This window comes from Pholcus phalangioides, unplaced genomic scaffold (genome assembly GCF_987345545.1).
Source record: "Pholcus phalangioides strain wild (caught in Gottingen) unplaced genomic scaffold, Ppha-v1.0 ptg000011l_1, whole genome shotgun sequence".
NCBI lineage: Eukaryota > Metazoa > Arthropoda > Arachnida > Araneae > Pholcidae > Pholcus > Pholcus phalangioides.
Window position 1 is genome coordinate 60,157,061 of NW_028301604.1, and position 288,358 is coordinate 60,445,418.

The 288,358-nt window shown below is 35.0% G+C and overlaps 2 protein-coding genes across 3 annotated transcripts; one reads left to right on the top strand and one right to left on the bottom strand.

The window, feature by feature from the left end:
* The first annotated feature begins 19,226 nt into the window (after positions 1-19,226).
* Positions 19,227-60,714, top strand: LOC149080645 (uncharacterized). The gene is made up of 14 exons (XM_089239815.1): positions 19,227-19,538; positions 22,572-22,695; positions 25,126-25,224; positions 31,228-31,290; positions 32,431-32,496; positions 37,484-37,575; positions 42,673-42,767; positions 48,312-48,439; positions 48,879-48,935; positions 54,358-54,432; positions 56,455-56,568; positions 57,312-57,452; positions 58,814-58,941; positions 59,345-60,714. Exons 1-14 carry the CDS (start codon positions 19,423-19,425, stop codon positions 59,451-59,453), a joined length of 1,407 nt encoding a protein of 468 aa, XP_089095941.1. The 5' UTR covers positions 19,227-19,422; the 3' UTR covers positions 59,454-60,714.
* Positions 60,715-60,872: 158 nt separating this feature from the next.
* On the bottom strand, positions 60,873-189,562 carry LOC149080646 (zinc finger MIZ domain-containing protein 1-like). Of its 2 annotated transcripts, XM_089239813.1 has the most exons (15): positions 188,819-189,562; positions 142,365-142,465; positions 101,994-102,272; positions 100,910-101,108; positions 100,358-100,747; positions 99,865-100,119; positions 99,190-99,331; positions 96,731-97,077; positions 95,515-95,778; positions 94,876-94,943; positions 93,894-94,048; positions 85,988-86,116; positions 69,400-69,572; positions 66,349-66,705; positions 63,169-63,962 (listed from the first exon to the last, which is right to left on the bottom strand). In XM_089239813.1, exons 2-15 carry the CDS (start codon positions 142,415-142,417, stop codon positions 63,774-63,776), a joined length of 3,000 nt encoding a protein of 999 aa, XP_089095939.1. In that variant the 5' UTR covers positions 142,418-142,465; positions 188,819-189,562; the 3' UTR covers positions 63,169-63,773. The 2 variants fall into 2 exon arrangements, with proteins under 2 accessions (XP_089095940.1, XP_089095939.1); XM_089239814.1 differs by lacking the exons at positions 142,365-142,465; positions 188,819-189,562 and adding an exon at positions 114,478-114,802 and having other exon boundaries at positions 60,873-63,962.
* Between the last annotated feature and the right edge of the window lie 98,796 nt (positions 189,563-288,358).

Here is a 288,358-nt window from a genome sequence, read left to right on the forward strand (position 1 = left end):
AATTTTAATCGGATTTTGATCGAATCGACTAACTAAACTAAAAATTTTAACTGCGATTAAAAATTGATCGATTAATCGGATAATCGTTTATTTTCAAGATTTTTGGTGTAATTCTTAATTTTGGGTTGCTGTATTTTGATACTACGGACATCCATATTTTACTCATAAATCACCAAAGAATAGGGCAAATATACGGAAAATACAAAACTCCTAATTCATAGCGTAATTAGTGGTTATATATTGTACAGATGTACTCTTTTCCACTGAGCAACCGAGAGTTAAGATTTGGTATCCAATCCAAGTGAAATCATCGGTCAGCGTGATTAGTACAGTCGAGCCCCGTTGTAAGGCCACCATCCGTTCCAAAGAATTTTGGCGGTATAACGAGTTTGGCGTATGTATCGAATTATGGTTGGAATAGCGTTTCGAAGAGGCTTCATTACATAAATTCACACGTTTATAATGGACTACTGTATCTCAATGTCTTATTAGTGTTACCCCATAAATAAAATAACTCATTTTACACGCATTCAATTTTAAGATAAGAAAATTCATAAAATTTTAAAAACTGTACAATACTACTTAAGTATTTCTTGACAAGAAACTTAAGTGATACATACACTTATCTCTGACATTATTTTAGTTCTGCATAAATTTAGTGGCACATTTTATAAGTGCAAAAACAAAATAAACAAAGGAAAACAAAGGTGGCATTGCTTTTTTAGGCTACATTGGTTTGGTATAATCACAAATTTCCCGTTTCTCAGATATTGGAAGAACACCTTTCAACATAATTTGAATGGAGCAAATCAAGGGAGATGATAGTACTGGAAATGTAATGATCAGCGAGTAAAGCATCCATTGTTTGAAAAACTTCTCTTGTGGCAACCTTGAAAAAACTTGTGCAGTACGCTCATTTTTTGTATACTTTCCCTTATCAATAAATCTGTTTCGTTGAATACGTTGGTTGTTTTGGTACTTACACGCATTCAGGAATTCAATGTGCTTTCTAAGACCCCTCCCCCGACCATACACCGTTCTTTATTCTTCAAGTCATTTGCTCTAAACTATTGTCATGTTGACTGATGATAACAGTGGAATGAGAAAGGGATAATTTTCAACTTTCAGAAAAAAACAAGCAAAATGATGGGAAAATAAATGTAGAAATTTTCTTGGAAAATGACACATAGACTTTGTATACATCCAAACAACAGTTGGCGTTATAACGAGTTGGTGCTATAACGGGTTTTTTACATTATAATCCCTATATGAAAGATTTGTTCACTGAAATTTTGTGGCGGTAAGAGGGTTGGCGCTACAACGGGGTTCGACTGTAGTTATATATTTTTCCTCTGAAGACGACACCCATTGTGTATCGAAATGCATTAGGACTTTTTATTTCCCGTATATTTGCCTTATTCGTTGGTGATTTCTGAGTATTATTTGGCAAAAAGTTTATCTACTCTTCCCATCCATATTCGTTATGAGCATTTTTTGTATCTTTTTTTGTGTTTTTTAGAAAGGTATAAATTAGTTGGGTGATTCCCTGTTGTAGCTTAGATTTTGTATTTGTATTTGTTTGGTTATTCTAGTTGCACACTCCTATGAGATGCTAATTAGAAAATCAATACAAGTGCAGTGGAGATCCCATAACTTTAGTTTCAGCAAACGGAAATATTTTGAAAGTTCTCATTTTCGCAATATTTACATTTCGTCATACTTAAAACGGAAAATCCTGAAGAAATGCTCTTAAACTAAATACTCCCAAGGAAACAGGTACATCTGCATTCATACGAATTCCATTGCTTTATAGTTACATCATCACAATTGTCGCTTTTTTTAGATCCACAAAAAATTCATGAATAGGACGAAAATACAGCAAATGTTGTTAAATTGAAGAATCATCTACAAAATATTTTTCAGTTGAAAGAATCAGTATTTATCTATTCATCTATTTTCAGATGAAATATTTGTTCTTTCTTTAACAGAAATGATTCCAATGAAATGGTGATTGAACCTGTAAAAAAAATTGCTCATTTATTTTAGAGTTGCTGTACCAGAATCAAAAACATTTACCACGATATGGAAGTTTTGTACTGTCTGACATGGGTCTAGTTACATCAAAATGTATTTAAGAGTTAAAAAACCGGAAAAAATATGCTACTTTTGACCTCTACGTATGACCTCTGCTACTTTTACAGTCTATTTTGATCCAGCTATATTCTAGACATTTGTGAAACGTCTATGTAGTGATAAATTTCGGTAATAATATTCTTTTACCAATGCTTGTTTTCATAAAAAAATTTATCCATGAAAAACTATACAATTTTCAAAAGCATCTGTTGTATTTTAGAGAAATACATAAAAACAGTAGCCGATTACAAAACTCTCTGAACCAAACAAACCTTACCGGAACTAAAATGAGATGCACTTTATTTGTGTGTGCAATGACCGTAATACATTGCTAGAAAGTAAATAGCAAGATAATCTTGAACTTGGTGTCTCACAAAGATGCTAAAGACAATGCTGCCGATGGTTACATATGCGTGACTGAGAGGCACGACAAGGAGCACGAAAACCACAATAGTTTCCGGCTATAGTGGCCCAGTCTTTTTTACGTCTTCTTTTGAAGATGACCCGAAATGGTAACGGAAGAAATGTTTCGTCCTGGTTCAAAAATAAAATCACAATGAAAACAGAATATTTTTCGATCATTGACTTTTGGACAAAACGAGGGCAGACATTTATGATCATGTTGTGGCGATCGATAAAAAAAAAAAAACAAAGCAAGAGAACACCCTGAAATCTCCCGGAAAATACTGAATTTTAACATTTCCTTCATTGTGAAGAAAAACATCTAAATACACGCAGACAGAGAGATTTAGGTTAGCGAGATTTATCAATCTTGAAAAATTATGAAATGATTTAAAATTTTCCTTGGCGAAGTGATATTTCAAATGTAAGCACAGAAGAGCCATGACGAATCAAGAAAATAATTGAATTGTGCCGTGGAAAAGTTCTGTTATCGTAATTAGCCATTGAAAAATTTTAGAAGTATGGCATTATACTGTAAAAAATTTAAAACTCGGACTTGCCACTCTATTTAGAAGTATTAAGAAATTAAGAGATATTGAGAAATTAAGAGATATTGAGAAATTAAGAGATATTGAGAAATTAAGAGATATTGAGAAATTAAGAGATATTGAGAAATTAAGAAAAATTAAAAAATAAAGAGGTATATTGAGAAATTTAGAAGAATCAAGAAACTGAGAAGTATTAAGAAATTCAACGTACATATAAACTCTTATACATTTTATTACTAGAGATTTCATTCTCATTAGCCAATAATTCTTTCAGTTTTTCAACGAAAACTCAGCCCAGGTTCCGAATGGAACAGAATCCACAACAAAGCGTTTGACTTTATTCAATGAATAAGAGTTACCCAATCATAGGCGTACGCAGAATTTTCTCAAGGGGAAGGGTTCAATTTCTTTTTTCTTCTCAAGGGGAGGGTTACGTTTTTCCTAAAAAATAACACTATAATTTCGGCTTGGGGAGGGGGGTTAGAGCCCCAAACCCCCCCCCCTTCCTTGCGTACGCCAATGTATCCATTCACCAAATATATGTAGAGAAAAATAAGATAAATCAAGCTCAACTGACAAGCTCAGAACAGTTTTCACTCATTTCGAAACTTATAACAATGACCACCAAAAAAAGGTCATATATGCTGTTTCATATCACATTTACGTTTATGTGGAAGAAAGAATTACATGCACATGATTGTAATAATAATTGTTTGCTATATACGTATATACGTTAGTAGGAAAATTAATAAGTACTAATCGGAGCTTTTTTCATGTACAGTATGAAATTTAAAACATGTGAAATGGTATTTTCAGTGCAATATACAATGTAGAATAAAATAGAAACAAACATTTGGTGTACTATGAAATGCTGTATTAAACAAAAATGCAAAAATCTACCAATAATACCAATTCTAGAAATAATTTGAAAGAATATTGCATTCATAATTTCAATGTTTTTTCAGTTTCTTGATTTTTAAAATTACGTGTGTGTACGTTCAATGAGCCCATAATTTTATAACGTGATCATTTTTTTTCCCTTTTGTAGGACTGACAACATAATCATGATGAGTCACAATTTAACGATTCTTTTGAGTTGTTAAGCCGTGGTCCGAAATTCAAAAGAGAACCAGACACTGCGTTTGCAGCTACGACAGACATCTCTCTCTCTCCTGAGTCATATTTATTCAAAATAACATAAAAAATATAGTGCTTTTTACTCATTCAATCATTATAATAACCCTATCACAGTTATCTGTCTCTGTGCAGCCGTGTGGTTATCATGATGGCTTCTCACGCCGAAGGGCCAGAACTCGATCACAATGATAACTTCAAGGGTTCAAAACTGGAAGTTATTCCTTCGGGCAAAATTAAAAAAAAAAAAAAAAACACACGTGTCGGTTGAGGTAAGTTTCGTGGTGTCTTTTAAGGCACAAATGCGAGCTTTCGTTCTTTTTTGCCTCTCGCCGTTTCGGTCCCGGTTCAAGTTTTTTGCTGCTGTTTCTCTGGTAGACTCACCTCAGTGAGAAGCAATCTTACAACATTCCAAAAATACATACGTTCATTCTTATATGATGTTTTTCAAAGAACCGCCTTGGTTACGTACTGAAGCAATAGAGGGCCCCTTGCATTACATAACAATGAGAGCTGTTCCCTACTAAATACATTTATTTGATCATTTTTGTCGCACCACGGTCATTTTCTGCACACGAAGGCTAATTTTTTAGACCGGGGCCTACAATTTATTGCCGATTCCGAACGGCAGGCTTGTTTTTTATACTCATCGAGAGGTTGGTGCGCTAACCCCTCGATGTGGGACTCCCTGCGGTAGCAATTGTTTCTGTCACCATTTTTGTTGTACTCCTGTGTCAAGAAAGATTTCTGACAAGAATGAACCGATTATCGAACTTGCGACACCTCTAAACATCCTTTGGTACTTTAGGCGAGTATCTTATCGACCTGGGCTACCGCGCGCGCCCTAAATACATTTATACGTAGTTTCTTCTGAACAAAAGGGTTTTATCATTCCTAGAAAACTAGCAAACCACATAACTAACTGAGAATCAATTAACATAAACATACTTTAATATTTTCACTTCTTGCCGCCCCCTCCCCACACCAATTTAGAATTTCAATTACGTTTTCTACTCCTGACAATTTTTTACCGTTTTACCCCTGAAGATGTAAGATGTATAAAAATGTCATTAGGTGCAACCTAGAAATAAATGAGCATCTAGAGCAGAATTCCTTAATCTTTTTGCCTGTGCCCCCAAGGACGGATCTAGGATGATGTGTTGGGAGAGGTGATTTATTGTTTAGTTTCGTTAGATCGTTCCGTATTTTACGGAATAGATCAATTTTCTCCTCATTTTTTAGCTTTTGGGAGGGGTGTTAATCCCCTCTGGATCCGTACATGGCACCCCCTCCCCAGTCTTGGCTATGCCCCACGTCCTGGAGTACAAACAAGTCAAAAATGACTAAAAATTTTCTAACGTAATACTTGAACGGCCCCTAAAATCCTTTCAATGTCTTGTGAAGGTCATAGTAAAAATAGTCTTGTATCCAAATTATTTATTTCTATGACTAATACATGTTTTATAATAAGTATAGTAAATAATATTAGTACGCTTAAAATACAAATAGTGTAAAAAAATTCCATTTTTAAGTATTTTCCAAACAATGTGGCCATTGTGCTTGATAGCTGAAAAGAAGCATTTTTATGTACGTGTTCTATAGGTGTTAGGAATAACGGTAGATTAGCATCTCTCTCTTAATTTTATTCCCACAATGCAATTTCTTGTAAATGACTTCTCAGAGCCGCATTTACATTTCATTAATTGAAAGTTAAAGCACACACAGGGTCTACATAAAAAGTTAATACATTTTTTATGTATACGGCCCCTCAAACAAATTTTGAGATTTTAAGTAACAACGTCATTTGAAAAGTTTTTGTAATTGAAAGTATTTTATTTTTATTTTTAAAGAGTCAACGGTTGCAGAGATCTTTTTCATGTCAGAAGTTCTCGATCGATCAGTAGCAATAGTTAAAAAAAAGGATCTTTCCACTCTGATGGTTGCTCGTGTCTTAGGCCGGGATTACGCTATAAAAGTTTTATAAAAGCTCTTTGATAAAACTCGAAAAATTCAACTAATAAGATAACCTGTTGCATTTGCTCGAATGTAACCGATGCGCTTATTGGTTGAATTTTTCCAGTTTTTCCAATCACAAAAGATCTTTTATCAAAATTTTATAGTGTAATCCCGGCCTTAGATACGAATTCGGATTTTTATAAAGTTTTGCAAAAGAGCACAAGAGAGACCTTATAATAACAAGGAATGAGAATGTGTGATAACTATTCTATTGAAAAGGCACTGCTGGACCTGAAAAATTGGAAAATTTAAATAAGAAAAAAACGAATCCCTATTGTAAGAACCACTGTATGATCTGATTGTGATTCACATTTCAACCGGATATACGACGGATATACTTCCGGGATTTTGACTGTGTAATAAAGAATATCTAAAAACAAACCCGGTACTAAAATTGCATTGTCACAAAGTCGTTGTTTAGACCGGAAAATTATCGTTTAAAATAAACACTTGAAAAAATGTAGAAAATTTGATGATTCGTGCTGACAGAAACAATTTTGTTACGATCATATAGTCAGACCTTGATAGTGTAGTAGGGAAATCTCTGACAGGAAAAAATAACTTATTACAGAAAGTTATATTGATACTGAAAATAAAGTCGATCCTCGGTTTACGAACTTGATTCGTTCTTGAAGTCCGTTCGTAAACCGAAACAATTTCCCCAGCAATCAATGTAAAATGAATTAATCCGCTAATGAGGCCTCGAAGATTTCTATTGTAAATTTTTATTGCAGCACCGGTCCATGAGGTGAAACCAATGAAAGTCATTGAACTAACACTGAAAAAATGACTATAATACGAAAGAGATCTTGTATCATCAGTAATCTCTGTCTCAAAGCCCCCAAAAGCTCTGCCTGCAACTCAATCTGGACAAAATTCCTTGGTTCTCTTAATTAATCACTTGCGGCCAAGTTTTGGCTATAAAAACTTGTGTTGTAGGATATTAATATAATGTTTAGAGAAGTCACTGACTCTCTATGCCAAAAACATTTATGAAAAAGTTCATTAGTTTAGAACTTTATAAGGCCTGAAATGGTCGTGGGCTGGATAAGAGAAGTCTTATATTTAAGGAAGAAAAACTTTCTTTGGTTTTATTTGACTTATTATTTGAATTTTTTTACTTAAACTTTACTTAATTTTTACTTAAACTTTTACTTAAATTTTTTTTACTTTAAAACAGAGATGCTCAACTTTTAGGAGATCTCGGGTCACTCAAAGTATTGATGACCTGCCGGTTGACTACACAAATTATTAGATAACTGGTCAAGAGCCATGATGAATGGCTCAAATAGTTATTAAGTAGCTTAATGAGATTTTGAACAAAATTATTTTGCGTGGGATTAATTACTATTCAATCCGTTAGACTTGGAAGCAGGACTCTATAAGACGGTCGTTGACATCCACAGTGCAAACTCCAGTGTGAGGTGCACAGCACACAGAAGAATCACTAACGCAAACACGCGAACAAAAGGCGCGTAAAAATTCAATTCACGCATTCCACGGTATACGTTTGGTAAGAAAAGAATCCTCGTTTCCCGAACAAGCTGAATTCCAGAGACACAGAGGAGATAAATAAATAAATATTTATTTATTTATATATTTATTAATTATATATTAATTAATATTTATTTAAATATTTATTTATTTATTTATAGAATGGATTAACTTTAAAATCTTCAATATCCTCTGTCTAATCATCATAAAAGAGGAGTGAATAAAAATGTTGTCAACAATGACTAAAATTCTAAATCAGGATGATGTCAGTTATTCTTAGTCTACATTTGCATTAGATACAGTGAAACCTCTATAAAACGACACTCGATATAACGACAAATTCCTCTATAATGATATTTTTCGAATCTTGTTTGGAATTGCCTATAGTCTAATGTAGTGTTTCGCTTTTACTACGTTTATTATACACTGCTCAAAACAATTAGGGGAGCACATGGTTTTAACAAAATTACGCAAAGATGTATACCGATAAGTAACATAAAATGAATCATCCATAATTTGAAGCCTAGCAGGAAACGGAAGAAGAAAACTTCATATGCAAATCAAAGTTCATGACGTCAAAAACCAGAAAAAGGAGATAAGGGCAGAAATCGGGATGTTGCAGAAACGTCTGTTTTACTGCCGTAACTGTGAAATTCGATTGAGCAGTATTTTTTTTTTGAGACAAGGTGACTTGAGGATGTCTCAACAACGGGATTTACCGGAATCCATGGCATGGCGTGTTATAGGCAGACTGGAATCCGGGCAAACACAACGTAGTGTCGCGGACGCTGTTGGAGTCGCCAGAAGTGTTGTTGCAAGGCTGTGGAATCGATTCCAAGAAACAGGAAATGTTAGACGTCGACCAGGGCAAGGTTGGCCACGCGCCACTACAGCAACTGGTGACCGGTATATACGGTTAACAGCCCGTCGAAACAGAACAGAGAATGCTACGAAGCTGCAAAGTCGGTTGCTCTTGGCAACAGGACGAAGGCTGTCCAGCCAAACAGTACGTAATCGGCTTCATGAGGGAGGGCTCTATGCACGTAGGCCAATGGTCTGCATTCCGTTGACCCCACGCCACCGTGCGGCCCGAAGAAGATGGGCTGCTGAACATCGAGATTGGGAGCAACATGATTGGAGCCAAGTGCTGTTTACAGACGAGTCACGATTCAGTATGGAGTGTGACACCCTACGTGTTCTGGTATGGAGGGACAGGGGCACTCGAAATAACCCAGCATTCGTTCGTGAAAGGTCACAATACAGACGAGCTGGTTGGATGGTATGGGGTGGAATCAGCATAGGCGGACGTACGGACCTGCATATCATTAGGAATGACACTTTGACGGCCCGAAGGTATGCAGACGAGCTACTGCGACCTCATGTCATCCCTTACGCTGGAGCCATTGGAGATTCCTTTGTTTTCCAGGATGATAATGCCCGACCGCATAGAGCTCGTCTGGTGGAGAACATGCTTGAAGCTGAAACAATACAGCGTATGGAATGGCCAGCGTGCTCTCCTGACCTGAATCCAATCGAGCATGTTTGGGACATGCTCGGACGACGCATTGCTGCGCGACCAAGGCCGCCTGTTACTGTCCGAGACTTGCAGATTGCACTTCTTGAGGAGTGGAACAGTATTCCCCAAAGTCTGATCGATAACCTCATCGCATCCATGGCAAACAGGTGTGCAGCAGTCTTAGCTGTTCGAGGAGACCACACGCCCTATTAAAACTCATGCATCATGTCTAAACAGTACTTTTTTTTATCGTTTACATGTAACCAAATTGTTGCCCTAAATCATCTTTTCATGTTTTTTCCATATTTTCAAAGAATTAAAGCTTAATTCCAAATTTTTTTACGTCTTTTTTCTGTATTGCGCATTGATACGCGTGTACTATCCATTGTATGCCAATACGTGGCTGTCTCGCACGGTTTTCTTCACTTTTTTGCTTGCTCCCCTAATTGTTTTGAGCAGTGTATTTACTAACATCAGTATATTTTTAAGTTTCTCACCAGTGTTTGTTCTTACGCCGGTGTTTAATGACATCGGTATTTTGCACTATCTACCTTCCGAAAGTGTTAATAAAACTGCTATGAAGCTACTTTATCTGCGTAGTGTACAAAAGTGTTGTTTAAAAACTACTTTACAAAGGTGAAGCAACTAACTAAATTTTATTCGTCAACTAACCAATTAGAATTTTTTGCTACGAATAAATACAGTCATCACTACTTTTTGGATATCAACGGTTCCAGCATACAATGTCCGATTAAGCGGGGTATTCGATTAAGACGGAAACAATTCAATTGCTATGACATGAATGTCGCTCTTCACTCGTTAATACAAGATATACGGAAGCCTGGATGTGTGTGTGTGTGTGTGTTGTGAAGATATTTATTATTTGAGATGTGATTTTTTTAAGGAAGGAAAAACTCATCTCTGCCTCTACCGGGAGTCGAACCCAGGTCCCTCGAATGCCGGACGAGTGCTCTGATGCCCGGTAGAGGCAGAGATGAGTTTTTCCTTCCTTAAAAAAATCAACATCTCAAATAATAAATATCTTCACAACATCCAGTCTTCCGTATATCTTGAATTCAATTGCTGTTTAGTATCCTTAGTACACTTTGTATATAAAGGGTGAATCAGACCTATTGTGCCAAATAAAAAGGGGGTGATAGATGAACCTAAGGGGGTCATGAAAGCATGAAACATCCCACCAGTCCTGTCCTATCTTAAAACCGATTTCGAGTTATGGTGGATAATCGATTATGGAAAAAAATGCGTCAAGTTTGAAAAGAATCCAAATTTGTGAAGTTTCTGGAAAACCGACACGCAAACTGAGTACATATTTGGAAAGAACAGAAAAATTCTAATAAGATGACACCATTTTCATTGAAATACTGTATCTAGATTCATTGACGAGTTACAAGCGCTGAAAGATTGGCGACATTTAAAATCGAATTGCCGCCAAGTTCTATAACTGCCAATTCTGCAAACACCCTTTTAGCTACGATCGGTCAAATTTACCAAAAACTTGTCCATTCCATCAGCTTTCGAAAGGGCTTATAATGAACCATATCAGTGTTCTGGTTCAGTAAAAATTCAGTCTTTTGTTTGCGGAGCGGTGATCATGACCCTTCGCTTCTTCGGCGTTCACACAAGTAGAGGTTCGACGAACATTCGGAAAACGAAACTAAGATGGATGAAACCGTATGTAAATCCATCACTATCTCAGATATGCAGATGTGCTCCAAGCTTCCTGCTCGCATTCTACTCACAGGTACAAAAACAGCGAGTCAATTCACCTTAGCGAGCATGAGCTCATCAGCTTCTTTGACGTTTGTTGCTGTTAATTGCATTAGCTCGGTCAATTTTTTTTTTTCTTTCGTGCTGAACTCGCTTGCTTTTTATTATTTTCCACTTCTCGTATTTTTTTACATTGCTACGAATTAACCAAGTTGGTTCGATTTCCGTTGTAGTTTTTTTCCCTTTAATTTCTGAATTTTATTTTCGATTTCAGTCATTAGGGGGAATCAAGTAGTTATATTTTCTAACCTGTAAATGGTTATGGCTCATTTTACGAACTAAGAGTAAGCGAATATGCATTTCATTTATGAATTTTGCAATGGTAACTCTCGGAGAGCTGAGGAAGAGTACCGTCTGCGTTACCCACGTCGTCGTATGCCCAACCGTGCTGTATTTACCGCGATTCACCAAAGACTTGGAGAGACTGGTTCAATTGTTAAGGCGTACAAAAAGGGTCATGATCAACGCTCCGTCACCGTCGAGGAGTTCGTACTCGACCGAGTGGAAGAAGAGCCAAGTGTTAGAGTTCACGCTTACTTGCGAGAGAAGATGGAATTTCACGAAAATGAGTGATGAATTGTTTTGGAGAAAAACCAGTACCATCCATACCATTTCACAGCGGTACAAGAATTACGGCGCTCAGACTTCCAAAAGTGGGTAACATTTTGCCGTTGACTGTTAGAGCGAAATATTGAAGAACACCATTTCCTGAGATCGATACTTTGGACAGATGAGTCACTTTTCAATCGGGGTGGCATGTTAAATTTACATAATTGGCATCATTACGCTTAACAAAATTCCTTTGTAACGCGAAATTCCTCGTTCCATGATGAACATATCTGCATATCCGAGATAGTGATGTATTTACATACGTTTTCATCCGCCTTTCGTTTTCCAAATGTTCGTCGAACCTCTACTTGAGCGAACGCCGAAGAAGCGAAGAGTCATGATCACCGCTCCGCAGACAAAAGACTGAATTTTTACTGAACCAGAACACTGATATGGTTCATTATACGCTCTTTCGAACGCTGGTGGAATGGACAAGTTTTTGGTATACTTTACTGATTGTAGCTAGAATGGTTTAGTTTTAAATAACTGCAGCTCGGTTGCAATAGTTTTTAAACAACTGCAGCTCGGAATGTTTGCTGTGGTAAAGTTTTTGGAGAAAAATGTGTCAAGCATAATGTTGGTAAATTCACTCAATTCTATGGTAGTTTGAATTGTCATATATACACGACTTTCAGAGGGAAATTTTTTTACTCCCCAAACGTACCTGATGAAGCTTAACTCAATGTACACAAGACGTCGTGACAAATCTACCTTTTCTGACCGAAAATGTAAAACTTTTCTTTGAACTTTGAAGTTTTTGAATTTCAAACATTCCGATTTTAATGTTGTAAATATTTTTGTGGGCCTTTTTTTAAAATATAGCGTTAATACAGTACTAATGTGTAAGGTGTTTTCATAATTTAAAAAATCTTTTTCAGGTGTTTTTGGGTGATTTCAACTGGTTTTAACGCTATATTTTATTGTTTAGGTATAAATGTTCACTTCAGTTGTCATGTTTCCACAGATCGTGAAACTAGAGATCAAGACTAATGTTTCATGATGGTTTTGGAGCATTTTCGTACATAATTAGTTGATAAAGCAGTTGAAGGAAGAAAACAAGTGGCAAAGTTGTCCCTGTTGACGGTCGTTTACTTTTCAACTAGATTGGTATTTTCTCCAACTTAATGGCAGAAAAAAAAGACCAGATCTAGTTGGAAAATAACTATGTTGGCAACACTGCCCCCGATTAAGAACTATTGTTTTTGACTAAGCAAATGACCTTTTTAAATTCCTCAACGTGAATAGGATTTTACTTTTGAACAACAAGAATTACAAGTAACAGTCGAAAGAGACAGAACTGAGTTGTGGGGTGGGCGGCTAAACCTCTGGGATACAAAATTTAAGATTTCTTAGCGAAAACGTATGGTTTTTGCATATAAAAAAAAGTTTTGTCGGGAGGGGCAAAAGTTTTCTAGTTAAGACCTGATGAGAAGACATCATGATTTCAAAAATGCTTTGGTGGAACACATAAGGTTGGGAAAAACTGTGTTATATCAATAATCATTTCATGTTCATGGTTTCAGGGTTGATAAGGGGTCGTTCAAGTATTACGTAAGCAAATTTTAGCCATTTTTGACCCCCCCCCCTTGTCAGCAAAATTTCGTCATCAGCTCTGCCCCTCTGAATCCTAACTCATATTTTCATAAAGGGTGGTTCATGACGTAAGCACTATCCAAAATCCCCTCTCCTCTTGTCATCAAAAGTCAGCAAATCGGAAACCCCCCCCCCACATCGATGATGACGTAATACTTGAACGGCCCCTAATCACATCAAATTTCTTCGTAGACCACAGTTAGCTAAAGAGCCACGGATTGAGAATGTATGCTTTATGGCAGTGGTTCCCGTTCTTCTTAAAGCGTGACCCCCCCCTTTTGACAAGAACTTTATCTGTGATCCCCCTACATGACGTGCCCACATGTCCCGTTCTTCGGGATATTCTTGGGGGGGGGGGGTTGTTATTTGTTTGTTAATGAATGTGCTTTAATTTCCAATAAAAAATTAGAAATTTAAAAGTTTTTCATCGCCCTATCGATACAAAACAATGGCAACAGATATATTTTAGAAAAGAGAGAAAATTCAACTGCCTTGCGGGAATCAAACCCACGTCCTCTCATTTACCGGCTGAGCACCCTAGACCACTAGACTACAAAGACAATGAATATCTCAATCTTACCGCTCGTATGCACTGAGCAGGACCGTGCATGGACGATCGGACCTAACTTTTTTCTCTCTTTCCTAAATATACCTTCATAGGCAACTGTTAAAACCTTCATTAGCGGAGAGTGACATCATCCTCGGATACGTCGTCATCTGGTGGCAGTGTCAGCAATCTAGAGCTTTCGCCTGAATTAGGTCCGGCCGTCCATATACGGTCCCATTCAGTGCACGTGAGCTCTAAGAAAAGATTAAGATATTCGTTGTCTTTGTATTCTAGTTGTCTAGGGTGCGCTCTCCCGACAAGTGAGCGGACGTGAGTTCTTGATTCCCCACTAGGGTAGTTGAATTTTCTCTTTCCTAAATATATCTTCGCATCAACAAGCTGTTAAAAATCTTCGCACCGATAGCGAGAGTGACATCATCCTCGGATAATGACAACGTAGTCAACCAGCACGTGCCTGTTCAGACTTGTTTATCAGCTTCTTTCCCTCCAACCATAGGCGCCGGAACCTAGGGGCTGAGGTCATTTGAGCCCCCCCCCCCCCCACAATAGATTTTAGGGTGAAATATCACGTGTGGAGGAGAAATTTTGATGTGTATTCTTAAACAGTAATACAAAGTTACATTTCAAACAATAAATGATATTTTTGTATTATTCCAAGCTATGTAATTCATATGCATTTTATGGGTTGCCAGTAAGCAACATTGTCAGATTAACGCGGTGGTTAGTGGAACCACTGCTTTATGGCATATATCTCATACACCATTTGTTTTACGTCATACGTCACTGTTTTGTTTCTTGTGTGTTTTCTATTTACCATCAACTTTCTTTTCGGAGATAACAATTTTTGTTCCATGCTAATCCAAGGGGGGTTAAACTTACAACACCCTTTTTTGTGCCTGTTTTCTGGTGGAAAATATGTAGGCTGGCCATATTTCCTCGAGAAAAATAGGGGATGGGGGAATTCTCCAAATCCGGTAAAATACGGAACATCCCCCATTATCGAAAAAAAATTATGCCAAAAGTGAGCAAAAGTGAGCAAAGTCGCCAACTATTCCTAAAATCACTGAAAATCGTCAATGACAGGAAATGAAGCACTACTGTTAATTGCAGTGGATTAAAATGAATTCTACAAAATAAGAAGTTTAAGCATGACAAATATATCAGATGATTATTCTTATTTATAGTCATTTATTTATTATATTTATTATTTATAGTCATTTATTATAGTTATAACAAATGTAGTTTTAATGTTTGATTTCAATAAAGATTAAAATTTCTTTTTTAAATCATTGTAAAAATACATAAGAAAAGGGCAATTTTTACAAAAACGTCGAGATGGCGAAAACTGTATGAAAATACGGAGGTTCCGGAGAGAAATATTGTGTAATCCTCGCCCGGGATTACACTATAAAAGTTACTTTACAAAACTTGAAAAAAAAAAAAAACAAATGAGCCTATTAGATACGCTTATTGTTTGCATTTTTCAAGTTTTATCAGCGAACCTTTACCAAACGTTTATAGCAGAGGTCATCAACTTTTTCCTACTCGAGAGAACTGCTTGTGCCCATCATCATAAGAAGTGCACCCCTATGGCAAGTTTGGCATACTGATGCATGAAATCAGGGTGATTTCAATCCTTGAATGCAATTTGCACAAGGTGTTTAGTTGGAAAGTTTATTGAGTGCTCGCGAGCACGAAATCGGACCGATCACTCTGGGTGCTCACGAGCAACGGGTTGAAGATGCCGGTTCTATAGTCTCCATCGAGCTTATATTACTGGAGGGAGTATGACGTCAGCGGTCTCCGACTTGGCAGTGATGAGAACGGTATCACCAACATCATTCGTCGGGAGATCACGTGACTCGTTGAATATCTCGGCGCAATCTCCGTTATTTTTTAATGAGGCTTTTCGAATAGACATCATAATCATCATCAGCATCACTCTGAGGGACAAACACTCGATGATCCCCATACAGATCAATGTTAAAATTACCTATTTTAGCGTAGAAATGCAGAAATTTAGTGGGGTTTTCGACCACATCAATAATTTTGAAAATTGAATTGAATTTTTGATTTTCGAAATATTAAGTTCGCTTAAAGATACGAAGCCCAGAAAATTAAATATAAAATAATGTGCCAGACCCACTTTTGAGGTGGATATCCATGCAATAACATTGATTTCAACTTTTTATTTATATCTTCTAAGTACGAAAATAAGAATTAATATCTCCGTATTGTCTTATATTATCCAATTGCATCAATCCATATAGTTTAGGATGTTTTTAAACTAATTATGGGCCCATATAAATTACATTGAAGAAATTCCGTAGCTTTAATCAAGCATTTTGTGAAGGAAAAATAGGCATACCGATAACTTGAACTTAAAAAAATTACGAAATATCTAGCTCCCATTAAAAAGGAAAAAAAAAACGATTCATTTCTATGTTTCTTTAATGTATATTTGTTTCTTTCATGAGTCGCACAGGAAGTCGCCGTATTGGTTACCTTGTATGTCCCTCAAGAAAGAGGGAAATATCATGTGATCCAAAAAGTCTCATACCATAAATAAGAGTTTAAAACAATAAACGAAAGAAATAATTTCAGCATCGATGAGATAATTCCAAGACTACCGTTCGGATTTCGGTCTAATTAGCCCTCGTGTGCAGAAAATAACCGTGGTGCGACAAAAATGATCAAATGAACAAAATAAATAAAAGCGATAATTCCAGCATTAATGGAAGATAATTCCAGAATTAAGGAAAGAGATAATTCCAAAATTAATGAAAGCGATAATTCCAGATTGATGAAAGCGATAATTCCAAAATTAATGAAAGTAATAATTCCAAAATTAATGAAAGCGATAATTCCAAAATTAATGAAAGAGATAATTTCACAATTAATAGAGATATAATTCCAGAATCAATGAAAGATTAAAAAGAATTAGCAAAGATCTTAAAAAAGAAAGCATTAAAAAAGAAATATTTCAAGCATTAAAAAAGAAATAATTTCAGCATTAATGAATGAAACAAATTAAGAATTGATGAAAGAAATTATTCCAGAAATAATAATTAATAAAGGAAATAATTTCAGAATTAATGAAAGAAATTTTTCAGTATTGAAAGAAATTATTACAGCATTAATAAAATAAATAATTTTATATTTTTTCATCTTTAGGTGAGATCCTTTTTCCATTCTTTTTTTAATCTTTAAAAAAAACGCAATATTTATACTTTTGTTTCAAACCGAGCACAACTCAGGTCTATCGCCATCTATGGGCGATTTACTACCAGTGAATTGTGCCGGAAGTGTATCTGTGTGTACCTAACAGTATGAGAGCATATGTAATGTTATGTTTGATTTTTTTTCAGTGCTGCCATCTATATTTCAGACGTGAAGTGAGTGATGTGTTATGATTGAATTACATTTGTACTGTTTTTAGGTCTGTGGCGAGACTTTTTAAAGGAGAGATCGGCTCGCGAACCACAGAAAACCAACTGCAGACGACCACCACTGTGGCGACGGTGGGGTTCGAACCCGGGACGCTGTGGTGGTCGAGTGGTCATAGTGACGGACTCGCATCGCGGGGACCCGGGTTCGAGCCCCACCGTCACCACAGTGGTGGTCGGCTGAAGTTGGTTTTCTGTGGTTCCCAACTTCAAGCCGCAAATGCGAGTCGATCTCCCCGTTAAAAAGTCTCGCCACAGAGAGCAACACAACAAGTCCTATAAACAGTACAAATATTCAGTCATTACACTTCACTCACTTCCCTTCTGAGATATAGATGGCAGCACTGAAAAATCATACACAACACTAGATACGCACTCAGACTGTTAGGTACATATACTTACACTTCCGGCACAACTCACTAAGTAGTAAACTGCCCATGGCGATAGACCTGAGTTGTGCTCGGCTTGAAAAAAAAAAAAAAAAAAAAAAGACCAGACACGACCCAGGGATAAGTGATTAAGTCCCTCCCGGGATAAGTGATGCCAACAGCCCGCGGTGTTCGCGACGCGAGTCCGTCACTATGACCAATCGACCACCACAGCGGCAGTATATAGAGACGGAACTGTACATTTCTATGGGGAAATTGCCTGACAGGAATTATGTTATTCAACGAGTCACGTGTACTTTACTTGCATTCGATATTGATCCCGTCGCACAGTGGCTCGATGCTGCCTCCATTAATATAAGCTCGATGGTAATCTCTAATTAAGGCCGGGATCACACAAAAAATACTTTATTAAAGAGCTTTTACAATGTAATACCTGCTTTAGGCCGGGATTACACTACAAAAGTTTGATAAAAGTTATTTTATAAAACTTTAAAACTGCAGCCAATAAGACTATCTGTTGCATTTGCGCGAATATAACCGGTACTACACTAGTGAAATAAATTAAGAGAATTTTGCATATTTTATCGAATTTCATGAAAAGAACTGAACTGAATGTAAAACCACTGCTTCTAGACAAAAATGCAAATCTTATACGTCAAATACGTAAGCGTACACGTGTGTGTAGGCGGAGCCAGTAGAGAAACAGGCTTTATAAGCGCGAGTAAGTCAAGACGCATTTCGTTCGCTAGTACACCTCGGCGAATTTCTTGGTGTTATTTTGCAGCACTCGGTTCTGAAATTCAGTCTGCAAATTCTCTTAATTTCTTACACCTGTGTATTATTGGTTACATTCTAGAAAATGCGACCGTGACCTTATTGGTTATATTTTTCATTTTCTATAAAAGGACTTTTACCAAACTTTTATAAAGTGTAATCCCGGCCATACACTATTAAATGTTCATAAAAGTTCATTTATAAAACTTGAAAAATGCACCCAATAAGGGCATCGGTTGCATTTGCTCGAATGTAACCGATAACCTTATTGATTTGAATTTTTCAAGTTTTATGAATGAACTTTTATAAAACTTTTATAGTGTGCAATAATTTTTATATAAAATTTGACAACTGCAACGAATAAGCGGATCGGTTCCATTTCATTGAATGTAACCTATAAGCGTATTGGTTGTGTTTTACAAGAGATCTTTTGTCAAACTTTTATAGTGTAATAGGCCGGAATTACACTATAAATGTTTGATAAAATATCTTTTTCATAACTTGAAAAAAATGACAACCATTAAGTCTATTACAGATACGCTTATTGGTTGCATTTTTTAAGTTTTATAAGATAACTTTTCTAAAAGTTTTGTACTTTAATTCCAGCCTAAAAAAGTTTTTGGTTAGTTTTGTGCCATTATTACTAATTTCCTAGTAATTTGGGGAGCGACTGTTCGGTGACAATTGGCAATGTCCAGTGTTTTCCTGTATTTGCAAACCAAATTTTCCCGTATTTTTCTCGGAGAAATATGGTCATATGTATAAATAAAAAAAGAAATGAAGAAAGAAACGGGGGGGGGGAGAGATGTGATTATGTGTGTGTGCCAAGAGTGTGTTTTAGCTGGATGGTTACCACGTGCATCCGCCCACATGGTTTGTTTACTATTTCTTCTCATGTGACATCCAGCTGAATGTGAACATTTTTAAGCGCTCGTTCTGGCATTTCAGATTTTTTCATCCACTGTAATTCGGGAAAAATTCGTCGATGCATGTTCAGAATATTTTATGAAGAATGAATGATAATCAGTCAATGCAAGAAACTGTTGAAATTGATGGTGTCTGTATCCGAATTCCCATGATGATCTCGAACGATGACTCGAACAGTTTACCGCTTTTTCACAAACCTGAGTAAATGTTTTATTCATATAGATAACAAGCAAATGTACTTTTCCAGGCACCTCGTTGGGAATTTTGCCTGTTGTGGTCTCTTATTTGTATTTGTTTTATGAATCAACAAATATCCTATTTTGAATATTATTCATTCATAAAACTCTTGAGCAGTCATAAAACATGTTGAATTTCTGTGTTTGATATTTATGGATAATAATAGAATTATATATTTTTTTACCAGATTTTTAAATTGCTCTATTGATCATAAGATATTTTCAGAGAACAACACTATTAGAAAAACTCCCTGCAACACCACATTCTAAAATTGTCCCTTACCAATTGATACTACTTCACCAAACACCAACTCTGGCCATATCGCTATATTGCAATTTACTGCCATTAATGAGATGGGTTGGAAATAAAGGTGCTGTCTATCGGTGGTCGCCTCAAGTTTGTTAGGGAAAATATCTTATCTATATCCTCCCTTGGGTTCGAACCTGGGATCATGACAGCAACCTTCACAGTGGTAGATGAGCATCTTACCACCACACCACTCAGGCGTTTTACCAATTAATACTGGTGTCCCTTTGTGGAAGTAGTTGATTGACAATGTATTAATAATTCATGGTTCATTTTATCCATCCCGTTGAAAATTTTAAACACCTCAAATCATATACCCAGACACCTACGTTCTTCCAATGTAAACGTTTTCATAAAATCAAGTCTTTCTTCATAGCTTAAGCCCTGTGTGCCATCAAGAGCATATGTGGCTCTTCTCTGCACTTTCTCGACCAAGTTAATGTCCCTCTGTTAGTACTTCAATCATATCTCCCCCAACAAAATTTCGATCCAGCAATTTCGATGTTGAAGATGCACCAAGTTCTGGAAGGAAGTCAAGTTCTGTTGAAGCTGTCACCAAGTTCTGTTGAAGCTGATAAAGACACAATAAAGGCATTAATTGATGCAAACTGGCGAATAACGACTCGTGAGATCACTGAGAGATTAAATTTATCGAATTTGACAGTTCATGACCATTTGAAACGCCTAGGTTTAATCTCAAAGCTTGACATATGGGTTCCTCATGTTCTTACGGAAAGAAATTTGTGTCGTCGCATTGACGTTTGTGATTTGCTTCTCAAACGTCAAGAAAATGATACATTTTTGAAGCGCATCAATCACTGGGGACGAGAAATGGGTTGTCTACAACAATGTTAAACGCAAGAGATCATGGAATAAAAAAGAAAAAGTAAAAAGTTTTTTTGAGCTTCTACCGGACAACACAACGATCAATTCGGAAGTGTACTGTCATCAGCTGGACAAATTGAATGATTCACTTAAACAGAAAAGGCCAGAATTGATCAGTAGTAAAGGTGTAGTGTTCCACCAAGATAATGTGAGACCTCATACAAGTTTGGTAACTCGTCAAAAGCTTTTACAGCTTGGATGGGATATACTGTCACACCCACCATATTCTCCAAATCTGGCACCTTCTGATTATTATTTGTTCCTGTCTTTACAAAATTTTTTAGACGGTAAAACCTTTGCTTCAAATGAGGAGGTCAAAAACCACCTGGATCAATTTTTTGTCAGCAAACAACAAAAATTTTATGAGCGTGGAATCATGCTACTGCCAGAAAGATGGCAAAAGGTATTGAACCATAATGGGCAATATATAATTCAATAAAATATTTATTCACTATAAGAAAATCGTCTTTCATTTTCATTAAAAAAAACGAAATTACTTTCCGAACAACCCAATACTTTAAATATGTTTCTTTTCCCGTTGCTAATTGGAAACTTCATATTTGAGACTTTCATTATTCCCATTTTTCATTTTCATTCGAAAGCCATTGATGGATAGCAGTAAAACTCCTCAATTAAAAAAGAAATGTAAATCTTCTGTAACCTGTCAAAAAAAATCATGCACTGTAGGATCAAAATGATTTATTTACATTTCTTTTTTTACATTGAAGTTTGCAGCCCAATGTTTTTTCTTTCTATAGTTTGAATCACAAAGAAAGTAGTTATGTATTGGAAAGTAATAATACTTCAATACATTTATTTTATATGTGATTTTACATCCTCTTTAAGACCCTGTATAAGGAGTAAAATTCGGAATAGATTTTTTTCAATATTTTCCCGGGCTTTCTATAGGTTTAATTAATTATTAAAAAAATTATCAGCTCAAAATAAAAAATCATGCACATTTGTAGGGTTAATATGCAATGCATCACACTCATCCTTCTACTGCATACAGGCTTGAGTCCCGTACATACTGGACGACTAGTAACATTCACTCCCCCTCAATTTTTTCTTCATGTGGGTACATCTAGAAGGACATGATTGCAACCACATAACAAGGAATACAAAAAAAAAGATCTTGAATTGTGAAGCAATCAATGTCTAAATAATTTTCTCTTTTATGCTTTAATACAGTATGAGGAAATAACTAATTTTTATTAGAATTTTTTTCCAAACTTTTGTCTCAATTAGTTGATATTTAATGTATTTTCTTGCAAAGTTTTACCTCAACTTATACATGAATGTGACTTTTGTGCTTATTGTTAGTCACTGTCCCCTTTCTACAAAATGCACACACATTCCTGGATATTGTAGAAAAAACAATGTCTTCGAAGTGAGGTGGAGCTATGTTTTTAAGGCTATACTTTTGTTCACAAAAAAGTCTATATTTCATCTATTGGGCTGAAAACATCTCATTCTCACTACTGCCAGATGGGAACCCATGCCCATTTGCTGAAGTCAAGGGAGACTGCTGAGCCTCACTTTAGCACGTAATGCCACAGTGGATAAATAAGGAAGGAATGATAGCATCTCTCTAGTAGTGTATAATGAATAGCACGCTTGCCCGGTTTGCGGAGGACTGGGTTTGATTCCCGGCCAAGACCAGTAGACTTTTCTGTCCGAGTTCTCTTTAGTATAATCTCTAGCAAAAAATCATTTTTTCAGCTATGTCTTTGTTAAACCTTTTGGATGCCAACTATTTCATGTCTGACATTTGGATTAATTTATATGAAAGTATTTATTTTCCAGTTGGACACCAGATGAAGGATCAATCTCATGTACGAAATGTTTGGAAAAATTTACTCATTTCAAAAGGAAACATCATTGTAGAAGCTGTGGGAAAATATTCTGCAACAAGTGCTGTTTTCAGAAGGTAAGTATTTTTCAGCATTCCTTGGTTATAGCCTAAAATTGTTAAAAACAGAGGTCTTGTTTTGAATTTTTAAATTTTAAATTTTTCTCATCCTTCAACTCTACTTGTTCCTCGTTCCTAAAATTAAAAGTGATGAATTCAGAAAATCTATTTCCTTTGTTATTACAAAAGGACTGGAGGGCAAAATGGGATACACTTGGGGTGAAAAAAGTATGTACATATTCTGGAAAAGAATAAAAAAATCTGAGTTTTATAAAATAAAAAAAAAAAAACTTTTCTGAATTTTCAAATTTAATTTTTTACAAAGAATGAATTGATGGAATTCGCCATATTAGTAGGAACGATAACAAATTTTTGTTTGCATGATATCAGAAGAAAATAGGGGGGGGGCTGTGTGTAGGTCTGTGTGATCGCCGTGGCAACCAGAAGTTTTTTCAAAGGCATAGCCAACTCAAAATTTTGAAACCTTAAAAAATCACATTTTTAGATTATTACCATTGTGCAATCACGGATTCCAAACCCGGATTTTAACCAAAAGCAAAATTTGGGGGACCAAATTTGTTGGTCCTTTTAGCTGTCCATGGAATTTTCAGCATCCTCCTCCAGCACCAAAGTTCGAAGGAATCAATTATTTTCTTATCTGCTTTCTGTAGTGTCCAGGTCTCACATCCATACATAAAGACAGGAAAGACCAACGCATTTATAATTCTAATTTTTGTTTTCATTGATACATCTTTGTCTTTCATTATTATATTAAGCTTAACCCCCCCCCCACCCCGAAGATCAAAAATTAAAAATATTTTTGTAGAGAATTAAAATATTGGAATAAAATAAATTGTTTTATGTTGTTTAGTTGTTAGGAACCATCAAGTCGATTTAACTCTTGGTGACTCTATAGATCATGGCTCTCCAAGCTGGTCTGTCATTCACAGCATGTCTCAGTTGTGCTAGCTTCATTCTAGTGCTTTGCAACACCTCTTCTATCCATCTGGTGCTTGGTCTGCCTCTCCCTCTCGTTCCCTCCATTCTTCCAAGCATTACCATTTTCTCTAGTGAGCCTTCTGTGTGCATTACATGGCCAAAGTAAGAGAGTTTCTGTTTAATGACTGTTGCTTCTAGAGAATAGTCAGCCTTGACTTCTTCGATAACCGATTTGTTGGTCCTTTTAGCTGTCCATGGAATTTTCAGCATCCTCCTCCAGCACCAAAGTTCGAAGGAATCAATTATTTTCTTATCTGCTTTCTGTAGTGTCCAGGTCTCACATCCATACATAAAGACAGGAAAGACCAACGCATTTATAATTCTAATTTTTGTTTTCATTGATACATCTTTGTCTTTCATTATTATATTAAGCTTTCTCGTCTTTTTATTTCTTCTGTGCAAGTTCCCTCTTTTACAATTCTTGATCCTAAGAAATCAAATCTGTCCACAATCTCAAAACTTTCGTCATCTATTTGAGAACTGTGAATATCTGCTGTAGTCATGCTCTTTGTTTTTTCATATTTAGGTAGAATCCAAGCTTCTCACTTTCTGTTTTTACTCTTGATATAATGTTTTACTACTATAATTTTGTTTATACTATCTCTTAATTTAAAATTGTTTTCCAGTGTTAGTGACCCAAACTTTCTGTGAAGAATTAGATTCTTGTGCTCCTCCAAAAACTGATTCTGCCTACACACCCGTGATTTTCGCAATGCAAAATGGTGACTACCACATAGCAGTTATATGATAAAACTGTGGATATTCAAGGTCAAGTTTTTACAGATTCGGTTTTTTTCCACGATGTCTGGAAAGTTTTACGATTCCGTTGAAAGTTTTCCGTTATGATTTTTTTTTAAAAATGTGCATTAGCAATATTGTAGGAACAAGGTGAATTTACACCGTATAGACACTATCTTTGAATGATAAAAATTGTTGTATTGTGACAACCTGAGACTCCGGAAAACTTGACTTTGATCCAGTTTATCTATTCTCCTGATGATGCCAACCACTAGTGTTGGGGAAACGTTGAGAACTAACTCAAACGGGTGATGGTCTTCGAACCCGAAAAAACAATTTTTATCAAATGATGGCCGCGAAAACCTTATCAACTATTTACTATCTTTGAGACACTGTAAACAGCTATGATTATTCAAGAACAGAATGTATGTAAATTCAGCTCTTTCTAAAATGCAGTTTTTGTATCATGTTCATTGCCATCTTCAATTACTATGGGAACCATATGGTAAAAAAAGAAGAGGCAGATGACTGCTGTTTTTTGGAATCACATGATAATTTGGCTGACCATGTTTCATTGAGAAAATTCACTTCCTAGAGAATGCAAATAATATTAATCCTCTGTTTAATGATACTTTTCACTGTATATGTTATTTTTAATAAGTTTTATGTTGATTTCATTTCCATTGCGCTGAATTAATCTGTATTTTGAAGGTTTCTTTACCTCATTTGGGAATGAAAGATCCTCAAAAAGTATGTGGAGACTGCATTCATATTTCCAAGTTAATCATCAAGTTCAATTCTTCTGATGAAGTAAGCATTGCTTATTAATGCTATATTTTGATCAATGAGTTATGAAGATCACTCATTTATGAAGAAATAGAAATATATTCTTTGCCCGATGAGAGCACAAAATTTAATACTAATTTTTGTATTTTTGAACAAAAAAACTCAATCCTGACTGGTATTTTAATACGAAGATGATGTCACTCTCCGCTATTTATATGAAGGTTTTTAACAGCTGGCTGATGCAAAGATACGTTTTGGAAAGAGAAAATTCAACTGCTTTTGCAGGTTATTGAACCCACTTCCTTTCACTTTCCGGGTGAATCCCCTAGACCAGCGGTTCCCAACCGGGGGTACGCGAGAGGCCGTTAGGGGGTATGTGAAAAGAAAATGGTAATGGCGGCCATCCATCTAAAAAAATAAAAAAATAAAAATAAATAAAAAAGATGAAAAAGAAATTTTAAAAGTAGATAGAGGTTTTTACTAATATTGTCAGTTGTAATATATTGACCTTTCCCTATCAATGAAATCTTCTATAACAGAGGGGTTGAGTCCGCTGGAAGGTTCGGCCTTCCCTCCTCCCGCCCAACCTATGATCGGGATTCGTGAACTCCTTCCTCTCGGCTCACTTTTCTTCGGCGTTTCAGATTTGATTGTTGACACATGCCGGGCTGTGCATAAAAGTGAAGAATTAATTTGTGTTGTGTTTAACTTTTGTTGTGGGCGTTTGTATTGAGGCGTGTGCGTGTTAATCCCACAATTTTCTATGTCAACTTTTCTACCAAGCACCTACTACTCACGTGATTTGCGCTATGGATCAGTGGCTAAAAACTAGATCTTTGCGGAAGCGGACTGAAACACCAAAATGAAATACCGTGCACCTGTAAACGCGAAAACATGTTTTGAATCTTCCAAAAGTGATTCTGTCAAAGCTACCGAGACCTCCCACTAGAGTAGCTATCGTATTGTGAGACGAGTAAAAAAAGACAATATTGGTGAAAATATGCTGTCAGATGCATGTTTTCAGAGGAAAGTGCTCTATAATGAGTTTAATATACCTCTGTCAGATATTTTTTTCCATCCAAGTCGACGAAAGTACTGACGTTGCGCAATATTTTCTGATACTTGTAATTGTTAAGTAACTGAAAGAGAAAAGTAAATTGTTTTATTTGTCACCCATCGAAGGGGTCGTACGACTGTTAAAGACTTATTTGAAGCAATTAATCATTATTTCCTTAAAAAAAGAATTCAATGGTCAAAATGCATTGGGCTCACAACAGACAGAGGAAAATCCACGGAGAAAGTTGCTACTCAGGACCTCGGGCACGCGTGGCAGAAGGTGCTCACAAAATGAAATGGACTTGTTACTATATTCACAGACAGATCCCTGCATCGAAACCGTTGCCTCCAAATTTGCGAAACGTTCGTGATGAAGCGGTCAAGGTTGTCAACTTTGTCAAGGTGAATCCTACCAACTACAGGTTGTTTAAATTGTGAAGACATGGACATCCTTCACAACGCTTTGCTTTTGCACACCGAAGTTAGGTGGTTGTCCCGGGGTTAAGTCCTGACGTTGCTGTTCAAACTTCGGCACGAGGTAGCCCTTTTTTTAGGAAGTGTTTGAAACACTTTACAATTTCTTGTCACAAGCTGGGCTAAACTTAACAGTCAGCCACTCAGAAGAATTAAAATCCTCGTTTGAAAAATATTTTTCAGAGCCGGATTGGTGGATATCTAATCCTTTCAAAGAAGAGTATTTTGAATCGGCTTCATTGTCGATTCCAGAAAAAGGGAAATTGATAGAGCTCGCATCAGATACCCCTCTGAAGATCCTCTTCAATGGCGGAATGGCGAACCTAGTCAGTTTTTGGGCTTGCCGCGGTGAGAATACATTGAACTTTCTAGAAAAGCCATAATGTATTTGTTGCCGTTTGTTAGCATGGAGCTTATTGAACAATATGTTTTCTTCGTATACTTACATAAAAAATAAATATAGAAGCAAATTGAACGCAGCTCTGGATTTGAGTTTGTATTTATCCTCTTTTGAGCTTAATTTTTCAAAACTTTGTAACTCAATACAGTCCTAAACATCACATTAATTTCTTTCCCAATCTTTGTGTTAATTTGTTTGCTTACTTCAAAAAGAAAAAAAAGAGCTAAATAATGAATTAATTTAATTTAATTCAACATGTACCTTGTTTTGAAGTTTTTCGAAAACTGTACTGGTCGAGACAGATTTGGGGGGGGGGGTCTAGAGGATTTGGGGTACGCGGAAAGGAACCGAGCCAGCTGGGAGTACGCGAACTGAAAAAGGTTGGGAACCACTGCCCTAGACCACTAGACTACAAAGACAACGAATATCTCAATCTTTCCTTGGAGCTTGTGTGCACTGAACAGGACCATACATGGACGGTTGGACCTAACTCAGGCGAAAGCTCACAATTGCTGCCATTGCCACCAGATGGAGATGTATCCGAGGATGATGTCACTCTCCGCTATCCATATGAAGGTTTTTAACAGCTGACTTATGCGAAGATATATTTTGGAAAGAGAGAAAATTCAACTCCCGCAAAGGCAGTTGATCCTGGTATCACCAGGACTTCCAGGCTACCTGCCCATATTGACCCTCAACATTTGGTAGAGGCAGTAACCTGTTGATAACCATTTTTAGCCATTCCAGGGTGGTCTGGCCTCTACAAATAATGTGTAGACCTTCCACCCCTAAAATGGTTCTATCGACATGGGGTAGATACCCCCCAGTGTCCTCCAGCATGTGATCCTCAACTGAGTTTGTGATGGATGAAACATCAGCTGGGGTGTTTCCTTCCATGGTCTTTGTCCTAGACCCTGAGTGTAATGCCTTTCTTTGTGGTCTTGCTGTAGAATATTTCCTTGCAAGGCTTCTTGATTCTTGTTTCTGGTGTGTCGACAGGGATTCTTCCACGTTTGTGCAGGATGAGCCCCCTTTGACTGTGAAGCCTCGACAGTGCCTGATGTGAGTCCTGAGGGTCCAAGCAGTATGGCTTTCTCCTCATTCTTCACATCATCCTCTGCCAATGTCACATTCGCCAGAGCCTTTTCAAGTTTACACATTTCTTTTTGGAGTTTTTCTTCTTCTTATTGGTCGAGAGAAGTTTTACTCCCTCTGCAGCAGGGTTCCTGGCTTTTGCTTATGCTTCCACTGATGTTTCCACACGTGCTTCCACCTCTCCTCCTGTTGCAGGAGTTAAGAGCTTTGGGGGATTGGCTCGATGTGTTTTTTCTCTCAATTTCTTATCTTCCATGTTCATGATATTTGTCTTAGAAATATGGGACTAGCTTCCCTGGGATCCCTTCAAGGAAGATTTCCTGAAGCTAACCCCAGATTCCTTCATACAGCAGTGGCCTTCCCCCCCCCCCCATCGTCAAGCATTACCCCACCTAGGTGCCATTTGGAAATACAGTATGAGCGGGATTATGCATCAGTTGATAGGGCAGCCTCCCTGTTGGCTAGACAGGGTTTGGGCCACTGTACTACCTTGCAGCCTAGGAAATGTTAAATCCAGTTTTTCACCTGTACCCTCTTCTGTAGACTTCCTCTTAGACTCCATTCCGTCCTCCATGAAGTTCCTCTAGTTCTTCTGGTCATGCAGGGTGTGTTCTATGACTTTCCTCTTCCGAGTCTCACTGTGTTAGCATATGAGATCCCAGGGGGGCCCCAGCACAGAGGTGAAGATAAGTAGATTTGACTGAAAAGGGCACACTGAACTTCGTCAAAATTTCCTGCACCTGTCATAGGACTAGAGGCCAATATCAACTCCATCAGGGTTTTTGACTTGACCTGAGTCAAGAAATCGCTTCCAGCCTTCTGCCCCTGGTCCAGAACCCAAGGCACAAGATCTGCCAAGACCAGCTAATTTGCTGGCCTTTGTGAGGAGTGAATATTTTCAGGAAATTTTTTCGAACATGTGTGATTTTAAAAGTTATTCTGATGATGAAAAAAAGTGGAACCTCTAAAATTTCAAAGAAAAATTTGTTATTTAGAAAACATTTTTATTGTATAGAATACTTTATAACATAACTGTACCTCTCAGAACCATACTATCCCAAATCCATTTTTGTCAATTTTGAGATAGTACTGTATTCTTGTAGTTCTCATTCTGTAGTTTAGGGCCATAGTATTGTATTTTAGCTAAAATACAATTTTTAAATTTTACAAATTGTATTGTATTTGTCATAGTAAAAATTATTTTAGCTAAAATACACAATGGCTCCAAACCAGTGGTGCGCAAACGTTTTGAAGCGCGACCCCCTATGAAAAAAAAATTTTTTATGGGCAACCTCTACATAGGATGACCATATGTCCCGGTTTTTTGCCACTAAATGTGTTGTCCCGAAAGCCCTTCAGGAACGCTTGCTTTGATTTTAATCAGGCCACATTGACTTTCAAAGATATTCAATTTTTTTAATATCATATAATATTTACTTTGTTTTTTGATGTACTTTGTGTCCCTTATGTGAGATGGAAGTGTAGCGAGGTATATAGTATTAATTTTTGTATACAGGGGGGAATAAGGAAGAATGGTACGATTTTCGAAATGATTCTACACTTCGACCATTAACGAAATATTTTCATAATACGTACATATATCTCCCCCCCCCCCCATATATTCATACATTACTTATTTTATTCTGCATTTTTTATTTTTAAGAAATGCACAATTTTGAAATCTGATGATTCTCTAAGTCACCCTTTTGCGGTGGACAGTATCAAGTTAGTATTTTTATACTAACTTGATACTGTCCATCGCATGCCAGAAGCAGGAATATACAAATTTCCCTCTTTGTTTTTTATCAGCTGTTTGGATACCTTGTTTTGCTATCTAAGTTGTGCCTGAAACGCGAATGTGTATCCCTATTGAAACACATGTTACAAAACATTTTAGAAAAATAACTTCCATAGAGTAACATGGGTAGAGTAAACATTCAGACGTCATTTCACATGTTCTTTTTTTGCAAGGACATTACACATTCGTGATTCTGACATGATGGAGCTGATATATTGATTATTGTGCAAGTAGATTTTGATAAAATTACATTGTATAATACATGGTAGTTAGCTCAACTGAATGAAGACATTCTTTAGTTTTGACATATTTTTAAATAAAAATGAATTTCTTATTCGGAAGTTTTTGCTTTGGAGAATCTCTCACGGAGGGTGTGGTAGCCCAGGTCAATAAAATACTCGCCTAAAGTACCAAAGGATGTTTAGAGGTGTCGCGAATTCGATACCCGGTTCGTCCTTGTCAGAAAACTTTCCTGACACAGGGGTACAACATAAATGGTGACATGACCACAGAAAAAATTGCTACTGCAGGGAGTCCCCCATCGAAGGGTTAGCGCACCAACCTCTCGATGAGTATAAAAAACAAGCCTGCCGTTCGGAGTTGGCAAAAAATTGTAGGTCCCGGTCTAATTAGCCCTCGTGTGCAGAAAATGACCGTGGTGCAGCAAGAATGATCAATGATCAAATGAATCCCTCGGGACCCCCCAGTTCAATGACGCAACCCTCCAAAGGGTCGCTACCCACGGTTTGCACACCACTGCTCTAAACTACAGAATGAGAACTACAAGAATGCAGTAATATCTTAAAATTAACATACAACATTACAGTTCGTAGGTACAGATAAATGAACTAAAATATGTGTGCTCTTGCAAAGTTTTCTGTTATATAGAAGTTTCTTTGCAAAGGGTTGCATATATACTATTGCATTTATAACGCTTACTTAGCAAAACTGATTGATCTTACTTGGTTTTATCTGTGCAATTTACTTCTTGAAAACTTGTGATGTTAATTTTTTCATTTTGATTTATGCTTGAATCCCAATTCTTAGTGATTTGGTTTTATGAAAGAAAAATACTTTGTCTGAATATATAGATAATTTAAATAAACATAAATAAAAAATGCAGCAACTTCAAAATAGTGATGAATTTAACCATTCTAAGTTATTCTGGAAGAGATTGCTGACTCATAATTTTTCTAAATCTTAGGGTGAAAAACGTGAAGCTTTATTTGGAATGCTCAAGATGATAGATTCTGCAGAACTTCATAAGGTGAAAAATAATATAAATTATAAAATTCCATTAAATCTACAATATTAAATATTCAGTAAATTTTTGTTCACTCCATTATATTTTTTTTCGTATTGTTATATTTTATAAATTGTTAATACTGTCATCAAAATGAAATCCCTTGATGAGTTTTTTTTTCAAGTTTTCTTACTTGCAACCGATTACTTTTTACATAAAATAATGAAAACCACAATTGTAATTAGATACAATAGAGGAAAATATGCACACATAGTGCAAGTAATTATATTCACAGCAATCTGTAGTTACAGAAATTATCTAAATATTTTTTTCAAATGTTTTTATCTAGTTTTGAGTAAAGCATGTTTATATAGTGGTACCTTGGCTTATAAATCTTTTGACTGAAAAATATTGTTTTGAAATTTTCTTTTGAAGAAGATTGTTTTGCGGTTTTTCAGCCTGGGCTAACAAATGTTCTAGTGGATATGTATCATTTTACAGTCGCAAAAGCCAAGGTTACTTATGTCCACCTTGCAATCACTTTCCAGATATACTTCTATTCCTTTTGGAAAATGCATTAAAAAAAGCCTAGACTTGAATTTTTTCATTGTACATACTTAGCATCAATGGTCTGGACATTCTAGGAGCTTGTACTTTCTATCTGCATGTATGAGACAGAGAAGCTGACCACGTCACATGGGGACACCTATAAACCTGACTGGATTGTGTTTGTAGTGTAATATAAAAAGATATTCAGTTCCCCCCTCATTTTTCTTTAAGTTCTTTATCCAATTGTAAAATTTTTCATCTCAGCCCTGGTCACTTTTTATTTTTATTTTCAGTGTTCTTAGTGCTTTATAAAACTTACCTTTAAATTTTTTGTTTTTAAATTATTTTAGGACAAATTAAATGATTTTCCATAGGAACCTATAGGCTTTAACTTATAAAAGTGATTCCTGAACAGATTATCTAACAGACGAGGTATCACTATACCTTGTAAAAAATTTGGTGTCTTTTAACTTATTGATCAAAGCTATTTATTATTATTAGACCAATTTCATCAATATTTTAATGTTTAGTTTATGAAAAATGAATTAGCTTAGTTTGCGAAATGTATAAAACATGGGTTTTTTAAACACCACAAAATTATCTATCTTTCTGTAGGTTGTCGAATGTGGAGGTCTTCATTTTATGATGTTACAAAATATAGAAGATGATCCGGTCAAAATGGTACAATCACACCTTGATTCAATGATTTCTTTGATTTATCAGTAAAATTAAGTGGTATTGAAAGGAATTCATTGAAATATATGGTGTTTGCTTCCCAATTTGATGATTGGTTTCCAATATTTAATAATGTATAAATAACATGTTATAAAAAATGTTCAGTGCCAAAATCCTTTCTTCTCCACCTCTTGTCTCACCCATTTTTGACCTCTCTTTCAACTTATGACCAAATTGTACAATTTCTTTATACATGACAAATAGTTACTTAATAACATATTTGAGAAGTTTAAAAAAAATTGGACATTGATTTAATGTTTTTCTTTATTTTTTGCAAATTTCTAATTAACTTTAATATGATATAAATTAACTTTAATATAATATAAATTAACTTTAATATAATATAAATTAACTTTAATATAATATAAATTAACTTTAATATAATATAAATTAACTTTAATTAATATAAATTAACTTTATTTTGTTAAAATAGTTGGTAGTTATGATTTTGAAATTCTTATATTGTAGCATAATACGAGCTACTGTCTCGTGATTCAAGGATCCAAGTTAATTCAATAGGAAATATTAAGAGAAACTAGGCAAGTTCCAAGTCAAAACATTTATTGTTGCAACATATTTTTACCAAGTTACATTTTAGAGTTCATCAATTATTTAATATGTTAGTTCCAAAATTGGTATCAGTAACAATATTCCAATTCACAAAATAACTTGAAAGGTCTCACCCAATACAGCCAAAGAACATCCTCTAATTTCAGCAAGACATCATAGAATAACTGGTCCTACGACAAGAACAGAGTATCCAACCTTCAAGCGAAGTGAGTGACATTGACCAGTTGGGAGAGTTCACCTCAGGAACACCATTGAAGACGGAGCACCTTTCCAAAGTTGCACATTGTTAGAACACGATGGATCACATCTACTGACGAAATATGTTGATGATCACCAACGCAACACTATAGACTAATATTACGTAACTGCAGGTAGATGTTACATTTTACAGATCACCCGATCCTTTTGAGGAACCATTTTCCATCTGACTAGAATGCACAATAAAACAATATTATATTGACTAAAAGGACATATTTTTAACAACTACCCGGACCAGCCGGAGTAGCCTAAAAGCACAAGGAGATTAGGTATTACGACATTAGTGGCATCACAACAACTAGTTGTTAGTAGAGGTTGCCAACCCATCAGCCGCACTGAGTGAAGCAAATAGACTGAACGAAGTAAGAAGAATGAATGCCAAGCTTCTGATTTATCCAGAGCTATTTATACTCGTAGAGAACCAGTTTGTTCTCAGCGCACTTGATGAACTTATTATCTCCGGCACATCAGGGAAAACTATGTCGTCAATCCATTGATTTGCATATTGCCACATAATAACAATTATTTTGGGTACTCTATATTTCTGGATGGCAACAGTTTGAAAAACATAGAAGAAGCCAGCTGGACTTTCCCCATGGTATCGGTAGTGCTATTGTGGGTGAGACCAAGACGATGGATTATAAGGAACCAGCAGAAGTCTGCAGCTTTTCGCTAATTAGACAAGGTATTTAAACATAATTATTTTCATACAGATAATTATTCAATATAACAATGAATCATCAATCTATAATGACACAACCGGGTTCTCACCCAGGGAAAAGACCTAGTGTTAGTTAAGTAGGGGTTTATGGCGGGTGACAAGACATCGGTAATAACGTAATGTGGGACCCAAGGGGCGATACGTCTCACATACCCCCTACTCTAAAAAAAATTCCCAAGAATTTTTGGGAACTTTTGATGTCACAGGCATTAAATTTTCCTATTACATTCTGTTCAGAATTAACAACCAAATATACAATCAGAGACATTTTTCAGTGAATGCAAAACAGACCATCCCATTTGGTTTTGGGCTTTGCAATAACATTTTCTTGTGCATTGGAACAATAATGCATTCTCACTAAAACAAGGTCTCCAATATCTAAACTATGTTGTTTCCTTTTTTTATTGTACTTATATCGTTGTTGCCGTTGTTATTTAGTGACTTGATCTTTGACCTGCTTCAGTAGTTTTTCAGGCAAACAGACTCTCTCCCAGACAGGAAGATCCATCTCCCAATCAAAAGGTAGAACCAACTCCCTCTCAAGAAATAGTTTTGCCGGTGACTGTCCGGTAGTTTCTGACCGGACTGAATGTATGGCCAGGCCAAAAAATAATAAGTTTTTATCCATATCTTTATGGGTATTACCTACGTGACATGAAGTCATTTTCTTTACTGCTTTATTAATGCGTTCGGTAAAATTTGATTGTGGATGATAGGGAGTGGTAAATCTTTGTTTTATATAAAGAACCTTACACGTTTCTTTCATTATATTCGAGATGAAGCAAGGACCATTGTCCAAAACTAGATTTTCTGGAACCCACATCATGTACAATACTCGTGTATAAATTTTTTCGCAATTACACTTGTGGTAATGCATGATAATGGGAAAAGTTTGACCCATTTAGTATAATAGTCAACTACAACTAAAAGATGTATATTTGCCCTAGACAAAATTGGAAGAGGTCCCATGGTGTCCAGCCCAACAATCTCTCTAGGGCTATTTGCTGTAGTTGAAACCATGTGTCCCCATTGTTTATTGTTACCATACAGTATTTACATGTTTGACAGATTTTACATGATAATACAAATTTTTTGCTATCTTTTCTCATACCTGGCCAATAGGCACGTTGGATACAGCGCTGACAGGTCTTTCCAACTCCTATGTGGCCAGAAAATGGGCCACCAATGCATTACCAAAAGAATTTAGATCTACATGAAGGAGGAAGCACTAAGAGTGGTTTCTCTTTATATAAACTAACTAAATATATTTTTTCTATCTTTTCATTATAATTTTGACTTCCTGAATTTTTGTCTGAGAAATACTGGATCACGTCTGAATACTCTAAACATTGTTTTTCTACTAATTCGGACAAGCCTAATAAGGAAAATAAATGTAGTTTATTGTCTATGTTTTCTTCAGTCATTTTCATTACTTATGCCAATAGGGGTCTAGATAACGCATCTGGAGCCTGCATAGTGGAACCCTGTCTGTATTCAAATCTCGGGGGTACTCTTGTAGAATTTAAGCCCATCTACTAAGTCTTTCTTTTAATTGTTTGGCGTCAAAGAACCAGGCGACTGCTTTGTGGTCGGTAATGATAGTTATTGGTTCACCAGAGAACCAAGCTCAAAACTTATTGCATACACAAACCACAGCAAGCCTTTCTTGCTCTGTAATGCTAGTGTATGCAACAAAATAATAGGAGGTTTCAATAACAAAAGGGAAATTTAATTTAGTTTTTAGCAGAAAGTAGAAATTTTTTTATGTTGATAAAATCCAAAAATCCTTTATGTTGGTTTTTCTTCCGTTCATCAACTATACCATAGAAATGTAAGTAATGCGTAAAATATTCATTTTTAGCATCATTTACATTGCTAGTTCTGTGAAAATCATTATAAAATAGGGTTTTCTTGTATTTCTATTTTCAAAATGATTTAGTTAAAGCAATAATGATGAAAATTAATCTCTCTAATTTATTTATCACACTTTCCCACTCCACTTTTTTAAGAAAAAAGAAATTTCAGCATTTCCCTTCTTGGGCAAAACTCATGTGAATCTGATTTAAGAAACTGAGATTCACAAATCACATTAGCAAAAAAGTAAAAACCTGCAAAATACTGTCTCATTTCCATGTTTTAGATTGCTAGTCTTTATAATTGTAGTGTTTCTGGTAATTATGTTGTATTAATAATTTTAAATGACTATTTCTGATTAGAGGAATTAACTTTCTTATATATTTTTTTTCCATGGAGGGTTGAAAAGATATCAGATTTTTCCTCCTACTGATATAACACAGGTTTTCAAACTGTAACGACCATTTTCCTGGGGAGTCAGTTTCCTGGGAGAGTCATGAAAGCTTCTGAATAAGCAAAAATACTCGGTGGTAAGCTTTTTAAAGTACTACTTTGATAAAAAAAAAAAATAGAGCATGGGAGACGTGTGTGCAAATTTTAGAAGCTCTGGAAGCGGCATGTTGATTTCAAACCATGAAATACATTGATCATTTCCACTACTGTAAAAAAATTTAAAACCTCTGGTTTATAGGTTAACCTAGATTTTCATTAAATTTCCATTTTCAAGTTAACTTTATGCATTACCCCAGTAGCACAATGATATAGATTTATATCGTAAATTTTCAGTTTCAAATATAGATCATTATTGGTCTGGCTAAGAAAGGCATTGTCAGAGATAAATAGATCTATATCATGGATCTGATATAGATCTGTCTTAGGAGACATAAATTTATATTGTGAATCTCTGATGTGAATCTGTATAAGAACGTATACAAGTACTTCAATTTTTGGATGATAGATGGTGCCATTTCAGAAAAAATAAGAAAGGTCATTTCAGCTTTCCAGGGCTGGATTTGAACCTGGTTCCCTAAGAATCCAACCTCACTAATCTGACACATCACCTGATTGTGTCACCACAGCACTATGTACAGGCTGCTATTATAACATGAGTTTAAAAGTAATGATGTTGACTTCATTTTTTAATCTTTGAAAAATTATAAATGATATAAATACAGTAATTGTTTGCATTATTTATAATTTGCATTTTCTTATATAACGAGCTTACAAGTGAAGATGTTTACTTTATTCCCTTCATTATTGTTAAATAATGTAGTTACAACATCTGATATTCCTCTGACATTCCAATATATAATGATATGGTCCAGATATTGTACTGTGTCGTTGTGCTACTGGTGTAGATTTTTTAACCTTGCATGATTGCATGAAAATCCAATCTTGTATCAAAGTATTTTAGTGTTCGTATGCTGATGCGCTATTTCATGAGATTCTGTTTTATTCTTGTTTTTTTTTTCTGCTAGATCTTTTCCCCCCACATTCTTAAAGTGTATTCCAGTATATCTATTTTTTTAGGAAGTGATTGCATCTGCATTACATATACTTACTCAGCAGATACTACTTAATAAGTTTCTAGTTCGTATCGGAGCATTGAAAACTCTCAAGAGGTCAGTCATTTAAACAGTAACATTTTTTATTTTGCCATTCTTATTCTTTTTCTCATTCGGAGCAATCAAACTTATAAAATTTTAATTTGAGGAAATGTAGCTAATTTATAGCAAACTGGTAGTGGCCAGCTAAAGTGGGTTTTCTGTTGTTTTCCACATTTGAAGTATGAATATGAGCCAATCTTATTCCCCCCTCAAAAATCTTGTCCCAGATGGTAATAGACATCATTAAAATTTCATTCAGATAAATAATCAAAATGCCAGTTTCTCATTTCCAAAATCTGGAACATAGATGCCAACACTTGAACACAAAGCATTCCTACACAATTGATCCCAATGTAGCGCCAGACAAGCTCTGGACTTGGAGCTGTGGTATGGGTATGTTTTGTATATGATGGAAAACCTGACATTGTTGCGAATGATCAACTATGACTTAAGCTTTGTATCAATCAATGCTACACAATCCCTTAATACCATTTGAATAATTTTCAAATTTTGAACCATTGGCAACAATTGGGATTATTAACAAGATAATGCTTGATGTTTACTTCAAAGTCAATGATTCAAAGTAAATGTTGTAAATGGGAAAAAAATAGCCATTCTGGATTGGTCTTGTAAAACCCTATAGAAAACGTGAGGGGGGGGGGAAGTGACTTCAAAGATTATCTACAAGAATGACAAGCAATCCTTGCATAAGAGAATGGCAGATATATTGTTGCTGGGATGAAATCGATTTTAGGTTCTTACAAACACTTAATGTGATGCCTAATAGAATTTATTGCTTCATTGAGTCTGATGGAGGAACTGAAGTGCTGAATTTGGCTTGGAGATGGTATATATTGTATAAATGCAGGTGCACTTATAATTTCTTTACAACTGAATGAGAGAGCTGATTTGTATATATTCAAGAATGTACTCAAAGTTATTCTTGTATAGTTTGTATGTAATAGGATCAGTGTAAGAGTGAAAATTGAACCAATCAAAATCATTTAGTTCATTTTAATTTAATGCATTTAGTTCATACATTTATTTTTTGATACACTGGTGTAAGAAATTAAGAGAATTTGCAGACTTGGTCGATTATCTCTAGAACTACTGTACCGGTTTTAATGAAATTTGATATGTATATACATTGATACAATACAAAACAAATAACCATTCAATAATTGTAATACACACGCGCATGATCGTGCGTAACACTCATAGGAGTCAGAAGATATGAAACAGCGGTTGCAGAATAAACAAAAAAAAATGGGTTAATGGATGGCTTAATAGGGGGCATGGTACCCTCTTACATATATACAGGTCTCGCAGCATGATTTCATACTTGAAATAAGGCAGTTTATCATTTCCTGTGGCAATTGGTCCCACTCGTTCAGCAACGCTGTTTACATTCCCTGGATGGTTCCCGGAGGGGGGGGGGGGTTGCGAGTTGCAATTGCCCTCCCCAGAGCGTCCCAGACATGCTCTATAGAGTTAAGGTCTGGAGATCTGGCTGGCCAATCCATCCGGCGAATATCCTCACTCTCTAGAAAATCGTCGAGCGGAAGAGCTCTATGTGGCCTCGCATTATCGTCCATTAAAATGAACTCAGGGCCAACTGCACCTCTGAAAAGGCGAACATAGGGCTCCAAGACCTCATCCCTATACCTCACACCAGTCACAGTGCCTCTTTCAAAGACATGGAGAGGTGTGCGGCCATCCAACATAATGCCTGCCCAGACCATTAAACCTCCTCCGCCATAATGGTCGATTTCGCGGACATTGGAGGGTAGGTAGCGGGTCCCTGGTTCTCTCCATATAAACGCACGGCGACAATCGGTGCTTAGGCTGAACCGGGACTCATCAGTGAAGAGAACGGTCGCCCACATTGATCCATACTCTAATCTCTTTGCTCTCTGCACCATGATAAACGGATTCTCCTGTCCGTAGAAGTGCACGAGATACAAACAGCAGGTCTTCTTGCAAACAACCCTCTCTCATGAAGTCTTTTGGACACAGTCACCTTTGATACATGGGTTCCTGTGGCTGCATACAAGTCACGAGAGAGCTGAGAAGCTGTAGCACTCTTGTTACGCCTCGCTGTAATAGATAAATGGCGATCTTCTCTGGCCGTCGTGACTCTTGGACGATCTTGCCCAGGCTTTCTCTCAATGGATCCGGTATCCTGGAACTGTTTCCATAAGTTACACATGACGATGGGCGTTAAGTTGAACTATTTAAAAGTGGATCAACTCTTCTATTAAATTGAACTCTCTACAAATCTGGACTTGAGATTAGCCTGCTTCTAGCCTCCCCACAATTTGCCACCTCATTCCATCGTCTAAACATTGGTAGTTACTCATTTTTACTGTTACAATTTGAAATTAACTGATTGCTGCAAAATAACACCAAGAAATTCGCCGAGGTGTGCTAGCGAACGAAATGCGTCTTAACTTACGCGCGCTTATAAAGCCTGTTTCTCTACTGGCTCCACCTACACACACGTGTACGCTTACGTATTTGACGTACAAGATTTGCATTTTTGTCTAGAAGCAGTGGTTTTACATTCAGTTCAGTTCTTTTCATGAAATTTGATAAAATATGCAAATTCTCTTAATTTATTTCACCAGTGTAGATTAATCATGAATTTTCATATGCATCATATATACCAGTGTATAAAAGTCTAGGCCCCCCTCCCCTCACCCCAACTTGAGGACCACCAAAACTTTAATGCAGATCATGGTTTTTCCCTTCAAAAACTGACCTGTATATAAGTCGATCCACCACCACCTGCTAATTTTGGAACAAATTTTAAAAAAAGAAAAATTTTCTACACAAGCACAGTGAAACCTGTCTAAGAAGGACACTGTGTGAGAGATGAAAACCTCTCTTGAATGGAACAAAAAATAGTCTTGTGGATAATTAATGTTTTTTTTTCAATCATGGGAACCTCTTTAAGACAAAAATTGTCTAACGTGGAAACAGAAGGAATATTTAGTCTATTTGTAGCTAAAAAAAACTGCTATAATGGAATAAATTTTCGACCAAATGCAAATTTTTGTCCTTTGGATCGGAGGAAGTTAAGTCGTTCTGATCCCCTTCTGTTAAGAAACTCTCTCACTTGGAAAAACAAATTCTTATTATCTACCTGAACTGGTTCTGGAAGTAAGGGGGGTTGGGCTTAAATGGAAGTGGATTTACTATTTAAAATTTAGTAAAAGCCTGTTCATCATTTCATTTGTTATTTAAATGGTGGCTTTTGTTAGAAAACACTCCTGTTTCTTGGAAAAGTTTTGATAATTTCCATTTAAACTAGTTCGGGAGAGTGGTAGACAAGAGAGACTGAATTATTGTTCACAATTTAACAATACAGTAGCTACCACTTATAAGAATCAACCATTTATAATAATCAAATTTTCAAAACAAACACCAAATGCTATTTCAACATAGGAAAACCATCAGTTATAAGAATCAGATTTACGCATATAAGAATAAAAATAAAAATTCGCAAAAACTATCATCGTTCATCTCAGTAGTGCGAACTTGTTGTATTGGTTATTCACAAAGTTATTTGGAGGACTACTTATTGTCCCATTCACTTTTGCAATAAAACCATCCCATATTGACTGTTTCCTTCACTCCTCCCCACCCCCAAACAGTAAAGATCACAGCTTTGTAGTAAAATGAGCTTCCTTCCATGCATGACAGAACTTACCTGTAAGAGGTTTATAGTTGAAAAAAAGGGTCTCTCTTTTATCAAAAAAGTTACTGATAAGTGAAACTATCTAAAGTAGTGTTTTCCAAAGTGGGCAATATTGGGCCCCTGGGGTGATGGAAAGGTCCAGGGGTGGTAGAAGCTACAGGTATAACATAGGATCCTATGGGCTGGCTTGAGATGGGGGCGATGATTAAAGAAGAATTCTGAGGAAGGGATTGATGGGAAACAAGTTTGGGAACTGATCTAGAGTTGTGCACTTGAACAATAGTCATGGCCCCATATCCAGAAGCAGAGTACTTAGGGGTTGAAATCTTTGGTGGATTCCTGGGCCAGACTTTTCTAGGGCCCCTCTTTTGTGAACTTATAGCATGAACAAACAAAAAATTATAAGAGTCATCCCCACTCTTGTGTGGGGGCCATGAAAATAGTACAGTAGCCTAATAGTACAGTTACTGTGTAACATTGTAGTCAGTCTACATTGACAATGAACAATGTCTAAGGACAACGATGTGCTACAGATGTTTAAACTAATTTAGAATTTTAGAAATTCAAGTATTCAATAAAAAATTAATAAGGTTTTTTTTGCTTTTTACTTTTAAAACATAATCTCGCTATCATAACCCCCAACCCCTTGCGTACTCCAGTGGTAACTGGAATAGCAACAGCAAGAAAATTTCTTCATACAAGAATCAACCGTTTAAAAGAATCAAAATGGCTAAACCAAACGTGATTCTTATAAGCTGCTGGTACTGTACCATGTTTGGGAATTTCATTTGGTGTAGAGATGGCCACCAGCTGCAAGAAACAGATATTGAACTTGAACACAAAAATTTAGTTCATAGAGGCAAAAAAAAAAAAAAAAAAAAATTAAGTGTTACAGAGATGAAGAATCTTTCTTTTACAAACGTTATTAGGGTGCATTGTCACTATTTTTTAAAAAGTATACAAATTCTCAATTTTATATATTAAATGTTATAAATTCTTTACTTCTGAAAAACGTAAGTGTTCATTCTATTGCTATTCAGGAGAAATTTTTGTATTGAAGTTTAACTATATTAGAGCATTGCATATGAAATTTCAAATGTACAGTAATTTGAAACAAATATAAAAAAATTCAAAGTAATAATTTATGCATGTCTCAGTTTAATACTTGTTGGTTTATAGTAGTTAGGAGTGATTTCTCAAAACTTAAGTTTTGCAAAATGATAGAAATAAATCACTGCAAAAAATTTTATGTCTGCCTTTGTAAAACAAAAACCTGTCTGGAACAAGAAATAATTTCAGCCTTTTGGCATTCCGTTCTATACAGGTTTCACTGTATGTACAGTATTTATAGTTTCTTTATACAACTATTTTCAAGTGTATTGACATGTAACCTTATTTTTATTGGTTTACAGTATTTTGGTTGCAGGATGTGAATATCATCATCTTCTGAATGATAGCTTAAGTGCACTTCATCTGCTGTGCAAAGATCAGGAAATTCGCAATGTTGGTTTGTATTTTTATTTCTTATGTTCACATTTTTATTATTTCCACATTTTATGCAAAAGGAGAAAAAGGAAAAGACTTTTATTAAGATCACACACCAGAATTTGAAAATTATCATAGCAATGCCAAAAATGTTCGTCGTGTGTTCAAAACTAGCTCACACAGTTGTATGTAACAACTGTGTAGTTACAACCCTTTGTAATAATATGCTACTATATTGCCAAGTTTTTGTAAATCTTTCCATTTTCTGAAATAACTTGAAAAGCACTTCACCCAAAAATAAAATATGTAATGAAAGATTTTACTTTTATTGAGTTGTGACAAAATTATTCATAGGATGCTGCAGTGTGTAGTGAGAGCTTTAAACTTTCTTTAAAGGTAGAGGGTTGTTTGGGGGTGAATAATCCTATTGCCCTTAGAAGGGAAAATTTCACACACTGTGCTCACCGTTCCCTAAATAAGACATTTCTTTTTCCTCTGATAACAACAAAGAAGCCCCTCTCGTTAGCTTGTAACAACAACTTTTTTCTCTGTAATGGCGGCGCGATGTGTGCTCGGATAAAAGATATTTTCGATTCAAAAATTTCTCTTCGTGTTTTTCTGTGCTATTATTGCTTGATACATGCATTTAATTTAAAAAAAGAAAATATATTTAGGCTAATAAAATACAGCTTAGCTATGCAAGGAGTTTGAGCCAAAGATGAAGATGACTTGCTGTTAAGTTGAAGGTAGGTGTTAACATGATATGAAATTGATTTTTTTTATTTTTCTCAACATGTCATTTCACTTTTTAAATGAATGTTGATGTTTTATAAATACTCAAGGCTTTGGGGGGGAATCCTACTGACCGACCTCATTGTAAAATATGTACTCACAGTGCTGTAACTAGGATTTTTCTCCCCGGAGCAAACATAATTTTGCCGCCCCTAAAACTTTAAAATTCAATAATTTTATAACAGTGTTTTTGTTCCCACCTAAAATTGCTGCCCCCCCCCCACTTCTGGCCCTGTGTATAGATAGCAAGATGATCATATATGCCAGCTATATTCGTATTTATGAATATGGCTTGCATATATGATCATCTCGCTATTAAATTTATTATTTTATATTTGTTCATCTATCTATTAAATTTGTTCATAAACATGGAAAACGTGTATTACAATAGCAATGTATTATGTTTGAACTATATCAATAAGGTCCCGTCTTATAAGAGTGTCATAGACCCCCCGGGCCGAGTGATTTTTCTGAAGCTCCTCCCCCCCCCCCCTGCATTAGAAATACCTGACCAATTTATATACTTGCTGTCAAAAATTTCACTCAAATCTCATTTGAACTACCAAAACAACACCACATTCTCTGTGGAACTTCTAATCATTAAATTACTGCAGCGCTCTTAGTGATAGGTTGGTTGCAGACACAGATTGAAAAATGTTCAATATCATCAGTTCTGTATTAAATCTTTTGATATACTGTACAGTACAATCAGAGGTACTGACATGAAGAAACCATTGAGGGGGCTGAAACTTGCTGGTCATCCCGTATATATGGCTCTCGAGCATGTACGCAGGAGACGAAAGGCATATTGCATTGTTTTTTCAGAAATTAATTGGGCGGGGGGGGGGGGGCTCAAATGGCCGCAGCCCCTAGGTTCTGGCACCTATGAGTACAATATAATATATGTCATTTGCATTACATGATGTATTTAAAATTGGCCTGTACAATTTTGTTTTATGAACTTGTTTAAATCACCGGTGGAGAAGGAATTATATTTTAATATATTTTGGTACTTCATTATATATTGTTTGAAGATACTTATTAGGTTCTTGACCATTTACTGAAATGAGAGTCACAAAATAAAGACATTACATCCCTGTTGAAGACAGAAATCAGTATTCATAGAGTGTACTTATGTACTGATGGATTTAACCATAGATTTCGCAGGTAAGTTGAATCTTTTTCATTTTTATCTTTGGAATTTTTTATGACATGCACAAAGTTCAATACTAAAACTATCATACAATTTACCCTTTCCCCCTTTTCATTTCAGGTAAAAATGTTGAATGCAATGGCACAAGTTATGGCCTACCAGTGTAAAACTAGAAATTTGTTTTTTGAGCAACAACTCTATTAACCAGCACCTATATGTATATTCATACACAGCCACAATCATATATGTGTATGAAATACTGTACACACATTTATCTAATAAATTTATCCATGATCAAAAGCAGTAAAGGAGTTTTTGTTTTCTTTGTGATTGTAATTAGAAAAAATGTTTATGAATGTTACATTTTTGTACTACAATAAATCTAGAATTAGTTTCATAGAAAACTCTTTTCTATCCAACTAAACTTCATTCCACTGAACATTTAAACAGTTCAGTGGAATGAAGTGTTGATTTATCTGAACCACAGAGTTATAATTTATTTTTTTAATTAAATGCAGCTGAAATCATAAAACGAATAACGTTCCCATTTAGAATGACTTATTTTTGTCGACTTATCAAAATTTTCTGTCCAAAGCATTTTCCTGCTTACAAACTTTCTCATGACAGTTTTTTGAAAAACATAAGCGAGATCCACTACAGTTGATAACTTATGTTGTCAAAAAATTTAATGAAACGATTAGAGTATTTTAAAGAAATTAAAAATTTATTGTGAGATATGGTGAAGAATGACATATGGCTCTAGTAATATCAAAATATATAGTATCAAATAATATTTGCCAAACAAATGTGTATAAGAGGGGGAACAGCTACAGTTCCAACATGTCAAGACTTGATGGGTGGATAAGAAATCTCAATACATTTTCCTAAGTGAGAAAATTTTCATAGTTTAAAAAATTGATTGCAGATGGCAGCACTACACATAACAAACATTACAGAGACAAACTTCATGGAAAGTGGAAAGTGCACACACACTATGCACACAAAGTGCATTCATTCACTATGCACACACACTTGCACACAAAGTGCATTCATTCACTATGCACACACACACATTCCAACATGTACCAATTCGTTAGAAGTTCCGCAGAGGAATATGGACGAGGTCCATGTTTGGTTTAGTAGTACTAGTAAGTGAGAAAATCATTAACACATTAAAACATGAGCATTAAATTTATAGACGTGGAAAGTCAATATTTTTCCCCCATGATTGAGCATGACACTTGCTGTATTAACCTCTAACTGGTAATATGTCATGAGGAGTTAAAATTATAATGTTTTAGAAAAAATTGTAATTTAAAATTTCCAATAAAAAAAAACTTGAATTGTCTCTAAAACAAATTTATACATCCAGTAAAAAAATTATTAAAAATGAGAGGAAACTCTCTCTTGTGCGCATGCCAATGTAAAAAAAAAAAAAAAAAATACCCAAAAATAAAGTAAATAAAGCAATTTTTGCCACCAATGTTGAAGAAATATTGATTTTTAATATGCAGTAGTAGTTGTAAACTTTTTGTTTTACGTTGATTGGTTGAATGGTGAGCTGAACCGTAGAAACAAACGAATGAAGCGAAAGACTGGTTTTTCCTCTGCAACCTGTCACGTGATCCTAAGGACAATGCTCAATGCAAAGGGGAGAGTGCCGCTTAAGAAATTTTCCTTAGCACATTCCTTACGACAGTTTGTAATGAATTATTAAGCTGTCGTTACATCCCGGATTCCATTTTATCTTTCCCAATATAATTTTGCCAGACAGATGACAACAATGATATGACAACTATTTCATTTACTTAAGACTTTTATTACAGCATTAATCTTTAGATTTTACAATAAAACATTTTAAGTCTGCACAACATGCATAGGTAAATTTTCTTTAGAGTTTTAACATTAATATATCACAGATTCAAAAAGTTCTCACCCAATTGGTCTGTCAATTACACTCTTCAGTATATCACTGTCACAAGAACGAACAGTTCACTTCTTGATTGATCCGTCCGATCCCCAGGTGAACTTTCAAAAGAAAGCTCCATAGGAACAGCATCATGCATCCAAGGTGACAACGAACCCGATGAATATCCCATCATAGACGAGAGCCAACATCACAGAGATCAACACATGCAAAGTGATTTTTGACTTGAAGATGAAGAGCTCGATCAATGGATCGAACGGCGCCAGGGCACTCAGCTAAATTATCAACTCATAACTTCCGGGAGGATGAAAACATCACAGGTGAAATGAAATGTTGCGTCCAAGGATCAACATGTCTATTCACTGCACACTACTGGTATATGAGGGAAAATCCCCCATCTCACATTATTACTGGAACCAATCCGTATCGAGATTCGGCGGTGCTAGAATCAACATAACATTTGACAAATAAATTTGCATATTCACATGAACTTAGAATAATATTATACAACTATGGTAGTCGGCATCTGGCAACACAAAAACCATGAACATCGAAGACCTGGCCAGGGTCCTCAACATTAGGCTTATTTTGGATAATAAATAATAATTTAAACTCATGAAATTATAAACCGTGAGATGGTCCTAGGCCCACTGACGGTGTGAAGGTAAAATATTGTCAAAACATAATTATGCTTGCAAAACATTTCTCAATGCAAAACATTGCCATCATAATTTCTGACGACGACCCTGCGTGGTTCCCATTCGCGTACCACAGGACCCTATTAACAATAATTCACGGGTACTCCTGTCACGTTAGAAGTTCCTTATCTAACAACAAGCGTGGAATGGGCGTTATATAAGGAAAGTGGGATTGTTCACCCCTGAAGACTTTTCGAAAGACTACTTTTCAAAGTGTGCACAGTAATCTTTATGACAATCCATTGAGTAAAGTACTGCAATATCCACTTACAATTTACTTCATTTCAATGCATTCATTTCATCTTTTTATTACATTATACAACAATTTAGAATAAACTGGAAACATAATCAATGTTCCCTCTAAATTTTATTTTTTCTGTGCTGACCTTTTTTGTTTGTTTGTTCAGCATAGTAATATGCCATGTAAACCAAACATGTATGTGGGAATTTTACATGTGCAGAATCGTTTTTCAGTGTGTGCAGCTTAGAAGAAAAATTGGGCATAATTTCTTTATATTAAGATCTTTCTCAAGATGTAATGCAGTTCATGTTTTCTGATTTCTTTGGCTATTAGCCTGATAGACTCAGTCCAACTTAGGCTCAATAATCACAGCTTTACTGTGAATTCAAGTAATTCTTCAATCAGTATCACAGTAACTTCCTGGATGCATTCACTGTTTAGGAAGGTTTAAATAGTTCATGTGATTGGAACCTGGATGCATTTATGCTTTTCAGGTCAGTTGTTAGCTTCAAATAAAAACAACAACTTCCAAGTGTAAACAAATTTAATTGAAAATAAGCATTCCTTCAATAAAATAAAATTCAATAGAATAGAAAAATATATCCCAAAATATTTTTTCCAGTCTCGATCCCATCAAACTTTTATGATAATAAAAAAAATAATTAAGAAAGTAGGATGTACCGTTTTAATGATGTATTTTTAAATTTTAATATCAACTTTTATCTAGATGTTATAATATCGTTATATTTTTTCAGCTATCAAAGAAAAACTTATAGAACCCGTTCTTGTAATCCTGAATATCCCTGGAACTGCATCAACTTTAGCTGCCAAAATTATGCTTTCAATTCTCAGCAATCTAGATGCTCATGAAATTTTGTTACAGGTCAGTGATATTACTGTTTCAGTATACAGAATTTCTTTATCAAAAAATTCATGGAGAAAATATAGTATTTATATTCATTTCAAGAAAAGTTTCATAAATGGAAATGAAACAATTGAATCATAGGTTATGATAAAAAATATATATATATATATATATATAATTTTAACACCATTACATATATTGTATGAAACATAAGTCTCTCCCAACCATTGTTTGCTGGATAAAAGCTTTCCAAGGTATTTGGGATATGATCACCCATGATGGGAGGGGAAGGACTATGACAGGAAGGCCCTAGGAAAATTAAATTGTATTTTTGGATCAAAATTTTTTTCCTGTTTTAGAAAAGAAATAATTGTGTACCTGTATTGCTATATTGCCCTCGGAATATAAAAAGTCATACAAGTTTCTTTTAATTCATTGGAAAAAATTCCTATTTCAGAGCTACCCACAAATTTTGCAATCTCTCTTCAAGGCTCTGCAGGTTGAGGATTATCAGGTATGCATGTTTTGATGCATTTCGTTCATTTATCACAGTAGGTTTTGTTTGGATATAATGCATTTGTTCAGTTAATTGCTTTTTTTCAGTTATTGCTTTTTTTTTATAATAAATTAATGATATAGAACCTCTTCTGGCTTCATGTAGGTCCATATCTTATCTCATCACACACATAATATAAAGTACAGGGTACAGTATATAGGTCTGCTGTAGTATATATATACACCAGGGAGCATCAGAGGCAGAGTGGTACAGTATTCTGCAACACTGGTCTGAGCACCCCAGAATTAATTCAGAAATCAAAATTTGCAGTATAAACATCAAGCTGAGCACTCACGGGTGCATAACACTTCCGACACCTCTGTACAGTAAATAACGTGGCAGGAATGTTGGAACCAATTTGGTGATGTGACTTGGGGGAAAAGCAAGAATGAGGTGAGTGTGTCTTAAGATGAGTCATGTCCTTGACATAGTTGCAGTATAGTATCACACCAGTGTTATGCCTAGAGAAAACAAAATACTTTCACCATTGTAGCTGAAATTTGCCCACATATGTGTTTAAGTAATGGAATATTTTTTAGGATTGCTTTGCAGCCCAAAAACATCTTAAAAGCAGTGTCCTTCAACCACTGTTCCGCAGACTGATGCTAGTCTACAAAACATTTTGACCAATCCATATGGTTGATAGGCTATATAATTTTAGATTTACTTATAAATATTGTATTGTCTCTATATTGGTTTTTATGTCTGTGTTCACCATCAGCTGGACTGTGAATTATATTTATTTTTTGCCAGTCTGCATATTGCAATTTATTTATTTTTTTGCTAGTCTGCAAATTGTTTCTCACATTTATGAATTGGTGATCCATAAATTATTTCTCCCATTTATTTATCTTTTGACAGTTCACAAATTATATCTCCTATCTATTTATCATTTTTCCTATTTATTTACTTTTTGTCAGTCCACCAATTATTTTTCACATTTCCGCTGGTCCACAAAATTATTCAACTGCTTTCACCATTCTGTAGTTACTGCATGAGTCAAGAAGGATCAAATTTCCAGTCTGCTGCCAGATATACTGGATATAAGATCACTATATTTTTGTGCCGTATTTGGCCAAGCTGGAGGTTGTGCACCCCTTCTACAGGGTATGTTGGTGGAACTATGAATGAGTTTTTCTCCTCAAAACTGATCTACATATAGCCAACCTCCTCAATATAAGACCTTTTTTAAAATAATTTGACTTATGCCTGAGTACATAGTGTACACAAAAGAACAAATGGTGAACAAATAATATAGACATGTAATACATTTTTTAATGCATATTTTTCCTTAGTTTCACAAAAACAGCATATGATAATAATTTTATAACATTTTATATCTGTTTTGCAATTTTCTACCACTGAACATAACCAGCAATATTTATATCAAATAATAGTTTGTTTATTACAGAGTTTAGATACAGAGATGCCGCTGCTGTGCTGTAGCACGTCAAATCCCCTGAATTTCGGAACAGGATGTATAAAAATTTAGTTCAATTGTCTCATGGGACATGTTTTTTTCCTAGTTCTAGAAGAAAGAAGTCAAAGGATTTTTTCCACAGAAATTTTGGGTCACTAACACTCGAAAAGAATTTTAAATTAAAAAAAATATATATAACAGATGGTATATATAGGAATGTATTTTTTTTTTAATACTTTAATTTTTCTACAAAAATATTTAAAAATATTTTAGATTTTTGATCTGGGGGGGGGGGCAAGGACTTTCATTGCTTCCTCAGATTATGCCTTTGTCAAAAATACAAATAATTAACTTAAATCTAATTTTAGGCATTTCAAAATATGTTCAGAATCATTAATCAAACATTATTATAAATGAACGTTTTTAAAAATATATTCAATTTACATTTGGGCCATATTTAAATTAAACCAATTAATAAAAAACTTGTCACAAATATAAAATTATATATTATCCGTATGTGAACTGTTGCAATGCCATGCTCACACAAAAATAAATTGAACTTACCAAGGTACTACTCATCACCATCCTCCTTGCAGCCAAATGGCCCTTTGACTACATTCTGAATATTTTTGAAAGGCTCCACCCACTCAAGAATTATGAGCACCCCAGAGAACTACTTAATGTGTGAATCCTTCACACGAAAGCTGCAGAAAAGTGAGTGTAGCTAGAAGATACTTCTATACTAAAAAAAAGCTCCAATTTCAATGGTTAATTGAAACGTGGGAATGTAATGATATCGACATTTATGTTTTAATGTCAGAGTGCACCAGTTTTAATGATGTATATAAAAAGTGGTAAGCAAGAGAATGATGTGAAAGCAAAGTGTATTTCTTTGTGATTAAAATAAGAACAATTCTACCTTTGCAATTTCAGAAGTTTAAATATTTTAAAGGAGAAAATGGCGATCACAACAGAGATGAGGCATGCCTCCCCATTTCTCCGTCCATGTACGAGGATCACAAATTGGCATAAACTCATCTCACTCATGGGCCTGAGCACTCCTCCCCCTCAAAATTTGCCACAATCTCCATGATAACCTATAGAAATAATGGGTCTGAGCCTCCCACCCCCAAAAAAAATTCTGAGTCCACCCATTATTTCCAATAACTTTATGCCTATGCAATCACACACACCTACAATACGTGCTTTCATTAAATTTCAAATCCACACGTTTGCGATTTGGAGGACATGACACCCCACTGAACACAAAACATGCCAAACGCTGGAGACACACACAAGCACACTGTTAAGGCCCCTTTACATACACAATCTTCCCCGCATGCCCAGAGCGGGACGTTCTTGCGCGAAGGATTGGAGGGCGGTTAGGAATGTGCCGTTTAAGAGCGCGTTGTTAAAAAGAGACACATTCTTGCGAGCTCTCTCTCTCTCTCCTGCACGAAAGAAGGCCCCGTTCAGAATTGTGTGTGTAAAGGGAAGCATGTGGTGAAATTCATACGCTTTTGCGTGGCGTGTGGACTTTCGGGTAAGCACAAAACTCCACGTTCCTGACCAAAGTTTTTTCCCTGTTGGCAGATCGAAATCGGCTAACGTTTGCGCGGAAAAAATATAGATTTCAAAAGCTTATTATATATATATATTACTACGTGGTTTATTCATTTTTAAAAATAATTTCAATAATTATTTTTTGAAATTACTGTTACAAATTTATGGTAAATTTTTATGCAATTGATAAGAAATTCAGAAATAAAATTTCTGTGATCGTTAATTTTGAATTTTTATTCGATTCGACTTTCATTTGTCATTTGACTTTAATTTCTGTAATTAGCTCTTAACTACATTTTCTGAATTTAATTGTTTATATACTTAATATTATAATTTTACCGAAACTAGAAAAAATCAGATTTTTTTTTCTTCCATCTCACACACACAACTATTGACTGTGTGTCCAGCCGATGTTTTTTTAATACTACCAGCCAGAAAAATAGATAAAAAGCATTACAAAATTATTACATTGAAACCTAGCTACAAAGATTCTCGATATAACGATAAATCCTCCTACAATGATTCTCGATATAATGATAAATCCTTCTATAACGATTCTCAATATAATGATAAATCCTTCTACAACGATATATCTTCAAATCTTTTTTGGAAATGTCTACAACAATATTTTTTTCTTGGTCTGCTGAGTATCGTTATATCGATGCTTCACTGCACTTTTTTTGAAATTATGGTGTTATTTTGTAGGGCTTTATTTCAGATATTTTTAAGAAATTCTTGATAAATTTCTCTTGGTTGTATTCATATCCTCAAAAAATCATTTCAGTTTAATGTTGTCGAGCATAATAACAATACAAAAAATAACAAATAAATTGAAGCATAATTTTTTTTCAAATTTTTGAAAATCTAAATGCATGTATTCTTACCCGTGTAAAACATTCCGTTGTGTGTCATGCTATGACAGCAATAAAATTAAAAGTGTGAATAGCAATACGTTTTTTTGGCTGGATATTATTCATGATAAATGAATCATTAATTTTGGAATAATTTCTTTCATCAGTTCTCACATTATTTTGCATTTATGTACATACTTCTATCGTTATTTTCAAATTTTGAAACTGATCTTTCTTAAAATATTTATTTTCTATTAAAAAAAGCAATTATTTTCTTTAAAAAGAAAAAATAAAACTTATGGGTTAAGAGCCCCTAGAGTTAAACCATTTTAAATTTTTCCCACACCCTGAGGGTAAATGAAAGCTTGTGAAGTTATCAAAATAATAATAGTAATTTAACATATCTATAAATCTGATATAATAATGTTTGTAGATAAAGGAACCAAATCAAAGTTTGAAAATTATTGCAATAACCTAATAAATGTAATTACGGCATTTGAAAAACTAATTTATCATTTCTTTAAAAAAACAATTCGTTGGAAAAAGGAAGAAAAATCGTCAAATAGACTCTGGAAAAAAAGTACAATAAATATTATCGCTGAAAAAAATTATTTACATTGTATACATATCTTTTTTTAGAACGATAATGAAGGATGGCGATGCAGGAGATGAGGGATTCACCCCGTTTTTGCCCGTAGGGTGGGTTTGCATTTAGACATACGATTTTGAGTTCGTGATTGAACGCTGGAATGACCAGTTCCTGCGCGCACTCCTAACCTCACACTTTTTTCGCCTTTACATGCACACTCTTGAAGGCGGTTCTGAAGTTGTTTACAGCTATCGCACGCGCAAAAGCGTACGTGTAAAGGGGCCTTTAGGTATCACCAACACAAAGCTGACATAGCTTCCATATTCAGGTGTGAAATATGTGGCAGTTGAATGGTGGTAGATCAGAGTTGCGGACCATCAAAAAGTGAAAATAAAATCATTCCGCCTGGAAATAGCTTCACAAGAATTTACATGAATCGAAAGATGTGTCAGAATCGTTTGCTTTAAATTTAATCAGAAGATATTATTGAAAGAGCTAAGGTTTTCCAAAATAAAAAATCGATCACAAGAGAATTTATGCATTGATTTATTAGTGTAAATATATAATGTTTTCTTCTAACTTAATTACATTTTATACTTGCATTAAATTCCATATATTAAATTATCAGTGTTGATGGCTTTTTCCACCAGTAGACAATAAAAGCAAAAGAACCTAGTTATAAGTTTGTAAATTAACCTTTTCTTTAATGAACCTTCGGAATGAACATGTTTTTAGAAATGGATTATTTATTTGATTTACAAGAGTACCAGTGAATGATGAGGGGAGCATACTTTAATTTTTTTTTAAATGGACCCACTTTCACTAAAAACATACCTAGATTTTACCACTAATTTTCCCAAATTAGAATGGAGCGACATCTCTGAGATATATATGTATTTTGAACTATATTGTGTTGTTTTTTTCAAAATTAGTATTTGTTTTTCCTATTTTATTAAGATGCAAGGAGTAATAACCAAAATGCTGGTAGTTTTGTCAGCTGGAAGTGATATAGCAAGACAGTTACTTCTATTGGTAGAGTATTATTTTGTATTGAGTAGATCTAAGAATGTTTTAGCTTGTTGGACAAAAAGGAGGTTTTTTTTTGTGTAAAAATTTTCAGCCCTTTATCGCCAAATAGGTGTGATCATTTTTGAAAGTGATGCATGTGCAATCCCATTGCCAAAAAAAAAAAAAATGAAATGATAATAATACCAAAAGTACAGGGTGGGTGAAAAGTCCTGAACACATTTTAAAAATTAATAGAAAATTAACCATTTGACACAAAGGTGCAGTTTATACTAAAATGCTTATGATGACTTGGTTTTTTTATAAATTTATTTTAAAAAGTTAGCTCAATGTTAGCTCAATGTTTTACTCACAGATGGTGCTTTATCTTGAAAAACTTAACATAATACATGAAATGCTACACAAATAGTGCATAATTAATGTTTATTATAATTTATACGCAATTTTCCTACTTTAAAATTTGAAAACTTTTCTCTATTTTTTAACAAAAATTTAAATTTGTGAACCTATCATTTAAACAAAAATGAAAAATATGGCACTGGAAAAAAATTGAAACAAAAACTTTCTTAAAGTAATTCACTATGTTTTTGCAAAGAAAACAGTATTCTTTATCAACACCCCTAGTTATGTGCAACTTGATGACCGATTCAAAACGCAATATATTCGGTATACATGCAGGTGCTTAACTGACATTTGCCACGTATAAAATATGTATAATACTTCGTTCATTTCTGAGAACAGGTGAATACATACTCATCATTTGTTATTTTTACAAAAAGCTATCAAAGAAATTCATTGAGAGGTGGTTCTATTACTTAGTGGTATCAGAGTTTCTTAATTTCAAAATTTGCACCTATACAAAGTAAAGGGCATGCAGCAACTACAAGGCAACACAGAAATTTTGCCAACATTTTCCCTACTGTATTTCAGGCCATGAAATATTCTATGTCATAGGTTTCCAAATAGTGTTTCCTGAAACCCTGGGGTTCGGTGAGAGCTTTTTTTGGGGTTCTGTGGAATTAAACATCAAAGAACCCTGAAAAATCCTGGAACCCATATAGCTTTTGAAGGAAAAAACTTTTTTGTTACAGACACTCTAAAGCTGTTGTTTATTTTGAATTTTGATAAAATAATATTGTTTAAAAACATTGGATCATATTTGGATGACCAAACAAAGAGACAGTAAAACTAAGAAACAGTAATTTCAGTAGTTTTCTCTCCTGATTACCTCGTTGGTCATGGGCTGTCAAAAAAAATGTTTTTTTTAAAAGCTTTTTTTCTGCTAGGAATAAGGATTTTTAGAATGCACTTGTATATTTAACACATATTCAAAATTTGGTGGGGTCCCATGGAATCCTTTTTATCATCAAAGGTTCTTCAGAACAACTCCAAGATTTCCATTAGACCTTTTTTGTTAGAACCCTCTGTTCTATTGAGTGATGATATCCATTTATGCTCAAAATGGCAGGTGAATGTGCTCAACTGTCACATTTCTGAGACACAAAATCACCTTTTTTTTAACAGGCTTCATAATATGCTTTTGAAGTGATGTTTTGATGCAAGTTTTGTTGTTTCTTTTATTATGTTTTTTGAGTAATCAATACCAACAGAGAGTCTATTAAATGTTCTGCAATTAGGTAGAGGTATTGCAACATACTGTGAAATTTATCTATTTCAGAGTTGCAGTAGTAAAATTGTCTTCAAGAAACAGCTTTTGTACAAGAATGTGCACCACCCTGTATCACTCGTCCAGTTCAAAATTTGTCAAAATAGCATTTCACACAGGACTGTGCATTTAGTCATTCTTTTCTGATAACCTGGCTTTCTGTTAGATGAACTTTGATTTTAACAACCCTGCATATGTTATGTCTGACGTCTGGCCACTCCACACATTGCCCACAATGTTAAGTGGCCAGGAAATGGTTGGTTACTTTGCGAAATGCCTAGCGTTTGTGCATTGTCTGTGATACATATATATACAGGTAATATACGAGGGATGTATATATTCTTTTATTAATACTGTTATAGGAAGATGAGAAACATGGTTTTCCATTGAAGTATTTACTTAAAGGTGCATCTTCATCTATAGTTTTGCTCAATGCTGCATGTGTTATTGCTAATGTTGCAGTCATTCAAAAAGAGGTAGGGTCTTAAATGAGATTATTTGCCTATTTTATATATATTTATTTATTTAAAAAAAAACATGACACATACTTGTGAATTTGTACTTTTACTTCTCTTTCAACCATTATCATTCTGAATAAAATTGATTCATAATCATAATGGTTAAAAATGACTTTCAGAAGTATCTGTAAACTTAAATGTTATTGCCACTATTAGCATCTTCTCTTTCAGCAACTGTTCTAGAATCTCGTATTCAGAGATTTGTATCAACAAGATACAACTGCAGCCACTAATTCCATGCAGGGTAAAATGTGTCATCAGCGAAAGCAAATCTTTTTAAATCAGAACTTTGGCTTTGATACCACCATCCAAGTTAAAAAATTTTATATCAAAGCAACTTTGTAACCATGAGTGGAGTGATTATCCTTCTGCCTTTTGTGGAACCCTATACACAGTAATGTTTGCTACACTGACATTTTAGACAAAGGTCATTAGCTAAATACAGTAGATATCAAAAGTAGATGGGGTCATAATAATTTGACTCGATTGTATATATTGCTTTAAAGAACTATTAAAATATTCAAGCTGACTTACACACTATATAAAAAAAAATTCTTAATTTTAACATTTTTGTGTTTCTTTACTATTACAAATTTATCTTAATTGAATAGTAACACCCATAAACTTATAGCATTTCAGCTATTTATGTTGATTTTATTGTCTGCTTGTGTTTACTTCAAATGTAAATGTTTTATTTCCAGGATATTGGATATCATTATTTAGAAGAAATATGTAGTCTTCTTGCTGTTCTTCAAGAATCACCTGTCTCTGAGATTCTTATATCCCAGTTGTTACGAGGACTGGCTAACTTTGCTGAATTGAAATCAAATCATGATTTTTTGGTAATTATACAGTTTATCATCATTCAATAAATATAAATAAATGAAGAATAATGTCAGCAGTATAAAATCATGTTGAAAGATAGAAAAATACTAACGGAAGAGGTAGATTAATGAGCAGTTGAAGTTATTACTGGAATAGTAGTAAAAAAATGAAATAGAGCATATACACATCATGAAAATATGTAAATGAGTAAAGAAATCCGCTTTGCAGAAATCGATTTATCATAATTTGTTGGTGCACAACATGGAAACCTTTGCTAATATACAAGTTGTGTTACAGTCACTGAAAAACAGCAGATTTTACTGTTTATGAACTTTGCTCCCACCCAATAAAGTCAGTTATTGTATAGTCGCAACTATTAATTTCTGTTAAAAGTCTTTAGATTAAATTAATTCATTAATAAGTGATTAATAAGGAAAATAGCTTTTTACTAGATATTTTCTTGGATTATTCTTTTTTGCTCTTAGTCAGTGGTATAGCTAATAGCTTGAAGGTTTTACATCCTGTAGAGTAATTTCACCACAATACACTTTATTGTTTTATAGAGAAAGTAACAATAGCAGGGTCCTTAACCTATAGATCTCAACCCAAACTTGGGTCGCGAGGCTTCTAAGAAAGGTTGTACAATTCACTTGCAATACTCTCAATCCACTGGTTTCATTAATTTTGAAAAGAAAACATTTTTTAAATAATGAATATTTGATAAGAATTTTTATTTAAAGTATCGGTGCATGAGCTGAGATATGGGGTGGGGGCACCCCCCCCCCTCCCAGCATCAATGACGGAACCGACTGATCTAATGTATATGGGTACATATAAACTGACATCATCATCATGCCCCCTCCTCAGATTTTCAAGTCTATCTCCATCTATACCCATGGGTTGGAAAGTTGATTGTGGTATTGATTTTGGGTTATGACTAAAAAAGTTCAGAACCCCTGTTATGGAGAAACTTTATTCTAAGATAAAGGATTCTCCTTTGCATCTAGAGTAATTTGTCATTAAAAGTGGTTCCTAAATCAGATTTGAAAAAAAAAATTTCACAAAGAGATAATTATATCAAGCAACATTGTAGCTAAAGTTAAACCCCCTTCCTTGGGAAGAAAAAAACGCTACCCTCCCTTTCCTTGAGAGCATCCTGCATACGCTAATGCAACAACTGCAGCATCAAAAAGTGCATGATCAACATTTTGCTAACTATTGGTAATACGTAACTCTTTGAGAAAAGAAATGAGAGAAATTCACATATATATTTTACAAATGGGAGTCTGAAAGTTTTGATTAAATTTTTTCAGAGTCCATAAACTTTTAGCGCACTGTGTAAAATGTGATCTGTTTTATCTTCTTTTTTTTTATTTAGCTTCCACATATGTCAGTTGTAGTGAATGTTTTACTGCGGTCCAGAGAGCCGGAACAGAAGTATCATATATGCCGTCTCATTCTTTCGGTTATTACTTCAGTTGAAAATTCTGATATATTTTTTTACAGGTAAAAAATTTTTTTTGCCCTGCAAGTGTTTCAATAATCATGCTTTAATCACTGACCAATGATATCTTAATCTCTTACAGAGTACTTCCCTTGTTGTTTGAGTCTTTTTTTATCTGTATCGGATACATTATGTTGCATCAATCTTGCAAGCTTTAGTTTGTTTTTTTTAGAAAGCTCTCTAGATTTTTTTCTTGGGTCATGATTATATCAAATGGCTGAAAAACTAAATATGCTATATGTCAAGATTTTTTAAATCTAAATTTACATAGAGAAAATATATTAATCAGTTGGTGAGTTTATGCAAATCCAGTTCACTATTAAGTGCATATATATATCTAATATAAAAAGGAAAAAGATGAGAAACAAAATGAGATAATTCTATTATTTGCATTGTCATTTCTAGAGATGGAGTCAGAGAATTTATGGACATTTTGATGAACTTGCCTGGGGTCTATGATTTTCTGAATACATCATTGCTGAGAAAAGTGTCAAAACTCTCTATGTGTTCATGAAAATGCAATAAGGATATGTGAACTTTAAAATTTCTCTATGGACATAAAAATAATTGATTGAAAAGGAAATGATAGTTCAATGATAATGAATAAATAACTAGTTATATATAAAAAAGAAGAAATTGAAGGTAAATTCTTTTTATGGATATAACTTTTGATGACAGTTTTGTTTAAGTAGGCCTATATTTTCATGCAGAATAATAAAACTTTGAATTTCCTCCCATATCCTTTGTTATTGTGCAATTTTGTGAAAAATGTCTAGTCATTGGCTAGGTATTAAAAATGTGCATTAATTGAAAATCACAGTTTGATCAAATTGAAGATACATGCATTGAATATCTGCTCTGTTGCAAGATAGAACATAAATGTACATCAAACTTATGAACATATTCATTTTCAAAAAACCCAAAAATGTCAAAATTATTTGTATGAAATATAGCAAAACCTACCCGAAAGGAAAATGAGATTGTTTTGGTTGATGCTTGGTTTTTATATTTGTCTTTAGATTGAAAGAAAAAGCAGTTCATGTTTTCATTGACACACTTTAAATTAAGGTAACTATTACATATGCTAATGTCTTGCTGACCGAAATATAATAAAATACAGTGAAACCTGTCTAAGACGGACACTGTATGAGATGGAAACCTGTCTCAAATGGAATCAAAATATAGTCTGTTCAATGATTAGTGCTTTGATTTGCACCTTTATAAAATGGAAATCTGTCTGAAACAGAATATTATTTTAGTCCCTTGACTTTCTGTCTTGTGCAGGTTTCACTGTAGCAATTTTGAGTAGGTAAAACCAATAACATAGAAGGTAAGCAAATTCTTTAAATCAGTGTTTTTCAACCCATCTGAACACAAGGACAAGTAAAATATCTGAGATAATTTGATGGACCACTAAGTTACAGTATGTGGGAATATAATCTTTTATTTGAACCTACATAAAAATTACTAGTATTTTTTATTTTTATTTTTTGGCATATGTTTGAATAATTTTAATTTCATTAGAATTTACTTTCCAAGTCCTCTTGCAGACCACCTGTGCCATCTTCATGAACCATAGATTGAGAAACATTCAATGCAAACATGCTATTTTGTTTGCACTTCTTAATCAATGCAAACATGCTATTTTGTTTGCACTTCTTAATCAATGCAAACATGCTATTTTGTAATGTGCAGTAGTTTTTCATGTTCTGAACTATTTCAGTATCACTGAGTATCTTGTATACATTGTAATGACTAAAGTGAATTTCAATGTTTATTTGATTTTTCTATCATTATTGTGCATTTCATCTTATTGAAATAAACAGGAGGTGAAAACAACAAAACGTCTTAAACTGGGATTAAAATTATGAAATAATTTATATTAATAATTGTGCGTGTTTTCAGTTGTGTGAATCAGGGTTAACAATCATACTAATTTGTACAAAATTTTTATTCTCTTCATTACAGAACAGTTCGAGAACAAAATCAGATGAAAAGAAAAATTAAATCTGAAATAAATGGCTTAGAATGCATAAGGTTTTTTTTTTCAAATGTAAGAGGAAAGAACAGAAACATAAAATAAAAAATGATGAATATCTTATTTAAGTTTTTGATAAGATAATAGCAGTATTCATTCTCAAAAAACCTTGTGAATGGCATGTTTTTATTTTCAGATGATTAGTTCAGATTTAAAAATGTTTCAGTGGAGAAACAATAGCAGGAAACAAGAAGGAAATAAATAATTTTTCCCTGTATTTTGAAGGAAAAAATGAGGTATACATACTATATAACACTATATACAGAAACAGTATTTTTCGAATATTCAAATCAGTGGTTGGCAGCATGAAACCCAAGTTAGACTATTTCTTACGTAATATCTGTCATCCACGATTCTCATAATCATACTAAAATGGAACATTTTGTGTATATCGTGTGGTCAAATCTTAGTCATCAGTATATCTACAGTAATGCATATATATATATACACACACACATACCAGGTGGTAACTATCGACCACCCAATAGTTACAGATGTGATTCCTTGTGAAAAACTAATACAGGAAAGTGTTTTTCATTTTTGGATGGGACAAATATTAAGGGAGTTACAACTTTTTTGAAATTTTTTGACGTGCAATTTTTCTAACAGTCAGCTACGTGCTAAACACTGAACAAAAATAAATTTCTCCCTCAGCAAGAAGATTGCCACTTTTCAAAAATGAACTGAAATATATTCAAACCCATTAGAAGCCAAGTTTGGCCTTCTCTCGTGATTGGCACTTTTTATTTTTGTGTAGTGTGAAATTGTAACCTTGTTCTTATGTAGTACCTTTGTTTGCTATATTGGCAAATTTATCACTAGATTTGTAAAGTATTAGCCAAATGAGATCTATTTGAAAAATTGTTTTCCCAAAATCAACACTTTTTTGCAAAAATGTGGACATTTGTTCTCTTAACTGTTAAGTGATTTTTTTTGAGGGAAGGTGCATTGAGTGCATATGTATTTGTTGGGAGATTGTTTTTTACCCTGTCTTTTGAGTTAGATCACATGTTGATCAGTAAACAATAAAATTGTATATTTTTTATTTTGAAATTTCATCAAAACTTTTATAAATTTTTTTGGATAAAACGTTTTTAGAAATATACTTGATTAACACGTACAGATACCTTCTCCTACCCAGAACATGACCCACCGCTCAGTCTCAACGAAGAAATATAAGCAGGTGATCTTACCTGAGGCATGCTGGAAGAAAATTCTTAGAGATACCAGTGAATTATGGGGGGGGGGGGGGAGACAAAATTTTTTTTCAAGAAACATTTTTTTAAAGAAGAACCCACTTTCACTCAAAGAGGACCCAGATTTTTCGAATGGGGCATCTCAGTGATCACATAAAAATTTAGAGCACAAGAAAGAAAAAAACTATTTTGCTTATTATTGATTTACTTTCAGGATTTTTCATATACTATTACTATCCAGTTTCTAAAATGCCAAGTTGTACATTTGGTGTAGGTTCAGTAAATTCGACAGAATTTTGAAGTGATGTCATCAATTTTTAAATCAATATAACGCATTAATTATGGGTCAAATCAAAAAACACTTTTCCACATTAATTTTTCACAAGGAATCATGTGTAATTATTAGGTGGTCGATAGTTACCCTATTGTATAGTACATGGGTTTTTTTATGAATATGTGCTCAAAATGTCAAAATAAAGATGTGGTAACCTTTAACATTAAAACTATGACCTGATCACAAACATTTTAAAACAACTATGTAGTATATGATTTGGCACTGTTTTTTATGATTCTCAATTTTTCTGAAAACAACTTCAAAAATCTGTTCTAATGAAAATATTTATGCTACTTATTTGATGTAGACACAAATTTAGGTATTGATCCCAAATTATGCAAATTGAGTATTTGTATATCCAAACTACATAAATATATGAAATTAATCTCTCATAACAGAGAAAATTTTGGTACTCATAATTTAATTTGAGCCATCTTTCAATTGAGAAAATAAATCATATATTTTATAATGCACAATAAAGCTTTTGTAGTGTTAAAAAATTTTATTAGATAATTTTGGAGATTTTTAATCCATTTCTGCCTCTCTCAACTTGGAAAAGTTGCCAACCACTGGTATTAAGTATTGAAAATTCCTTGAAAATTGCATTAACAAATATGAAAACACTGTTTCAAATAGACCAGTCTCTTATTTTGATTCTCTTTTGATATTTTTTACACAGTGCATATAAACAACAAGAATTGTGAGAAAAAAATGGCCATATAAACACAAATGTGCAAGGAATATGCTCAATTCTATTCTATCACCTGTACATATTATGAATAAAAGCAAAGTTTGTCACACTTTGTGAACATTTACTTTGCCTCACAAAATTTGTGAGCTACTGTGATGAATACAAAGCAAACATTGAAAACCGGTGAAATATACATGCTTCAAGTGCTGTACAAACTGAAAAATTCTATAAATATGTGCCTTTGGCAATCACAACTATATCTCTGAAGGACATTATGCACTATTGTGCGTTTTCCCCTCGAATAACCCCACCATTCTGCTATTTTGGAAATAGCTTTATACCTATATCTGTGTTAATGGAAGTTTATTACAAATGTTATACAAGTTTGTTCATCTGAATTTATACAAGATAATATTTAGCTCCATAACTTTTCATCACATATTTTACTGACACAAATGGTTAATTGCCTTTGCAAATCAACATATTATAGTTTGATTTTGTGTCAAAAAAGTGTTCATCGACGGCAAATCCAGGTTCAAAACCCGTAAGAATCAAAAGTGAATGTAATTCCAACTTCAGTTTTCAAAAAGTGCAAGCAGATCATCACTGTTATTATTTGAAGAAGAGGTAGTCACAGAATCGGAAGTACTTAAAGATGAAGTTCCAGTAGTACAGCTGTTACTGACAGAGTTGGAAGTGGGACATAAATCTGGTGGATCTAGGTATGAAAGTAGCTCCATGGGATCCACACTTTCTGGGAGTAGCTGAAAAAAAAATACACATCTAGTTCAAAGTTGCTGCTGTAATTTACACACAAATAATAACAGACAAAATGACTAGTTATTAGCTGATAAAATAAAGAATAATATAAAAACATCCCAATAAATGGTTGCCATTTTACTGTTATACTCAAGAAAATTTCAAACATGACAATTACAAAAAATAAAAACCTGAAAAAGTAAGTAAAACTATTTTAACATATTGGTGATTTGAAAATGGGTAGCTTCTTGATTTTCCCACAGATAGCATCATGTGTTTCCTCTCATAAGTGTTTGGTGGAATTTACAACTAAAAAATATTAAAAACTTGGTGTTCCATTTTTTTTATACTGTCGAAAAAAATTTTCTATTTAAATATCTTCAATTGAATGAGCAAAACAACTTCTGTTAACTGAATACAAGAGTTTTATAAAGTAATTTTTTTTTCTAAATTTTTCTGTACTTTTATACGTATCTATGAACAAAATTTATTACAAGTAGTAAGCATTCCTTTCCTATCAAAAAACAGCCTTTTATACAACTTTTTCTTTCAGTTTGGTTCTGGTTCATTCTTTTTGAACAACAGCTTCATTCAGACTTGGCTAATTTTTTACCCCCTTTTTTTACCATAATTTCTCATTTATTTCCTACTGCAGTAAGAAAGTAAGTACCGGTTTAACAAAGTATCTTTGTGAAAAAATTATCATCCCACCCAAACCAACTCGTCAAATAAAAACCTATTTATGTAACAAACTGGGAAACAAACTGAATATGAAGGTAGAATGAAATATTGTGCTAAAGATTATTTAGGTATTTAAAAATATCAACTTGTTTTGTGATCATTATCAAATCAGTTATTTTCATAACAATATGCAGTAGAGCATCGATTAGCCGAAACAATTAGGGACTGAGGGTGTTCAGATAACTGGTTTTTCAGATAACTGATCATTCACAGAAAAAAATTGCACCCACTGTCATAGGAGCAATATGAAACAAACAGTTGATATTAAACACAAAAAGGTATACATTTTGTGTCACACGTCTTAAAAATAACAGAGAACTGACTAGCCTAGTTTGACAAGTTCAAAATGGCCATTAAAGTAGGCCTGTAGTTTAGGAAAAGAAGTCCAAAATTTTCTTTCACTTCAGAGCTTAGACTCATTTTTTTTCTCCAATAAATATCGTAAATGTTTTAAAGACAGCAATTAGGCAGCATCATATTCTTCTCAGTGTTGTAACCACTTCATAGCCATCTCAAGGCAGTGAATTTGCCGAATAGAATGCTTTTGATTAATTGATGTTTTGGTTGATCGGTATTAAGAAAATCAATGCTCTAATGTAGTTCCAAATTACAGTAAAACCTTCCAACAACAACCACTAATGGGGCCGTGAAAATTTGGCCACTATTGGGAAGTAGCCATATATTTCTGAAAAAAAATGGTATGTAGCACATAAAATGATAGTCCATTCTGTAATTGATTATGATAATTATATAATTGATTGAATTAGAATGTATGATTATATTGATACTGTAATGTTATAATAATTGATTAATCGACAGGGCCACAACTAGAGAGGATCAGGTGGGAGAGCGCCCCAAAATGTGTGTGCTTGCCCCAGCTGACCAAGCATCTAGTTGCAGCCCTGTTAACCGATATTCAGCGCTATTTTGCATACTAAAATTTAGGCTTGCAATGCAACACAATAGAAACGACTTGGCTAGAAAAACTGATATAGTCCAAGATGGTGTACAAGCAACTCCCAAAATAGTTATTTAATCCTATCCATGATCAACCCATGACACATGAAACAAATGCGATCCTTGGATTCATCTGATGTGGCCCGCTATCTCAATCCTAATTTTGTAAGAATGAACTAAGCGGCACATTCTCAGATGACCAGCAGCATATTTACAGATCACTAGAGTGACCTGGGGTGCTGTTTCTAGATCACTTTAGTTACCTGCGACACATTTACAGATCACTTAAGTGATCCGCATTGCATTTAGAGGTCACTTAAGTGGCTCTTTTTCCCTTTCCACTGCGTTCAATGTACCCATTTAGCATTCATACCCCGAAAAAGACAGCATATATAATTCCCCCCCCCCCCCCCATCGAGTTCAGGGTTGGAATAAGCTCCCTAGGAAATCAACTTGAAAATAATTTTTCTCATAGTGATATGCATATTTTTTTTCCGACTCCATGTCCAAAGTGGCCATTGTTCGGAAGTGGTGGTTACAGGAGGTTTTACTGTATATTCCTTTTTTTTTAACCCTGCTAATGCACAGATTGTCTCACCATCATTCCATGTAAAAATTGCAATTTTTTCTAAAAATATTCCTGATTTAAAGTACACTTCTCATAAATGTATGCAAATATATGTGCATGCTTACATTTAGTCCTTCTTGCCCGTGTCCTTCTCCTTCTATAACAGCTGCAGGGTCAAAACTGAGATCACTTAGATCTGGGGTGCGAGATAAAGTTGAATGATCTGTTAATGAAGACGAATGTCCATTTTGTTGAACAATACTGTTTTCTGGTGTATTTTGTTGTGAGGATGGTGGTACACTAGGTGGTCCACTAACTGGAGTATGGGGTGTGTGAGGAGTTTGTGGACCATGCATCATGTTTTGACTTTGTGATGATGGTGTGGCTGGCTGGCTTGGATGTGATGAACTTGATGATGATGTGACTGGAGCATGACGATTTGCAGAATTGGACTGTTCATGAACATTAGGAGGACCCATTTGCTTGAAAATAGAAAATAATGTGAGTACTACTGTTTGAAAATAATTATTACAAAACATTTATTATAGTCATGACATAAGATTCTGATCACATCAGAACTCTTGAAATTTGGACAAAAGCAGAAGTAATCATTAGCTTTATGTCAGACTAAATACATAATAAGTACATACATAAAAGTTGAGATTGCAAAGAAAAGACAAATTGATTGTGCATTATACTTTGAAGTATAAAGTTTTATTTTACATCCCTGAAAATTAAAGTTATACATTCTATTGAAAATAGTTAGAAATACTTTAAAATGTTTTGAGATGTTGTAAATGCCTGGCTGTATGCAATCAAACTACAAAGGAAGCCATTGAAGAAGAGGCCAATGGTTGATTAATTTTAATTCTGGGTGTACAACGAAGGGCTTTTACCACATTACACATCAAATTAAGAATCGTAAAAGTGCAGTGTATATCCAACATTATGAGTTAACCAGTCATCTGGTTAATGGACCATAATAATTATTCCATCATGGTAGCATAGAGGGAAATTAATTGGCCAGATGACTGGTTAACCCTTTCAGTACTGACGGTACTTTAACTTTTTAATCTCCGTAGCATCCCTTACATATGTTGTTGAGTGTTGATATTTTGAAGTATAAAGGATAAATAACAAAAAAGTGAACCTGTAAAAGTGTTCGCTGCTTTTAAAAAATGTTCCTTAACAAATGTATGAAACAAATTATGGCTTTTTCGTGATGAAATAAAAATAAAAATCTCCGTTATATTATGAAATTATTCAACATATTTGAATTGGTATTTTTTATTTTTATTGTAAGTACATAGTGTTGATGAAACTTTCAAGTACTAGGTTAATTAAATCGTTGTGTAATAAATAATATTTTGAAATTTTTTTTGGCTTTAATTAGAACTAAAATGACCTACAAAAATTTCATGATAATTGTTTAATTTTTTAATAATGTAGTACTGAAAGGGTTAAAGAAGTGCTGTCTGGCCATTGTACAGTCATAGGCATATCATAATGACTGTACAGGCATGAATGCATCAGGAATACCCATTTTTAATCTTTATAGGCAGCAAAGTGGTGGATCACTAAAGTTGTTTTTGTGTAATTTTACAGCTTCAAAATGCAAACTTTAACTGGTCTCTCCTTAAAAAAGCCTCATCTTAAGACTAGGTTTATCAAGGGGTCATTTTGACCCCTCTGAGAAGACTTTTCAATAAAAAATTACAATTCATAAAAAATGCCTTACATTAAAATATCAAAAATAAAAAATAATAATAAAAACTAATTATAACTGATGTAATTTTATTAAGGTTCGTTTTTTCTACTTTAACTTCATAATAGATAGGTGAATTTATATTTTTCTAATTAAATACCAAAGGGGTCATTTTGACTCCTTTGGTAGAAATAGGTTATGTCAACTCATGGTAAATCTAGTGTTAAACACAGCCATATTTTCAAAGGTAAAATTGTAGTAAATTAATAGTCCATCAAAGAAGTAGCCCATGATGATAGACCAGGCTTGTGTAGCCTAGGCAAGTAATAAGGTGTCAGTATTCATCTTCAAATTGTTAAGCATGAAATTGGCAAATCTATTTTTCTACTGTGTGTGAGGTTCAGTTGTATGCTGTGGCAGGATGGCTTGTATTCCCACCTCATATTTAAAAATATTACAGAAAACCCTTCATTAGCTGACAATCACTGTGATCACAGGGATCAAAACTGAGGCTTTTGTGATATGAAGCCATCACATAATCACACAGCAGCTGCATTTCAAAATTTTGATAAGCTAATAATTAATGGTCAAAACTAACTTAAGATAATTTTTTGTTGCGCCCTAATCCTTTTTTACACGAGGGCTGATTAGACCAGTATCTGTAGTTCATAGCTAATTCCAAATAACAGCCTTCAACAATGTTTCTTTTTTTCATGTCTTTCACTGGGAGGTTGGTGCATTAAACACTGGGAAAGGGGAGGATTCAAGGCAGCAATGTTCTCTGCTATCCTCTTGCTGTCATTTTGTAGTTTTATGCCGGGAAATATTCTGATAAGAACTGGATAAGTACATAATAAAACTCCCTGAAGTCTCCACATCTGAATTCGCTGTGTATTTTATCAACCTGGGTTACCACAAGCACCCATTGCGGAATGCATATTTGATATACAAAAATATCTGATATACACAATTGTATGGAAATATATATATATATAATATTTGATATATAAAATTTACAGAATATATATTTTGTTGCGTTTTTTTGTCAGTGCAGGAAAAATATTTTACCAAGTATAACTACTAGTACCATGGAACTGTATAAAAAAGTAAATTTTGTAACTTTGAAGAAATTATTTCGACCTAAACAACTTTTGATATGACTTCTAGCAATATTTGAAACATTTTCATTTTGTATTATTAAAAGTTTCCTCTATGAATATTATGTAGTTGAAGAATTAGCCATTGGACAGTGGTCCCTGTATATATAAAAAAAGAAAATAATCCTTTTTATTTTCCTTTTATTATCCTTTTCAAGAAGATTTTGAAAGTATGAGGAAATATACTCATTCCAATTGAAACATGTTGTTTCAAATATTTTATCTTGAAAAAATGAAAAATATTGTTATTCAGCAAAATTTTAATATTTTGAGTATATTAAACCTAATTTATATTTTTAAATTCATTTTCTTACTTGTTCATGGTGTATTAAAGTTTTTTCCATTGCGGCTAAGGGATCCAATGAAGAAACACTTTCGCTGAGATGGGATAAAGGACTACTAAAATCAGAAGCTTGAGAATGGAAATCAAATCCACCTGAAGGATTGTAACTTGATCCACCTGGTGTCACTTGACCACTCGGTACAGCTATATAGAAATATCAATTATATATTGTCATTCTGAGCTTTTTTTTTTTTTTTTCTTGTGTCATAACATCGAATAATACAGGGTGAGAACTTTCAAATATAGCTATAACTTTCAAATAGCTGGTCAGTTTCAGCTCAAATAACTTGTAAACCGCTGGTTATAGTAACATACTCTCAATTAGGAAAAGTATCGAAGTAGAGTGCCCTTTTAGGTATGTCATTTTTTTACTAGGTGCCTTATATAAACCGAGATACATAATTTAATTTTTTATACACTTCCCCCTTGTTCTCTAACTTTCAATTAGAAAGTTGTTTATACAAAAATTGCCACGTTTTTAAGACAAATAAATTACACTGGTCGAATGGTCGACGCGTTTCGGCTCTTCAATGGAGAGCCGTCATCAGGACCTCGTGGTCAGAACTCACACGAATGAAGAGTGATGTTTACGTCTGGTCGTCCGAAGAGTTCGCCTTTGTATTTGCTGCGTCCGAGTGGTCTTTGGATGCGAATTGGGGAGCCATCTGTTATAAAGTGTTGAAAGTTTTTTCACGACTGAGGTTAATAAAGCCTGTCCAAGCTGACGAAATAGGTGGTGTGTTTCTTCCATCATTAACGAGGAAATTCTGGCATGTTCTGATGAAGTATCCCTCGAGAAAATTCAATTCCGAATTGTGTGTTGCTTTTTTAAAAACAAATGCTTTGTCAAAATCAAAATGATGTGAATGTTGCCAGCAGTGTTGGGCAATAGCCGAATTATCCGTCCGTCCCTTCTCAACATGCTTTCGGTGTTCGAGAACTCAAATATTTAGATTTCTTCTAGTTTGGAATTTCTAGAATTTCTTCTAGAATTCCACTTCTCCTTGATTGAAATCGAAGAAATATGTCAACTCACCCAACTTTGTGTATCGCACAATTATTTTTCAGTGTTTGGAAAGTTTTACCGCCAAACAGAAGGTCTTGCCATGGGCAACCCACTCTCGCCTATCCTCTGTGACATATATATGGATTTTTTCGAAACAAAACTTTTGGAAACCCACCACTTCAAACTTTGGATCAGGTATGTTGATGACACATTCACTTTAGTTGATGAGACTGATGTCAATGTCACTGAGTTATTCAATTTTATGAATTCTATTGACCCACATATTGAATTCACCTATGAAATGGAAAAAAATAATATACTGCCTTTTCTCGACGTGCTCATTAAAAAGACAGACACTGAATTTCATACATCTGTGTACCGTAAGCCATTCGCTATCTCCATGCCACCTCATGCAAAATCCTTTCATCCTCCCAATCAGAAACTTTCGGCATTTTCTTCTTTTGTTCATCGAGCACTAAAACTTTGCAGTGATTCAGCCTCCCTCCAGAATGAACTCAATATCCTTCGTGACATCGCTTCTAATCGGGGTTTTTCACCTTTTATCATCGACAAGGTCCTCAGAAAAATGACCCAGACATGCGCCACGAACCTGCTTCCAGCTGACTCAAAACAGTTTTCTAATACCGTTGTTCTTCCATTCGTTTCTTCAAGTTTCATGATCTCTTCTATCTTCAAGAAATTTGACTTCCATACAATATTCCAGCCAACAAATATACTCACCTTTTCCCATCTGAAAGATCCTATCTCACCCTCCAAAGAATCTGGTATCTACTTCATCCCATGCAAGAATTGTGAAAATGGATATATTGGCCAAACTAGAAGAAATCTAAATATTCGAGTTCTCGAACACCGAAAGCATGTTGAGAAGGGACGGACGGATAATTCGGCTATTGCCCAACACTGCTGGCAACATTCACATCATTTTGATTTTGACAAAGCATTTGTTTTTAAAAAAGCAACACACAATTCGGAATTGAATTTTCTCGAGGGATACTTCATCAGAACATGCCAGAATTTCCTCGTTAATGATGGAAGAAACACACCACCTATTTCGTCAGCTTGGACAGGCTTTATTAACCTCAGTCGTGAAAAAACTTTCAACACTTTACAACAGATGGCTCCCCAATTCGCATCCAAAGACCACTCGGACGCAGCAAATACAAAGGCGAACTCTTCGGACGACCAGACGTAAACATCACTCTTCATTCGTGTGAGTTCTGACCACGAGGTCCTGATGACGGCTCTCCATTGAAGAGCCGAAACGCGTCGACCATTCGACCAGTGTAATTTATTTGTCTTAAAAACGTGGCAATTTTTGTATAAATTAAAACCAGGCAAAGTTACTCATTTTTTTGTGATAATATTTTAGCCCAACGTGTGCTTTCTTTTCATACTACATCCGTTGATTCCTGGGACTTCGCCAATATGAACTCGATCAACCATTTTTGTGCCCTCCGTATCAAGAAACTCCGGATTCTTAACAAGATTGCATTCCTGAAACGTTGCAGAGATCACAAGGTAATGCCACAATTTTTACAAGTTTTTTCCAATCAGCCTGTTTCCGTTCGCATCAAACGCAACCTTTTCAATTGTCGACTTGCAATTTTGCGATCGATCATCCATGGTCACCGTCGCAATCTTGCTAAAATTGAATTGGATTTGTACAAACTGCATCTCTCTCTCGCACATTCTCGTGATGATTTCGTCCAGCTTGACGCAAGATCGTTCCACCGGGCACTTCACGTGTATCGCCAACATCAAGAAATTTTGGATAATAAGTTCACTCAGCTTCTTGCAAGAAGTTCTTCGAAAAAAAGTTCTCATAAATTTTCTGACTTCTCGAATGCTCCAAAAGTTGTCAATCTTTCGAGTGAAACATTGTCTGGTGCCCATTTGAAAGTACTTGAATACGGACTTAATTTCGCATCACCTAGGCCTCATTTTTGTCCTACAAAACTTCTTGCGCCCATCGAACGGTCGTTCCTCAACAGTAAAATTTCTCCTGATCAGAAAGAATCTCTTCGGCACTTGGTTTCCTCTTCAGTTTCGGCCAATCGAAAAACCATTTCTTCACCATTTGAGAAATCTGAGATCTCTGCCATTCGAGAACTTAAAAGAAACAACAATATTTTCATCACTCAAGCTGACAAAGGTGGCCAAATTGTTGTACTTGATAAATCCATGTATCAAGAGTCGGTTGAAAAATTAATTAGCGATAGACCATATACTTGTCTCAATACGGATCCAGCTCCTACCCTTCTAAAACTGGTTCAAAAGAAAATCAATCAGACTCCCATTCTACATTCTTCGACCAAGAAACGCATCTTTCCATCCGCCGCAAACTGCGGGAGACTTTATGCTCTTCCAAAAATACACAAACCTTCATTTTCAGTAAGACCTATAATTTCTTGCATTGGATCACCTACGCATCAACTTGCTAAATTTCTCGTTGAACTTTTGTCCCCTCTCTGCAAAAAACATCGTTTCACAGTAAAGAATTCCTCAGAATTCGTTTCCATCATCCGCAGCATTCAACCAGATAACGCTACAATGATTTCCTTCGATATCAAATCCATGTTTACTAACATTCCCATCAGCGGTGCAATTTCTTTCCTGAAACAACGTCTGCAAGAATTCCACTTCTCCTCGATTGAAATCGAAGAAATATGTCAACTCACCCAACTTTGTGTATCGCACAATTATTTTTCAGTGTTTGGAAAGTTTTACCGCCAAACAGAAGGTCTTGCCATGGGCAACCCACTCTCGCCTATCCTCTGTGACATATATATGGATTTTTTCGAAACAAAACTTTTGGAAACCCACCACTTCAAACTTTGGATCAGGTATGTTGATGACACATTCACTTTAGTTGATGAGACTGATGTCAATGTCACTGAGTTATTCAATTTTATGAATTCTATTGACCCACATATTGAATTCACCTATGAAATGGAAAAAAATAATATACTGCCTTTTCTCGACGTGCTCATTAAAAAGACAGACACTGAATTTCATACATCTGTGTACCGTAAGCCATTCGCTATCTCCATGCCACCTCATGCAAAATCCTTTCATCCTCCCAATCAGAAACTTTCGGCATTTTCTTCTTTTGTTCATCGAGCACTAAAACTTTGCAGTGATTCAGCCTCCCTCCAGAATGAACTCAATATCCTTCGTGACATCGCTTCTAATCGGGGTTTTTCACCTTTTATCATCGACAAGGTCCTCAGAAAAATGACCCAGACATGCGCCACGAACCTGCTTCCAGCTGACTCAAAACAGTTTTCTAATACCGTTGTTCTTCCATTCGTTTCTTCAAGTTTCATGATCTCTTCTATCTTCAAGAAATTTGACTTCCATACAATATTCCAGCCAACAAATATACTCACCTTTTCCCATCTGAAAGATCCTATCTCACCCTCCAAAGAATCTGGTATCTACTTCATCCCATGCAAGAATTGTGAAAATGGATATATTGGCCAAACTAGAAGAAATCTAAATATTCGAGTTCTCGAACACCGAAAGCATGTTGAGAAGGGACGGACGGATAATTCGGCTATTGCCCAACACTGCTGGCAACATTCACATCATTTTGATTTTGACAAAGCATTTGTTTTTAAAAAAGCAACACACAATTCGGAATTGAATTTTCTCGAGGGATACTTCATCAGAACATGCCAGAATTTCCTCGTTAATGATGGAAGAAACACACCACCTATTTCGTCAGCTTGGACAGGCTTTATTAACCTCAGTCGTGAAAAAACTTTCAACACTTTACAACAGATGGCTCCCCAATTCGCATCCAAAGACCACTCGGACGCAGCAAATACAAAGGCGAACTCTTCGGACGACCAGACGTAAACATCACTCTTCATTCGTGTGAGTTCTGACCACGAGGTCCTGATGACGGCTCTCCATTGAAGAGCCGAAACGCGTCGACCATTCGACCAGTGTAATTTATTTGTCTTAAAAACGTGGCAATTTTTGTATAAATTAAAACCAGGCAAAGTTACTCATTTTTTTGTGATAATATTTTAGCCCAACGTGTGCTTTCTTTTCATACTACATCCGTTGATTCCTGGGACTTCGCCAATATGAACTCGATCAACCATTTTTGTGCCCTCCGTATCAAGAAACTCCGGATTCTTAACAAGATTGCATTCCTGAAACGTTGCAGAGATCACAAGGTAATGCCACAATTTTTACAAGTTTTTTCCAATCAGCCTGTTTCCGTTCGCATCAAACGCAACCTTTTCAATTGTCGACTTGCAATTTTGCGATCGATCATCCATGGTCACCGTCGCAATCTTGCTAAAATTGAATTGGATTTGTACAAACTGCATCTCTCTCTCGCACATTCTCGTGATGATTTCGTCCAGCTTGACGCAAGATCGTTCCACCGGGCACTTCACGTGTATCGCCAACATCAAGAAATTTTGGATAATAAGTTCACTCAGCTTCTTGCAAGAAGTTCTTCGAAAAAAAGTTCTCATAAATTTTCTGACTTCTCGAATGCTCCAAAAGTTGTCAATCTTTCGAGTGAAACATTGTCTGGTGCCCATTTGAAAGTACTTGAATACGGACTTAATTTCGCATCACCTAGGCCTCATTTTTGTCCTACAAAACTTCTTGCGCCCATCGAACGGTCGTTCCTCAACAGTAAAATTTCTCCTGATCAGAAAGAATCTCTTCGGCACTTGGTTTCCTCTTCAGTTTCGGCCAATCGAAAAACCATTTCTTCACCATTTGAGAAATCTGAGATCTCTGCCATTCGAGAACTTAAAAGAAACAACAATATTTTCATCACTCAAGCTGACAAAGGTGGCCAAATTGTTGTACTTGATAAATCCATGTATCAAGAGTCGGTTGAAAAATTAATTAGCGATAGACCATATACTTGTCTCAATACGGATCCAGCTCCTACCCTTCTAAAACTGGTTCAAAAGAAAATCAATCAGACTCCCATTCTACATTCTTCGACCAAGAAACGCATCTTTCCATCCGCCGCAAACTGCGGGAGACTTTATGCTCTTCCAAAAATACACAAACCTTCATTTTCAGTAAGACCTATAATTTCTTGCATTGGATCACCTACGCATCAACTTGCTAAATTTCTCGTTGAACTTTTGTCCCCTCTCTGCAAAAAACATCGTTTCACAGTAAAGAATTCCTCAGAATTCGTTTCCATCATCCGCAGCATTCAACCAGATAACGCTACAATGATTTCCTTCGATATCAAATCCATGTTTACTAACATTCCCATCAGCGGTGCAATTTCTTTCCTGAAACAACGTCTGCAAGAATTCCACTTCTCCTCGATTGAAATCGAAGAAATATGTCAACTCACCCAACTTTGTGTATCGCACAATTATTTTTCAGTGTTTGGAAAGTTTTACCGCCAAACAGAAGGTCTTGCCATGGGCAACCCACTCTCGCCTATCCTCTGTGACATATATATGGATTTTTTCGAAACAAAACTTTTGGAAACCCACCACTTCAAACTTTGGATCAGGTATGTTGATGACACATTCACTTTAGTTGATGAGACTGATGTCAATGTCACTGAGTTATTCAATTTTATGAATTCTATTGACCCACATATTGAATTCACCTATGAAATGGAAAAAAATAATATACTGCCTTTTCTCGACGTGCTCATTAAAAAGACAGACACTGAATTTCATACATCTGTGTACCGTAAGCCATTCGCTATCTCCATGCCACCTCATGCAAAATCCTTTCATCCTCCCAATCAGAAACTTTCGGCATTTTCTTCTTTTGTTCATCGAGCACTAAAACTTTGCAGTGATTCAGCCTCCCTCCAGAATGAACTCAATATCCTTCGTGACATCGCTTCTAATCGGGGTTTTTCACCTTTTATCATCGACAAGGTCCTCAGAAAAATGACCCAGACATGCGCCACGAACCTGCTTCCAGCTGACTCAAAACAGTTTTCTAATACCGTTGTTCTTCCATTCGTTTCTTCAAGTTTCATGATCTCTTCTATCTTCAAGAAATTTGACTTCCATACAATATTCCAGCCAACAAATATACTCACCTTTTCCCATCTGAAAGATCCTATCTCACCCTCCAAAGAATCTGGTATCTACTTCATCCCATGCAAGAATTGTGAAAATGGATATATTGGCCAAACTAGAAGAAATCTAAATATTCGAGTTCTCGAACACCGAAAGCATGTTGAGAAGGGACGGACGGATAATTCGGCTATTGCCCAACACTGCTGGCAACATTCACATCATTTTGATTTTGACAAAGCATTTGTTTTTAAAAAAGCAACACACAATTCGGAATTGAATTTTCTCGAGGGATACTTCATCAGAACATGCCAGAATTTCCTCGTTAATGATGGAAGAAACACACCACCTATTTCGTCAGCTTGGACAGGCTTTATTAACCTCAGTCGTGAAAAAACTTTCAACACTTTACAACAGATGGCTCCCCAATTCGCATCCAAAGACCACTCGGACGCAGCAAATACAAAGGCGAACTCTTCGGACGACCAGACGTAAACATCACTCTTCATTCGTGTGAGTTCTGACCACGAGGTCCTGATGACGGCTCTCCATTGAAGAGCCGAAACGCGTCGACCATTCGACCAGTGTAATTTATTTGTCTTAAAAACGTGGCAATTTTTGTATAAATTAAAACCAGGCAAAGTTACTCATTTTTTTGTGATAATATTTTAGCCCAACGTGTGCTTTCTTTTCATACTACATCCGTTGATTCCTGGGACTTCGCCAATATGAACTCGATCAACCATTTTTGTGCCCTCCGTATCAAGAAACTCCGGATTCTTAACAAGATTGCATTCCTGAAACGTTGCAGAGATCACAAGGTAATGCCACAATTTTTACAAGTTTTTTCCAATCAGCCTGTTTCCGTTCGCATCAAACGCAACCTTTTCAATTGTCGACTTGCAATTTTGCGATCGATCATCCATGGTCACCGTCGCAATCTTGCTAAAATTGAATTGGATTTGTACAAACTGCATCTCTCTCTCGCACATTCTCGTGATGATTTCGTCCAGCTTGACGCAAGATCGTTCCACCGGGCACTTCACGTGTATCGCCAACATCAAGAAATTTTGGATAATAAGTTCACTCAGCTTCTTGCAAGAAGTTCTTCGAAAAAAAGTTCTCATAAATTTTCTGACTTCTCGAATGCTCCAAAAGTTGTCAATCTTTCGAGTGAAACATTGTCTGGTGCCCATTTGAAAGTACTTGAATACGGACTTAATTTCGCATCACCTAGGCCTCATTTTTGTCCTACAAAACTTCTTGCGCCCATCGAACGGTCGTTCCTCAACAGTAAAATTTCTCCTGATCAGAAAGAATCTCTTCGGCACTTGGTTTCCTCTTCAGTTTCGGCCAATCGAAAAACCATTTCTTCACCATTTGAGAAATCTGAGATCTCTGCCATTCGAGAACTTAAAAGAAACAACAATATTTTCATCACTCAAGCTGACAAAGGTGGCCAAATTGTTGTACTTGATAAATCCATGTATCAAGAGTCGGTTGAAAAATTAATTAGCGATAGACCATATACTTGTCTCAATACGGATCCAGCTCCTACCCTTCTAAAACTGGTTCAAAAGAAAATCAATCAGACTCCCATTCTACATTCTTCGACCAAGAAACGCATCTTTCCATCCGCCGCAAACTGCGGGAGACTTTATGCTCTTCCAAAAATACACAAACCTTCATTTTCAGTAAGACCTATAATTTCTTGCATTGGATCACCTACGCATCAACTTGCTAAATTTCTCGTTGAACTTTTGTCCCCTCTCTGCAAAAAACATCGTTTCACAGTAAAGAATTCCTCAGAATTCGTTTCCATCATCCGCAGCATTCAACCAGATAACGCTACAATGATTTCCTTCGATATCAAATCCATGTTTACTAACATTCCCATCAGCGGTGCAATTTCTTTCCTGAAACAACGTCTGCAAGAATTCCACTTCTCCTCGATTGAAATCGAAGAAATATGTCAACTCACCCAACTTTGTGTATCGCACAATTATTTTTCAGTGTTTGGAAAGTTTTACCGCCAAACAGAAGGTCTTGCCATGGGCAACCCACTCTCGCCTATCCTCTGTGACATATATATGGATTTTTTCGAAACAAAACTTTTGGAAACCCACCACTTCAAACTTTGGATCAGGTATGTTGATGACACATTCACTTTAGTTGATGAGACTGATGTCAATGTCACTGAGTTATTCAATTTTATGAATTCTATTGACCCACATATTGAATTCACCTATGAAATGGAAAAAAATAATATACTGCCTTTTCTCGACGTGCTCATTAAAAAGACAGACACTGAATTTCATACATCTGTGTACCGTAAGCCATTCGCTATCTCCATGCCACCTCATGCAAAATCCTTTCATCCTCCCAATCAGAAACTTTCGGCATTTTCTTCTTTTGTTCATCGAGCACTAAAACTTTGCAGTGATTCAGCCTCCCTCCAGAATGAACTCAATATCCTTCGTGACATCGCTTCTAATCGGGGTTTTTCACCTTTTATCATCGACAAGGTCCTCAGAAAAATGACCCAGACATGCGCCACGAACCTGCTTCCAGCTGACTCAAAACAGTTTTCTAATACCGTTGTTCTTCCATTCGTTTCTTCAAGTTTCATGATCTCTTCTATCTTCAAGAAATTTGACTTCCATACAATATTCCAGCCAACAAATATACTCACCTTTTCCCATCTGAAAGATCCTATCTCACCCTCCAAAGAATCTGGTATCTACTTCATCCCATGCAAGAATTGTGAAAATGGATATATTGGCCAAACTAGAAGAAATCTAAATATTCGAGTTCTCGAACACCGAAAGCATGTTGAGAAGGGACGGACGGATAATTCGGCTATTGCCCAACACTGCTGGCAACATTCACATCATTTTGATTTTGACAAAGCATTTGTTTTTAAAAAAGCAACACACAATTCGGAATTGAATTTTCTCGAGGGATACTTCATCAGAACATGCCAGAATTTCCTCGTTAATGATGGAAGAAACACACCACCTATTTCGTCAGCTTGGACAGGCTTTATTAACCTCAGTCGTGAAAAAACTTTCAACACTTTACAACAGATGGCTCCCCAATTCGCATCCAAAGACCACTCGGACGCAGCAAATACAAAGGCGAACTCTTCGGACGACCAGACGTAAACATCACTCTTCATTCGTGTGAGTTCTGACCACGAGGTCCTGATGACGGCTCTCCATTGAAGAGCCGAAACGCGTCGACCATTCGACCAGTGTAATTTATTTGTCTTAAAAACGTGGCAATTTTTGTATAAATTAAAACCAGGCAAAGTTACTCATTTTTTTGTGATAATATTTTAGCCCAACGTGTGCTTTCTTTTCATACTACATCCGTTGATTCCTGGGACTTCGCCAATATGAACTCGATCAACCATTTTTGTGCCCTCCGTATCAAGAAACTCCGGATTCTTAACAAGATTGCATTCCTGAAACGTTGCAGAGATCACAAGGTAATGCCACAATTTTTACAAGTTTTTTCCAATCAGCCTGTTTCCGTTCGCATCAAACGCAACCTTTTCAATTGTCGACTTGCAATTTTGCGATCGATCATCCATGGTCACCGTCGCAATCTTGCTAAAATTGAATTGGATTTGTACAAACTGCATCTCTCTCTCGCACATTCTCGTGATGATTTCGTCCAGCTTGACGCAAGATCGTTCCACCGGGCACTTCACGTGTATCGCCAACATCAAGAAATTTTGGATAATAAGTTCACTCAGCTTCTTGCAAGAAGTTCTTCGAAAAAAAGTTCTCATAAATTTTCTGACTTCTCGAATGCTCCAAAAGTTGTCAATCTTTCGAGTGAAACATTGTCTGGTGCCCATTTGAAAGTACTTGAATACGGACTTAATTTCGCATCACCTAGGCCTCATTTTTGTCCTACAAAACTTCTTGCGCCCATCGAACGGTCGTTCCTCAACAGTAAAATTTCTCCTGATCAGAAAGAATCTCTTCGGCACTTGGTTTCCTCTTCAGTTTCGGCCAATCGAAAAACCATTTCTTCACCATTTGAGAAATCTGAGATCTCTGCCATTCGAGAACTTAAAAGAAACAACAATATTTTCATCACTCAAGCTGACAAAGGTGGCCAAATTGTTGTACTTGATAAATCCATGTATCAAGAGTCGGTTGAAAAATTAATTAGCGATAGACCATATACTTGTCTCAATACGGATCCAGCTCCTACCCTTCTAAAACTGGTTCAAAAGAAAATCAATCAGACTCCCATTCTACATTCTTCGACCAAGAAACGCATCTTTCCATCCGCCGCAAACTGCGGGAGACTTTATGCTCTTCCAAAAATACACAAACCTTCATTTTCAGTAAGACCTATAATTTCTTGCATTGGATCACCTACGCATCAACTTGCTAAATTTCTCGTTGAACTTTTGTCCCCTCTCTGCAAAAAACATCGTTTCACAGTAAAGAATTCCTCAGAATTCGTTTCCATCATCCGCAGCATTCAACCAGATAACGCTACAATGATTTCCTTCGATATCAAATCCATGTTTACTAACATTCCCATCAGCGGTGCAATTTCTTTCCTGAAACAACGTCTGCAAGAATTCCACTTCTCCTCGATTGAAATCGAAGAAATATGTCAACTCACCCAACTTTGTGTATCGCACAATTATTTTTCAGTGTTTGGAAAGTTTTACCGCCAAACAGAAGGTCTTGCCATGGGCAACCCACTCTCGCCTATCCTCTGTGACATATATATGGATTTTTTCGAAACAAAACTTTTGGAAACCCACCACTTCAAACTTTGGATCAGGTATGTTGATGACACATTCACTTTAGTTGATGAGACTGATGTCAATGTCACTGAGTTATTCAATTTTATGAATTCTATTGACCCACATATTGAATTCACCTATGAAATGGAAAAAAATAATATACTGCCTTTTCTCGACGTGCTCATTAAAAAGACAGACACTGAATTTCATACATCTGTGTACCGTAAGCCATTCGCTATCTCCATGCCACCTCATGCAAAATCCTTTCATCCTCCCAATCAGAAACTTTCGGCATTTTCTTCTTTTGTTCATCGAGCACTAAAACTTTGCAGTGATTCAGCCTCCCTCCAGAATGAACTCAATATCCTTCGTGACATCGCTTCTAATCGGGGTTTTTCACCTTTTATCATCGACAAGGTCCTCAGAAAAATGACCCAGACATGCGCCACGAACCTGCTTCCAGCTGACTCAAAACAGTTTTCTAATACCGTTGTTCTTCCATTCGTTTCTTCAAGTTTCATGATCTCTTCTATCTTCAAGAAATTTGACTTCCATACAATATTCCAGCCAACAAATATACTCACCTTTTCCCATCTGAAAGATCCTATCTCACCCTCCAAAGAATCTGGTATCTACTTCATCCCATGCAAGAATTGTGAAAATGGATATATTGGCCAAACTAGAAGAAATCTAAATATTCGAGTTCTCGAACACCGAAAGCATGTTGAGAAGGGACGGACGGATAATTCGGCTATTGCCCAACACTGCTGGCAACATTCACATCATTTTGATTTTGACAAAGCATTTGTTTTTAAAAAAGCAACACACAATTCGGAATTGAATTTTCTCGAGGGATACTTCATCAGAACATGCCAGAATTTCCTCGTTAATGATGGAAGAAACACACCACCTATTTCGTCAGCTTGGACAGGCTTTATTAACCTCAGTCGTGAAAAAACTTTCAACACTTTACAACAGATGGCTCCCCAATTCGCATCCAAAGACCACTCGGACGCAGCAAATACAAAGGCGAACTCTTCGGACGACCAGACGTAAACATCACTCTTCATTCGTGTGAGTTCTGACCACGAGGTCCTGATGACGGCTCTCCATTGAAGAGCCGAAACGCGTCGACCATTCGACCAGTGTAATTTATTTGTCTTAAAAACGTGGCAATTTTTGTATAAATTAAAACCAGGCAAAGTTACTCATTTTTTTGTGATAATATTTTAGCCCAACGTGTGCTTTCTTTTCATACTACATCCGTTGATTCCTGGGACTTCGCCAATATGAACTCGATCAACCATTTTTGTGCCCTCCGTATCAAGAAACTCCGGATTCTTAACAAGATTGCATTCCTGAAACGTTGCAGAGATCACAAGGTAATGCCACAATTTTTACAAGTTTTTTCCAATCAGCCTGTTTCCGTTCGCATCAAACGCAACCTTTTCAATTGTCGACTTGCAATTTTGCGATCGATCATCCATGGTCACCGTCGCAATCTTGCTAAAATTGAATTGGATTTGTACAAACTGCATCTCTCTCTCGCACATTCTCGTGATGATTTCGTCCAGCTTGACGCAAGATCGTTCCACCGGGCACTTCACGTGTATCGCCAACATCAAGAAATTTTGGATAATAAGTTCACTCAGCTTCTTGCAAGAAGTTCTTCGAAAAAAAGTTCTCATAAATTTTCTGACTTCTCGAATGCTCCAAAAGTTGTCAATCTTTCGAGTGAAACATTGTCTGGTGCCCATTTGAAAGTACTTGAATACGGACTTAATTTCGCATCACCTAGGCCTCATTTTTGTCCTACAAAACTTCTTGCGCCCATCGAACGGTCGTTCCTCAACAGTAAAATTTCTCCTGATCAGAAAGAATCTCTTCGGCACTTGGTTTCCTCTTCAGTTTCGGCCAATCGAAAAACCATTTCTTCACCATTTGAGAAATCTGAGATCTCTGCCATTCGAGAACTTAAAAGAAACAACAATATTTTCATCACTCAAGCTGACAAAGGTGGCCAAATTGTTGTACTTGATAAATCCATGTATCAAGAGTCGGTTGAAAAATTAATTAGCGATAGACCATATACTTGTCTCAATACGGATCCAGCTCCTACCCTTCTAAAACTGGTTCAAAAGAAAATCAATCAGACTCCCATTCTACATTCTTCGACCAAGAAACGCATCTTTCCATCCGCCGCAAACTGCGGGAGACTTTATGCTCTTCCAAAAATACACAAACCTTCATTTTCAGTAAGACCTATAATTTCTTGCATTGGATCACCTACGCATCAACTTGCTAAATTTCTCGTTGAACTTTTGTCCCCTCTCTGCAAAAAACATCGTTTCACAGTAAAGAATTCCTCAGAATTCGTTTCCATCATCCGCAGCATTCAACCAGATAACGCTACAATGATTTCCTTCGATATCAAATCCATGTTTACTAACATTCCCATCAGCGGTGCAATTTCTTTCCTGAAACAACGTCTGCAAGAATTCCACTTCTCCTCGATTGAAATCGAAGAAATATGTCAACTCACCCAACTTTGTGTATCGCACAATTATTTTTCAGTGTTTGGAAAGTTTTACCGCCAAACAGAAGGTCTTGCCATGGGCAACCCACTCTCGCCTATCCTCTGTGACATATATATGGATTTTTTCGAAACAAAACTTTTGGAAACCCACCACTTCAAACTTTGGATCAGGTATGTTGATGACACATTCACTTTAGTTGATGAGACTGATGTCAATGTCACTGAGTTATTCAATTTTATGAATTCTATTGACCCACATATTGAATTCACCTATGAAATGGAAAAAAATAATATACTGCCTTTTCTCGACGTGCTCATTAAAAAGACAGACACTGAATTTCATACATCTGTGTACCGTAAGCCATTCGCTATCTCCATGCCACCTCATGCAAAATCCTTTCATCCTCCCAATCAGAAACTTTCGGCATTTTCTTCTTTTGTTCATCGAGCACTAAAACTTTGCAGTGATTCAGCCTCCCTCCAGAATGAACTCAATATCCTTCGTGACATCGCTTCTAATCGGGGTTTTTCACCTTTTATCATCGACAAGGTCCTCAGAAAAATGACCCAGACATGCGCCACGAACCTGCTTCCAGCTGACTCAAAACAGTTTTCTAATACCGTTGTTCTTCCATTCGTTTCTTCAAGTTTCATGATCTCTTCTATCTTCAAGAAATTTGACTTCCATACAATATTCCAGCCAACAAATATACTCACCTTTTCCCATCTGAAAGATCCTATCTCACCCTCCAAAGAATCTGGTATCTACTTCATCCCATGCAAGAATTGTGAAAATGGATATATTGGCCAAACTAGAAGAAATCTAAATATTCGAGTTCTCGAACACCGAAAGCATGTTGAGAAGGGACGGACGGATAATTCGGCTATTGCCCAACACTGCTGGCAACATTCACATCATTTTGATTTTGACAAAGCATTTGTTTTTAAAAAAGCAACACACAATTCGGAATTGAATTTTCTCGAGGGATACTTCATCAGAACATGCCAGAATTTCCTCGTTAATGATGGAAGAAACACACCACCTATTTCGTCAGCTTGGACAGGCTTTATTAACCTCAGTCGTGAAAAAACTTTCAACACTTTACAACAGATGGCTCCCCAATTCGCATCCAAAGACCACTCGGACGCAGCAAATACAAAGGCGAACTCTTCGGACGACCAGACGTAAACATCACTCTTCATTCGTGTGAGTTCTGACCACGAGGTCCTGATGACGGCTCTCCATTGAAGAGCCGAAACGCGTCGACCATTCGACCAGTGTAATTTATTTGTCTTAAAAACGTGGCAATTTTTGTATAAATTAAAACCAGGCAAAGTTACTCATTTTTTTGTGATAATAGAAAGTTGTTGCCCTGTCCTTTCTGAGCCCAACAAAATAATATACTTCTAAGTGTAATATTAGCTGTATGAGATATTTGAATTCAAAAATCTCTGAAAATTAGGGGAAGAACAGCTTAAATCAAGGGACAAGCTTGTTCTTTGCTGTTCATATGCTTTATAAGCTGTTCTTTCATATTTTTGTGGTTTTTGAATTCAAAAATGTCTTGGCTAATATTACACTTAGAAACATGGATGATTTTATTTTATTTATTTATTTTTTTTTTGCTGGGCTCAAGAGAGAGAGAGAGAGCAACAATTTTTTTTTTAATTGAAAGTTAAAAGACAGGAGACCATATAAAAAATTAAACTTTTATCTTGTTAGTAAAACAAAAGACATATCTAAAATGAGCATATTATTTGGATACTTCTTTTAATTGAAAATATGTTTATATAACCAATGGTTCAAGTTATTTGAGCTAAAAATGACTCAAGTTTTCACCCTGTGCATTAAAAAAGAAACCAAAAAAATTGACTAGTAACATACAGTGGAACCCCTGGGTAATGGGCAATGTTGGGTCTAAGCTTTTGTTTGCTGATTTGGGAGTATCTATTAATATATAGCAAAATAGATTGAGGCCCTGTTTCACAGGCTTGAAAAATGTCTGCTAATGGGTAGTGTCCTCTAATAGGAGATGTCTGTTAAGGAGGTCCCACTGTTATATCTGGTTCAAATTCACAAATATAGCTATCCCATAATGTTCAAAACTAAAACAAATGAAATTTAATACTTATAAACAGTCAATGATATACAAATAAATATGCAAAGTCAACTAATATACTAACATTGTATATCTGGTGTAGAAAGTGCAGGATAAGGTGACAGTCCTTGACCCATTTCCCAAGTGCTTGTAGTTGGCATTGTCATACTACTTGGTGACATTGCTTTGAAGCGTTTTGATGCTGGACATAAATCTAATAAATCAGAAAAAATTTTCAAGGTATGACAAACTGATAAAGACACACATACTCTGTAAAGTTTCATTGCTGGTTTGAAGTAAAAACTACCTTTTATTATTACTCCATTGTTTTATTTTTTTAACTTGACTCTAATTCTTTTTATGAATTTTTGAATGTACAGTTGTACCCTCTTATAACAAGCTATCTTTTAGCTAGATTCTAGATCTAACCAGAAAATTAATGCATTTGATTTGATACAATACTGACTGTATGGCAATTTTGTCGCTTGTAGTAAGCAAGTTTTTGGGATAGCTCGGATTTAATGAGTAATTTAAAAAAGAATCTTGAAAAAATAAATATAAAATGAGAGAGAGAAAAAAAAATTCTAGGAGAACCACAAAATTGTTTGATTGTTTGAGTTTCTTTTGCCTCTCTTATAATATAGAGATAATACACTGCTCAAAACAATCAAGGAAAATGTGGTTTTATTTAATTGTAAGTTTTAAACTTTTTAATTGATAAAATAATGACAAAGAACATTGTCAGGTATCCACAAAGAGTTGTGTCACACGAGTAAATCATCAACTAAATTTTAATGAATTTAAATAAATAATAAATATCCCCAAATTATTTTGAGCCATGTGCAATTGATGAGGGATAAATTTCAATTCCACGAAAGGCCTATTACCCCATGAGGTTTGTTTGTTTTTCAATGCACAGGAACAGAAACACTTCGTATAGAAGGGAAGGAAGGATGAGATGTGGGAAATGACGATAAAAGAAACAGACTAATCAGAATTTAAAAAATAGCTAATTCAGCTGTAGTTTAACTTCCTATACAGACTCCATGTGTTTGAGTGTGAGGATCATTAGTGGAATTTTTCCTTTTCTGTGTGTGTTGTACTTAAAATAAAATATGTATGGAATCACATATGAATTATGTATGTTGTTAGAGAAAGATGAAACACTACAAACATTCAGAAATTGCAGTAACAGATTTTGGTGGTAATTTGATTTTACAGAAAAAAAATCATATAAAGTGGCCATTTCCATTAGGTTATCTGGATTCAATGGCACATAACCAGTCCTGAGATATTGACGAGGTGCAAAATTAAATTGTCACCAGAATCTGTAACAATCAATTACATACAAAAAAAACTGTTTTCGAAAGCTGATGGAATGAACACCCCAGTAGCACAACAATATTGTTAATACAGGGTGTTCTGTTAATGGACCGACAAACTCAGGGTTGTTAATAGACATCAAGAGGAATAAAAATTGCAATTGAACATGGTGTCGCAAACCACGTTGAGAGGGTGAAAATTACGAAAAACGCATGCAGGTTTCAACGTCACATTGGAACGACAAAAAGTACAATAATAACTACAAGAAGATTTATTTGATTAATTATTACAAGAGTTGTTGGAAGTGGCGGCTGCTGATGTCATTACACAGTCTACAATGACAAAAATTATTCCCAGACAAGCACGACGATACCAGGTATGCTTTTGTATAGCATACAAAGTCTCCTGTAGTAGTCAATCGATTGTGGCAAAGGTAGTATGGTGCGGACACCGCCTCATCGGATAATGCATTTGGCACATCCCTGCTGTGCTAAGCGCCCATTGCCATCTGCTCGACCATAAATCAGATGCATATCAATATATTCCTTGTTCGTGTAGTCAGCCATCACGATATTTATTGAAACAGATAACTAACTGCTACACGTCCTTACTACAGCAATAGCGCTAATTTATGTTGTCCACAGCACATAATCCTACCCCAGCACATGTGTTTTGCGATGCTGCTTATGTCAGATATGGTGAGCAAACCCACGCACGCATTCATTGATCAACTGATATCCACCTTTCGTCTTCTCTGGACTCAGAGCCTGCATGAGTTTTTCACGCTTTTCACCCTCTCAACTTGATTTGCCACACCATGTTCCATTGCAATTTTTGTTCCTCTTGATGCCTACTAACAACCCTTTGAGTTGTCGGTCCATTAATAGAACACCCTGTATATCTGACCTGTACCTGTATGACACTGGAAAATCAGAACTACATCAGAAATTTTTGCTTGTCCAATATCTAACAGTATAGTACAAAAGTAAAAATGCATTCACTCAATACACTCCAAAATATCTTCTTTTTTTTCTAAAACTGTTTTAATCTCATTTTTATAGCTTTTCAGTTTCAAAGAGAACAACTTGTACGATATTTAATTCCATTCAAAATAATCCAAATTTTCACATATCACAACCTCGAAAGTTCTATATTAGAATGACAATGAATAGTATTGGAAAACAATGTTCATCTTCCTCCTTCCTATCAGTAAGTGTCTACACCAAAGACCATCACCATATTGAAAGAGGGAAATGTTAGCTTGAGTCACAAGCTGTGAATGCAGGGGATAATAATATATTAGTGTTTCTTCCAAATGAAAGTCGATGGTATTTTTACGATGAAAAAAGTGATAGATTTATCGTCTGTATTTAACGATGCATCAAAATGAATTAATATAGGCCAAATCGGGTCACCACCCGGCACCGAGCTACAAAGTCATTGATGTCGAAGACACCGTTTATACAAAAGGTAAGCATTTTATTGTTACTGAGCGGATAAAGTTGTGAAGATATTGTCAATGTTATTTATTTTTACCATTTTTTTAAAAATTGATGCATAATTTTGCACCCTGGCTAGTGGATACAGCAGTCATTCAAAATCTGTTCGCCTGCCTACCAGAACAGATTTAATAATTGTAATGTGTCCCAGGGCTGCGGTCTTGTTGTATGGGTGAAAATCGCGAAAAACACATGCAGGTTCTGAGTCCAGAGGAGATGAAAGGTGGATGTCAGTTGATTGCTGAATGCATTTGCTCACATATCTGATGTAAGTAGCATTGTGAAACGCATACGCTGGAGTAGGATCACCCACTGCAGATGATGTAAATTAGTTATATTGTGATAGTAAGCATGTGTAGCAGTTAGTTGTCTGTTTCAACGAGTATTGTGATGGCTGACTACACGAGCAAGGAATACGCTGATATGCATCTGATTTACAGTCGAGCAGATGGCAATGGGTTCTTAGCACAGCGGATGTACCAACAGCAATATCCGATGAGGTGTTGTCTGCACCATACTAAACTGAAGAGCCAAAAAAACTGGTACAGGCATGCGTATGCAAATAAAGAGATATGGAACCAATCAGAGTACGGCGCTGCGGTCGGCAACGCTTATATAACACAACAAGTGTCTGGCATAGTTGTTAGATCGGTTACAGCTGCTACAATGGCAGGTTATCGAGATTTAAGTGAGTTTGAACGTGGTGTTATAGTCGGCATACGAGAGATGGGACATAGCATCTCCGAGGTAGCGATGAAATTTGGATTTTCACGTACGACCATTTCACGAGTGTACCGTGAATATCCGGTAAAAAATTAAATCTACGACATCGCTGCGGCCGAAAAAAGACCATGCAAGAATGGGACCAACGACGACTGACGAGAATCATTAAACGTGACAGACGTGCAACCCTTCCGCAAATTGCTGCAGATTTCAATGTTCGGCCATCAACAAGCGTCAGCGTGTGAACCATTCAACGAAACATCATTGATATGGGCTTTTGGAGCCGAAGGCCCACTCGTGTACCCTTGATGACTGCACGACACAAAGCTTTATGCTTCGCCTGAGCCCGACAACACAGACATTGGACTGTTGAGGACTGGAAACATGTTGCCTGGTCTGATGAGTCTCGGTTCCAATTGCTTCGAGCTGATGGACGTGTACGGGTATGGAGACAACCTCATGAATCCATGGACCCTACATGTCAACAGGGGACTGTTCAAGCTGGTGGAGGCTCTGTGATGGTATGGGGCGTGTGCAGTTGGCGTGATATGGGACCCCTGATACGTCTAGATACGACTCTGACAGGTGACAGGTACGTAAGCATCCTGTCTGATCACCTGCACCCATTCATGTCCATTGTGCATTCCGACGGACTTGGACAATTTCAGCAGGACAATGCGACACCCCACACGTCCAGAATTGCTACAAAGTGGCTCCAGGAACACTCTTCTGACACTTCCGCTGGCCACCTAAATCCCCAGACATGAACATTATTGAACACATCTGGGATGCCTTGCAACGTGCTGTTCAGAAGAGATCTCGACCCCCTCTTACTCCTACGGATTTATGGACAGCCCTGCAGGATTCATGGTGTCAATTGCCTCCAGCACTACTTCAGACATTAGTCGAGTCCATGCCACGTCGTGTTACGGCATGGCAACTGCGTGCTCTTGGGGGCCCTATACGATATTAGGCAGGTGTACCAGTTTTTTTGGCTCTTCAGTGTACCTTTACCACAATTGATTTGACTACTATGGGAGACGGGGACCTTCCACTTCCACTCAGCACGGCGTGAGAGATGCAGGAAAACCGTGCAACATGCGCACTCCTCAAATGGAAGAAACCATGCTGCAACAGCAGTTTGTCGATTTCCCTTGTTGGGGGGGGGGGCTTGTATTGTGTAACAATAGTGTAGCTATGTGTATACGGTAAAAAAGATTCAGGCCTAGGGGCCTGGCCAGTGCCATGTTAAGGCATGGGCCCACCCTGGCCTCAAGAGAAGAGGTGGCCATACAAAAATGAGATCTGGTTGAAATTTTTGAGAATTTGCCTGGTAGGGTAGAGAAAAATCATCAGGATATGATGGGGAGGGGCATGCCAAAACTTGGCAATGTTTAAAAATATTTATTAGCCTATAAACTATAGATCATGGCCTCTAAAATCATGAGCTAGGCCCATGGTTTCTCAGGACAGGAATGTTTATTTAGTTCTCTCTGTAACAAATTTATAGTGTAAAACTAGAATGATTATTGAATTCCTCATATTAGACCTAATTGTGCCCGGTGCAAAAACAGTAATCAGCCCCCTCAGGCACAAATCCAAAGTGATGTGTCGGAGGAGGCAATGTTTGCAGGTCATTATTGTCCCGTAAAATACAGGACAGATTCATTCTACCATATTATAAAACTTGTGGTGTGGTGATAGTCCCCATTGCTTCCCCCCCCCCCCCGGTTTGATATTAAGAGACAAAGAAGTCAGAAAAGCAGCTTTCTTCTACTGCTATTTAACTTGTAAACAAGCATAAAAACCCAACTTGTTTGATTTAATTAAGAGATTTAAAAACATTTAAAAAGCAAAACACCACACATTTATGCAGGATACTCATCACAAAAGGATCTATCTTCTTCATACTTATTTTAATTGAATTTTATGGTAAAATACGTATAGTGCATGCATCACATATGGGCTGAACTGATAATAAAAGTGGTTAAATTAAAGTGATATTTCCGTATGATTTCCTTCATATTTATGAAACTCATGAACTTCATTTGAAATTGTCTCTTTCAGACCCAGTACTAAGAAACGGAAGGGGCATGCAAATACCAGCTAAAGCAGCTGGTGCTTTAGCTGGCATTGGGCAGGCCCATAACTATATTCTGAGGCAACTTGGGTGGTACCCCGAGCCGAATGTAGGGCACTTATAACTCTTCCTTTTTCTGAGCATAACCATTTCAAGGAGACTCCAAGAAAAGTCTGCTCACGAGGAAGCACCCTACGGCCTTGGGGAAGGGGCAGGGTCATCTTGAGAGCATCATGGGAGCCCTCCCCCCCTGGCCAAGTGGTTTTTCCTGAGGCCCTACCTAGTAAATTCTAGAAAAGTTTAACTAGATCTCATTTTTGTGTGGCCCTTCTACACTTGAGGCCCCAGAGCCATGCCCGAGTTGGCCCGTGGATTAAGACAGCATTGGGAAGGGGTTGTTTTTCTCTCTGTAGATTTTTTTTAAACCTCAGACTTTGGCTTGAATTTCAACGATAACGCACAATTCTTGAAGTTTTGGCTGAACATCCAAGGTTAAAAAAATAATATCTAAAGTGAAAAGAAGCAACCCGCACGTTTGTGCATACAAGGTCTAAAAGGAATACGCGTAATCGCTGGTAAAAGTGATAAATGTTGCAAAATTTATCAAACTTACCAAGATGATTGGTGATTATGCATTACCAATATGCTTTACTGATTCAATGCATTTACCGTAACATACATTTAATTCTATATTTCATAAGCTTCAAAAACCTCATTTTAAATATATGAAGAAAAATATCCAAAATGCGAAATTTCTTTTATTCGAATGGACTTGCCGTTGCCCACCCCCTCTTTGTTTTGGTTGTGTGAGGTACTACTTTATTTCCATATTTCCATGGAAGTCCCAATTAACCTACCCTATTCTGCTGTGTATAGTTCGTGGATTATACGTTTAAAAAAAAATTACGTTGAAATAAAAACAAAACATCAGAAATGAATTTCAAAGCTGCATGAAGGGTTTTAATTTTGAAGCAGCTTTAGTGTAGATAAACCACTGCATCTTATTTACTACGTTTTTTCTGAGAGAGGTTTCATTAGTTATAATTATGTTAAAAATTTATTTACAAAAACATATATTTTTTAATATTTATAGATGGGATATATGCCAGTACAAAAATTGGCATTTTCTCTACAAAACTATGTTAAACAATCCCCACCCCCTTGAGAAAGATTTTATATTGATAAATGAAATTTTCTCTTTTGATTATATACCACTGCAAACCATGGTGCCTTTTTTTCCCTCAAATTACTGAAGTTTGCATCTGTGGATTATGAGCAGCAAAATTCGATAGGTTTTGTTTAATTTCTATTTAAGATTAACGTCGAGAAGTGAGAAAAATAGAAAGAAATGACTTACTTTTAAAATGACTCTCTTTAAGATGATTAAAATTCTTAAAAGCATACTTACAATTAGAAAAAAGTATCCAAATAATGTGTGTAGATGCATCATTCATGTTGCAATGGGTTATATAGTTATTAAAATAAAATACTAACATTTTATATGTTTACCCTGTACTCAAGAACCCAGTTACAAAGTAGTTGCCTTGTCTGTCCTGATGCCAGCAAAAACATTCCATGTTTCTTAGATATTTAGATATTCCATGTTTCTGCAATATTCACTGAGATATTCAAATTAAAAAAATGAAGGAAAATTTGGAGAAAACATCAATTGCAGGTAAAATGGTTTATCCGCAGTTAATGCTGTTTTTTCCCCATCTTTCCCCCGTTTTTCGAATTTGAATATCTCAGTAAATATTTCACTTAGGAACATGGAATTTTTTGTTGGTATTAGGAAAGACAGGGCAATGACTTTGTAATTGGGTTCTTGAGCACAGGGTGTCGGTAATGACATATCAGAGTACTACACGTTATTTGGATATTTTTTCTAACGAAGTATTTTCCTCTAGGAACAACATTGCGTCAATACCATTAGCCCTTTTATCTATGCATCCTGTATATACACAGCATATTCGTGAGAGATGTTGACAATTTAATCATAATTTGCTTTGCAATTAAATCAAAAAAAGTTTTTAGCAACATTATTTTGGATGAGTTGCTATGGTATTGCTGCTCCCAACGAGGCAATACTTACAAATCTTTTTTTCTTCTATAACACCACCTTTTTCATTGGCATTTGATATTTCCAAATTCAGTGATAATTTATTATCACCAAGAAAACAATTATCATTGATGTTGGTTAATAGATAGTTTTGAATAAACGCAGATTGTATAATCGAGGTTCTGCTGTAGTCTTTTAAAAACTTGAAATTATAATATTTATACAGAATAAAACATAATTCTAACATCATCATTTGGCGTCCCATAGGGGAAAAGCCTAGGCAAATTTGCCCAGAATTCTAACATACCTCCATCATGCTCTTCTTTCACTGTTCTAACTGGTATTGGTTTCCAGCTGGCAGTAGCATCAATTGTTACTTCTTCAACGTCAGAATTACTTAGGTTAGTGAGGATACCCCATATATACTGGTCGACCTCAAGACCTTCAAGCAATGCTGGTTTACTGTAAGAAAATGAAGTTGTAGCAGTTATTACATCTTCATTGTTGTGCCTTCATGTCATGAAAGATTCTGACAAGGAAGAATCAGGTATCAAACTTGTGACACTTCTGATCATCCTTTGGTACTGTAGGCGAATATCTTACTGACCTGGGATACCGTACCCTTTAAGGAAAATCGTTGCTTAAGGTACTACCCAAAAAATTTGAAAATAACTTTTATAAAATACTAAGAAGTACTATAAAAAAGTAAAACCTAATCAAAGGCTAAGATGAATGCTTTCACAATCAGATGATTTATAGGGAAAGATGAGAAACTGATCTTTAATTTTACACTATGATACACAACCCAGTCAGGGTCATAGGTATCCCTCTAAATGACATGGTCAGCTCATTTCTCTGTCTCAATTATGCAGATAGAAAATATAAGTTCTTAAGATATCCAGACTGTTCATTTTGATGCTAATATTCTTATCATGTGCACTGAAAACAATTTTTGAAGTCTGGGCTCCTTTTCTTTAATGGATTTTCCCTTAGCTTAATCTTATTTATATGAAATGGCTCAGAAGCTTCCTGAAAGAGGAATCGAGTTATATCTGGAAATTCCGAGTTCAACATAAATCAATAAGGCTTGTGTGATCGACAGTAATTCTGATGATGATTGGCATAAAAATTCTGCTCACAGCAGTGCTGTGTTATGTTTGCATTTCTAAACTGAAACATTTGTTAGCCAAGGCTGTAAAACCATGAAAAAAATCTTCATAAACCAAAAATATTTTTAGCTAAGGTATCACTGTATTTTGTTACAGGAAATAAAATTTTTATAGACGTACTTGCAAACAGGACATCGCCAAGCTCCTCTTTCACTGTTGAGCTGCAGGTACGATTCCAGATCAAATGCCTGAAAAATACATGTTTATTACTTGCATGACCTTTTTAAATTATGCTCTAGATACCATTTACATAGAAAAAAAGCTAGCTTTCTTGTATATGTAAAATAAATAGAATTTGTTAGACCCTCTTTACAGAATATTTATTTTATCAGAATTTATAAAGTCTTGTAACATTTTTTTTTTTTGCTGCTATTTTTTTTATGAAAGCAGTCAATATAAAGATGGGAGTTCACTTCTCAGTTTCAGCTTGTTAAAGTTGTTGGCCTCCAGGGTGAAGGGCTCATGTGTTTTATAATATGAAAATGCAGAAAATATTACTTGTATTGAGAAACTACTGTATAGTTTTTAGTCTATTGTGAAAACAGGGTACTTTTATTGACATCTTGGTTCTATATATGAAATAATAAAATTTGGTTCAACTATTTGACTACCATCATAAGGAATAAAAACCTTCAAACAAACTAACCATTTTTTTTTAGTTTTTGTTCATGCCATCCACTCACATGTAAGATGGTGATCGGTGGAACAAAATGTGCAGCCCATATATGAGCTGCAATGTATTAATTTTGGATGACTTACTTGAATATGTTTGCATTCTAAGCCTCTAGCTGGCAGAGTTATTCTTTTGAAAGTTATTGGGCATTTCAGAGATACTTTAATTGCTGTCTGTTCTACCCCATCTTCTCCATTCATTGAACTATTCGTTGAAGCAGCAACACTTGTGAAATTCTTTTTTATCTTTTGGATACAATGCTCAGCAGGAAGCAACCGCTTCCTGAGTAGTCCTTGAAGCACAGAGCGAACAGTTGGCCGATGAACGAGTTGTAAAAGAAATAGATGTGACTGAAAAGAAATTTTAATACAATTGCTTCAAATAAGTTTCGAGATGTGTAAATATAAACAAACTGATTTTTAAATTTAAAAAAATGTATGCTAACCACATAACCTATTTTTATTTGATATTTTAATGTTTGGCACTGCATATATTTTAAAATAATTTGTTTCACCATTTTATTGAGATTAAAACTAAAAATAAAGTTAAATGCATTAATATATTTTGAGCAGGCAGAAAGTTGTTTATTTTTTCCTCATCATGATCACTGAATGCACATTAGGGCTAATTACACTAGGATCTGCAGAATATAGTTGGTTCTAAATGGTTTCTTCTTGCACCTCTCACTGAGAGGTTGGTGAATTAAACCGACACACTTTGTGTGATGCCTCCTAGTGGTAGCCGTAAGAGTATGTGTTTCTCCAGATGGTATTTCTCTAAAAATATTTCATAAAAGTTTTGAGGAAGATTTCCTGGTTGTTGGACTACTTAAAGATAAGTACTGGGGTTTAAAACTTGCAGAACCACAAAACAGCCTGTGGTACATTGGTAAGATATCTTATTAACCTGCTCTTACTGGGTCCTTGAAACTCAAAGGAAAAAAAGACTTGCAATATGAATATGCAAAAATGAGAGGGTGTAATTTCAGCATAAAAAAGTTCCTGAGAATTTAATTGGTAAAAGATAATATAGTATCCCCCTCCCTCTCTTTGTGAAGAAAGTAAAAGTTAAAAGCAATCAAAAATACCTAGTTTACATATTTATAACACTATGAGCTGTATAAAGAAATATTTCAGTAATTTTTTTTTATTTTACCAGTCTCTACAGACTATGACCACCAAAAAAAAGGGGGGGGGGAATTATACACTTTATATTTTTTAAGTTTTCATCTTTTCTTGATAAACATAGAAAAAGATGTTCATGAACATGAAAGTTTTTACTGTGCTTTAACATCATACTCACACAACAGCAAGCTGCAACAGTTATCTGTATTGTATTCCTTCCAGGTTGACATACTTCTTTCAAATAAAGTGGTTTATGAGATGTTTTGTTTTCTCCACGATCTATGCATAATGGTGTGGCATTAACTGAAACTTGTACAGATGATGGCCAGTTTGTGTTCATCTGACGATCTTCATGATGGAAACATTTTAACTGTAATTCTAAATCACTACGCCAAGATAAAGTTTGATGTACAGATGGTTTCAGATGAAAGACATGATTACTAACAGCCAGATTGTGCTCCAGTCTGAAAGGAGCTAGTATAACTCCATCACGAACAGGAAATGTAAGTCGAAGCTCATCATCCCCTTGAAAATTTGAAAAGTGTATAAAAGTATTAAAATTAAAAGTTTATTATACATAGCATTTCAAATTACAATGATTGCTTAGTATTTGCGATATTTGTCAATGATTTTGTAAACATGAAATTTGAAACACTTAAAATGCTTATATAGTAGAGAAAGCTATGATTATAAATATAATACAATTAGTTTCAATGATCAGTTAAGTTATTTATAATTAAATGCAGGTTGGGCAAACAGTCTATAAAAACTAGTGAAAAAAATTAAACTAATAAAACATTGATGAAAAAAAGAGAAATTATTGGATTAAGATGACGTGAAAGTATTGTCCAATCCAATCAGGAAGTTATTTCACAAAATACTGGATCAGCATCAATGGCTTTTTAAAAATAATTTTTGGAAAAAAAAAATCTGAAGCATGGGACTGGTTCCTAACATGTGCACGGTAGCTAAATCACTTGAAGTGGTTTGAGAAAAAAGTGAATTGATGGACCATATAGACAAGTATGTGTAAGACAAGACCTTTACTGTCATCCTGTGCTTGTGCTGTAGCAACTGAAATGGAAAATTAACCTTTTAACTGCTCAATCATCTATGAACTATCAATACAATAATGGAAAAATTAAGTTTTTAATTAGAAAAATGATGTGGCTTCTTGAAAAATTATATACTTTGATTTTCAGAGAGATTTTTCGATGAATATGTTTTAAACTATATTTTAAACTTATATTTTCTTAAACTGAAGAATTTTTGGGCAGTTTGGACCTGCATGTGTCCACACTATGTTTTTAACAGTATTCAAATGAATAAATACACAAACTTTCTGGTTTTTCAACTACTTAAAGTCTCGAGTCTATCAAAAGCAAGTCACATCATAATTGAAAGATGCTCTTCTATCTTGAATGTACAACACTCTGAAGTTATGGTTGTAGTTACTCCCATACGTTGTGTATAATACCCTATGTATCGTGTATACCTTGCATGTTGAACCCTTGGTGATGTAACGTGAACACATTGAAGATACAAATGTCTGTTTCGTTTTCAGCTTTATGTTTATTCTGTATACATATCTATTGTCTATGGTTAATGCCATCTCTCAGCGACATTTTTGTCATGAAAAATCATTTGTGTGTATGGGCCATATATCCCATACATACTCAGCCAACCACATTTCTATTCAATAATTCCTCTATTTTTAAAGTTTTAACATTTTTTGCTCATCTTGTATTTTATTATAATTAAACAATATAATTAAACACTATATATTTTATATTACAGTATTTTATCATAAAAAATTTATTTTTTAGTTACTTATAGTAACAATTTTTTCAAAAAAGTGTTTGTTTTTAGTTAATCCAATGTCATAAAGACCTAATCCGTTTAGATATCATTGTATTCCTTTCTTCTATGGCTTGCTTTCTTTGTCTTAATACTCACAAAAAACTTGAATGAAATATTACCCAAATGTTTGTGGAAATTTTATATGATTCAATGCTATTCCGATGCTTCATAATATAAAGCATGTCATAGATGAACAACTTTTTTTTCTGCTAAAGCTTTGGAAGAGCTGATAGTGGTAAGCTCTCCCACAAATTCAAGTAAGGAATAAAAGTTGAGTCGTACCCATTTCGTGTAGGAAATTTTCAAGAAATAATTCTAGATTTATGTAAATGCCAATTATTGTGTTATAGGAGCAGATCTCTATTTTTTAAACGTTCAACTCTGCAGTTAGTTTTTTATCTCTGTCTTTATAAACATGCATATGGAGTCAGCAGAATGTCAAAATGAAATAAAAGAAAATTTTAAAGTATTTTTGTAAATTTCTTCATTGTTTCAAGAATTTTAAGTTGCTTCACATACTGTCTTGTGCATCACAGCATTGCATTTCAGGTTTTTCAAATTGACGTGTGTGTATTTAAGTATGATGCAATCAATTTTGAAGTGAATATAGATATAGTATGACAAGAAAAAAATTTTATGCAAGTCCACATACGCAATTTGAAATATCACAAAGTCAAGGTAAAAAATATTCATAGGCATTGTTAACTGAAAAAAAAATTCTTCACAGAGCAAAACTGAATGTGTGAACATAAATGCATATAATCATTTTTCACTTACTTTGGCCAGGAATAGGTTTCATTTCTGGAAATGTTGGTTTCAAGTCTGGATTTGGAGACAGATATGAAATTCCAGATGATGACTGAAGTGGTGGTGGTGTTGGGTTAGCAGGAATAGAAGGGGATTGGTATGGCATATTGCGCTAATAAAATACATTAAATTTCTTTCAGTTTAATGCATACTGATACAAAAGTTAACACAAATATATTTTCTTTTCATACAAAAATTATTTTCTTTTCATACAAAAATTATTTTCTTTTCATACAAAAATTATTTTCTTTTCATACAAAAATTATTTTCTTTTCATACAAAAATTATTTTCTTTTCATACAAAAATTATTTTCTTTTCATACAAAAATTATTTTCTTTTCATACAAAAATTATTTCTTTTTCATACAGAAATTACTTCCTTTTCATACAGAAATTATTTTATTTTCACATACAAGCTGCTGTCAGAATTTGAAACAAGCTATCTTGACTTGAATTAGCTACTTTATAACAAATAAATTTACTTCATTCATATGTGAAATTGAAATTTATAATGAAAATATTTTTTTTAATATTTGCTTGATGCTGTTTATGAATATTATGAAGAATGCATTCATTCAACATTTACAAAATATAATTCGATAAAATTAGTGGAACTAATAAAAAATTGATCAAAACAAAACATACCCCTTGTACATTTTGTGAAGGATACTGAGATGCATAATGAAGATCATAAGATGAACCTTGCTGGGCTGCTCCATTCATTTGGGTATGAGGGTAATATGGCACTGTCTGATTGCCATATGGGGGGGCCTGTCCTCGTAAAGATGGTCTTATCTGTTGTTGTTGGCTGAGGTAGTTTTGACTATTCATTGGAGGCTGCTGCACAATTCCATTGTATTGTTGTTGTTTTGGAAACTGATTTGGCTGGGAACCAGTATACTATAGAGATAATATATATAGAGATATACAATAAATTATGTTGAGAGATAATAAATTTTAGAAAATAAAAATATTGGGGGGAGGGGGGGAATTCTAAGTTTTGAGCATACAATGAAACATGTTCCAGTCACAAAATGTTTTCACATATCTGGTAAATATTTTTGATAAAAATTTGAAATCGTCAAAACAGAAACAGTAATTTAAAAAAAAAATTCACACAATATAGAATAAAACTCACTTGGCTATGATTGAAAGAATGAGATGCAGTTCCACACTGTTGCATACTCGTTCCATATTGTATAAAATTATACTGACTAGGTCTTTTTTGCGCCAGATGCTGCTGTGGAGATCCATAATGGTTTCTGCTGCGATTCTGTGGCATCATTGCCTGAGAGTTGCAGTTAAATATGTGTGGAGATTGTGATCCTGCAATGCCATGCATATTAGACATTGATTTGTTTACTGAACCAGCTATATGGCTATTCATTGAATTCATTGGATTTCCTAGTGAATTTCCAATATTATTGATACTATTGTTTAAGGTCTGATTTGTAGGCATGCGTTGTGGACCTGGAACTGATGAGAAGTTTTGTTGATATGGACTGACCTGTACTTGACCTGATGGCCCCTGCAAAATGAAAATATTTTTGAATTATTTCTTAATGATCACAAAATACTAATTCCTTGAACTGCCATATCTCCATGGTGCATATTATATACTTTTGAACTGCAGCTTTTAAAAAATTTATTTCAATTTATACAAAAATAAAATTGAAAAAAATAAGTTTACCGATCCATAGTGTCCATTGTTCACATTTCCACTTTGTTGCTTTTCTTGTAGAGCAACAACACTTGCTGTTGCTGTAGCTGTTGCTGTTGCTGCAGCAGCTACAAGGGCAGCAGCACTGAGAGCTGAATGAGGTGACTGATAATCATTGTTATTTGTTACATTTCCTGGGACATTCATGGTTGTTCCACCTGGTGTGTACCTGATAAAAAAGTATATTTATTATTATTTAATAATATTTATGCAGTTCACCTATTGCAGAATTTGAAACTCATAATCTTCTGTCATCTTCTAATCAATTTTCTATTTTATCAGGCTACATTTTCACTCAAAAAGTTTTTGGAACCCCCATGAACACTCCATGCATTTAATATGTAACAATGCATGACTAGTAGTATGTTTATAAAAACAAAATGTATAGGATGACATCACTCTCCACTATCCATACAAGGTTTTTAACAACTGGCTGTTGCAAAGATGAATTTTTGGAAAGAGAGAAAATTCAACTGCCTTTGCGGGGAATTGAACCCACGTCCTTTCACTTTCTGGGTGAACGTCCTAGACCACTATACTACAAAGACAATGAATCTCTCAATCTTTCCTTGGAGCTCGTGTACACTGAAAGGGACATAACATAACATGACCATACATGGATGGCCAGACTTGACTCAGGTCAAGCTCACAACTGCTGACACTGCCACCAGATGGTGACTTATAAAAGGATTATGAAAGGCGACTTCCTTTCATAAGTTGCCATCTGGTGGCAGCATCAGCAGTTGTGAGCTTGGCCTGAGTCAGGTCTGGCCATCCATGTATGGTCCGTTTTAGTGTACACGAGTTTCAAGGAAAGACTATGAGATTCGTTGCCTTTGTAGTCTAGTGGTCTAGGATGTTCACCCGGAAAGTGAAAGGACATGGGCTGGATTCCCCGCAAAGGCAGTTGAATTTTCTCTTTCCAAAAATTCATCTTCGCAACAGCCACAGTTGTTAGAAACCTTGTATACATTTTATACCTACAAAATATCAAATGTAAGATATGTGCTAAAGTCAAAATAAATTGATTATTTCAAAGTTTTAAAAAATTTACCCATTATAATTAGCTCCATTTTGCCTACCCACAAGTGATGATGGATATTTTTGGGGTGCCATGTTATGTGAAAATTGTTGTCCTGTAGAGAATGCAGTAGGTGTGACAGTTGTATTTGAGTATGAATTTGGAGCCAACGGTCCACTTTGTGATGTTGATGTTACACCCCATACTGTGGTGACCACAGAAAGTTGATTCCTTGTGTTCTCACTTGGTGGATGTGGCATAGTATGTGGCCACTCCCCATTTCCCATTGAAGGGTCATTAAAACCCATGTAGCTGGAAAAAACAACAGAGAAATAAAAGAAATTAATGTCTCAGAAAATGAAAGGATAAATTCATATAACAACCAATGTGCATAAGTTAAATGATTATTAATAAAAAATTTATGTTACACATAACATATGTAAAATGTGACAATGTTGTATAGGAAAATGAGTCAATGTCGATGAGAGATAGAGAGAGAATTAAGCATATCAAGTACTTGATAAAATATATTTAAAAAGCCCTATTTTTTTTATTGAATATCCAATTAATTTGAAAGACCGAAAAAATGGTAGTGTAGTGTACAAAAAATAAAATCAAGAATTAAATGAATGAAATGATAATAAATCGTTCAAAGTGCATTGAGTATGGTGGCTTCTTCTTCCCAAGAGCCTTTAGAAATGATTGTAGGCCAATTTATATCTTTAAATAAAAAATACACAGATAAAAAATGTTTGCGTTGTTGATAAACATGTTATTTTATAATTTCTTTTTTTATATGAAGTGTATACGCAATAAAAAAATGTATTTATATGAACTCGATATAACGATATTTTGTGGACCAAGAAAAATATCGTTGTACAGGGATTATCGTTATATCGAGATCAGGCCCGTAACTATGCTGGGGCAACCGAGGCCCGGAGCCGAATCAGGGCCCTCATAAAAAATTTATACTTATTTTTTTTGTGTAATAATAACCGTTTCAAAGGGGGGGGGGACGAGAAGGCACTCTACGGCCCTGATCCCTGATCGAGAGGCAACATCATTATGGCACGTGATGATAATCACGTGTCATAAAATGTATGCTGCTGTTGATATCTTTTCTAAATCGGCGTTGTTAGTACCACCAAAATCTTCAATTCATTAGTTGATAAATAGGTTGATTAGTTGATAAATAAAATTCACAGTTAAATGTATTGCTCCTGTAAAGAGGTTTATTGCAATACACTTTGGTGTATAAAACAAATAGTAGCGATACCGAACACTTTCATTGGTCAGATGGTATCAGATACCGATATTATTAGACGTCCTCGAAAGAAGGAAAATATGGGACAAGTTTAAAAATATATTGATGAATATTTCGAGCGGAATATAAAAAAATATCGGTATCAAAATCTCCTAAAAAAATATCGTTATAGAGGGGTTTATCGTAGTTAAGTGTACCGTTGTATCGAGAGAAGTTTAACATTAGACTGGGCGATTCCAAACAAGATTTGAAAAAATATCGTTGGAGGGAAATTTATCGTTATATAGAGTATCGTTTTTGCGAGGTTTCACTGAATCTATATATTTACAAACGTTTAAAAAATTAATGTCAACAGAGACTTGAATAAAAAAATAATTTGCTGTTGTTGCCATGACAATCAGATACTTATGCACAAGGGTTATGAATATCTACAGTAATAATAACATTGATGGGGGAAAAATATATGTATTATCAGAATATTTTGTGGGTTGTAGTTTATCAGGAGCCAGAGCTATGAAAAGTGATGGAGAAACCCATTTTTCGCTGCCACCTAATTCTTGCAATGCTTAGACTTGTTCTCTGAAGAGTGCTTGATAGGCCTAGACAAGCATGAAAATCGTCTCCTAATAAGACGAAAGTCACCGATTGCATGAATGTTTTAAAATATTTTGGAATAAAATTTAAAGTGTAGAAATATAACAATCACACACAGTGAAGAAGTGAATTTAAACGTAAAAGGGTGGTTGCGTAACAATATCCGAAATTCAGTTATATACACGAAAAAGGACGTGAAACTATGAAATCATAATATTCAATATAGTTTTTCTAATAAGACGTAATTTGGCTATGGCATGACTTCCCACTTCAAACAAGTAAAAATTTTCATTAACTTTATGTAGCATCTTAGTTAGAATGCGACAGCTTTTTGATTCCATTAAATGCAGTTTTTCCCATCTTGAGTACCGATACTAATAAACTAATTCTCGAATCAAAAATTTGTCCTCAAATTGAAAAAATAATAATAATGAACACTTTCACCGTATAAATATCAACCTATACACAAATTTGCGTAACTGATTACGGAATATACAGTGGATCTCGCTTATAACGTTTTTCAAAAAAACCGTTATGAAAAAACGTAAACACGAGAACACTTTAAACGGGAAATATTTATGAGAATTACTTAGAGTTGAGACCATAGAAATAAGTCGTACTAAACGGGAAAACATTATAAGCGGGATCGACTGTAAAAAAAAAAAATTGTAATTTTCGCGGCAGTCGTAATGCTAAGTCACATATCCATATTATCTGTTAAGGAAATATGAATTTTTCTTTAACAAAGCACTTTTCACAATGGGAATTGTTTTTGTATGTTATGTATGGTGATTCAGTCGTTTTGAGTCTTATTACAAAAAAAACCGTGCGATTGTGATAAAATGTGGCTACACCCCGGTGCAGCTCTACACATTTGGATAGTGGTTCACTAGTCAGTAGATGTGTTGGGATATGTTAAAAAGAGAGAATTCATCAAACACAACGTTTTTATAATTCTTAATGCGCTTTCTAACATTCCGACAGTCCATGCTTTCGAGGGTAAAACGATATCAACATATGGCAGTGGATGCTGCGAAGTACAGTGTTATATATGTTACCGCTAAAGCTCGAAAGCCGTTAATGTGCACATTACCTAGCTAATCTGCAGATCAACTGATTTGATACCTGGATAATCTGTATAATAACTGATTTCTGCACTTTAGCGGTAACATACTCGTATATATATGACCTGTAATATTAATCAATTACTGTATAGGCCTATGCCATTATGCGACCAGTGTTTACTCTTTAAGTCAGAGGTCTTCAACCTTTTTCTAGTCGCGAGCACTGCCTTTACCCATCACAAAAAGAAGAGTACCCTTACGGAAAATTTGACATACGAATGCTTGAAATCAGGATTATTTCAATCCTCGAATACAATTTGTACAAAGTGTTTAATTGGAACGTTGATTAATTGCTCGCGAGCACCAAATCGGACACGAGCATCGAGCACTCTGGGTGCTTCAGGGAGCACCATGTTGAAGATGCCTGGTTTAGGTGAAAGTTAAAGACGACGCATTGACTTCGGTCGGACAGTGTAGCTTTGGTTTTTTGTGATTTTTTTTCATATTTCTTCTTGCCACAGTTTCTAATTTATGCGGTGCAGCAGGGTGTTGCGGCACCTTGCCTGAAACCACATACAACCATTTTCAGTCTTTCGCAAGTTACAGCACAATTCAAGTCAATATTTAGACGTCGCTGAAATATTCCACAGCCTGTTTTAAAAATTTAGCAATATATATGGAATATCTTCATTTTTATGTGGCGCAAATCTTGTAACCTTGGCAGTGCCATGGAACCACTGAAGTGCCGTGAGAATGCACCTGTAGAAAATCACTTGTCTCGAATTTTGCTATTCGATCACGGAGGCTTTTCTCACAGCAGCGTATACATACCACAATCGACATGTTGAAAGTAAATGTGCTGCATAACCCTGCGGAACAAATGAAGACTGTTCATTATGGAAGAAAAGTTTTTTTTTTTTTTTTAACCCTCCCGTGATCACTTTTTTGCTTCCGATATTTCTCAATTTTTTTTGTTATTTATTATTGTTTTGAGAATACCAATAATGAAAGAATTTGTATTTTATTGAATATATTAGGCTCATATAATGGCAAGTCCAAACTATTATAGTGTGATATACACTTCCCGAAGTAGTATTCAAGAAGTATACTTTTTTACCCATGGCATTAGAAAGGGTTAAGGAGAAGTAAATTATGTTTATTGAAATTTTTTTTTTTTTAAATCTGCGTCATTTGTTTTCTTTGGTTCAAGGTCGCTGGATAAAAATTAAAAACTGGGCAATTCTTAATTTCCATCACCTTCAATTCCCATAACCTCTCTGAGAATTTGCTTGTTGTGTCTAATATCAGTCGCGCAGTACCAAAGCCTCCTAGATACTACTTCTAGGCGGCTTTGGCAGTACTGTATAATCAGAAATAGGAACGGATAAAAAAACTTAACGATTTTTTGAAAACATTTTTTCGTTTCACTTTACACCCCACGAGCAATTTAAGAAGTTATTTGGTTATTTTTTAATTATACATATAAGTGCATAATCAGAAAGAAAAAAACGCATAAACACACCTTATAAGCTTTTTAGAAATCGGAAAAACAAAAATTTCATAGTGAAGGAAGAAAATTAAGTTATACTGTGTTGGAAAAAAGACGAAAAAAAAAGTGTTCAGTGAAATACATAACACGTTTGTGGTTTCGTATTTCTCTAAAAGATGGCGCTATCATACAAGAAAGTCGGTTCTTTAATGAATTTCTTTTTTCTCAATAAAACTATCTCCATAAACCGAGTTAAAGGAAATGAATTACGAGATAAAATTTAGAGAAGGATCACAGTGGGATAAGAACATGTGATCTACACGAAGGGTACTGCCCTTGAACGTTGCTCTGCTTTTTGATACCGAACGTGTTTTGAGAGGACAATTCCTTCAGTTTCGTTTTCATCACGCGAAGAATCCAGTGAAATGACTACTAGTTGATGATAATTTTTTGAATTCAGAAATCTTCACACTCAAGATTCGTATTTTAATGTCATCAAATGAAACGAAGCAAATAATTGATCATTTTTTATCAGTCGTCGTATCAGTTTTTGAAAACTGTACACAGAGTTCGGAGAATGATAGAAAATTTTCAATCGCGTATACAAAACCACAAAGAAAGCCATTTGAGCGGAAGAAATGAAATTAATGAAACGCCAGAAGCGGATTTATAGCTTTGCTGACTGTGGGCTATTCAAATTTTGCCGGCTTTCTCCCATTCTAATTTGAATGTTCCTGATCACCACCAACAATCACTAAATTTTGCCGACCCTACCCTCCTAACTTATCGCTTGGATCTATAGCTCGTAAATACGCCTCTGGGAAAGGAACAGTTATTTTTTATTTTTTTTTAGTAACTACGCCAGTGATTGGTTCGATTACACGATAAATTGAGCGTTTTTGGACATGGAATGATCATAAATGAGTTGCTAAACAAATGTTAAATTAATGTTCCCACCAGTATCAAAAATTCCGGTTTCCAATAGTCCGAAACGATAATTATTACAATTTTAGTTTTATTGAATTTCATTGTTTCAAGAAATTGTTCATAAATGTTTGTTTCTTATCGATAACAAAAATCACATAGAATAAAAAATTTGCTGTTGATATATCAGATTCAAAAACGTTTATGCGCTAATTTTAAAACACAAAATTGGCATAAGTACTGTTTGGCGGATATGCAAATGAAGATTATTCCCGTCGTCATAGCTTGTGCGGTGATTTGTGCCGTGTGATGCGCATGCGTCCAGCGTTCTTTAAAACAGTTTATTTTTGTTATGTTATCACTCACATTGTTCTGTTTTATTGTTCATCAATAGTTTGTCCCGGCTGGTTTGTGATATTTTAGTTAAATGTTAAATTAAAAATGAATTAAGTTATACTTCCATCGCCTGACTCGCTTAGTCTGATCGTGTGTTTGCTGAGTTTTAAACCTCGAGTTTTATGATAGCGCAGACCGTTGTTGATCCGGCTAAAAGAGGTGACACATTTTATGTGGAACCGTACAACTGCATTGTCGACACTCAATTTCATGGAACTGTAGGTGATTTGATTCAAGGAAAACAAAAGTTTTTTCAGAGCAATTTCCAAAACTTTCTGCAGTAACAATCGAGAGAGCATCTTTATGATATTAGATACGAATGCTGTAGAATTTTATTAAGCACTAGCTATATATATATATATATATATATATAATACCGGCGCTACAGGGTTTCTTCATATACTGGCAGCATTACTGTCCAAAAATCATTGTTGGAGCCAACGAACCATTGTTGTCCGACAGTGTTTTGCTCAGCTATGACGAACTTGTAACCCTTTGATTCTTTAATCAGCAAGCTCCACAGAAAAATATTTTTTAGGAGTTATATTAACCCTTTCAGCGGTTTTTAAAATTTTCCTGATCCGCATTATAACTGCCACATTGGAAATAAAAGCGTGTTAAGAACCCGAGATCATATAGGCGGAGATAGACTTGGAAGTCTGGGGGGCACGATGATGATGATGTCAATTCATCTATACATATATGCATTAAATCAGTCGACTTCCCCTTTGATGTTGGGGGCAATGCCCCCCCCCCACCATCGTATCTCCGCCCATGCCCGAGATATTTTGGGGTAACCGAAATAAAGTACATCAAGTTTGACGAGATATCTCGGGATTGCCGGGGAAGCAAAGGGCCCTGAATGTCATTTCATGATAAGGAAAAAATTATTGTTAATATTTAAAAAAAATATGGGATGTGCTGCACTACGAGGAACACATTGTATTTATATGATTTACATTGATTAGAATAGTATAAAAATGTAATTTATATACATTGTTTGCCAACTTACTTCTCTGTCATTGCTGAAAAATTCACAGCAATATTTCCCCCTCCACACATACATGGTAATTCACTCCAAAGTGCAAGAATTAGCAGTCGTCCTTTGCTTGGATTGTCAACGAATAGGAACCATTCTGCTGGTAAAGAAATTTCATGTACAGCTCACTAAAAATTGAATGTTTAGGAGTTGCTTAAAAGCATTAACGCCGAAACGAGCCCATAATTTACAATGCATTCACTCGAGAAGTATAGGAATCGCATGTTGCTCGAGAGCAACCCGGTCAAATAAAGGGTTAAAGTAGCCTATCATTCGAGTCCTGTTTAGCATACACCGTATGTAAAATATGGCGAAGATCGGTCTAAAATTGCAGATTCACATAGAGAATGTACACAGTATAGGAAATCCATTTTATAAATAAAGATTTATAAACGCCGGTGTTTTTAATTGATTGGAATGGCCTAAATATATAAGAGGATAGACAATTCGTTTTAATAAAGTTTTATGTGTGAATATATGAAAGAGAATGAAAATTATAAGGTGAGCACATAACAGCTAATAGAAACTGTTGTATCAGAGATTAGGTGTATTCGACTGAAAACACCTGCCCCCCCCCCACCCCACCCCAACATTCAACGAGGTCATTCGCGGCGTTTCATTTTCCCCTTAAAAGGCGGTGGTTTAAAACAATCTTATAAGAAGAACAAGTATAAGAAGAATCACTGATTTACATTTCCAAGCGCATTTCCTTCTCTTTACGCATTTCGGAGATAAACGGGAAGGAGAGATAAAAAAGCAAAAACTAGTTTGAATTTGTTTTTATTTTTCTTCTGCATTTGTTACAGGAAGAGAATTGTACGGTTTTTTTTCTTTTGGCTAAGAAATAGTTAGTAAGAAATTAGGATGGGTAAAATTTCCTTTTTTTTATATTTTTGTTCTTGTTGTTGACCGGAGCAAGAGTTCTTTAGAAGTCACACAGCTTTATTACGCAGACAATAGAAGAGAAAATAGAAACTGACGCTCTATTTCTGTTTTTTTTTTTTTTTTGCGCAGCACCTACGTACATCGGCCGAAAAAAAAAAAAAAAAATGATGAATTTAAAAACAAAACTTTTTTTTGCCCACCTTCAGAGACATTTCAGACCTCAAAAATATGAGTAAAAAATGGCGGGTATAAAAATAAAATAAAGGAATGCCGGAAATTTGAAACTGGCGAAAAATAGCTTACAACATATCAAGCGTAGCAAATCAGATTTGGTCGAATATTTTCGAAATTCGTGAGTAGGAAAAATTCATCAAAAATACATACCCTAAAGAAAGAATCATTTTATCGGTTTTAATTTAGATTGAATTTCATATTCGTTTTCCTTTTATTTACACTACATCACGCAGGTAATCTTTTTTTAAATTTAAAAACAGAAACATAAGAGATGGGGTTAAGTCGTTTCTGAAGACTTCTTCCGAAAAAATAACTTAAGAGAAAATCAATTATGAATGGAATTGATAAAGACTAGACTAAATTCAACGTAGAACTTGATTAAAATAATTTCTAAAAATAACGTTTTTTAAAAAAAAAATAGTTACAGTATAATTCAAAGAAATAGAAAAAATACATTCGCCCCGGTTCTATAACATTATAAATTGCATGTCTCCTTGGATACACATAACAGCAAAGTTCTTGCTATATGACTAAACAATTGTTTTATATAATCAGAATAATATTTTTTCTTTTAAATTTTTTTTCTTTTAAAAATAATATTTAATGTATGTAAGTTGAGAAGATAAATAACTATTACTTATACTACTAATTGCTAATTTTCCTTCAATTGTATCTTTTAACAGAATCGAACAAACTTAAGAGATACAGATTGCGATAATTTATTCACAAATTTTCATACGCTGATACTCTCGAAGTTTAATCTGAGCAAAAGCTTTGCAAAAAAAAAAAAAAAAAAAAAATAGGTTATGCTATTAAACTCGTGTTTGAGAATATAGATGCAATGTTTTTTTGGATAGATTAATCGTACTTTGTTTTTTCTTGTGTCTGAGATTCAAAGGAAAAAGAATTGACGCGAAGTGCAATGAAACACCGAATGCATTGTGCTCATTTGAGCGTCTGGTTGGTCACACGTAACCACGAGTCCAGAACGAGTTGAACGTACACCACCACGTTGTTCGGGTGAAAAGTAAAAGAACTGCTGCCTGCGTTCTAATTCTCTAGACAAAATCATGAACCCGTGACAAGATGGAATTACAGAATAGGCCAATTTTAATAACAACAGTTGGCGACAATGCTATGCTCTAATACTTGACAACAAAACCCTGCTGGTCAGTCATCTTACAAAGATGAGGTTAATCAAAAATAGAACAAGCAAATATATATGACAAAAATTAAAAAATATGGGATGTATCACCATTATTTCATTTCACTAACTTATTAATATTATCTTACTCCTATAGTAATCTTTAGCTTTAACAAGAGGAAAAAGAACAGAACTATTTGAGGTAATGCCCCATAATCACTTGAGAACACTAATCTTCTTTTCCTCCTTGTATTTCATCTATGCCGAGGAATGTCAACTGCACACGTGTGCAGCAAAAATTTTGTTGTGGTAAAAAGTTTTGTTAATCAAGTAACGGGATATCATAATCAAAAACATGTCTCAGCAAGGCGAATCCACCAAATTGTACATTAGTTAGTTGGCATTTATAACTGCAGGGTTCACACACGCACACGGAAGCCAATCAATCAGTGTACGTCATTAAATATTAAAAATGAGATAAAATGATTTTTTTATTCTGTGGTCAGTATAAGTGGCACTTTCTGCTATTACGATATAAAGATAGCGACTTTGGCCACTGAAAGTTTTAACAATGAAGAGGCACTTGCAATACGAAAGTCATTTTCAGAAAATTGACTTACACTGATTGGCTTCTGAGCCTACCAATTGTTAATCTAGTTTCGTTCGATTTTGGATCTCGGCTGGGAAGTTGGAAGTATGTAACCCTTCAAAATTGATTTTAAGCCGTGAGGCTCGTCTGAATCATCTAAATAAAGACAAAATTTGATGTATCAAATAATCTCGATATACTTTTTTTCACAGAAGTCATCCGAACTATGAAATAAACTGTTAGAAATTTTTTGTAAATCTCTCTCTAATAGAAATATTTGCAATTCGGTTATTTCACGTGTCACGTGTTGGAAAAAATAAAATCGTAAATTGGAGACTCGAAATGTTCTACGACACGGTAAGAGTGACAAGATTGATCACAAACAACTTTTGAAACACAGACGCAGTTATGAAAGACTTCTTGGAGAAAGAAATGGGAGAATGCTATCGCACGAAACCACGACGGCGAAGATTGCGGTTGTCCAGACGTTTGCAGAAGCGATCAACAAAGGTTTCGTAATTAAGACGCAAAGAAAGAGATGTTTAAGCTGAGAAACTTATACAGACATTAGAAACGGGATTTCAAGTGCTATGTTATGGAAATTAACTTCATAAGAGTAGGAAATTTCAAGGAGAGACTTATTTGCCTTCTTGCATTAAACAATATTTTCTATTTTGAGACTTTTCTTTTTAATTGCAGACAGGTTTCTTTTTTGAATCTAACGGAAGTTTGACCCATATTTTTTTGTGTTCCTTAAGAGAAAAAAGGAAAGCACAAAAGGTGAATCCCCACAATATTTGTCCTTCGCTTAATGGGAATTCATAATTAGAATCTGTTGTGTGTTGGAGGCAACATCTTGATTTCGCAAAGGGCATTAACCCGACTCTTTTAAAAAAATGAGATTTCTCCCACCTATTTTTTTTCCTTGGCTTTGATATACCGTATTAACACCTGAAACTCGTGTAGGCATTGTTTAACGTCTACATCGTTTATATTTCGCTTTGGTGCCACCAAGAGATATTACATAGATTAAATAAAATCAATGTGATTTACGCGAATCAACCCTTTAAACAGCACAGCAGAAATCACCAAACCCCCTTCAAAACGTCATATCCCCCTTCAAAACGTCATATCCCCCTTCAAACGTTTTTAATGAAATAGGCTTTCTACCGATTTTCTACGGGTGCAAACTAGTAAGTATAGAAAAAAGTGTTTCCTTGAAAAGTCAAGTCCTGTTTACAGGGCTTTCATCTGGGCTTGTCAATGCTAAAATGAGACGCTTTCAAGGAGGCGAGATATCGCGTCTATGCCGCTTAAAGGGTTGATATGCATTAAACCGTACCTCGGTATTCAATATAAATTATGAATGACTAAAATTTACGCAAGTTCTGAAATATATCTATTGCAGCAAAACTTACATCTTAACCGATAAAAACTCAACGTTAGATATCGATAACAAAATTATATTAGCGATATAAAATTATATTAGCTACGATTAGCGCATCATCGTAGCTCAAAAATTTGTGAGTTCGAATGAAAGGGTTGAGGTAAGTTGATGGTGCGAAAAAACGTAATGAGTGCTTATCAGACCGGTATCGTTGATTTTATGTCTATTCAATATTAAAAAAACCATGATCACTCTACTGAATAAATCAAGACGTAATATATATAACTCCAAAATGCTTTCGATAATTATAGAAAATTAATAGTTAAAACGGCTAATTATACTGAATCTCTTTATGAGGGCTATACATGATTTTATCGATCGGAAAAGAGGTTAAAGCAATGAGATAATTACATTTAAAAGTACTGAAATCAATACTTTTGATTTGAATGAAAAACGTATTCAAATTTTTTTTTTAGAATCCCAAGAATGACCAGTGCATATTTGGCACTTTCTTAGAAGAAGAAAAAAAATACATTTCAATGGACAAATATTTAGACAGAAACTTTAGTGAATGCTTAATCACGTGGATACATGAAAATTTAAATTACGATATCTTAATTATACAATATATTCAACTACTCATAAAAGAAGATTCCGGAACAACGTGTGAGCATTTATTGCTGAATTATCTCTTGATCGTTCTATACACGTATTTGTTGTAAAATGCATAAATAGTGGATATAGACCATTATATTATCACTAAATTAAGCAATACTTTTCTTTTGAAAAATTTAGAACATCGTGAAAAATATAATGAAGTGCACTTTTCTTTTTACTAGAAAAAAATTAAAAAAATTGTATCACATATTTTCACAAAATTTTAATTTTGGTATTAATTGACTATTTTTTTCAGTTATGTAGGTACGGCAAGCTTTAAAATATATCTTCAATTATGTTATAAATAGTCCTTACAAAATAGAATTCAAGAACGTGTCAAAAGGATTATTGTAGAATTAGCTCAAGGATGCAAGTACCACTTGTAAAATGTGTATTTAAACCACGATTACAGACCATTATGTGATTATTTAAGGATAATCATCATCCAACGAGTCAGTGTGGAAATTATCTATCAAGCGAATTCACGCACGCCCTATTATGAGCCAACCTCCAGCTGATAGCAGCTGCTATAGTTGGCGGCATAAACAAACGTTTTTCGTTCTTGCTATTCATAATAAACGCGAAACTGCATAATTTCTCCAAAGTTATAAATCTCATCTGTATTAATCGCACTGCACGTGATCGAAAAAAAAAAATCCCACAGCGCATTTCTACTACTTGGAACAGAGACAATAGATAAATAACAAACCGGCATTAAAAAGAAATAAAATAATGCAACCCAATAAAAATTAACCCTTAGAATTTTATAATTTTAATTACTGTTATAAGAGCTAAATTTATATCATAGAAAATTTTTTTTTTTTCGGAAGAAATATTGAAAAAGAATTTACCTTTCGCTGTTAAGGCACATGAAAGTCTCTCAGCACCAATTGCACACATAAATTACTATGCGTATAGAATCAGTTCAGACAAATCATTTATTCAATTCGCGTCACGAAAAAAAAATTGATATATATTGTATATAACATTGATATATGTATTTATCTATAAATATATTGTTCGGAGCACCACTAATAAACTTGAGTGGCTAGCCCACAATCGATAAAGACCTGTCACGAGCTTCCATGAGATTTATACGGTTTACAAGACGAAAAGCGAAACATTAAATCCACCAGAAAGCGCGTAGCTGGTTGCGGCGGCTGACTAGCCTTCAATGAAATCAAACCGGAACTTACAATTCGCTCCCATAACCAAACGAGCATTAGGATCACATCAAAGAAATCGCACTCTGTGGTGCCATCTGTTGGCGCCGCTACGAAACAACTGTTGCACTTTTCGCATCGATGATGGAGATAATATGTTATAGTAATAGGTACGAGAGAGAGAGAGAGAGGATGATGTGGAGGGAGAGTGGGCGTGGAACGCTTTGTAAATAACTAGGGAGAAGGGATACGAAATAATAAATAATGATGAAAAGAAAGTTGGGTCATAAAAGAGAACACATGGAAATTATTATAATAAGTGCCAATAAAACGTTGCTATCGGATTTCGTTTGTGTGTTTTTTCCCCTCCCACAACGGGTACAATGGGGAGAAATATATATGATTAATTACAATGATTATGTTTGTGAATTTTTATCATGAAAAAATGAAAGGTTCGGTGCAAAAAAGAGGTAGTTCCTATTTTTGTGTGTGCGAGAGACTAGAGTTGGGCGTTTTTATCATATCTAATAATAATAATAATAATGTGATCCACACGTATTCCCAAGGGATCAGTATGATCCGTCCAGGGAATTTGTTAGCGTTAGTAAACATCCATGCCCGAACCGGGATTCGAACCCAGACCTGCACAGTGAGAAGCCAGTCCCTAACCATTCGACTGCCAGTCGGCAGCCAAAAGCAAAATTTCTTGCTGTTGGTATAAGATGTTAGCTTCAAGCTTAAGCCAGAAAAAAATTATCGACGTATTTTGAATTTTTTTTCAGTGTTCGAAAATTTATAAGAAAAAATAATTAAGGTACGATAATACTGTTTTTCTTTTCTGCAGCAAACTATTCAATTGGAAAAAAATTACTTTATTATTTGCTGTGAAGGGCATTCAAATTTGTGTTAAAAAATAATTTAAAAAATTTCAATAAAAAGAAACGGCGTTTACAGAAATGCAAAAAATTATCAAAATTAACTTCACAGCTCCAAGATCAAAAACTTCAGCATAAATTCCTAAGATATCAGATTTTGTTTTTATTATTTAAGCCAGAAAATTACAAATTATATAATAAGAAGCCAAGAATAAGATAACCCACATCCATTAAATATATGAAAATTAAATTCCTTGAACATGTATGATTAATTATAATCAAAGTTCAAGCTACTATTTAATTTTATTAAAACACCAAAAAAAATTAATATTAAATATAATCAATGTTCATTTTTTCAAATTTTGAATCAAAATCTACTTATGCATTAATTTCTAAATAAAAATTTAAAGACTGTTAATTTCTATTAAAATATTGCCGAAAAGCGATGACAAATATCATTTTCATCACTCAGTTAATAAACAAATATAAGACACAAATTCAACATTATCAGAAATTTAAGAAAAAACAAGAAGAAAATAGCAATATTTTCATAATTATTAAAAAAAGCGTAGGAAAATTGCGGAAAAAAATACTTAGAATTTTATTTCACTATAAAAAAATTGAAAATCAAAAATCTTGCTGTGGACACCATTTTCAAAATGCGACGGTAAAACACCTAAATACTTTGTATCTATTATGTCTGGGTGAGCAGATAGATAATAAAATCAAAATAAATGCCTGCTCGGATTATTTTTAAAACTTCAAATGTTATATAATATCAAAAAAAAAAAAAACTTAATAAACTTATAAATCTGGGACGATATAAGCGATATTTTGTAAAAAAAAAATCGTGAATCATTTGACTTTCAATGTCAAAGACATAATCGTGGCAAGCGGTAATTGACTAAAGAAAGATTATAAACATAACTACCCAGTTAAAGAACACGCACATAAATAAATGAGCCGAAGATGGTCAAAATATTTGCAAAGTTTTGCGACCACAAAACCGTTTCCTGTTTTAAGCTTAAAAATTTCATACCCGTTAACAAAGACCAGAAGCAGAAAAGCGCTTTTCAAAAATTAGGTTTTACCACCTGCTCTTTAAGAGCTTAGCCAGTTCTCCGCTTATAATCCCGGTAGGAGTAAATGATTTGTAATTTTGAGGCCCGCTTTAAGTAAATCAATAAACAATACAGAGGAGAATGAGCCACCAAGAAACGACCCATCTTGGTGGATCATCTCCACATTACAATCTGCCATTTTTAGTACGAAATATTTCTCGAGTCCGTTTAACACGCGAAAGTTTTCGAATGTAGGTAATGATTCGGGATCGTCGCTAAGGTTTTTATAGCAGCCAGACAGTGTGAGGTTTTCTTTTCTCCCTTGGAGTGGACACAAATGTTCAACAGCTTGGGAAGTAGTTCACTTCCGTTTTGTACCCATGGATACCGTGGAGTTTATTTGGAAACGTTTCCCCTTTGGGTAAACCCCCTACTGTTTCGGCGGCATAGAGTTTGGTTGTCTTCTGTCAGGGTGCGGCCTTTTCACACAAAACAGGGATGGTGTGAGTCACACATGAGTTGGGTCTGCGCTTTTTTATTGAAATGAACAAGGATAAGAAAAAATGACGGGAGGTTAACGAGAAAAAATTGAATCTATATGGAGAACATTGTTAGCAACAACAGCATTATTCGCTGACAACCGCTAATAAGTTCTTCAACTGCTCAAATGTTTTATTAGAAAGAATATGTATAAAAAAAAATGCAAGTTTTTAATAAATCTGGTAAAAATATTATTATTCGAATTTTTTCCTTATTTAGAACAACAGATTGGATGGAAAAAACATCACCGTGTCAGACTGCGGCCAATTGTAATGGCCCTTAGAAGGGTAGGGCTGACTACTCTAACCCGGGGCCCGCGGAACAAACTCACACTATAATTCATGTAAAGGAACCCGTCCAAGGTCTCAGCCTAGGGGCTCGGATCGAAGATGTATGGGGGTCATGAATACTATATACACGATTAAATTTTAAAGTTCCTTGTTTGTTATCGTAATAATATTACATACCTATTTGGTTTAGACATACAAATATTATTAGGAGCGTGTAAAGAACAGTATTTCCCTGCGTAATATAGTAAATACCTCTCTTTTGTGGACATTCGTCCGTGAAAGAGGGGGTGGCCGTTAATCAGGAATTTGAAAAGCATACTTTCATTATACAGGGAGAAATTATTTGGCCGTAAAAGAGTTGTGACCGCATCTGTAGGGTGTCCGTTAAGAGGGGTTTTACTGTACTAAAGTCGTGTCTCTTCGATATAGTGAAAACTCGCGACAACGATACTCGATCTAACGATAATCCCCCTCTACAACGATATATTTTCAAATCTTGTTTGGAATTGCCTTTATTCTAATGTTAAACTCCTCTCGATACATAATGATACCCTCTCTTCTACGAAATATCCCTCTACTACAACATTTGTTAAGAGATTTCGAAACTGCTCTACCACGATATTTTTTAGATCTCTCTCAAAATGACCTTCAATGAATTTCTAAATTCCTCACCAGTTTTGTTCTTCCGAGGATGTTCAAAAGCATCGATATTTCGAACTATCTATCCCCCGAAAGTGTTAATGGAGTCGCCGTGAAGTTGTTTTCTGTGTAGTAAGTAAAAGTGTTGTGCAGTAAACTACTTTACAGAGTGAAACAATTAACTGAATTCAGTTAAACAGTTCAAATACCCAATTAAAATTTTTCACTGCGAATAAATTCCCATAACATGCATTTTATGGTTGTACTATAAACTCCAATTCAGAAGATCTGTCAACAATGGCATAAATTTAGCGGCAGCTGATGATAATTCTACCTCTCGATTTAACGATAATCCTACTACAACGATATTTTTTTATAGGTCCACAGAGTATTATTATATTTAAGTTTCACTGTAAACCTCTTGCTGATCGTTGTATTCGTAAAATCCCGTGACATAATAGTAATTATAACAGGGGATCTTAAGCAGGGAACCACGGACTCTTTAGGGGTCCTTGTAGAGATGTTGGGGAGTCCGTCAGCTTGGATGAAAAAACAGTCATTGTTTTTACATTGCTGTGTACTTTCTTTCTTTCAAACTGAGCATAACGCCGGTCTATCACCATGGGCAATCTACTACTGAAATGAGGTGTGCCGAAAGTGTGCATATGTACTTACGCATAGGTGTACGGAGAATTTTCTCTCAGGGGGGTGTTAATTTTTTTTTCCTCTCAGGGGAAAAATCCAAATATACTAATTCCTTCAATTTTTATGAAGTTTTAAACTATTTCCGAATTTGTGGAACGCCCTGTATTTATGTACGTCTCTTTTTATATGTAATGCTAGGTGTTTAGGATATTGCGCGCCATCTGTGAATGAAATTTCGAACTATTTATTCTATTTATTCTAGTTGATCAAAAAAAGAGAAAACAATTCTGCGCCACGATAAGTATTTTAGGGCAAACCGCACTTTTTATGTCAATTGGTTGACTTTTTTATTAGTTTTTAAAATTTCCATGGACTTTTCCTCGAGTTTTGGCTGATACAGACTGACTACATGAATAAATGGTGTGGTGGCAAGCTATACAAGATCGGTGACCTGCTGCACGGCTGCCATGATACTGCCCTCGCTGCTACCGTTGCATGACGACCGACCCTACGAACTTCTTTGTCTGAACCCAGCACCGCCTCTCTTTTTCAAAGTGCTTTGTTAGAACATACATGTAAGCGGTAACACAGCCATTTATCTATCTATACACCTCCATGGTAGAGTTTTTATTATCACTCACTCTTCCTCCTTTACCTTGCCTTCTCATTATTCTATAGAAAAAAAGAGCCTACATACGTACCGAATTCCACTTTTCTATAACTGCAGGTAGTTAAGGTAGAACCTCTCGATAACGGACACCCACGGGACCAAAAATTTTGTCTGCTACGATGTATAGCGAACTCTCGTTTATACGATTTTTACATTTGTACGACGTTTGGCCTCGGCCGCAATTGGTTCCTATACATTTTAATGTTAAAGTGTACTCGTTACTCTAAAAGTGGTACACCGGTGGTTATGTATAATCAACAATCGTCTCGATAAAGAAATCTTGATTAAATCTCACTACAACCTTTATCTCTTTTACCGACGTTATGCATAATTCCCAAATAAAGTTGGAAAGTCTGTTAAATATGGAAAAATTTATATAACCTTTCTTCTCTTCATTAAACCAATTAATTATTTTTATTCGTACATAATACGTGCATTACACATATTTTGCAAAAAAAATCAAATTAAATTAAAATAAGTGTGAAGAGAACATAACATATTCATAACAACATTATCAGTCTTGTAATGTTGACTTTCTTCTCACGTTATCAACAAACAAAACCAACATTACCATTCGAATTCCCCATCCTGCACCATGATTATGTTCAATTGATTAGGTAATTAATTGAGATTTATCATATTTATCAACATGAGCTTGGGATTGAACATAATCTTAGTTGAATATGATAAATTCTCGATTTATGACTAAAAACTAATAGATTAGAGTCTGGGAAAAATTAGAATTTGCCTGATTTTACTATCCGCTATCGAGAATATCTACTAACGGGGAGTGAAATACGTTAAAGCACTATTCCACGGGACGGGGGATCAGAAAAGTGCCCTTTAATGGGGAGTGACCGTTAGGGGAGGTTCCACTGTAATCACAAAGAAATACCGTGGAGCATACTTTTTTTGGTATTAAAAGTAATACTGAATATTTCATTGTAATAAAATTAGTGACCTCTCACACGTAAAAAAGAAAAAAAAAACACTTCGCTAGATACTGCATTTAGAAGGCAATAATCGTCGCATGGATATCAATAATCTTTACGGGGGAAAAAAATATATGACAGGGGGTTTCTCTCCTGCGATCCGGCACCTAAAATGTAACCGGGAACCTGAGCTCATTATCCGTGATCCCAGAAGGAAAATAAGGTTGACCCAAATCTCACATTTCCGTATCGAAATTACACACACATGCATAAGAAATTTTTTTCACCAGAAGCATGCACTTTAGAAGCTGCAATCAATAACTTTTGAATAAAATTAATCATATAAATAGGTACATTATTAAATTAATGAATTACATACAGTGTATTTAACCCTTTAGGCGACATTGACGTGATATCTCGTCTGCCTCTTATTTTAGCATTGACAACCCCAGACATTTTCTAATCTTGAAAAAATTTCCATTAATTTGACGGACAATGGGAATCTAATAAATAAGTCACTTGAATTCGATTTTTTTTCCCTTCACTCATTTGAATTCATTAATTAACCTTTTAAGCGGCATTGATGAGATATCTCACCTTATTAAAAGCCTTTTATTTTAGCATTGACAAGCCGAGATATTTTGTAAAGTTGATTTTTTTTCTCAATGTGAAACAATTTTCTTTATACCACTATCTTTGCACCTGCTTAAAATCGGAAGAAAGCCTACTCCAAAAGTAGGGCCTAATAAAAAAGATATGACATTTTACAGGGGGTCTAATGATTTCCGTTATGTCGTTTAAAGGATTAATTAGTCCACCACTGAAAGTAAGTGCAGAACGTGAAACCCTTTCGCAACGGCAAATCTCTATGTTTTAAAACTTATTCAATGAAATGTTGTTTTTTTTTAAATAAAATGTACAAAGCAAAATGTACAAATTGTTTGAAGGATTGTTCCGCAAATATTGAAATTACTCTGAAGAAAACAAACAAAAAAACTAGATTTTTCTGTAGTTTAGTAAATTTTTCTAAAGAAATTTTTTATGAAATTACATTATTTCCAACAATATTGTAAAATAGTTTACGCTGCGATAATTCTTCTAATTAATTAGATTATAGTGTAATAAATTAATTACAATAGTTTTTCAAACGCGCCCATTATTAAATAGTATTTTGGGTTTGAAGCACTATTGGCAATCCGCTGGATATATCCTCCCCTTCCCAAACACTATGACCTGTACTGGAGTCAAACCTTCGGGAGATGAGAATAAATTATTTCTGAAATCAATGTATTAGTTATTTGATATTTTTAAATAACATTTAATTAAAGAAATAAGAAACATTAAAGAAATAAAACATTTCTCATCTGAATTCGGTGTATATGATGTTTCAGAAAATGAAGACATTTTCCCTTTTATTTTATATTAGCATGCCTACTGATATGGACAGGACCTTCAAAATACAGACTGCTATAATATGCACGGACATCAGATCAGAGCCATTGCTAGGAATTTTGTGGGGTAGGGGAAGTGGAACAGGATTTTGCACCCCCCGCCCCCTGCAAAATTCAATGATTGTACAACGTTATTTTTTGTCCTTTCCTAAAATTTGCTGCCCTCTAAAGTTTGCAGCTCGGAGCATGCTCTTTTGTTCCTCTCTAGTTCCGGCCTTGCGTCTAGTACCAGTAGCGGAAATAAGCGTAAAAAGAAAAATATGAGTGGATACAGTATATCCAAGAAGGAAATATACTTTTATGAAGTTAAACAAACATATATTGATACTAGCATAACAATTCCTGTTTGGTGATATTATCAACAGATAGATATGATAACCATCAATAACCGAAGTCGTACCGGCGTGAAATTACGACATCGAGCACTAAATAATTACAAAGCAACGTGCGTGCGGTAGTGAAGAAAGGAAAATAATAGACTATACCCCAACCAATCAGAATAATATGTAATATGCATATAATGGTAAACGGGAACAGGGGGAACCCGAAGATATATCAGCTCAGATTTTGTGCAAGCTTACCCGGAAATCAGCCCACTTCATACAAGATGGTATCCGCACGAAGTTTCGGAAACATATCGTTTAATAGCCATCACAAATTGATCATATATAATCGGTGTTAGTTCGCGATTGCTCAATCACACGAAACATCGTAGCTACTGGGAGAAGCATGGTTTTGGGATGTCATTAAGCGAGTGTGACTTTCTCACTTGCGTGTCCATTTGGTCAGCACAGAGTCAAAGCCAAAAACCAATAATTTAATCTGACCGAATGTCAATTAATAGGTTTATCGAGAAAGATGACGCTTGGAACTTTGTGCAACAAGGCACGAACAGAACCGATCACTTTTTCGACTTTCCTTTCACCGTACAGTAGTACTTCGAGTTACGAGTGTCTCGACTTGCGAGGAACCCATATCCCGAGAAATACACATCACAATTAAAATTTTGACTTACGAGTTTGAAACGTAAGCTCGTAGTGAGAGGGTTAGATTTTCGGGAATAAAGAGTTCGATCCCACCCCCGAAATGTTGGAAAATCGCTGATATACTGGAATAGCATGCATAAGCCTATGGTTTTATCACTTTGGTATCACTTCACACCGTGGTGCGACAAAAATAATCATATGATGATCACTTTGGTCTCTCTTCTCCGAAATATCGGTCCACCCTGAAATAAATTTGTGACTGCGGCCCTGCTGAAACGTACGAGAAAAAGCTCATCTGACGACCCAATATTCGGGCGCTTTGAACAAGTCGAAGCCGACAGTAATTGTCACGTGTATTTCATTTGTCTTTAAAGCAAAACTGCTTTCACATCCTCATAAAATACATTACGCTATACTAGCGTTTCTCCTATGGTCCGCAACAATGGCATAGGTAGTCCAAAGGTAGACTCGATAAAATTATTCACCCGTTTTAATAGATATCCATATGGGATCAGATAAAAAAATTATACCTTTATACTTACTAGGTTCACCATACATCAATGAGGTGAATGTGGGAAATTGGGATCTTAAATATGGAATATTACTAAATCTTGCGAAAATATCGCAATTTATTGTTTTAAATGCAATTTGCTATTTATTGCTAAAATTTCTGGAAGGTGTGGCAATAAAGGGCTGCTATACAAATCGCAGTAAACAAAAGTGCATTTCACGAAAAAATTATTCAAATGTTCTCTGATGACCATATTTAATTGAGAAAAACACGGTAGACTGGGATTTTGAATAACAATCCTTAAAATACGGGTCATCACCAAATTGTCGTAAAAACATTGTCAGAATTAGGTACAATCACCAATAGTAATTAAATTTATAAACATGCAATTTTTATTATGAAAACGCTGTGTGGGTGTGTACTCACAACTTAAGTAAATATTACAGATACAAATAAGTAGGCTATTGTTGAAAAAATGGGACAAATGTGTAAAAAAAACGGACAACGAAAACTACAGATACGTCCCATAATACGGGACAAGTGTGATCCGTCAAACTGTTTCAGACATTTTACTGACACTTGTTTTCAGAAAGGTTGAGAAACTCTGCACTATGCCATATGAGTTAAGTTTTGTACAGTGCAGAGTAAATTAATTAAATCGGGGTTTGGCTGTATTTTGTAGATGTGAAACGAGTTAAAGTAATCTACAGTATTTACTAGTGTGCAAGTAACGTTCAGGAACAAATAAAATTCGTAACTCGTGGCACCTCCGTTTATATAAGAGCATGATCTTGACCATAAGTGGATACAGGCTCTTTGAACAGGGGAGGGAGACCTCCACCCTCTCTCCTATGCTAATATTACAAATTTTTGGGGGGACGGAGGGTGTATTCCCCTATGATCATGACAAATTCAAGTGAAAAGACTTTGCGATAAAAAGTGGAGTGTTTCTACTATACATTATTTTTCTGCGCAAAAGCACGGTCCAGAGAATTCGCCCACTTTTTCATAATTACTATTGGTCCAACAAAGATTCTCAACCTTTAGGAGAGTGTGGGCCACCTCGTTGGTTTGATAACGTGTCGCGGGCAATTTAAGTGATCTGGAACACCACCGCAGGTTACTTCGGTGATCTAAAAATGTATCGTGGGCCACTTAAATTCTCTGGATCTGTGCAGAGGGTCACTCGAGTGCTCTGGAACTGTGCCGCAAATCACTTAAGTGATCTGTAAATATGTCGTGGGTCACTTGAGTGATTTGTAATTGCCGCAAGCTATATACGCGAGTGCTCTGGTATTGTGCCGCGGGTCACTCAAGTAAGCTGTAAATGTGTCGCGGATCACTTAAGTAGTCTGTAAATGTCCCGCTTAGTTCATTTTTACAAAATTAGGTTTGAGAGATCACGGGCCACATCAAATGACTCCAAGAGCCACATTTGCCCCACGGGCCATGGGTTGAGCATGTAGACTACAAATTCTGTAGAAATCATTCAAGTTCAATTAAAAAAAAGTAGCTGTAAAAAGCAGAATTTTTGTGTAAGAGAGATATTTAAAAAATTCGACATATCATATCATTAAACTGTCATATTTTTAAGACATTCGTAGCATGACCATTACGTAATACGAAAGCAGTGGTCATCTCCTGATGAAGAAGTGAAGAACGGAGTTGTGAAGTATGCAAGTATGTGTGTAATGGAGTTTTTTTAGGTGTTAGAAGCAATGTTCCAGAAATAAATGCTACGGAAAGACAACATTTCTCTTTTTATCCTTAGCTGCCAGGTCGAGTGTGTATGAGTGTGCATATATGCAGTATGTGGTCGGAGAGTTAGTCGATTGCATTCACTCCTCCTTTGAGTTACTATTTTCTCATTTCATTCCATCGCTTTGGCTGACAAATGCTTCTCTTTTGCTAGAAGGTGTTCATCATTTGAGAACCATGACCAGTGCATGTTAAATGGACCGCGGCCAATGACAGGTGGCAGTTCAATGCACTGCAGCGTTCGACAACTTCATGCCGCACTCTTATGGAAAATAATAATAATAATAATAATGAAAACGAAAGAGAGAGAGAGCTGTCCTCTTTCTTATTTAGTTGTTGTATTTTTTTAAGTCGTTTCCTTTTCACCCCAAACCCACGACGACGATATTCTTCGCGGAAGTCCAAAGAAATCAGGAAATTCTGGTCATTCTTTCTTTTGATGATAGATTTCTTTTGTCTTAGAAAAATACAATCGTTATCTTTGTTAATACAATCGACACTTTTGTTTTATTTCTTGCCATCGTCCGTTTCCCCTGCCAACATAATCAGTAAAGTGAATCGAGAAATATACAAAGCATACACTCACACTCATACATGGCCACGGTAACGATAGAATTATTGAAAAATCTTTTTTTGAGATAATCATTTCGAGTATGTGTATTTGAATGAGATGTTCTCTTCTAAAGGTTTTTCTTTTTTTTGTTCTTTTGAAATACAACCAATTAATTGATTTTTAATCAACATGTTTCTTGCCGGTGTTATGACTACGAATTCGCGAAACAATCGCTAAAGATAAATAGAATTTTTTTTTATTTAAAAAAAAAAAAACAGTTTTCTCTACTTCTCCCTCTGCAGTAAACTTCTACCGAACAAAAATTGAATTATTGAATCGAAATCTGAACCAAAATTGCAATACGAGTAGTTTCGTTTCACACTGGTTATACAATTCTATAGTTTTTTGTTTCTTATAAGTTTAGTACTGTACTATGTATATTAAAATGCTGAGTATGAGAATAAGTTGCAACACAATTTTTTGATGCATAAATTGCATGAATGAGTTTTATTTTTTATCGAAATAGAAATTAATCTGTTTTCAAAGTAATTTTTTTTAATCTAGTTACTGCTCTGAAGCAGCTTATTCGAATATTAATGTTTTTAACTATGAATTTAATGTTAAAAGATTATCTGAGTAGCTTTCTGAATATAGTTTTTGGATCTTCAAAACTTGTATTTTAAAAATAGTATGTTTAAAAAATTTGTGTCCTTTAAAAACACACACTTTAATAACAATCTTTATACTTTCCATCTTTAAAATATGTATTTTTAAAAAAAGAATCTTTAACAAAAAGTATTTTTGTAATTTTTCGCCTTGCTTCGAGGAGAGAGAGAAATTTCATAATATTTTATTACCCAATGTTTTTCTCCATAAAAACCATTGATTTACTGTTGAAACAAGCTATATTATTTAATAATTATTGTCACAGATGTTAAATAAAAAAACTTGTTTTAAATTTAAATTTTTTAGCTTTTCGATTAATTTTAGATATTCTTTAGAAGCGGTCGAATTTATAATTATTTCAAACTATTGCTGACTTTGTAACAAAGCCGGACTTAGGGGTGTGCGATTGATGCGGTCGCAGCGGGCCCCCGTACTTAGTAAGTGAAATATAAATATATCAAATACACATTTTTTTTTCGCGGTGAACGCGGTGATTTGATTCTGGAATTTTCATCAATTTTGGATTTTTCTCTCTCATTATTTCTGATTTTCATTGGTGAGTAGATATTTTTCAGCATACCTGTATATTCATGAATCTTTGGATGCCCGATTCCTCTCCCTTACAACATGTATAAAATCGAGGATAAGGAACCCCGAAATTATTTTCGAACCGGGCCCCGCATCTGATAAGGGCGGTCCTGCTCTGTAAGCCAGTTGAAAGACAGTATAATATAATTATACTGATGTATAAATATTTTGATTGAATACGTATAAGGTATTGTATTGATTTTCCGTAACTTAATTGTTTTTCCTACGTACAAGCACATTTGAATACATTTTGTTGTTTAATACAGTTTTTTGCTCTCTGTTTTCAGTATAGATATAGATGAACTCCTCACCTCTTAGCAGCTCAAACATAATGTGTGTCAATTTTTTTTAATTGTACTTGTTGATGATGAGAAAAAAAAAAACGGGAGCACGAACAGCATACTGATAGACTGATAAATGATGTTTAATGTGTCAGTTGTACGTGACCAAAACTTTAATGTGCAACATATCCTCCTGGGATTTATACATGATCGACGCATTGATTTTGGCACGTCAAAGGATTGATCACGTTGCTCGTTTTTTAGAATTAGTAAACTTCAATCCATACATTTGCTTTTATTTTATTTATACATCTTTAGATCGGCGGACTAAAAAAGTCTGCTTCATCCCCAATTTTTTTTGCATTTGTGTTTAATACAGTGTATACAGAGAGTTCTGTAAGGGCTAATGTGACCTTTATCTCATTCACCGTTCATCTTAGAGGTATGTAATTTAATATTTCAGTTTTTGAAAAATGCTAAAAATGTGTTCAAAATCACCATGCACCAGTTTTGAGAGTGGGAATGCGGTGTATCACAAAATAAAAATAAAATCCAAATTTTTATACGATCCCCCTTACCTTCAATTAGAAAGTTGTTGGCCTGTCTCTTCTAAGCCCAACAACAATGATCCTATGTTTATAAGTGCAATATTCACTGAGATACTCGAATTAAAATATGGGAGAAAACTTGGAAAATAACAACATTAATGAGGAAAGGAAGCGTTGTTCATTAGTTTTTGCTGCTCTTTCTCAACTTTTCCGCGATTTTTTTGAATTCAAATATTTCAGCGAATATTACACTTAAAAACATGGGATTTTTTTGTTGAGCTCAGAAAAGACAGGGCAGCAACTTTCAAATTTGAAGTTGGAGGATAGGTTAACCGTATGAAAATTAAGATTTTTTTATTTTTTGTGACAAATGTATTCACACTCTTAAAACTGGTACAGGGTGATTTTTGAACATATTTTTAGCATTTTTTAAATTGAAGTCTGCGACGAACGGTTCGTGAGATAAAGGCCGCATTAGCACCTACAGGACACCCTGTATATATACAATATTTTATCACTATATTTCCATTTTTAAATCCAACAGCATCATTCGAGCATAGTGTCATTTTATTTTTCTCGTACATGAATGGATTTGGTGTTTTATAGCACTACGACTTCTGAGGTGAACGTATAAAAAAAAACGTTTTTGACAAAATAAAAGATAAGAATAACACGTTTTCCATTGGACGAGGAAACATTCACTCTCCCCTCTTATTTTTTTGCTGAATAGCGGCGGGAAAATTACAAAAAAAAAAAAGTTTTAAAAATTCTTGTTATAAAAGCGTCCACGCACGCACATACAAGAGAGTACGACTATTCATTGTCAACGTATACTTACAGGTAGTCATGAAGTACTCGTTTCAACCAAAGCTGTTGAGCAAGAATACAGTCGGAATATTAGAAACGATTCTGTTGTTTGCACGGGGGGGAAGGAATAGAGGAATTTTTGGGTATTTCCCCTAAAGATATAGCGAGGATGAGGATGAATTCAATGGAAAAGAAAGCTTTATATTCAGATCCTTATTCATTTGTTGTACCAGGTACAAAAGCGACTTTTCTCATGCCCCCAGTATATTTTGAGGTGGAAAAAAAATTTTTTTTTTGCTTTATTTGTAAGTAGCCTTGCGTGGTTCAAAAATAGAACTTCGACTTTCATCAAGTACAATATTATATATATATATATATGTATATAAAATCAATATTTCAAAATCCAGTAAGTTCGGGTGGAAATTGAGAAATTGCGACAAAATACGGTATTTATATCTTCCTGTAAAAGAAAAAAAATTGGTTTGTTAATACGATATTGGGAGCGGATGGGAGAATAAAAAAATCCAGTTGAAAAACAATGTATAACAATTAAGTTAAAATAAGCTGAGACATTCAAAACATTCAATATACCATGGTAATACGTAGGACATACATGCTCATCCCATGGTCCGCGGGCCAAATGTGGAGCGGTGCAGTTCCACATCCCTCAAGTTACCCGCGGTGCAGTTCCATATCCACGTCACATTCCCAGATCACTTGAGCTGCCCGTGGCACATTTCCACATTACTTTAGTTACCCGCGGCACATTTGACGAAAACTCAAGTGAACCGCAAAGTATTTACAGATCATTTGAGTGATTCGCGGCATATTCCCAGGTCACTTAAGCAGCTCGCGGCGCATTTACAGATCACTTAAGTGGCCCTCAGCACGTTTTCAAACCAATGAAGTGGCCCTCAGCACGTTTTCAAACCAATGAAGTGGCCCGCAACACGTTTTCAAACCAATGAAGTGGCCTGCATTATCCAAAAGGTTGAGCACCATTGACGTAGGAGAAAATAATAATTAAATGTTAATCCGTTTCTTTTATTTTCAAACCGTGTTTACAGCAAACAATCTCGCTTAAATATGGGGCCAGTGACATTTCTTCTCGAGGTCACATAGCATGTATCATCTTCTAAAAAAGAAGTAAAACTAATTTAAGCGGAAAAAAGGAGAAGGAGGTACTTTATTATGTTTACCCACATTGAGAAAAAAAGACTCATTAACATCGACTCGTTATTTGGTGCGTATTATTTTCTAATAACAATAATTCGCAATTTAAATTCTTCGGGTCACCCGCTTAATTTAAGCTTTATATAGAAAACATGGAATTAACCGAAATGGGCAGGCAAATGACCCGTGAATCACAGATTATATGTTGAGGGTGGGCGTCCACGTACTTTAAATGAAGATCAGATAACCTTCTTTCTTGTGTTAATTGTATAAGTCACTACGCGACTTGTTTCCGCATACCGTATTCTGAACAGACTGAAGGCTGTATTCGATAGAAGCTCCAGCTGATTAATTAAGCTTGCTTAATTGTAAGTACTAGATGTAAGTATATTTAAATATTAGTTACACTACGTGTGTCTGATCTCTCTTTATAAGTTAAGTTTCTTGCCCCATTTGAGTAAAAGCTAATTGAAACACACAAGAGAACAGTTCCAAATTATTTTATTAGCGCAGCTGTTTAGTAATTTACTTATATTATTGATTAAATATTAAGAAAACAATCACTAATTTATGTTTAGTTCTACGAATGATCAAGACCACATAATCCGAAATGTATTAATAATACTTATAAACTTTTCTATTTTTCAGACTTTATAACGACGGTGAATTCGAAGTGTCACTGATCTCAGGGCTTCAACAATTTATTTTTTCATGATTCAATTTTGTTGAATTATTATGAATCTCTATGATTTTATTTTTAATTTAGAGTAGCGTTTCTCAACCTATGGTCCGCGACGATGTCATAGGTTGTTTGCAGGCAGACTTGATAAAATTATCCACCCGTTGTAATTGACATTAGTAACATCCATAATGAGTTCAAATAAAATAATACCTTCATACTTATAGATTCACCATACATCATCGAGATGAATGCAGGAAATCGCATTCCTAAGTAACGGAATATCACTAAAATTTGCCAAAAATTTCAGTTTATTGCTTTAAATGCAGTAAACGTTTAGTAGTATGCAAAATGCATATTACTAAAATTAATTACCACACAGGGGCCACAGAGGGCTGTCAAAAAATACAGATGTGAAGAAATGAAGCTTTTTAAGCAGAAAAATGTGACTATTTTCAGAATCCAGCAAAACTGAACATAAAAGCAGGGCTTTCTTAACCCTTTAGGTGACATTGACGAGATATCTCGGTTTCATAAAGGTCCTTTGTTTTAGCATTGACAAGCCCAAACATTTTGTAAAGTTGATTTAACAATGGAATATTTTTTATACCCCTTTTTTTATTGCTAAAATTTTACATCATTTCGAGATCCAAAATATACAGGGATATACAGGGAATATCTGCAAAAAAATATTGAAATTCTCGTGAGCATCATGCAGAGACTTACGCAGGGGCAGGAGGTGCTCATAGGGACCCGAAGAAAATTCTCAGCCACCTCGTTGGGCATTTTGCCTGTTGTGGCGTTGTTTTAGTATTGTATTGTATTGTATCCCCTTTATATGTTATATTAATCAATTTCAGTTAATTTAAATGCTTTTTGAAGGATGGTAACTCAAAATTGCTCGGAAAGAAAATTTTTATGCCCCTGAAGCCTTTTGCGCCCCTTCCAAAGGTCGATCCTGCTTACGCCCCTGGCACCATGACGCTCGCGAGTAAGAGGTTGAAGATGTCTGCTCTATAGTCAGTGTCGCAGAAGAATGTGTACGAGGTGCATGTACGATTGAGTAACAATCAGTGTAACACGCTTGTCACCATCACAGAGTAATAATACTATAGAGTGCGCGCGAGGGGTTACAATGTGAAGCAAAGATCCGGAGTCACGTGACTCCAGTCGAAAGGCTGGTCAGGGAATCTCGCTGGCAATGCTTTCCTTATGGCTGTTCGTATGACGATCTCCAAGTGCTGTCTTATTTTTCATTAGAATGGTCACCACGTGTGCAGCTTTCGGATGTTCGGAACGGTTTAGGAAAGGAGGAACATTATCCTTTCACAAAGGAATACTTTTTTGCTTATTTCCCTTCTTATAAATTAAAAATTGGAATATTAAATTGACGATGCAATGGATTTCTGACGTAATCTCAGTTTTTAACGACTCCATTTTGGATTTAATTCAATTAAAGTTCCAAGTTTTGGTAAAATTCAAATGTCATGAATCATTATTAAATGTTTTAATAGAATTTTTGGCAATAAATGATTGAAATTGTGAGTTTTATGAAGTTTTAACTGAAATATACGTCTCCGCAAGATTTGGCGAGATTTGGCGAGCTAGTGAGTTCATTCGAGTTTTGTTCAACTTGGAAGAAAATATGCTTTTCAGAAGGATAAATTTATGAAAAATATTCTATTTAAATAGAATGTGAGGAAAACTTCCCCTCCCCCCTCTAGACAATTGCAGTTTTGCATAAAAATGCATAACAACCTCTAAAAATAATAGTATTTTTACCCCTCTTCGTAACGGTTATGTTTGCATATGCTGATAAATACAGCAAAAGCCAACATGAACTAAGCCGATGAAAAAAAATCTCTCTCTATCTTCGCATTTATTATTAATTTAATTTTTATGGCGAAATATGTGTAGTGCACGCATCTCATACGGGCAGAACGAAGTTGTTGAAATAAAGTGATATTTCAGCATGGATTTTTTCCATATTCATCAAACTTACTAACTTCATTTTGAGAATTATTCGATTCATTCGTAAAAAGTGATAAATGCTACGAAATTCATCAAACTTACTAAAAATATTGGTAATTATGCATATATTTACCAACTATTATGCATAATTTCTGAAGATAACGCGCACTACGGATTTATCAAATTTACAGTAACATAAACATTATATATTTGTTGTATACAATATTTTGTTTCCTGTGTGTGTATAGATATTTAGAAAGCTATTAAAAACTGTGCCAAAAAAATTTATTTCATGAAATTTATACTGTTTATATTCATTTCCTTCAAATATTATATATTCAATTAAAATTTAAAAATCCATGTGTTAAGAAATTATTAAGAATTATCCCTTAATGGAAAATTAAAAAATTCCGTTTTCCAATATTTGTTTATTTTATAGAATTTATTTTTTCAAATCTGATACTCCCTAAATATTTCACATAAAAATGAGTGAAATTCATTGAAAAAATGAAGGAAAGTTTTCATCAACTTGATCGAATTGAGTCAAATTTCGTTACAGCAACATCCTAGCTTCTGCGAAAACGCGCCAAATGTAATAGCGCAGAACCTGTTCTTTCCCCGACAATACTGCTCATCTTTTCTTCACGTTCGACAAGTTTTATGAATAGAGTGCGCGGTCTATTTATATCTTAAGTCTATGGTCACCATCATCACGTGTGCTGTAGAAGATTTGTCCTTCGCCTTCCATTAATTTTCGCAGGTGAGGTTTCAAAAATCGATAATAATAATTGTTATGAAAGCATGCCTTAATTATTTGAAATTAAGCCAAATGAACAACTTCACAGCATTTTTTTACAAGCGTTTTTTTTCTCCTTTTGGACAGGGTGCAATATTAGCTTCACTAAGTAAATTACTATCAAAAATAGAAGTAAAACAAAATCATCACAAAAATATTAGTGCTTATAAATGACAACAGTCTATAACAGTCTTTTCTGTATGATGTGTCGCTGTATTGTTGGGTAGCATGAAATCGTTGAGGAAATTCAACAAGATATTGCAGAATCAAATTTGTGTTCAAACCAGTAACAGGGTTGTGATTCCCAATAAGTGTGTACGGCACTTTAGTGTGCAGCTGCAGCAACCATGCCTTAATATCAGGAATGGGTGCCACGAGATCTGAAATTCTGCTCATATAGCCTACCTAAAGGGTGCCACGAATGTAAATAATTTAGGAAATTTCTAGTTTATAGCCAAAAAATAATTTATAAATGATTATTAATAAAGACCTGTTGGAGAATGAGGAAGATAAGCTTATATTGGTCATTGGCATTTTTCTCTCCGCCTTAGATTATTAAACTATTAAATTGCTTTTAGCAATATATATATAGCTCTTCATGATAACTCTTCTGGAAAGCGTGTGATCCTGATCCTTGGTTGGTATTTCCTGTCCTATCTTATATATAATTTGAACTGTTGTCGGAATTACTGACTCTAGTTTGAAGCCGGCACATGTGACTGTACTCCATAAAATATGTATTATTCACAGTTTTCCCCGAAATATTCATAGTTTTCTTAGGAATTATCAGTTTTAGTTTTGGAGAAAAAAAAATTCTTCTAATGACAAAAATTTCTTCGATAATGTCAATGAGGATACTGTTTATCATCTAGTGTTCTGTCTTAATTTTCCTCCTAAATCCTGGTAATTGATAGGTAGATCTATTCCAGAGAAATCATGGACGGAGTGGAAAACTATTCCTTTGAAGTAAAATGAGTTCAAATATTTTGTAAACAATGACGTCTCATTATCAGTATAATCAGATTTCAAATAAGCAAATTATTGGTTCATCGATTATATGAGTTATTCATTTCTGGTGTGCTAAAATGTACATTCATCATGAACATGTGATGCCTAGTTGGGCAACAAGATAATTTAACGAGGCTTGTTTTTTGTATTTTTGCATCTGGGGCTCTTTTCTTTCGCTCTCTCCTGCCAATGACTGAGACATCATGTGACATCAATGACTCAGCACCACATTATATTTAATATTACATTTTATATCTATACATATGTTATGGTAAAAGTGAAAAATTTGGTGATTATGCGTAACCATTTTGGTAAGTATGGCAGATTTTGTTCTTATACTAAGAATTTATCACATTTATCAGTGATTATGTCGATTGGTTCCAAGTTGTATTGGTACATAAATCGTCAATGAATTACTTTGAATTTACCATAGATTATGGATTTGGTCGGTAATGTTGGTTTGATTTGTAAATGTTTGTGTGTAAAAAATATATTTTATCACTCATTCTAATTTAATTCAATTTTTATGGCAAAATACGTGTCTCGTGGACGTTTCACAAACTAATAAGCTGATTAAATGAAGAGAATAGGGGAGATATTTTTCATATATATCAAATTTATCAACATATATTAGTCCATTATATTTAACAAAATTATCAATATTACTTCAATCAGGAAATATGGGTAATCACCCGTGAAAATTATAAGCACATTAAAATCAAATTCACCGAGGTGATTTGTGACTGCATAATCACTGATTTAGCACTTTCTCCGTAAAAAACGTACAGGTATCACTATCTATCCCTTACCGGTAAAAAAAGTTTGGGGGAGTGAAATATTTCAAAAATATCCGACAATTCAGTGATAAAATAGCTGAACCTTCACAATGTAATGTGTATACAATCCCCATAAAAGAAACAAAGCCAATTCAAGAAAGGGCCTTGTTGTGCGTAAATGTACCATAATTCCACTTGTGCGAAAATGATGTTGTGAGGATCTGTTGCCAAACCGTTTATAAAATTTTTTGTTCACTATAAATTTAATTTTAAAAAATCAATTCAATAAGTAGAAAATGCCTTGCTCTTGAATGAGAATGGGACCTTGGGTAAGACAGGAGTCACGAGAACAGAACATGGTTCAAACAAAACCGTAGGCAACAAAAATTAATAAACTCTGCATTAGCGATTCGAGGGAGAAAAGCTTACGCGAAAAACAATATACAACTGAATTCATGTAAATAACAGTGCTAAGATCATACCAAAATTAGATGTATTCAGATACTGGATACTGAATGCACGCGTGTGTGTGTCGTCCCTTACATAATTTTCTACTATAGAGATCACTTTACAAAAGATTATTCTTACAGAAATGAAAATCATTTTATAACAAATTAGCTTACAAATAGAGACACAAATAACAGCTTCCTTATTCACACACACACAAAAAATATTCTCAATAAAAATGTATTATAGGTGACTCTTGCTGCATCCGTTCTCACGCCAGCGACAGGTTTGCACCCTCCAAGACGGGATAGTTCAAGTGAGTAGTCTAGTGTCTAGTCTACCTACTACAGAACTATCCACACTTCCTCATTTCCTTCCCCCCTCCCCCCCCCGTTAAATATATACTTACATTTTTTTTTATTACCATTTTTTCTTAAGGCAAGCCTGTAGTGCCCTTAGAACTAAGAACCTGCTTCAGTACAGGGGTGGCAATTTCCTCTTTCCCTCCCTTATATAAAAAAAAATATCCCTCATCCTGACTTTTTGAATCGCGTCTACAATCTACCATGTAGTAGCAAAGACAGCATCAACCGCCTAAAAGCCAGGTTGAACACCCAACACAAATATGTAACCAAGGAGATTAGTGTAAAAATATCTATTGGGAGGAACAGCATATAACTTCTCTCTTAAAACCCTTCTATCCATTCTCTTTGATGAAAGATATAAAAACTTTTATTCCAAACCTTACCCCTCTAACTATATAAAACTTAATAAAAATTATATAAATGTTTGAAAAACACAGTATTCAGATTTTCTATTTTTTGTGAAACAATTTTTTTCATAGAATTCTGTGAATATTTAAAACTGAGAGTATTGTTTAATATACAATCAAAGTCGGTTATAATGATCTAGATTGTTACGAACCTCAGATATGAAGTCAGTAAGTGCTGATCTGAACCGATTTCTATAGAAGGTAATGTTAATTAACCTCATTTTTAATGTCTCAACGAGATAAAATTACACACTTTTTTTCAACTTCTCTTTGTAATGTTTTTCCAAGAAATTCTCATAATTTGGATTCGGTAATGTCAGCGTATACATTGATAAACTGTCTACTTTCTCTGTTCATTAATACGACCATTAATACAAGAATTATTGCATGAATGTTGGTATTTCAAACTTTTATTTTGGAAGGGACCTCTGGAACTGACTTTATAGCACGTTTCAAGGAATACGTCAAATACGTCAATGTCAAAAAATGTATCATGAACTAATATCTCAACCTATGTTATAACGACACTATTTCGTGGTCTCCTGATTGTCATGATAAAAGAGTTTAGTTTGACCATAACTCATATACTTCGCCTATGGAAATGAACGGCCTAACCACCAACAGTTCCTGTAATTATAAGCCTGGTAGCCGGAAAGTTTCGTTTCTTCAATGTAATTGCGTTCATTCGAGATCTGTATTTACGAGTATTGAGTAATCTTTCAAAAAAAAAAAAAAAGACTTTTTTATACTGTAATACGAGAGTTAACATCACTTACAAACTTGGAAAAGTGTGAATTATTATTTTTTCAATATACCAACTAATCTTTCCACACACTCAATTAAACTCATTTCCATGATTTAAAATGGTCAACACATGGAAATGAAGCCTACATTGCTGTAGCATGTAATTATTTTGGTTGATGAGAAAAAATACGGCGTGAGGTTTTTCCCAGTGATTAAGCACTTGAGGGGTGATTTAAAAACTGAAACGTGCTCAATGACGCCTCGTGGTAACTATTCCAGAAAACGATAATCATAAAGTTGAAAAGAAAAGGGAATTGGCCTAAATAATTTTTGAATTTTCAGACTAAACTTCAGTAATCTTAATACGTTTCTAAAATTTGTGAAAATTTCGAAGCTCACTCAAGTCGGAACGCAAAACTCCAATTATTTCAAATTAATTCTTACATCGGGGGAATGTTAATTAATACCAGACAATCGACTAACAATTGAATGGCACTGAATGTAAAAATTATCGTGGTGAAGATATTACAATAATAGTATTCAGCACACGATACATTCCTTATATTCACATTACTTTCTTGAATTTTTGTAATAAACATTTTTGCAATATTTTTTAAATAACTCAAAATAATGGATAAAATTATTATTTTATGCAGGTATATAAATACAATTATAAGCAATTTCATTTTCAAAAACAATCATTTGTCTGAAAGAGAACGTAAGTAATTTATTTCGTGGCCAAAACTTGCAACCATCAGTATGCATTGAAATTCTGATCGCGTCTTCATGAGTGAATTGAATTTAAAGTACGTACTGTATATCTTAAATGCATTTACTTACAATGTTATTTTGTTATCTCATATCCATGTGAGAAGGTTTGTTCTGCTTTCAAAATTCCATGGTCACCTCGAAGGAGGAAAAACAATTTAAAATGCAGGTAAAGAGAAAACTGATAAATTTGGCCCCTTCTAGTGTAAGTCACGGCCTATGCACTCACTAAAACGATAAACATAATAAGCCTTTGTCTAAGTGGTACAACCGCAGAAGAGATAGATCTAGCGTGGAAGTAATATGCTAAACATAGTGTTTTTTATAAGGAGCTTAATACGAGCTGGTGGTGGTCCAGCGGAGACATCGAAACCGTTATTATTACAGTGATACCGCGGCTAACGAAGATAATTCGTTCCGGAATCATGTTCAATGACCAAAATCTTCGTTAGCCGAAACGCGATTTCCTATAGGTTTCTATGGAAAATCGTTTAATTCGTTCCAGATATGACTCAAAATTTCATGATAAGTTTTTAAAACAACAAAGGTTTTCTATAAAAAAAGACAAGAACAGTGAGAAAGCTAAAATAAACGGCTTCAAAATTGGATATATGAAAAGATGAGATATACTCAAGAGATCTTTTTCTTTTACACTATGTACGGAACCAGACACAACTCAGTCGAGGTGACCCCATCCATTTGTGACTTGATCAGTTCATTTCTATGTCTGACACATGCAGATGGATGGATAGGCTCCTAGAATGTCCAGACTGTTCAGCTTGATGCTAAGAGTCTTGCACTGAGAGAACGCGTGCTATGAAAACATAGGCTCTTTTCTTTTTAATGCATTTTTATCTATCATTAATCTATCATTCCACATGAAATGATTCAAAAGTTAAAGATTCTGAGGTGGACACATGAATTAATCTGAATGTCCGAATTAATTCTGATGACGATGATCGACGCTAAAATTTACCTAACGAAGCGACTGTGCTAGGTTAGCATTTGCATCCTCATCAACGAAAATGTTCCGTTAGCCGAATCCATATTCGTTTTGCAAGCAGTAAAATGAGAAGCGGTAAAATCACAAAAAAATATTCGTTAGCTGAAAAATTCGTAAGCCGAGGCATTCGTTAGCTGAGGTATTGCTCTCTTATGAGAAAATAACAGAAAACAATAAAACAAGCGTGAGAAAATTAAGGATGGAAGATTATTGCTCATAGGTGTGGAACAACCAAAAATTTGCCGTTTAGACACCGGAAACTGGAAGCGAGGTAAGCTTGTTTCTCCCTCAAAAAAGCTCGAGAAAAGTTACAAACTTCCTGTAATGGTGGGCCATATACAGGGCTATGAACAGAGAGAGAAAAAGAGATGATCGTAGTGTGGTGGATGTCCCGTTTTTCAGCATAATAGAAGGTCACATTGAAAATTCGCCTCTGGTAAATTTTTCTTTTGTGTGGCATTTTCGAGAGAGAGAGAGAGAGTATTATATATACTGTACTATATACACTCTTTTTTTTTCCTCCCACTCTGGAAATCCTGTCATAATGCTTCAGAAAATTAATAACTTAACTCTCTGAAAAAAAGAAAAAAAAATACAGTGTTTAATCGAACCTCCGGTGAGAGATTCAGTGCAACTTGATATTGAAACTGCAAAACATTTCTTGTGATTTAATAATAAACAACGTAATCTTGATGCATTCCCAAGGGATCCGCATGATCCGTCCAGGGAATTCATTAGTGTTAGTAGATAGACATCTATGCCCGAACCGGAATTCGAACTCAGACCTGCACAGTGAGAGGCTAGCTCCCTAACCACTCGACTGCCACACGGCATATGTTCTTATATTTTTTTAATTTTTGGATTGATTTTGATAATTATGTGAATTTTTCTGAAACTGATGCGCAATAGTTATCAATCAGATTATCATACATATGTATCTAAAACATACATGCTCAGTTCATAGCCCGAGGGCCAAATGTGGTCCGTGACTTCGAACCTACTTTTGTAAAAATGGGAGGGATGATTTTTCACTTTAAGGATTGCTTGGTTTTTTTTATTATGCGATGGTGATTTACAGGCCGCAACTAAGAGAGGGCAGGCGGAACTGTTGCCCCGGGCACCTGACCAGGAAGGGCACCCATTTTACTGTTTACCCTTAAAAATAACGGGGAAAGGGTTACCTAAATGGATACCTGCCCGGGATACAGAGTAAATTTTCGCTTCTAGCTGCGGCCCTGGTGATTTAAATAGTGGCTATCCAACATTAAGGGGAAATTTCATTGTAGCTTCCACACTGTGGATTTTAACGGGCCTGTAGTAGAAATTACACAACCATTCAGTATAGAAAGGCCTCATTAAAAAAACTATGTAAGCACGTGTCCGGGGGGGGGGAGGGGGGGGTAGTTTTATCAACATGTGCCAAAACGTTTTCTGCCCATAAATGATGGACAGGATATTATATACAGTAGCCTATATCATCTATACGTGTTAGGTTTGATGCATTTGCAATGACGAATGAGATACACAGTATATATTTTTGATTCAAAAATAATCGCTCTTTTTTACAGGTTTACTACCTTTTCATTTCACGACAACCATGTATATCAGAAACACCCACATTGACATTCTGGGAAGTATTCATGCCCAAGCCAGTATAAATTGAATTTTTGAATGTGTGTGTTTTTTAATCAAATCGATCAAGACCTCTCGTAAGCATGAAATTGAAAACAAGCATCGAGCACTCTATTTATTGAACGCCCGAGTGGTGTGGTAGTAAGATGCTCGTCTACCACCTCGTGAAGGTTGCCGTCAGGTCCGGGAAGAGAATATAGATAATGAGATATTTTCCCTAACGAGCTTGAGGCGACCACCGATAGAAGGTACCTTCATTTCCAACCCAACTCGTTAACGGCAGCAAATTGCAATACATCGAAGAGGCCGGAGTTAATGTGTGGTGAAGTAGTAGGGCACTCTATTGACAGAGGGAACACTGCGCAACAGGTTGAGAAGGCATTTTAAACCTAATTTTCATGAATTTCAACAAAATGATACTCATGGTATTTTTTTTAGTTTCGTTATTCTATGACACACATACTCATTGATTTAAAAAAAATATAATCGGTGAGAGAGAGAGAGATAGATTATATCTAGCGCACACACATCACGTCTGCGGATACAAAAAACAAATTAAATTCAATTTGAAACTTATTAATTATTTGTTCGTTATCTTTCAATACTGATTTTTGAGACGACCACTTTAGTGCTGCTATAATAACAGTTGACCAATTTTATAATAAAAACCCATTTAACCAACATGTTATTCAATAAAAAAAAAGTTATTGTGAAGCATCGCAAAAGCCTAATTAAACTTGAAAATAAACAGTTGTGCTCCCCTATCGTCTGTGAAACTCGCTTCGTTCATTTAAAACAGCGGAAAAATCGCCGTCTCTTCAATACGTACAATCCCATTCTCTTCATTCACCTCCAGCTATTTTTTTAATCAATCGCTTGCGCGGGAATTTCCCATATGTAATTACGATCACAATCATAGCACAACATGCGCCACTAAAGTTTTAAGGTGTATGAGTGGTGGTGTAGAGTGTATCACATAAGCAAATTGAGGTGAAATACGGGGAGTGAGTGACGTAACAGGCGTTCAATCCAATGGAAACTGGAATCTTGTGGCAGGATAGAAGTGCACACGCAAGACTCCAATTAAGCTAAGGCAAGCCGGCGTTTCTGTAAGGGGATCGTAGACATAATAAACTTTAGTAAGTCTTCTAAAACCTTTTATACTATGAAGCGCCCTTAAGAAGCAAAAATACACTATACGCGGTGATATTTTATGCCCGATAAAAGTGTCAATTAAGCAAACGACACATGTAAAAATATATTCTCGTTAGTTAATTCAAATGAAATACAGTCGAACTCGATTGTGCCGACTTCGGTTGGGGAATGTTCGTCTGTTGTTCTATATACGAGTAGTACCTATCGATGAAAATAAAGATTTTTGCTTATTTGACGTTCCGACTTGCTCATACATTGACATTACCTTTATGAAAAATTTCCATATTTTACCCTTCCCGACAATTTTTTTTTATAAAAATGTCCCGTTTTTTAAAACGAGAAGCTTGCTTCAATCCCTAATCTTTACTAGAATCAGGAATGTGAAGGTAATTTTCATAATTTATAAATTGTGTTTCAATGAATATAACGATATTCATCTCACATGTTTGCCAAGTTCATTTTTTTCCTGTGAAATAAATTTTAGAGACAAATTTTAATAGCTGTAGCATTGTTTTTTTTGCTAAGGGTATGCATTTATAAACAATATTTGGCGATTTTGTACGCATTCGACAATGTGTTTGGCGAGAATTAGCAATGTTCCGCATTAATATTACAAGAATTTCTCGTATTTTTCTCAATCAAATTGGTCATCCCGATCATAAAGAAATGAAAACTTCATGCAAAGTATTTTAGTGCCTCTGATTATACGTGTGTGTGTGTGTGTGTATATATATTTTACGTCAAAAAAGGTCTTTAAAACGTCATCCTCGGTTGTAACGACAAAATTTCGTGAAACCTTTGATATCGTTATAACCGAGTTTGACTGCACTTGAAAATTAAAAATATTTACCCTTGCGGTCCTGGTCCTGCAGTCATTGGGTGTTTGTGCATAGCCTGGTGCATGTTTTAAAATAATGTAGACGTCGGCTTCCGGACGCTATGTCGAAAAGCCTGTAAATGACAATATCATTATATTTCAGTTTAAATGACCATATATGATTTGTTTTCTAGTTACATAAAAGTCAATAAAGTACTGTATAAGATCTGATTTTTTTCATCGAGAAATATAAAATATAGTGCCTCTAAGTCTGAAATTCTTGAATTCAGTTTATCACATGGTGATTTAATTTTGCTTGGTTTGACTTGAAGTTTTAATTTTATATCAATATATTTTGTTTACTGTTAGTCCATAGAAAATAACAATGGATCGATACCTGTTTATATATATTTCATTTTCATAATTATTATTCGGAGGATCAAAAAGAAAACGAATAAAAATTTTGAGATAAAAAGCTAACATGCGTGATGTCGACTGTTTTTGCATTGGATTCGGTGAAATGCAATTTGTTTAGACCAGACTCGTTTAAAAAATATTTAGCATGCATTGTCGTTTTGAGTTATATCGCACATTATGCCAATAAATTTCCTTAAAATAAAGTTGAAAAGAACATCGTTATATACATTATGTTTTTTTTCTTTTGAAAATTTTACATAAAAGTCATACTTTGAGAACCATTTTTTTAAAAACCAGTATTTTTAAATTGTTTCTCAAATACTACAGCTACAAAATTTAACGTTCCTATCTCTCACTAGCACAAATATAGCATATTATGTATAAAAAAAACATCAAAATTTGGAAAAATTCAGACGATGAATTTAATGTGTGCTCTTAATTTATACAATTTTATTTCATATAGAGAGCTATGAAGTTCTTTTTTTATACAATGTATAAAACGCTTGTAGATCTTGCAGATTGCAGCAGTGTATAAAACACGTCAGTGAAGTGAACAAAATTAGGAATACGAAACAATTCGAGAACTATTTATTCATGATATGCAAAAACATCCCGTTGACTCGATTATTCCTTAACACAAATAATGCTACAACAAGATAAATTTTTTTTTGTTAATTTCACGAACAATAACTAGTTTTTGTAATTCAATCCTATCTCTGATATTTCTTTTGATTTTAATTAACGTCAAACTTCGAGTTCTTTGTTTAAGAATTAACTGTTATTTCACCTTGCTGAAAACAAACTGCATATGAAAAGCTCAAGTTTCAATAAAGGAAAAAAAAATATAGATGGTACGGAAAAGAATTAAAAAGACAGTATTTAAAGTTTTTATCACAAAGACAGTGGTTGAACTGTCGTCTTTCAAATGATTCAGTTTTAGCAATGAAATAATAAAAAAAAATCCAAGCGCAAAAGATGCTTATATGTATATCAAAAGACGAGAACTACGTTCGCCACAAAAATTTCAGCCTAAACACAACAAGGTTTTGTTTTACTCGCATTTTTTATTTCCAGCTTTTATTGTCTAATTAGCACTTCAAAAACCTCGAAATGCATTGGGAATAAAATAAAAGATAGGGATTTATAACACGAAGACACACATATTAAGAAAACGGCAATAATAAAAAAATTGTGAAAAGAGAAAACATACAATCTATACATGAAACACGCTAAAAAGAAATACTTCCTATAATATATTCGTCGATTAAACATTAAATAAAGGATAAAAAGATTTGAGTTTCTCATTTTTATTCATGGAACAACAATTAGTTTAAAGAAACCATTGAATACAGGAGTGAACTAACTATCTTACAAATAAAACGCTACGAAATTCTCATAATTTTTTTTATAGACAATTTTGTTTTATGATAATATCGTCAAGCTATCAGTAAAAGCTTAAATTGATAACGAACAAAAGCAAACTTGATTGAAGGTACTAGAGTATTTTGGTTTTTCATAATTATAATCGTGTCACGTACTGCAAAGCTCCGTTATAACCATCTATCTAGAAGAAACGTATTCGAGAATTTTTTTCCCATCATCACCAGAGCCTTCCGTAACTCTACAACAAATTAGTCTGATTTTTTAACTAAATTTATTTTTAAACGTACAATTTAGAAAGAAATGATAAATTCAGTGTAGTAAATGTTGACAACAAATTGAGTAAATACCGACCATTAAGGCGATACCGATCACTCAACTAGATTGAAGGCATCGCTTTTGAATGCCCGAACGTGATATTCTCCTAGAATGTTTCTTCTCACTCTCGTACGTGCATAGGTTTCCAAAATAAAAAAAACTATATGATACGTTATTTACTTTTCAATAAGAAATTTTATTAACTCACAAACTAGTAGACATAAGTTTCTAGTCGGAACTTAAAACGAAACCAACTACAGTCGATCCCGGATAAAACGAAGTCTCACGGGAACGTGAAAAACATTCGTAATATAATTCCGTTATAACGCATACATGTTTAGTGACAGAAATATACTGTAAGCAGCGTTTGTGTCAACTTATGGTCCGCGGGCTAGAGCTGATCTTCAGATAGACTTAAGAATTTAATTATAATTAAAATGAAAATTATTCCCGTGCGCCATAAATACTAACGATATTCATATTGGTTTGAATAAAATATTAGATCCACAAATACTAATGCTTATAATATTAAATCCCTCCATCCCCTTCTGTAAGTCAGTAGTTCTCAAAGTGGACGTCACCAACCTATGTTAGAGGCAAGCTGTAGATATTGGTGTCTGCCGGTTTAGTGCGTTGAAGTTATTCCCTATTATTATTATTTCGGAGAGCTGTGGGTGACAGAAACGTGAAAGTAAATGGTCCGTCGAACTATTACACACATTTTAATGGCCCTGAGGTTTACAAAAACTAAGAAACGCTGACATAAACGAAACTGTGAATATGCCGATCCCACTTTATTCGAGCGGTTCTGGGAATAAATAGATCCAGCGCGCTATCTGTAGCCCGGTGCTGCACACCCATAGCCTTTGTCGTGCAATAGTACCGTAATACTTCACACTTGAACTTAAATTTCTGAAAGAGAATTCTCTTCTTATCTTATGGAACTAAAAAATTCCATTCTTGCCACAATAACTTTATTATATCCGATACTCATGAATATGACAATTCGTTATAAATAAAATTTTCAACACTACAGTCACTTATAACGTTTACCCGCTAAGTACGTTTTATTTTCATATTGTTCCAACTGTAATTCTCAAGATTTCTTGTTTAAAATGTTTTCCCGCTTGCAACGTTTTTTCATGACGATTTTTTGAAAAACGTCATAAGTGGGTTCCATTGTATATATATTGTATATACTGTATATTTTGTTATTGCAGGTTCACTGGGACGAAAAAAATCGTTTTAACCGATACGCCGTCCAATTGTTATTCCACTTCGATTATCCGAATTCATTATAAGTGGGCTTGACGCTGTACTATTCTAAATACTGACTTACACTGTGTTGTCGGTATTTAGAATGTGAACTGAAATCTAAATAAATATTCTCAACTTTGAGTTTAAGATACTGCAAAGGTTTTGAAGTTTGTGTGTGTATGTGTATGATGCGAATAAAAATACCATGATTCCTTCACGTTTTTCCATAAATATTTAAAAAATCCGGTAAGAAAAAGAAAGGAAAAAAAAGAGAACCGAATGTTAAATATCTTGGCGTATGTGAGTATTTGGTGCTGAGAACATAAGAAAGATCCACCTCCCTGTTTTCGACAGAGCTCTGGAATGTGAGTCTTGGCAGTATTTACCCTCTAGGGAGGGAAAAATAGTCCCTACAAAGGAAGAGGCCCCCAGACTGGATCTGCACGTGCACATATCACTCTTTTCAAGCTATTTGAAGAATAGCTTTGGATCTTCAACCACGTCTCCTCAGAATAGCTTTATTTTTCTATGCGATTGCATATAAGAAAGTGAGAAATTTTTAGTCCACTTCTAATATAAAAAAAATTAGTCTAACATTTTATGTAATGTATAAGGTAATATACATTTTCACAATTCAATGTTTCGGCAAAGGTTCTTCAATCAAAAAGTAATTCGTGTCAAAATAATACTAATAATAATAAAAAAAACTTTGGTTAGGTTGTTTGGATCGATACCGTTCTCAGATTCTTTAGTGTTACGAAATCGATTCTTACGTTCATCACAAAAGAAGTACTTCACCAGTGGCCAATTGATTCTAACATGTCACGGAATCGTTCACGGTTTTCGAGGTAGAATGATCGTAGATAAAGTAAGGAGAACAATTTGAGTTAAAAATACCTATTGCTTACATATACTCGCGAAAGTCATCTTATGAAGCTCTAAATCCCAAAAAAAACAAACTACAGTATTCAAAACTCGTATAAAAGATTTCTTAAGACTAAAAATTATATACGTTTTTTCAATGACATAAATGTGTGACTAAATATGTATTAAAATATCAGCAATTCAAGGGTACGCGAACTTTGAAATCACTGACTGCTAGAATAAAAAATAGGTTCAAAGAAAGAGTTGTTTGCTCGAGTGCAAACATATACGCATTGTGATTTCTATAATCATCGGCTAATACACTCGTGTGAATCGATTAGTCGTTTTCTTATCGATCAAAGTTAAATTGAGTCTTTTATCGCATGGAATGTTCCGAGCTGGCGGAAAAGAGGTGCTATGAGAGGGGCATTTTTTCCGTAGAAGATGCCTCACACATTATCGAAGTAGCCTCTATAGGTTAGAATGTGTATGGTTTTTTTCTGTTTCAGTGTTTAGGGCGTTCGCCCTGACCACCGAGGTGAAAGTACGAAACAATGGGTTCGCTGATCAGGCATGTGCCAACCAACTGCTGTGAACTCTGCTGCTGTTCGACGCTCTGTTGAGCTGATCACGATACGCTGAAACATCTTCCATTCTTTTTCTTCAAACCAACTCTGAAGAGAAAAATCTTTCCTACCTTCCACACCCCTTTTTTGTTGTGTTTTTTTTTACACACTCTCCCTTTCAATACAAAAGTATTTTTTCTTCATTTTTGGACCTTGGAGAAGGTCATGCATGCATCGAGAAAACCTGTTGCAAAGGGTTTCCACTGGTTTCTTGACTCGTCTGGACAAGTTTTTCCTCCTCCTCCTCTTTATTGTGCATACATACTACATCATGTCTCGCCATTCGTCTACTTTATTCATAGAGATTAAAACAAAAATAAATCTATTGAAATATCAATGAAGTGAAGAAACGATAACTAAGAGAACAAAACGATGACTTATATCATCGATCAGATTTATACCCAAACGAAACAAAAAAAAAATCATTAATCATGAAAATCAGGGAGTTTATCGTCATTGTAACGCCATATACCACAAGATCATCATCTATTTCATAAGTCGACCATGAAATTTGACTTTCATAGCAGCAACACGATGCTTGTTACGGTCTCGCTTATGGTCCTCATGAAATTGATTTGTAAAGAATTTCTACTCACACGTTTACAAATGAAAAATATCCTCATGAATTAATCTGCCTTGAAAAAGAATTTTATAAGCATGTTCATAAAGCAAGAAATGAGAATATGCTGGAAGCAGTGATCTCAAAAGAAAATTCCGAGTCGGTTAGCGCAGCATGCTTATATTTCATATTCATCAAGCCCATTGTGTAATTTTAGATTTGTCTATATATATATATGTAACGATGTTTCTGATTGATTCAACAAAAAAAAAATAGGAGTCACTGTCCAAGGCCGAAAGTAACCGTTTACTACGATGTGCATTATTTGAAATAAAAGAAATTGTTTCATTACTACTTAAAACTCAGATACTTATACTCGTATGCATTTGAGTTTAAACGGAAATTTTCACTTTCACATGATTTAAGATATTTATTTTATTATTTAAAGATCTATAGGACATTTTGATTGCACTAAATTGTTGTAGATGTCCTAATTGATATGAATGCAGGGATCTCACTTTTAGTATGAGCTGCACATCTAAATGCCCAAAATATAAATTGTGACAATATTATAATGCTTGAAATCATAGGAGTACGCGGGATTTTCTCGTGGGGAGGTGTTTCAAAATTGTTTTTCTGCTGAAGGGGGGGGGGGGATTTACGTTTTTTCTTGCAAAATAAATAAATAGTAAAAGAAAATTTTGGTTTCCGTTGTATACTATACTGCTTATGGGGAAAACCACTGAAGTGAATTAATTTAATTTTTGAGATTTCGATAGTGAGATAGCTAAACACTTTCCACGGTATGCATACTTTTAATTCAAGACTTTCGACATTCGGTGTGATTACTTTAGAGATAAAAAAATTTCAAATTTGATATTAAAAAATACAAATACAATAAAAAAGCTTAATATCAAATCTTTTAATGAAGTGTAATAGAAAACGAAGGTATTTTTCTAATGTAGTTGCTTCGAGCGTGTTGAATATGCACGTGACCAATAGAATAAACGTATTCATTACAAAGAAAGAGGACGACGATAGTCGGAGAGAATTTTTTGAGTCTACGTGACCCATGACCTCCTTCAAGAACAACAACATACATCAACATTCTAATTGATGCTCAAAGACATTAAAATGACTCATGGACCCAAAACCAGACCTTAGCGCTTCTGTTGACCTCTCCAATATGAATCGAAGGAATAATGAGAATTATGATGAAACAAAAAATTACATAGAGATAAAGAAACCGCTCCGGGGTGAAGGTTTCTTTTTATTATAACCGCATTTTATTACCTTGGCACATTTGCATTCTGTATTGTTAGTTAGGCGTCAGACGCTTTCTGCAATGAATTTTTGTTATCGCTATTTCGGGTACAAAGTTAAAGAAAAAAGATCTGAGATTAGAATAGACTCAACCTGAATTAGAAGCAATAATTTTAAAACCCATTCATTATTCTGACCAGAATAAATATAAGTTTCATTTTAATTTGAAGAACTTTTCACGGTAAAATAATTTTTAATCTCAACATTTCGACAAATAATTTTTTTTTTATTTTCTGAATGATATTCCTGTATCAAATTTCATCGATCTAAAAAAAGGTATACTGTGAATGTCTGTTAAATAATATAAGTTCCATTTTAATTAGTAAATTTTTTTTACCGTAAAATAATTTTGAATTTCAACGTTTTGACAAATAATTTTTTTTGAAATTTATATTCCTGTATCAAATTTTATCGATCTAACAAGAAATATACTGAATGTCTGAAATATTTCTTGCTGACGTCAAATGCTTCTTTTCTTGGATTAAATATCTTGAGCTGTCGCCCACTGTTGAAGAATGAACAAGAGTATATTAAGGAAAAAATTTACCAATCTCATCTAATTTCGAATTATTTTTTTCTTATACCTGGTATTACAAAAGCTTATAATGTATCCATAAAGGAAATGGAACGCGATAGAACGTAGAATCTTTTTTTTTTTGCTTTTCAGCCCGAAAATTCGCGTGACTGGGAGGGAGCCATGAGCTGAAGTAATCGCCCAAATAAGGTCCATATTTCAGGTCAGCAGCAAACGAAGAAGTATGTGCTGCTGTCGTTCACTTGCTGTTATGATGGTGTATCGGGTGCTTGTGGTGATTTTGAATTTAGGTCAAGCTTGCTCTTTTTTTTAAAATGATGTCACTGAAAACAGGATGGAAGGTAATGTAACTGGCTGGATGAGGGATTCGGAATCTCTGTGGTAGAGGTTTCGGAATCTACAGTAGTAATGGAAGAAATTGCATCCACACAATAACATCAACAGAGGACAGCGACAATTATGAAAATAAATAAATAAAATAGACTACTACGTGTCCCTGTAACACTCAGACCGTGAAAGAGAGCTTGCTATAGGAATATATATATATATATTTTTTTTTTTTTTTTTTTTTTTCTTGTCTTTTCTTTTTTCAAAGAAATGAATGCTTTATGAAACATTCAAGAAAAAACAGCCTTGACTTCACTGTTGGACAAATATGAACGAATAATGAATTTATACAACTACATGCACAGACGTAGAAGGTCATACCTAAAAACATGATAGAGGCAGTAATGCACCCGCTCTTCCTTAATGGATAAATAACACATTATTTTAACGAATATAACCATGAATGTCCCTCTTTATTTCTTTTATTCCACCTTTTCTTAATAATAAAAATGCAAAAAAAAAAAAAAAAAAAAAAAATCAAAATAGTGTGTCCATTTTCTCAGTCATTCGATAATAAATTTTTTTCTTATATTATGCGAAATGAGGAAATCGTTTTTGATATATTAGTCACTAACGTTTTTATTCTTAGCGTCAATGTGAGCCCAGAATACAGGGAATTTTGATCATTTCTATTATAAGATAACATAATTTATTTGTCCTTAGTCATTAGGAAAAACTATACAAGTTAGAGTTCGCAATTAAATCACGAAATTGCAATTAGATTACAAATTTTACAATATTTAAAAGAAAATATAAAGATAGAAATTTTTTTTTATTTGGATAGACACAGTAGAACAATTATATATAATGTGATGAAGAAAGCTGGGACAAGGAGAGCAGTAGCTTAATGCTAACATAAAAACATGTATTGTAAGTTTTAAGTCTTTAATGTTTTTCTTCTCTAAAATGCTGATTGATTTATTGTAGTTCCAAGGAAAACTGTAAAATTTACAATTAAATTCTAATAGATTTACCAATCTGTTGTATGGGCTATGTTTTTCGTTATTTTCAGTATGACAGACGTCATTTTACATGCCTTATTGCAAATGCAAATATTGCTGAGCCGCAGAAATGATGAAAACAAAGGCAAGTGAGAGAGAAATAGTGTTCTTTGAATGGGGAGAGAATACTTAGATGTCAGGAATGAATGTGGAAAATGTATGTATATTCGTAGATGTAACATATTTCTTTTCTTACAAAACTCCAAGTTTACTGTAGTAGCAGCAACGACTAGTACTTTTTCACGGTGTTCATATGTGTTTCGCGCTTTATTCTGGACTTTTCCGCTAATCTGGGGAACAAGACTAACGATGATATGAGCGAAATATACGAGAGAAGCGTTGAAGTTTTCTTGGAAGGTTTCCAGTAGCAGTTGACAGATGACAGAAAACCAAGTCGTAGAAAGTGGCAAATAAAAGAAAGGCTGAAGATGGGTCAGCGTCTCAAATATGCCAACAAAACCAAACGGAATTTTTACACAGAAAAAGAAGAGGTTTTATTTGTTTTATTTTATATGGGTCTTTACATCTCCAGATAAGAAATCATTTCTTCCAAAACCCATCCATTCTCATCTAAGACGTGGAATCCCCATTCACCACATAAAGCAAAACTATATGGACATGATACTTCCTTTCACTCTCTCTCTCTCTTTATTTTGTTGCAGTCTCTCACGATAAAAAAATTATTGTAAATATATTACCTCAATAGGAGATTCATGGTTTGAAAAATTTCCGGTAAAAATAATCATAAAGTTCAACTGAAAGATTAAATCTGTGTGTTTGTGTAAAAATAAGTTTATCAATATACAGGGTGTCCTAATGCGGCGTTTATCTAATGAACCATCCATCGTAGAGGTATGGTTCCAATTTAAATTTGCTCAAAAGGCGTTTAAAAATTACCCTGTACCAGTTTTGAGAGTGAAAATAGCGTGTCACAAAATAAAAAATCTAAATTTTTATACGGTCCCCTTCTCCTCTAAGTTGTTGCCCTGTATCTTCTGAGGCTAACAGAAAAAAATTCATTTTTCTAAGTGCAATATTCGCTAAGATGTTTGAATTCAAAAATTGGAGAAAAATTATGAAATAACAACAAAAACTAACGGACGACGCTCCATTCCCGTATTTATTCTGTCCATTCGCAACTTTTCTCAGATTTTCGAATTCGAATATCTCAGCGAATATTATAGTTAGAAACTTGAATTTTTTGTTTTCTTCAGAAGATACGGGGGAACAACTTTCTTATTAAAAGTTAGAGAACAGGGAGGGGATCATAAAACAATTTAGATTTTTTTTATTTTGCAACACATTGTATTTTCACTCTTGAAACGGGTACAGGGTAATTTTTGCACGTCTTTTGAGCAATTTTTAAATTGGAATCATACCTCTACGACGGACGGTTGATGAGATAAAGGCCGCACACACACATTAGCACTTACAGAACACCCTGTATAATACTATAAGTTGTCCTACGTAAAATTCAAATTAAAAAGTAAAGTTATTACTGTTTGTTATAGCATCAACCCGGGTGCTGAAGAACACTGACTTGAAAAGTGTTGTGACGTTAAAAAATTCTAAAATTATCCACAATACCACTGTAAGAGATATTTGCAGTGACGATATAAGGGAAGTGACGTCGTTGCAAAATACACATTTTATAACGAGTTTGACTTGTATACAAACACCATAACATCTATAATATGAGAGAGTACTAACATAATTGTGATGTTAGTTCATTACACTTTTGTGATCATCGTTATTGCTTTGATGTATCAGAATCGTTCAAATCTACTGCAGCCGTAAATAAAACGAAAATACTGTATTTTTCTCGAAAGAATCGAATTCCATTTATCTTGCAGCTTTTTCGTTCTTGTTATATTTATGAATGCAGGAAAACACAATTCGCGAAGTTTTCCGCGTTAAACTTTGAATTTCTAATGAGCATCAAATGAGAAATTATTTGATTAACTAATTACTGAATCACAATCTATCAGGCGAACTGAAGAATTTTACAGAGTCAAAATAGATGGTTTTATCATCAAGAAAGGTGTTTTCGGAAAATTAGGAGAAATTCTTCTAATTGAAACAATGTACGATATTAGAAATGTCGTCATTCTCTCAGTAAGCTTGAAGTAGATTGAATAGATGAAGAAACTCTTCCATGGAGGTATAAAGTTTTTAAATGCGGTATTTTTTTGATTCTTCACTTATATATTCTATTTATCTAAAGAAATTCTAATGTAAGTTAGAGTAGATAAAAATAGTAGATAAAAATATTTGCAAAACGATAAGTATATAATTTAGCTCCTTCCAATTCAATTTGTGATTCATCCTCGATTTTGAAAAACATGTATATTACCAGTGCAATTATATGCAGACTTCAATGTATTCACAAACATTGATATGAAATCTCTCGTTTCTAAAACAGTAAGATCAGTCCCAATACACAGATAGATAGAGATTCTCAAATTCGCAGGTTGCTGTCTGGTTTCGAAGAAAAAGAACATCGTTTCTTGCATGCCTTGCTATTCAAGCTGCCATATATACTTCCAATTCCATGTTAATTAAAGAAAAGTAAATTCAAAAAAAAATTTTGATTTTGAGATTTTTTTAAATCGAATCAAATGACATCAAAGATAAGAAATATAAAAAAATATTGTAATTAAATTATATGATAAATTCTTATAAATGATAAAGGTGGAGCAGTGAATGATTAGAACAGCTTCATGGGTAGTGTAATTTATTGAAACATGATCATTCTATATGTTGATACGGTATGAGTACTTTATGATCCACAGTTACTATATTTGATCAACTCTGCTTTTAATTGGAGATCAGATGAATTCACGTTTGAAATGATAGTTAAAATCAGACTTGTTGAAACAATATTTAGGACATCAACAACATGCCTGATAATTGACATTAGAAATACCAATATCGGTCAAAACGACCGGGAGGAGGAGGTTTATTTTCACTACAGCCTCGATTTTCGTAAGGTTTATTGCGTTTATATCACATATGAGTAAAGGTAATTAATGAAATATGAATTATAAGATTTTTCAAATAAACTTTCGTAATTAAATTGTATTGTATTTTTAATGACTACCCAAGAATCCTTGCTGCATAACGGATAAAAAAATATTTACATTCTAAACATTATAATTGCTACTTGCATTCGCACATCACATTTTTTTGCATAATACCTTTCTTACATTGGAAGTTAATTTTCCGCATACAGGTTTCTTACAAATTGAAAATATATTGCTCGTTTCGTTATTGCATAGCGAAAGCGACATCGCGGTATTTTTTTTTGATACAGTAGCACCTGTTGTTAGCAATATTCTGATTTCTGAACAAATAAGGTTCCCTAAGCTTTTTTCCTAGCTAATTTCAACAAAGAAACAACTTTTCCAGTTTCATATTTTTTTCTTAAAATCGACCAAGTATTTATTGAGGCTGGGTCGAATGTTGTAGAAAGCGCGCAATGGCAAGAATAATACTCGCACGGAGTGCTTTCAAGTCTCATCTGATCAATATCATCAACACCATAATTTGTTTCGTTGTAAAACAAAATGGTTTCAGGCATTTTTTTCAATGCATTGAACTTAGTGGAAGAACAGACATAGACAGCTTTATCTCAACCCAATATATCAAAGATATGTTCTGGATTTTATGCCGAGGTGAACTTTGAACTCGGAAAGAAACGTCATCTGGAAATCATCTAGAATGCAAGAGAAAATCATCTAGAATGGGTTCGTGTCCCGGAGGAGACCAGATGACTTTTCTTTCTGAGTTCACTTCGGCATAAAATCCAGAAAATATCTGTTTCCTTAGTTGAAGAATATTTCCTTTTTTCTTGCCCTAAAACACACAATGTAATACAACAGCTTTATGTGTTACCAAACACGTTACGTATAAAGAGGGGTCTTTATTGAGTTTCATGTGAAATTTCTTTTCGATCTTACATTATTAAACCTACCAAGGTAGTATTATTTTGCTGCAGTTTTTCAGATATTGGTGAAATAAAACAATCATCAAATGATCACATTTCTACTACCTTTCAGATAAGATTCAGAGAGTCACATTACTCCATTTTTGGCCAAACTAGTATTTTTATTGCATCGTTAGCAGGTCGGTAAGAACGCATTTAATTAGCCGAAGAGAACACATATATTAGAGGAAATTTGATGCCATGATTCGACGAAATATTTTTTGTGCATGCAAATGAAAGTGCCTATAACATTACAGGTAAAATCAACCGGTCATGACCCTTTTAGGTAAAACTATAAATACCTCGATTTTTTTTAAAACTGATGGTAGTTGGACAGCATGATGTTTGGGTATTTTTAAGAAAAGTTGTGAAATTTCAATATTTCAAGACAGCTGGTTCATTATGAAAATGCCGCGAGACCATCAAAAGCGGTTAAAATGACCGGCTTTGTCCTTGGTTCTTCTAGTGTTAAAATAATTTTTCCATTTCTTAAAATTAGAGTTAACATGCTCGAATTAAGTTAGTTAACATGCATAGCTGGCTCCATAGTTACGCATATTTATTTTCCTAGAATAACTGCAGTCGAATACTCTACCACTGAGCTATACCCCCGCGAATATATGAACTAGCTGAAGCGTACTGCACTTAGAATACCTAGCACAACGCAAATGGTTTTCAAAAAATACATCACCATCAATGTTCATGAATATTTTTGATGAAACATGTTTTTTCTGAATTTAGCGAAGATTTGAATTTCATTACAAACTCCAACAAGGGTAAATAAAAATTACTACATCGTTATTCCCAAAAGATCACTAATTAATTGATTAATTTCTTTATATATTTTGGTGTCTAACTAAAAAATAAACCATCAAATACATAGACCGATTAACCAATGCAGCACGGCACTCAATAAGTCTAATAACAATGTAAGAAACCGGAATTAATGTCGAGTTGAAAAATCTAAAACAAATCGAAACATATCTTAACATCAGACTATAACGCAGTCTCCGTTTAACAAATAATAATACATGAAGAGAAGTAAAAAAAAAACAACAAATTCCTCTCTCTCTCAATCCTTTATAGTTCCTCACCATCTGATCCTAAAAAAAATCAACAAATAAAAGGTAAAAAAGACGTTCGTACAAATATTTTTGCTTCTTTGTTGCTTTTAAAAGCACTTGGGAAGGAGAAAACGAAACAAAAAATGACTGGAAAGAGAGAGAGTCACAGAGAGAAACAAACAAAAATGGAAAAGTATAACTTGAAATAAAGAAAAATGATTTGGGAGAAATAAAATAAAATACAAAAAAAAAAAAAAAAAAAAAGTGGAAAGAATTCACAAGAAATAAAACAAAAAAAGGGAAAGATTCTCGAAACATCTTCCGACCTGAGCTTTCTGCCATCATACACATATACACACACACACGCGCGCGCGCTCTTTCTCTATCTCTCCACCTCAAGAAATTTCAATTAGAAAAAAAAGGCATATATATACACACACAAAAAAAACCGAAACCGAAAAAAATATAAACGAGAAAATCAACCAATCATCTTGGTTTGTTGTATTTAACCACGCCTCTACTCGCTCGCCGTTGGCTATAACCGGGGTAACATCATTCCGGAAATTGCGGTCAGCGCCATCTTTTGATCAAATAATAAAACCCAGTCTTTCTCTCTTACTCGCGGTTCATATTTTATTAGTGTACTTTTTATTTATTTATTTTTTTTTTTAATTTTTACTTCGCTCGGATTCAATAAAATGTGAATAGGAAGGAATGGATGGATGAGTGTGTGGTCGAGCTCGTATTGCGAAGAGAGTCTCTTTCACCTTCTCCATCTTCCCTGTTTAATTAAAAGGTAACAACTGCGTAAAATGCTGGAAGAAGTAAAGAGATGGGCTTTCTTTTCACGCAGAAAAAATGTCCGTCTCTTCTTATTTTTTATTTATTTATTTATTTTATTTTTTAATGGTTTACTTGCAGCTCTTCAATTTTATCGCTACCTTTGCTCTGGTTGTGTTGAACAACTTTTCTAACGACAGCGAAAAGAAGAGGCGCGGAAGCATGTATAGATATGTATGTACGTACATCTTGCTCCCTTCAACTGTACCTTAAACTTTTATAAATGTTTCTTTTCTTTGGTTCTTTTATTTTTTATTTTTCTCTCGCTGTGGGTATTTTTGTTTTTCTTTGCAGAGAGAGAGAGAGAGCGAGATGCTTTTCCTTCCTTTTCTTGTTCGCATCGCAGTCTCCCGTTTTGTGTGAAGCGAGTTTTCTTCCGAGAATGTAGGGGCACTAGATCGATATGTTTTAGCGGCGGTCATCATCAAGTAGCAGAGCCCGAAGAGTGAAAGGGTGGAACGAGGCGATGAGAGAATTCACAGGGTGAATAATTCATGGGAATCTCCCTCTTACGTGGAGACGAACCCCCTCTCCTCCCTACCGTTTTTTTTTTTTATTTATACTATACACACAGACTGAGGTGTGTGTGTAGTACTACTTCTCATATCCCAAATAAGTCTCGATACTGAATAAAAGGGGTTATAAGCATATTGCGTGATTATTATAGAGAATTATTAGTCAGTAAAAAGTTATTTGATGAATCGTTTTGGGCTTGGCCCGAGCGAAAATGTCAGTGAAATACTGATGCGGCAAGTACATAAAGAAGGGGCGAGGGGCGGGAAGACCAACCTTTTTTTCAGAGCGTGTTTTACTTAAATACTTCGGTAAAGTGACAATGACTGCAATGAAATGAAACGGTTTTAAATTTTGAATTTTTTTAATATATGATAATAACTTTGAAACAAAGACCAGGGTTTTTACCCTTTTTGTTGGGCGTTGGACGCAGTATTATTCGTGAGAGGCTCATTGGCTTTCATAGTGGAAATTGCGATGGAATGAATCGAAGCGTCGCCGCAAGCTGATAAAGATAAGGAGGGAGGGGGACAGAAATTTTTTTGAAAAAAGGTAATTTTTGGGATCATCACAACATATTGCCGGTCTTTGTTTTTCAGATCCTTAAGGCTGGTAGAAATAAACAATTGCTCCCTTTTCCTTCTTCGCTACGGCGTCCTCAAAAGCTCTAATCCGGATACCCGCTGTTCAATCTCATTCACAAAAGGAGTAAATAGCATTTATGTTTTCAAAGACACCTTCTGTTTCATGAGAGGTTTGACGTCAGTAGTTCCTAATTCACATTTTTATCAATTAATAGAGAAATTAAATTAGATGTCTGGAGTCACGTCAAATGATTATTGTGCTCACATTTGGCTCCCGAGCCGTAGGAGGAGATAGACTTGAAAGTCTGGGAGGCACGATGATGACATCAATTCATATATACATTAGATCAGACGACTCTACCTTTGACACTAAGGAGGCAATGTCCCCCCCCCCCCCATGCTCCCGTATCTCCGCCCACGTCCCGAGCATTCGGGATATGGATTGAGCATTTGTATGGTATAAAGTGTACCACAATAATTCGATAATTATTCTTCTGTTTTTGCTATAAGACGGAGTAAATGCAATATTATGAAGGACTGAATGATGCGTCGAGTGGCTGAACACACACAGTAAAGAACCAGCATAATGTGCTATGAATTCAACTGTCTTCCATGGCATTGATTGAATAATCTTTCTAATGTGATGCTGACCGTGTGGTGTTTAACAATAGTCATTGATCCAGTGTTTTTTTTACTCGATAGTGGTACTTGAATGGTTTCCTGGAGTTGAGGTGCCATTTGTTAAAGAATCCTTCATTATTGTACTGGATTGTTGCTTTGGGTATGACACCATCTTTGCCCCAGAATACACGTATAATGGGATTGCTATGCAAAAGACTGTTTGAAGAGATGTACTGAAGACCAGTTTGTTGTCAGGGTCTGTGACGTAGCGGTAGACATCGTAGTTAACGTTTTTGAAGTATGCCGCCCAATGATACAAGGCGTTTGGATCTGTACAGGTCCCAGGCAGTGCCGTCTTAAGGCATGAGCTCGCCCGGACACAGTCCGGTGGCCTCACAAAAATGAGATCTGGTTGAAATTTTCGAAAATGTGCCTGGTAGGGCCTCAGAAAAATCACTTGGCCCGGGAGGCCCATGATGTTCTTAAGACGGTTCTGGTCCCAGGTGTCGCCAATGTTGCTAATATTCCTTTGTCAGTTGGCAAACACTGCACTTTTTGATAGTCTGCAATGAGTTTACGAGGTGATTCAGACTGGTTGTTATCCATGCGAAAAGTCATAGTGTATGACTCATATAGATTTCAGACCTACGTACCTGCGTATTGGTACTTGAAGGTAACTTCTCAGTACAGCAGGTTGTGATTTAGTCACGAGCCCAACCACGATGGTAGCGATATCGTCGTGTTGTCTAGTATGCCCTCCAGGTCTGGCGTCGTGAACGTGCCTGCCATACAGCTTCATCCTCCGGTAATTCCTGTACGGATACATGCAGTAGCCCGACGGCCCTGGTGCCGACGACGGCATGCGCAGGCTATCCAGAGACGTCTGAGTGACTATGTAGTGTTTAATAACCGTAAAACTATATATACATAATAAAATATTATACACAATGCTCATAAAAAAAATATTTATGGTTGTCTTATATAAGTATGGATAGCTTCTCGATTTACTCCAACACGCTCATCGTATTTATTTTTAAACGTGTCGATTGCGTTAGAATTTACTATCCCCGGGGGTAAGCTATTCCAGTCAACGTAGCAGTATGGTTTGGATTGCCAACATCATCATAGATAGAAAGTGCTTTTGGTGCAAAAAATGGGTGCAATGACAGCACGCTGGCACGTTGGGGACGTGCTACAGCCTGTCGAACTAATCTACCTCTTCGGGTTGTGCCAAATTCTGCTTCCACCAAAATAATGCACGCCTCCACACAACAAACATCAGCAGGTAGTCTTTATATGGTTCACAGACACTTCCTTAGCCCTGCTTAAACGAGAATCTGTGGGATGCGATTGGGCGGCGAATGTAAGTGCTCTTTTCTGCCCACAAAACCAGGACGAACTGTGGAATATCGTTAACATCTCGTGGTCAGCAATACCTTAACATCACATTCGAACTCAATCAACGCCATGTAGGGTAGCTGAATCCGTACCACATTATGGTGGTCATTTACTTATATACCGCCATGTATATTCGCAAACTAGAAGCGTTTAAGGATTTCAAAATAAATATCGCATGTTCAGGACATGTGGTTCTATCTGTGTTTTAAACTTCATGGTATATATACTTCGTGCATTTCTTTTTTTAAAAGTTAATCTTGTAACTGCTTTGAAAATTTTTACTGCTCAATTTATATATACACTGAAGAGCCAAAAAAAACTGGTAAACCTGCCTAATATCGTGTAGGGTCCCCGCGAGCACGCAGAAGTGCCGCAACACGACGTGGCATGGACTCGACTAATGTCTGAAGTAGTGCTGGAGGTAATTGACACCATGAATCCTGCAGGGCTGTCCATAAATCCGTAGGAGTAAGAGGGGGGTGGAGATCTCTTCTGAACAGCACGTTGCAAGGCATCCCAGATATGTTCAATAATGTTCATGTCTGGGGATTTTGGTGGCCAGCGGAAGTGTCTAAAGTCAGAAGAGTGTTCCCGGAGCCACTTTGTAGCAATTCTGGACGTGTGGGGTGTCGCATTGTCCTGCTGAAATTGTCCAAGTCCGTCGGAATGCACAATGGATATGAATGGGTGCAGGTGATCAGACAGGATGCTTACGTACCTGTCATCTATCAGAGTCGTATCTAGACGTATCAGGGGTCCCATATCACGCCAACTGCACACGCCCCATACCATCACAGAACCTCCACCAGCTTGACAGTCCCCTGTTGACATGTAGGGTCCATGGATTCATGAGGTTGTCTCCATACCCGTATACGTCCATCAGCTCGAAGCAATTGGAACCGAGACTCGTCAGACCAGGCAACGTGTTTCCAGTCCTCAACAGTCCAATGTCGGTGTTGTCGGGATCAGGCGAGGTGTAAAGCTTTGTGTCGTGCAGTCATCAAGGGTACACGAGTGGGCCTTCGGCTCCGAAAGCCCATATCGATGATGTTTCGTTGAATGGTTCGCACGCTGACACTTGTTGATGGCCCAAGCATTGAAATCTGCAGCAATTTGCGGAAGGGTTGCACATCTGTCATGTTTAATGGTTCTCGTCAGTCCCGTTATTGCATGATCTTTTCCCGGCCGCAGCGATGTCGTAGATTTAATTTTTTACCGGATTCCCGATATTCACGGTACACTCGTGAAATGGTCGTACGTGAAAATCCAAATTTTATCGCTACCTCGGAGATGCTATGTCCCATCTCTCGTGCGCCGACTATAACACCACGTTCAAACTCACTTAAATCTCGATAACCTGCCATTGTAGCAGCTGTAACCGATCTAACAACTATGCCAGACACTTGTTGTGTTATATAGGCGTTGCCGACCGCAGCGCCGTACTCTGATTGGTTCCATATATCTTTATTTGCATACGCATGCCTGTACCAGTTTTTTTGGCTCTTCAGTTTATATATATATATATATATATTCTCATTGAAATGTGAAGAAACATTTTATTCTCATTTCTTCTCCTGTTTTGAAGCTTATGGAGATGTGCTATTATAAGATTGTCTTAGAGTATTATTTTGACTTGTACAGTATATGAATGGAGAAAAAACACCCACATAACCCTATAAATGATACACAAAAAGAGAGAGAGAGTACTCGATAAAAAACGTTTTCGCAGCAGCTGGCGAACGAAAAAATTCTATTCAAACGCCATGTGGCACTTACAAGCCCTTCACTAGCAAGCTTTGCTATTGGTGACATCGTTACTGTCAAACACAAGGCACTTAATGAGCTGCATGCTTACATACAAATAGCGGCTTTTATCTCCTCTTTGGCTGAATGAATAAGGAAATTAAAGCACCCCAGATAGCAGTTTAATTAACTAATATCTTGAACTTCGGTCATTGATACAATTGGACAAAATTTGCGTCATTCGCAGTTGGCAGCCATTTCGATATTTTCAAGAAATGTGTCTACTATAAATTCTTCATTGCCATTGACAACAACAGCATAAACGCGCACTATAAATTCCAATTTATGTACCAATATATATCTGATTATAAACTCATTGTGTGGTAAAACCTTTTAAATTTTTAATATATGAAACCTTTAATAATCTTAATGAATCAAACCTTTCAATGGAGTTATCAAAAGTAGTCGTGTTCTCTTATTTTAGCCTTTCGAATTCTCAATACTAACTCGTGTCAATGTACTTCCGTACCGCGAAATTCAAGAAGTTCATATTCATATCAAATTGGCGCGCTTAGATTGAATTTGCAGTTCCCATTTTCCCAGGAAATTATTAACTTTATTACTTAAGTCAGACACCGCCATTGGACAAAGGGAGGTCATGCAACACAGAGAAACACAAACCAAAGATCAACGGCCTATCAAAGAGCCCTGACCATTCTACGAAATTTCACGCTTGAGATAAAATAATGCTAGCTCAATGTTATCGCGATAGAAAATTTAAAGAAATTATTGTATTCACGGCGGCAACGCTCCAAAAACTCAAACAAGGACATTTCACCAACACATGCATACGAAGAAAAGCATTAGATATCTCTTCGGTGACCATCTGTTGAAATTCTGAGAAAAATTCATAAGAATAGATGGAGGGGGGGGGGAAGGAAGAACCATTGCTAAGTATTTTTGATTTATTATGCAGAAGAATCAGTTGATGAACTGATGCAATGTTCCCGTGTGAAAATTAAAGTCCGACTGTATCGTTAGTCTCAGAAACACCTTTTTCCTTAAATAAAACTTATTCTGAAGGAAAAACAAGTTATGAATTGTAAGAAGAGAAAGAAAATACATCACAAAAATGGTGAAAGCAATGTCAACAAATGTTTTTGTGATAAAAGAAGAAATGAGGAAATAAATAGACAAATAATAAAACAAAATTGCACCTTAATAACTCACATACCAAACAGAAGTGGCAAAGAAAGAAAGAAAACGTTTCGACAATTCTTTAACCTAAAAGAGAGAAATAAGGCGGACGACATTTTTCTTAGAAACCTACAAAATGAAACGACTTGACAAGAAAAGGAAATCCTTTAGAAGGAATAAAAAAATCGGAAAGGTTTCTCTTCATTTTTGCTTTTTGTTACTTCACAAGGGACATCAGATTACCACCTGCTTTCGTTTCCACCTTCACAGAACCAAAAAGAACCAATAACCGTTAAGAAAGGCAAAGCGGGAAATGGCTAAAATACACGAGACTAAAAAAAAAAAAAAAAAAAAGAGATGTAACTTTTTGGCAGTTCACACTTCAACTGATCTTTCACTCTATGGCAATAACTTTGTTTTGGACTCAAGTCCAAGAAAATACAAATATGAATTTCATAAGCAAAAAAAGAGCGAAAAATAATCATTTGACTTTGAATTTGTTATATTTTTCATCTAATGCATTAGTACGTTATTAAAAAGAGAACATCGTGTTTTTTTGTTTGAAAAATGATGTTTAAAACATTTTAAAGTACTCGTACTAGCTTTTAATTTGTTATTATTATGCCCAAGCGTAAGACTTAAATAAAAGAATACGATGAATTACGTATAAAATCTACATGCTTGTTTTTCATTCATTTATGTCAAAGAAATGTGAATGTGGTAAAAAAATCAAATACCGAGAAATTAAAAACGAAATTTTAATCCATTTTGACTGACGTTGTGCTTGCGCAACGCTTTGATTACGAATAGTTTTCAAGTAATGTTTACACATATTTTTTGTGAATAATAAATTGCAAGGTATTGCTAGGGAATTAAAAGGTATAATGAGTATAGGAGCATACTCAAAAAATTCGTTTTAAATACCATTTAATTTTTATGATTTAGCAAAAATTGTGTTTCTTTCAGAAAATCCTCTAAAAATCATCGTTATGTATTTTCTCTTATCATATAAAACTAACATTATTCAAAATTAGTTATATTAATTAGAAAATCATGTAATATTAATATCTAACTCTTTCTCAGTTTTCAAATGTATTACTTAAGTAACTGAAAAGGAAACTTCAATTTGTGGTAACAAATTTATAGAGCAGTAAATAATAAATTAAATTTTGCTTGGAAGTGATTATTTTTCTGTTTGAAAAATTTGTCCATAAATTAAAAAAAAAGTAAAGAAGGGGTAAATAACAACACACATATTGCGTGGAAGTGATAATTATTTTTTTTCTTTTGTGTGTGTGAGGGCTTGTGACTCAGGAATTCATAGATAAAGTTTGAGTAAAAACAACTAATTCAAAGTCGGCTTAGTATTGAGTAGGGGTATTCTTCCAAAACTCTCTGAAATGAAAAATTGGCGTCTAGAATTTCTCTCATTATAGTTCAGACAACATTTTCGTTATCAACTTTTGTCCCATTAAAATTTCGCCTATTTGTCATTTTAATGATGGATTATTAAACGAGAGATGTCCGTATAATGACTTTTCTCGGTTCATTCTTCTTTTATAGAAAAAAAACATGACCCCCAAAACAACAACAACAATTTCAAGAGAAAGAGGAGGTGTCCGAGCACACGTCTCAAGTTTTCTGTCTGAGTTTGACGCCATCAGCAAAATAAGTCGGACGTCAAAAGATGAACCAGGAACCTAGACAATTTGCACACGTCTGAAAAGATGTCTATATCTTAGCGTCGATCAGCAGGACTCGTGGGGAGAATGAATTTTTGTCTTGCCGACAGACTTCCTTCTCACGTAGGTCATTCGTATTACATACAACAAACATACGTGGCTACTTCTTCAAGGAAATGCCTTTTTGTGAAGCTTTCGAATTTCACGTATTTCTGCAAGTGACCTTTGCGTTCAAACAACAGAGAATTTTTCGAAAAAATAAAAGCTACAAATTTTTGTATATGTATTTCAATTGATCTAATCAGATTGAATACACGAATTTTTATCATTTATATAAACATTTTATTTGTCTATACAGAGAAATTGAATTTTCTGGATGTTATGCCGAAACTGGTATTTGGAAAGAAAAGTGAAGTGATATTTCAGGCAGAAAAAATACCATCTCTTCATACATTTTATTTGTCTATCAGTAATTTATTTATTTACTCAATGTATTATTTGGCTGAGGCCTATACAAGAGAGAGCGGGGGTGAATATTGATACAAATGTTGTTTAACATTATGAAAGAAATACATAATCATCGGATTTTTAATAATAGTGATTGGGAGCTTATATTCTAGCCGGTAATTGTTTGAGGAATGTAACTAAATTGAAAACAGTCAGTAGATACAAAAATATGTTACAATTTTTGGAATGGTCAAGACTCAGAAAAATGTATGAGAAATGCTGATATTAAAATTCTAATTTCAACTATCGATAACTCGACAAATTTTTATTCCGATATTACAGGGTAAATTTTTTTTCGTATAGCAGACTCATATTTCACTAATTCCCATTTTTGGATTCGGACGATGTAAAACTTTCAATTTTTATATATCTCGTTGTATTATCATTTTACGTGAGTAAAACTATCTCAGCTTTCTCCATTTTTCTCATACTTTACTAAAATTTTAAAATCAACGCTATGGAATTTTTATCCCTTCCGTAACATCTTGTATTAATTTATTCTCATAAAAGATAACATCGAAACGTGAATACATACCTCTATCGAATTCTTAATTTTTTTAGATCGTCACCGGGATATAACCGTATTAATTTTAAATGACGTGGGGAATCGCATTTGGTAACACTAACAGCTTCAAATACTGCATATGTTGAGATCTCAACGTTATTTTTTTGTGGCACGAAAATATTCTTTCAATCATCCGTATTCATAGCATAAATAATTAAAGACTATAACATATGTTTCGTAACAACAATGAAAAAAATCGAAAAGGCTTCAGTCTTCGAAAATTGTGTTTTTTATTTTCGGAATTCCAATGCATGGCATGTGTCTGCAATAAACATGCATACGTATACTGTGCTTGCCTCGTGTTTTCTCATTTCGACGAAAGTATAGCAAAAACAAATGAGTACAAGCGCATTTTTACCTTTATTTCTCCACCGATATATGTATATATTTTTACTTTTTTTTTTATTTTTTTTATCAAGAAATAGAATTTTGGTGTTGGGGGGGGGGGGAAAAAGAAAGTAGGCGACAACTGATTACGAGATCGATATTTTCCGCTAAAAAATATGAAAAGATATGAGAAAGAGGTATTTCTTTTTATACATATATTATTATTCTCACACTTTTCTAACCTTCTTTAAGATAGAACACGAAACGAAGACGACGGTGGCGTGAGTAGCTGTTTTTATTTTTGTTGGCGCTCCTTTTTGCTCGTCTCACTTTGTGAATCTACAAGCAACTGAGGGAGAAGTTGAATCTGAATTCCCTTATGAAATATTTACAAGTCGTCGTCGCCGCCGCCGCCGCCGTACGCAGTGGATGAGAAGAACTCAACCAACCAACCTTCTTTCATCCACCAACGGATGAGATGCAATATTAAAAACGATATGCATTTTTCTCCCGCTCAATTTTAACTTCGGGATATTTTGAGCCCGTCTTCTCGGGAAATCGATTCACATGTTTGAATATGGACGTAAAGAAAAGTCTCGCATACACCAAGCCATCAGGTTAATTGAAAGTGAAGCACTTATAATTTGATCGACTGCTGGTGTTTTATTATTAAATAGTGGGAGAAATTCCATTTATCAATGATTATTTTTGTCTCACCACGGTATTTTTCTGCACACGAGGGCTAATTAGACCTTGATCTACAATTTGTTGCCGATTCCGAACGGCAGCGTTCGACATTTTCGCCTTTTTTTCGTACTCATCGAGAGGTTGGTGCGCTAACCCCTTGGTGTGAGACTCCCTGCGGTAGCAATCTTTTTCTGTGTGGTCATGTTGTCATCATTTCTGTTGTACCTCCGCGTCAGGAAAGTTTCTGACAAAGACGAATCGGGTATCGGACTCGCGACACCTCTAAACATAGTTTAGAGCGTTGGTCCGAGATAAGACAGTGTGTAGCCAGCCTATGCCGCTGCTGCTTCTTTGCATCAGGGGAAAGCAAATATTTGAAGCAAATATTTGCGATGACTATTGAGTCAGGCTTGACACGAGTATGGCCCTGGCTTAAGTAAAATAAACCAGTTGATTGAGACGAGATTATAACTAGTTCCATAATGAATAAGAATCATTACGAACAAAGACGCCAATTAAAAATCATTCGATAAGTACTACAGCTTCTCTAACTTCAAACAATAGGTTCTTCTCATGAATATTCAACTCTAATATATAACCTTTTCAGGTTTTATTACATAACCATAATATTCTCATTCATGGCTAAATAGTGAAAGAGCTTGTAACTGCGCAGGAAAATGAGACCCGTTACATTACTTCGGAAGGCTGCGAGTACGTTAAATGACTCAATCGTTTTGTCAATGTATTACTTACATATATAGCGAGAAAGATAGACTATTATGTACCACTGTGTCTAAGCTCTATACTCGGTCTATCTCTAAATTTGACAATTTTCATTTACTGACTACAATGCCAGTAAGAAAAAGTCAATGGCATCCTCGCGGCGCAATTGGCATCTTGCCAAACAAAACCGTTAGAGGAAAAAGAACGGTGAAAAGATGATTTTGTTTGGGGCATCTCTTATGTATAGACACACATTCGACGAAAAGCAAGAAAATTGTAGAAAATATACAGTATCCATGTATGTGTGTGTTTGAAGAAGAAGAGATCCAGCGGCCAAAAAACTCTCTTTTCTGTAATTTTTCCTTTTTTTGAGAAGGAAGAGATGATGGAAGGTGCTTGAGAAATACGTGCAATGATTTCGAGCATCTTCATCCTTTTTCCTACAATATCTTACACTTTTTTTCTTGACGTTACAAATTCTTATTTGGCAGAAAACTAGAGCTGTGTTTGCGCCAATATCCGAAACCTTTAACTCTTAGGAAATGAAAATAATTGATGAAAAAAATTGACTTTGAACTTCGCGCAAACGTCTAGTATTAAGTTTTCTGACTCACAAAATTTATGTCAGACGCTGACATCTTAATAAACCTGATACTACTTACCCCCCACTTACTACTATACGATTGTGTGTAATAACATATCGACTTAGAGCAAAATGAGTTTAATTGAAAGTACATTGGTATCTCGAGTTACAAAAGTCTCGACGTGTGAGCAATGCCACGAGCTAAAAATTTTCGCTAAATTCTGTCATCCAGGTAATACTTGGTTCTAGTTTGTGGCCGGTTATTTCACTACCTTTCTAATCTCAATAACAGTTCTGTGGTCAAATAATTAAGGTTTCGATTTTGTAATAATTTAATGTTTTTAGAAAAAAAACAAAAACATCTGGGGGTGTTTATAAAATATAGTAGACTCTAGATAGTCAGGCAGTGCGCTAGTCCGGTCCATCCAGTAATCCGGTGTTTTTAGGCGGGTTATCTTCGAGCATAGAAGAGGAAATCGTGTCACTGCATATCTGTGTGCACAAGTTTTTATTATATAAATTGGTTTTTGCAATTAACTTCCAGTAATTCGGCACAGCTTAGTCTGATATGTACCGGATTAGCGAGTCTACTGTAATATACAGTCGAACTTCGATATAACGAACTCCGATTTAAAGAATTCCTCGATTTCACGAATTTTTTTATAGGTTTCTGTGTTGACACAGTGATACCTCGGTTTACAAATTTTTCAGTTAACGAAATTTTATTTCCATGGTTTTTCTGCCTCGGCTGACGAATGCGGATTCGGCTAGCAAACATTTTCGTTGATATGAACGCACGTGCTAATATAACATAACCTCGTTGTGAGCTAAATTTTCGCGCCAATCATCATCATAATTACTGTAGCTAGAGCCCGATTAATTCGTGTCCATCTTGGAATCTTTTTGCACGTATACCTACACTTCTATTTCTGAAATTTTTTTAATCATTTTATGTAGGATTGAAAAATATTCAGATAATAGAAAATGCATGGAAAATAAAGAAGACTACGTCTTCGTTTTTTTTCAGTGCAAGACTCTTAGCATCAAACTAACCAGTCACGATATTCTAGGAGCTCATCTCCTCCATCTGCATGTATCAGACACAGAAATGAGCTGACCAAATCAGTGCTGTCTTAGCGCATGGGCCCACCCGGGCATGGCCCGGGAACCTCAAGAGAAGAGGGCCCCACAAAAATTAGATCTGGTTGAAATTTTCTAGAATTAACCAGGTGCGGCCTCAGAAAAATCACTTGGCCCGGGGCCCATGATGCTCTTAAGACGGCCCTGGACAAAATCACAAATGAATGGGATACCTAAAAACTCAACTGGGTTGTGTAGTAGACTAAAGCTGGCGTTAGTTGTATAAATTAGTGTAAAATAAGAAGATCTTCAGATCTCTGTAGATTCCTGTAGAATTTCATTCATCCAATTTCGAAGCTTTCATTTTAGCCTTCGGTCAGTTTTTATCTTTGTTATAGTGTTCCTTGGTAATTTGAAAAACTTATCTTTAAATTTTTGGCAGAACCTGGAAAGAATCAAACGATTTTCTATAGAAGCATGTGATAAATAACGTTTCTCGGGTAACGAACGTGATTCCGGAACGAATCATCTTCGTTAGCCAAGGTATCACTGTACTTGTGTTAACCGCGCATCCCCGATATAACAATTTTCTTAAATTTAACGAATCCGTTAAATCGGGGTTCGACTGTATTTCAATTTTTTTTCCATAGAATAACGTCAAAATGATGTAATTTTCCGATTGATTCAGTTGATTTGCACAATCGGTTGCCTAACTGGGCAGTCTTAAACATATGGTACGTACGATTTGAGAACAACAAAATTTCACTGTTTGACCTTGAACTCGATAAAAGTGAAGGTCGAATATCTCGTGCGCCAAGATAAAGGACAACGACGTGTCTCCTTTGGCAAATGAGAAAGAAGACTTGTGCTGTCCCATCACCCCCCTGTGCCTTTGGTGCTGCTACTCACCAACAACGAGAAGCAAAAAGAAAAAACGGCAAAAATTCTCGAGAAAGAAAGCGAGAATGCAGCAAAAACTGGCTTTTTCCTTTTACGAAGCTAAAGGAAGAGGAGGGGGGGGGGGTAATATTACCACGCACACATTGCATAGCTATAGAATCTTCTCCTCCTCTTCAACACCTTCTTAACCCAAGCCAAATTTTTGTGGAGAGTATCCACTCCATTCTTGAATTGTCATTCACCCGGCGTACCTACGTATGACGTCACAGAAAGAAAAAATAAGTAAATAAAAACGAACGGGTTGGTTGAAACCGGGTTTGTTGTCTGATCACAAGGCACCTACTAACGACTTCCAACATCATCGAAGGGATAGCTCTTGTCACGCTCTCACGTACCACAATCTTACAAGAACAAGGCACTGTCCGCAATTTAACAAACGCTGCGTGACCTTTTTGTTAGCCTCGAAATTCTGTCCTTGTTTCCTTTCTCCGTTTTATTACCTCCGTTTAACAATGCTCCATTTCTAGTGTCATCTTCCGCATTGCCATCATTTGCATGAAATACGTTTTCAACTAAGTTTTTAGCATTAATTTTTTTTCCTGAACGACAGATAATCTTTATCGGTGGAAAAAATACAATAAGTCATATATATAGGCCTATATAGCAACAAGTTATCGGTCGTAATTGCGCTAACACATAGCTGCTGAAATTTTTACGAGTGCAGTGAAACGTTTGTCAGATGAAAATGTGTTTAATGTAAATACAGTGAAATCTCGCTACAACGATATTTGATATAACGATAAATCCCTGTACAACGATATTCGATATAATGATAAATCCCTGTACAACGATATTCGATATAACGATAAATCCCTGTACAACGATATTTTTTCGAATTTTGTTCGGAATTGCCTATAGTCAGATATTGAACTCCTCTCGATACAACGATATCCTTTGCTACGATAAATCCCTCTACAAGGATATTTTTTGAGGACATTGTAAAACTGCTACAATGACAATTTTTATATTTCACTCACACAAAATCGCCCTCAATATATTTTTAAATTCCTCACCAGTCTGTTCTTTCGAGGATGATTGATAACATGGGTATTTTGCATTATCTACGTTCCGAAAGTATTAAATGGAGTTGTCGTGAAGCTACTTTCCGTGTAGTACACAAAAGTGCTATGAAGAAAGATACTTTATGGGGTGAAACAACCAACTGAATTTTATTTATCGACTAATCAATTAGAATTTTTTGCTGCCGAATAAATGCTTATAAATGTATTTTATGGTGTATAACGATATAACGATAATCTCTCTACAACGATATTTTTCGTTGGTCCGCAGAGTATCGTTATATCGAGATTTCACTGTATATACCGTCGTATGCAGCCAGACCTCGATATAACGTCAATCCACGGGCCGAATAAAAATGACTTCATAAGTGACTTACGTAAGCCTAATTTGCTAACCATGCTGGCAGGGACTTTAAAAAACTGACATTTTAGACAGCGTGACGTTAACCATCTATGTACAGTTCACCCCAAGGCAGTAGCGAGTGGGGAGGGGGACTTGGATATCTGCCCCTCCCCCGAAATGTGATAAAATGACCGAAAAAAGGGAAAAAGATGGCCAAATCTATTGCTCCATCACTTTTATCCCCCCCCCCCCGAAATGAAAGTGGTTCCCCTTCGAACGAAATTTCGGGCCTGGTTCACCCCCATAAAAATATTTTTTTGCAATGGGTGTAAGTGGGTTCTGTTGGTATATTTTTGGTTCATACACTGATCAACATAGCAATTTAATTAATCAGAGTGTTTTTTTCAATTAGTTACAATGGCCAATTAAGGGTAAAATATACAGTTTGCCTCTATTTCACTGTTATCTATAAACAGACAGTATCTTGCTTAGTAAAGTTGAATAGTTATTACTTTGAATTCCGTCATTGATGCGATTTTATAAATCTCTGAACAAGTAAAATTTCAGCAGCTCTCAAAAAATGACACCAACAAAGAATTAACTCTTTCTAGATAGAAAAATATTTTTTCTTATGCAGCCGTATTTTGTACTGTGAAATGACATTAAAAGATGTACTCTCTAATATACCAAAAAATTTAGAAAAGAAATTGATATAATGGTTTTTTTATCATATATTTGCCATGTATATTCAAATATACACCGAACCATAAAGGGGGTTAGAGGTGATAGACGTTATACCGAGATCTGACTAGTTTGTGATTTAGATTATCACTGCAAATTATTTTTTTAAAAGTCTCGTAGATGTTTTTCAAGAAATTAATTATTTGGATGGGTTTCTCTCTCGTAACCTTTTTAATAAGGAGAAATAATCCTTTTTATAATTGAAAAAAAAAATCATTAACAGAGTTGAGAACTGATTTTTTACTCGTTATAACCTGTCGCGATTTTTTTTTTGATTTTGTAAATTCATGACATTGAGTTACTGTTCGAAGTTGAGGTACTACACAAATACAAATACAAACACCACAACAGGCGAAATATCCAACGAAGTGGCTGAAAAAAAATGCCAAAAAAAAATATGGATATCAAAACATAACCAAATTACAGAAACCCAATATAAAAGCACAAATCACGAAATAAAAAAACCTAATAATTAATACTATACATGTCTATACATACTATCTGTGTACTTCTAGGTCGATAAATGAATCTTTTTTGTGTTGCGATTTTTTTTTTACAACATATACGGTCCCGAGCTTCATTCCACAGAATATTTGTAGTAGAAGACCCTAAAAAGTCGCATTTAATGCGCCCCATTCTCAGAGGTATAGGTCTTCAACCTTCTAGATCTAGACTAGATCCTCTCTTCCTCAACTTTATTTATTTCTTTTTCTTCCTTAACGGAAGGGAACCTCTGGAAAGGAGGAGCAATACACACTTATTGCACGACATGCTGGTATATGGGGGACTTTACACAAATCACTTACAGCATTTTGGTTTTCCTTAGTACCGTTTCATAATTTTTAGACTTGACGTTTTCTTGAGAATGGCATAGTATATGTAGTCAAAAATAACCCGGTTACAAAACGAGAATTCACAGTAGAAACTGCATAAAATTTCTCAAATGGATATAAAATTTTATTTGTTCAGATTTTGAGGAAATCTCCGGGAAAAGCAGATATTGGGGAGGGGCTTTACTAGAAATATAGATGTTTAGTTAGATGGTTGATATATGCTGTTAAAATTTGGGCCTCTGAATTAGCGTTTCTCAATCTATGACTCGTGGGTCAGTCCGCAACGATGTGACAAGTGGTTCCTAGGTAGACTTGAAAATTAGAATTTAATTGAAATGATATTGAACATTATTGAATGTGCCAGAAATATTGATGATACAGACATAGCTTCAATCGGAAGATTAGACCATAATAGTCTGTCGAATTCTTTCACACATTTTACTGGTCCTTGGTTCCGAAAGGTTGAGAAAGGCTGGTCCACAAACCAGATAAAATCAAACCAAATGTTATGGACTAAGGTGTCTGTTTCAGTTTTTTTGGCCTCTTTTAATTAGCTAATTAATGTGATGTGGATAATTATATAAATAGTGTTTAGTTAATGTAGCAGTTGATTGGTTATTGTTCTAATTTTAATGTACCGGGCCGCAGTCTCAAAATCTTGAGAACCACTGCTCTGAATTATAGGGAACCTGAGCGAATTTTCACTATTTGCCCATTCAGAATTTTTCAGAAGCTTGTTCTAATGGAACATATTTACTTGTCGGATGCGAGCTGCAAAATACTCACTGAAAACTAGACGAAACTGATATTTGTAAAATGTGTCTTCTGGAGTCTGATCACATCAATATGTGGTTCAACAGTTTAAAATTTTTTATTCAAATCAGAATTAACCACATGTTCATACTTTTTGACTATTCTCACCATTGTAAAAGGGACTAATTTTCAAGAAATCCAAAGAAACAGACAAAGCAAAATGAAGGCACCCTCGTTGACCAGGTGCACTCAACTAGGAGAAATTTTTTTTCTATTCATGTCATTTTTGGTTTCTTAAAAAATGATAGAAATAATATCAGAATATCCAAGGGCATTCTGGTTGTCTTTGGGGCACACTTTAGGCACGTGCCCGAGCAGGTGTTTAAAAGCTGTGGTTATGTTTTCTGAGTTTCTTACGTCAGGACGCAACAAGTCCTGCGGCATCGGACCACTTATTAAGAAGGTGGGGTCACTTCTCATTTTTTTCTTTCCCCACCACTGAACTCTAAAGTCAAAAGAAAATAAGTAACTTTCTACCATCTTTTGAACCAACCTTCTTTCTCTATCTAGAAAAAAAACCAAAATTGTTCTTCTTTTTCCATTTTTTTCTCTAATTTTAGGTTAGTTTCTTTTCTTTTATTCTGTTTCTACTCCATTTTTTTTCCTTTAGCACCATCACCTGGATGGGATAATATAATAAATGAACACTGGTGTGTTTTTGAAGCAAAACGTAATCTTGCCTAATACTTAATCTCTTCGGGATGACTTTGGTTAGTTTCCTACGAAAATGTACTTGTAGCGGGACGAAAAAATCTGAAAAAGTCCATTTTCGAAGCTAAATTATAAGTATAGTTGGTAGTATAGGAAAAAATTTCTTTCAAAAATCATCCTTTTTCAATTCAGAAGAAATCCATTGGATGGATATTACTTAGTTTCTGTTTGGTATCGGTATTTTGGTTTTTTATAGTTTGAGTATGTTTGTGATTTGATGAGCTATTAAGTTCTACTATAATGTTGTAGTAACAAATCACACGTCATGTGAAAAAGAAAATGATCGAATCATATTCTTCCTGCGTGTGATGTTTCTTAATATGCCAATAGATGAACGTCATGCCAAGTTTTTTCTGCTTTCCAAACCAGTTACGTTCACTCAATGATGCAATGTTATTTGCATTTTTTTCTTTTTTGAGAACCGGGAGTAGGTCAAGTCAAGTTAGAATTACCAAATATTTTTAATCAGCTATTGTATTCGTTTCAGAAAGGGGAAATATTTTTTTTCCATAAGTTCATGATACCATAATTCTAAAATTTAGTTAAATATCATTGTGTAGTGTGATCGGGATCTAATCGTTATTCTTCAAGATCGCAGTAATCTCAAGAACTCTGGTTGTTGACTCGTTTGGTCACTGAGTGACCATGAAAAAAATCATCGCAATTTTCAATAAAGATTTAACGATTCCAATGCGGTAATGGTTGTGTCGCTATGACTGTTCTTGTTCTAAATATTTTTTAAACGACAATTTCACAAAAAAAAACCAAAAAAAACCACAGTACTTGAAAGAAGTTACATAAATATTAAAGTGAAATCTCGATATAATGATTCTCTGGAGGGAAGGGGTCCAAAACATGTCGTTGTAGAGAGATTATCGCTATAGTGAGAGAAGGTAGTTCAACATTAGACTATAGCCATTTCCAAACAAGACTTAAAAATACCGTTGTAGAAGGATTTATCGTCATATCGAGTATCGTTGTAGTGAGGTTTCACTGTACATATTAGTGTTTCTTATCCTTTTTTTCGCCCAGGGCCCTTTTTGGACCATATTTTTTACTCTTGACCCCCTTGTATTATCCAGAGTCCTCACCCTCATCCAGAAGCGAGACCACCTGTACTTATTGAATAAATTCTTGTTATTATCTTCTGTATTGATAACAGAAATGTTGTCAATAAGTTAATAAGTTCGATCTCCGAACCCCTGGGCTGGAGTCCAGTGAGCTTCCCTCTTGGTGCGAGTTCATAACACCATCAGGGCTATCTTGAGAACATCGTGGGCCCCCGGGCAAAGTGATTTTTCTGTGGCACCACCTAGTTAGAGATAACCTGCCTGCCTATTCATGTGCTTATTCTCGACAATTGTAACAAGCCCTCAATATCATGGGACCCTTATCCACTTGAGGTCCCCCGAGCCGCGCCCGGGTGAGTCCCATGTGTTAAAACGGCAGTAAATACCATAATTCCAAAATTTCGTTAAATATCATTGTGTAAGGTGCATTTGGGATCTACTCGTTATTCTTCAAGCTCGCAGTAGTTGTTGATTCAAAATCATGGGCCATAGGCTAAAGCAGCGTTTCTCAACCTATGGTCTGCGACGATGGCGTAGGTTGTCTACAGGCAGACTGGATAATTCCATTCTAACTGGACGGAAAATTATTCAATTGTTGTAATTGATATTAGTAATATCCATATGGATTTACGAATAAAAAAATTGTACCTTCCTACTTAGGTTCATTATACCTCATCAAGGCAAATGCGGTAAATACACGGTACATCACTTATTTGCAGCCCAAAAATGCAATTTACGACAAATTTGCTAATTACTACAAAAAGGGGTGAAGGGTGGGAAAATAAAAGGTTGCTACAAATCGAAATAAGCAATAATGTTTGACGGGAAAAAATATTCAAATGGCCCGATTAATATAAAATACGGGACGTCACAAATTGTCTTTATAAACGTTGCCATAAGTCAGTAAAATCCCGAATTCAAGTTAAAATTGAGGAAAAACAGTTTAACTATTCTTTATATAATGTGAGATGAATATTTGTATTTATACCCAAAATATTATCATAAGTTACATAAACAATGTTTATTAACGATTTTAGTGAACATTATAAATTTAAGTAAACATCATTGAAAAAACGGGAAAATGTGTGAAAGAAATCAGAACAACCAAAATAACAGGAATGTCCCGTAATACGGGATGCAAGTGATCCGTCGAATTGTTTCAGACATTTTACTGGTCCTTGGGTTCAGAAAGGTTGAGAAACACTGGGCTAAACTGATGTGCTAGGGCCCCGTATTCAGTGTCTTTTCCTTCACGTGATTTTTCCCCGTGGCCCCCTTCAGAATGTCCCAGGACCACAAGGAGACCATGTGGCTCAACGTTGAAAAACACTGTTATATATGTTACCTATCAGATATTTTTGTTGAATCACTATCTACTTATTTTCTTCGTAGTATGTCTTATTCCAATAGGGAAAAGTCTATACACTCCCGGTCAACAACCAGACAATATATTCAAGCATTCAACAAGATCGGTGACTCTTTCTGGAGAAAAAAATAAAATGCGGCAAAAAAATGACCGCCTAGTAAGAATTTGTTGTCTGTTGATGACCCTCCTCCACGATTTGAAAAAGAAAAGTAGCCAAAGAGGTAGGGAATGAGGTTATGTATAGGGTCACTGTCAAGGACAGAATGACCTTTGCGGCCCCTATAAAAGAGTGCCGGCCTTGAAAGAAATTAGTTCCTCCGCAGCTCGGCCACAACCGGAAAGGAACCCTCTTTGCCACTAGGGAGCCTTTTTAGTAAAACGGGGGGGTTGGAAGCCAGACGCGACAGAAGCCGTCGGGCGTATTGTAACGAGCATCGGATTTAGTACAAACAAATCCTTAAGAAAAAGACCACCCACAAGGACGTACTCTTCATAACGTGTTTTTCTCACTGCCCAAGTTACTTGTTGGAATTTCTATTTTTTTTTGTTGTTTTCTAGAGTGAAGAGTATGATGATCAAAGCGAAGTCACTCCAATATTTCGCCGTTAAGTGAACATCTACATCGATTGCTCGCATGCAAACGACGCGATTTACAGGTTAATAAAGAACCAAGAATGTCACCTGCAAAGTTATTTCTCCCTCCCGTCGTGCCAAAAACCCGATCGTAACTTTTTTTTGCTCCATGCCGTTCTTTGGTTGACCTTTAATCTTTTTCGCCGTTTTGCTATGTGAATTACGGTAACATCTATAATGACAGAGAGTTAGTTTTTCACGAGGAATCCCGTGTGTAATTATTTGGCGGTCCATAGTATCCACCCTGTATATAGCCATGTATCACACGTTAGAGATAAAAAAAAATGGATTTGGGGCTTACCGGACCGTCTTACATCAGCACATCGAACATTGGCCAGGGATCTCCAGCCACTTCGCGAATTGACAGGCTAAAGTCCGAATCAGTTCTGCATATCGGGCTTTGGATTTCGCGAAGTGGCCGCCCATTCGACGAATTTGCCGAGAGTTTTGGGCAAAGTACGATTTACAAGAAAGCTTCGGGCTTTGACCGGCCAATTCGCGAAGTCGTCGGACATCCCTGGCCAATGTTCGACGTGCTGATGTAAGACGGTCCGATAGGCCCCCAAATCAGATTTTTTTCATTGCTAACGTGTGTGACACGGCTATATATTATAGCTGTATTGGATTAGCTCCATGTGATGAGAGAAAAAACTATTTATATAATAATATGTAGACACGCACATACGTATATAGTTTTACAAAAATAAATGTAAAAGGGATCTTTTAAAACATTTTAGGGATTTTTCTTAGTAAAAGGGAAATTTTAGCGATATTTTCCAGTTACAAAAACCGTGACACCGAGCAAGCCATCGCCAATCATGGCCAACCAGTAGGTTAAAGTCCTTGGGTTTTAGATTGCTTCTCAAAAATCAAATCTCTCAAACTAAAAAATCTCCGTTGGGCGCGAAATGGGACACGTGGATAAAGCAGATACACGCGATCGTGCCAATTTTGGATTTCGAAAGGCCGGATTGACGCTTCCTGATTGGCGAATTTTGTGTTTTCTCCACAAAAATTAAATATTTTTTGTGATTTGACGTAATGGTGACAGTTTACAACAACGCTTATGAAGCAGCAGTTTTTTTGGGTATATTCTTGATGAATAATTTTTTTCACTAAATGCAGGGATTTTTTACAATCACGGGCGAAATTCGGGAGATGAAAGAATTTTTCGGGAGTCCAGGAGGTAGAGTAGGAATTCGGGAGCCTCCCAGAAAATCCCGGAGACTTGGCAGCTATGAGAAATGATTTGAGCTTTGTCCGGCCAATTCGCGAAGTGGTCGGAGATCCCTGGCCAAATTTTGATGTTTTGATGTAGGATGGTCCGGTAGGAGACAAATCCATTTTTTTTCATGGCTAATGTATGATACAAGACTATATAACATCAACTGTATTGCATATATTATTAGCTCCATGTGATGACAAAAAAAAAAGAAAAAAATAATACATAAATATATAGTTTTTACCGTCAAATTTTGAAAATAAAATGATTACCGCGTCGTGACCGCGATATAATGGGTTGCCATAACTAACGTGGCCATAATTATCACGAAAAAATACGCAAACTTAGCGATGACATAGAATCGTATCTTTTGTTATCGGGCTTTGGCCAGGGATCCTCACCCACTTCGTTAACTGTCTGGCCAAAACTCGAAATTCGGACATTGTCCAAGTCAGTTTACAACGAAATTGTCTGATTCGCGCTCTGGCCGGCCACTTCGCGAATTGGCCAATTGCACCAATTTCGGGCTTTGGCAGTAACATATATATTCATACAACTTGGATAATTGGCATGACAATCATTTTGTTTCTTTCGAAATTAATATTCTTATTTTTTGTATTTAAAACTTCGAGTTGGTTTTGGCTAACGTGTATATATATGGGAAATATCTCTCTCGTCGAAATAAGAGAATACAGTATATAAATTAGTATAAAAATGGCAATAACAGAAATCAGAAACATCTTTGGTAATTTATGTCTAAGTGCTTATAAAGTACATCGACGACTTTGAGTTGAAAATTTCGACTCTAATGTGCTTATTTTTGAAATACAATAACACATCTGGTAAACAATAATTCATTAACGAGTTATTTATTCAAAAATAAAATGGCACGAGGAAGTGAAAGTTATTGTGGGTTTCATCATGCTATTTCAAAAAGTCTGTCTGGAAAAGAGAAAAAAGAGGGAAAGTGTGTGTTTTTGTGTGTTATTTTATTATGAGGTAGAAAGGATCGGAAATGAGCATTATCAGCATTTACTTATTACTCGAAATACAACGCGAGAAAATAGTAAGAAACCAGTTTCCATGACGACGAAGCGTGCGAAGATGTCTTGAAACAGCATTCGCTATGAACTTTGGAGTTAATCTGCTACAACTCTGGAATTAATCGGCTAATTTGGTTTACTGCTGCTGCTGTGACAAACAGCGAAAACAGCATTTGGTGAGCTTCGAAACAACAACAACAACAGTCGGCAGAAAATTAAGAAAAACTAAACATGCTCAACAAGAAGAAACGCTAATAAAAACAAGAAAAGAATTGTCACACACTCACACACGCGCACAAAATAAAGCCTTATGCATGCGATGGAATAAAAATAAATGAAAAAAAATTCTACACAATTTTTTTTTGTCTTTTGTCTCGCGAGACTTTTACATGGATAGTTCCTTTTTTTTAAAAAAAAAAGATTTGTCGTGTGTACGAGTAAGAAAGACATTTGTCTAAGAGTTGTTGGATAAATGAGGAAGTTCTAAGCTCTTTTTTTGTGCTTGTAGATGGAGAAAGTAAAACTAAACGCTTTGGATACGGTAGCCTAACGGAAATCCTCAATTATTTATTCTCTTGGTCAATACGTGAATGCATCGTCGAAATAACGTTTGCTTATTTTAAAATATTTAATTTAGAGTTTGAGCTTCTACAGGTCAAAGTCAGATTCGGATTGATTTTGTTTTTTCTTTCTGGTTTTTTTTTTTAGTTTCAACCGAGAAATTGCGGACATTTTTTTTTTTCCTGTACGTTTTTTGAATTAACTTATGTCCGTACCAGCTGTATAAATAGATAGATAAAAAAAAATAAATAAAATATTTTCTTTCCCTGGAAACGAGTGATTTTAGAAAAATAAATTTATGACTTGAATGAACCTTTATGAATGAAATTTTTGCTTTCTTAATTGAGTTTGGAATCTTCACGCTAGTGCTTTATAAAAAGAAAAATATATTTTCCAATCAAACATTGTTCCCAATCGAGAATATTGGCCGTTGAAAGGTACACAAATATGAAAAAATGAGTACTCTGTCTGTATCTTTCGGAAGAAGATCCGCGTGATTTTTTTTCATGATGTGACAAAATGTTTAATGCATTTTTGAAAAATCTCATTTATTTGAATTTTGATAATGTGCTTAAATTGTCATGTTACTGCGCTTATCAAAAAAAAAATCTAGGTTGCCTTTGCAAAAACGAGAGTGTTCTATATTTATGCAACTTTATTCACAAAGTGAATATTCATAAATTTGTATTTCATGTAAGTTAAGAATAATTATGATACTTTCTAAATGCAAAAATATTTCTACATATTACTGCCAAACATTTAAGGAACGTTTTCCTCGTCTCTCTAAAAAAATTACAGAAAATTCAGCTGTATTATTCTAGCACTGACATTATTAAATTTTACTGAAATTAGTTCCAATAATTTAGTATTGCCAAGAAATTTATGGCTACTCAAATAACTCAGCATAGACCATATCGGAAAGATTACGAGTGCACATTAATGTACAAATTTAGAGAATTTAAATCGAGTGTTCATATGAACATATACATACTAAATCAATTGAACTACGTTGAGTGTGCGTGAAGAGATATTACGAAATTCACTCTGATCTTGATTAAGCCGGAGAAACAAGTGCACTGAATACGAATATCCGATGATTAGGCTCTATCTTCCGGAAGGAAGGTCAAGTCCCAGTACTCACATGGCAGGGAATATGAGAGTTTCTAAAGATTTGTTTCCACCTACATGCATTATAGCCCAATATGTAAACAATAACTACTATCACACATTCCTAATCCCCCCGCCCAAACGAAGGCCTATAGGGCTCTAGCTAGAGAACCAGCGGCCGATTTTATGTTTTTAATTTTTTTGACGTGAATGTCTGACCGAACTGGTTGTATTGCTGAGAAGTTCGTACAACGAAAATAGGTTAAAGGCTCAATTATAGAAGCGTGTGAAATGTATAAAATTTTTATTATCTACCGATATGGTGCACTGGTGAAAATAATACATCTTCATGTGTTTGGGTATCTGACGAGCGACACACTATCGTAACGAAATCAATTTACACCAGTGGTTCTCAAACTTTTGTTACCCGCGGTTCCCTTACCCAATTCATGGTTCATCTGCGGCTCCACAGAATAGTTTAGTAGATATATTGAGATATAAAAGAACCACACTTTAAAGCATAAATAGACATAAATAGACACACAATTCAATATCTCCACCTCCAAACGACGCCCTTGACAAAGGTTGGCGATGGCCCTACGAGCCGCGACGCACACCTTGAGAAACACTGTTTTACACTATTTCACTATATCTTAGAACTTACAGGATGCAGATAGAGAAGAAATATATCTACAAATAGTAGGGCCCTCACATAAGGCACGATGACAGGGCTAAAAAAAAAAAAATTAATCTTATAATTTTTTACTTTTACACACTATAAAGCGATTCGCGAAAAATTCTGGACTATGGGATCGGATCCAAGAAATGTGCGGGTCCTGAAAGATGCACCTTGATTCGATAAATCTTACGATATTCAATTAACCGTATTTTATTGTCTATAATCCGCGGACTATATGTTAAAAACATCGGAATTTCTTAGCGCCGAAACTGTACCGTTTCTTCTTATTTGTAAATTTTACTTCTGAGAAGATGGAATAAAAATAAATATTTTCAAAATTAATTTGAAAAAAAATTCTAAGATTTATAGATGCCGTATAAATGTGAGCAGAAAAATCGAAATTTTTTCTACAAAAACTTGATAAAACACTTTGTCATTTAAATCTTTTGATAATTTTGCTTTCATTATTGATAAATGAAATTTTCACATGCAAATTACCCGCCGCCGCGGACTATACGATGGTATCTTTTCTCAAAGTAGCGAAATTCACATCTGCGGATTATAAGCAGGAAAATACGGTATATGTGGATACATCTTCAGTTTTTTAGTTACCACAAAAACAAGTAGTATTACACTCTGAGTGATGAGGAGTAAAACGCGTATTCATATTCATATTTGTGGTCCTGTCGATGAAACTGTTTTCACCCATTTTAATTTTTACACTATAAATTTAGTAGAAATTGAATATAATTTCTGGCGTAGGCTATGGTCCCTACATCCTGCAGCAGAGCCCCAGGCCAGAATTTTCATGGGCCTGGAACTGTAATGAATTTATAGTTTAAAAAAAAACTACAAAAAATGACAAGAATGGTCTCGGGCGCCAAGGCTGGAGCGCTGTCAGCTCGACCCTCGTGGGGCCATGGCTTCAGTCCCACCAAAAATCCTGGCCGAAGGTCCTCATCCCCGTACACAAACGCCTACCACAAACTTTCGTTTGTCGGTAGGCGTAGAAAATATCAACTACATTTTTCAGTATTTAATTTTTTTTACAGAATCGCTGCTAAGTATCATAATGTTAAAAATACTAGGTGGCGTAAAAATCGCCATTATCACTACCAGCATATCCCGGCTAGATATTATCGATTTCTTTAAATCTCGCTGAACAATGATTTTGCCCCTAATATACAGTGCATACTGTAAGTACATAGGCATCTATCTATGTATGCAGGAACCGTAGTATATGGAAAGAGTTCGGGAACACCACAGGGGAAAAAGTACAGGGTGGGTCATGAAAATAGGGATCGCACCACTTCGGGTAAACCAACCAGCCAATAAAAGCTCAATACAAATAATAATCAGATAGGAGAAGAGAGTAAAAAAACAGCTACAACACCCTCCTTATACCTGGTAAAGCAGTATTTCTGTGGGAAAAGGGGGTTTTTTGACACTGGGGAAGCGATAGTTAGGACCAGCAAGAATATTATGGCCCACGAGAAAAGGAACAAATACGTCGGGGAGGAGGGAAAATATTATTTGAGACACAATGGATACACCCTTTTCCTATTCAGGGAAGAACTCGAATATATATATGTGTATACATACACATAAAAAAAGAAGTACGGGCCCCCGAAAAATACAGCTGCACGCATAGTTTGAGGCAGCACGGCCTGCTGCCTATATCTGACCCGTAACGCCACGGCTTCTACTACTACTACTACTACTACTATTACTACTACCTGGCACGCCTCGTTCGTTCTCGTACCTATAACTGTGCTAAAAAAATCACGAGGGATTCTTCCCGCACTCACCAAAAATCTACCCTTAAAATTGGATGGCGGCCAGAAGCAAAAAAAAAAAAAATTCTCATCGCGGATAAATTGTCAAAAAAACGCCGAATATATGGCTAAGCTATCGTATTGCATATGGTGTCGTACTTTTTTATTTTTGGATTTGTGGATTGTATACTTATTTATCACATACTTCTTCGTGTTCGACGACGTTATATTTATTCTCTTCGAATATAGCCATTCAAGCACCAAAGTTTTTTCATTTAATAAAAGTATCCAATATCTCTCACGGGACCAAATAAACATCGAATTCTTGAGAGATAACTTCTATATTTTGGCACGACTTCAACCTGTTTAGCATGAAAAAAAAAAATCATTTTTCAATATCCTATCGTATATTTAAAGTGATTTGAATCAATCTCAGAGCATTAGAGGCAATCTTCGACAGTCTAGTAACTACAGTTAAAAAGTGAGAGGGGAACTACCTCCTTTTAAGACCACTTTCCCGTTCCGAAATTTTTCCTATAGATATTAAAGTAAATTTAATTCTATCAAAGAGATTTTTTTCATCTACCATTTTACCCTAAAGGACCACATTTTGATGCGAAGAGGATGTTTCATGACATGGCTTCAGCTGACACATCAGTAAATTCCCGCCATATGGCTATTACTTTATTATACAGCTCAAAGGATTGCTATACTTCACATCTACTAAATCCAGTTTTGGATAATGAAATTCTGTCAATGTACTTGATGCCGCACCAAGGAAATTTTGATGAAATAGTTGGGAGAAAGCAATTATAAATAACTTTTTGAGTGGTTACAAATTAAGCGATAAGCAAAAATATAAAGACTGAATATCAATTGCTAAAAACGTAGGATTTTTACTTTACTACAGTAGTACAATGTAGGCAACATGAACTCCCATGGCCTCTAAACTGGGATCTTTTATGGGCTTCCCGATCAGACTTTCACGGGACCCCTTTATGATGAATTTATAGGGTAAAAAAAACAAAAAAGAAGATTAAAATCACCCAGGGCTGGAGCCTTGTCAGCCCACCCCATGTGGGGGCCATGGGAACTCCATTTCCAGATTAATGCTTTTTTTCTCCCATGTTTGTTTTGTCAATACGGGATCTGAAAATTACGTATGGTTTCGAAACATTTCAATAGCTTAAAAAGATGCATAGTTGAGTTCAAACACAGCAATCCTGACAAAATTTACCCTTTCTTCCGGTCACTATTTTTTTTACGATAGATTAAATTTTAATAGGTTTAGATGCTGATATATAAACATCAGCTTATTTAAGTGAAATTATTTAGGTATACATTCGTTCAGCTTGAATATGTATGAGAATTAGTAATTAATCATAAGTGATTGAGACTTCATGTTGAAATAATGCATGACTATTTTGGTAACCTGCTTCTCGAGGAAATAAAAGTTGGGTTTTTTCTGCTGCTGAGCGCGAGATTATCATTTTTAGACTAAAGCAAGCAAGCCAAAATATTGATCTGAAATAAATTCTGGAATGATTACAGCGCCAAACACAGCGGTGACAAATGTACGATCGCATGGGAGGCATTGCGCTTTTCAAGTGGCAGCTTGTATAATTTCCCTTTTCAAACAAAAGTCACACGCTATTTAACTTCTACAACTTATTCATAACGGAATGATTGATGCGAAACACGTCTTTCGCTTGTGGCGCTTTTTCGCTTTTTTGGCTCCTAAAAAATTTATATTCTCGACATCCATCGCCCAAACCCATTGAGAAACTCACTAAAGAGATATACAAATACCCATAAAATAACGAGCCACAGTTTGGTTGACATCTAACCTATTCCAATCCCACAGAAACACAAAATGTGATCTCGGAGGATAGCAGTGACAAGTACAAAAAACGAAAATGATTAATACGAATCTTAAAGAACTAACTCTGTGTATGAATCTAGCTTTCAATTCAATGAGACTCTTATAAAAATCTTGTAAATAACACAAGCCATAGCAGTCATCTATAGGTTTAGTTAATTTTGTGCAAATTAAGTGTTTGACAAAGTGAAATTACGAGCTCAAAACAAAAACTCTAGTCCAATTTATTTTTCTATGAAACTTTTTTAATGTTCATATTAATCAAGTTCTATTTACAGATAATATAAGGCGTAGAAACCAGAGACAAATATATATATTATATACTGTATACTTTTTGTAAGAGTGTAATGTAAGCGAGTGCTTGTCAGGATAGCTGGTTTTAAACTGCAAACTATGCACCTACCGTTTATCGCCCAATTTTGGATCCCTCCGCGAGTAATGACGAGCCTTTCTTTCGCGTTTTTTAATTTACTCATATATTTGCATGTACATAACTTACCTGGAAGTTCATCATACGACGGTACAAATTTACACGAACTAATAATTGTGAACATGATTTTGCTTTTCACTGTAATAGAGACAATTAAATCTGTCATTCCTAATTTTAGCACAGTAATACATACCGTAAATTTTCTTCGAAAGTACAATACTGGCACAGATAAAAAAAAAAGGAAAATGTATGAGAGACTATTCAAGAAGATATACGAAAATTTCACAAAATTCCTTTGCGGCTAATCAACTTTCTCTTATGTACGATATTGAGGGGATTGAAAAAGAGGTGTTTACTTACATGTGTTTTTCGTTAAAATTTCTTGGAACGAAGAGAAAAAAAACTTCATATACATAATACATGGTCACGGTAGTCTGCACTTTGTTTTTGTTGTCGAAAATATTTCCCACAGGAATATCCGACACGTCATCGAATATTAAACACCGATTACTTTCATTCGCTATGACCTAAAATTATACACCTCTCAGCGAATGCTTCATAAAAAAAAAATAACAATAATACATATAAAAAAAACAGTGTCGAATCAAAGAACATGGTGAATTTTTATTTTATATTTAATCGAAATGTGGGAAATTTTTGTTATTATTTTGTCGGTGTTATTTTTGTTGTTGATTATTGTTTTACATGAGCAACACCCAGAAGAAGAAGAAGAAGACTGGTCGGTTGATGGTCTGCTGCACCTTTAACCACCGCCTACTTTAGTGGAAGAAAAAGTATATAGTCAAGTTCATTTGAGTGAGAGACGATTGGACCGATTCCCGTTGCATCACATTTACTAAGAAACTTCTTGTTTTTTTGCTTAATTTTAAACCAGAAAAGAACAAGTCTGACTAGTGCTTCTTCTCTCTTCCCCCGCGTCCTACATTTCCTTTATTTTATTTTATTTTGCCATTATAGTCTCCTATTCTAACACTTGTTTTATCGCAACCGCAAATATCATTTTTACTAATCTTTTTCTTCATTTTTATAGTTCATCGGATACATTATTTTTCGACCGAGAACTATCCCATTGAAATCATTCAAAAAGTCTTAGCATATCTTTAATTAAGTAAGAGTATCCCATCGTGTTTGTTTTATAATTTCACAAAACTGGTTTTCAATGATAAAAAAAAATTGACAAAATTAAATTAATTAGTAAGCAATTAATTGTCTATGTTATGTGTGTTCAAAAATGTACTATAATTCGAATTTATTTTGATATCGAAACTGTTTATGCGCGATATTGAGACTACCTTTTTCCGATACAATTGGGTAACGATTTTAAAATTTATCTCTCGGGTTATTGATTTTGCAGTAATTAGATCATTTTTTTGGTTTCCTTTCTTTTTATTGTAATAGTTACCATCGTTTAGACTCGAATAATTTCACTTTCAGTGTTAAGATCTGGGATTGAAAAAATTGAATATTATAGTTTTGCAAAATCAAAGCAAAATTATAAAGTAGTTATGCTAGTTATAGCTATTTTGGAATCTGAAAAATGAATTTTTTGCACTTGAAGTGTAAAATTGATGCCGTGGGAAAAAAAAAATATATATATACATTTTTCCCCACGGCATCAATTCTAACAAAAAAAATTCATGGTCTATCTTTTAGATTATTATAGAAAAGGTTTTCCTGATTTGTTTAAAAAATTTCTATTTTTATTTAAAGAATTATAATAATCGATTTTAAGATATTTTGTGTTTGCGAAAGGTTTGTTCATGTGAATGGTTTAATGATAGAATGGAATAATAGAATTCTTCTCTCTTTTCGCTCTGAATTTCTATATTTCGGGGAGAATTCAGGATCGTCATGAATTTGGTCAAGAACTTGCAAATTCTTATTATCGAACTGTGTTACACATAAATATCTAAGATATTAGAAATATTTAGTAATGTGTTCATCATAGGCGTAAGAATAATGGGAGGGCTCAAAAATATTGGAGGAGGCTCAAACGCAAAATTTCTTTAGATAATATAGACATGATGGTAAATACTGGAGGGGAGGGCATAGGCCCTTTAAAAATTCCCACCTATGGTGTTGATTGAACCGTTTGATATTAAGCTAAATTTCGCAGCGACAGATCGAGGTAATATTTATTGTATATTTGCATAAAAATTTCAGTTATAGGTGGTTGATATTTTCTAAAATTACGTCAGCAACAACAGTTTTAAAAATTGCGATAATTTTTTACTCTCACGAAATTATTCTTCTTTTGAATAAATTTGTTATTACGAATGAAACAAGCCACATAGCTTTCTATAAGTCTTTCGCATCACCAATTTGAAGAGCCACACTCGAATCATGTACTTGAAATTTTTTAGTCAAAACAAAGTTGCGCTTCAAATATTTCTCGTGAAGCTTACACTTATTTTCACGACAGATGCATTGTAAAATGAGTTTAGTTCAAGTTCTTACCTGGAAAAAAGCTGACGTGACTTATATAAACCTAAATACAAATAAGACAAATTCTTACCTGAGAGAATGGCTCACCAAAACAACACGAACATCTCCCGAAACCACACAGTTATGTGTCCAAAGACGATAGTTTAAGTTGGAAAAGAAAACAAACTAACAAAGTCAGATTTTATCTGTAAGAAAAAACATAAGACGCAGTTCTATAAAATCCATCTGCACCAAAGTAATAATCCCACCGTGTGTTCCAATAGACAGATTACAACAAAACGGGACGACGATTATGACAACGACGAAATCGACACGACTCACAAAACAAACTCACGTCACGTTAATTATCATACACATTTTGTTCCCGCAATTCGGAGAAAGTATCGGAATTCACACACGAGCACTTCTTGTATATAATAACCGCGCGTGAAACAAGTCCAGCGGTAACTTCATAATAATCAACAAGTCTGTTTATGACAACGCAACTTGTTTCCGTTGAGGGAAACAAAAAAAAAAAAAAAATCCAATCAATCAGTATTTGGTCGATAACTGTCTGGCAGTGTATATATATTCCTTGTTTTCACGTCGAGGTTGAAAACCGACGAAAATAAAACTAAATAAAAACGGGTATATTTTTAAAAAGAAGCGGGAAATTTTTATCTTGTAGTGGATCGTAGGCGCCAAAAGAGCGAGACATTGAGAGAGAGAGAGAGAGAGAGAGCGTTTCGTTTCGTATCACAGCTGAGAATGAAGTGACTGGAGTGAGTGAGTTGTACAACAACTCGGTTCGGATGGATATAACCAACTCTCCACGCTGTTGCGGCCTTTTGGGGCTGTTTCGTCAAATCCTCTCACCCGCCTGCGTGGCCTTCTTTTTGCTCTTTATATTTATTTCTTGTGTCTTTTTCCCACCTCGGTGAGTACTTTTAGAGTTGGCTCTCCGGAATGGATGGATGGCCGGCTAGAACAATGAATTATATCGACGTCATGAATAGAGAGGGTGCATGTTGTACGTCCCGTGATTTTGGCTTTGTTTCTGCTCGCGGGTTTAGTGGGTGGGTCAACGGGGTCCGGCCCAGGCAGGACCTCGCATAAACTATTAAAGACTTTCAATGATATTCTCAATCATCAATACTTTTTAGATATTTAACAATTCTGGATCATCAATAATATTAGATTTTCAACAATTCTGAATTATCAATAATATTAGATTTTCAACAGTTTTGAATTATCAATAATATTAGATTTTCAACAATTCTGAATCATCAATAATATTAGATTTCCAACAATTCTGAATCATCAATAATATTTGATTTTCAACAATTCTGAATCATCAATAATATTTTATTTCCAATAACTCTAGATATTCAATAATATTAGATATTCAATAATATTAGATATTCAATAATATTAGATATTCAATAATATTAGATATTCAATAATATTAGATATTCAATAATATTAGATTTCCAATAACTCCAGATATTCAATAATTCTAGATCTCCCCAATAACTCTAGATATTCAATAATTCTAAATAGATTTTCCATAATTTTGGATTTTTAATGATTCTAGAGTTTTAATGATTCTAGATTTTTAATGATTCTAGATTTTTAATGATTCTAGATTTTTAATAATTCTAGATCATCGATACTTCTGGATTTTTGAAAATCAGGAACTTTTAATAATTCTGGAGCTTCGAAAATTAGAAGTTTCCAATAATTTTCAATAGTTCTGAATTTCTTTAAATAATTCTTGAATTTCTTTAAATAATTCTTGAATTTCTTTAAATAATTCTTGAATTTCTTTAAATAATTCTTGAATTTCTTTAAATAATTCTTGAATTTCTTTAAATAATTCTTGAATTTCTTTAAATAATTCTTAAATTTTTTTTGAATAATTCTTAAATTTTTTTTGAATAATTCTAAAATTTTTTTTTGAATAATTCTAAAATTTTTTTTTGAATAATTCTAAAATTTTCTTTTAGTTCTGAATTATTTCTTTCATAAATTCTGAATTTTATGACTAGAGTGAGTAACAACAATTTCGTTTCGGATGGATATAACCAGCTCTCCACGTTGTTGCGGCCTTTTGGGGATGTTTCGCCAAATTCTCTAACACACCTGTCTGCCTGCATGGCCTTCTTTTTGCACTTTATTTATTTCTTGTATCTTTTCCCCACTTCAGTGAGTACTTTTACAATTGGCTCTCTAGAATGGACAGGATGAAAATTTATCTGAGGGGATTAGAAAGGTGTTCGTTAAAATGAAATTTTCGCCATAACGGTGTTCGTTAAAACGGGATTTGGCTGTATTAGATTTTTAATAGTTCTAGATTTTCAATAATTCTGAATCACCAATACTACTGGATTTTTGAAAATCAGGAACTTTTAATAGTTTTTGAGTTTCGAAAATTTTAGAAGTTTCAATAACTTTTTATTAATTCTAGGGTTCTAAATTTCTTTGAATAATTCTAAAATTTTTAATTCTGAATTTTCAATAGTTCTGATATTATTTCTTTCATAAATTCTGAATTTTTGACTGGAGTTGTACAACAACTTGGTTCAAATGGATATAACCAACTCTCCACGCTGTTTCGTCAAATCCTCTTATCCACCTGCCTGCTTGCATGGCCTTGTGTTTGCTCTTTATTTATTTCATGTGTCTTTTTCCCACCTCATTGAGTACTTTCAGAGTTCGCTCTCTAGAATGGATGGAGATGGGAATGGCCAGCTAAAAAACAATGAATAATGTTGTAATGAAAATGTCATGTGAGATATCCACGATATCAGAAAAGAAAGTGCGTGCTGTACATACCGCGATTGGCTTTATTTGTGCTTGCGTTTTAACGGATGGGTCAACGGGTCCGGTCGAGGACCTCGTATCAACTATTAAAAACTATCAATGATTCTGAATTTGCAATAATTAAGGGTTTTCCATGATTTTTAATTTTCAATAATTAACGATTTTCCATGATTCTGAATTTCCAATAATTCTGGATTTTAAATAGTTCTAGATTTTCAATAATTTTCAATAGTTCTGTATTCTTTAAACAACTCTCAAATTGTTTCTTTGAATGATTCAAAAATTGTTTCTTCGAATGATTCTAAAATTGTTTCTTCGAATGATTCAAAAATTGTTTCTTTGAATGATTCAAAAATTGTTTCTTTGAATGATTCAAAAATTGTTTCTTTGAATGATTCAAAAATTGTTTCTTTGAATGATTCAAAAATTGTTTCTTTGAATGATTCAAAAATTGTTTCTTTGAATGATTCAAAAATTGTTTCTTTGAATGATTCAAAAATTGTTTCTTTGAATGATTCAAAAATTGTTTCTTTGAATACAGCGAAATCTCGCTATACAACGATACTCAATATAAATCACTTATAGTCTAACCTTAAACTCCTCTCGATCGAACGATGTTCTTTAGTACGATAAACCCCTCTATAACGATATTTTTTTATACACCGCTACAATGATATTTTCTTTATATTTCGCTCGAAATATCCTTCAACATATTTTTAAACACGCCACACATTTTCTTTCTTTCGAGGAGTCTAATAATATCGGTATTTGATACCAAACCTTATCACCGAAAGTGTTGATGAAGTTTTTCGGTATCGTTCTTTTTGTGATATACCAAAATGCATTGCGATAAACCTCTTCACAGGGGCAATACATCTAACTGAATTTTGTTTAACAACTTATCAATTAAATTTTTTGCCGCAAATAAATACTAAAAAGCACATTTTTTAGTGGTACTAACAACGCCCATTAAAAAAGATGTCAACAACAAATTTGGTGGCATGTGATGGTAATCTTTTTTTTTTGATATAACGATAATCCCTCTACCACAAGAACTAAACTTTTTCTTGGTCCGTCATAATAATTCCAAATATTATTTAATTGAGAGAATATTTCCAAATTTTCATCAATTTTGAAATTATTTAATAAATAAATGTGTGTGAAGTAATTTTCTGAAATTATTTCTTTCGTTTGTGGAATTGTTTTAGTCCTTAATTCTGAATTTTTATCAAGTCAGAAATTTTATAATTCTGAAATTGTTTCTTTCGTTATCTATGAAATTATTTGTTTCTTTCGTTATCTATGAAATTATTTGTTTCTTTCGTTATCTATGAAATTATTTGTTTCTTTCGTTATCTATGAAATTATTTGTTTCTTTCGTTATCTATGAAATTATTTGTTTCTTTCGTTATCTATGAAATTATTTGTTTCTTTCGTTATCTATGAAATTATTTGTTTCTTTCGTTATCTATGAAATTATTTGTTTCTTTCGTTATCTATGAAATTATTTGTTTCTTTCGTTATCTATGAAATTATTTGTTTCTTTCGTTATCTATGAAATTATTTGTTTCTTTCGTTATCTATGAAATTATTTGTTTCTTTCGTTATCTATGAAATTATTTGTTTCTTTCGTTATCTATGAAATTATTTGTTTCATTGATTCTGAATTTTTGGTTATTCTGAAAGCATTCCCTTTATTAACCAATTTGAATCCACTTTCTCATTCGCTATCAATCCTGTATGACCGCGCATCAATAAAGAATTGGAATTTTTTGCACTTCAGAAGCGGAGTATCCATTCCGTTTATAGATGCAAATGGGGAAATTTCGAACTTTCATCAATTCTGAAATCTCACCTATTTTCCTCCTTCTCTTTTCTCGAATCTGAACTCTAGACGCCCTTGAAAAATGTTTGGGTTCCGTGCCCCCGGAATCGTTAAAAAGGGTCCTGCCTATTTCATATCTACCTACGTCTTTTTTCGCAAGTGACTGGTTTATCTGGAATACAGGATGCGGCGTCTTAACAAGCAGGCCAACTGGGCCCCTAAATTATTAAAAAAAATTTATATTCATATAAATTTATATTTATCTACTTTTTATTTCTTACTTCGATGTACCATACCGTGAACCACCGTTTATAGCCATTATTTCATTTTTTATCTGCCTTTTTGGTTAGGTATTTTTGGTTAGTAATATTTCAATTATGAAACTTAGTTTGCTTTGAAACCAGATGCGTATTTTTTCCAACAAAATGGTCGAAAAAAAAGACCAGAAAAAGGTGGCAACACTGAAGCACAATAAAAAAATTGAAAATAAACGCGCCAACAAAAAAAAATGCGTATAATGAAACATTTCTCATGTCAGCAATCGAATTCAAACATGAGATTACAGACGCTGAATATTTTTCATTGACAACGATTCTCTCTCATACACACTACATAATACAATATAGTAATATTCCGAATTCATAAACCCAAAACCTGTTACATAAATCAATTTTCCGAGATATCAGTTCATGCGTATTACTGTTTGATGTCGGAACTTTCAAGCGCCATCTGTCGTAGGATCTCGAATCTATAATAGATTACTTTTTTCCTGTCAAATTTGGAGATGATTATGTGAGAACTGGTTTTAGTTTTTTTTTACTTGTAGAAATATTATAAAGATTTTTTTTCTCCTGAGAAAAGTATTGTTTCGTTTCGAATGAAGCTAAATTATGATTTATCCACAATTATTTATTATTTTATGTTTTAGTAAATAAACTAAAGATATTAATTGAGTGAAGAAGTTAAGAAATGAAGATATTTATTTACGGTGCAACTGTCGTTAAATAGATGATTCGATGATTCAATTTTCAAAATTTTCGTTCCTGAAATATTTTTGAAAAAATCACCACATAATCGATCAACTTGTAGTCATTTGAATGGTTTCAAGACACAGTAGTATTCTACTCTATACACTGACCACTCTAATTATAGTTTTCAGTAACATCTCTAAATAATTTGAATAATTTTAGCTTACCATCTCCATATCCCTCAGAGAAAACTAAATACTCCTCTAACATGTTATACTGTACTTTTATATACAGTATTTATCAAAGAAACAGATGGTGTTACATATATCGTCGTGGTGATTACATATCTGTTTATTGTCTAAAAACTAATGATCGAAAAATTTGAAAACGGGTAATCAGATGAATAAATACATTATTCAACAAAGGAATGTCATTTTCCTGCGATCCTCTTGAGAATCACGGAATTTTATTACATTCAAAATCATAAAATCTTTGAATATATTAGTTTACGAAAACTAACTAAAAATTCATTTGTTTTAGATGAATATTTTAAGAGAAAAGTGTTAAATTTTGCTTGCATGAGAAATTCCTGCAGTGAAAAAATTTAAATGAGAATGAATAAGGTAAAATAAAGTGGATCAGTATGAGAATAAAATAAAAGAGTCGGTGTCTCCAAAAAACTTAAGAGTAAAACCAAAAGACATTTCGTCATTTTTAAAGCGAACAACTTTGAGAGAAAGTGAAATTCCGAAGAGAAAATCCGTGGAGAGGACGTTGAAAACTAAAAGGGATCACTCAGGTGAAAGTGAAATCCTATTTCTGCGTCTTTATTTTGTTCGGCTTTATTCGGGATGACAGTTCCAACAAAAGAATAAACCCTTTTCATAGGACAAAAAGAAAAATGCAAGGAAAAAAAACTGCTCGAACATCAATTGCATTGGGCAGCAGAAAACTTATAAGAAACGTGCCTCGGTACCACGCGTGTCCTTATTTGCATCTAAGAGAACAGTGAAAATCGACCGATGTATATCGGATATTACTCGTCTATATTTCTTGTTATACATTTCGATTTTTTTTATCAATTTATCTCGGATATTTATGGATACATAATAAATAATGGAGTTATCTGGTTTAGGTTTGTGGGTTTGCGCACCAACCATCAAGTATGGATTTAAATGCTTGTTTGAGCATGAATTCCTTCGATTAGCCGTTTGGAATAGATTCTGCACGTCAATAACTTAGTACATCAGAGTTCATAAAATTAACTTGTTGCAACAAAACTCAAAGCATCCAAATTAAAATCTTGGCTCGGGCAGAAATGTATTATATCTCTGTTGGGAATTTTCAAATGTGGATCCTGATTTAGTTAGCTCTTGTTTTTACAAAAATGACGGACGAATAATTGATAGGTAATGATTACTTTTGAGAGATTTTAACGACATAAAAAAATGGAGTGGATTTTTTTATCAATTCATTTTTCATTTAAGGCCACTCTATTTTATGTGGCTTACTATATCTAAAATATCAAATATATGGCTTAATTATTTATAAAAATATTTTCTGCCTTGCAAAATGTACAGGTTTTTATTTCTAATAAATTCAAGAAAATCTTGACGGTAAGAAAGAATTGATTCTAATTCTATGTGATTAAATTTCACCGACTCTTATTCAAAAAAAATCTTGTAATCAACAAATAAATCCATCAATATATTTTACTCTTTAAGAAAACAATATTACACAAGATACGGGGGGGGGGGGGAATTGCCAAGAAGCCGACTTGGCTCATACTGGCAATTACAGTGTTATAGACTAGATATTAACAGAAAATTCAGCATAATTATATCAAATAATATTAATGAATTATATATACATTATTTTTTTATATACATAATAAATGAAAGGGCAGAGGAGAACACAAAATACTGTAAATATAGTTAACGGCGGCAGTTGTGGTGGGAACAATATCAATGGATTACATTAATTCTTAATATGAAGATTTACAAAGATTTACAGGTTATGTTAACAATATTCTGCTCATTAAAACTCTTATCACCTTTAACGTCTAACCATGAAAATTTTTGTCTCGTGGAAAAGGTATTTCATTGGCAATAATTTTAAAATAAAAATTACTATATTGAAAATACTAATGTACTATAAAATTTCAACTGGCTGATAAACGTAATAGAGATTAGGATTTTAAGATTATTTAATTGTGCAGTTTCTGTTACAAGTTTAAATACTTAATGTGTCACGTGTGCATATGCAAAGGTAATACTAAAAAACATGATTAAGATACGAATGACTGCATTTATCTTTGAAATCACCACCTCACACACCCATAAAACTATTCAAGTGACATGAACATCAAAACAGAATGCTCAACATGTCCGCGTTCCTAAATTTCGGTGATGCAAGACATCAGTTGTATCATCGGTTGTGCAGGCAAAGTGATTTTTCAGGAAAAGGTAAAAAGACATTTGTGGCGTTGACGTAACACGTTGTTAGTTATGGGAGAGTCAACCTGTGTGTGAACGCGATTTCTGATTCGGAGGTTTAAAATGCATCGTAAATTAAAACCGTGAACTCTTTTGTTAGCCCGAAGGCGATCGTTGATTTGGTTCTTGTTTTTGTTTCACTTGTGAATATGCCGCGAATTACTCGTTCGCTGCATCCAACAGAAAACTAAATCTACATTTCCTTTTTCTTGTTTCGCTTTCAAGCAGGTTATTGGCCACGCTTCGACAACCATGAAAAATGTGTCGCTTCTGCAGAAGAAGTTGCTTGATGTACATGTGCAACTTAGAATTTGCAGCTAGTCGAGTGTATTTACCTACGATCGCAAACTTAACGAAAACACGAACCAATAAACAGAGCATCGACACCCGGGTAATGCGCCATTGATAATAAGGCCATGACTTAACCTGATCACGCGGGATGACCAGCAAAATGGTGAGAAAACATACGCAACAATGCAAGAGCATTACTTTACGTTGTTAAGGAAAAGAAATTGGTATATCGTCGAACACTCTTACAACTTTATAGGCTCTTTATCATACGTCGCGACGTACTGAGGTACAAAATTTACGTATACGTACATGGTCGAAAATAAAAATAACAATTATTTTTCATTCCTTCAAGTTTTACAATTCACAAAATATCCTCGAGAAATGCATCTCTTGTTAAGTAAATTTTTTTTCGTGCTAGCAATCAATTCAAAAGTGAGCGTAGAAGCCGAAAGATGCTCTTAAAAGTAAAAGGTATTCGTAACACGTACCCAGATCTCGTAAAGCTTTTATTGCCTTTTTAGATTGTTTTATTCTCAGCTGACTTCGCTGGTTTTGAACATAAAAAACACAAATATCCGAAATTCTGATGATTAAAACGAGTGAAATAATAATGTAAAATTTTTGTAATTATACGTAGTTTCTATTGATCACTATTTTTTTGAACTAATTCTGAACTAATTTTTTCTAAAACTAAAGTTTTCTCTAACAAGTGCTTGCGTAAAAGGGATTACTGGTGAATCATGAAAAGCAGCTCATGTTAGATTATTGAAATAACATTGCACTTTTCGTAGTTTTATAAATATGGAATTGACTACAAAAAGCCACTCGTGGAGGTTGAAGAATTTTATATAAAAAAATATACACAGGATGGTTATAAATAAACTGGAACTACTCACAGATGTATGTAGCTCCTATTCTGGTGGAGGTGCTTTGGTGAAACTTGGTATATAAGAATATATGGACGATGGGGGGAAATAAAGATTCAATTAAAAAAATTGTTCAATTATTGACCAGCAGGTGAAAGTAACGTTTTTTTTTTTTTATCGCAGCTATGTTTTTGCTATGGTCCAAATAACGTATATACAAGTTTCAATCAAATACGTCAGTCATAAAGGGCACTGCATAGGCGCTGCGTTTAATAAACTGACACTTTCACCTGATGGTGGAAGATTGAACTATTTTTTTCTTAAAAGTGCCACTTTTTACCTGTTGGTCAAAAATTTAACTATTTTTTTTAATTGACTCTTCCTTTTCCCCCATGGTCCATATATCCTGTATACCGAGTTGCATCAAAATTCCTCCATCAGAATGGACACTGCATACGTCTGAGTAGTGTCAGTTTATTTAAAACCACCCTGTACCGTATTTCTTTTCATAAACACCACAGTCGAGGAAAACAAATTTTTCTGTACACTGAGTGGCCACTTTATTATGACCATATAAGAAAATGAGTTATGGCATCATACTGTTGCCGCTGTGAATTGTTTATGAAGATATTGGGGAAAAACATGATTTCATGGACTTTGAACGTGGGATGATTGTAGGAACTCGGAGCCATGGAACGTGTAACAGCGAAACCGCCTCATTTGTGAAATGTTCAACAGCAGCTATAGTTGAAGTGTTTTAAGACTGGTGTGTCAGGCAAAAAAATGGGTCTCAATGTGGAGCTTGTGGTCGTCATCGGCTGGCGAATGCTCGGGCGGAACCGAGAATCTCCAGATTTGTAAAAGACAACAGACAGTAGCAGTGCAGCAAATTGCAACACAAACGACTTATCAACATCTCGTAGCGTCCATGCCAAGAAGAATCAACACTGTATTAAAGGCAAAAGATGGTCCAACGAAATATCGACAAGTTGTAATAATGAAGTGGCCACTCATTGTATAAGTACCACTCCTTTCTAAGATAAAATTTTATTTCCACGCAACTACTTTTTAATTGTATTTTACAAGGAAGTATTTCATTAGAAAAGTTTGTTAAATGCTCAGAAAAAATTCTCAATAATTCAATTGAAATTTAATTAGCTGATATCAGAATATTTTGCGATAACATTCACAGTCAATTCCATGGAGATTGCGTTTCTTGATAGAAAAATTAACGAGATGCCGCATCAATGTAAGCGCAACAAGCTTCCAAAATTATGTTTTTAAACACGTAAGTGCCATGGTGGATAGGCCGAAAAATTTGGTACTTTGTAATGTCAGCGTGAATATTCAGATAATATATTTCCCTTCATTCAAGCAGAGATATAAAATATTAAAAAAATCAGCCTAAACTTTCTGTAAAGGTTATACTGTAGTTTGAATGAGAAATAGAACTTTCCACTAATATTCTTTAGGTCACCAGGTGGCGGTGACTACAAAATGTCCAGCAAAGGCAGGGTCTTTTAAAGATTGAGTATAAGAATCTGCTATCCACTTATCCCTACAACTATAAGTAACAACAAATCTTTCGCCGGAGGCTTTTGGAACAATTTCACGAAAAACCAAGGAACGCGATGTGAGCGCCATTGCACTACTCCAGGCTTTCTTTCTATGTTGCTATTGATCTGATTTCTTTCCTTTTCCTCTTCCTGTTCCTTTTTTCCCCCTTTTTTAATATTTATTTTATTTCATTTATTTACTTTTTCTTTGTATCTTTGCTTTCGAAAAGCTAAAGAAGAATATGGCAAGAGGAAGAGGTAAGAAGAGAGAATTGGTCGACATACACAAGAGGATGCGCAAACAAAAGCACGCACGGGCCATTGCATAAATCCATCCATCCAACCAACTCACCCACCGATTCATTGAATTAGTTGTTATAGATGGTAGTTAAAAAAATAATTACAATAATAAAATCAAGAGATACGCAAGGCCAAAAATAAAATTATCTGTAAATATGCGGTTAATTAACTCGCAGGTATTGCTTACTGGTTTATGAGCGAATCATTCAAAATGATTATAAAAGGTTAGGTTGAAAGGATAACTTCGATCTTTTTCTTTCCGAATTTTCTAAGGATTCTATTCTAATTTTACTGAGATACGTTCTTGCAAGAAAATAGTAGTTTAATGAGAAGAGTATCGACAGCATGTGTGACGAGATAAAAAGAGAGTAAAATAATACACGTGTGATATAATTTAATTAAAATCAGTGATGGACTATGGGGAGAAGAAAGATTCAATTAAAAAAAAGTTCAATTTTGACCACCAGGTGAAATGTCGCGCTTTTTTATCGCACCTATCTTTTTCCAAACTTATATACCAAGTCTGATCATTTTTATCGCAACACGGTCATTTACTACAGATGACGACTAATAAGACCAGAACCAACAATTTATTGCTGATTCCGAAAGGCAGCATTGTTTATAAATTTTATCTATCAAATGAACTGATCATATACAGGGAGCATAAGTAACAGGGTGTATGACATTTTACTGGCGAACCGTTGATCCTAGAGGCATGCTTATCTAAATAGCGTGTAGTACTCAGATGTGCCATTCATGATGCAAGCGGTTGTGTGGTTATTGAAATAAAAATGTTCGTGTTTATAATTGCGATATTTACTGAGATATTCAAATTTGAACAACAGAGGAAAGTTGGGGAAAAACAGCGTTAAATACGGGTGGACCGTTTTACCCACATTTAATGCTGCTTTTTCCTAACTTTCCTCCGTTTTCCGAATTTGAATATCTCAGCGAATATTGCACTTACAAACATGATTTTTTTTTTGTTGGCATTAGGAAACACAGAAAAACAACTTTGTAATTGTGTTCTTCAGCACAGGGTGTCCCTATAGAAAAAAGCTAACACTTTTATTTCAATCACTACACAACCCCTTGCAACATGAATGACATATCTGAATACTACGCGTTCTTTAGATACTTTTTCTAACTGGAAATATACCTCTATAGGATCAACGGTTCACCAGTAAAATACCATACGCCCTGTTACCTATTCACCATGTATATAAGCAGAAGATTTATAGGTGAGAAAATTTCAAGAATCGTATTTGTAATAATTAGAGCCAGGAAGTTTATGCACAAAAAATAGTCAAAATAAGCAGGCGAAAAGGCACTAAAAATGTTTAAAAATAGGCACTAATTTAGGCATTTATAACTAATGGAAAAAGGTTAAGTAACTAAAAGCTACGATATTAAGGATTCGGAGAACTGGCTAGTAAATTGACTGCATTCACTGAATCTAATGTTTCAGTAATAGGATGCATTATTAGCCACGCAGGCTTCTCTCAGGGAGGGGGGGGGTTCAGTTTTTTTTCTTCTGAAGGGTTTTTTTTACTTTTTTTTTACTGCAAAATAACACTATAATCTAGGCTTAATTGCGGGGGTTAACCCCCCCCCCTTTGCGCATGCCACACACACACGCTGAAATTAAAGAATAATTATATCAAAAGTATAACGTTTTCATATGGAATTATTCAGAAATATTTTCATAATAACGACAATTTTTTTCTCAAAATTTTCAAAGATCAAGCCTTTTATTCGGTCGGTCTGAATCGATTTAAAAAAAAAAAGATCTCCAATTCTGGCGATGATTTTTTGCATATCTAAAATAACTTGTCCTGATTCTTTGCAGTTCATTTATCTATGGTGTAAAAAATTAAATCAAAATAACATAGGTACTAGGGCTAGAGCCCTTCAGCTCCCGCTCAAGCTTGTTGTAGCTATGATGTTAACCAATGGGTTATTGGGACAGTCACCGATCAGTAGTATAGGCTGGTTCGACTCTGGAGCACAATCAACATCAGGGAAAAAGATTTCGCGCGTTTGATGTTCTATAAATTCTTTATTCGACTCCAGTGTCATCAAACGCGAAATCTTTTTCCCTGATGTTGATTGTGGTCCAGAGTCGAACCGGCCTATACTACTCCGGTCAGCTAGCTATTCAACTACAATGCTGTGCAATAGGACACGTGGAACATGTTGAACAAACTTATTTAATATACTCTCAGCTTTTCTTACACATGAGTTGCTTTCGTATAGTACTCTTACATTCTTGATGAGAATTCGATGCTATGTTGATTGCTATCTGAAAGTTACGTATATCAGAGAAGAAAAGTCTGTCACTTCTACGCCTGACATCAATTTTTCTATCTCTCAGGCACTTATGTCTATTTGCGTTCAAATAGGGCCAGAAGGGGGGGGGGTTGCCGGAGCTGTTGATGGAATAAATACTAAGGGTTGAAAATTTTAGAGACAGCATTTCTTTTTGAATTTCTCAATGCCAAAAATATCCAAATTCTACAGAATATGACTTCTAAAATTTCACGAATAAACAAAAAACGATGTCAAAATAGGCATAGGCGGTGAGAAAAATTCAGGAAAGGAATTTTTAAAAAAAAGTTTGAAAATATTCAAAAAAAGGCATTTATAACATTTATCCTGAATTTCCGGTCTCTCGTAATTATAACGAGAACAAAGAGCTAACGAAGGTTCTCTATCACAATTATCTATACTGAATGGAATTTAGGCCTAAGCAGTAACATTTAAATCAAATTTCGTGGAGATATTTGTAGTTGGAATTCTTCATTTTTAACACTTTTGGAAATTTGGAGACGGATACACACATATGAAAAGTGGCAAAAATCAAGAACTTCGATCACCGAAGTCTCGATGCATTTTTATTCAATTTCTATATATTGTATATGGGGGAAAATTTCTTTCGAAATAGAAAAAAATTATAACAGTGTTATTGAATGGCATTTTTTTGATTGGGTGCCCTGCGAAAAATTTCACTTTTATTCTTACTCTAATTATTATTTAATCGATGTGCCATGGACACATTGGAACTTTCTCTGTTTTTATTTTGCTTTCCTTTGAACTCTCTTTACTACTTACATATTTTTTCATATTTTATTCTAATTTTAGAATCAAATAGATTTTTTTCCTTTTTTTTCTCGTGGAACTTATGCTCCCTTTGGACACTCTCTGCATGATAGACCCCGTATGCCTGGAAGTCTGATCCCTGCACAACCTGTACAAGTTTCGATTAACTTGGGTAACTATGAAGTTTTGAGATTTTGCCGAGGGGACCACAAGTTTGTAAGGACGCTAAAAACCGATCGCGCATCTGACATGCCTAAAGGATTCAAATAACGACTTGCTAATATGTTCAAATTATAAAGTGGCCTGTCTTGCTTGCTCGCTGTTAGACTCAACATTTTGGAGATAGGTGCGTAAGTTTTTTGACCAGTGTGATCCTGAATTCAGAAAAACTTATTGGTTTAAAAAAACTGGTTTTATTGCTATAAATAATAAAATTACTTCAAAGAACTTAATTTTATCCCTTTTCTATAATGTGCTGAAAAGTTTGGCCTCTGTGTTAAAAGAGGGATATTTATATATTATACTTTGAAAAGATTTATAGAAATGGATTGAAGAAGCAGTCTTTTACGCGTGGTTTGTATGGATCTGAGAAAATAGTTTAGTTTGACAATCTAATTCTGAGGCATTCATATTTCTCAAAAAAAAAGTATTAAAATAATTTTTCAAAGAAATTAAAATTGTTCTCTTAGAATTAAGCGAGACGGTGACGTAAGTAATGATGGAATATGCATTTGTCTCATATTTCGAGATCAACTTGATGTCTCTTTTGAAACTAATGAATAATGAGCTAACGCATTGTCTTAAACTTAGAAGAATCGGCAATCGTGGTTTCAAGAGTTCATTATGAAAATTTCCTTTTGTTGTCATCGTTTGGAATTTGGTACAGGGAGAGAATTCGTGATAAATGTACGCGAAACACTTGTGTGACATGATGAATAGTATGCATTAATGGTAATAAAAATTTATGACATTAAATTTCTTATCATTTCTGCCAGTTTTGATGCTTACGCAGTTCGATTATTTTCAAGTACAGTACATCATTTCAGTGTAATTTCAGCAAACATCTACAGTTGTGTGAGAAAAGGTAAGCATTAAAGGTTTTCTAGACAAGCCCTTTTTGAAATTATTCAAGGAAAGCAGACTGGAAGTTTCAGTATCATAAATCAAAAACGAATATTAATTCTAGGTATTTATTCAGACAAATATTTATAATTTACCAAACACCAAATTTTCGATACATTTGTCGATACTATACATGTATTTATACATAAACTCAATGTCATACTAATTGTTTGAGATATGACTATCGACGATGAGCTATTTCGTAAGATTCTATGCTAAGTATTTCGTACCGAATGCATAAAACATCGGATTAATGTAATGTGTTTCTCGAAGAGAATTTCCCGGACTCCCCATCTGAAGAGTTAATTATAATTGCATTCATAGAAACAGGTCGTTGGAATATTTCAAAGGTGAGAAGACGTACGATACTTACAAACTTATACGACTATTAGAGCAATTAATGTGATCCACTGAGGTCACTAGTATTACGTGTGACTTTCTCGCAGTACCAGTCATTCCCTGGCTAATTTACTGTCCGGGAATACGTGATACTCAAGACTGGAACAAGTCATTCTTTAACAAAACGGAATACAAATTATATCCGGATTGCGTCGTGGATTAAGTGCTTTAAGCATTCGCGATAAACTTAGAAAAGCGACCAGAAGCGTTTACCAATGGTAAACTCTCTTAATTGGATACTCATTTGCTCTCAATCTGTTAAATAATTGATAACGAAAAGTCCTCGCAAATTATTAAACATCTGTAATCATGTGATAAAATAGTTCACTTTAAGTATGAACAGATCTAACACCACGTGAAATAATAGAATTTAAGAAACTATTATATATATATATATATATATATTTACATTTGTCAAAATATATTCAATAAACATTGTGAAAATCTTCATTCTATGTTTTTCACAGTCCAGTCTGAACAACATTGAAGGCAAGAACAAAGAAACAAAAGCTATTTCACTAGCGGTTTGACCATCTGTCATATCATACACGGAGCATCCAAGTAAATCCCCAAGGTATGCAAAATTTTATGTGAGTACATACCTTTCCAAATTAATTGTCATATCTAATCACTATTAGTTTAAAAAAGACCAGTTTGTATAAAATTGTTAGATGAAGAAGTTTAGATTAGAGAATGTGCTTCATAGCTCTTCTCTCTGCTATGGCATTCTTGGCCACCCAGAGTGAAGATTCATGCATTTTCAACAGGCTCATTACATTTGGTTTGCTGAGATCTGAACGCCCCTGGGACAGAGAAAACACGGAGAGATACATACCTGGTTGGCCGTCTCGAATATTCCACCCGCTGTGTGATCTATCGTGTCTTCAAAACAAAAATGGGAACAAGTCAAAAAGAGATACGAGTATCACATAAAATAAAGAAGCTTTCAAGTTATATAAGAGAGTCATTGAACTAAATAACTATAGCAACTAATAAACAATCTCAAATAGCTAAAAACAATTCAAAGTTGCTATTTTTTTGTGTGTTCATTTATCCTACTGGAATGAAGTGGTCATTCCGCATTCCAAAATAATAATACGAAAGAATGAAGCTTCAGTTTTAAACGTGTCCATTGACGGTCGGAGTTTTCTTTATCAAAAAATGTTTGCACAGATATTAGGGAACATTTGTAATAGAATAGAAAATTTTAATTGAAAAAAATAGAAACCTGTTCTAGGTTTTTTTAAAAAGACCTCACGCAAACTGTTTTTCTCCCTGAAATTCCAATATGAAGCAAAGAGTTGAGTTCTATTCCAAATCCAAATGCGCACTCCCATACGGAACTAGTATTCGGTTGACAGAAGCAGATGTTCATTTCTGCATTAAGTTTCTCTGGGATGTTTGCCCGTGTAAACAAATCATCTGGCTATAACCGACAAGCAAAGATTGGTCTTGAAAAATTGTAGACTGAAGTTTCAGACAGAAACCGACGAGAATAGAAATTCTACTCACCGCAGACGAGTCTCTGGGAGCCTCAAAGTGGTAAAAAACAAAGAATAGAAAGATGTAATCGTTTATGCTAGTTAAGAAAAGTGCGCAATGTATATTGTATGTGCAATATAAAATACTATTATGAAGTCCGTTTCATTCGCGCATAAGCAAACAAGTACATATAAAGAGCCATTTTCGGTTTTAAGAGGCAGGTTTTCACCAAATGCTTTTCTTTCACAACGTTGTCTGATTTCACACGTGTCGTGTTGCTTTACATAGCCAGACGGTTTGGAAATTAGTTTTGTTTCAAAACGAAAACATCAATATGAACTGCAAATCATGTGACGAAACGACGTAAGAACGAAAAATATTGATTTCTTTGAGACGCATCACTTATAGTCTACTAGGTTTTAAAATTTCAATGCTTGGAAAGTGCTTACTAAAAAATAAAAGTCTTGTTTTCGAGAATTTTCTAGCGTTTTATCATAAATCTGAATGAGTAAATAGAGTATAAAAGATTTATTCGTGACTTTTATTTTCTGAGAAACCCGTTTCAAATGTAATAGGTGTGATAGAGTTAAGCTATTTCACTTGATGGTAATGTTCACATTCCCAGAAAAGAGTAATGACGTCTGTTTCTACTGAAATAACACTCATGTGATCAACAACTCACAAAATAACACATTCTATATACAAGGTGCATAGGCAACAGGACGTATGACCATTCATTGGTGAACCGTTGATCCTAGAGGCATACTTCCAATTAGAAAAAGTATCGAAATAACGTATAATACTCAGATATATCATTCATGTTGCAAAGGGTTTGTATAGTTATTAACATAAAAAAATTAACTTTTTAAACAGTCCCCGTGTGCCCAAAAACCCAATTAGAATGTTGTTGCTCTGTCTCTCCTGATAACAACAAAAACAGTCCACGTTTCGTTTTCAGGCGCAATATTCACTGAGATATTCGAATTCGAAAAAAAAAACGGAGGAAAGTTGGGGAGGGGGGAGCATTAAAAATGCGGTTAAAAGGATTTGTGCTGGCGAGCTACAAGTGCTGAAAGACTGACGAAGTGTAAAATCGAATTGTCGCCAAAATTTATAATTGCCAATTTCGCAAACACCCTTCTAGCTACAATCGGTCAACTTCACCAAAAATCTTGTCCATTGCACCAGCTTTCGAAAGAGCCTACGTCAAACTATATAGGTGTTCTAGTTCAGGAGAAATTGAGTCTTTTGTCTGCAATACACACTGAAATCGGGCTTCGTTGAAATAGACATTTTAGTAGATTTTGGCGACAATTCGATTTCACCTCGCCAATCTCTCAGCGCTTGTAGCTCACTGAAATCCAGATACTAATGGAGGTTTGTCAACTTATAGGATTTTTGTGCAAAATCAAATTATCACCAAAATCTGCAACCGCAAATTTTAAATATTCGTCGAATATCTACTTCGACGAACGCCGATTTCTGTGTATATATATTGCGAACAAAAGGATAAATTTCCCCTGAACTAGAACATCGATATGGTTTATCGCAAGCCCTTTCAAAAGCTGATGCAATAAACAAGTGTTTTGGTAAGTTTGGATCAATTGTAGCTAGAGGAATGTTTGCAATATTGACGATTATAAATTTGGTGACAATTCAATTTTGCACACCATCAATCTTTTAGTGCTTGTAACTCAACAAGAAATCCAGATATTCTCATGGAAATAGTCACTTCAGGTGATTTTTTTTTGCTCTTTTCAAAAATATGTATTTAGTTTGCGTATATATAGTTCTTTCAGAAACTTCACAAATTCAGGCTTTTTCCGATTTTCCGTAATCCGAACAGAAAAAATCCATCATAATTCGAAAACGGTTCGAGATAGGCCACCGTTGGGTGGGTTCGTCTATAACCCCGTTTCGTTTGGCAGATTAGGTCACTTCCACACTGTATATCATGTGGTTTCAATTAAATGCAATAAAAGTGTCCATAGATATTGATTTTCTTGGAGGAGGTTAATAACCGAATCTAACTTCATTTTAGGATCTTCCAAATTGGATCTCGGTGAAACATAGATATACGTGTTAATATGTATTTTTTTGAGAAAATAGTACTTCTCGAGCATTTCATTTTCTTCAAACCATTGTTTTTGGATCACTAAATAAGCAACTCTCGACACTTTTAAGTTTTTTCCTCACATAAACTCGATGCAGGATTTGCCGGTAGGCCTATAAAGGTCTCTCTGGCTGGCCTTATGCCATCATTCATCCGGCTCAAGATGTTAGTTATAGTTATTTATCCGTTTTAGTTCCGCGATTTTAATCCAGTTTTAATGAAATGAATATTTAACACGAGAGAATACTCAGATTTTTTTTGTTTATACTCAATAAAGCAATTCTTACGTTTTGTTAGTTGAATGTTTTTCCCTGAGTTGTTTTTCTAGCATTTTCTGTCTATGCATTGCAGCTATTATAAAAGAAAAGAGAATAATCGGGGTTATATTTTTACCCTGTAACTACACGCATCCATTTTCAAAAGAATCGCATTCGGCCGGAAAGCGATCTTCTACCTGCTGCACGGCGTAGTTTCACGGCAGATATACCAGGTATTTTCGGAAATGAATTGGCGTATGTTGGTTTTTTTTTTCTGTAGTGGCTTAACCGTGCAGATGCCACTGGGCACGCGATAGTAGATTACTTGATCACATTACCTCGTGTTTCTTGAATTATTCTCACTGACAACGCAAAGTGTTATTGCGGGAAGAAGAGATATAATATCGCTTTGCACACGCGAACGGTGGATTTATAAGAAATCTCAAAACGTTCCGATGATAAATTCTTACGTCTATCTCTCGCACATATACTTTACGTGAGATTGCGGAAAACCCAACAAAAATACATTGGCTTCTCTCGAAAATACTAAGGAATACGTTACACGGTAAAAGCTGCTTCTGGCGTTAGGCATCCCTAAAAGGAAAAATAAAAGGTTAAATAGCAATCAACAACTGCTTGTCGTTTTTATCTGCGGCTGTAGAACGGATGTATAAAATGGAAAGACAGAGATAACTCTCGATTCTCTCGAACAATCTTGAATTTATCGATGAAAAACTGCCAAGTCAGCAGCTAAGCGACCGCCAACGTTGAATATTTGCCAAGTAAATATGTACCAGCGTAAGAAATCTGTGACTATCAAGCTCAGCTGGACATTTTTCTCCCCATCCTCTCTCGCCTTGGTTCTAACCTTCAGGAATTTTTTACATTTATGGCATTATCAATGACCTTGTTTGGAAATTCTCAACATTTCCATGAATGCATTTACTATTTTGGGATTTGTCTTGCTGTGGATTCAAAAAATACGAGTTTTATTTTGTTTCTCAGCCACTCGTACATTGCAGAGTTTACGATCCGATGAAAAACCTACAAAATACTAAAATTAAACATGGCATTTATCTTACTGATACGTTGATTCGAAGGAAACATTAAAAAAATACTATAAAGTGTTGGGCGTTTATTGTTTTTTTGTTGCGTGAGCGTTGATGAATATTAATGAATTGCATATACGGGTTAGAATTAAAGTGGTCCTATACTCAAATACGCCACTGTTGAACATGCCATAACGCGCTTTGAACATGTGTTTGTCGCAAATGAAATGCACTTTTGACAAATGCTGTGATTAAATGTTTTATGATTCCAATTTGTGTTTCTTGTTCTTTATGCGTCACGCTTTTCACCTTGTGTTCAAAATTTGAACTATTATCTTTTATTGCAGTTTTCTTTCCCTCATGGTCCATATAACATAAAAAATTTCATCGAAATTCGCCAAGTATAGAACGTGCTGTATGTATAGTCCGAGTAAGCTCACTTTAATTACAACGATCCTGTAAGGTATAATAGTAAAAGCATCAGACAGCGAAAAAATAGAAAAATAAAATAATATAATTTAAAGGACCACAATTTTTGTTAATAAATGAAATAGCTTACCCCCGGAGGTAGTAAACGCAATTGACACGTTTAAAAAGAAATACGATAAACATGTTGGGGTTAATCGAGAACCTATCCATACTTAGAATAAGACAACCATAAGTATTCTTTATGGGCATTGTATAATATTTTATCATGTGTATATATTGTTTACAATTTTTGTTAATTGCATTTTTAATTGGGTTGCTATATTTTTGAAATATATGAAATCCATATTTTTATGGGCATCTTTTTCTTAGCCACCTCGTTGGGCATTTTGCCTGTTGTGGCGTTGTTTTTGTATTTGTATTTGTATTAAAAAAAGTCTACATCTACAGCAGTGGATTGAAACGGTTGTAGTTCCTGTTGATTACGATAACGTACGTTTATATACAAGGCAGCCCAGAGATCCCGACCTGTTTTGAAAAAAAAATTAAAAAATGTTAAAGACACACAGACAAACAGGTTAAAGAATTTGAAAGAGAAGGTTTCAAGTTTTTGTTTTACTACAAAATTTCTACATGCGCAACTTTAGTGACGCGGAGGATGTCAACCCTATATGGCATTTTCTGCCATATTTGTAACGTGTGTTACAAAGAATAAAAGTAAAAAAAAACATTACTTTTTTTTATAATACAGTAAAACCTCTTCTAACGGCCAGATTTTGTTGAAATCGAACGTGTCTCATAGACTTAACACTACAAGAAACGTCCAATCAACGCCCACTTTGGACATGGAGTCGGGGAAAAAATACGCATATCGCGATTAGAAAAATGAATTTTCAAGCTGATTTTTAAGGACATTTTCCCGCTCCTCGAACTTTATGGGGGAAAAGTACAAGGTGTTTAAAAAAGAATCACCTGATTTGAAATGCGTATATTACGAAAAATATTGAACATAGACATTTAAGATTAATTTTATATTACATGGCTAATCATAAAGTTTTTTTACAAACCAAATTAAAGGTGCTCAATATGTCCACCTTGGGATGCACGGCATATGTCTATACGGTAGTCAAATTCATCCCAATTTTCTGCGAGCATGTTTGCATCCACGGCTGCTGTTATGCGTATCTTCAGTTCGGCTAATGTAGCTGGAAGGGGAGGCACAATAAACGTAAACTTTTATAAACCCCCAAAAGTAGAAATCGCACACTGAGGTCCGGCGATCTTGGAGACCGGTGATGTTTAACTGAATCGTCAGGTCCCGTACGGCCGATCCATCTCTTGGGAATGTGATTGTTCAAAAGTTCTCGAACGTCCAAGCTGCAGTGTGGTGGTGCCCCGTCCTGATGGAAAATGAAGTCACTCGAATCGGTTTGTAACTGTGGGAAAAGCCAATCTGGACAAACACTGAAGTGGCGGCCGAAGGAAGAGCATCAGCGCTACCTGTCGGCAACTGCGTGAAATCCGAGATTTCCCTCTTTGTACCTATACATTATTCGATCAAAACGGATTAAAAGTTGAATAGTTATGATTTTTTTAAATCGGACGATTCTTTTTGAAACACCCTGTATATGTATGCTTTATACATAATGCACCAAAAAATGGTGCTTGCCAATAGGAATAGCAATGTCCAAAGTATTAATTTTGTGAGAGGGATGTGGCAATTTTTTTTTAACAAGAATGTATGTCAGCGCCTGTCTTCAGCTATCGGATATGACTTAGGAACGCCCTGGAAAGAAGGTCTAGTTGAAGGTCCAGTGAGGTTGAACAAAGAAATATTTTGAGTTGCAGGTACACCATCTCTTGGTGAATATCAGTTTTACTCTCTTGTTGTATTCTACCTAAGCACTGCAAGTCTGAATTTTAGGATGTCATAGTAGATTGATTAATCAATTATTATAATATTACCAAAGTATAATAATATATTTGATATAATCAATTATATAACTAACTATCGTAATCAGTTACAGAATGGATTGTCATTTCACATGCTATACACATAGATCGCAAATTTTAGTTGTTTTTTCCCCAGGAATAAAACTACCACTCCCAATAACGGCCACCTCCCGATAGCCACCATATTTTCACGGTCCCGTGAGTGGCCGTTGTTGGGAGGTTTTACTGTTTACTGATTTTATTCATGTTGGGCAGTTTCTATTAAACTTTTTAATTAAGAGTTTGGGGGAGGGATTTGGGGATTTTCTTATTTTTTCAAATCTGCACCTTCATTAAATTCCGAGTCATTGATCATTTCTGTCGCACCACGGTCATTTTCTGCACACGAGGGCTAATTAGACCGGGACCTAGAATTCATTGCCGATTCCGAACGGCAGGCTTGTTTTTGCGGTAGCAATTTTTTGCTGCGGTCAAGTCGCCGTTTTTTGTTGTATCCCTGTGTCAGGAAAGTTTTCTAACAAGGACGAACCGAGTATCGAACTCGTGACAACTCTAAACAATTAAATTCCGAGTGGTCCAGAAGTTTGGATTTGTTTTGAAAAAAGAAAATATATAATATTACAAAAAGCTGTTGAAGATGGAGACAGATGACTTAACGCATTTGCAAAAAAAGGTTTTAAAGTTGTTTTTTTTTATTTTCATCTATTTCACTTCCATTCTTTGTTAACACCCCCATGTTACAAATAACGTGGCAGGAAATGCTATATTGGTTTGATATCCTTCTCGTCACTAAAGATGAGCATGTAGAAATGATGTAGTAAGTAAAAGAAAAACTGTGAACCCTTCTCTTTGAAATTTTGTTTAAGTCGTTTGTCTCTTTATAGCAGTTCTTTTCAAAATTTCTTTTTCAAAAATGGTCAAGACTTCTAAACCACTCTATATGAAGATTTCATATTTCGAGATAATTTGTAATTGAATGTATTCTAGGCTGATATACATATTTCGGAAAAAAAAAAACATTTTGAAATATCTACACCACTGAGTGAGCACGAGTATAATCGCGGTTGTTGGTAAATGTGCTATCTGGGAAGATTCCGAAAATTTACAGCTGCGAGAATTAATCGGGCTAGACAACTGACAAGCTGCCAGATCGGAGCTAACGCTTTCGCACCAAGTTAAAATAGCCCAGCATAGAAAATACAGGGAAGTTTTGAGAATCTCTCACGGCAACAAAACTGAGCTAAATTTAGTAAGTACCCTTACCGTCATCGCGTGGACCCTCGAGCGAAGTATTTATTTCTAGTTGGTGTTTTTTTTTTTTGCGTTGGCTTCTTGTCCGAAATACGAAGTGAAAGTAATCGCATCTTCACGTGAACAACTAGAATTCGCGTCTCTCCCACACGCAGAGCCGAGAAGAAGCGATAAACGAAAACGCATCGTGACGACAAACAGCATTCCTTCTGTCACACTCTTTTTCTTACGGCTTTGCAAGAGTAATTCGGGCGACCTCGTGCCAACAACTTCAGTCACTCTTCAATTTACTTTAGCAGGTAACGAACCCTCGCCGCTAAGAAAGCTAATATAGTGAAACCTCGATGCAACGATATTCTTCGGATCAAGAAAAAAAATGTCGTTGTAGAGGAAACATCTTCAACCCGTTGATCGTGTGGCTACCCTTGACCACCCAGAGTGCTCGTTGCTCGTGTCCGGTATCGTGCTCGCGAGTACTTGATCAACAATTCCAATTAGACACCTTGTGCACATTGCATTCAAGGATTGAAATCATCTTGATTTCATGCATTCGTATGTCAAAGTCGCTGTAAGGGTGCTCTTTTTTTTATGATGAGTACAGGCAGTGCTCGCGACTAGAAAAAGGTTGAAGACCTCTACTGTAGAGAGATGATCGAAAGATTACCGATCGATGATCGAGAGATTATCGAAAGGCAACAATATCATCACGTGCCATAACATTTAACTTCTTACTGGGGCCTGTAAGAAGGTTTATCGTTACACCTTTAATGTGATACATAATGTAACCCCGTGATACAGGAAGGTTACACCTTTCCTGTATCACGCAAAAAGTAACGATATCGCAAACTCCATCAACATTTTCGGTGATCAGGTGGCACCAAATACCGATATTATTAGAGAGATGTCCTCGGAAGAACGGAAATATGTGACGAATTTTAAAATATATTGAAGAATATTTCGAGCGAAATATACAAAAATACCACATTGTAGCAGTTTCGATATTTCTTCAAAAAATATCACTACAGAGGCATTTATCGTCGTAAAGGATATTGTAGTAACAAGAAAAATTTACTACTCAGACTATAGGCTATATAGATATCATTTGATCATTTTTGTCGCACCACTGTCATTTTCTGCACACGAGGGCTAATTAGACTGGGACCTACAATATTTATTGCCGATTCCGAAAAACTGCACATGCATTTTTTATATGCATGTGGCCATCTGGTTGGCCTATGTCATTCACGAGCTATTAGTTGATTGTTGACTCCGTCCACACTCACACACACACATGCACGGCGCCTTTCAACATATATATACGCTCCAAGGTTGAAATATCCTATCTGCTTCCATAGCTTAGATGGTAGAGCACTCGTCCGGCAAGTGAGAGACCGGGGTTCGAGTTCCCGTGGGGCCAGTGATAAATTTTCTTGCTTGTAATCTTCATCTCCACAAATAACCTTTCAATGAATCTTGTAAAGCTTTATTCTTCGCACTCAGCATCCTTATTCACATACGCGGTTTACAATGGTGAACTCGTTGCGGATTCAAGTTCAAGGAGCACAAGTTCTTATAACCGTCTCATTTGCATATTTCCATCGAAGTCACTCGTACCAGCGCCACCTATCGGCTGTTTTTTTAGGTATTTTTCCTGTCTTAAAAAATTCTCGTGACCTAGCGATGTTAATCCTGCTAACCGTTTTTTATTTCGGTTATTTTTCCGATTTTTCTGAATTTTTAAAGTTTCTGCGGACGTTTTGCCCACCCTGTATTTTTATATAGGGTGGTTGATGACGTTAGCATTATTCAAACCCTTAAAAATTTATCCCCTTTATCTGTGATTATGCATAATATTCTAGTGTAATTGGTGAATTTGAGAGATATGAAAAAATTCAAAATGAGTCTAGTATATGTGATGAATATAGTCAGACCCCGATATATTGATAAGAAATTTTACGATCGTATCCCGATATAATGATGCAATACATGTATGAATTATCATGCCATAATAACGGGTTATGTCCATGTAATGGTAGTATGAGGGAAGTGACAAATCATTGTAAAGCAGTAAGCAGGCCTGAAACACATTGTTAGGGAACCCCGGTAACCAAAGTAAACATTCCAAAAATCATTGTTCAGGTGAATTAACTATTAATGCTCGATGATAATTAAATTATAATTTTTAGTACTTGTTAAATTCACCAGCGACGCTTCGGTGCTATGGATAATCGCCGGTAAAGGAATTAAATTTAGGGAAATTTATCAAACTTACCAAAATGCATAATAACCTTTAATTATGCTTAATAATCACATTTTCCGTAATATATATACGCGTTTCCAGTTTTCTTTATAACAAGCTAAGAAAAGAGAAAAAAATTACAAAAAAGCTTACAACAGCCGTGCATTTTTTTCTTCTTTTTTTTCGATATTCCAAAGAAAAATCTTTCGCTGGAAGTATTTTTAAAGAAACGTATGCCAGCGATAAGAATAACCTTGACGTTTTCACCGATGTTCAACAGAATTTTTTTTCTCAAAAAAACCTCAAATTTGTGTGTTATTTCGGTTTGCTTACGGGTTTCTGTTTTATAGGTCAAGGGATCACCACAGGATTCCATCACTACGAGAAAAAATATAGATACCGTATTGCCTCGAATTTCACGACGTGCTAGCAAATTCGGGTAACGCCAATATTTCGAATGCTGCGATCATTTCTTTCCTTTCCAAACTGAGCACCAGAGTCGCCCTTGGGAGTGTGCGGCGGGTGCGGTCGCACCGAGCCCCTTGCTCACAGTAATAGAAAGGAAAAAAATATGTATCAATTAATTTTTTTTAGTAAGTAAAACAAGCTGTCTGAGATTCAAGTTTGAATTTTTCAATTTTGAAATAATGCTTTCAAAAATTTCATATTCTTTCATCATCAAATTAATTTTGTTTTTAATTTTTCACATATAAACAATATATACACCGATCCCTATGATTCGGGTGCATCGAAACGTTGGAGTATTTTTTTGTGATAATCAGGGTCATTTTTTTATAATTAGCCATAGCTTACCATAACATTACGGTTATCTATGGCAACCCTAACAATCAAAGAAATCTGAATAATGATGTTTTAGTGATACATATATAGGATGTATAGAAATCGACATATATGGGCTGGCCAAAGCCCAGCGAAATCCAGAATTTCGGACATTGGTCCGGTCAACTGGTCTGGCCACTAACCGGCAAATAAATCAACACCACCGATTGCAACGCCATTTCTTAGATTCATTACGAGCGGGAATTCTAAGAAAATTCGAATAGACCAATAAGCTAGCTCCATTTAGCAAGTGTCCAATCAGGAAGCACTGCATTTGTCTTACACGCAGGCTCTCAGATTCATTCTGACCACAACGTTTTAAGTGAAGAGACGTACTTTTTTCCACTGAGCAACGAAAGTTAAGATTTGGTATCCAACCCAAGTGGGATCCCTGGTCAGCGTGAATAGTGGTTAATGTTTTTTCCTCTGAAAACGACACCCACTGTGTTGCGTCTTACCTGCTGCGACTACTTTTTGCGGGGCACAATGAAATACTCTATTCCGAAACAATCCTGCAACACTGGATGAGCTTGCAGAGTTGATCTGTGAGGTGTGTGTGTCCATTTCCGTTGAGACACTGCAGAGGGTGACTGAAATTTCACCCTTCGTTTGCATCATCTCTGTGCTGCAACAGGAACACATTTTGAATTGATTGTGATGTGATTGCAACGACTGCTTGTAAAGGAGAGTTTATAGTCTATTTCTCGGACTCTACTGTGACTAGAGCGTACAGAGCTTCAATTCCCATATTTGTAGCTAATTTTGAAATTTCTCAGCATCAAAACAGATTTCTACTGCTTTTAGAATAAACATAATTAGAATTTATACTTCTATCGATCACCGTTTCTGAGTTATTTCATAAAAAAATAGGGGCGTCTTTTGTGGAACAAACCTTGTATTTACCATTAGCATCTAGCGTCTATGCATAATCACCGGTAAATGTAATAAAGTCACGACGTTCACCAAGCTTATAGTAGGTAATTATCCATAATCACCATTTACCTTAACGTAGATAATTTTTACGCCCAAACTCGTTTGGACTTTCAAAGTAAAGTCATAAAACTGTTATAAACTGAAATAATATTTTTGTTTATAAAATATTCACAAATATCATTTTATGAAAAAAACCCCGTCATTAGTTGTTTAAATACGCCGTTCTTTCCACGTGCATATTTTCAGGTTGAAATATGTGGTCTCTCTCTCTCTCTCTCACTAAATATAAATTAACTTTATCAGTAATCGATGAGGTAAATGCTATATTATATATCGATAAAGTCCTGTGGGAGGAGCGGAAAATCTATCCAAGTTGTTCGTGCGCTTTGAAGGAAGGGATGTTTCACGAAGTGAGGACGATATTGAAAAAAAAAACACATTTGTATATATGAAGCTCTAGGATACACCCGAGGTTGGGTGGAATAGGTTTTTCGTTCCCCTGTATTGGGAATATAAGTTGGAAATTTCAATTCCCCAGTATTCACACGTGTTGTGCAGGGAGAGCTGTTTCATGCACCCATCCACTAACATGGGCGAGTAACAAAACGAACCGAAAGTAGGGAGTGTTCGCATGGGAAACTAACTCCATTGTAAATAAAAAAAATCATTGGAAAAGATATAACGGGGGGGGGGGGAAGGGTTGTCATTCAATAGCAATTTCCAAAAAATAAATAATTCGTGTTGTTTGTATTTGGATTTGTGAATACCAGTGTGAGGTTAAAACTATTTACGAAACACTTTTTTTTAAATATTGAAGTCTTATATCGCTTGTGCTTCTTTTTTCTTCTTCGTATGTCTTTACTATTATGATACAAGATATGTATCATGTTTGGGATCTATCATCTTAGAATTATGTCTGCTTTTTGCTTGCAGTTGTGAGATTATACAGTGGTAGAGTCTTATAATAGGGCTGGAATAGATAAAATTTTTGACTGGTTAATCAAAAACTTTTAATCGATTAATTTACTGATTAATGGAGTTTTAGTCGAATATTTTTTATAACCATAAAATAGATAACCACATAAATAGATATTAATAACCATTGATAGATTCTCTAAAAATATATTTTATTCATATTTTCACAGCTATTCGGCAGATGTAAACAAATATAAGAATAGCTTGAGAAATTAAGGCTGCCCACTTAAAGCAATTTAATATGCTGAACATAATTTTGACACAACCTGTAATTTCTCCACTTGGATCTAGTCGTTTATTTTTTTTTAAATCGGTTATTTTAAGTTACTCACTGATTTCGATCATACTGTTCTTTGTTTTCCTAGAAGCACTCCCAAATGATAATTGCAAGGAGAGTAGTTAATGCTTCCAACAAAATACGGAAAACTGTTGCTCTTAGTAGAGACAATACATGTTTGCCTTGTCTTCTAAAACTCTCATCACACTCTATTTGAAACTCAAATAATAAGTTTTCGCCCCGTCAAATCGACTTATCAAAAAATCTGATCAAAATATTGATTCAGATATTTTGAAACATGATCCACTTATCCAAAATGTTATATATAGGAACATTTTAATTTGCGACATCTTGATCACTTAAAAAAAACAAGTTAATTCACAAACTTTTAATGGAAAATTTAATCGAATTTCAATCAGATCAATCGAACCAATTAACTCAACTGAAATTTTTAACTGCGATTAACAATTGATCGATTAACCGACCCAACTAATCGAACCAGTCAAACCTATATATAATAGGTAAAAATGTAGTCACACACACACACACAAAACAGCAGGAAACCGTCTGTCTTTCTTTTCTACGAACAAACTGCTATCAGTCAAATGTATATTTCACCTTCTAACGTTTTGAACTGAGTACGCGGCTCAGCATCTATCGCTGATTGCCCCCACCAAGGGGCTTCACCAAGTAGGACTTTATTAAATTATAAAATAATTAATTGTTATACACACACACATATATGTAATGGTCACCGTAACAAATTTCCGTGAAGTGTGAATAAAGTTTGACGATGACGCAATAAAATAAAAAAAATATATCTTGTTCTTGTTGAGATATACAAGAGTTTAACAAAATGACAAATTTATCTGAACATGTTAGAAAATTGGCTTATACTTGAGTTGGAGACTGACAATGTGGACTTCATCCACGAAAATGAAGGTGCTTTGTTCAATTTCCATCACTAATTCTTGAAAAAACAGGCAACGAAAGTGAACGATCTGACAGAATGAAAAAAACCCCCTTTATGATCTTTTCTGTTTAATTGTAAAAGTTGGTGATCGTATATGACAAATAATATGCTCAGAATGAAATAATGAAACTGATCCAAACATTATTAGACACTTCATATGTGCACGAATTCGGTCAAGAGTATTACAACGAGTTGAATGGTGTCACTATCCCGGATGCAACTAGAGTCACCGATTTGGGAATTCTCATTGACGAGCGACTTAAGTTTTCTGAACATTGTTCAGCGGTTGTCAAAAAATCGAATAGAATGCTTGGTCTCATTTTCAAAAAGGTCTCTTCGCGTTCTCCTAAAGTCATTCTTCCTCTTTTTCGAGGCTTAGTTCGTCCTGGACTGGAGTATGCTGTAAGGTTTTGGAGACCATACCTACAGAGGGACATAGACTTGGTTGAAGGGGTGCAGAGAAGAGCTACGCGTGTCCTTATTGGCACACAGGGCTTGAGTTATGAAGAAAGACTTCATTTTTTGAATATGTTTACATTGGATGAACGCAGGTGTCGAGGAGATATGATCGAAGTGTTCAAAATTTTCAATGGGATGGATAGGATGGACCATGAACTTTTAGTACACCGCCAATCGACTGCTTTTACAAGGGGACACCAGTATCGATTGGTGAGGGACAATGCAAGGTTATGGTGTCGCAGGGAATTTTTCTCCAATAGGGTTGTTAATAAATGGAATAGCTTACCCCCGGAGGTAGTAAATTGTAACACAATTGACACGTTTAAAAAGAAATACGATAAACATGTTGGGGTAAATCGAGAAGCTATCCATTCTTAGAATAAGACAACCATAAGTAATCTTTATGGGCATCGTATAATATTTTATCATGTGTATATATTGTTTGTAATTTGTGTTAATTGCATTTTTAATTGGGTTGCTGTATTTTTGAAACATATGACAACCATATTTTTATGGGCATCTTTTTATCAGCCACCTCGTTGGGCATTTTGCCTGTTGTGGCGTTGTATTTGTATTTGTATTTGTATTTGTACGATGTGCAACGTACAACGTACATGGGTCGATCAAATTAAGCACGCTTGAACCGATTTATGAAGAGGGACGAAAAGGTATATATCTAACGGTGTGGCAGAATGAAAACGAAGCAACCGCTAAAGAAGCTAATATGCACTTGTGCTCATTAGGAAATCACCATAGTGATTTAAACAGGAATCCGACTCCTTGAGGAGATGGCGAATTACAATCGTGAATAAGTACTTTGGTTGGTCCGATACAATGGCACATTGGGTAAGCTGCATCGAGAGCAAGGGATCCAGCATTCTTCCTTGTAGTATGAATTTTTGCGAGGAAGAGGTTGTTGACATTTTGCAAATTTTGCGTATAATTCTTCAGCAAGAAGAATGGTATGAATTTCTGTACCACCCATCCTATAGTCTTGATCTATCCCGGACTGATAGAAATGAAAGTCTGTGTGACTTTCATTTTTCTGCAGATCTTTGAAAAAAATTCAAGACACACGAATAAGGACGAACAATGTCAAACTTTGACAAAGCCACACAATACGGAAGAATTCTGTGTTGCTTAGCAAGGATAGCTTCATTTGCCCAGTGTGTGATTCTAGTGGACCAACTGAAGTCGTTATTCTTGGACGGTATCCGCCATCAAGTTGAATGAGCGTCTGAATACAAATGGTGAATTTTTCTATTGATAAAACAAGTACATTTTGTCTTCTTTATTTATGAGTTTTTTCATTCTGCCACACCCAACTCTAATCCCCTCTAATCGGCTTGTTTGATAAAACCAATAATCAAACCATATACGAATATTGTATAAGAATAATTAGTATTTTATAATTGTCATGCAAATGTCACGAATATGTTGATAAAAAATGCTACGTATATATTTTAATAGATTCAAAAAAAACCTTGCTATTTATTTTGAAATAGACAAAAACGTTGAAAATTAGAATCTTCAATTACTTTATTTCAAACCCAAAGAAAAAAAATATATATATTTAAGTTTTAAGCATATTTGAGTTTCCGCAAAAAAGACAATTAATTAAAGCGTCTTTAAAATTCATGAGTGAAAATAAAAAATAAGAAAACAAATATTTAAAAAAAACTCTTTTACAGCAAAGTTTTATTTGCTCGATGCTTTTTGAATGTGTGCAGTTGAAATGTGGAAAAGAGGTGAGGTTTAAGAGGAAGGTTTGGGCCTTCGAGTACACGTTAGACAAGAAGTAACAAACAAATGCACCCCCTGCTTGAGATGCAACTAACTTCAAGACAAGATTGATGAAGACTGAATGGACAAAGTGACAAATGAGACAGCTCTTCCGTAAAATAATGTGTGCGCGGGAAAAACTTTTTCTTCTTTATCCTCCTTTTTTTATGTCTTCTTCTTATTTTTATTCTTCTCTTTGATTTTCCGGGCTGCGGTGGAACAATGCACCATAAGTTACTGTAAAGATATCATAAAGAGGGAACCACACATTGAGAAGAACGTTACAAACAAAGTTACTTCACGTCCAAGAAATCTTATTCTATTCCGTTCCTAGATGGTTTTTCATAAAGGATTTACCGCTAAACAAAGCAAGTGTAAACCTTTGCCAGTCCCTGTACTTGACGTGCTCGGTATAGACAACACATAACTAAATTCAAAAATTTTTTGAAATTTAAATTACTAATTTTGTGTTCTTTGGCAAAAAATAAACGATAATGAGGTAGTTTTCCAACTGGTCCCCATCACCAAAAATCTAAAAAATTAAACCGATAATGTATTCGACAAAATGGAATAGGTATAGATTGTACACTTAGAGACCTGGATAAAAATATTTGCGATTAAAATGTTTTGTGAAATTTTAATCATATACCTTGCATTATTTTATTCACTCAGCCTCAGTCGCTGAGGTCATAAATGTGACTAAGATTGGACTACGAGTTGCCAAGCATGCTTGATACTTATCTAGTGTTAATCATCGGATTTGCATGTGACTGAGTTCAAACCCTTAGAATAAAGTTATCATCAAGTTTCTTGATACCATTTTCAAAAGAAATATTTTGAATTTTCTGATTGCTGTGCTTGGATCAACTACATTTTCTCTTTTTGAAAAAAAAAACTTGCTTGCTTTGCTATAGTACGATTTGAACTCTGAGATAAACATTATTGAATTTGGGATTGTTGCTCGCTCATCTTTACAACTGTGAAATCTCATCTGGAACTGAACAATGCATAATTTATCAGCACGACGTCAGCCACAGTAAACACTTTTTCTTGCACTCAACGTTTCGATTTACAAGCTGTGTTAGACGCAAATATGTACTGCAAAACTTTTGACTCACCTCAATATTTAATGAGATATAATGGTAGCAATAACTATGAATAAAATAGAATCATAGTAGATATCTGACCGCGGACAGAGAGTTGGTGCACTTGCTTTTTTTATGGTAAAAATGCCCGCCTTTAAGAAACATTTAAAATTTTTTTATGCACGCTATAGGCCCTCAATTTTTTTCTCTTAAATTTTTCAAATGTTTTTATACAGTTTAGCGAGTGTTTTCAGGATTATAATTGCTGATTTTTTTTCTCTTCGAATTTTAAGTTCAACAACATGCAACATTTTCAAAAGCACCAAAATGTACCTGTATTTTTTACTATGGAATTTTTAAAAATCGTTGGGAAATCCTATCGTTAACCACTTAACAGGTTTGTCCTAACACCGTTCAGGTGCTGCGAAAGCCAACTTTGAGTAAAAATGACATTTTTTTCGATGTAATTAAAATTCAATACTTGTCTTCACTGCTGATTTTAATTTATATAATCGATATGAATACAAAATTCTTTATAAAAAATATGCTTCTTATTTCTGGACACAATATGACAGAAAAAAAGAAACTGTAAAATGGTTAAAGTATGTATCGTAACACCCTAGTGCTGTAAAACACACAAAGTTTCAAGACATTTGAACAAATGGTGTTGGAAAAGAAATGTTCCTTATCTGACCAAAATCATAGTTTTGAGAAAAAGAGCATTTCGATGGAAAACATTAGTATATATAATGTCTGCCAGCGGTTTACATTGAAATATTTTAAAAATATTTCTATTGCAGGTAGAACAAAAAACTCGAACGCAGTTTAGAAGCAGAAAATTTTTAAAGTATTCAAAAATTTAAAAATATAAAATTATGTTTTTTTGTCAAATTTGTGTGCACCAACCCCCGTAAACTTAACATTTTTAGAGGGATATTACAGTTCATAGTTTCTGTGATGTGCATTGCACATTAGAAAAAACCCCAGGGTTAATTGTTACCCTATTTATCGATTTATTAAATCCTTATTTTAAAAGGAACCTGCGCTTACCTTTGAACTTTACGAATGATGCTCTTTGTTTATTATTGGGCAATTATATAGATAGAAAAAGGGCTTGAGAGTATTGCTTTCTCCCATTATATTCGAATTGTTAGACCTTTTATTTATAAAAAAAGAAAAAAAAAATGCAGCAGCAGTAGAGAAAATGCAATTTGTGATGACATAATATGTGAACGGAGAAAGGAACCCATCCATCCATCTATCAAGGGTCTCGACGGCGGTCATGCTACAAGAGAGAGGGAAAGAGAGAGAAAGTCTGTGGCACCATGGGTTCCCCGCACCCAGCAAGGGTGACCTCCCGATGCCACGTGACCTCCCACGATGATTCACTGCACAGGCCAAAAGAGAGGGATTTCTAGGGGAAACAGGGGAAAATAGGAAAATTTTTTGCCTATCGGTTACGTCATCCGAACAGATAGAATGATCTTCTATGACTAAATCTGGAGGACAATGCCAACGCTTTTGGAAATGACCTGTTGTTGTCCCTGCGATGGACCCTGTTCGTACTGTACTTTCAAAGTGGGAAAGACTATAAAAAAGTGAGTGAGTGAAATCGGCCCGAATACACCGTATATATATAGTACATACCCATCTCAGTCTGTCGCTGATCAACCCCATTTCGGGCAGCTGTACCCGTACGGGATAAAAAAAAATCACTATACAACTTGTGAATAATGCTTCAAAAGTAAATAGTTTAACATATCTACACAGAGGAGGAAAATGGTCACTAAGTGTTTATTCCATGCCTTTTGAAAAAAAAAAATCCGTGAAGATCGGACTTTCATTTTATTTACACAATTCAAGTGGAATAAACTTGATTCAGTGAACTCGATAATAGACAGAATATTGAATTGCAGTAAACTTCTATAATAGGGCCACTCTTCGTTTATCTAAAACTTGGGCTTTCTTGGAGGGTGCCATTTATAGAACATTAAAAAAATCCAAGATATACAGAAGACTGGATGTTGTGAAGATATTTATTATTTTAGATGTTAATTTTTTTTAAGGAAGGAAAAAAACTCATCTCTGCCTCTACCGGGAGTCGAACCCGGGTCCCTCGACTCCCGGTAGAGGCAGAGATGAGTTCTTTCCTTCCTTAAAAAAAATTAACATCTAAAATAATAAATGTCTTCACAACATACAGTCTTCTGTATATCTTGTATTAACAAGTGGAGAGCGACATTCATGTCATATTAAAAAAATCATTTTTCAGGCTAAAAATGCAGAGAAATATTTGATTTCTGTTATTTTGCACTGTATGTGATGCTGTATAACAAAAGTAAAAGTGAAATGTTTATTGATATTAAATGGATCTAGAAATGTGAAAGGCATCTGAATATCATTAAACCGCAAATAAAAATTTCGCACGTTATTGTGAATTACACATTCGTACGAATGTTCTCAAGTTCTATAGTCACACCCCATTAGAACAAACTGCAAGAAACCGAAAATATGATATTTTATATCCATATAGGTCCGCTATATCCGATTTAAAACAAAGAACATCCTATAAGACGGGACCAAAACTTTCATTCGTTATAGCTGGCCGCTGATCGACTGTAATATGTTCTTAATTATATTCGGTCATTATTTTAATTATCTTTTGATTTACACTGACTAAAAAATCGTTTGCTGAGAAGTTTAGCTTTCAAACTACTACTTTTCTACAGTAGGGCATCAAGTACATAGATTTACAATACCCTTTACCTGTAATAAAACAACGTAATTTCACATATGAAAAACAATAGCGCAACTACTTAGTGTTATAGAATTAAATAATAGCCACGTGGCCTGAATTTACTCCTCTTGGGTCCTTTGAGCAAGTTAGGAGTCATGAAGAAGAGGGAATTAAATTGTCTAACTAACTGTAACACTAACATTAGATCCATAGGTGAACACATACCATACCAGAGAAAATCAACCCTGAAGGGAGGAGGCTTTTCAGATAGATTTTTGCAGTCTGAAAATCTATAGCCAGTAGTTGAATGATCATGATTGAACTCACGCACACACACGTGGGGTTTTCGTTATATGCAACCATTCTAACTTCAATATTTTGTGCAATTTTATTTTTAGATATCTTAGTTGCTTTCATAGGCAGACGAAGATGAGATGGCGATGGAGATAAGTAATCACATTCCTAGAGTGCTAGACATAGTGAAATTTTAAAGCCATTAACTAGAAAACAACGTGAACTTTTTTTTTGAGATCTAGGAAATATTACTAATTAAGATGTACTTGAATACTAATGTATAATAAAAATTTTCGAAGTCCATAATTTAAATAAAATTTTTTGTATCAATAACAAATACTTTTGTTTTCTTATAAAAAGAAGCAATTCTTATCTTGACGAGATATGAAAATATTTAGTATTTATAATGCCAAAATAAATTTAATAAAATAAAATTAAAGTATAATACTGAATTAGAATAATCGAAACTTGGAAAACGTTCTTACATTCATGTTTATGAAAGAAAATAAACTGATCCATAAAAACTTTTTTTTTAGAAATTTCGTATAAACTTGATGGAAAAACGTAATGAGCGTAGGAGTGAATCTGTCTTATAAAGGTATTATTGCAGAATATGTTAGTGATGACAATGCTAGGGGAAAAAGAACGCAGATTGGAATTCTCGTCTAGGAAGAAGGTCCACGAGTTATCTTCAATACTTGGTCTATTATTACAGAGATCATACGTTTTCATCAGCTCCGAGTTGATGTTCTCTGTCTCTACCCAAGTAAACAGAGGAGTAAATACAATTTACGAACTTATTTACGAGAGATCTCCCCGAATTTACGGCCAACAAGAATCACAGTAAATTAGGTAGAGCGAAAGTTGCCCGTAATAAAAGTAGCATCACCACGACGGCTGATGGTGATGATGATGCGCAGCGTCTTCAGGGGGGAGAGGGGGTGACCCAACAACTTTCCAACAGCAGTAAAGATCAACGAGCAAGAGTTACAAGATTTGGCTTTGCTCGCTCCTTTCTTATTGGCTTTTGCGATAGGATACACACGCTCTTATTAATACATACATGCTCTCTACATGTGTATACAATCCGTACTAAAACAATAAATTCTGCATCTATATATATTAGAAAGTCGGTGAATAATATCGACGGAATGGAATTTTGCTTCGAATTTATGAAGCAAAAGTAGTCAATTAGTAACTGCTACCGATACACAATTAGTAGATATTATCACAATATAACCAATTGAGCTTTGATAATTGTTTTTGGCGCTCACTGGATAAATATGTCGCCAAGGATAGAAAGAGAGAGGAACCAAACGGAGAGCAGAAGCCACGGTCATGGTTGAAGATCCTTGTGGTAGAGCATCAATTCTGCATCTCCGTCACCCTTTCTTTGCTTTATTTTTGCAGCCTCTTAGCATCCCGTCTAAGCTTCTGGTGCTCCCCCGACTACACCAAAGATGCTTCTGCAAAAAAACCCCCCATCTTTTTCCTAAAACAGGGACTGAAGAGAAATTGCATTTTATCAATGTAACGCACCGAAAAACTCACTATTTTGATATCTTATTATAAAATTAAAAATATAATTATATTTTTTTGTTGGTTAAAGATCACCGAGATTTTTCACGTTCAAAATCATTGCTCCGTTTCTGACCGATCGGAACACTACTTTTATTATATAGAATTATCCCTATTCCGAAATATCACGGTCTAAAAGTAAAGCATTCAATTTGAAGTTCGGTTTACACATATTTTGAATATTTGACGAATAAAGAAAAGAGAGAATACTTTGATTTGGTTAATTTTGCGTAATAATTGCAATTGTTATATGCGCCTTATGACGAGGACGTTTATACGTTCTTTTCATCGATTTCAAAACCGCATTTGATAGTTTTGATCATGGCATACTTTGACGGGTTATGAGATTTCTAACTATAGGGAAATTTTTTGTTGTTGTTTCAAAGCTGTATAGTGAAAATACATACAAAGTATGGATATACCGAAAATATCATCAATAAGCAAGTAATACTGCAAGGTGACAGTTTATCACATATCCTCTTTTCTATTTATCTAATAGAGCTCGTTAACAGTTTAAATAATTTAGATACCCCACAACCCCCCCATTAAAATTCTAATTTGCACTGTTTGCTTTACGCCGATTATACAATAATTTTCAGTGACTTAGCATTAAGCTTGGAAAAAAAGGAGTGTTACAATGAACTTTTGCAAGGATTAACTTCTTTCAATCTGTAATGTGGGGTTTTTCTTTTCATTTTTTTGTATCAAAATTTTGCAAATGTTGTCACCATCAAGACAGGATGGCTACAGCAATGAACATAGTCTTCAACGTTCGAAATTGTTGTAATGTAATGGAATAAATCTTTTTTAAATTAAAAATGGGGAGTTTTATTTGTTAATTTGAATATGGAAAGACACTATAAGTTTTAGTAGTTAAATATAGGTAGAAGGAAAATGCTTTTATATATATATATATATATATATATATATATATATATAAAGGTCTCATTTTTTTATTTAAAGGATCCTAAAGAAACGAATTTTTTTAAAAGAGCATATAAATTCTTGTTTTGATTCAGAGTTAATATCAATTTATCGATAACCAAGTGTCGTAAACCCAAAACGTCTTGAACGGTAGGATCATTACTCAGAACCGAATGATCGAAAAGTTTCAAAAATCTATTTCGAGTGGTTAATGACAGGGTATGTGCTGTGAATATTTCTCTAATTAGGTGAAATATAGAGTAAAAAAGCGTCACAGAGCCATTTTGTGTCTATGTTTCGGCACAGCTTTAGTTATCTTAGTTTGACAAATCACCGATTTTTGTGGTGGGTGAGAGACCCCGTGTTTTCGTCCTACCCGTTAGATCCAGCGTTACCATAGCGATGTGTCGGAAACAAAAACTACGATCGGGCCCACTCACTACTACTACTATTGCACACTATACCCACCTTTCCAGTGTTGTATTTTTCACACCCATCTGTTCTTTAAGCTCTCCTATCCCCTAAGCTCGATATACATATATCTATGCTTTTTCTCGTAACAAATGGTCATCATCGAGTATATATAGAGTCGGTGACTTTTTATTTCTCCTCTCCTTTCATAGAATAATTCATTCATTGCCACCAGACTCTCGAGTTATTTAGTCAAATATATGAAGAATGATAACATTTTTATACTCCTACTTATCACATTATACTACCTAATAATGATAGTCGGGCCTTCGAATTCTTTGTTTATTCAATACAGTAATTTTCAGGAATAATGGGCTTTTGAGAATTTGGGATTTTAATAGACGTCCGTATAGGTATGTAAGGTTCGTTTAAACAGTACGTTGCGCGTGACGTTTTGCTCGTCATATCTTGCGCCTAAAAATTCAAATCAGCAAGAAAAAACACAGTGAGAATCTTTTCAAGATCACAATATCACTTAATCATCGAAAAAATTGGGATTATTCTACATTCATTCATTCAAACCGAGCATAACTCCCGTCTATCGCCATGGGCAATTTACTACCGATTGAGTTGTCCCGGAAGTATGCGTGTGTAGGTACCTAATAGTCTGAGTGCGTATCTAGTGTCGTGTTTTTGAATTTTCAGTTCTGCCATCTATGAGTGAAGTGTAATGATTGAATATTTGTACCGTTGTGTAGGCCTGTTGCTCTCTGTGGCGAGACTTTTCAACATGGATTTGCAGCTCTGGAATTAGGGAACCACAGAAAACCAACTTCAACCGACCACCACTGTGGTGCTGGTGGGTTCGAACGCGGGAACTCGCAATGCGAGTCCGTCACAATGACCACTCGACCACCACAGTGGCAGATCATTCTATAGTAAATTTATCATGAATTAATAAAATCCAATGAGACACTCACCATTCTTGAACTTTACTACTGAAGCATATGTAAGATGTCATATGATACTAATTTTGTATTGTACGATCTTTTTCTAGATCCAAAAACGCTAAAAATTCAGAATTCGTAAACACTTTTTTAGGAGAATAAATTGAAAAAAGAAATCATTTCAATCATTTTTACACAAGAAAAGATCCTTTTAGTGAATATTTATTCGAAAAACATGAATTACATCAACATTTATTTTTTATAAACGACATGTTTTACAGATCTTGATGGAAGGATTTAGATCTGAGATGATAAAAAGTGACAACATCAAAGATGCTGGTGTTTCTCTCCCGCAATCAAGATTTTAATCACATCTTAAAATAGATTTTGACTACATTTATCATTCAAATGATTTACTCTCGCTTTTTATTTATCTTGTTGAATCATATTTATGTGAATAAACTGTATACTTACTGTAATATATTTTACTATTCATAGCTCATACAGGGTGTCCGTAAGTGCTAATGCGGCCTTTACCTCAACAACCATCCGTAACAGAGGTCTAATTCAAATTTAAGAAATTCTCAAAAGGCGTTCAAAAATTACGCTGTACCAGTTTTGACAGTGAAAATACAGTGTGTCACAAAATAAAAAAAAATTTAATCTTTATACGGTGTCCCTGTCTCCTAACTTCCCCTAAAAAAGGTGTTGCCCCGTCTCTCCTAAGTCCAACCAAAAATTTCCAAGTTTCTAAGTGAAATATTCTATGAAATGTTTTTGAATTCAAAAATCGGAGAAAAGTTAGGAAGGGACAGCATAAATGAGGGAAAGGAGCGTTCCCAACATTTCTCCGATTTTTCAATTTAAACATCTCAGCGAATATTTCACTTAAAAACATGGAATTGTTTCTGTTGACTCGAGGAGATACAGGGCCACAAGTTTCTAATTGGAAGTTACAGGACAAGGGGACCGGATAAAAATTTACAATTTTCATTATGTTACACACTGTATTTTCGCTGTCAAAATTGGTAAAGGATAATTTTTGAACGCCTTTTGAGCATTTTTTAAATTCAAATCGACGCACAGTTGATAAGGTAAAGGCCTCATTAGCACTTACAGGACATCCTGTATGTTGTTTGTTACATGAATTCAACGACTTATAATTCTAATCCAATAATAACTACCAAAAAAGAAAAATATATAAATTTTTTCTCGACATCAAAAAGATATACTCGTAGGTTGAATGTTATTAATATTTCTAAATTAGCAACATTATGATTTATCGAACGACAAGAATGATGTATATTAATGTATTTTATTCTACAATTTTTTTTCAATGTTTGTTTTGTAGCAGTTTTGAGAAATGTAACAATTATAACTATAATGTTTACATAAAATAGAAAAAAAAATATTGTGTGTATTTTCCTTGATAAATCGAAATTTATATGTATTGGATCTTTATAGCTGCATATTTGTTCACCCACATATAATATCATAAAAGAAAAGTGAAACTTATGTCATTTTTATGAGATCCGATGGATGTCACAATTTTCAAAACATATATGGTTCGACTTCTTGTCAAGGTTTTTCTTGTCATGTTTTTCTTTCTCTCTATCTCACAACAATGAAGTTTTCATTTCACTCCAGTCACAAAACTTCTGCATTTTGCTGTGCCATAAAACTCACAGATAAATAAATATGGATCCGTAAAAGTCTGCGACGTGATATCGATCCGAGAAATTTTTATCCGGGTCGTCTTTCTCAAGTCAATTCCTTCTTCTCTTTTTTATGGTGTGTTCGCAATACTAAGGAATATAAAAAAATTGCTGTTGCGTAGAAAAAGTATTGTTGTGTTATTATTCTGAGAAATATGCTTTGCCTTTATTGTTACATGCAGCCAAACAGATTAGTCATTATGTTTATGTAACTGCCGAAGCCCGCAGTGCTGACAATTCACGAAGAGGCAGAGGATTCCTGGCCAAAGTTGGATATGCTGATATAAGATGGTCTGGTAGGTGACAAATCCATATTTTTCTCATTGCCATTTTTTTCCAGAGAATTGAGAGAATTTGGGAGAAAAACTATTTATATAATAAAATAAACGCAAAATTTCTTTCTATCAAATTTTGAAAAATCACCATGATTACCGCATCATGATTGCGGTTTGATTGGTTGCCACAGCTAACGTGGACATAATCATCACGAAAAAATACGCCAACTTTTCGATGACAACGAATCACTCTTGTTTTTAGAATTTGGCCAGGGATCTTCGGTCATTTCGCGAGTTCAGTAAAAACCCGAAATTCGGACATTGGCCATGTCAGTATTCAACGAAATCGCCCAATTCACGAACTGGCTAATTTCGGGTTTTGGCAGTAGCATATATATAAAACAGATCTACATATGGGTGCAGAATCTCTATACAAGATAAAAATAGGAAGAAATATGTGTCGAAAATATATACTGTGTTTATATTATTATTAGCGTCAACAAAAAAGCAGAAAAATATTTTTTGTGGAAACCGAAATAATATGTTATACAATGCTGTAGAAGACAAACTGCCCAATAATGCTCCCCCATGTGCTTAACAACACTGATGTAAAAACTAAATAAAATATTTGAATGCACGTTTGTTAGGGGAAAAAAAATTAGTGACCCAAAGATATTTGGAGAATCCAAAAACTTAATAAATAAGCTTTCTTAAGGCGTATGAGAACAATAAGAATTTAAAAATGAGCTCACTCGAGTTGTTAATGAACTTTTAACCACAAAAAAGAGACATGCTTTTGTTTAATGACGTGTGTGTGTGTGTGTGTGTTTTCCCCCCACAATAAACGTAAGAGATTATTTTAATGCAAGAGTATATTTTTATTTGGCCATTTATATAATTGTTGCACCATTCGTATCATTTGCATATGCATATCTAGTTTATTTTATCCCGCAATAACTATTTCAATCTAATATCATTTTCCTTCCATAACAATCATTCTCTGACTGAAATTTCTATTAAAAAAGGTATGAAGAAATAAGAAAAAAGTCTTACTCTCTTTCAAACGTGGAAACTCAATTTAAATCTTTGGTAATTTATTAAATTTGCTATATATATATGAATTGAATTTTATTTTATTAAAAGTTTCATCTTTGTCCAATATTTAAGGAATTCTTACATACTTTTATATTCTATGATTAAACTACAAATCAATACTAAATTGAATGTAAATCATTTATTTACAAAATGTTTTACATACTTTGATGAGTCAACTTTATTTTTTGTGTCGTAAAAAAACCAAACTTTTTTCAGGAAATTATTTCTCACGATGAAAATGACGCAAAAAGATAAGACAAAATGAGAAAATTTCCCATTGTTTTGAATCTTCCGGAAATATTTTTCTCAAAAAAAATGAACTTTCCATGAATATTTGAAATTTAGAACCTTTTATTACATAATAAATTGTGTTTTCAAAACACAATGATATATAACAAATTAATTAAACATGTTTGAGTATGTTATCCTCTATGAAAATTTTAATTAAATAATCTTAGTTTTGTGATTCTCTTTGATTTAGAAATTTTCTAGATCACTCCGTACGTTTCAAACTACTTCGAATAATTTAGTTTGCTTCATAGATTTCTATAAAAAAATGACCAAATTTTGAGTCATGATAAATCTTAAATGATAGATAAAATTAAACAAAACGCTTGAATACAAAACAATAATTTTCGCATCATCAATATAATTGCAGTAATATAGTTTGAATGAAAATATTTTCACAAATAAATTTCTTATAAATCAGGCTGCCACTACTCAATCTGCATTTATATGAATTTAAATTATAAAACAAAACATTGAATAATTAAACGATCATCATACGAAATTGTCGTACTTATTAAACAACCCCAGAATTTCTTTTTTAAATTTCCTTGTTATATTATTATATATTATTATAATTTTTATTCAAAAAATGGCGAAGACATGAGACAAAGAAGAATAACATAAAGAAATAAAAGGGATGGTTGTGGAATGGAATTTATCAAGTAAAATTGGTGGAAGAAAGAGGATTGCAAAAGATTGCAAGTTTTCTCCCCAGTGGCTAAAAGTAGGAAATTCACCTTTTTCCCTTGATTAAAATAATTCGAATTCCTAGCGAAGGAATTAATTTAATCAAAAGCTTGTTTTCTTGCTAAGTGATGGTGGATGGGAGAGAAGCAAAAGAAGAAAGAGAGAGTCGCAGTTGAAAACTCGCTATCGTTGGCGGTAGTAATACTCCGAAGGCCAGTAAAAATGTTCCACCTTCCTATTTTGTTTCTCAAGTAATTTAATTAATCTCGGTAAAATAACGTAAATAGGTAACTGATTTTACGCGAATCTGGCAGCGATAAGTGTTGCGAAAAAAGGATTCCCCAAAAAACCTGAAAAAACACCGTCTTATTTAAAATTAAAAAAAAAAGGGGCCGATGCATTTAACCCCCGGATTACAAAAAAAAAAAAAAAATCATTAGTTTTGCTTTTTACGTATTTTGTTAGAAATTTTACGAAAAATATTTTTATCTCAAGTTTATGAAAACTGAAAAAAAAAAAGTAATTTTTCTTTCCTATTCTTTTTTAGAAAAATATCCGAGTTCTGCTTGAAATAATCCGAATAGCATTATAATGCTCACGGAGAGTGAAAAATATGTGCAGTTTATACATATATATATATCTATTTATATATATATTTATTATGTGTTTTTTTTTACTATCGATTAATTCTTCTCATTAATAATCAAGTGTACACGTAGAGTATTTAAAAATTGTATTCTTTATAAGAGATTAATATAACACTTATCGATGAAAAATCATACTCTCTGAATTCTATGTTTTTTGTGTGTGTTTATTAGGATTTTCGGTGCTTAGTACGAAACATAAAACTTCAGTTTGAGAACTACAATCATGTAAAGAATTATTTATAATGCATTTATATAAAATTAATGTTCCTTAGATTCAAAATATTTCTTTTCGGTTGTTTAATGTTTCAAAAAAAATTTGATTAAAAAAATATTGCCTTTCCCGCAACATAAACGTTTTTGGCAAGAACAGCAAGACAAATAAAAATATGATTAACATTTAGCTTACTAATGCAAGCTAAATTACTAATTTTAAAAGAAGAAAAAACAGTTTACATCAGTTATCAGCATGGGAACGAGCCGAATTATTTGCGAGGATGTTTGTTTTCGTGTTTAATATTGCACGAGAGTGATTGGTGATATTGTGACAAAAATATTGTTGAATGATAAAAGCCTGTTATAGGAAGGGTAAAAAAGGATATTTTTCAGTAAAATGAAGTGAATGTGGCTTGGTTTATTCTTTCTTTTATCTCACGTCAAGACCCAATTGGTGACGAGACTCCTGTAAACAGGTTTTTTGCGCAACTAAATAAAGTTTGCAAAGAAAACACTTCCATGTCTGCGGTAATGGGATGTATTTTAACGAAAGAAAATCGGCGTTTTTAATCTGACGTTTGATTCACTCGGGATTATGTATAATATATGAATAATGGATAGTAACGTTTTTTAATCAAATACGAAAACATTTTTTTGAAGTGTTTGAATAAATGTAGTAATCGAGTTTTCATACCAGAGTATTGTATAATGTTTAATTTTTCAGCAACAATAGAGTTACGATGTCACGGCATATATGTCAAACTTGAAACTAAGCCTCTCCGTAGTGGCACAGTTCATCGCTGGGAGGGGGGGGGGAGGGGTGGTCCCAACGAAAAAACAATTCGAATGTTTTTTCCCTTATGACTTTCTTCCAAATTCAGATTTTCTTCAACATTAGAAACAAAATTGTGAATCTCACATTCTGTATCAAACTAGCAGTAATACGAGGCACTACCTGGTTTTCTTTCATATACTGGTAGCATTAAAAAAAGTGACAAGCCATTGTTTCTGAACCAAGGTACACAAAGTAGACATTCCAAAAGTCATTGTTCCTGGACGGTTTTTTGACCCTATCGGGAATGTGCGCAACTCTGACGAACTTTTATAGTAGCCTATCGTTTAAGTTGGGGCCTGTTTGGTGCACATACAAAATTTGGCAAAGATTGGTATGAAATTGCAGATTTTTACACAGAACATACAAAAAATCAATTGTTATAGATATCAACCTTTTCATTTTACAGCGACATCTGTGAGTGAAATTTGAAATTTCTTTTATTTATCAAAAAAAAAATTCTTGGTTATGATAAGTTATCTTAGTGCAAGCCCGACCTTTTTACGTCACTTGGTGTATTTCTTATTAACTTGATATTTATTCTTGGATTGATATTAATTCTTTGTCAATGCGGTTTTTATGTGACATCATTTTGTACTGGATAGGATAACGAAATTCAATGAAATCCTTGAACAAAAGTGAACTGTAAAACAACCAGACTTTCGTAGTTTTCCACGGTTCACCGTAGTACCGTATTTTATGGTAGAAATCCGTATAAAATACGTAAATTCCGTAGTAGTTGGAAAGTATGTGTTACGGGAATTACCGGCACACAATGTATTCTAATTATTAGCAATATTTTAGTGTTAGTTTTTATTTGGTGAAAAAGAAACCTCATGAAGTTTCAGACTAAAGTCATACAGCAAAGTCCGCTCGGACTATATTTGAAGTAGAAAAGCACGAAATTATAACTAGAAGTTCTAGAAAAAGACAACACTAGGAATAGAGAAAATATTTTAGATTGTTTCGTAAAGTCAAAATTCTTTTTTTGAAAGAAAATACAATTCATGCGCAGATAAAAAAACCGGAGGAAAAGTTTGAAGAAAAGTGAAATTCTACGCCACGATTTCATAAAGCTTTCAAGGGGAAGAAGAATTCCAAATAAAACAAATCACGTTCTATTTTATTATTATTTTTGTTCGCTAGACCAAACTGACCGACCGCCTCCTAGCAAAGTGGGCTGAAATCAAGTGGAGGGAGCAGATCTCTGAGCTTCAGACAAACAGTGAAAGGGAGAAAGTGGAAAACGCATTACCTGTCACTGGGGCTCAGATATTATATATATATATATACATTTTTTTCGATCAGACTTCTGCCACCCTCTTGACATTTTCCTCTTGCAAGCTTTGGTGGCACAACCGACTCTCCCTATACATTACTCCCTCTTTTACTGTAGAACAGACCTCCACATTCTGTTCACTCATGAAATTGTTTTGAGCTCGATCCGTTGCTGCGCCACTCAATTTCACCGTAGGTTTGTGGAGACGAAAAAAAAAACATTTATCGTAATATGTTTATCGTATATCATCCTATATATATATACACATATATACTTCTATATGCGGTTCGTACTTCGTGCACAAAAATAAACCAAGTAACTTTTTGATTATTCATATCCTTTGTATAAAAGCTTAGGCCTGTTATTAATTTGTAGTAATTTTTGTTTGAATTGTTTCTTTTAGTTAAATTTACTTATCTGATAAAATAAGTCATTCTCTCACGACTTTCAAGGCACCACAAAACTATGTCGTTAAATATAATGAGGAAATAGTTATACTGGGTATGAAATATGTTATCAGTTTTATATCGTGAAATGGTAATTGCACCACTAGTATAAATAACGCCAGAAAAAACAAAAATTTACACAACTTGCAGGTGAAATGTTTGTACACAGACATAAAGAAAGTATCATTGAAATCTGTATTGATGATGAAAACGACCAAGTCTGTTTTTTTTATCCAGATACATACCATGAAGTAGGCTATGGATTGGATTCGAGAAGTCCCATCAAAGTCAAAGATTGAATGTATGAATGTGTATGAATCGAAATGAATTATATAACGATTTGACCCTTAGGAAGACACTTTTAGCTTGAATGTATCAGTAAAACGAGAGAATCCACGGCTTCTAGAAAATGTGCCGTATGGAACTTTATGCATTATAAAGATGAAAAATTGAACAGTAATTTAGGATCATGAGCAACAAATCTCATTTTCATCGTTACGGTTACTAATATACAAAAAAATGGCAGCTGAAATTGATTTCAAATTCAAATAGTATCTTACAAAAATGATACAAAATTCCTAAAAATGTATCGTTACATCCGAGGTCATTGTTTATGTTGGTGTAGTAACATTATTCTCGATTGGCCAAGTATTCGCTGCCTATTGTCGTTCTAGCCGAGATATCTTGAAATTGAGGAAAATATAACCGAGTTTGATTGCACATGATGATATCCCTTACAAATTTATGATATTTCAAGAATTATTTTGGAAATCCGATTTCTTTCTAATAACTAACCGCAATATCATGAAAAATCTCAAAAAATTTAAAATCACTTAAAAAGTATAAATCATCGAATCTAAAAGTTATCAGGTTACTCAGGTGGCCAAATATGATTGAAAAGTCTAATAGTTCTTTTGGAAAATAATGAACAACGTGTTTCGACACATTTGAGAAATTCTAAGTCTAATCAAATCTGAATGCTTATAATAATCATTATAAAATATGAGAAATGTTTTACTTTTCATAAAAAAATACATTGCTGAAGCATCTCGGTATCTTTAAGTTGTTTTATACGCACATATAGGGTGTTTCGGCGTTAAGACTGACTTGATGATTTCTTAAACTTTGATGATCAAAAGTTCCAAGCAATCATTCGCAAAAAAAACATCTACACAACAAATTATTTCAAGCCAGTACCTTTACTATGTAAAAGATATAACACTATTCATTCATGGTGAATTTCACATCGATTAAATACTTACGAGAATCTCTTTCTCCGTTCTGTGTAGGAAAAAATCTTTGAGAGATGACACTTTCATTCAAAATAAATAAACCGTAGCCTTTATCGTACTAATTAATATAAGTTAAATACATCGTGAAAATTCCCTTGTTATTTTTCCTTATAAAAACGTTGTTAACGCGCATCGAAGCTGTGAAAGTTTCAAATGACACTTCCACTTTCGCCGAAATGTAAAGCATAAATTACGGAGCAAAAATGTGTTGTTTTTTTTTCAGTTTTGTTCTTGTATATGGCGGTGAAAGAGACGGGGGTAAAAAGCGATCTGTTACTCTTCAATGTAAATTAATTAGAATACCCTAAAAATAAATAAGTATTCGCGCCTGTTTTAAATTACGAAGAAAAACTTTTTTTTCCTCCACCGAGATGAGAGAGGAAAAGAAAAAAAAAACCCTTCATAAATCAGGTATTATAACTAAAGCAATTTAAGACTGCTATTTGAGCTAAGGATCGCCTACTCTTCCTTTTCTTTGCATTTGAGCCTCGGTTGCTCTTTAAAACAGCATCAACTGCTACGAGAAAACTCTGCTCTCTCTCATTTTCACTCGTGGAAGGTGAAAGAGAATGAGGTGGAGCAGTTTGTGAGAGACAGCAGCAAAGGCATCATACAGTTAAAGGGTTGGGAGAGGCTTTATTGGAGAAGGGGGAAGAGAAGCTCATCTGCATGTTGAGCGACACAGGAGCCAGAAGGCGTGTGGCGAGAGGCCGTCTAACATACAGATAACGAAGGGGCTCTTAATTATCATACCATCTTCATTAACGGCGCTGCTCTGCTCACGCAGCTTGGCTTTTGCTGTCCCGACGACGGGGGAACAACTACAAAATTAAAGCTCTTACCTTCTTACCCTTTCCGTAACTTCCCACCAACCTTTTCGTTCTTCCGGGGTTACGAATTTCGTTACATTAACGGCCGACGCCTCTTGTTACTAAATCTCTTTGCTTATAAACGCTGCAACCGTATAATTTCGTACTGTTGAGTGGGTATGTGTGGGATGATATCCCATATCGACGTAGTTTGGGATATACCGTTCTTGAATCATCCTCTCGATCATTTGTTACACATCTACGGGGGAAGAACACGCGCAATCATTTGTCACTGAGCTGGAGGTATACATATTTATCTAAACCCGTAATGTATGGACATTTTCGTTCAACCAGTGGTAGAGGTCATTAACAAACACCATTTAATACATATTTAGTCTTTTTGTATTATAGTTACCATCGATCAAGTTCATAGAATGGAATCGAAAGCAAACTTTGCTATTAAAACTGTAAATATATAGGGTGTCCTGTAAGTGCTAATACTACCTTTATCTCATCAACCGTCCGTCGTAGAGGTATATGATTCTAATTTTAAAAAAAAATAATTTCTGAACGATTTTTAAAAAATCGTTCAGAAATTATCCTGTACTAGTTTTGAAAGTGAAAATACAGTGGGTCACAAAATAAAAAATCTAAATTTTTATACGGTCCCTTTGTTCTTTAATTTCCAATCAGGAAGTTGTTGCCCAGTATGTCCTTAGGCCAACAAAAAATTACAAGTTTCTAAGTGAAATATTCGCTGAGATATTTGAATTCAATAATTGGAGAAAAGTTATTTAAGACAAGCAAAAACGAACGGACAACTCTCCTTTCCCTCATTTATGCTATTCTTTTATAACTTTTCGCCGATTTTGGAATTCTAAAATCTTAGCGAATATTGTACTTAGAAACTTGAAATATTTTTTGTTGACCTCAGGAGAGATAGGGCAACAACATTCTAATTGGAAGTTAGAGCACAGGAGGACCGTATAAAAATTTAAAGTTTTTAATTTGTGACACACACACTATTTTCCCTCTCAAAACTAGTATACAGAGTAATTTATGAACGCCTCTTGAGTATCTTTTAAATGGAATCATATACCTCTACAACCCGGACGGTTGATGAGGTAAAGGTAGCATTAGCACTTACGGGACTCCTTGTATATAATGGAAGCATTTTTTAAATTGGATTTTGTCATTGTGTTCTTAATTTTAAGGGCCAATCAATCGAACTACACACGTATTAGAATTAATTGAAATAACTGATGTTTTTTTTGTAATGTTTCTGAAGTTGTGAAAAAGTTGATACGGCCTCGAGTTTAGACAAGTTTTTACCTCTTTTTCACTTTGTTAAAAATACAAATACAAAATACAAACACAAAGACCACAACAAGCAAACTGTCCAGCGAGTTGGCTGAAAAAAGATGCTCAAAAAAAAAAAAAAAATATGAATGTCAAATATAACCAAAATATAGCAACCGGCTACTACGGTACAGGATAATCAATTTTTTTACTCGAAATCGGTGATATATTAATATTGATGAGAATACGTTTCAATGAAATTTTCAATAATATTGCATTAAGAATCAAAATTAAGATTTAAGAATCATTGAATTTTTCTTAACAAGACAGATCCGTAAATGCCATTCTCTGTGCTGTAGGCCTATAGTTTTTGATGTATATGTTACGGTAAATGTGATAAATCGTAATCGGTTATTATGTATACTTGCCAATCGCGTTGGTAAGTTTGATGATAAATTTATTACTTCTACCGGCAAATATGCATAATACCCAACCGTGGTTCGTAATTTGATAAATACTAAAAAAATTATCACTTTTAACGGAGATTATGCATAATCACCAATTGCTGTTGGCCAAATTTGATAAATATGCGCAATTTATCGCCTTTACCTCCGATTATGCATAATACCCTAGTGTAATCGGTGAATTTGATAAATATGAAAAAAATTAAAACTAAGTAGTATGTGCATGAATTATCATGTACATATGTGAATTATCATGTATAGCAGCGGTTCTCAACCTTTTCCGACTCGCTTTTTGGTAAAATATTTCTACGGCGTAGTCCCGTAGGCCTATTTCTTATTTATTCGTCAAAGTTACTGATTTATTTTTGTTATTAAAAATATTTATGAATACTTCTTTTTCAAATTTACTGTTTTTTTTATTTATTTTAGTCAAGCCCTCCCTTGGAGAGTGCACACGGAGCCCCAAGGGCTCAGCGGAGCACCAGTTGAAAACCGTTGATCTATATCATATAATACAATTTATCATGTTTACTAATGACGCTACGTTTGGGTACTATGCATAATTGCCGGTAAACGTGATAAATCTAGGGAAATTTATGAAACTTACCAAAATGCTTTATAAGTATGCATACATATAATAATCACATTTATCACATTTACCGTAACATGTAAATGGTTAAAATGTGGCCTGTTTTCATCACGGGGGGGGGGGACGACAACAGTACTTTTCTCTTCTAGTTCCTTAGGCTGAAGATTGATGCAAGTGTATGGGATATCATTAGATTGTATTCAAAATAGGTGACAAAAATCTATCTGAAAACACCATTGTGCTTTGTCTATGCTATATAGCAATTGAGATATACGAGATTCAAATGCAACCTGTGATTTTGGTATGTTACTGTGTGGCCTGCTAATCAAACTTTTAGACCGATTCACATTAATAGGCTGCGGTGAGATTTTTTTAAATAAAATATATCTGCGGACATAGTTAGTTTTTATATGTACCATATACTTCTTGAGTTAAAATCCTACAGAGTATCTGAGTTTCTTTGTCACAGTCAAATTTCAGTAAATGCAGTCGTTTCGGTTGACAGTAATCGGTTTTAGACACGTATTTGGGGTTTCAAAAATGAAATGTATTTATCCAATATCATAGTCTATAGCAGCGTTTTACAACTGAGGTTCTCCGAAATATCGTCAGGGTTTCTTCGGGAAATAGCAATGACTGTAACAGCGGCACAAACAGTTCTGGTAATATTCCAGAGAATAGATATTATTTCAAAGTTCCACAAGGGTAGAAATGTTGGAAAACGTTACTTCGTGCATGGCGGTATAACTCTAGAATTTTCTCGTGATTTCTGTCGATTATTAATTTCAATACGAAATGCTAATCAGTCCTAAAGGATAACGCAAATAATGATGGAATAACACCAAACCACTGAAGTTTCTGCTTCGGAAATAAAAATGGTAATTTCTTATATAACTCGGTGTGCTCAATTTAACCATAATAAAGGTGGATTGGCCATGGTTTTCTCTGAAATTGCACATATGATACACTTATAATAATATAATACAATACATTGAAACACAACATAAGAATAAAGAAAACTAAATGTTATAATATACAGAAAAGCAACACAAATATACAGAAATTTCATCAATATACATAAAAACTAGGACTGATCCGGTTCATCAATTAATCGGATCTTTTAATTGATCAATTTTTAATCGTAGTTAAAAACTTAGTTGAGTTAATCGACTCGATCAATTCAATTAAAATTCAATTAAAATGTGCTTAAAAGTTTGAAGTTTTACTTGATTTGTTCAACGAAAGCGATTGGATCTCTTCACCTTTTAAGTACCACTTTATATGAAAAAATGAAATAATTATCACGTAAATTTTTTGGTAGGTGCCGTTTAGTTTTAACTAAGCCCTAGAAATGAAAAAAATGCCATTTTTTTCCTAAAAATCAGCTAGTATACAGCTTAATTAATTGACGTGGTACTTTAAAGTACCGTCAGCATTCTACCGCTTACAATAAAAATGAAAAATGCAATTTAAAATATGTTGAATAGTACAGTTGCAGGAATATTTATTCAGTTCACCACGAAGGAAACCATACTTAATTGCATTTTTACATTTGTAAGGGGACAGTTTGGGGGTGGGGGGGGGGGGAAGTTTTTACAAAAGTGTAATGCAGTAAACACTGTTACAGGGGTGGCACATATGATTGAATTTTATTAATTAATATATTAATTATATATTTCTTTCGCAAAAATACATCCCAACGATGGTGCTAACAACTTGGATTTGGAAAATACACTCGGTGGCCAAAAAATTAGGTGCACCTCTCATTCAAACTTTGACTTTGCTTTACGTATTTGCCTACAGCCATTGCCATGGCTATTTCCAGCAGGACAATGCACCCTCCTACGGGGAGGGAGTTATCTCAGATTGGATTGAGAAACATGATTCAGAGTTTCAATTGCTTCAATAGTGCCCTCAGCCGCCCTATCTCAACCCAATTGAGCATTTATGGGACGGGGTTGAAAGGTCTATCATAAGCTCCAAAACACCACCTTCTAATCTGAGGGAATTAAGAGCTGCCATTTCATTAGCAAGGGGTTATATTCCTCCTCAACGGTTTCAGCAACGTTCAGAGTCCATGCCTAGAAAAATATTTGCTGTCATCAAAGCCAGAGGAGGTCCCGCACGATATTAGTGGTGACTAGCAGGGTGTTCCTATTTTTTGGCCACTGGGTGTATACCAAGAACGGTATAAATCTGGTGGTGCATTATGATGATGGTCTGCTTCCCGATACAACGATAATCCCTATGAAGATTTTTTAGGTTTTTCTTTTGGTCCACAGATTATCCTTATGTTGAGATTTCATTTGTTAGTTCTAAAAATCATTGTTTACATGCAATCTACAGCTCACCATGTACTGACGGTACTTATAAGTATCATTCAGAAAAATTGGCTTCGTATTTAAAAAACGTATGTATTATTTTAAAAAAATGGTGACGTGAACCGAAATATGGATCAATAATGAGTAAAGAAGAAAATATATTATGTATTCACCTCAACTATTTCCTTAGTATTACGCCTCTGCAAAATTACAACTATAACTGCTTACAATGACGACCGCAAAATTAAATTTTTATTCATAAATCTTCGTCATATTTAAAAAACTAGTCCCACACTTTTTTCTGTGATCGTGAATTAGTTATACAGCTTTCATACTTCACAATCCCAACTCCCTACAAGGTATGTAAGGGGTGTTACGGGGGTTGAAAGTAGTGGTATATACGTTAAAGTACCGTCAGGACTAAATGGGTTAAATTATGTACCTACATATAGTATTTTGGATAAGTGAGCATATTTAAAAATATTTGAATGTTTTGATCACATTTTTTGGCATGGGGAAAAGCAGTTCGATTCAACGAAAGCTGATGACTTCACTTTCAAATTGAGTTCAAAGACTAAAATTTATTGTCTGCGCTATGAACAGTGGTTTTTCCTATTCTTGGCAGCATCATCTCTTCTGTTCACATGTACCATTTGGGAGAGTTTCTATGTAGCAAAATAAGCAACAGTATAATCGAAAGTAGTTTCGAAATCAGTGACTCATCTAAAATAACGTATTTAAAAAACAAACAAAAAAACGAAGGGGAGAAAATCCATAATTTGACACAATATGTTAAGCATTATAACTTGCTTCAAGTGGGCAGTTAATTTATCTTTAAGTAAATTTCTCTTAATCTATTCTATACTAAAGTATTTCTTCATTTGTTCACATCTGGCGAATAGGTGCATGGAATGAATAAAAAATATTTTTACTGCATCATTCGATATTATATAGTTACGACAAAAAGTTCAATTGAAATTCGATTAATCCATCAATTAATCGATTAAAATTTTTTTGATTAATCAGTTAAAAATTTTAATCGATTCCCAGCCCTAATTAAAACACATCAAAGATACATAGAAACGCAAATGTATTGCAGCAGAATAGTTTATTTATCGGCACCTGACACATACTTTGTTTCACATTGCGCTTGTACTGGACAATTGAAGCGTCTCTTACAATTCTCCAACTGTAGGTAACGTTGTTCTATGGTTCTTACCCCTTTTCACACCATACAATAACTCTCGTTAAGCACTTTTTCACTATTAACGGGGTAATATCTTAAAAACGACAGCCAAAAAACCTTTTTCATGGTGATATTCGTATTTAGCAGGTCAAAATCCTTCCCGATCGTATATTTTCATGTCGGACGCAATTTCATCGTTGTGCATTGTAATTAGTTTTTAAATTCAAAAAAAAAAAATTGTGATTAAATTATATTGCAATTGCTATGTACAATTTTTTTTTCTGAAAAGAACACAAAAACAACAACCATGAATTTAGAGCGGATACAAAAATTTTCATGTCTCCGAGTTATAACCGACAGTTCGGTTTATGGATCAATTGTGCATCCAATAAAAAGAAAACAAGAGAATCCAAAGCAGCAGCATCTCTTTCTCTGATTTCGGATATTTTCGACTTCCGAAACTATGTGTCGTTGAGAGGGGTAGAAGAAAGAGTCGGTCGTAAAGGCAAGGATGGCATTTTCCGCATCGTTCGTGCCTCGATGTGTAGTAATACGAATGGAAAAAAAGACGCAGTTTTTTGGGGTTATATTTTCTTTTGCTCGTCGCGGAGTCAACAATCCACAAACCGGGATCCACGATGTCACCCGTTGTATTATCTGAACTCGGGAGAACTGTCCCGCCATCAATCAGTTCTTACTCCCGAGCATCACCGGAATGATGTTCAGAGACAGGAAGTATCAGGAGTGTTGGTCGGAGGGGCAACAAGCGGTACATATAACAGTATGGCAATACGGCTTCTTCTTCGTTTAAATCACCCTGTTCCCCTTGATTCCTTTTGCTCAGTCTTTTACTTCACTCTACTCGTTTCCTGCAAAAGGCTTCACTTTGCTCTCTCTCTCTGGATGGTGTCTTTTTTTTTTTTTATATTATTATTTTGTGTTTCTTTTCCGATCGGCAACGAAGAGAAATCGTTGCTGAACTGGCGCCAGCGACTTATTTTATCGTGTTTCTCAGACACAAAACGCCTCCGCGCTATTTTTGCACTAGCAGCTTTAAAAGAGGCGACAGAAGGAGGAGTTGCTAGTTCGTTGAAAGGTTTCTTCTCGGAAACTTTCTTGAAGAGTGAGAATGAACACCCTATGTACGTACGTTATAAGGCTGGGCTCTTAAAATGAGCCAACCAACACCTCCAAAAGAATGCATTTTGTGTCAGTTGTTTGTAAAAAAATAAGAACACCAGCACTCGTAATGTTCTTGACCTCTGAAATGAAAAGAAACAGATTTTTCAATTTTTTGTTACATTTTTGCTCCTCTTCAGCATCCATTCATCTTCTTACTAGAGTCAACGTGGTTTTCGTAGTATAGGAGTCATACATTATTTCATACCGCTATTTCTTTTTTGCCCCAGAAGCGTCAAGTTGTACATTTTTCTCTCCTGTACAGTAGTCTTGATAATCCGAGGTGAACGGGACCGAAGACTGCCTCGGATTATTCAAAAAACAATAGAAAACAACTTTCGGGGTGGAGGGCACTTCCTATATTTATTTCATGGTAAATATACCGCATATAGTGCATAGTCATAATCGAGAAAATTTTGTCCAGTCCTGGACCATCGGGCTGGTTGGAATTTATTTTCATGTGATGAAATTTTTCCAACTTGATTTTTTTGCCCTTACGTATTCGTACTTACTCTTACCTTTTTAGTTCTTACTTCGCTGGCTTAATTCACTGTATTAGGACTGCCAAGACTCATGTCCTCTTTGCAACTAGCTAGGGCTGGCAAGCAGGCATGCTCCCCCCACATCCTGCAGCTGGGCCCGTAGGCTGAGATCTTTGGTGGGCCCTTCTATAGTGCATTTCTAGGGTGAAAAAATGATGAGAATCGTCTCGGGCCTCAGGGCTCCAGCTCCGACCACTTTCAGTCCCTGGTTAGTCGTCTTCAAATAAAAATCACTGGCATTCGTAGGAAAAATGAAACAAAACGCGATCTTGGCGAAAAAATGAGGTTCTGAAAAGAAATTTTGACAAATTCCATCACCTCGAATTATCCGGAACCTCGAACTTCCGAAACTCGAATTATATCGAGAATCTACTGTATATGATTTTTGAACAAGGTACAGTAAACTGGGGTGACTTAGGTACAGATATATATATTTTGGGCATTTTTTGTATTATCTCCCTTATGAATTAACATTTTTGCTGAACGTTGCACACTAGAAGTAGAGAGAGAGAGGGGGGAAAGAGATATAAGTTTTTACATATTTGTTAATGCAAGGATAATTGTTTTGTAACTCATCATAATGGAGAAAAATGAATGTAAAATGGTACCCAGGTGGGGTGATTTAGGTACAGAGTAATAGAGTAGTGTGCCCAAGGCAACCCACCTGAAGGGGTGACTATATTGCCTTGATATTTGATATTTTGCTTTTTCGAAGCGTATGTTTCTATCTCATTTAGCTGGAAATAATTAAGGGCAAATGAAGAAACGTGTAAATACATAAATTTTGTTTTCATTACAAATATACAGGGTGTTGCCTTGAAGTATAACTGTGTATAACATCTGCATAATTGTGTGAGCCTGTGATGAATATAAAATATATAAAATATCGTCCTCTCTCTCACACACACACACACACACACACACACACACACACACACACACACACACACACACACACACACACACACACACACACACACACACACACACACAAGCGCAAGTCACCCGCCAATATTAAACATTTCACTAATAAGACAACCAGTATTTAACGTTTTAACGCTTCCCCCCAGACGAAAAAAAAAAAATTTTTTTTAATGTAAAAAACATTTAAAAAAAGAAATTAAAATTTCGAAAGAAAATACCCTTATATGTTATTATAATCGATTTCTCTTAATTTCGATGCTATTTGAAGGGTAAGAACTCAAAATTTTTGTTTAAGAAATTTCTCTTAAGAAAATCTCTCTTTAAGATCCACCCTTTAAGCCATATATGATAAAACCTTGACCCGCGGACCAAATGTGGCCCTGAGGGTTATCTGATGTGACTTGCCGCCTCAAATCCAATTTTGTAAAAATAAACTAAGCCGCACGTTTACAGATCGCTTAAATGACCCGTGGCACAATTCCAGAGCATTTAAGTGGCCCGTGGCACACTTTTAGATTACTGAACTGGCCCGTGGCACATTCAAAGATCACTCAAGTAACCCGCGACACAGTTCCAGAACACTTAAACGATCCGTGGCACATTTAGAGATCCCTTGAGTGACATGTTGCACAATTTTAGAGCACTTAAGCGCCCCCCCCCTCCCAGTGTGGTTCTACATCACTCAAGTTACCTGCGGAACATTCTCAGATTACTTAAGTGATCCGTGGCATAATTACGGATCACTTGAGTGATGCGTTGCACAGTTCCAGAGCACTTATAAGCGGCCCGGAAACATTCCCATAGCACTTAAGCCGCCCGGACACATTTCCTGAGTACTGGAAGGATCCGTGAAACATTTAGGTCTCGTTGAAGTGTGACACCGTAAAGAATTTATCATTAGGGAGAATGTTAGTTCAGGTGCCCACAAACTAGCGAAAAATTTTTCTCGTTTTTGGCTCACCGAGTAAGATGCCATTAAGAATATTTCGTATTTTTATAAAGGGTGCTAATGACGTAAGCATCATTCCCTCCCCCCCATGTCATCAAAATTCATCAAATCGAAAACCCCGCCCCCATCGATGCTAACGTAATACTTGAATGAACCCCTAAGTAAGTGGTCCATAGTATTATTTCAGACATTTTTATGTCTCTCCTTTGGTACAGAAAAGTTGAGAAACCCGGGTGTACAAGATTAGGAACCGGGAAAAGCTTCCAAAAAGTAGTCTACCAGAAAGAAAACTACAATTCAATCCACTTAAATCAGTTGAATGAACCGTTTCTATAAACCACCATATTTCTTTCATCCACATATGCACACATCAATATCTTATCTCTAATCAATTGAAATTCTGTGTATTAAATGTAACATACACAAATGAAAGACACATTAGAAGAACTACACTTGTTTATTGGGCAAATTTTTCATTTAAGCAATCAAGATCTTTAACCACTTCAGTTTCGTTTCAGTCACGGATCTATAAAAGAAAAAATATAGTATAATAACACACATAAAATATTTGTTTTTATTTACAAACAAGGTGATGGAGGGCTATGCCTTCCGAAGCACGTTGTTTGTAGTGTGGGCAATAAAAATTGAGGTTCTTGCTTTGATATTCATTTCACAGTGATAGATCTAATCAAGTTGAAGGTCAAAATCCCCGCTTCAAATTATTACAGTTTACGATGCTCTAAAAAAAAAAGTAGTATAGACATTGCGTATGGATTTTTTTAATAATAAGAAATAAAAAAATAATGTATAAAATTGAAAAAAAAAGTGCGGAAAATTCTCATCAAATATGTTTGCTTTTTGACAAATGTAGGGAATTAAAAAATTATTAATTTAATAAATGCTACTAAAATATGCATGTAAAGACGATGTCGCTCTCCGTTATTCATACAAGTTTAGACACCTGCCTTACACGAAGATGAAATTTGGAAAGAAAATTGAATTGGAATTAAATTTATAATAATTTGAAGAAGATACTCCGAGTTTTTCCCCCAAAAAACCATCTTCACATAAGCCATTCGCCTAAACACCCTTGTATTAAATATATATAATCGAAATTTCATTTGAATTTTGGGTTTATTGGAATCTAGGAGAAAAGTAATGTGAAACAAATACTATAAATGAAAAAGTTGATAAATTTTGCTAGGGGTAAACACGTCTCAAGTTTTAGCACAACGGTAACAAAACGGATGATTCTGTGCAATACCACAGTGACATTAGAAAATGACTAATAAATCTCAATATTTTTTCCTACCGAAACACCTTTCATAAATCAAAAAACATTAGTGTCTTATACAACCCTTAATGAAATCCGAAGACGAGTGACGGCAATTCATCCTGAAACCAATCGAGAAAAATCGTGGTTGTTTAAAGTGTTTAGGTTTGAAAATGACACAAAAGGTTTTGACATCTGACTAATAATACCGAAAAAGAATAAAATAAAAAATATCTACATACACAAGGAACAATGCCCATACAGCCTTTCACACGCTTAGATATAAATTTGCAGTGTTTGCCAGTTGTCGAATGAGAATCCCCAATTCAAATTATCGCTCATGAGAAACGCCATTTCCACAGAGAGACAATACCCTCGCTCTTTCCCTTCTGTTATTCAACTAAAAAAAAAGGTCTTAGCCGTAGAAAAAATACATTGTATAAAGAAAAGGAGAGCGAAAAATCGGTGTGTCGTGAAAATCACAGTACGCCAGAGCAGCTTGAATAATAATAATAAAAAATAAAAATAAGGGAGAATAAAGTACATGGTGATGTCTTTCGTGTTGTGGCTAAAGAGAGAGAGTATATGGCAGCGGCGTGTGTAAGTGAATTTTCAATTACGGCGAAGGCGGGGTTGACTGAGGAACGATTACTTGCATTAAATATGCACAAAACGCCAAAGGGATAAAGAGATTGAAAGCGGGGAAAAGTGCATAAAGGCTACAAAAACAACGCTTTCTACGGCAACTAAGAAAAAAAAACCCGAAAAGATACAGCTACGAACGAAATAACAAAAGAAAATAAAAAATAAAAAATAAATAAATAAAATAAAAAACGAACGTGAGAAATGAGCTAAACGGCTTACAAGCGCTGCATTAAACATTCCGAACTTCTCCTTTAAATGAAATACGAAAGGGAAATAATATATATATGAATGAGTGCGCCGCCATCTTTTATCAGTGTGTAATGTTCATATATGCGTGTATATTCAAGAGTGTTCGTAGGTGTTGGAAACCATTTTGTTAACGTAAATAGAATACGTAAAATAAATGGATTATTTCCTACTGTGATAGTCTAATTTGATGTCACTTCTATTTGACAGTATTGCTATTTGATCGTATTACATGTTCTTCTCTAAGATAGTAGGCCTTTTTGTAAAATTACAACTGGTGTTTCTGTCAATTCTTCTTTTCACATTTTGCCCATTTTCTACAGTCCGTTTAAGGTGGTGGATAAGAAATTTGAAAGATCTTGTTTCAAACGTCCAAAGGCACAAAAATTCATCTGGACACTTGGTGAAATTTGCTTAAAATGGTATTGACTTGATTCCAGTTAGATGCCTAATTGAGGGAGGTGCCTACCACGATAACATAAAGAATTTAATTAACACCTATAATCATACAGAATGTGAAATAATATTTAATAATCCAAATCTACTAAAACCAGAAATTTTTATACTTGACCTAAGACAAATTTATATGTGATCATTTGGTCTATTTTGTCGTTCTACGGTCATTTTCTGCCCACGAGGGATAATTAGACAGGGACATTTTTCTTATGGCTTAAATGCGGGTAAAACGGTTTTTCCGCATTTAGCGCTGTTCTTTCCCAAATTTCCTCTGTTTTTCGAATCGGAATATCTCTGTGAATATTGCACTTGGAAACACAGAATTTTTTTTTGTTGGCATCAAGAGAGATAGGCCAACAACTTTTTAATTGGAAGTTGATGCACAGGGGGACTGTATAAAAATTTAGATTTTTATTTTGTTACACACTGTATTTTCACTCTCAAAACTGGTACAGGGTAATTTTTGAATGTCTGTCGAGCATTTTTTAAATGGAATCATACGTCTACGGCGGGCGTTTGGTGAGATAAAGGCCGTGCAAGCACTTACAGGACACTCTGTATATAATTTTCTCACATTTTATGGTTAAGAAACGGTCACTACGGCCTTGAATGCGAATGCACTTTTGTAAGTGTGGCTGCTTGCTTTCTCCTGATGCTGCGCGACACTTTTAACTTTATCGAGACTAAATTCTGGGATATCTTTATTAGAAATAACAGCCACAATAAAACAGTTTGATAATATGTAAAGTACATTTTTGATTTTTCTCAAATTTCCTGAACTTTAATTTTTATTTATAACAGATTGCGAGTAATAACTATAAATCCTTTATTTGATGTTTCTTCACATACTCGTACTTTGAACTGAACATTTAGGAGCATTTTCTGGGAAAAATAGATTGTTTTTATTGTAATCATATAAATCCTCGCTTCTTTGAATGTTGCAATATTTTCTCACTTATCTCCTGCTAAACAATTCTTTTACAACAATAACCCATATTCCTAGAGGTAGGCTCTGAAATTAATTTCAGAAGCCTCTACAAACAAAAGACAAAGCTTAGAGAGATAACAAATGCATGAATTACATGGAGTTAAGGATCCCGATCCTTGGATAGATATTTGTAGTTTGCTAAGGATACTCAAAAGAAAAAGAAAAAAAACAGTATGATCTACGCACTTTTCTAGGAACTCTGCCAATATTCCTACGTGCAACGAATGGAAGTTAAACAATGGTCAACAGTCATTCAATGAATCCTGAATTAATTGTTAAAATTATTCATCATTAAAAAAATCCAGACAAATTTTATTAGTTTCATTGAGTTTAAATTCTAAATATTTCTCGGGAAAATACTATGAAAGTGAAAGTGTTGTCACATACAATGTCGTTATTGCGTGTTTCAACGACATTAAAAACGAGGTTCATCAAGAGAAGTTTCTGTAGGAATTAACCCCGAGTTTGACTGTATATGCTTCCAGTTATTTGATATAAATGAAAATATTATATGAATTATGGACCATTAACTGAAATTATATAACAAAACCTTTCGGCATTCTCGACTTTCGGACGATAATGTAAAGCAAGGGTCTTCCACAACTTTGGCATATACTCAAACCCAGGAAAGTATAGAGTGAATCCCTGAATGTGGCTTTTTTATAGACTGGCTCAATAATATGTCGATCATCACCTCGCTAGCGCAAAATTGGCCAAAACAATTCTCCAAACAACCCTTAAGGTACTTGAGTGAGTATCGAGTGCTCACGAGCAACAGGTTGAAAAGATACCTAGGTTAAAGTGTCGAATGAATTTTCGTAATCTTTTTGTTAAAGATTTTTAAGCTATGGAGACAAACTTGATTGGATAAGATAGAAGTGGTTAAAGTTTCAACGAGACTGATAAATGGACCATGAGTTCATAGGCGGATGGGGGCACGATGATGATTGCTGGGGGGCATGATGATGGCGATGATGTCAATTCATATATACGCATATACATTACATCAGTAGGCTCCACCTTTGACGCTGCAACCCCCGTATATTCACACATGCATGAGTTATTAATACATCGTCAATCAACTGCTTCGACAAGAGGACACCAGTATCGATTGGTAAGGGGCAAATCTAGGTTGTGATGTCGCAGGGAGTTTTTCTCTAATAGGATTGTGAATAAATGGAATAGCTGAATAGCTTGCCTCCAAGGGTCGTGAATTCTAACACGATAGACATGTTGGGATAAATCGAGAAGCCATACTTAAATGAGACAACCATATTTTTTTATGCACAATATATTTATATTTTATCATAACTATTGGTTTTTTATTGCTCTTATTGGTTGCTGTATTTTTGATGCAGTTTAAATGTATATTAAACATCCATATTTTTTATGGACATATTTTTTCAGCCACCTCGTTAGGCATTTTGTCTGTTGTGGCCTTTGTATTTGTACAATATTTTTGCAATTTTCTGTTCGCTTGTAAATTCAAAAAATAGGGAATTGTTTTTTTCTCTTCTGCTTACACAAACGAAATTCTTGATCGAATCTCACTTCGAAAAAGGTTTATTCAACTATTTTTTCTATATTTTAACATGATCGGACAACAATACTTAGTTATCTCTTATCCATATATCTTCCGTGAGTAAATGAATGGATATATTTATGAATATACTTATACAAATGGATATGTTTTTAAGCTTTAAACAACGTAATATCTTGAATCAAATCAAAATGAGTTCTACTATTCTTTCCGTCCAGCTCGCGAATATTTTTAGCCACAGATCTATATGTTATATATCTTTGTTCATTTGTCCAAAGACTGAGAAGAGGATATCATATCTGTAGGTGAAATCTCAATGGCTTTATACGGGTGGGGTCATTTGTAACGATGACCAACGATGCATTTAAGTTAGCCGAGAATATCTAAAGAGCGGCAAATCGTGGAGCAGTGACGTCACGCCACAACTGCCCAACTAGCTTTCTTGAGACAGATAAAAAGTAAAATATAAAAGATCTTTGGCCACCCTGGTACAAAAGAAATACAAAAGAAAGATGAAGAGGTCAACGCCCGACCGATCTGCTGTCACCTTAAAAGAATCAAAAAGCGCGATCTCTGCTCGTCTATTTGAACGAGCGCGAAAGAGAATAAATGCTTCAAAATTACTTTCGGTTCGAAGCGTGCCAGGGATCGAGCACAAACTACGCTCCTTATAAAACACAACCTATGGAAATTACGATTTTAGCAACAGCTTGTTTACAAACACAATGCAGAATCGGATCTAGTAATTTTTATTACAATCGAGGGATCTTCTATCCTGTTGACTAGAAAGAAATAACTCAGACGGGGACATTAACAGAAAGGATGAAAACAAGAGAACAAAATAAAATATAGGAAAGAAAAAAGGGGAAGAGAAATGTACATTCGGTTGAAGATCTGCTTTGACCTGTGGATGAACTGAGGTCAGCGGATGTATGGACAATACGTTAGCAAGGGCAACGCAGGTTACTATAACGATAGCTTGGTGGAACAGGCAGAAAGTTCGCTTGGTCGTAAAGGAACAGCGGAAATGATCTTCAGTATTTGAATTCTATTTTTATAATGAACATGTTTGTAAATGGTGTTTTGAGTAAACATGAAATTTATTAATCCATTGATGTATCTTGATGCGTTCCTTTTATTTATAGTATAGTACATTCGGGTAATATGGAATAAACTTTCATTTTTTCGATTATTCCAATTTAAAATATGGTAGAAAAACTTGAAACTTGTATTTCTATAAAAAAAAGTTTCTTGTCTTTGCATTGACAAGTGTATCGTATTCAAAAATAAATATTATGACTAAGAAAAAAAAGGCATTTAAAAATCCTTTTCGTTGAGTACTATGAAATAATGGGTTCAAAATGAACAAAGCTGATTCGAATTGTTCAAAAACGAGATTTAATGAGTCTATGACAATGAAAAATAAAAAAAAATCATAGTTTTTGTTTTGTGATAGTCTATTCATAAGAGTCACACATGCAATCTTTCTATTCCGCCCCAAACAGTCAAGGTCGACCCATAAAGAATAGGACACACATTATTTCAAGATCTTTCCTCTTCTATCTTACTAAACTTTCCTTCTTGAACAGATATTCTAGCCAAACTCAGATAGCATTTATTATTACCCCACTCACCAATAGTGAAAAAATAGCGTTCCATCTAACCCGAGAGAATCACTAACTAAAAATAAATACAGCACAATAAAATACAACACTTGCGATGTACATTGTGCTTAGTTTCAAATTATTGGACACATTTCCAATAATTAATAAACACTTTTGGAAACTTCCCTAAGTAAATTTCTGGAGGTGGAAAAACAAATAGTCTCCAATAGCAGCAGTGGTGATGGTGACAACTGAGCGACACTCAGGGCCGCAACTAGGGTGGGGGGGGGGGGAGCAGGCGAGTCTTGTGCCCGGGCGCCGTACCAGAGGGGGCGAAATTTTCATCCTTTTATCTCTCCTTAAACATTACAAGGGGGTGCCAAAATGCTTGCTTGCCCCGGCTGACCAAGCATCTAGTTGCGACCCTGGCGACACTAACCCTATAGCATCACTGGGGCATTTTGAAGTTGTTTATCACTAGTGCGCCTGGAGGTGAAGAAAGTCTGGTATTCCATATTACCCAGATGTACTATAAATGTCACGAGGAAATACTCTTCAAAATATATACCGATAATCACGATGAAAATTATTTGGGTTAAAAAAATATTTTAAGTAGATAAAATTTGAATTTAAAATATTAAAAAATAGTGATTTGTAATCGATTTTTATCCGATTTCGAGTTTGAACGCTTGGCAGACCTTAAGGATGTATATACGTATAACACTTTCTCAGATAGTGTTTGTGTGAAATTGGGAACGCCTCAAAAAATTGGGAACCACAGAAAACCAACTTCAGCCGACTACCACTGCGACGATGGTAGGGTTCGAACCCGGGTTGTCACGATGCGAGTCCGCCAGGTTTCACATAATATAGGCTCCAATTGAATCGACATCTTTCTAACTCAAATTCATTTATGCTGGCATTCCCAAGTTACGGTCAACTTAATTCCACAGCAAGAGAGTTTTTCACATCTATTTTGTATTTAAATATTTTAACATGAAATAAGATTTTGTGTGTTCGTTTTATTTGATTTCGTATATTTTTCATGAATTTGAAAATTCTACTATTGTAATTTCCATTCGTAAAATACTCAGATTATTCGTAAAAAACATCTAAATTTGTTAATGCTGAGTATTTATTGGCTGCGTATTATTTGCGGCGTCTTTTTCCGAGAGGTTCCAATAAGAATACATTTCGAAAATAATTCGTATAAAATAACGTATGGCGTATCAATGCGAGTAAAAGAATCGCCTTTTTTTTCTGAAAAATCATTACCTCAACCCCTTTCATTTATAGAGATTTCATAATTGATGAATATAACTCTCGCACATGCAGATTTTAGAACTTTTTTTTTCTCAAAGTAGCTAACTTCGCGTGTGCGGATTATACGTAGGAAGTTACAGTAATTTTTGTTAATTTCTAAAAATGGTGAATTCTGCGTTGACGTGAAAAAGTTGAAAATGATCGTTTATTGGGAATATTTCAGTAGATGTCACAGCCCATGTTGTTTTTTTTTCAATTAGAAATTAATAAAAAGGCAGATAATTATTTGAAATCTTTTCTATCTTATCTATTTTTTTGTAAATCTGGATAATTGTGTTGATTGTATTTCATTAATATTCTCGAAAAATTTACCTTTTATATTTATATTAAATATGGATTTCCTTATATACAATCATTTCATTTCATTATTAGAGCCTTTTTGCCATTAAAGTACTGGAAATTTTTGGAAGTTCTTCAGGGTTGAAATGATTACAGTTCAGGGCGCAAAGAAACGAAACAAATTTATAAATTGGTTATGGTCATAGTCGAGTTTATACACACGGTTATTCTTTCAAATTTTAAATCGTAAAGATATATTAATTTTTTTTAACTGAGTGTACACGCACAACTTGGCCAAAAATTTGAGAATTCAATATAAACAAACAAACAAAGGTTGAATATCTGCGGATGTCTATCCATTAGTATATCCATCATGCTGGATCCCAATGCACCAAGTAGCAATTAAGTATTCGCCAACGATGATGTAATGACTATTGGGCGAGTAATACTTTAAAGAAACAACGCTCATGTTGCGGGCTTGGTTTATTTGTGATGTGAACTCGACCCTCCTAGCTCTTGATACGAATTTTGCAAATGACCCCATCCCTTTCATCGTCATCAACTGCGCAACATGTTCCAAAAAAAGTTGAAAGAAAAGATTGTCGCTTAGAGGAGGAGAGGTAAAATGCCATTTATTTACAGCCTCCCTTAAATCGATGCATCACCTCCCTACCTTTTTTTCTCCCGTATATCAGCCTTTTCTTTTTGCTACCTGGAAATATTTCTCCTAACGCTTCGAGATTAACTTAGAATGTTTTCTTAGCCTCGGTTACTTCACTTTCGTTTTTCTTTAAATGGCCTAGTCAAATACTAGCGAGGTGTAAATAGTTGGATTACTTATAAAGTGCAAAAGAGAGAGCACCGTACACAAGACTAAGAAGAATTTTATGTAAAGAATGGTGAAAGGCGAAAAATTGTGATGCTCTCTCTCTCTCCCCCTTTGGAACGTTTTCTCAATCGCATCACTATTCTTCGAGGTCTCCAACGTAATTAGAGGAAAAGGAGGTTGCGTCGTGCTGTGAAAGTGCGATATAAAATTCTCAGTAGTGCATCATAGTTATTAAATAATTCATTAGAATATCAAGATAAATATTTAATAACGTCGAGAAAGAGGAATTCCTATATTTATATACATGTTTGGGCATAAGATAAGAAAAACTGACTTAGACTCTCGATGAAAGTGCGAATATTCTGACGAATATTTCAAAATTACTCGAGTGGGTTACTATTTCTTTCAGCGTATTTCATTTATACGTTGTTATAAGTAATGTCCTAAAGGAATGAAAATTATATTGATGATTCCAGAAATAAAGTAATTCCGCAAAAACACCAGTAAAAACAGAGAAATTGATTTTTGATAGATTTATTCCCCTGAAGTGATAATGAGATTAATTATAAAAAATTAAATTTATTGACGCGCCAAATTAAAAACATTAAAAAATTAAAAAGTCTGCTAAATTTACGTCCCTCTCTCGTTATTATACCAAAAAGAAATTTATATATATATATTTTTTTTGAGAATGGAAATTCGTCGAGTTATCGACAATTGAAATTTTTTATTCTTGCTGTTTTTTACGACCATCTCCATATTCTTTTCAGACTTCTCATCGTTATCTCGACAATTATCATCGATATCTATTGAGGAGCAGATTTTCGAAAGAAAATAGAGGTAGGAGCAAATATTTTACTTATTGACAATTTTTTTATATAATTGGGAGAACATATAATTCTTTAGAGCGTTTTATTCTTTAGAGCTCCATAATTATCGTTTCACGAGAGTGAAACTACAGTATATAACTTATATTTAATTTCTGACACACACAAATCTGCAGAAATTGAAACGAATATTGAAAAATGGAGTTCTTTGTAGCAGAATAAATAGTTGGTTTAATTCCTAAGCTTTATATTGCAACAATTTGAGATACACTGGCTCTTTTGCAAGGCTAACTTATAACATTGTTACTCTTATTATTTCAAGTTACTCTTGGGGTCATGTACCTTGGATGTGCATATACTGCATATTTTCTTCATATGTGTACATTATTAGTTTTTATAACTACATTTTTGATTTGGTTGATGTGTTTTAGAAATGTATGACATCCATATTTGTTATGGGCATCTTTTTCTCAGCCACCTCATTCGGCATTTTTGCCTGTTGTGGCATTTTATTTGTATTTGTATATTTATACACACTGTCTTCATATAGACTGCTGACAGCAATATGAATCTTTGCTTACGTAAGGTCACTTCTCTGATATTGTTATTATCTTCTCTTACAGCAAAACAGTTTGGATTCCAGTTTCCACAATCTCTGTGCATGTGTTTTACTGGTCTCGATTTTTTTTATAAAGTAACATTCTGATATTTTTGTAATAATTTTGCCTCTCATAGAATATTTGCAATGAAACAACGAAATGTGTAATATTGTAGATTGAATAATAATATATTCAATTGTTTACAATTATCTTGCACATGACAATATTAGATTTACTCCGGTATAGACCTGCTTGTTAGAATGTTTACAAAGTCATCACCTAGGCTGTCAGTGGTCGAATCTATCTATACATTCATAAAAAAAATGCCACATATACTTGTAATTTTATTAGTTTCGTAATTACCCTCGTTTTCCTCAAATTTTCAAGACAATAACAAAACGGACACACTGTATATAGGTTACATTATTTATTTCTCAATTTCATCAATATAAAACTGATCACAAAAGTTTTAGGTTATATTGATCCACAAATTTTTATTTGTCCATATTCTTTTATAAGAAAACAATGCGAGCTGAATTTTCCGATAAATTTATAGGTTAATTTTTCAATAAATCAATAAGTATCTTATTTTTATTGATGTAGTATATTTTCATTTTACTGATACTATCCAACCAAAAGACAGTAAAAATCAGCAATTCTTGCTTAGTAGCCAATTCTCATCTTTGATTCTTGAACGGATCTAACCGATATGAATATAAAAAGGAGCTTGAAAGTAAAGGGAAAATATTTGATTCTTCTAAAGACGCGCGTGTATTTCTTCAATAAAATTCATTATAAACGCTATTACGGAGCGACGTAAAATAAAATCAGTTTCAAAGAGAATCCTTCAGGTAACTGCCAATAAGTAAAAGCTTCAGCTGTCGCTTTTATAGTAGTATGGTGGTTTCGGAGAATCGATAAGGGCATTTTCCGTTTATCGATAAGCAAGTTTCCTAGTAATCGGAAAATTTAAAGTGCCTCCTTCGAATAATATTAGTCGAAAAGAGAGAGCAGCCATGCGTAAGACAAAACTGATAAAGTAATTTCACCTATAACAAAGCACCGAAATATTTTCTGCTGCTACTGGCAGGACAAAAGTACATTTCGCGTACCACAATATGAAGATTAGAAACTCTATTCGCTTGTGTCTGTGTCCCTCGTGGCTCTCCAAAGAAACTAATACATGACATTCGTTTGATTGTCCATGTGTAACAAATGCCAAGAAGTGAAATATGTGAATGATCATTCCTCTCCTTGGAATTGGTATCGGTCGGGCTGATGGCAAAACTGATATAGTCTACTCTTGGCGTTAATTATATTCCAATAACGCATACATAAATGAGGTATATTAACCGTTTAATAATTATAATAATAGTAATATTGTATAACAGAATCCTAAATCCCCTATAAAAAATGACATCTTTTTTTAATACAAATCCAAATACAAAAGGCACAACACTCAAATTTCTTTACGACATGGCTGAAAAAATATGTCCATAAAAAATAATGATGTGAAATATAACTAAAATTGTGGAGCATAACTATAATATGAAGCAATCTTTCTTCCGATTTTCAGCGGGTGAAAATGGGAAATATGTTCCATTGAGAAAACAGTTTTACAAAATATCTGGACTTGTGATTGCTAAAATAAAATTACGAGATATCTTATCAATGACGGAGAGAGTAAATCACAATAGTAGCAAGTTTCTTCTGCTTTTTTTGACTCGTGAGCACCGTGTATAACTTTCATAATAAGATCGCCATTATGGCAACTCCTACATATTCTCAAATTTAAATCATCAGTTTATAAAACTGATTCTTGAATTAGGTGCTACCAAAATTATGGTTCAAAAAATCCATTTTTATACTAAAAAATCGATTTACTTATACATACTACTACTAAACCACACATGCCCCTCGTCCACATTCCTTTGCGGAACTTCTACCGAATTAGCACATTTTGGAATGTTCTTGTACGAGTAGTGAACCTGGCGTGAAGTTTGTTTCTGTGTAATGCTTGTTATGTGTAGTGCCACCATCTGCCTTCAGTTTTTCTGACTATGAGTGATGTGTAATGACTGAATGATTGTATTGATGTATAATATAACTTTTATCTAATTAGTTGTAGTATACTTTTAGGTATACTTTTAATTAATATTCATCTTGAAACCAACAGATGTTAATTACATAATTGGCTACATTGTCAGTAATTGAACAAAAATCAGCTAGTTATTTCTAGTTGCAGTACCAGCACAGAGCAGCATTACAACAAGCATTACACAGAAACAAACTTTACGTTTGGTTCGTAACACATACACTCACATTTTCCAGCATGGTTGAAGTCTTTTCGACGACCTTGCTTATACCTATCTCTTCATCGAGACAGGGCAGCGGGCCATGATCTGGTTAGGAAGAGAAAGTACCAGCACAGCCGTGCAAACCATAACGAGAAGCCAAAGACGTATTGGCACTCAAATCTGCGCCCATATTAGTCCAGGTTGGTAATCACTTACTGCACCAAAAGATGTTCAGAGTTTTCACCGGTTCGAAAGGCCCTTAATCCTCCTAGAAATATTTATTTACACACAGGTAATACATTAATTATGGAAGAGAGATTAGATGAACGTGCTAAGCGTACGTCTAGTCTAAAATAATTCCACACTGAGCGGTTAGCGCACTAAACTCTCATTGAGAGACATGGAAATGAAAAACCGTATTGAATCGACTATCTATAAACAGTAACTCCGGTGCATAAAAGAACTGAGTTGCCACAATAAGACCTAATGTTTGTGGCAAAAGCTATCCAAAATTTTTGTTCAAAAATTCTTTCCAAATTTAATATTTTGAAATTTAAACGTCTTTTTTTCATGTTTTTTGAAATCATGGTGGACCAGCACGGCTGCCACAGAATTTTATGAACTTTTCTCATAATCTTTCCATTTTGTATATTTTGTTAATGCACCGATAAACAATTTGAGGTGTGTAGCAGCAGCTTATCATATCTTTATTGAAAAGGCAAAAAAAAAAAAAAAAAAAATCCAATGGTTTAGGTAATTTTGTGAATGTTCCACCAAAGCTGTCAATAAACAGACGCCAAAGAAGAAGAGGAGGCTGTTAGTTTTTTATTTTATTCTTCTAACATTGCTTGTTTTGTTATTGGTGTATTTTCTCTGACGCATATTGACGGCTTTTCTGGAAATCAATACACCAATTTCTCTTTTTCCCTCGTCTTTGCACGAAAAAAGGAAAGATTTTTCGGGATTTCTATGTTTTTTTTTACTGTTTTCTTCGTCGTTTCTTGGCGCAAACTCTCTTTATTACTATTATTATTTGTATAGTCAAGAATGTGAATGCAAAGGCGAGACAGAAGAAGAAGTGGTTGTTGGTGGTGGCGGCGGCTAAAGGACATATACTACATCTCTTTTTATTCTATTCTGTTGGTAGAGGAATGGATGGGTACTACGGAGACTACTTTAATCCGGTTAGCATCACTAGGATTTGCGTCTGTACTTATTTAGTTAATACTGGTAAACCGAGCAGTTGTGTGCATGTAACCACTTCACTGAATTAGGTATCCGATGACAGCTAACTTTGTTGACCGGAGATAAACGTAGTATAGATGAAAGCAGCCTCGTTTAATGTCAATATATTTTCGTTTGTATTCCGATTGAATCTTTCTATATAAAGATCCCATCCTGCAGACGTTTGAATTTATACAAGAATGTAAAAAATATGGCCTTTTGAATACGATCACGTTACATTGTATTTTTAGGATGTTTTTAATCATTATTATACGCAATTAACTAGTATAAATTTGAAATTTTACTTAATTTGAGAAACAATGTCCTTACATTTTGCGCGCGCTGCAATTTCATTATTTTTTTTATGGTAGCGCTTACTTTTAGGTACTACACCTACGACAAAAATTACACTGCTGGCCACCCAAATTGCAACACCAAGAAAGACAAGAGATATCGCAACAATATTTATTTTTTAGATAACATGTTGACCAAGCATCAAATGATTAAATTTATAGACTTCTGCGAAGTGTGGTTCCTGCCAAAATCAGTAGCCAGAGTAGCCGCCATTGTTGGAGATCACCGCTGCCACACGCCTCGGCATTGATTCAAAGAGACTTTGGATGTGTTCTTGGGGTACAGCAGACCAAGCAGCTTCCACGCGTTGCCAAAGTTGATCTGGTGTGGCAGCTGGGGATGTAATCTGGGTCAATCGTTGAGCAACCATGGATCACATGTTTTCTATCGGCGAAAGATCCGGAGAGCGAGCTGGCCAGGGAAGCAATTCAATCTGGCGATTGACGAAGAACCTTTGGACAATGCGTGCCACGTGTGGTCGCGCATTATCCTGTTGAAATATGGCTGTGGGCAAGCCCTGAAGGTAAGGAAGGACAACTGGCTCCAACACCTCGGAGATGTAGCGCTGGCTTTTTAAAGTACCGGCAATGCGTACTAGAGGAGTGCGAGAGTGATATCCAATACCGCCCCATACCATAATACCCGGTGCAGGACCAGTGTGGCGGTGCATAACGCAGCTGTTCAGCATCCTCTCTCCACGGTGTCTCCAGACTCGAATCCGACCATCGTGGTGTTGCAGACAGAAGCGTGACTCGTCAGCAAAGACAATTTCATTCCATTGTGCCGTCCACATCCTTCTTTCATCGCACCATTGGCGGCGGAGACGTCTGTGGTTCTGCGTCAAGGGTAGACGAAGCAATGGACGTCTTGCGGACAGACCATTCTGCTGTAAACGGCGTCGAATGGTACGCGCAGACACTGGATGATGCGGTACAGACTGAATGTGCTGTGCTATGGTTCGTGATGTGGCTAAGCGATCCGTCACTGCCATACGCACAATACGCCTGTTATCACGTGAAGTGGTGCACTGAGGTGGATGCGATCGAACACGTCGGTCCGTCGTACCCTCCTGCATCCAACGATCACATATCCGCATTACAGTTGTTTGGTTTCGTCCAACACGACTACCGATTTCCCTGAAAGATAATCCACAATCTCGGTAGGCCACTATTCTTCCTCTGTCGAACTCGGATACTTGATCAAAAGATGATCGCTGTTTTCTACGAGGCATAATTGATCGTTTTTTTTGAAAAAAACACAAGAAAAACACAATTGCCGTACTTCAAATCGTCGAAATCTTCAAGCCTTAAATAGCGCTTTGAAGTGGCGCCACAGGCGCGCGTGATGTGCGTTTGCGCTGAAATTCTAATCATTTGCATATCTCACCTCCGCTAATGCATGTTGTAAATTTCATATTATTTGCATGCTTCCTTCAGGGTGTTGCATTTACGGTGGCCAGCAGTGTATTTGTAGAAAATATATTTATGAATGAAACCAGAATGTACCACATCTGGGAGCGTGGAGCCCGGATGTATTCTGATTTCGTTATCACAACATCGGAGCCCGAGGTTGTGAACTTTCATGGATCCCCAGGCTGCGATTTTTTTATGACCTTTTCGTACTAAATTTATAGAGTAAAAACTAAACACAGAGTGTCCGGGCTAAAAGTATCCAAAAGTATTGGCTTACACTGAGAGAACCACCCTTGTTTAGTTATGAACCTGTCCATGGGGGAATGCCCCAAATTTTTTATTCCCGTTTTCTACCAAGGCCACGCATGGACTGGCAACAGTTGCTTTGAGGAGTTTTCACAGCAGTCGCACGCTGACTGTCCATCAGCATGTAGATGCTACATGTAAGGCTCAGTGCATTGTTTGCATTGCAGAATTTATATCCTGTTCTATCATCCTGTATGAACTGAGTAAAAGGGGAAGCCTCCCATATGTGCGTATCACAACAGCATATCTCTGCAGCAGTTCTCAGCTTCTTTTGACTCGTGGAGAGAGCCCTTTTTTAGTTAAAAAATTCTATAGGGTGGAGCCCCGTAGGCCTTTTTTTAAATTATTCATCAAATTTACTGATTTATTTTTATTATTAAAAAATATTTATTCCGTATTTTCCGCAGTGGCCCATAATCCGCATGCGAAATTTGAAGAAAGAAAAAAAATCAACATATATATATAATCCGCGGCGACGTATTATCCGCGGGATTTAAAAAATACCTTGTGTTTCAATAATCAATCAATCCATTGGTACGCTAATTAAATTTGATTAGCGTAATGTGTGTAATAATGCAATAGCATTATTTACACACAAACAAAAAATTTACAATTTAATCAACTATCTTCAAATTCACTCGTATGATTCGGAATTAAATATGAGTGCAACAGTTCTTCATTAAGTCGAGAGAGTCAGTGCTATATTATCAAGGGATTTTCATTTTCAGAGTCAGAATCACTGGAGGCGAAAGATCCAAGTCTACATTTTGTGAATGAACTTTTATAATCACCTCTCTTTCCAGGCATCACTAACCCACTGGTATACTACATCAGCATAGGAAGCTCGGCGTAAATTTCCGCCTTTGTATAGGAATGGATTCCTTCATTCATCCACTTTTCCCAATAGGCTCTAACTTTGCTTTTAAACGACCCGTATATTCCTGAATCTAAATTCTGCAACTTCTTAGTCAAACCACCAGGTATGACTGAAAAACAAGCACCACAATTTCTGCAGGCGTCTTATATGTTTTCTTGAATATGAGCTTTCATTGAATCCATAACTAGGAGAGTCATATTTTAGCGGCTAATAACATCATTTTCTGCAGATTATTAGCAGCGGTAGATAATCCGCTTTTTTTAAATGTTTAACCACTTTTATAACAGGTAATCCCCGGATATACGAAGGAAAATTCAGTAATCATTATTTTTTAAATTTACTGCTTTTTTTCCCTATGGTCGTCGTGGAGCGTCTGGAGAGTGCACACGCAGAGCCCCAAGGGCACCGGTTGAAAACCACTGGTTTAGACAATGTGCCGAGTCACTAATGGTGTGACATTGCAAATAAAACTTGAGGAGTTCTACATTTTGCAACTCAGATTTGCAACTAATCATAGGAGGATATCGCACTATAAGCCATTACTTTTAGACACCTTTAGCCCGGACGAATGTGTCGGAAGTGCACCGTCATTGCACGATTTTTTACGTAATTTTTTCCATATAGCCAATCACGTTGCTTTAGCCTTTACGATAATTTGCGTAACTATAAGATCTCTTCTGGTTTTCGCTATCTGATCACCGGACAATGGTGCAAACAAGGTAGGATTTCCACTGTTATTTTCCGTGAGACCTTTCAAATGTGTAATCGTGCTATTGTCAATGCAAAAAAAAATTATTATACATTTAAACCAACAAATTTATACACTGATAGCACAAACTGAAATATTGAAACAGCTACAGGTGGATCACGATTTCAAATTTCTGAAAATATGATAGAAAATTATTTCAAATTTCAGTAAAAAAAATTACACGGCATTAAGCGTGTTAATCTGTCATAATATATCGCTGTAATTACATAACGAAGCCTTGCTAACGAAAGCACAACAGATCGTATGATATTACGGTAATGGGAATTATCATAAACCAAGATGCAACGTGAGTGGCTGAATAGGGTTTTTCACTAAAAAAAAGCGTACAATCGCGGTGCATTTCCGAAATGTGCAGCCCGTGTGTACATGAGATTAATACCCATCCAAATATTGATATTAAGCTGTAAACTTGGATGGAAAATCTGTTTCAGAACTTTTCAATAAAAACTCTAAAACTGAGCAACATTTACAAAAATAGTAGTAAATACAGTGCTTGCAAATGAGTTTATCGATTTTTCATTGATTAGTATTTCGAACTTACATAATTTTCAGACACGCGTGTAATGTTAATTGGATAAAAATCATTGCACAGCAATGTGAAGAAACAAAAGTTAATATAATATACAATTCTCGCCCTACAGCCGAGTTGTTATCACCAGCACCTTCATCAAATTCGACACTTTGGAAATCGAATCCGTGTAAGAGGCTTTAAAGCATATTCGTTCTGTTAAGTCATAGTCTAACTAGCCTTCGTGAGTTTCAATTGTTAGTGGTGCGACGAATTGGTTAAATGATGTTCGCAATTTTTTATTCAACATTAGTAATAGAAAACAAGAAATAGCTGTGAATACACACCAGAAAAGAATGAACATTTTACCATTGATTCTAAAATGAAAGCGTTAAAAAACATCAGAAAAAATAAAGATATTCAACAATGCTAGGTGGCACCTCCGTAACGTATTAATGTGTAGAAAATACAAAAAAAGAATATGTATATATATTGTACGGCCTTCAATCGAAAAATACCAATATTCAAAATTTGAAACTCTCCTAATTGTATTGGAAAAATTTACTCTGTGATCACACTTGGATACAAATTTGATGAAATATCGATGTTCGAAATTTTCTTACTGTCGAAAATTTTCAAAACTTTGAAAAGAAGCAAAAAAGCAAAAAAAAGAAGAGAAAATAATTCGAATCATCAATATCTATCTCAGCGAATTTTCATTCAAGTGATACGCGGTGGAAACTTTTTCCAGCAAGATAAATAAAGATGCAAATTCTATTTCCATTCTTTTTATTGGGTGCTGTATACAAATTTTGAATCTTACATATATATCCCTCAATTATTATACGTATTACAAAAAGGCGTCACGTATCATGGCTTTATATCGCTTTGTTTTACTGATATTTTCGATAATGCTATTTTAGTCTTTTTATAGAATTTTTATTTTGTTTTTGACAACTACATCATCAAAAGTTCATACACTCGTGGGATGATGAATGAAGGAAAAATCCAAACTGCGTAATGAGAAATGACTTCATCGAATCTTGTCATTTTTCTGGTATTGTGAGTTAACGAGCATATCGACAAAACCATCGTCGACAAGCACCAAAACAGTCTAACTTCTGAGACGAGTTTTGTTTTAAACATGCGTCATCATCTCCGGAAGAGCGTGATCTACAAGAAAACTGAGAGATGATTCACATTGCCAAAGGCATTGTTTTGTGCGTTTTTCTCGTTCTTGTCAAGTTAATGGATGTGAAAACACCGAAGTGTAAAATAAATAAGTAAATAATTTAAAAAATATTCATAGTGGGTTAACAGTTGTGAAAATCGTAAACTGTTTGAAAAGTCTTCGTCTTATGATGTATAAAATCAAAAATCAATACCTTCACCATTGACTACTTTATGTAACATTTTTCTCGCATTACCCCGGGAAACATTACAGGTATTACACCATGGAAAATTCATTAATGTTATGCCCCTTCCCTTTTCTCTACGGCAGCGTTTCCCAAAGCAGGTGATTTTTTTTCCTGGTGGGTTGTAGACGATAAGGGTACAATTTGGCTTCTATAAGTTTGCTTAAAGAAGGGGACGTTTAGAAATTTGAAATTTAGGCCCATGAAAAGATAAGTTTGAGAAACTCAAGCAACTCTCTAAGAGATAAGTTATTATCATGTGAAACAGGAATATTTTTTCTTTTCCACAAGATAAACCAAAAGTCCATTGCACATTTAAAAAATTAATATAAAATCAACCAACTTCTGTATAACAGTATGGTATGCAGTAAAGTGCTTGTAATTGTCGAAGTTTTTGGAGTAAAAGAACAAGAGTTCAAAATAACACACATAGATTGCTGTTCCATACATAAAACACGTAAGCAACAACAAAAATTGCACACGAATAATACACAAAATAATTTGGAACGTTTTTGTATCCCTACGAATACTACATTTCTCAAGCCATACATGAACAATAATTCATTACAGTTCCTATGTGATTAATCATCAACAATGTTTATCAAATGCATATGGTACAGCGAGAACTATTTTACTTGTTTAAATAGAATTTTCGAACATGAGAAATATTTTAGTACAGATCACACACTCATGAATTGGAATATTTCATATTAATCTTTAAAATGTGTTATAGACTTTTGGTCCACAGTGTATTTATTTATTAAGATGGCTCCTTCTATGCTTTGTGCGGTTACCACCTATCTTTATCGCAATCAATAACTTTGCCTGGGACCATTTTTGACCGAAAAAGGCAACCTGTTGTGAGCAAATAATAAGTCTGAAATCACAACGATATATGTTTCGTCACCCATGGGTGATGTTTTCGAGATGAAAAAACAAAAAAGTTCTGCACGCGACGAAAAGCGTGTCAGAATGAGTGTATACGGGGTCAGAGTTGGTTGCTTCAGTTCAAGAATTATTAGTAAATGACATGAAATCAACGCCCTCTATTCCATTGCCCTACCAAAATTTCCTTTTGAAACGGCACAGAAACGATATTCTATGGGGCCAAATTAATTATGTGACGGCACTAACACGAGATTGCAGCAACTCCGACGTCGAAAATGAGAATTAAGTACTGAAATGAAGCAAATAAGTTTGAACCCGCAGACACTAATTCAGACCACGTGTTTGTTTGTGTTCAGAACCTCTTTATTTTTTCACTTTGCAAATAGCACCCATGAGTGCCGAAACATACGTCAGTGTGCTTTTAAATTTATTATTTGCTTCCAACACGTTGTACTTTTTGGTCTTCCCATGGTGACTTGGTATCTTTCGGTCCTGAAAAGACCTTTAAAAGTTTCAAACTCACGAAACCACCGAACAACATCTCTTTCAATTACTCGACGTAAATAAAGAGTCGATGCAAACATTTTTCAGTATTGTGATTAAATTAAACTTTAAATAGTTTTTCTATAAAATTTCATTGTCGTAACTCTTAACTAAACTCTACTTCGGCGTCATGGTTTGCAGATTTCATGGCGTGGAAAAAAAGGCGAACGCAAGTGTTTTATACAAACATGATGTAGACGTTATGATCTGAGGTGACGAAAAAAGTATATCGTTAACCTAAAAAAAAGGTTCTCGAGAAATGTGGGAGCTAGATTCTAAACCAAAAATCAAGAACATTTCAATGTCGTAGATAACAGTTCTGGAAAAAAAATGGGGGGGGGGGAAGGGAGCCATGCATCAGCAATCTTATCTAAGAGCTAAAACAGATATCACTATAGTAAAACACAGTCGACTGACTAAGCGCGAATCATAACGACATTTCATACAAACGACAGATAAAAACAGGCGGCCGGGTGCAAGTGTCAGAAAACAGGGATAGGGTCACATTTTAAACAGCTGGAGGTACCCGATGGCCGCTGACAGACACGGGGGTACAACTCAGTCGGCTGAAGAGTAGCTAGAACAGAATCAGCAAAAAAAAAAAAAAAAAAGCAGACACCCAGACCATAGCAAAGGTTAAATTCCAAGTAGTTCATCCCACGCGATATGAAGACTTCTTCAACGAGAGTCACCAAAATTTCACCACAATGGGGCCCCAACGTATAACCCATACAACGTTATGTTATGCCCCACCCTCTGTCTCTCTCTCTTTCTTTTTTGAGTATAATTCAAAAAGGGGCACGAGGCCCGACTTCCGTGAAGAAGATCGTAAATTTCCGCTTCTCACTGTATTTTCTTTTTTTGCTTTCGTGTTTTTGGCCCTTTTGTCTCTGTTCTGTCGTTTTTCGGATTCTTTTTTATTTTGGGCGCCCGCTTCAAACATTTTGAGGGTAAAAACGGGTGTTTGGAGGTACTAAATGGGTTGAGAGTATCTTTGAAAAACTCAATGTAAACAGAACAAAGAGGGAGAAAGTTCGAGTTCGTTGTTCCACTTCAAATAGTTCACTTTAGAAGATCTATCTCTCTCCAGCGTAATTAATGCAATGACCACAATTTTTTGCATTAGATCGGAATTTGGTATTCCACCAGGGACAAGGGTCCCGTGGGGTCATGTCGTACACGACAATAAATCTGTAATTTAAGCCATTCTATTTCAAAAGCTGCACTTTTATTTTATTCGTGTGCAATCACAGTCATGCTATATTATCTAACGTCAAGAATTCATCATCCCTTGATTAATTCATGTTTCATCTGCGACTCCCCAGAATAGTTCAGTACTGTGTTTCTCAACCTTTTTATACCCTAGGCCCAGTAAAACATGTTGGCGGACCCCTATGAGAAATGTGACTGATATCCCGTATTTTAGAGGACATTCCTGTATTTTTGGTTTTTTGTACAATTGTCTCGATCTTTTAATGAAGTGCATTTTAATGTTATTTTTACCAAAATTGTAAATGAGGAAAATTTCCATAAATTATGAACTATGGTATGATAATTATTACTATTAATATATATATTCATATCCTTTACTTTATTTGTCATATATGCAACGTTATTTACCGGTAACTGCATTCGAACGACTATTAATAAACAGTACATGCACTTCGTACACATTCCGATGCGGAATTTCCAACGAATTGGTACATGCCGGAATGCGTCTTCTGAGTATATCTGTGGCCCTAACGTATTTATGTTGTCGGCATTGTGCTTATTTCATGTTCACATGGTGCTGCCATCTGGCTTCCTTATTTTTTAAAGTGAAGATGGTAAATGCTTGAATTTTCCTGTTATGAACGTATCGTGGTTTAGGTCTGCCTGCTCTCTGCGGAGAAATTTTCTTAAATGGGATATCGGTCGGATATATTGCTGCGGAGAAATTTTTTTAAATGGGATATCGGTGTGGATGGAAAACCGCAGAAAACCAACTTCAGCCGACCACCACTGTCATCAAATGGCTCCGAGCCTGGATCCTCACGATGAGGGTCACATGACGATGAGGTCGCATTTCTCGATACCCACACGCATAGCGGCATTTCAACTGCAATTCACTGCGATTTCAAGTAGTTCCCTTCACTTACCCCAAATCAGTGATTTTCCAGCAATTTCGGCAATAATTTGTTGATTTCACCGACTCTTATAGCAATGTTTTTTGGAAACAATTGGCGTTGTCTTCGCGCAAGTCCTTTTTCCTCGATCAAATGTGATCACCAAGTTTTTTTCGTGAAATAAATTTGTGCAATAGCCCTTAATTGCAGTAATTTCAGAAATAATTAGCAATTTTATTTACAATTGCATGTTTTGGTAGCAATTATCAATATCCCGTATTCAGGATGGCAATTTTCCGTACATTTCTTGATGAAATATGGTCAAAGTATGAGGGTCTAATTTTGTGATCGAACCTAAGAAGATATTACTAATATCAATTTCATAAATGAATAAATACTCATGCAATGAAAATATGAAGTCTGCTTGCGGATCACCTGTAACATCGTCACGGACCATAGGTTGAGAAATACAAGTGTAGTAGACAGGGCCGGCGCACGTGGACATAGTCATTTAGTGTCCCGGTGTGAAAACAGTTTCATGGCCCTATTTATTAAATGCTAACAGTTAATTAGTAATTATAATAACGGTAAGGCCCACAGACCAGAGATTAATTCCTTTTGGCTCTATACCTCCACCGAAAATCGATTCAGATGGGGTGGAGCACTAAAAGTCTTGGAATTCGGATCCGTCAAAAAAGATTTTCGAGGAGGTTCCAGGATGCAGGCCTGTCTTAACGCATGTAAGCATAATGGATAGATGGATAGGGAGCTTCACGTTAATGAGACATTGCAAAACAAAATAATGTCTAATATATAGTTTTAAAATACTGGAAAAATATATTGGAACGATATTTCAGGCACCCTAGGGCTTCTCCCTCTCTCGTCAGCCTTTTCCATGGGGGGGGGGGGGGATGGTGTTAACTGCACCATCAACCTTCGGGAAAAGACACTACTCGGTGACAAAATATTAAATCATGGATTAGACATTATTTTGTGTTGCAATGTCTCATTAACGTGAAGCTCCCTATCCATCTCTACCCAGTATGCTATATATATACATAGATTTTCTTGAAAATCAATATAAGGAGTTAAGAAAAAATCTCAGTCTGGCGTCCTGTCAAAAATCAAGGATGTGCGAGGGGGGGGGGGGAGACATACTTACCCAGTACCATATGTGTGTCTGTTAAAGAATCGACACAATTTTCATGAATAGATCAATATAATTTCTAGTTCTGCATTTCTAAAGCAGTTATTGTAAAATTCAATACGTGTAATAGATGTCATAAAATCCAGTTTTACGGCTCCTAATACTATGCGGCCAGGTGCGATCGCACCCTTTGCACCTGTTTAAGTCCGGCCATGTCAGTAAATATTTTTACTTATAAAAGAACCCCTTCAAAGCACAAATAGGAACACAAATTAATATCTTCAGCTTGGCATGACGCCTCTGACAAACGTTGGCGACGCACACTTTGGGAAACACGCCTCCTCCTTACCAGATCATGGCCCGCCACTCTGTCTCAATGAAGAGATTTTAACAGGTGCTCAAGAAGACCTGAGCTATGCTGAAAGCTGTGTCTGTATGTGTTGTGAACCTAACGTGAAGTTTTTCTGTGTAATGTTTGTTATGTGTAGTGCTGTCATTCACTGCCGTCAATTTTACTAACTATGAGTGAAGGGTAATGATTGAATAGTTGTATCGTTGTAGGCCTGTTGCTCTCTGTGGCGAGACTTTTCAACGGGGAGATCGGCTCGCATTCGCGCCTCGAAGTTAAGAATCACATTTGGGAAACACTGCGATTGAGAATAAATGATAGACTTTTATTTTTCGCTTTGCTTTCATTTTGTTGATGAACGTTGTTTAGTTGTATTGCGCATCAATATTTTTTATGTCCACTTTTTTTCAGCCACCTCGTTGGGCATTTTGTTTGTCGTTTCCTTTGTACGAATTTGTATGACTTTGCTCTTGTGACGTCTATGAAAACGTAACGACCTCGGATATAACGGTTTTCATCGCTTCTGCTTCTATTCTCATGATGTTTTCCCATAAAGTTTTCAGAATTAGGGCTCATCACATTGAGGCAAGGTTTAGCCATCGCCTGTTGATGCCTGAGGTTGAAAAAAAGATTTATTACATGTATTTCTGACGCTCCTACCTGCTCATCGATGCGACCCATATTTTCCCGTAATTTTGCCCTTTTTCTTCTAATTTTTTTCTTCGGATAAATAACCCTTTTTTTCAACGAAGTTTACTTTGATTCATAATCTTTATCGAGATCGGGGATAAAGGAAACTTCTAAATTGTGTTATAATGAATGAGGTAAAAATGTTCACCTTACATATTTTGCCTGCTCAATTCACTGCAAGTTTGCTGTACACTGTATTTCTCGCCAAGGGTTTTTATAAGCGAGTATAGGAATTTCTAAGACAATTGGTAACATTTTTGTGTGAATTGGCCATGTAACGCATTCATAATCCATACTCAGCAATTTCGGTGGCAATTGGTTATAGTTTTAGTGGAAATTGGCGATGAATAGTGTGTTAATGAATACTATTTTTAGTGTTTTTCTCTACTCAATAAGGAAGTCTCAACAAATAGTATTATCGCATCTGATTATACAGGGTGTCCCATAAATTCGTAAATAGTTTAAAAATTCATAAGAAATGAAAAAAAATCAGTATATATATATTTCAATGTGGTTTGCGAAAAAGTTATTCTCACGAAAGTTTTAGTTCAAATTTTTGTCGATAAAGGGCGCAACACGAAAGCAAATCGCTGAGAATATGCAACTCAGAGTACTATAGAATGCAGGACGTACGATCAACAGCTCATTTCTGAAATTTTCTGTTACTGGCACTAGCATAAGGTTTTCATTGAGATGTTGACGTTGGTGGATAAGCACCACCTGCTGCAACTTTATGAACGTTTCTGACAGAGAAGAGATGGAAAAAAGGTTCAGGTTCAATCACTTTTTTTTAAACAAATACACACATATACACATTACACAAATACTGGGCAACAACAAACGAAAGGAATACAAAAGAAAAAGAAAAAAGACATGCATATATAACGAATATACACTATGTGGCCACAAGAGACGCCAAGGCGTTCCAGGAAGCCAAAAAGAATTTTTATTACATTGTTTCACGCCATTGTGAGCCACCAAGTACGCAGTATAATTATAAAAAAAGAAAAAAAATTTAAGGCATGATATGTATAACAGTTCAATGTAAAACGACGCCAGATTTAGTGAAATTTAAACAAGATGATGCGAGTATATATATATTCTGGGTACAACATTGAAACACATTATAATATACATAAAAATACATAATTTTAAGCAGTAATATGTAAAAAAAAGTATTGTTAATTTTATATTTATCTATCTATGAAGAGTTTCAGAACATGTCATCATAATTTTGAATGCTTTTTACATATATGTAAATTTAATATTTGTGTGTGTGTGTGTGTGGTGTGGTTAGTATTATTAGTAGTTGGTTTTTTTGACTGAAATGAATTCATACATTTAGGAGCAGTAAATGAGATACACTTTTGAAAGAGATGATTTTGTTTTTGGCACTTCAAAATTATGTTTGAATCTCACTGCTGTTTTATTTGTTTTTCTCTGAAGCCAATGTTTATTTTTCGTCGCAAAGTTTATCGTTCGGTAAATATATAATTGTCTGATGTCTAGTGTGTGGCAGTTAATTTTTCTATCGTTTTCAGTATAAGCTTGTGTTAGCATATTTCTTACATTGTTATATGTGTTACTTAGTTGCATGTAACAATTGACATTTGTGAAGTGCCATCTATCGATAAAAGTGTGAACTAAATTTCTTTCTATACCAAAAAAAAAAAAAAATCCCCTTTCGTGAAAATAATTTTTCTGAAAACAACGTTTAAATATATCAATCCCTTTAATTTTTATGAATTTTTTAACTATAGTAAAACCTTTTTTAACGGACACCCCTCAGATGCGGTCACCTCTCTTTTATGGCCAAATAAGAATTTCCTCATGTATATAATAAACTAATAAACGTATATAATAAATGTATGCATTTCAAACGGCCACCCCTCTTTCACGGACAAATTTTTTGTCCCCCCGGTGTCCACGAAAGAGAGGTTTTATTGTATTCACGAATTTTTATGGCGTATCCCATATTTCTCATCAAAAATGTCTTGAAAACGTCAACCTCAGTCGCAATTACAACTCGGTTACAAAATTCAATGGATTCTCCGAAGTCGTTATATAACCGAGTTTGACTATTTAGACCGAATTAAAAATAGCTTTCTGATTGAACTGAATTTATGAATTCATTAAAATTATCAAATTCAATATTTCCACAATCTGTATACATTCCAGAATTTAATAAATTATTCAAAAACAAATACTATATGTCGTAATCGAATTTATTTTGAACACTTGTAATATACTAATACAAATCCAAACACAAAGGCCACAACAAGCAAAACATCCAACGAGTTGGATGAAAAAAGGATGCCCATAAAAAATATGGATGCCGAATATAACAAAAATACAGAAATGCAAAATAAAAGCGAGATTCTTAGTCTTAGATAAAAATATTAAAATAGAAGAGAAACACAAAAGTTGTTTTTCTGACTTTGATTGTTTAGGATTGAGATATTCATACTGTATTTATAAATTTTTGTTTTAAAAATATTAGTTTCGGTCACATTTGATATCGGCTAAAATTGATAATTTTAATGATCTTCTAACATAGCTCTGAAAAAAAAAACTCTACGTCTTTTACCGTCTATTGTTTCAAATTTGAAAGCATCAAATTTTTCCTGTTATTTATTAAATAAATGAAAAAATGCGTTATTTATTAGAATTTGAATTGTTTTTGAATACATCGCATACAGGGTGTGCTGTAAGTGCTAATGCTGCTTTTATCTCATCAACCGTCCGTCATAGACGTATGGTTCCATTTTTAAAAATGCTTAAAAGGCGTTCAAAAATTATGCTGCATCAGTTTTGAGAGTGAAAATACGGCGTGTAACAAAATGAAAAAAAATCTAAATTTTTATACGGCCCCCCCTGTCCTCCAACTTCCAGTTAGAAAGTTGTTGCTCTGTCTCTCCTGAGGATAACAAATTTTTTTTGCAGTTTCTTAGTACAATATTCTTTGAGATATTTCAATTCAAAGTCGGAGAAAAGTTGGGAGAGGGCATCATAAATGAGGGAAAGGAGTGCTGTCCATTAGATTTTACTGTTACAAATACAAATACAAATACAACGCCACAACAGGCAAATTGCCCAACGAGGTGGCTGACTTAAGAACATCATGGATCCCCGAGCCCCTACCTACTACTGCTACACCACACATGCACCTCCCCCCGCGGAACCCCCCCCCCAACGAATCGGTACATGCGGGAATGTGCGTGTACGTGTAGTGCAACCTGACGTAAAGTTTGTTTCTGTGTAATGTTTGTTATGTGTAGTGCTGTCATCTGCCCCCAGTTTTACTAACTATGAGTGAAGTGTTATGGTTGAATGATTTACCGTTGTAGGACTGTTGCTCTCTGTGGCGAGACTTTAACGGGGAGATCGGCTCGCATTTGCGCCTTGAAGTTGGGAACCACAGAAAACCAACTTCAGCCGACCACCACTGTGGGGTTCGAACCCGGATCCTCGCATCACGAGTCCGGCACTATAACCACTCGACCACCACAGCGGCCACTCGACCACCACAGCGGTGGTATGTTCTTTCATAACTTTTCTCGGTATTTGAATTCAAATATCTTAGCGAATATTGCACTTAGAAACATGACATTTTTTCTGTTTGCTTCAGTAGATACAGAGCAACAACTTACTAATTGGAAGTTAGAACACAGGCGGACCGCATAAAAGTTTTGATTTTTTTTATTTTGTTACACACTGTATTCTCACTCTCAAAACTGGTACAGGATAATTTTTGAACGCCTGTTGAGCGTTTTTTAAATTGAAATCCTACCTCTACGATGGACGGTTGATGAGATAAAGGCTGCATCAGCACTTACAGGACACCCTGTATATTTAAACTGAATTATTTTCCAAATCGACACACGGTGATTTGTTTTCCAAAAAACGGAAATATAAAAAGAAGAAAGTTGATCACGTTGTGAATTTGATATGAGGCGTAATTCGATGCTCCGGTTGAATATTTCTTGTTAGCTTGTAAATGATGACAAAGATGTCTTGGAATCATCATAATCATCAACAACCATTTTCAATCCACTGCTGGTCTCTAAATTTTTCCATTCTGCGCTTTTTGATGCTTTAGCCATCCAGTTGACTCCTGCCACTTTCCTGATCTCGTCAATCCATCTGGCGTGGGGACGCCTTCTCGGACGTTTAACACCACAAGGGGTACCAATCTAGAATACTTGTGGTCCATCTGTTGTCCTGTCTTCTTGCAATATGTCCAGCCCATTTCCATTTTAAACGTTTAATTCTTTCCCTCTAAAATAAATATGAATATAAAACCCTCTAAAAAGAAATATGAACTGTGTCTTGAAATACGTCGTCGAAAATGAGAAGCGATCCGCGAGAGTGATTTATTATTTTTTGTTTTAACAAAAAAAATGGGAATTTAGTTGTCTCGACTCATCCAAAATATTTTTATTAATACTAAAATTCCAAGCGTGTGTTTGCCATCTTTTTTTTAATTACATGAAAATAAACATTTTTGGGGCAACGCGGGAAAATCGAAATTTTAATGGCATATCCAGTCTGGTTTCTATCTAATTGGATATTTGTAAAAAGTTGAATTTTAGGCACTCGAAATTATTATTGTTTTTCAATGACGGTAATGTTTCTCAAACTTCATATAAATACACTGAGTGCCCACTTTATTATGACCATCTAGCAGTTTTAAGAAAATGAGCTATGGCGTCGCACTGTTGCCTCCAGAAGGTTAGGCTAGTATTAAGAAAAAAGTTTAGTTCCTGGGACAGTAGCATAGGTGAATTGTTTGTGAAGATAATGGGACAAAAACGCGCGTGATGATGGACTTTGAACTAGGGATGATTACAGGAGTTCGGAGTCATGGAGCAAGTATCAGCGAAACCGCCGCATTTGTGAAATGTTCTAGAGCAGCTATAGTGAAAGCATTTAAAGTCTGGACTTGCCTGACGGGGAGAGTGGGGGGGGGGGAGTGGGGGGACATGGGGGCATTGCCCCCTCCCTAGCTTCAAAGGTGGAGTCGATTGATCTAATGTATATGTGTATATATGAATTGACATCAACATCATTGTGCCCCCCCCCCCCCAGGAATAATGACAATGCCCCCTCCAGACTTCCAAGTCTATCTCCGCCTATGCACCAACTAGTGAATGCTCGGGCGGGACAGAAAGTCTATAGCTTGTGAAAGACAATAAAACGGTAAGAGTGCAGCAAATTGCAGCAGATCTTGATCAAGGATAGTCTTAAAGGATCTCTGAATGTACTGTTGCCATACACCACACTAAATGGGTTACGACACCCAAAGGTCTGTTTGTGGTCATAATATAATAAAGTGGCTGCTCAGTGCATATGCGAAGTCTAAGGAGATGATACTTCACGTGTATCTATAACAGAGGTCTTCAAACTTTTTCCACTCGCGAGCACTGCTTGTGTCCATTATCTAAAGAAGAGTATCCTTTTCGGCAAGTTCGACTTATGAATGCATGAAATCGGGATGATTTCAATCCTAGAACGCAATTTGTTCAAGGAATTTAGTTCGAATGTTGATCAAGTTCTCACGAGCATAAAATCGGTCACGAACATCGAGCACTCTGGGTGCTTCAGGGAACACCGTGGTGCTCGCGAGCAACTTGTTGAATATGTCTGGTCTAGAGGGTGAGGATCAAAGTTGACATTTTACTGAGGGTGACGAGTGATAAAGACTTATATTGATCGCTCGAATCTTGGATTCAGAACATTTTTAAAAGTACTGTTTACAAGCAATCCGTGAAATTACGTGGAGAAAATATAAGAGTCTATAATAATCAGTATTACATGCTTCAGAAGGCATCAAAGAGCATTCATTTTTCTTTCAGACAAAACAAATTCCATGTGAGTGGCTGGAATAATTGATCACATCCATCATAATAACCAGACATCAATCCATCTCACTTTCATTATTTTTACCACCCATCAAACATTTCTTTGCGAAAAATCACTCGCCGAAGTGATGCCTTCAAAAGCCACATGGATGAACTATTTTTTGTTCAAAACTAGCTAAATTTTACAACGGGAGAATCCTGAAAATACTCTAAAATTAGAGCTTAAAGTTGTTGAAAAAAATGAAATGAACCTCGAAAAACAGAGGTTAAATCCGAGACATTTTTTCTTCGCCTTTTTGAAAACTTACACGAAAAGCACTCAGAACTTTCCAGACGATTCGATAGAAAAAAAGTACAGTAACACTCGCATTGGATAATGTGTTTAGTCTGCGTAAGAAACGGGACTAATGTTTTGTCAGTTAAGCGCGTGCATAAAAATGCAATTGCTGTTCGTATAAGAGATATGTACAAACACCGATTTCTTAGCCTGGAGATAATGCCATTTCCGCCCTACTGTGTGTGTGTGTGTGTGTGATCACAAGTTCCTGGACGGACGATTCTTCCCAGAAGAAAAAGAGAGACCAGCAAAACAAGCAACCAAAATAAAATAGAAAAGAATAATAAGAAACCAGCGAAGTAAAAAAAAAAAATAGCAAAGAAATGTAAGAGGTTGAAGTCCTTGTGGCCAACGACGGGAAGGTCAGTGTTGAGAGGGAAGATCGGTCACACAAACACATCATTCTCAAGATCTGCGACTGCGCTCTTCGACTTGATATGAGTCGGCTCGATTGTTTAGGATACAGCTTCATCAAAGAGAAGGATACGCACTCTTATAAATAGAAAGATGTGATGAAAAAATGCTTCTTTTTTTATTTTCATTTATTGTACTGTAATATTCTGTATATATTACTGCCAAAGCCCAAATTTATTTGCTTTATCTGTGATTATGCATAATACCCTATGGTAATTGGATAATCTATTATGAAGAGAAAAAAATTCAAGTGAGTCTAGTATGTCTGATGAATATAGTCGAACTTCGATATAATGATAACAAATTTTACGACCGTACCCCAATATAATGATACAATACATGTGCATGAATTATCATGTATAATCTATACAGTGTGTACTGTAAGTCCTAACGCGGCCTTTATCTCATCAACCGTCCGTCGTAGACTCCAATTTAGAAAATGTACAAAAGGCGTTCAAAATTACACTGTATGAGTTTCGAGAGTAGAAATACAGTGTGGAAAACAACATAAAAAATCTAAATTTTTATACGCTCCCTGTCCTGACTGACTGATTCATCCTCGCCGAGCCAAAACCGCTAAAGTTATAAATATGAAATTTAGTCAGTATTTTATTTTATGATCAATGAAAAAAAAAATTATGATAAAGACTCACTAATGAGGGACTCTTCAAATTTCCACGCGTGACAGGTGGTACATAGCATATACGGGGCAAATCATGGCCGACCCGAAACTACTGAAGCTATAAATATGAAATTTGATCAGCGTTATATTTTATAATGTAGATATCCACTAAGATGGGACTTCTGAAAAGTCAACCCCCAAGGGGGGTCACGAACCGTTCAAATATTATAAGGGGGAATCATCGCAAAGTAATTTTCAGGTTACCAAATCCACGCTAGTGAAGTCGCGTGTAACAGCTAGTATATACATATCATAAGACTATTTATGGTGTTTACAAACGACGCGACGCTTAAATATTATGCATAATGCCCGGTAAAAGAGTGTAGTATTTATTAATAGTACAATTAGTACTTATCAATGACGCAAGCAAGGATACTATAAATAATCACCAAGTGGCCGATTTCGGGCTTCGGACATAACATATCTACATATACAGTACAATTTTGATAATTCGACTACCCAAGTAACTCGGCATTTATTATTCCTATGGTGTGCACAATACTAAAGTCAATTAAAAGATTTTTCCCCGTTTTTTAGATATTTTTTTATAATTCGACACACATGACCTTATTCTGCTTTTTTTTAAGTTTATTTCGTCATAACAACTCATTTTCAAAAATAGTTTTTGTATTGATCAGTTCGAAAAACTTTACGACATTACTCGCGTGTTTACAAAAAAAATTGTTTCATTGTTTTTATCGTTTGTTGATTGATATGTATCGAAGATTACCCGCTGTACCTTTGGGTAGGGTTACTTCCCGTTATTCTTCTGTTTGGAACCCGAAAATTCAACCGATAGACTACGAAAGCCACAAAATAAAAGTATATATATATATATGCATTTAATGTATCAACAACAGAACGTATCCAAAACCGATTTTTACGCTTTGCTTATTTCAAAAACTTCATATTTATAATGCCCGCTTGCCAACTGAAATCCTTAGATCAACATTTTCAATACGATACACTAGAGACCCGACGTCATTTTTCTAAAATCAAAATACTCAAGAATGATTTTCAGTCACCATATATCCTGTCAATAATTACTTTTTATTGTCCTTGTATTAACCTTAGAGATTCTGCACTTGTATAATAGTGTAGATTTTTAGTATGCATATATATGTATTATGTACATGTGTATGAATGTTTATATTTTTGTACTTTATGCCATGTGTGTTTTTATATCATTCTGTGTGTTTGCATGTGTTTTTTTTCTTTTTTGATCTCTATAATTGGGCTGTGCCTGTTGTGTGAGTGAATAAATAAATAAGGAATATGAGAATATATATATGTATATCTTTGGTAAGCCTCTGTATCTCTTAAAGTTTTGTTAAAAAAACGCAAAACCATGAGACATTAAACGCTTTTTTTTGTAATGTGCAGAGGTGACTTTAAAAAGAGATGTGGGTTTCTAGAGCTCCATTTTCAGTAATTTATAATAATAATAAATACAGACATATCCACTAAGTTGAAATTATGCCTTCAACTGTTAAAAATGCATTATATGAAATGAATGTGTTCCTGCGGATGGAATTCTAAAACCATTAGCAAATAGTGCATGATTTATAGTTACGTATTTCTCAATGCGCGGAGTGCAGTAGTTCTAAATTGGACGCTATAAAATCTTTGAGAACTCTTTTCAATGCTAGCATTACTTGCATCGTATAGCTCAATATGTCGAGCGTTTTTCTTAAGTTTTCTAAGTCTTTTGCATGAAGTTCGTATATTCAAATCTCCAGGTATTATCATGTATTTATTCAGGTATATCATGTATTTTATCTTGACTCTTCAGTCATGGGTAAAATCTTTTTATGACGTTTTTTCACCTCGTGGTCTGTCTACGGAAATTATTACTGTACAGTATTCTCTTATTCCCCGCTTGTCTTTTATCTCACTAAAATTTGCTTCAAATTTTTAAATCACTGGGGATAAGAACTCGTGTCATTGTTAAAGATCATAAAAAAAATACAAGAAGGCCATAAAATAAGTTCTCTTATTCAGAGCTTTCTGCAGTTTTACCCTATAGTCCGAACAATAGTTTTAAGTTAATTTGAGGCTTAAAACGCTAAAAGTTATAAGCCCCGGGGCCTATAACTTTTTTAAAGGGATTCCAGTATGACTTTTTATGAACATTTTTATTCCATGATCGTGTTTAGTGTTCGATCAGTAATTTTATGAAATTCTGGAAGAAAACAGAAGATAAGTAATACAAAAAAATTGGGCTCTATTATTTTTTTAGTGCTTGAATAAAAATAACGTGTGGCTTAAAAATAAGCTGTGGTCTGTAAAAAGCCGAGGCGATTCTGCGAAAATGTTTCTTTTCACCGTTATTTTTCTGGATGCGACTACTGCATTCTAGCGGGTTAAGCCCCCACAGCACTTTCAGTTCAGAATTATGTTCAATTATGTTTCAATTGTCCTATGATAAACCATATCTTTGAGGTTTTCCCACAACCGAAAACAACAAGTAATTAGGACAGGAAAATTTGGAACACATGCGAAATTATTTAATCGATCATTGGGTAAATGCAAACAATTTTCTGATATGAGGAGGAGCATCATCCTGATTCAACACTGGAGTGCTCGCTAGGCAAAAGTTACGTTAAAAATCGTAAGGTGTCTGTGAGATACCACACATTCAATTTTGAATTTTTCAAAAATGCTTCTCTAAAACCCTATATCTATCTTATTACTGTCTAAAAAATTCCCGATACTGAATTCCAACATTAATTTGAAAGTTTGCTACAAGTAATATATTGCCTAACTTTACATATATCAATCACCAAATATCTATGGGGACAAATATAATAAATTATGGTGACAGGGATGCGGCGGGAACGATAAAGGTTTAAAGAAGTAGAATCAAGACACTGCCTTTGTTTCATCTGAGTACAAGCAAATTCTGGAGCAAGTGTCAATATCCAGTCGCAGTTACAGAACATGTCTGAAGAGCACTGGTGATAATTTCTACGAAAAAATTAGGTCCAGGATAAATGTGAACACCCTCCGATAAGTGTTTCTTTAATTCTTTATAGTTTTATTGCAGAATCGCTTAGCATTTCCTATGAATAATGTGTGAACAAATTTTTGTATCGATCTGACTATTGGTTGAAGTTGCAGAACGTCCGACTTATTTTATGCTTAGTCTCTACCTTTGAAGTAGCTTTGCCAACACAAAAAAAGGTTATTTTAACTGATTTTCTTCCCAAAATTTCTTTTCTGTTACACTATCAATTTAAAACATCCACGATTTGCGTAACTCGGTTGTCTGAATACACCCTGCAATTTGTAAGACTAGGCAGCAATGTTCTTGATGTGGTACGTCACGTAATCTATCAAGTTATCGTGTAATTTCCTCTCTCTGTTGATGGCTAGAAGCTAAAATTGGTTCAAAAGCTGAAACATTTCACTTGAAGTGGTTGGTAACGTTTTATGTGTGTGAACGCGTGTCTTCAACAACAAAGAAGCCACCGAGTTATGGCGTGATGATGAGGCTATGAAAGGGGAAGTACAACATAGTCGTGTCGTGACTGGTCATGCTCACAGGCGTTGACAATCGATGTTAGCTGTCTCACTGGAATAAGTAATTGGAGTGCCACCCGTCTTCGCTCGAGTTTAGTTCTACCGGACCTCAACAATGTAATCCGTGAATCATGATGGGCTTGGTCAGTAAACATCATATGCGCAGTTCCCTATCACGTGTCAACAGAACAACGTAAAGGAAACTGTGTATAAACTGTGATTCTCAGCTACGATAAACTCTTGCCAGAACTTTATTTATGTAATAAAAAATGAATTTATGTTGTCAATTTGAGATTCCAGTAATTTGTTACGGACAGAAATTAATAAGTGTAAAGTTTATTCGCATCAGTAGGTTGTCTCGTAGCAACTTAAAGTCGTTCCGGCTAAACATTTAAATGTCACGAGTAATATCGATTCGATATTTGTCACAGTGTTAGACATAAAAAGAGACGGACAGAGACAGAGAGGAATAGCTTTTAACGCGAGAAAGTAACGCTGTCAAAGAGAGCAGTTTGAAGATGTAAGAGCATATCAACAAAGCGAGCGGTAGTTTATCTTAACGGCTCGAAAAAGAATCGCTCGTAATTTACTTGCAGGCGTTGTTGCTTGTGATGGTACCGCCACTAACAAGGCTGTCAGCAGTCTTTTCAAGCGAACCCCCAACTGGCGTTCATACGCGTCTGGGATTCATTTCAGTGTTAACTTCTCGGTAACGCATCTTTTCTGATATGGAATACTTTGCTCTCTCTTTCTCTCGACTATCTGCTTGCATAGAATAGGCACCAAACACCCTTCTTCAGGTGCTATTTCCAGCTCAGGTCATCGCAGACGCAGAGCTTTTCTTCGTCTGTGAACAACATCTCCTTCTACCTTTGCATCGCGGGGATCGAGTCAAAATTACTTACATCCATTCTTTTTCTAGGTGTTCGTTTCGCAGCTCTGCTTGGTTATTGCATTTCTTTCTTATCATAGCGTCAAAACATTTTTTTGTTTTGAAATAAATCGAACTTGATTATAAGAACTGATTCCAATTCCTTCTTCAAGACTGGGAGCAATGTTGATTTTAAATGGACGAGAATTGAAGACGTGCCAAGACGATCGTCTAATTTCAACACAATACCCACAAATATGTATAGGAAATTTTCACTTTTTAACACATATAACATACGACCCACTGTTAGAAAACAACACGCGCTTAGGAGCAAACTGTTGGTGTTCCCCGTGATTTTTAGCTTATTGTTCAAATACATCCATGTAAATGGTTTTCAAGCATCTCACTTCTCAAAAATGAATTGGAACACTCGTATTCAGCCTGGAAAATGTTCAAAGAATGATTGTTGAGGAGGATCTTTTTAGTATTGGCTGTAACCCAAGTTTTTCGTAAGGCAGGCAGGCGGACACATATTATTATTTTTTTCTGTTTCTCTCCTCCAGTACTGCATTCCTTCTATCATGCTGTCATGCTCTCCGAAACTGTTCGTTTGTTCTAGGCGTTTACGCCATCTTTGTCTTCAAAAAACAACCTCTTTCGTTTGTCTAATTTGTCTCTCATCTCATGACAGATTTCGCGAGATACTTCTGCCGTGTGTGGAACTTCACAGATCACTCGCTCAGTTACACACGTACAACAACCTCTCTAGATTAGTATAACTTGCTTGCATAGTGACAATTTTTTTCTTATCCCACTGACAAAATAGATAGTTGCGGCGAGGGGAGAAAAAATCTCAAATAATAATTAAAAATCATCGCGTTTATTAATACAAAATCATCCACAAAAAATATAGTATATCGTTTATAATAACCAAGGCCCGGATGTTGTTGACCTAAAAATCATTCAAAATGACCTTAAAAAATGCCGTAAAAATAACAAAAAATGCTATTAAAATAACCAAGCAAATTTTTTTTAAAACCGATTATTTTCGAAAGTAAAAAAAAATGTTTGCAATATCTAAATGCATGCAGCATCTTACGGATCAAGATAATTTAACATGAATTTGAAGATATGAAACTTTTCCCTATAGTGATGCAAGATTTCTCATGTTCCCAATTAACTCTTTTAAACAACGAAACAATTTTTTTCCCCTCAACCTCATATATAGAATCATAATTCTTGGAATTCACTTTAATTTATTGTTCAGTGAAGTGGCCAGCTCTTGAAATTTTTACCAAGTTCTGTACATAAAATTTTTCGTACTAAACTGTCTGTTATCTGTGAAGGAAGATAGAAACGAAGTTATGAAAGTAATGCTTCTTGTGTTTAGACAGAATTTTTGGCCTAGTTCTTCATAATAACCCAATGCAATTAACATACACACAATTTTTCAACTTTTTTGGTTCTGAAAAATCCAAAAAGTGGGAAAAATATCCTAAAAATGCCAAAAAGTTGCTGAGAAATGAAAAGGTACAGAAAAAGCAAAAATTGAGAAAAGAAAATGCATATGTCATCAACATTCGGGCCTTGATAATAACCATTGATGAGGTAATATAATGTTAGGCTACGATACTTTAGATTATATACCACTGACGAAGAGTATTTACTCGGTAATTCATTTCGAAGTTAGTAGTTGATCCCTGAAATGAATAGCGAAAAAAGAACGATTCCAGACATTCGTCGGGATTGATAGAGCGCGGGAAAAAATGTTCTTTCTTTTAAGAAAAAGAGAAAGCCAAAGGTCGGTCACACATAGAATATTACGTTCATTGCACCATCATCGTCCAACCACAACTTCTAAATAGAAGACAAGAAAATTTGAAAGAAAAAGAAAGCACAAGGGGAAAAACCTCTCAACTTCTCGATGCGCCTTGAGCAAAACATGTTTTTCCAACTAGAAAAAAAAACTGGCGAATACAGCGGAATTCTACTTTAGACGGGACGCGATGAAGCTCAGTGTTTCGGGTGAACAACATAAACGATAACTACCCTGATCACTCTTACTTTCATCTCAATCCCATACACCAGCAGTTCTCAACCGGTACTCCGAGGGCTCCGTGGCCGCTCGCGGAAAAATTAGAAAAAAACGGTAAATTTGAAAAAAATAAGTAATAATATTTTTGAATAATAAAAATAAATCAGTAACTTTGATGAATGAATAAAAATTGGACTACGGGGTTCCACCATAGAAATTATATACTAGAAAGGGCTCCGTCAGTCAAAAAAAGGTTGAGAACTACTGCCATACACTCAGCAGGTATACAGGGGTGTCCTGTTAGTTGTAAGTCTACCTTTATCTCATCAACCGTTCGTCATAGAGGTACAGTTCCAATTAAAAAAAAATGCTCAAAATGTGTTCAGAAATCACTTTGTGGCTGTTTTGAGTGTGAAAATACAGTATGTCACAAAATAAAAAAAATCTAAATTTTTATATCGACAACTGGTCTTAAAAAATCCAATTAGAGGAAGTTGTTGCCCTGTCTCTTGTGAGACTAACAAAAAAATTTCACGTTTTTAAGTGCAATATTGACTGAGATTTTCGAATTAAAAAATCGAAGTAAAATTGGGAAAAACAGCATAAAATAATGAACGATGGTTCTTTCCCTCATTTATGATGTTTTTTTCTTCAAG

Coding starts and splice junctions, on each gene's coding strand:
- LOC149080645 (XM_089239815.1), top strand. CDS start 19,423: ATGAATGATAATCAGTCAATGCAAGAAACTGTTGAAATTGATGGTGTC. Junction 54,433..56,454: donor CAAGACAGTTACTTCTATTG/GTAGAGTATTAT, acceptor ATACTGTTATAG/GAAGATGAGAAACATGGTTT. Junction 57,453..58,813: donor AATCAAATCATGATTTTTTG/GTAATTATACAG, acceptor TTTTTTATTTAG/CTTCCACATATGTCAGTTGT.
- LOC149080646 (XM_089239813.1), bottom strand. CDS start 142,417: ATGCACCAGGCTATGCACAAACACCCAATGACTGCAGGACCAGGACCG. Junction 99,332..99,864: donor CTTCACAAAATGTACAAGGG/GTATGTTTTGTT, acceptor GTATTTTATTAG/CGCAATATGCCATACCAATC. Junction 97,078..99,189: donor GAAACCTATTCCTGGCCAAA/GTAAGTGAAAAA, acceptor CAAATTTTCAAG/GGGATGATGAGCTTCGACTT.